The sequence below is a fragment of the Hippoglossus hippoglossus genome, chromosome 7 (assembly GCF_009819705.1).
Source record: "Hippoglossus hippoglossus isolate fHipHip1 chromosome 7, fHipHip1.pri, whole genome shotgun sequence".
Lineage (NCBI taxonomy): Eukaryota > Metazoa > Chordata > Actinopteri > Pleuronectiformes > Pleuronectidae > Hippoglossus > Hippoglossus hippoglossus.
The window spans coordinates 5021384-5309115 of NC_047157.1; the positions used below are offsets into that span (position 1 = coordinate 5021384).

The 287732-nt window shown below is 41.7% G+C and overlaps 13 protein-coding genes and 2 long non-coding RNA genes across 24 annotated transcripts; 10 read left to right on the forward strand and 5 right to left on the reverse strand.

Annotated features, from left to right (window-relative positions):
- Positions 1-11156: 11156 nt before the first annotated feature.
- On the forward strand, positions 11157-15133 carry LOC117764678 (serine/threonine-protein kinase pim-1-like). Its single transcript, XM_034590647.1, has 6 exons — positions 11157-11571; positions 11819-11925; positions 12050-12100; positions 12237-12603; positions 13179-13355; positions 13451-15133. The coding sequence occupies exons 1-6, from the start codon at positions 11490-11492 to the stop codon at positions 13654-13656; spliced, it is 990 nt and encodes a 329-aa protein (XP_034446538.1). The 5' UTR covers positions 11157-11489; the 3' UTR covers positions 13657-15133.
- A 20319-nt stretch (positions 15134-35452) lies between these two features.
- LOC117764814 lies at positions 35453-35883 on the forward strand. The gene is made up of 2 exons (XR_004614450.1): positions 35453-35535; positions 35568-35883. It is a non-coding gene; the product is annotated as an uncharacterized LOC117764814 (long non-coding RNA).
- Positions 35884-36383: 500 nt separating this feature from the next.
- gss (glutathione synthetase) lies at positions 36384-50618 on the reverse strand. Its single transcript, XM_034590890.1, has 14 exons — positions 50446-50618; positions 48661-48802; positions 47211-47356; positions 47003-47078; positions 46453-46592; positions 45952-46068; positions 43994-44074; positions 43653-43727; positions 43494-43563; positions 41850-42044; positions 40501-40582; positions 39554-39743; positions 38049-38327; positions 36384-36972 (listed from the first exon to the last, which is right to left on the reverse strand). Exons 2-13 carry the CDS (start codon positions 48790-48792, stop codon positions 38204-38206), a joined length of 1428 nt encoding a protein of 475 aa, XP_034446781.1. The 5' UTR covers positions 48793-48802; positions 50446-50618; the 3' UTR covers positions 36384-36972; positions 38049-38203.
- A 2362-nt stretch (positions 50619-52980) lies between these two features.
- On the forward strand, positions 52981-57618 carry zgc:103759 (U8 snoRNA-decapping enzyme). Of its 3 annotated transcripts, none has more exons than XM_034589926.1 (5): positions 52981-53071; positions 53228-53363; positions 54000-54040; positions 55159-55405; positions 57125-57618. In XM_034589926.1, exons 2-5 carry the CDS (start codon positions 53232-53234, stop codon positions 57368-57370), a joined length of 666 nt encoding a protein of 221 aa, XP_034445817.1. In that variant the 5' UTR covers positions 52981-53071; positions 53228-53231; the 3' UTR covers positions 57371-57618. The 3 variants fall into 3 exon arrangements, with proteins under 3 accessions (XP_034445817.1, XP_034445816.1, XP_034445818.1); XM_034589925.1 differs by having other exon boundaries at positions 52997-53120; positions 53232-53363; XM_034589927.1 differs by having other exon boundaries at positions 53037-53087; positions 53232-53363.
- A 1712-nt stretch (positions 57619-59330) lies between these two features.
- On the forward strand, positions 59331-92175 carry arhgap4b (Rho GTPase activating protein 4b). Of its 2 annotated transcripts, none has more exons than XM_034589921.1 (24): positions 59331-59387; positions 69460-69821; positions 72752-72923; positions 73001-73163; positions 75918-75980; positions 76095-76268; positions 76582-76710; positions 77010-77231; positions 78114-78215; positions 78319-78504; positions 79444-79528; positions 80600-80627; positions 80850-80946; positions 81980-82040; positions 82208-82285; positions 83094-83222; positions 83764-83869; positions 83968-84195; positions 86044-86099; positions 86427-86598; positions 88172-88270; positions 88562-88669; positions 89624-89726; positions 90989-92175. In XM_034589921.1, exons 2-24 carry the CDS (start codon positions 69752-69754, stop codon positions 91193-91195), a joined length of 2838 nt encoding a protein of 945 aa, XP_034445812.1. In that variant the 5' UTR covers positions 59331-59387; positions 69460-69751; the 3' UTR covers positions 91196-92175. The 2 variants fall into 2 exon arrangements, with proteins under 2 accessions (XP_034445812.1, XP_034445813.1); XM_034589922.1 differs by lacking the exon at positions 80850-80946 and adding an exon at positions 81426-81453.
- Positions 75206-93547, reverse strand: LOC117764284. The gene is made up of 3 exons (XR_004614361.1): positions 93048-93547; positions 81128-81132; positions 75206-75218 (listed from the first exon to the last, which is right to left on the reverse strand). It is a non-coding gene; the product is annotated as an uncharacterized LOC117764284 (long non-coding RNA).
- A 1342-nt stretch (positions 93548-94889) lies between these two features.
- zgc:158296 (uncharacterized protein LOC791212 homolog) lies at positions 94890-99592 on the forward strand. 2 transcript variants are annotated; one of them, XM_034589929.1, is made up of 4 exons: positions 94890-95111; positions 95819-96047; positions 96931-97118; positions 97856-99592. In XM_034589929.1, exons 2-4 carry the CDS (start codon positions 95820-95822, stop codon positions 98043-98045), a joined length of 606 nt encoding a protein of 201 aa, XP_034445820.1. In that variant the 5' UTR covers positions 94890-95111; position 95819; the 3' UTR covers positions 98046-99592. The 2 variants fall into 2 exon arrangements, with proteins under 2 accessions (XP_034445820.1, XP_034445819.1); XM_034589928.1 differs by having other exon boundaries at positions 94891-95111; positions 95554-96047.
- Positions 99593-100379: 787 nt separating this feature from the next.
- On the forward strand, positions 100380-111865 carry fam50a (family with sequence similarity 50 member A). Its single transcript, XM_034589924.1, has 13 exons — positions 100380-100641; positions 100868-100952; positions 101640-101739; positions 103453-103601; positions 103871-103944; positions 105297-105363; positions 106574-106635; positions 106799-106875; positions 107220-107274; positions 108825-108873; positions 109001-109071; positions 109458-109568; positions 111607-111865. Exons 1-13 carry the CDS (start codon positions 100531-100533, stop codon positions 111613-111615), a joined length of 1020 nt encoding a protein of 339 aa, XP_034445815.1. The 5' UTR covers positions 100380-100530; the 3' UTR covers positions 111616-111865.
- A 307-nt stretch (positions 111866-112172) lies between these two features.
- On the forward strand, positions 112173-122272 carry si:ch211-207e14.4 (interleukin-17 receptor D). The gene is made up of 13 exons (XM_034589923.1): positions 112173-112453; positions 116066-116150; positions 117033-117191; positions 117673-117791; positions 119336-119459; positions 119625-119663; positions 119759-119904; positions 120056-120130; positions 120871-120937; positions 121044-121190; positions 121353-121525; positions 121632-122205; positions 122236-122272. The coding sequence occupies exons 1-12, from the start codon at positions 112331-112333 to the stop codon at positions 122175-122177; spliced, it is 1803 nt and encodes a 600-aa protein (XP_034445814.1). The 5' UTR covers positions 112173-112330; the 3' UTR covers positions 122178-122205; positions 122236-122272.
- Positions 122273-128164: 5892 nt separating this feature from the next.
- On the forward strand, positions 128165-137775 carry sars1 (seryl-tRNA synthetase 1). Its single transcript, XM_034591827.1, has 11 exons — positions 128165-128357; positions 129339-129409; positions 129491-129571; positions 130435-130593; positions 132212-132355; positions 132486-132641; positions 133807-134028; positions 134279-134408; positions 135453-135610; positions 136201-136330; positions 137096-137775. The coding sequence occupies exons 1-11, from the start codon at positions 128222-128224 to the stop codon at positions 137266-137268; spliced, it is 1560 nt and encodes a 519-aa protein (XP_034447718.1). The 5' UTR covers positions 128165-128221; the 3' UTR covers positions 137269-137775.
- A 340-nt stretch (positions 137776-138115) lies between these two features.
- Positions 138116-140991, forward strand: LOC117765341 (PTB domain-containing engulfment adapter protein 1-like). The gene is made up of 7 exons (XM_034591829.1): positions 138116-138351; positions 138435-138504; positions 138689-138760; positions 139595-139693; positions 139810-139947; positions 140445-140549; positions 140727-140991. The coding sequence occupies exons 2-7, from the start codon at positions 138457-138459 to the stop codon at positions 140790-140792; spliced, it is 528 nt and encodes a 175-aa protein (XP_034447720.1). The 5' UTR covers positions 138116-138351; positions 138435-138456; the 3' UTR covers positions 140793-140991.
- Positions 140992-141125: 134 nt separating this feature from the next.
- Positions 141126-149802, forward strand: tmem106c (transmembrane protein 106C). Its single transcript, XM_034591828.1, has 7 exons — positions 141126-142074; positions 142626-142689; positions 144328-144487; positions 145852-145992; positions 146756-146805; positions 147418-147471; positions 148096-149802. The coding sequence occupies exons 1-7, from the start codon at positions 141861-141863 to the stop codon at positions 148256-148258; spliced, it is 846 nt and encodes a 281-aa protein (XP_034447719.1). The 5' UTR covers positions 141126-141860; the 3' UTR covers positions 148259-149802.
- A 2853-nt stretch (positions 149803-152655) lies between these two features.
- On the reverse strand, positions 152656-206405 carry tns2a (tensin 2a). Of its 6 annotated transcripts, XR_004614557.1 has the most exons (29): positions 205880-206276; positions 188032-188137; positions 187677-187714; positions 173067-173105; positions 172456-172497; positions 171233-171282; positions 170534-170717; positions 170178-170228; positions 169940-170062; positions 167286-167350; positions 166782-166865; positions 165912-166024; positions 164154-164214; positions 163661-163736; positions 163187-163316; positions 160628-160693; positions 160370-160486; positions 158643-160196; positions 158229-158406; positions 155935-157094; positions 155685-155813; positions 155468-155563; positions 155043-155120; positions 154772-154849; positions 154320-154488; positions 153955-154023; positions 153623-153652; positions 153059-153258; positions 152656-153028 (listed from the first exon to the last, which is right to left on the reverse strand). XR_004614557.1 is itself a non-coding variant. In XM_034591826.1 (28 exons), the coding sequence occupies exons 1-28, from the start codon at positions 206006-206008 to the stop codon at positions 153120-153122; spliced, it is 5154 nt and encodes a 1717-aa protein (XP_034447717.1). In that variant the 5' UTR covers positions 206009-206405; the 3' UTR covers positions 152656-153119. The 6 variants fall into 6 exon arrangements, 5 of the variants coding, with proteins under 5 accessions (XP_034447717.1, XP_034447712.1, XP_034447716.1 ...); XM_034591826.1 differs by having other exon boundaries at positions 152656-153258; positions 205880-206405; XM_034591821.1 differs by having other exon boundaries at positions 152656-153258; positions 172456-172494.
- A 28662-nt stretch (positions 206406-235067) lies between these two features.
- LOC117764458 (keratin, type I cytoskeletal 18-like) lies at positions 235068-239363 on the reverse strand. The gene is made up of 7 exons (XM_034590250.1): positions 238869-239363; positions 237528-237610; positions 237282-237438; positions 236902-237066; positions 236680-236805; positions 235743-235966; positions 235068-235412 (listed from the first exon to the last, which is right to left on the reverse strand). The coding sequence occupies exons 1-7, from the start codon at positions 239262-239264 to the stop codon at positions 235286-235288; spliced, it is 1278 nt and encodes a 425-aa protein (XP_034446141.1). The 5' UTR covers positions 239265-239363; the 3' UTR covers positions 235068-235285.
- Positions 239364-241792: 2429 nt separating this feature from the next.
- On the reverse strand, positions 241793-247670 carry LOC117764457 (keratin, type I cytoskeletal 18-like). Its single transcript, XM_034590249.1, has 7 exons — positions 247230-247670; positions 245134-245216; positions 244591-244747; positions 243103-243267; positions 242892-243017; positions 242437-242657; positions 241793-242347 (listed from the first exon to the last, which is right to left on the reverse strand). Exons 1-7 carry the CDS (start codon positions 247668-247670, stop codon positions 242233-242235), a joined length of 1308 nt encoding a protein of 435 aa, XP_034446140.1. The 3' UTR covers positions 241793-242232.
- Positions 247671-287732: the final 40062 nt, after the last annotated feature.

Sequence of the window (287732 nt, forward strand, 5' to 3'; positions counted from 1 at the left end):
TACAAAAGTTTGTTCAGTGGCAAAGAGATAAGAGTGAAGGCCACGCACAGCCAATGAGAGAGAGAGAGAGAGAGAGAGAGAGAGAGAGAGAGAGAGAGAGATAGGAAAGAACAAACAAACGTGCAAAACTATGAGCATTTCATTCATAAAGATAAGTACCTCTGAGAAAGAAATAAAAAAAGAGCACTGGGAGAAAAATCTTCACTTCCTCAACAGTTTGTTTACAGAATACCGGATGCTGGGATGCTTTGAACATAAGAAGAAAAGACAACATGTCTGATGAGGCCCAAACTAATTAGCAAGAGATGTTTATTTACGCGTTTCCTGGTATTTTCATTCATTTTTATCAGGGGGGGGGAGATTGTGATCACATTTAAGAATGCAGGGTATGTGTCATTCTGTGAAGGCAGGAGGTAATCAGAGAAGAGAAGAGAAGAGAAGAGAAGAGAAGAGAGGAGAAAAGTTAAAAGTAAAAAGTGAAATGTAATGGGATGAGAAGGTGAGGAGCAAAGGAATTTGTTCCTCTACATTCCCACCCTTCCCTCCAGGGAATGTATGGCCAGACTCCTAATGCTTTCTCCTTCAAGGCTAACACACACACACACACACACACACAAACACACACACACACACACACACACACACACACACACACACACACACACACACACAGCTGCATGTGCCGGCCCCACGTGTGGAATGTCAGGAGAGACTGGAGGCCGGAGCCAAGGTGGGTGAGGCCGGCAAAGTGATGTTATGTGTCCACAGCCATTTAAAGGTTAATCCAGTCGTCAGGGAACAGAGAGGGAATCTGCAGGTACACAAACTTGGCCTCTTCAATGTGAATGGGACTCTCGACAATAGAGTTCATGATTTACATTGTAAAATGCAATTCAATTTACAAATAGGGGTTGCAGCTAAAATGAAGAGGGGCACACTGAATATTCGGCGATTCCCATCACGAATAAACATGAATAGCACTGATAAGGTGGGAACTCTGAGGTCAAATGGTATTTGTTAGTGTTGAGTATTAATGAAGATTTAAGTCATGGAAGGACTTCAGGAAAACACATTCAATCCCAACTTTTTATTCTTCTGAACTTTTGAATGGATGATTCTGTCTGGGTAGAGTTTACTCATCTGTCATGGAGTTTGGACGTTTATGACTGGGTGCTATTAACATCGAGCTGAAATGTAAATTCATTTATAGTCAAAATTGTTATTAATATATATTAAAAAAAGGATAAGACAGAAAAGGTTTTATTTGTTCTTTTACATTAGTGTTCTCGATGGGCATGAAGACTTAAATGAAACTGACAGTGTTAGTAATGTGCAATAAATGTGTGTAGTTGTATACATACTATAAAAAGTAACATGTTATATCACTTTGATTACACTGTTGGCACAAACAACATGTTTGTATTCCACAGAAAGAAAAGATTCTAAAGATTCTAAGGGCTGGATAAGAACAAAACCCCTATAAACCATATTCATTTTTCATGTTACACCCCAGGGTTAAACAAATGAGAAACAATATGTTAATGAAGTTGTTTTCAGACTGACACTGAACCTGGACAATCTCCTGAAATGATCCAGAGTGAGAAGGCTAATATCCGAGTCAGCCACCTGGGTAAAACTCTGAGTGTCCGAATGAGCCGAGAACGGAGCAGGAGATTATCCTGAGGATTCACCTCGAGCGAGTTGTTTTGTTAATGACGTTTCGTACACGCAACAGATGCCACACACGTGGAAGACACTGACAAAGCTGAGAATCTCCTGCTGCGTTGTTCATGTGTGAAACGCAAATTCTGGACCCAATTCTGCACATGTTTGAAAACGGCTTGTGAAGAGAATAATATTTCGAGACCTGGACAAGAACAAAAAGCCTTTATACTATAAACTGTCATATTACGCCTCAGGATTAAACCAATGGTTGAGTTCTAGAGTTTATTTGGTAAGCAAAATGTTACCTCCAACAATGTTTGTTATGTTTTATATGTTTTGTGTTTATTGTTTTTAGCATTTTCAACGCAGGTCGTTTTTCAACATATTTGTGGATTTCTCAGTGAATAATTCACGGACCTTGATGAAAAACACGGCATGGTTATTGGACTGAGTGTGTGAAATTTGGTGCAGATCCAAATAAAAAGCCAGTTCTGTTGGGTCTTGGTGGAGGCATGAACTCTACTCAGCTCATATCTCCATACCTAAACATTTACATGAGAGTATAAGTCATCTCATCTCGAAAATTTACCACAATGTCAACTTTCCTTTAAAGGCACAAGGAGTTCTCCACATGTTGACTATTGTCGAGAGAAGCCATCATCATTACAGGTTGAAAACCATCGCTATGTGGGCTTATTGAAAAAAGGGACTACGTTTTTTCTAGATCCCATTATCTTTTGAAACGTGGCCAGGATCAGACTCCAATGTGTATTGGTCATGGCCATGAAGTGCCTCGGATGCACAGAAGAACACACGCAGCACGCTGTGTACGAAAGTAGGCAAGGAGAAGAAGTCGGTAAAAAACATGGAGGCCACAGATGTGAGCGTTTTCTCTTGATATGCATTCAAATACAGACCGGTTACGATACAACCCCTCAAGCAACTCCCCCACCCATTCGCCTGCGCAGAATTATGAGTAATGTTGATGTATAGTGACGTTAATGTCGCATTGAATTCGGATACAGGTCACATGGCTGTTCAGACTGAGGTCACATTTTTAAAAAATCGGATGTGTATCTGATTTAGAACCACATATGAAAGTGGCCCAAATCGGATTTGAAAAGGTCAGATTCTGTGTGATTTGAGCTGTTCACGCTGTCATTAAACAATCAGATCTGGGTCACATTTTGGCTACTTCGGCCTGTTGTGTGAACATAGTCTGTCTTGTTTCAACATTAAAGGCTATATATATATATATATATATATGCTCATATCTATATCTATATATATATACACCATGACAGCTGACAGTCAAACACGAGGAAGAAAACCACCCATCCTGAGGTAACATAAAACAAATGTGTGGGAAATCCCCACTAAACAGTTGATCTAATAGAACGGTTTGAAACCTATTCATGCAAAATTGACCTGTACCTCCAGAATGCAGGTTCTTACTTAAGGTTTTCTAAGCCTCCCGGTTGTAATGCTCGGAATGTTACATAAGGCTTAGAATGTTAAAACTGTAAGACATTTTGCAATACAACACATCTACAACTCTGTTCCCTTGCAGCTATTTGCCAAAGGCTGCATGTGCAAATGCAGAAACAACAATGAATTATGGAACAGGGGCTAAAATCTACATTTTGGTATAATAGCTGACTATGATGGTTCAGCAAAAATCATCAGTTTTTAAGGAGAGAAAAAAGAAGAGAAAAAAAGAAGCAGCTGAGTCCTATTGTTTGAGTTCAGTGGGTTCGTGCTGGCTATCACAACCGGCAAAGTATGGGAACCTAATCAGAAACCTCACCGTCTCCTCCAAGCCGCTCTGGTATAACAATCAAGCAGGGCAAAATATCGTCTTCCACTTCCTGATGTGGGGTTTCCCAGGGAAGCAGCTTTGAGTATTTTTTTCTGGTCCATGACATCACCGGCAGTGGTGTTATGGTTCGGCCGGAGGAGAGGGAAAAGCTGGTGGGAAAACCCCCCTCTGCCATCTCGACAACAACAATAACCGCCCATCCCGTTTTCTGGGCCAAAATGCAAATCAACTGTAAGCAGTGCATCGGAGTGGGGGGGGGGGGGAATGAGAGTGCGAAGGTGGGGTTGTTGGGTGGGGGCTGCATCGAGAGGCATGAACAAAGTAGAGCAGTGAAGAACTTTAAAAGGAAAGAAAAGCCAGAGAAAAACTATCTGAGACTGTGGTTGAGTCGTGGGGATTTTTTATTTACATGTTCCTCACTGAACAGCCTTATTCATTGGGGACAGGGCTATTTATATCTGCCACCAGTGTAACCTGTCCCTAGTGTTGTTTCTCATGTGAATAACTGGCCCATTCACTGCGCTCCAATGAGAACAGACCAGCTGATTGCCAAACGTGAAGAAAGAGCAGAGGGGAAGGACCCGTTCTATCCCTGTGGGAAGTTTCAAATAATCCCACCACCAACATTCTTGAAAGGTGACTGGCAACAGTGTCACTGGGCTGTTTGTGTGACGGCAGTTCAATATGTCACTACTGTCTGTTTCCCACGTGGATAAATGTGTACAGCCCCCCTCTCCCTCTCAACAAAACCCCCCCACCCCCCACCCCACCCCACCCCACCCCACCCCTCTCCCCATAGCCCTCCGTGGGAAGGTGACACGAGTGGCCTTCTTCCTGGTTCAGCACATTCCTCGCCATCTCTTATTTGCGTTCCTGAGCCACATGGTTTCATGCTCCACCCAATCCACCCTCCTCTCTCTCTGATCGTCACCACTGAGAGTGTGACGGCCGAGAGTTGCGTTGTGGTGCAGAAGACGTCACCGTGGGCTGGGTAGGGTTAACAAAAATACCAGATCAACAGCTGACCCTTTGCTAAGTTCCGTCCCCCAAAGCTACTGCTTACACCCCCAAACTTTCTATTTTAGCATGTATGTAAACGCCAGTTATGGAGGATTTTACCATTTTCTTTATTCCACACTTTTTCAAACAGTGGGTCTATCTAACATAGTATAAACAAACAGCTAGAGCAAGCAAACACAGTGTTGAATCCATTTTGCTCTTATGTTTCCAAGCTTCAAAGGCCTGTCTTCATATATGCTAATGATTGGAAGATTGCTGTTTGGGGAGGGGGTTTAGTAAGTACTAATGTCAACTAGAATGGCACTCAGTAGAGCGCACACCTCCACTAAGATCCAAAGTCCCCTTGTGAAACCACATTTAAATTCAATAGATCCGGATTTTTATTTGGATCTGCACCAAATTGCACACACTCAATAAATATAAGTCCCCTTAACATGCCTCATCTTTTTTCATCTAGATCAAAAAATTATTCGCCGAGCAATCAACAAAATTTATAACAAATCGCATTACCTCACAATGTTTAGGAAAGAAACAACAAAACAAAAATTCAATTGGTTTATCCCTGACCCATACCACATTCTTCTACCAAGTTTCGTGATAATCCATCCACTAGTTTTTGCATAATCATACAAAATAAAAAAAATAAAAAATAGACAGGAGTATAAACATTACTATTACACACCAACAATAAATAAATCCACAAGATTGTATAATGCAGTACTAATGACAACTGAACAAAACATGGTCAGTGTCACCTTCCCGTCAGCAACATTATTGTTGAGAGGGATCGAAGGGAGAAACCAGGAAGTGTTATTTCCTGTGAGCTGAACCCCCATATGGACAAGTCTACAGCTGACGGCATTCCTATTATTGTAGCCACTGGCAAACTTCAAAACATCCTCCTCCTTTTACACACAGATCACTCCTCCTTAACAACCTCAACAATGGCCATAAATAAACCTTAAAGGGGCCCCTCAGTAGCCAAATCCCTAATTGAGACCAGTGGGGATAATTTCTTGGAAGAACAGTCTGAGTGGCGCTGGACAGGTATGCCAATAACCTCTGACCCCAAACCAGGCCTGTGCTGACATGAAAGTTGACCTTTGGTGACCTTTAGGCTACTCACAGGCCCTCTGTGGTGCTTTCCCACATAGGCCGGCTTTTGATGTCCTCTGGAGCCTTTTCCCATGGCCCCGCTGGTCAAGACCTCTCAGGAACTGAGTAGAGAAGGGGGTGGATGGCTACCTGAGGAGAGGTCAGGCCACACCGGAGGATACCCACCGCACAGCTACTCCCTCTTCCTTCAAGACACCGCTAAAAATAATCCATCCTCCTCACACCACCCACGAGCACACGTGCACACACATGCACACAAAAAAAACGCATGCCGACACCTTCCTTTTTTGGGCAGAGTTAGAAAGTCTTTGCAGCTAATTTGGTGGCACGACAGATAATGTTCCAGCGTTTGTGTTTATTTGTGTGTGTGTGTTTTTAAGCATGCAGCAGGGCGGGGGTACTCAGGTTAGCTACTTCCAGGTGTTCCCGGGGGGGACAGCTGCCAACCACAACTTTCTCCACAGACATTTTCATGCAGTGAGGTCATGGCTGAGAGGGTCGATGAGGTAATAACCAGTTGCAGACCTGTGGATGAGAGCAGGTTAAAAACGTTGGTTTCCGTGCTGTCTCTGCATGTCTATCATCGATGAAATTCCTGAGGATCAAATGCAAAGAAACACCTGACAACCCTGATAACCCTGCAGGCATCACGTCTGGCAACCCAATCAGCCTAATTGACATGGGCAGGCTTTGTTTGTCTGAAAGGAGGGAGGCTGCTCCTCCTGCTGAGCTGTGGGGCTGTATTACGACCCTCCTCTAATTATGGGGTAGTCACTGTCAACGCGCACACAGCACCACGAGGCACCTGGCATCATTCCATTACTGCAGACCACACTGCCCATCACATATCCAGGATGACAGGCTGTCAGTGAAGAGCATACTAAAGACTCTTAAGGTGCTTTGAGTAATTCAACATCAGCGCATCAGAACATGATGGCTTAATGGTCTCTTTTATTAAGCCTGGGAGAAACAGCCTTTTCATGGGCATAAAAGCTTCATCATGACAAATGAAAACTATTTTCTCGATTTTCAATTAAAAATTCCAAGCATATTTGGTTCCATGTGTGAATTACACTAATGCATCTATTGTGTGAAGTCTCATTGCTGCTATTAGAAGGTGCAAAATGTAAATGGCTCATTTAAAGCCATCTACGAAGAGAGCAACATTAATCTGCATTGCCATCAATGCAGGTGACATATTTATTCCAGGCCATAGGCTCACACAGCTCCAAGCAATAATAACATGAAAACATCAATTATCCTTCAGTAGGGAATATTTACACGTCTATGGCACTGCGATTTTAAGTTGCTGCTGTGAATGACATAGATTATTTTAAGGCTATATGCATACTTCTACATTTTCGTATGAAACATACCAACTCTGCTACGAAGCAGTTTGGAAATGGGCCTGTTTTAGTTTGAAAACTCCCGGGCTGTGTTTTAGTCTGAACGGGCAGAAATGGAAATGTTTTCTGATTGGATCGTTCGGTCATGATGTACTGTAGTTCTTGCCAATTCGTCAGGATCCTATCACATGACCTCCTTCCAGAAGAAAAAAAACAACGTTAGCCTTGGCTGCCAGTGTAGAAAGCAACATGGATAATCAATTACAAGTGTTGGTGACCCTGTTGCCTTTGCTAACAGCTGTTGTGCAGTTAAACTCATGCATTTTACAATGACACTACTACTTGTAGGAGACGAGCTATCATTCGAGCAATTCCTGCACGTGGATGCTCAGTGTACGTGAGAGGTCAGGTTAGTATGGACGGGATTAAAACTGATTTGAAACCAAAACGCTTATGAGAACAGAGATTGTTTTCATTTCAAAATCCCCATTTTCAAGCAGAAACATAGTAGCATGGTTGTAGCCAAAGAAAGGCATGTGTGCACTTACTTGAACCAGTGACTAACCATTTGATTCCCAAACACACGAGATACCAGATCTTATGATTATATATCCATGCATGACAGTTTGCCATGAGAATATCTCTGTCTCCCTGTGAACTATACACAGAGGCTATTCAAGCACATCGCCACTTCATTTCCTATCCATTAATCCATTGGCAGTATTGAGAGCCATCAACAGTCTATGCAAGCCCACGCTTGTCTCTTCCACCGCCATAATTATTTTTCCTGCCACCTACAGAGTGGCAGTAGGTGGGATCTGCAGACAGCTGGAGAGGTGATTGGCTGGCCGTCACGACTGATGGATGAACAAGTGTGCAGACAAGTGGCTGAGCCTTTTACAACATCCGGGAGGACTGAGCAGAGACAGAGAGGGAGACTGTAGCCTCTATCAAACAGAGATACTACTGCGTCAAACTCTTTGACTACCTGCTCTGCTGGCTTATTGCCAGAAAAACAAAAATACAAAGGTGTGACATATAAATGGGATTGAAGAAACAAACCGAGAGTTGAGCTCTGCAGGGAATCTACTGTACGAGGCCACACGGGGGAAAGTGAAATGTCTCCTGAGAGGAGAAGGGGTTAATATGTTACACGGAAAGTGTTCTGACTTTCTGAAGAAGGGTGGAGGACAGGGTCAAGAGTGCAGGGTGAGGCAGATAACAGAGTTGTGACGCTGGAGTTTGTAAGATCTTTTGAAATAAAATGTCGCATGAAAAAGAAACTAATCATCAAGGTTCAGTTGAGCATTTGCTCTCAGTGGTTAGTGTGGTGAGTCCCAGTTTATTCCACAATCGACTTTATGTTCTTGAAATAAACATAAAGAGATCTTCAATTTTTAACCTGCATCTCACCCCATCAGCTGTTTACTCAATGGAGTATTTACAAACATAGTCTTTTATTGCTCAAAATACTCGCGAAAAGTGCTTCCATAAACAATGTAAGTCTGTAGTCATATCAAATTCAGGACAAATAATTCAGAAACTTAATTCCAGTGGCTTGTGTTGTCACATACGACATGGAAGAAAACAATGAGGTGTTGTGAAACCTTCCTGTGGGCAGGGTTTCTATTTATCTAGAAAGAGGAAGTAATTCATAAATGTATTTTGTAAACCAAATTTTTTGCCACTGTGCTTCCCCCCCCAGACCCCCCCCCCTCCCCGTGGCCTCGAATGTTTGCGTTTGCAGTGCAAAACTGAAACCTGAATGAAAAGACGCCTACAACTCGAACCAAAAGCTCACTGGGGCTGCCCGGTTTAGGGTGAATATGTCTGATGTTCACTGACATTAAAAGAAGAAATTAAAAAAAAAACTGAATATCTGGCTGTACAGTAAGAACCTGTTGCCGTCTTCTCTGGGGAAAGACTTCCAGAGATTGGACGGAGCAGCTGGGCCCCAAAGTGGGGCGGTGCAACTAATAATGTGCCCTTCTGACGGATGGGGTTAGATGGCTGGTCATTTGAGCCCTGCTGATCATGCAGGCAGGATATGTGCGGCCCCAGAGAGATGCGCTCACCGGTGGCATTTCAGAGGCCTGCAGTCACTGTCACACACATTGCTTTGGACCTCTCCATTTTCACACACTTCTCCAATGCCCCTGACTGAGCATGATCACAGCACACACTCCTCTCTGGGCCTTCCAGGACACTGTAAAGACTAATTCTTACACTTCTATTACGCAACAGCAACAGAAAAAATGATGTTGTATCTAGGTTTCCATAATGAGAGCTGTAAGCTGAGCTCAAGTCCGAGAAACTTTTATGCCCAAAAAATAAGAAACTAGCAAAGCAAAGTGTTTACAGTGTGATAATCTGCTCAAATAATATATCTGTGACTGACACATGTGATGTGATTAATGGTTGGTTAAAAGGAGTCATGTGGTTCGGGGCCTGATTTGCATGTTGTCTTCAAACATGTCAGGAATTTGCCCGAGGCTGAACACTCCTCTGCTCTCACTCACATTCCACCCAGCCACAGTGACCCGAGATCAGGTTGAGGAAGACTTCCCTGACTTTTTTATCAACTGTTTTAAACAAATGTAATTACTCAGCCCCATGCAAAACAGCTTATAATACAACATGAGTATTAAATAAAGGGCATCTGCAGAAAGAAAGATAGAAAGATGGATAGATAGATAGATGCATATATATATTGTGTGTGTGTGTGTGTGTGTGTGTGTGTGTGTGTTTGGGTGCGTGCGCGTGTGCGTGCATAGTGCAACATGATATCAGGATCTTTCAAAGAAGTAACATAACATTTTTAAAAAAAAAGGGAAATAAAGTACAATCACATAAATGTCTTTATGACCACCTTCCCCAGTTTATATGTGAAATATAGTCGAGCTGCGTTGTTTGTTGTTGTCGGTTTATAATCCATGAAAAGAGAGAGAGAGAGACAGAGAGAGAGAGAGAGAGAGAGACAGAGAGAGAGAGAGAGAGAGGGATTCAAACAATAACATGCGCGGGAAAAGAGGGCGGGCAGAGGAGGGGCGCAGGGAGGAGGGGGTGAATCTTTTTATCTCTAGTTTCCCACATCCTGTGAACGGCTGCGAACGCGGCCACCCAATTTGAAAGAATGAGTGGAATGCGCCCATTCTCCCCAGCGCTGCTTTGATGCTGCAGTCAGTAGAGAGGCATTGTCAAGCTGCTCAAACCCCCCAGCACAGCCCTGCTCTCTCTCTCTCCTCTGCAGCCACTGAACTCAGCCTCTGTGTTTAATGTGGAAATGATTAGGTAAGTGACCGAGGAGTTCCGCTGGTTAGAATAGCTGATGAACTGCTCTCAGGTTGGATGGGCCCCTAAAACATGTCTGTTCGTGCAAAATGTCTTTATTGGGCCCTGGAGATGATGATGATGATGATGATGATGATGATGGGTGCAGCCAGCAGACACAGAATGTTTGTGCTCTCACAGGCAGACATAACAACAACAGGAGAGATCTTTAACCCTCCCTTTATTGGTCCAATTTCATTTACAATATTAAAAACATGAATAAAAACATACATATAGCCACGTGTACCACCATGAATATTAAGATAAGATTGTATCGATCACGAGGGAAAGTCTTGTCCCAGCTTGGTCAAAGTTTACACTATCCCAATATATAATAGAGTACAGAGGAAAATAATTAGTTTTATGTATTCAGTGTTAAGTCTAAAAAGATATGGTTGAAGATAAGAATATAAAGTGTGTTATAAGTGTGTTTTTTTCCTGAAGAAAAGAGTGAACAATTACACAGAGACTTAACCTTCTACTTTCAGCACTCCTCATGTTTATAGATAATAATGGTCTATTCATATCCTGTGTGCACTGAGTCAGTTTCCCGCGAAGGATGGAGACAGAGGGGGGAGACAGTGGGGGGAGCACTTGGCTTTGAATCTGCATTTCCCTTCAACATGAATCCACGATTATTGCTTTGGTCTCCTCTCTTTTTGGCGCGTTTTGGTTCCCGCCACGTCTGTGTCTGGCCCCGGGGCGGTGGGTTGTTATGAGGGCCGGCCCGTATCACATTTCGACGACTGACGTGCGTTCCTGCGCTCCCATTGGCGCAGCGGGCGGAAATGGGCGCAGCAGCGGGCGTACGTCGGTGAGTAGAGCGCCGCCCTCTTACTACCGCCTTATAACGTCCTCCCCCCCGGCGCTGAGTTTCCATGAGCCGGTGTCTTACGGATGCGTCGGTCCGTGCTGCTCTGCGTCTGTTGATTTCTACTCAACTGTTTACAAAACCACTGCAGCAGCAGAGCAGCTGGGGTTTGACGCACACTCCTTCATCCAGGACGACGTTGTTTTTGTTTTCCTTGGCTTCGTTCTCCTGGATAACTAGCGACTTTTTCTATTCCACATTTCCACCGCATTTTCGGTGCCTGCAACGTGGACTTTAAGCTCTACACAAGAAAGTCGTGTCGGATTAAAATTTCTCACCACAAGTAAAAGAGGAGAAGACTGTGGAGGACACCCTGGAAGGAATGTTGCTGTCCGCGCTCAGTGCCCTGGCCCAGGCCCACCTCACCACCGTCGACATGCCGGCGAAGATCCAGCTCCACCCAGGTTAGCCGCCCTCCTCCCTCTGCTCCTCGCGCTGTGTTGTCATGGAGGACGCGGCCGCTGCAGCGCGCCCGTCCCGGCTCCGTCCTAGCACGCAGCCGCATGCTCGTTTTCAAGGACGGAGCCTTTAATAACAACAATATTAGCCTTATTATTATCTCCCGACATTCCTCAGCACCGCTGTTTACCGAGGAACAACTTGAAGTGAGTCCCCGCGTGTTAACCGCTTGTATTTTTTTTGTGTTTACAGTAAAGGAGAGGGAGCCCTTCGAGAAGCTGTACCAGGTTGGACCGGTGCTGGGCAGCGGCGGCTTCGGCACCGTCTACTCCGGTACGAGGGTAGCCGACGGAACTCCGGTTAGTAGGACTCGTGTGTTTACACAATACACAACATTTTACATGTTTTTTTGAAATGCTTGTTTACATGTGTGTTTCTTGTTTGTACATGTGATTTGACGCCATTTCTTCTTCGCTTTTCCAGGTCGCTGTCAAAGTTGTAGACAAGGACGGAGTGTCCGAGTGGGGAGAGCTGGTAAGAAACGATTTATCCATACAAGCGTTATATTATTGTAATCAGCACCATGTTATGTTTAATAATAAATAAACAGCCACAGTTAAGAGTATTGCGTTGAAGTGTTTGGTCTCTAATCTTGGTCTCTCTGCCACAGCCTAATGGCTCCCGGGTGCCCATGGAGATCGTGCTGCTGAAGAAGGTCGGCACCGGCTCCCGCGGCGTCATCAAGATGCTGGACTGGTTCGAGCGGCCGCGCAGCTTCGTCATCGTGATGGAGCGGCCCGAGAACGTCAAGGACCTGTTCGACTTCATCACGGAGAAGGGCGCCCTGCCCGAGGAGCTGGCCCGCAGCTTCTTCCGCCAGGTGCTGGAGGCCGTGCGCCACTGCCACAACTGCGGCGTCGTGCACCGGGACATCAAGGACGAGAACATCCTCATCGACCTCCGCACCGGCGAGATGAAGCTCATCGACTTCGGCTCCGGGGCCCTGCTGAAGGACACCATCTATACCGGCTTCGATGGTGAGTCGTCGCTGCTGAAAACATCGTGTATTAGACGGATCAGCGTGCTTCTGTGGATGTTAACATCGCCACAGTGAGCATCCTCCGTGTTATTAATATGTGCCCTTTACATTACCTCCCTACACACACACACACACACACACACACACACACTGAGAGCAGCTTAGTAATACAGCCCGAGCAGCATTGCCTTCGCTCGAACGCCCCCCACCGGAGGGAAGTGGTATTTTTACAACTCAAAGTTTGTAAACAAAGTCACATGTCCGCTCCCCCCTCCCACACACACACTCTCTCTCTCTATCTCTCACACACACACAGCCTGTCACGCTCCGTGGCACCTGAGTCCAGATAATAGCCTGAGAAACATGGCCCAGCTGATAAAGCTGCATACGCTGTTACTCGTTCAACGCCCTTCTGCAATGCTTTCCTTTTCTATTTGACTGTACAACTCAAATGTTATTAATGGTAATTACTTGGAGGAAATTGCTGGTTTGAGTTTTAACTTGTGCACATTCATTAAATAAGATTACAGTTTTATTAAAAGATGTTTCTCTTTATTTCCTCCTGTATGATAGGTACCAGAGTGTACAGTCCACCAGAGTGGATCAAATTCCACCGCTATCATGGGCGCTCTGCCACAGTGTGGTCCCTGGGAGTCCTGCTGTATGATATGGTGTGTGGGGACGTCCCATTCGAACACGATGAAGAGATCACCAGAGGGCAGGTCCTCTTCCGGAGGACAATCTCCACAGGTACGTTCACACCTGGGTTTTTAGCTCAGAGATGGGAAATATTTCATATTTAGTACATTGCTCGAGACTTATTGTTTGTCCCCCTCCCCCTACAGAGTGTGAGCAGCTGATCAAGTGGTGTCTGTCTCTTCGGCCGGCGGACCGTCCAGCCCTAGAGGACATCTTCAACCACTCGTGGATGCAGGGCACATCCTCGTCTGTAGTTCCATCCACAGTGCAGACAGAGAAAACAAGCCCAGTTCACCCTGGGCTGAACTGGACTGCACTCACACAAGAGACCATTACAAAGATACTTGTGTAACAGACTTGAAGCTGAGCGCACAGACCGGCTGTCCCAGCCCAGACGAGGGCAAGGTGTAAAGGACGACACCCAGAGCGCGCCGAGGTCACGACAGAACCATCACCCACTTGGTTTGAACCTGACCGGCCAGAAGCTCTCCGCCCATGTCAGTGTCAGAACATCATCCTGGCTGAACTCTGACCCAGGCAGCGGGTGTTCATCCGCCTGTAGGAGGACATGGCTCTGTATGCACAACACATGCACCGAGCAAGTACAGTGCATTCGCTCTCCATCCTGCTGATTGGCAGGTGGACAGTCTGAGTCATGTAGCTTCTCGCCACTCTGTACTCTGCTCTCTCCCTTCTCCGGCCACAGTCAGAGAGGGAAGAGCAGAGGCATTAGCGAAGAGTGTGATTCTAAAAAAAAACAAGTGCCTTCTGTGAGATTGTAGGGGGGACCCTGAAAATACTTGAATATGTGAATGCAAAAAGGTTCTACTTCTCTACAACCTTTGAGCTCCTAACTCTGTACAAGGCTTTCTTTCTTTTCTTGCAGTTTTTTCCTCTCGTGGGCCTAGAACAGTAAAGCCTACGCCATTCATAACCACTACTATCACCACTTTTACTACTCCAATGTTTGCAACTAGAGAACCTCATAGCTCTGGGAGCAACCTGTGCAAACAAGTCGTTAAAAAAAAAAAAAAGAAACACTGGACTTACCTCACGCTCTTTACTACAGCACCCAACTCTACTCTACAACCTCTACTTCCTCTCCTTCACGTGTCGTACTGTATACACACACAAGGTTTAGGCTACTGCTCCATTCACATCCACCCAAATGCACAACACAATGCAAACTTTAAACCACACAGAAACACATCAGCCTCCGCTCGTCACTGCTCTTCTCTACACAGTGCCTCACATAGGTCTTAAAATTTGGTGGGGACAAGAAATGTAAATAATAATAACAATATTTATTATTATTGCTGTGACTTCTCTCTCACACCCGACGAGCTTTTGGTCACAGAATTTATTTATTTATTTATGAGAGAATTCTGACTGTACGTATATATATTTCATTCCACAGTCACTGAAGGGCACACAGATTATTTAAAAAAAGACAAACACAAACGAGATGAATTTTTTTTTACCATATTTATGGCTTGAAATTTTAAAAGAGCAGGTGTGTGTGTTTGTGTAGGTAATGTAAATAACGTGTTATTAGTCCTGAAAGCACTTCCATCTTAATGTATGTAAACAATGAACATCTACTGATGGTAACTGGTTTTGTTACGCTGTTGTCTGCTGCGGGAGCGAGTGAACTATGAATGTTTGTGTGTATGAATGTGTGAATCAGAGATGTGAGAATGAGAAAACTGGTTGCATGATTGCAGCTTGGATTGTTGTGTTTTTTTCTTTTTCATCCATTCAAATTAGAATTGTAAATTATGTTAGAAACTATTTTTATACGATTTCAATAAATATTTTTTTAAATATGACACCTTTGACTCCTTTTTACTTGCTTGTTATAATGATGTGTAGATAAACAAGGTCATACAAGTTCGCAGCAGGTTTCCTGTTTGACACTGAAGTAAACAGTGGATTCGAAGAACAGATGAAGTGATAAGGAAATACGAAATACGACAAAAGGGGATATATAGATGAGGAAATAAGCCCACAAATATTCAAAGAAGGGACCTTTTACTAGAAACAAATATATATATAGAAATATACGAGTTAAATTTATGTTCAGTGGCTGATTTAAAGCATGAACTCAGTGAGTCAGCTTAATCTGCAAAATACACAATACAAATACATAGGACCAGAAGGACAGAGAACTCAAATTGGCTCGGTTAAACCACTGACAGGGATTTGGAAATGGGAATATATCAAAGGATTGTAGAATCGGCAAAATGTATGTTGTATTTTTGCAAGTAAGTATTTCCATTTGATGCTACTTTCTGATTCTAATCCACATTTCAAAATCCTTCACACAGGGTTCCTCTGACAGGCTGACAGAGATTAGAGAATTATGCAGGACCCCATTGATATTGTACTTGAGTGGTGCAAATTCTTTACCAAATTAGCTCTTGATTAGTGAACCTGACAGGTCCTCATGGCTTCTAAGGTTTAACTGTCCTCATTATCCTGTTGGTAAATAAGTATAATGTATTTAATATTAGCTGTATCCTGACCAACTCTTAAATTCAGTTCACATGTAAGTATTTATTGCTTTAGCGTTAAAAAAAAGGATCTGCTTCTGTACATCACTTCTCCTGAAAGCATCTTTTATTGCATCTTCTTCCACTTCATGCTGGGACAACAGCCACTGCTTGACTTTATCCCACTAACGGGCAGCAGATGCTCTTCTGGATTAATCTAGACATTTGAGCAGTGATAGTGAGCCACAGGCAGCAGCCTATCATGGATCTGTTCTCCTGGATAGATAAGAGTTGTAGGTTTAATCAGCTGTGATACTCCTGTGGGACTCCTGGCCTCACTGCTAATCTTCCTCGAGACAGCGCTGCTGCTGACCTCCAACAGCGAAACGAACAACAGCCACAACAGCGAAATACGTAGATGGAGGGTGGAAACGCTGTTGCCCCTTTAAGTCCCATTAAGTGCCTGACTGAAATAGATGCAGTTGTAAGCTAAAATGCTGCCATTGTACCGTCTCCTCTGCTCTATGGAGCCTTTTAGCATCTTTCGGCTCATTGCTTTGGTTTTCCGGCCCACAGCACTACTGTGTCAGTCAGTGCCACTCAGTGTCGCTTCCAGCTGCAGCAGGCAGCTTTTTTCAGTTAAAAAGCTCTGAAAACACATAACACTATAGACCCAGCACCCAACAGCAGACAGCCAAGTGAGGAGAGATGCGTAAATACAGACGTAGGGGTCCATTTTCAGGTTCATCATCATAAGTATGATTGGCTGGAAAGACCTCACGTGAGAATAGCTATTCTCATATACACAGACGTGATCCAAGTTGTCAGAGACATGACTCAAAATGAAAGTTAATGTTGCTCTGTATCTGCTTGATATATTAGTCTACTGTTTGCTAGCATGTATGCCACATCACATTTATATGTGGCAGTATGCCGTTGTTATTTCCACAGCTTGATTCAACTTGTTCTTCTCATGCTGCACCATCATCATGTCAATAACATTTGGTTCATCCTCAATAATCTTATGTGACGTGGTTACCATGTTAAGCATTTCTTTATATAACTATGTTAGCGTTTACATTTTGAGTGTGTCAGTATTTGCATTTAGCTCAAAGCATTGCCTCACAGAGCTGTTCACATGGCTGTAGACCTGTAGTCGTGTTGGAACACGATTGGCCAGAAACTGTGATCACAAGTGCTCCCTCGAGACTCATGTGGAGACGCATTCGAATGCCAGTTGTGAACTGATGCCCTTGGAGCTGTGAACTTGTGATCAGATCAACCAAGTTAGTAATGAGTAAAAGGTCATCTGTTGCCACTAATTTCAAGTAATCTCTACTTTTTGTGCACTTGAAATGAGAAAGAACCCAGCCTACACCGTTTAGCTCTTCCCCAGTAAGCCTGACAGTCATCAAAAGAAATCAGCTCTAAAGATAGAATATAATTTACCATGAATTCAAAATGTAGCGTCAGTCCTGAGTAATCATTTGCTGTTTCCTCTGCAGGTCTTCAGACACAATCTGATTTCCCTGAAGAGATCCGTGTACTGGAGACCACAGATATTTTCTGCGAATGACACCGTCATACATTTCCCCCTTCATTCTGAGAACCGCCCGCCACATCTAACTCTGCATGGATAGCTTGTGTTGTTACGCACGTCCTAAAATGCAGCCAACATGTTTGGCTGCTCTCAAAGTGTTTTTAATTTGAAAACAGGTCAGTTGGAGCTTTTATTAAGTCAAAGACACAAAATGGTTTGACATGTCTTAAATGAGCAAAAGCTAAGGAGAGAACCTATTTTTGCCTTACCTGCAATGATAGTTGCCACTAATAAGAAATTAAAGAAATATAGTTTGTCATTTAAAAACAAAATACTGGTGTTAGCTCTCTTGACTAGAGTTAGATGAAAATACTGTTACCACTTTAGTCTGTATGGTAAATATAAGGCTAACACAGGAGGCAACTAGTTTAATAGCTTAGCAAAGACGCAATAGCTCGCCTGGCTCGGTTTAAAGAAAGCAAAATCTGCCTCGTTCAACCTCTAAAGTTGACTAATGAAGACTTCTTTCCACTTGCGATTATGCACATTTTAGTTTGTGTATCCAAAACCTGAAATACCAGATACTGAAAGAAATGCAAAGCGAGACAAAGAACATATATGACAATGCACATGAAGCACTTGTCATTCAAGAGAAACAAGAATTACCGCACTGTGGTTGTATGCCTCTGCCAACCGGTGCAGTTTCTGTGTATATATTTATACATACTTTTTTTCCAGATTCATATAAAGGTCACTTTAACCTCTGACAACTGAAACATAATCACTTTACCTTTGAGCCCAAGTTCATCCGTGACCCTAGGGGGATATTTGTAGCAAATTAGAGGAAATTCCCTCAAGGCATTCTTGAGATATCGCGTTCACAGGAATGGGTCCGTATGTACGGATGGATGGACTAACCGCAAACATAATGCCTTCGGCCACTGGTTATCGCCGGCGCAGAGGCATACAAATAATGGCAGAGGTGAATATCTCAAATGAGGACAAAATGTTCAAGTTAAACATAAAATAAACATAAAATTCACAATTTTTCATCATTTAATCATTTGTTAAAGTCATGTCTTTGCAACCTCTTCTGCGGTGGTTTAGTGGCACCTGACTGGAAAATTAGCTTTCTGTTGCTTTATGAGCCAAAGTGGGAACACAGGAGTAGATCCTCCACAGGATTCACTGCAAGCAAGTGGGTGATGATGTCGTTTCAAACATTGCGAGCGACACAAAAATGAAAGAAAAAAAAATCTCAGGATGAAAAAGCAGTGCCACACATGTAGAGGACACCGACGAAGATGTCAAGAGAGGTAAAGGCCCGAGCTGGTGTCAATTTGCTGGAAACAAAAACTCATGATCTCTGCAGCCAAATTGTGCGTGACATCCTGCCTCTGCCTGCTGCACCACCCCTCACCTGAACGCTCCAGAGATGTATGTGTTGTTGTGAACGCTTCCTGCTCTGTTGTTGATGTGCAAAAGTCAAACTCTGGAGAATTTCCTGACCCAATTTTGCGGACATCCTCCGGAGTTCATGTCTGAAAATGGCTTATGAATGTGAATAAGCCCCTTTCACAATACATCAGCCTATTCCTCTGAGTATCTACTGGACCCAGCTGTATGCAGACTCTGTTGTATTGTTCATATGGCCATTGTTTGCTGACCACAATTTTCCCTGCACACACGGAAGGGCTAATCATGCAAACTGTCTTCAGAGTCAGATACAGAGTTGAGTATTTGCATGGATTGTTGGTGAGTCACCCCTCTTTCTCGTCCGAGTTCATTTGACTGCCTTAGTTCAACACTGAGTCATCATGAAAATAGGACGCAGTCTGAAATAGCTACCACAGCCATTTAACAACAGTGTCTATGTTTAGCTTTTAGAAGAAAAGACACATTGATAGCTCATTTGAGTCTCCTTGGAGAGGCCTTATGAGTGATAACGGGTGTCATTTGTTGTGTTCACAGCACACAGGACTGTGACGCAATATGGCCTCGTCTCTGCCTTACTCATTCTCAGCAGGCGTTACTGGCTAGAGACTTCTCACCAACAAGAGCTGATTGGCTCATCTTCGTCTTGTTCCCGCAAGTCTTGTGCTACACCTTCTTCTTATGAGAAAGACAGAAAGCCCAGCTGTTGCATAATCACCCTCCTCCGTGTTCTAACTGTAACAGGGTTAGACGCAGAGCTGAAGCTGCTGGGTAATGTTGTCAGGAACTCCCCCCCCCCACAACTGCCGCCCCTGTCTCTCTCTCCGTCACTGTCGCCATCTGCACGTTTGTTCATCTGCCTGCTGGATAAATACACTTCAATCAGGAGAGACTTGATTCACGATTTAACAATGTTTATTTGACAAGTGCACACAGTAATGTGAATGTTTTAGTCTTTGGCATTTTAGACCCCTGTGTGATGTCATCAGGTTTAGAAAGGGGCTGAAGCAGAGCGCAGAACAGGAATAACCCCCCACCGGGGTCTAGACACTGGTGGTGGTTCAATTAGTCATGCGACATCCTCTGCCCTTAACCCTAAACAAGAGTAAGGAAAAACTACAAAAAAACTGTCAACAGGGGGAAAACGTAGAAACCTCAGGAAGAGCCACATGCGAGGGATCCCTCTCCCAGGACGGACAGAATTGCAATAGATGCCGCGTATAATAGGTATATTAATAATAGGTCTTGTTGAATTTAGTCCGCGATCAGCCGCCACCATGATCAGATACCGCCATAATTCACAATCCATCGTTGTGATCCATGATCGGCTACCAGCTTCATTACAGGAACAGGCACACACATTCTTACGCAAACACACTTAGCTAACAGATGAATGGGAAATCACATGTGTTCTAGTGCAGAGTGTGAAATATAATATTGAGAAATGTGCCATGAAGTAATGAAATCTCTAATGTTATTCTATGTGTAATAGATTAAACCAGAGGTGGGGCAGCAATAACTGAAGCAGATTAACACCACAGTTACAAAACAACAGATTTATTTTCACCTTAAAAGTCATGATAAATGTTTTCAGTTTTTAACTTTTTTTTACTAATTGAGCTTCTTATTGACCTACAACTTGATAAATATTTGCTAGTTCTAGTATCTGTAAAGCCACATATATTAAATAAAGACATATGATAGGGACACAGAATATGTATAAAGTCTATCTTTTTGATAGAGAGAGATTTTTTTTTATACATTTTGATGATCAATCTGTAAGAAGCTGACAAAAGTTCACTACCCTCCCACCCCCTTTTTTAAATAAATCATTAAAGGGCCTGTATGTAGGATTTGGTCGCCTCTAGTGGTGAGGTTTCAGATAGCAACAACTGGCGACCCCTTGCCTCACCTAAGTGTGTTGGAGAATCTAAGGTGGCTCTCAGGTAATACAAAACATGAAAGTCCCTTTCTAGAGTTTGGTTTGTCTGTTCTGGGCTACTGCAGAAACATGGCAGTGCAACATGGTGGATTCCAGGGAAGTGGACCCACGATAAAGCGTTCATTCTAAGGTAACACAGCAAATCTGATTACACTGATTAAAACATACTTCTGAATGATATATTGAATCTATCCTGAGAGATCCTCCTAAATCCTACACACTACACCTTTAAGAATGATAAGGGGAAGCAACTGAATTAAAATGATTCTAATTATAATATCTGGAAATTTTCATTGAAATATAAGTATGTGCAATAGCATCTGCAGAGACGTATTTATTTTCCTGCAGCTCAACTCTCCCCCAACTCAACAATGGGATCGTTCATTAAATCCTTCCTGCCTGGTAAATATCCATATCTTTCATTCTCCATGCCTCCTGTATATAATTAAGTCTAGAAGACATTATACAGAAGTTTCTAGCTGCCTCTTAATGGAACAACACAGTTTTCTAGGTGTCACTGGGGGGATTTCAGGCTCTGAGTCATATTTTTGTGTGGTTTCTAAAAAAATTATTTCCCACAGATCAAGAACTCACTGTTTCCATCTCTTCTCAGTAGAATGAGTCACACAGTGGCAGAAGGTATAACTATGGCCACCAGCTGCTGATCATTTATTAATAATATCTTTGCCTCATTCAATCAGCTTGTGCTTAATTTAGTCTCATTGCCTACAAATTAGGAGTAATGTGAAGCTGGGAAGCTTCCATTTTTTAAATATACATTATGAACCTCCTTACTAGTTTAGTTTTTGCGTGTTGTCAGAGTCAGAACCTTTTAAGAAAAAACTCTACAAACCTGAGTGGCTACTTTACCCGACCTACAATAGGTGGCTCTAATTATCTTAAAGCGGGGCGGGGAAATATCTTGGGCTCTTGAAAAATAGTAAAGCTGTGTTTAAATTAAAATTACCAAGAACTTTTTGTCCCAGAAACTTCTTTCAAGGAACTTCAAGGTCAAAGAAGACAGATGTTTGCCTACATTTCCACAGCAGTCCAAACACCAGGAGAGATGTGGCGAAGTAGCCTGCTAACATATGAACACCCGCCGGCTACAACAAGCCGTTCCACTCCAGTCCACCACGTGGCGCTAATGCAAAAGATTATACAACGGTGATAAAGTTTCATAAATTGAGCAACACTACAACAAAAGTAAACATGGAAGGGATTATAATGGTGCTGCTGTTGATCAAGACTTACTGTCTTGCAAAAAGCCTTGAGTGAAAGGTGGAAACGAGACGACACCAGTAACAAAGCATATTCAAAACACCCAAAATACTTGACTTAAAGTAAGGACACAGATTTGACCAGTTATTACGGCCAGGCTGACATAAAATGGTGGAGAACTCGACCAATCAGGCATCTTTAGAACAGCAAGCCCCTATCCAAAGTGTTATGTACTTTCCTTAAATACTACGCCCTCCCCCAAGCAATTACTTGTTGGGTGGCAAAATTATTCCCCAGAACATCCAAACTTCTACTTTGTCCACACGCGATTCGGCTCTGTATCAGTTTTAATCCCTGTCCATACTAACATCTGAAAAAACACATATCATGTGACCACGGGTACAGTGGGCACATTAACATGATACGGTGCACACATAAGCTGTTGTATGATTGATACAATCATACATTGCCCATGTTGTGTTCTACACTGGTAGTCGAGGCTAATGATGGTTGTTTTCTTCTGGAAGGGGGTCATGTGACAGGAGCCTGATGAATCAGCGAAGGCTATGTTGTGATTGAAAAAGACCCAATCAGCAAGCGGTTGTGTTGATGTCATCGTTTCCAAATATCTGCCTGTTCTACTGAAACAAAGCCAGAAGCGTTCACAAACATTTAGCGGCTCCAACTTCACTCCACTTATCTAAAGCTAACGTATCCAATCAAGTGGAACTTCTTCAAAGTTACAATCTCTAATAATCTGACAAGGTTCAGGTTATTGGCCTGATTAGGCGACTTAAACACGCGTACAACCGCATTGTGCAAGTGCTCCTGCTGCAAACTTTCCCCCTCCTTTACTCCATTGCACATCTTCAGGAAGTGGGACAAGCCAATAAGAGGCCCCTCTCTTCATAGGAGATTCAAACACTCGTCAAATATGTCCAAACTTAATTCTATGTTTTTGTAGTTAATAATTTATAACTTCCAAGGTCTGCGTTTACAAATGAGCTCTTAAGTTACCCTAACAATCTATCGTGCTGCAGCTACAGCACGGAGCAATAAAGTGTTCTCAGAGCACCAATGATGATAATTGTATTTTCTGAGAGGATTCTATCTGCAGGTTTGCAACAGCCAAGTGTGTAATTAATGAAAGCAGAAGCACAGCATTTGTTCATCAAGAGACGTTCCCATGGCGCTGTTATTTTTCACCTCATTAAATTAAAATGTTTTCCTCTGACTTATGCAGAAGCACTTTCCATTGAGTTTCATCTGCATGAGAAGATCAGTCTTTCTCGACTTGTAGTCACATGAAGACAGTTATGCTGTTGACTTTGTTTTCACATTTTTGTGAATGACTCAGACTTTCATAATGAGAGAGGGAGGGAGAGAGAGAGGGCAGACAGCTTTAGGCCTCACCTCTGCAATCTCTCAACAGCTATGCTGGATCCCACGGGTTGTGGCCATCCCTGACCGTGTTGCACCTCCATGATTAACAAGCCTGGACACGGAGGGAGTGAGGAGGTCTATGGCTGGATGTGCAGGTTTAGGTTTAGAGCAGGTTTATGCAAACATGCAGGTATGACCTTATTGTGCAAGTGCTACTGTTGAAACCTTTTTTCCCACAGTTTGTCAGTTGAAGTTCTTCCGAAGAGAGATTTGTGTGACATGTTTATCATTTTGACATTTCTGAGGAAAACCATAAAAAAAAAAAACTACTTACTAGGCAGCTTTGTAGTTTTTCAGTACTTAAATTATTCATACTCCAGATAAGACAACCCCGTTTTTTCCAGTTAATTATTAACTATATAGGATGTGTCTATTTTAATTACAACTACGATCCTACTTTTGTTTTAGCTATAATTTCGATTGGTGAAGATAACATCATGCTTACTAAACTAAATGTTAAGGTCTGGGCACATGTTGTTATCGACAAACGGATGACTGAGGGTAACTGAGTCAGGTTATAGCTTTGTTGGTTCATTATACGAGCAACATCTGTCACATCACACATAGAGGGAGTTCACCATTGGGGCTAGGGAATGGTTCATTTGGATCAGGGCCAGGTGGACAAATCAGAATTCATGCAAATCGAGATGAGCTAAACTTCCCTCCCAGAAGAATGCAACAGATAGACGTTCAAACCGTGGAAGGTATTAGGAGGTCTGAGCTGACACTGGCCAGTGGGAGCTTCTCACTGAACACACACTTGAACAGCCTCTTCTCTCTTTGTTTGCCTGAGGTAAAACATGTCCAGTTGAGTATTTTTCCCAGGCCAGGCTGGGAACTGTGGGAGTCCAGGAACTCAGTGTGGTAGCTCAGTGGCTCAGTGTTTGTCTCCAGGATGCCTGTTGGGTTTCCAGGGTAGTGGGAGTAACTTGTCTGAGCCAGGGGTGACCCTGACTTTCTCTTTGGCTAATTCCCTGAGCAGCTGATAGGCTGTGGGAGGGGGAGGCAGCGGATCCTTGAATCCAAAAGGTTATGGGAAGGAGAGGTTCAGGAAGCTCTGAAGCATGAATTGGGACAAAATCACCAAAAAAGGTTCAATGTTCTGCATTCATGATGGTATCTGTTCAAGTTAATGTCATGACCTACATCATGTCATTCTCTTTTCTCTGTAAACGGACAATTACTGCACAGTCTTAAAGGAACAGTTCAACATTTTAGGAAATACTCTCATTAGGCTAGGGTTAGGGGTTTAGCCCAATTCATGCTTCTGCGTTGAAGCTACAGTGTAGGTTCACACGCAGCCTAGACACAGCACCGAGCATTCATAGTTGTGCGACGGGTGTGTGTGTGTGTTAGTCGCGCTGCATTACACCGCTGAAACACAACTGGCGGTAGAGTTTCAGTGCTGGTGTTGAGTGTCTTCCGGTTTCTGGTCCACTTATTTACAAATTCTCTGGCGTCTCTGTTACTTCAGAACAATGGCGAGTGTTACTAAGAAAGACCTCATCTGTGTTCGTTCCTTCAACTGAATTAAAAAGTCATGGGTCCCTTCAGGGTACGGCTTACGGCTCTGCATAGGGTACACGTCTACGCGTGGTCTACGGCGTATCTTTGACACAGACTTCAGTCCAGAGTTGTTTAACATAGCTTAGCATAAAGAGAGAAAGCAAGGGGAGAAGCTAGAACAGCTCTGTCAAAAAGTCAAAAAATATGTTCGCTGTTAACAAGCTGTTTTTATTACCAAAGCCGTTTTCAGACATGAACTCCGGAGGATGGCCACAAAATTGGGGCCGGACTTTCTCTGGAGTTTGCTTTTCACATGTGAACTACGACAGCAGGAGATTCTCCAATCAGACTCGTGCACAACAACACAGATATCTCCGGAGCGTTTAGGTGAGGGGTGAAGCAGAAGGCAGAAAAGTACTAATGTAAAGCATTAATTCTGCTGCAGAGATGATGTGGTTTTGTTGACAGTACATCAACACTGGTGTCAGCCCTTATCACCAAAAGCTCTATTGACATCTTCCTCTGTGTTTTCTACAGTCTAATGCTGTGATTTCACATGGGCTCACTCAGGCATTATCCACTTATACTATACTAACCATTATACTAATGGGCTGGCAAGAGAAACTGTGCAGAAGGTCCAGAGGCTCTCACTCGGAAACTTGCATTCTCACTTATAGCCTCTCCGGAGAATTTCCTGATATTATCCGGAGTCCAGTGAATGTCTTAAAACGGCCCAAGAAGCATATCAGATATCAAGTAGAGATACCAGGAGGTCACTGCACCTGGCGGCTGTTTGCCAAGAAAATATCACAAATGAACCTGCTTAAATCATGTTGTTTTGTTAACACAACGAAGAGTAATGGCAAAATACAGTATCTGCTCAGTGTTTAGTTTCTCATTTAGAGAAGACTCTCCCTGTGAACTTAATGGACATCCACTAGAGTTATCTGTCCGTGGGAAGTAAACGTTTCTGTTGTCTTCCTGACAGGTTAGACCTGAGCTTGAGGGAGTGGCATTTAGCTGAAGGGTTTTTCAATCAAGCTGGCAGTCAGGTCAACCGGATTCAAAGCTCCAATCCAGTTGGGACTCTCTGGGTGTGGGTAGTGAATGAGTTTCAATTAAACCAGTTATTATATTAATGACCCTGTAAACAGGAAACAGGAAGTCCACATAGTGTTTTATATAGTTGCCTCTCCATTTTGTGTTTTGAGTTGTTTTTTTTCCACAAGAATAGAGCAAAGATAGATCTACATGACCGTTTATAAGTTAGCTGTCATCAGAGGGGATTAGGAAGAGAATCATGGGTTTGCACTAACATTTAGCGAGTCCTCCCTCCCAGAACGCCCCCCTTAAACTCACATCTCCCTGTGAGAACCTGTACGAGGTTTCCAGGAGATGCCGGTAGGGGAGTGCCACATTCCTATTCGCTGACTGACTCACCACATTACACAGTGAGCCGGCTGCTGCCACGTCCTTTGAGGGAAAAGGTCAGGCTGCTCTTCCTCTCTGTCAGTGACGGAGAAAACAGACACAGCAACACCAGACGTAGAACTAAAATTATAACCACAGACACACACAAACATGTATGAACCACACTGTGTTTGCATATTCTTGCAGTGTGTGTGTGTGTGTGTGTGTGTGTGTGTGTGTGTGTGTGTGTGTGTGTGTGTGTGTGTGTGTGTGTGTGTGTGTGTGTGTGTGCTGTGTTTTTGCACTCACACATTCCTTCGTCTGGAACATAATCTACAAACTTTGAAAACATTGAAAAAAGGGGGCAGCGTTTATCTTTGGCTCCAGCTGCGATAATTCCCTTTCTGAAAAATCCTTCAGTTCACCACACAAGAGAGAGCTGTGACATTTCCTTTCACAATGACAGGCAGGTTTGACAAAAGACAGTGTGGAGGCTGAGTGGACACTCACAAACTGACCACAGTGTCAGTATGATGAGAAATGTAATTACCCAGCCTCAAATGTAATTAAATATTTCCACCTTTGCCTTCCTTCTTATCCAGCTCGTCTTGTCTGTCCTAACAAATATTTGTCATAACCTCCCCACCCACGTGCATTCCCACCAGGCCCTGCCTCCCACACTCGCTGGCTTCCCGTAAAGATGCTGCCTCACTCACTTCCTCATTCCTGAAAAACCAATAAAGAACAGTGATGTGGCAACGCTCATGCTTCTGCTTGCTGGTACAGGCTGCAGGGCTTTGATCCTCGGAGAGTGTTCCTCTGGAAGTGAGACGTTGGTTCACATAATTCTTATGTTATTGTAGATGTAGGTAAGGTATTTGATTCTTTATTGAGTTATGACAAAGAGTGATGCATGAAAGTGATATAGGTGCAGTAAACAGGTTTGTGGACTGTCTGTTGTAACGCCTATGAGCTTTGCCAAGTGGTGCAAGTAAAGACACAAGGAAGCAGGGAAATAATCTTCAAACAATATATGATTGATGGGCTCTTTTCACTGGACAAAAACAACAAACAGACTGGTTTAGAGACCGGTTTTAAATAAAACATAAAATTAATGAATATACGTCAGCAATGAAAGAAAAAGATCTTGGCAAATACATACATTTGTGCGAAATAAAAGTTAAATACAAACCACAAAAAATGTCTCAATTCAGGGAGGACGAGATCTACGCCGCCTACGAAAACCACCTCCTTTGTGGGCCGCGTGAAGGCAGAACTGAAATGAGACGGTCTTGAAAGTTTTAATGCCCCCTTTTTTTTATGGTCAGCCTTTTATAATAAACATTTACATCTTAACATTAGCCAATTGTGGAAAAAAGGAGGATCCAACTGAATGCTAACATGACGAGGTGTATGAGCTTGTTGGATATGTTGATTTAGCAAGTGGTACCTTTTTATCCTGAGCAGGAGAAGGAATACAATGACATTTTATATAACTTGTAAATGCGTTAAAGCAGGGAGGCTGGGGACAAAAGGTTTATGTTTTCAGTTCTATTCCAGAAAATATGTTTCATGGTTTTATTAGGCTAAACATAAAGCCTAATAATTAGCTTCTACAAGAGGCTAAATTTGTATGTCATCTGTGATTACTTTTATAGGCAACATCACACACCAAGCGCGACACATGTGTCTTTGCTAGTTTTAGTCTAACGCAGTTGTCATTTCCTGTCCAGCATCATAGTTTAAGTAGTAAATTCACCTGTGCTATACGATCATCATGTGTTCTCAAAATGACGTGTGGTCAGTGCATTGTTGGTGCACTGCCATCTTCAACAGGGAACAACTGTACCTTCGACTAACAAAAATCTGGCCTGAATTAAGTTGTGCAGTATTTCATGATTATTGTAACACACAATATCAAGATAGTCAAAGATGATGTGCCTTCATAGGCAGGTGCACAACACATGCACACTCCGTTTATTATGCCTTAGTGCTGGTGACAGCTTGTGGCCGGAGGCATTATGTTTCCTGGTTTGTCCGTCTGCCCCAGTTTTGTAAAACAACATCTCAACATCTACTTCAAATTTGGTACAAACGTTTAGTTGGACTCAACATTAGAATTTGGTGGTCAAAGGTCAAGTTCAATGTGACAAGTACATTTTTGGCTTGTGAACACGATATCTCAGGACGCCCTCCAAGGAATCCATTCAAATTTAGTACAAATGTTGACTTGGACTCAATGATTAGTTGATTAGATTTTAGTGGTCAAAGGTCAAGGTGACTTCATATTGTATGTTGACAGAAACTGCACTGGTTGGCAGAGGCATAGAATCGTGGGGAGGTAATTTTAGTTACACAAATGATCTGCTCCTGTGCAAAGTGTTATTTCCTCTACAGACATGTATTTTTTTTGCTAACTTGCAATTGCGCCCTTCTAATCGCAATCAGCCAAGGTGTTAGCACACCTAGGAATGGAAGATTGGAACTGATTGGTTTAGTGCACGTTAAGGCCCATGATTGATCAAGAGCCTGAATAACAAATGTGCTTGTGCTTTAGCTTATTCATTATAATACACCATTATCCTAAGAGGCTCTTGGATACATAGCTCAGTAAATTAATGGTGTGGTAACGATTCAGCAAAAATTCATAACTATCCCTCATGCATTCTTTAGGGATATGTTGTCTGATGTGTTTGTTCATTCAATAAGTTTTGTTACTATTTGTTACACCAATTTGTTAAATGTGTCCCTATTTAAACATATTAAAAAGTCATTCTTCGACTGACAAAATCATGCATTTTATTTTATTAGGTAGCACAGTAGCAGTAACAGTAGCATTATATGAACAAACTGGTATTTAAAGGGTCACAATTCGGAAAATGAATGAATATGTGTGAGATATGATCAGGAATGATGAGGCTTTAAAAATATCAATGACTGAAAGTGCAAATCAATATTAATACATAATATTGATAGTTATTTGATGCAGGTAGAGTACTACACTATTGTCTTTGAACAACAAGTAGGAACATATACTGAATGTAAGCCAACACTGTAGGTTTAACCCTAAACTTTTTAAATCCTGGTTTGACCTGTTTCCTATTTTATACACTGACACATTCTGGTCATAACATTCTTGCTCTTTAAAGAACTTTCTCTGTGATAAAGCCTTTTGAAAATGTATATTTCAAAAGGCTTTTGGGTCCTGTGTTTAAACAGCTCATTTTCCAGCAGTGAATAAAATGATATAATGAATTTCCCGTCCACACACTGCCAGTGAGTACAGGCTCCAGCCAGGCTGATAGTAACTGCTGAGTAAGGAGAGCCTGTCAGTGGCCACTGAGCATCTATTTTATGAAGCTCCCCTGACTGAGTTTTCCATTGGGCTGTTTGTTAATCAGTCATTGATAGCAGAGGAAACGGGATTATGTGCTCTGCATTTTGTAGTAATGAAGAAGTGGAAAATGTAGGAAAACAGGAACTGACCTTGAGCCTTCCTACAGGCTGTGTGTGTGTGTGTGTGTGTGTGTTTGTGTGTGTTTGTGTGTGTGTGTGTGTGTGTGTGTGTGTGTGTGTGTGTGTGTGTGTGTGTGTGTGTGTGTGTGTGTGTGTGTGAGAGAGAAAGAGAGAAAGAGAGGTTTTATAATTCTTCTTTCTTTGAGCCAAATCGGGTGGACAAAGCTTTGAGTCTTCCTACTGTGTGTGTGTGTGTGTGTGTGTGTGTGTGTGTGTGTGTGTGTGTTTGTGTGTGTGTGTGTGTGTGTGTGTGTGTGTGTGTGTGTGTGTGTGTGTGTGTGTGTGTCTGTGTCTGTGTGTGTGTGTCTGTTGCAGCTGGAATCTACATGGGAGACGTGGAGGTTCCAATGTGTTGAAATTGTCTGTCACTGTATTGACTGTTACCGGCTCCTGTCACAACAGCAGACAGGATATTATCATCACACAGCGGTGACAAAACAGATGGTGCTAATGAACTACAAACTGTGCAAATAGGCCTTGTGATAATATGGCTCTACAAATATGAATATATAAACACATGCATGCTGTCAGACATTGTTAATAGTCACCACAGTGCGCTCCTGCAGCACATGGAGACAGTGATAATGAGGCAGATGTAAAGGTCTAACACACTAAGTGTCTGCTGTCAAATCGCACAACAGTGCAACATAGGGAAAACGTATATCTAGATTACACAGACACAGAGTTTTCAAGTGAATCCTACACTAGAATTATAATTTGTACACATATAGACTGTATATAAACGACACGACTCCACTTCCTGCCTTTATCCAGAAAAGAAGCCAAAACATCCCGAAGACAACGTTGCCATCTAAATGGTCTGTGTTTATAAAGAGCTTTTCTAGTCTTGACGACCACTCAAAGTGCTTTACAGTACAGTTATTATTTTCTTTGCCATTCACCCTTTCACACACACATTCATACAGTTAACCTATAGGCAGGTTTTGTTTTCTATGAGAATGTTACAGCCGTCAGCGGCAATTAGGGGTTCAGTATCTTGCCCAATGACACTTCGGTATGCAGACTTTGACTTTGACTTTTTAGTTTGGTCCATGTCCCATCCACAAACACGAAGAAGCGTTTATTTCCTGTACTGCAGCCAGCCACCAGGGGGCGATTTAGATGCTTTGGCTTCAGTTTTGGGGAGCAGTCATGTCGTCCATCTTTATGTACAATCCATTGGTTGTACGTCAGGTTCACATGGCTGAGTCAAATGCAGTACCAAAAAAGTCAACCATTAACCAGCAGACTATTCCTTCATCATGAGCCATTGCTGACACACGGAGAAGACATGTTCTACTTCACAGTCACTGCAGATGTGGAGAGAACCATAAACCTAGAGTTTAGTGCTGATGCATCCAGTTCATGTTGAGATCTTACACTGTGTAAGTAGAAGAGTTGGTGAATCATCAAATTAAGTGGGAGTCCTCCTCTGACCATGAATGTGTTTTAAAAAAGCATCAATGTACAAAATACGTGCTGAGAATCCCAGTTTGGATCAAATTAGTGGACTGACCAATCAACTGACAGATGAAACCAGCCTCTCTGGATTTATGTTCCAGTTCTAGGTGCATAAAGTAGCTAAAAACAAACCTATTTCCTTTCTGCAGTTTAATTTGAGCATCAAACCAGTTGCACGAGGAGGCGGCGATGACAAGCACAGTTGTAAGTGGACTGCCGGTAAATCTGCATTTCCATGGACTGAAGGGAAGAAAGGGCGGCTGACGCAAGCTGCTGGCTTCATTCATAGATGCTTTCTGGCATTCAGAGCAGAAAACCAACACTGATACCACAACAGGAAACGGGGAGATGTGGTCTTAGCAGAGAATGTAAAAGGCAAAGGTACAATGAGAGCTGGGGGACACATGTTCCAGTCACTGACAGCATCAGTTTTACTTCCAGCTATTCTTGTTGATAGGATGTGCTGGAAGTGGGAGAAACATAGCAGCGTTATGTGCTGTAAAAAAGAAAACTCCTGTCTTCTCTCTGTCTCCCCATAACCACAACTAGTGTGTGAAATACCCAGTGGTACTCGGGGGGGGGGGGGGGTCCCCTCTCGTGCTCCAGTGTTATGCTGAAATAATCTGACCCCCCTCAAAAAGAACAAACAAACAAACAAATAAATACAATATTATGTTTTGATTATTGTGACGCTCTCCACATGAATGAAGGCTTGTGTGGTGAAAAACTCGGATTAAAGCCTAAACAGTATCCGGGTGGCTCCGCTGGTCAAGAGACTCTGCTCCTCTGCTCTTTCCTTATCACTCACCCCCCTACACCAAGTACAGCATCGGCTCCCTGTAGATTCAGACTTCAAAATGCGGCTCCTATCATACAAAGCCCTTGATAAAGCCATTTTCCAGTTTCCTTTCACACCTGAACAACACAGCAGGAGATTCTCCGCTCAGACGCATTTACAACAACACATACAACTCTGGAGTGTTCAGGTGAGGGGCTGGTGCAGCAGGCAGGGGCATAACAATGTCTGTTAGGGAGATCACATGTTTTTATTTACAGTACATTGGCCCTTATCACCAAAAGCTCTCTTGACACCCCAGAGCTGCAGGATCCAGATCTGACACAGATCTGCATCATAATTATCATTTGTACAACTATTAAGTGGTGTTTATATCATTAATAACACCCTTACTGCTATGAGTAGTACATTTTCATTATAACAACCAGTCTGACCGCTTAATTATAATGGTAAAAGAACTACTCCCAGTACCTCCCACCACAGAACAACCAATCACACTGACTCTGGTTCTGATTTATCCACAGTCTGCAAGTGTTTGCTCATTGTGGGAACTGTTGTATTTTGTAAGGCCTCGACTTTGTTATGTATGTTGGCGCTATGCAAATGAAAGAGCAGGGTGACTGTGACCCACTTCCATCCTGCCATGACCCACATCTTGATTCTCTTCCACACACTCTAATCCACACACTCTCTACTAACACTTAAGAGAGTCAGGTCACCAGCTAACTGGGCCAACACTTGTGTAACTGGCTTATTACACTGCAAATGTTTGGTCTCGAGCTGGATCATGAGCCTTTAGAGCTGAGTAGTGGGATTTGCAGAGGAAACAAATCAGGGAACTGCTGAGTTCAGGGAGTTCTACAGAGTTTCTGCTGAACCGTTCCTCTAACCTGACCACAAATCTAATAAAATATGAATGAGGAGCATAAATCCTCACTTTGGCCCAGGCAGACAATTTAAATGTGCAATCGCTTTGGATCATATCGTAAACAGTTATAAAGGAAAGGACACATCAGCCCAGAGTAAAAGCAAAATGTGTCGACAGACACTCGAGTTGGTTGGTTTGATCTTTTCCATAATGAACTGAACACAGACAAGGGATTGATTGAGGCCATCCAACTTTATAAACAAAGCTAACTACCAATACTCTCATCTGTAACTTTACAATCACCCTCTCCCTGGCTCAACAGCATCAGGGAACAAAACACAGCGCTGCTTTCTGCTGCTCTGGTAGTTTCCTGTGGGAGATTCTCCGGTGCTGACGGCCGTCGCTGACATTGACCCTCTTTGCTGGTGGATGACCTGAGATGTGTCACATTCTCATGTCAGCACCAAAGAAGAACGAAAACAGGAGGTGTAGAAAATAACAGAAATAGTGCGACTGGATTGTACTGGATTGGATATTATGTAAGAGATGACACACTAAAACAAGGACTGAGTTCTATGACTGTAATGGATGATGGGGAGCAAAATATTATCCTGTACTTGCACCAGTCTGGATTCTGATTGGCTGGAAGGAGTGAATTAACTTTAGGAACTGAACAGTCCAAGTTTTTCCTGCAGTTATTACATGCAAAGTCAATGCAAAAGCATTTTGCAGTGATCCTCAGGTAGGATCTGTGACCTGGATCTGGGGGATGGGGTCCTTGTTTTCCATAGTGATTTTGTGATTGTAACCCTAACCCTAACCCTAACCCCTTTTACTTTGCATGTTTTATGTATGTGTATTTGTTTGTATTTATATGTTTCTTTGGATTAAAAAAAAAGTTATTTTGAAATTAAATATTGTTACTATATGCGCGGGACCAGATATGATACATCCTCCGTAGTTAGAAACAGAAAAACAAGAAGAAGGCTTAGAGTAAAGATTAGATTAATAGGTTAGATTAGATTATACAGATAGATTATTGTACGCAAGTGTATGATAAAATAAAATAAATTAATCTCTTGAATAATAAATCTTGATCCTGGTATGTACTTAAAATGCCTTTGATTATGCTGCCACCTAGTGTTCAGCCTGTGAAAATGTTTTTTAAGGTAACCCACACTGGACAAACTAAACATCTTTTGAGTTTTTATGACAACTGAAGGTGACCACAGGTTCTCATGTTTGGAAGGGGAGGGTGAGGTGAGGGGTGTTCAGCTACAACTTGCAAATTCACCACTAGATGTCACTAAATTCTACACACTGAACCTTTAAATGACTGAATTTCAATCATCAAACCATATAAATGCTGTTGAAACAATGTACAATGAGTTTATACATAAACTCAACATCTGATAATCTTTTACTTTAGAAAGAGTGAGTGCAGTCTTACACTCACACGTGGGTTAAAAGAATAACTGCTTGGGAGTATTATGAGATGTGTTTTGTTCTCTGCTACTCCCCTGTCGATGGCCATACATTTTCCTGATGAAGGTCACTCACCTTGGTCACCTCAGCTTTTTCTCAATTGATGGATGAACAATTCCAAACCTTCTCTCAACAGGCAGTTTGTTTTCTCCTCTTACTTAACGAATACATCCTCTCCTTTGACACATGAATAGCTTTTCAAATTCCCCAACAGCAGACGGCACCAAGGAGAAGTGTGCTTTTCCTCATCATGTGGGGTCTCAGCACCCCCATTATCAAGCTCTCACTACAACTCCTCAAAGGGAGATCTGCCCACAACTGTGTGGGCATCTTTTCCTCTTCATCATCTTCATCCTGAGCTAAGGGGTTGTCTACTCTAATCTGTTTTATGTACTCTTACAGTTTTCAGAGTGACTCCATTAGCCAGAACATTATCAGTGGCACAGACTTTTCATTTGTCAACATGTCCCATACGGATGGGGGAGGTAAGGTGCACTTAGCCTCCTCCAGAGACTCAAAAGACTCTTATTCATTTAGCAGGATCATTGGAAGCAACATTTCCTGTCACATCCAGGTTTAGGGTCAGCAGTGTCTTCTTTTCTCCGAAAAACAGAAACAGCTTGTTCTCTGTTCTGTAAACATATGTTCACCAAAGGGATCAACTTGTCTAGTGACTTTTTCTGTTGTTTTCGGGTCAATTCCCTCACTCCATTTTGATTCCTGCTCCCTATCACCTCCAGCCAATAATGTTTTTTCCTTTTGGTTTTGACCACATAGGGTCACAGAGAGGTCAGACCAGTCTGAGGAAAAAACGGTAATGTCAACACGCTTCATTGATATAACCAAAGCTTCCAATCCAGCAGGTATTGGCTAAGTCTTTCCTCTGAGCTCTGCTTGTTTGACTAACTCTTCACATTTATCTTGAAATTTCCTACAACCCAGGGGAAGGGAGACACACAAAGCTTTAATTTACTGTCAAAATATATATTGAGTTTGTGGAGTAAGCTTTGGCTAAGAACTAAAAAATAACAATAAAAAAAATTGAATTTCTTTCCAAACGATTTATTTCTGATATACTTAAGGCTCTGACACTTGGCGCCCCCTATCCATTATTCAAGTCCCCTACAGTCTCCATCAAATAAACTGAAGGAGAATTGTCTTCCTTGAACGTTAATGATTATTTCTGTTATAACATTAATAGGCATGCCTTCGAATTCCAAATAAGGGATTTGATTTAATGTATACACATGTTGCTGAATCAACATTTGACTTATTTTTGTAATAACTCATAATGCTTACTTTAACCCTTGATGTCAGAATGACCAGTCATGACCATTGATTTGTCTCAGTGTCTGAAATATTCTTATTGTGAACTGTTCTTACAGGAATCTGTTATTCTAAGAGACTGAACATTATATGATATTTTGCTGTAATAGGCCGGTGGGGGGTGGAGTGGTTACAGATTCAAGAATGTAACATTTGGAGTCTGTTACCAGAATAAATATATTAATACACCAGAGAAAAGACAGTGTGTTTTTTATTCATTTCCTTCATCATATGTTAACAATTTCTCTCAATGTGTTACAATCGCAGGATTGACCCTATTATATGGAACAGCAGGTCACTTTATGTGTCACTATACTTTCAATGATCCACAGTGTGGCCTGTATGTAAAGCCCAGCACAGGTCATATAGTCTCATTGCAAAACGGACCTGAAACTTTAATAGGACATTCAATTTTCTCTAGCTGCTATTTTCACTTTTCAGTAGAAATGATAATCCAAGCTGATGGATGATTGAATGTCAAAGTTTTTTAATCCAGTGTCACATTAGTATCATTACGTTGTATGTTCACTTCACCAGCTGTGGTGGCTGTTAAAATGCTGATCAACCTGTGTTCATAGATGTGTGAGAGGAATCTATTTAAAAAGAAGAAAAGCAAAACCTCAGTGTCGACGTGTTTGAAGTACTTGGCATAGTTCAAGGGATAAAAATAGTGAAATAAATCTCAAACAGCTTTTAATTAAGGACACTTTATCATTTCTTTTTTATTAAACTAGTAATCCTGAGAGTATTCCTTTTAACATGGGCTTTCCTAAACTATAACTGTATCAGTGGGAGGCTGCAGTTGAGTTAAATTGTTTTGAAATATGTTGTAAGACCTTTTTTAACCACCTTGTAATAACAGAGGGTGGCCACACTGGTTCACAACATATTGGAACATGTTGTAGTAACATTTGAGTACCACAAGGTGGTGATTTGGTCCAACTTTACCATGTTTCTACTGTGAAGTGATACAGTAACAGTACACATTATCCTATAAATGTCCCCATATCAGCATTTATTGAAAATTATGGAATTTTAACCTGTTACTGAAGTGGGGATATTCTATTAAAATGATGCTTTTAAAATCACTTACTAGCAAGAAGTTTTATAACTTTCCTAAACCCTTGAGTATGTATTTGAGAGCAGCCCTGCATTTTGGACAGACATATGTAACAATTGAAAATTGGTCCTCATAAACCACTTTAGAGCTATAAATTACATATATACACTACCGTTCAAAAGTTTGGGGTCACCCAGACAATTTCGTGTTTTCCATGAAAACTCACACTTTTATTTATCAAATGAGTTGCAAAATTAATAGAAAATATAGTCAAGACATTGACAAGGTTAGAAATAATGATTTTTATTTGAAATATTAATTTTGTTCTTCAAACTTTGCTTTCGTCAAAGAATGCTCCATTTGCAGCAATTCCAGCATTGCAGACCTTTGGCATTCTAGCTGTTAATTTGTTGAGGTAATCTGTAGAAATTTCACCCCCCGCTTCCTGAAGCACCTCCCACAAGTTGGATTGGCTTGATGGGCACTTCTTGCGTACCATACGGTCAAGCTGCTCCCACAACAGCTCAATGGGGTTGAGATCTGGTGACTGCGCTGGCCACTCCATTACAGACAGCATACCAGCTGCCTGCTTCTTCCCTAAATAGTTCTTGCATAATTTGGAGGTGTGCTTTGGGTCATTGTCCTGTTGTAGGAGGAAATTGGCTCCAATCAAGCGCTGTCCACAGGGTATGGCATGGCGTTGCAAAATGGAGTGATAGCCTTCCTTATTTAAAATCCCTTTTACCTTGCACAAATCTCCCACTTTACCAGCACCAAAGCAGCCTTCATTTCTAAGAACAAGAATAGACTGGCGAGTTTCACATGAAAGTTCTCTTTTTCTGGCCATTTTGAGAGTATAATCGAACCCACAAATGTGATGCTCCAGATACTCAACTAGCTCAAAGGAAGGCCAGTTTTATAGCTTCTCTCACCAGCAAAACAGTTTTCAGCTGTGCTAACATAATTGCACAAGGGTTTTCAAGGGTTTTCTAATCATCCATTAGTCTTCTAAGGCGATTAGCAAACACAATGTACCATTAGAACACTGGAGTGATAGTTGCTGGAAATGGGCCTCTATACACCTATGTAGATATTTCATTAAAAACCAGACGTTTCCACCTAGAATAGTCATTTACCACATTAACAATGTATAGAGTGTATTTCTGATTAATTTAATGTTATCTTCATTGAAAAAAACAGTGCTTTTCTTTGAAAAATAAGGAAATTTCTAAGTGACCCCAAACTTTTGAACGGTAGTGTATATCTGGGACATATTTGCTCAGTCTTTTCATGCTGATGAGGCCAAAGTTACAATGCGGCTCAAAAGTGCAACCTTGTTTCCACCGTTTACCATTTGTGCATTTTGTGTTGAAAGCCCAGCGAGGAAAAGAGTAACTTCTCAGAAGAGGAGAGGATTGTCCAGCACAGCGACTCCCACTGCTACGCCTCCATCTGCGTGTTCTGAACTCTTGGTCCTAAGCAGATGGCCCACACACTCGTTCATCACCATGTCTTCACCTTGTCTGGAAGCAAACAAAGAGAAATGATAAAGTAAGACAAGCTTAAATTCACTGTGGCTGGTTAATATAGCTGCTGTGAGTGTGCAAGTCTCATCTAAAACACACCTGAATGTTAATAAAGTTTAATTGATAAATCTTAAACTAAGGGTTTTATACTGGAAACAGAATTTAGATATATTCTTTATTCCAAACACTAACGAGAGTAAAACTGCAGCTCTCTAACAAGTGATTCACTTTATGTGTAAAGTGTAAATCTACAATGTAAATTTGAATTCAAAACCTAAAAAGAAGAAGTTTCTTGTTTTATTCTCATATCTTGTGTGTATAAATGTAGAAAAATGTATTTTAGATAAGCAGTACTCATGTTGGGCGAGTGGGAAATATATGATCATGCCAGCTTGCAGATCAAGGATTATAGATTTTGTCTCACACTCAGTTCGTACACTGAGATGAGGAACTAATACTGCAAAGGTTACAGAGACCAGGAGTCTTCGCTGCACTTATTGTAGGTGAGTGTGATATTAAAATACATTTCATAATCCTTTAAAGCTGTTTTAGGACATGAGCTGGGGAGGATCTGTGGAGAACGACACAGCAGGAGGTTCTCTGCTCAGACGCGTTCACAACAGCAACAAATCCTCCAGTGGATTCAGATGAGGGGTGGAGCAGCAGACAGAGGCAGGATGTAACGTATTAATTACACTGCAGGGATCACGTTATATATTTTTTTTAACAACACATCTACACCTTTGTCGGCTCTCTTGATATCTTCGTCTGTGTCTTCTACGTGTGTGACTCCGCTTTTCCTTCCTGAATTATTTGTTATTGTTTTTGTTTTCATCATTTTTGTTTCTGTCAAGTGTTAGGAACGTCATTAACCCCCCCCCCCCCCCCCCCCCGCTCGCTCGGGGTGAATCCTGCAGAGGATCTCCTGCTGTGTTCTCACATCATCTCCTCTGGACTTTCTGTGAGGTTCTCACTCGGACATTTGGGTTCACACATACACGTCCTCCAGAAAAACACCAGAGGATCTCCAGAGTTTAGTGCATGTCCGAAAGCAGCTTAAGTAACTAAGAATTATATAGCTCAATTTATCTTAACGATACGCATGTTCTGATGTAATGAGGAGCAGTTGAAGCTGAAATGAATTGACTAGCTCTGAAAGCACAACCTGTTTTATCACAATATCCCACAATATATTTTATACCAGTGAAACTGTGAATACATACCTGACATATGCTCCGAACGCTCCCAGTTCACAGAGACAGTTACAGATCTGGAGGGGAGCATCTCGCTGCAGCAGGTAGTTCTTTGAGGGGGTGGGGTGGATTTTATCCATCAGAATATAGGCCGTCCTCTCTGTAGGCTCCTTCATTCCCTCCAGGATCTTGCAGATCTCTGAGCCATAGATGTTATTGCCTTGGAAAACAGCATTATAATGATGTGTCAATAAACCATGAAGAAATATGAACATAATATTTTCTCAACTTGCTGAAATAAATATGGTTAAAAAAATACAGGCTTCTAGATTTGTTCAGAGATTATCCGTCTCCTGTACTACATGAACTCAGTTTTAGCGAATATACGACAAAAAACTATTTCTGAAAATGTTCCCTACTTGCTTTAAGAAAAGGTGAGTAATGTTAGGAGCAGGTTTTCCACCTCTTTTTTGTGCTCTGTGTTTTCCCTTCCCTCACTGTTTCTCCTTTCCTGTGTGGCTCTACCTGGAGCTGGGAGGGGGGGCTCTTGTTGAATACCTGTGTAGCTGAGCTTCATCTCCTCATCAACTCCACCTCTCAGTCTACAAGACCTCAGCTCGTCTGTCGTCGCCAGATCTATTCACCGTCTGTGGTAATATATCTCGGCTTTGTGATTTCACCTCTCTTGCTTTTTGATGCTTATTTACCCCGCGCTCCCTTTTTGCCACAGAACCAGCTGCGCCCCATTCGTTTGTTCACCTTAATCCGCTCCGGCCTCACCCTGCCAGGACCTTTGGATCCCCACTGCCTGCCACCCCCACCCCAGCTCCAGCTATTGAACAATAAACCTTTTTTTACTACCATCTTCCTGCTGTGTTTGTGTTCTGCACTTTGGGCCCGCAGGAAACAAATTATAACAAGTAAAGAGTCAGGGGTTTTAGGATTTGTTCATTTTAAAGACGTTTGTGTAATCCCACCTCCTCCTTCTCGCTGGGGCTTCAGGACAAACCGGTCCGGTGCTGCCAGAGCCATCGCTACTGTTTTGTCACCCTCTGGGCCCTTTAGGCAACAACAACAACAGAGATATTAATGAGGAAAGGAAACCATGACAGGACATACAGTATTAGCATAGAACATTTTCAGGACAAATATGTTATGACTTAATACTTTTTCATAAGTGCTGTGAACGTATTTGCTCTCGAATAACGTCTATTTTTGCTTATTTGTCACATTTAAATGATTCCGACAAAATATACGTTTTTTTAATTACATTTTCATTGAGAGTTCTTAAAAACCTAAATCAGCCATGTGAAAAAGTAATTACCCCACAAATCACAAGTGTTGTGTCACTTTTGGTAAAAACTGCCATTGCCATTTAACATTGGCAATAACTTGCCATGAGTCTTGTGCATCACTGTGGAGGAACTCTGACCCACTCTTCTTGCCTTTGTGCTCAGGATCATTGTCCTGCTGCAAAAACCTACTGCGCTTTAGCTATAGGTAAAGAAATTATGGGCCGACATGCTCCTTCAGGAATTTCTAGTAGAGAGCAAAACTCATGGTTCAATGATGGAAAGTCATTCAGGTTCTAAAAGCAAAGCAGCTCCACAGCATCACACTACCACTAGTGTTTGACTGATGGTATGATGTTCTTATTGTGGAATGCTGTGTTAGCTGTACGCTAGACCTAATGGGACCCATGTCTTCCAAAAAGTTCTTCTTTTCACTCATCAGTCCACAGAACATAATCCCAAACATCTTGGGGGGTCATGATGATGTTTTTGGGAAATGCGAGACGAGCCTTTGTGTTCTTTTTGGTCAGCGGTGTTTTGCACCTTGCAGCTCTCCCATGGACGCCCAGTTTCTTTCTTATTGTGGAATCATCAACACTGACCATTTCTGTGGCAAGTGAGGCCTGTGGTTCTTTACTTGTTCATTTAGGTTCCTTTGTTGGTCAGCCAGCCACTTCTGTGGAGGTTTGCCACTTGTCCAAGATAATGGCTCTGGAGTCTCAGAGCCTTAGCAATGGTTTTGTAACCCTTTCCAGACTAATCGTTTTCATGACTTTGTTTTGCTTCTATTATTGAATTTCTTCAGTCTGTGGCATCATGTGATACATCAGATATGGTCAATTGGTTAATTAGAAACTGAGGGGGAAACACTTTTTCACAGGTTTGGGTAGTTATTTTCAATCAGAAAAAGAAATCATCATTTATAAAATGCACTTTGCCTTTACTTGGGTTATCTTGTCTTTTTCCAAATTAGATTGAGGCACCTTTTCACAGCATTCTATACAAATTCAACTTAGCACGTGTCACTCTCTTACCATGTCTAAAGTGTAGAGGCCAGTGAACGTTGCTCTGATCTGCTCCACTACCTGAGGCTGGTCGGGGAAGAACTTCTTCAGAACTCCAGGTTGTGCGAGCACCTGCTGGACCTTCTTGGTTCCAGCCAGGTGGGTGCCGATGTCTGGACACTTCACAGCCAGGGAGCGCTCAATCAGAAGACGAGCATCCCAATACTACAATAAGAAAAAAACAATCTGATTCAGACCCACCTCTACACATCATAATACAGTTCGGCAGAATATCATGTGATCTGATTTACTTCCCTCATAAAGAAAGTTCTATTTAACTGACCACTATTTGCAAAAGGTGATGTTCAGACACTCAACTGTATGTAAAAAAGAGCAAAAGTCATTACAATTGCTGACATCCTTTATGGATCCTTTATTGATTTGCATTGGTTTGCATGAACTATTCTTCCAACTGGGTCCAAGAGGGCTTACACAGTTTTGGGGGTATTTTTGATGCCTGTTTTCTCTTGGTGGACATTCCTGACAAAGCAGAGGGCCCATTGGCCAGCAGAGCATGAAAACTGTTTGTTTTTCGCTGCAGGGGCAGGTATCATGTGACCTCAGACTGACAGGAGAATGAAGGATAGTAACACGCAGTCACACAATCAGCACTTTCAAAAGCGCATCAGCAAAAGAAACATTCTTGTGATGTGTGGTCACTATGCAGTAGATAACCCGACCATCAGTCCCAATAAAATCTGACTTAAACTAACTTCAATTCAGCTGTGTGTTTGTTACAAACTCTGATCCAATAACTTTTGCCTTTGCTTCAAAAATCTAAATCAATTTTGACTTATGTGGCTCTTATCAGATATTTACAGTTTACTGTTCATAATATAGATATGCAGTGTGCCCTTCAGTGCATTCAGATTGTAAAAGGGACCAAAATAGACCAGACTAAACAGCTTTGCTGTGAAAACATTTGACTGCATTAACGTACCATAATTAGTTGTTTTTTAATTTTCTATCATGGCAATTCATTATTCTGCCAATACAAGTCCAACATGACAGAGTAGCAGCAAAGAAGAAAAAGAGGTGACAATCTCTTAGAATATAAACTGTCATGATCTGATCCCTGTGTAAACTTCCTGCCTTAACTTCCTATGTTATTTAGAAATTACCATTTGTTTGTTGCAGTTTTATTTCCTGTTTTTGTGTATTTTCCCTCCACTTGTCTGTAGCACCTATGTCTTGTCAGCCTTTTAGTTTCAGTGTAATTAGAATCTCAGGTTTGTCACCATGTGCTAAGATTCTGTGTTTCTCCCTGTTTACCCAGCACCACTCAGCTAGAACCTAGGGGGACGTCCAGTTTACCAAAGCGTCTGGGGTCCTAGTCAAAGTCTTGATTGTTCCTGCATTGGCCTCGTTCCACTCATTGTTTTATTTCACTGTAACAGCCCCACTCAGCCTGGGGCCTTTGCTTTTGGGTCTCTCTCTTGTATCTGTTGCACTGGTCTTTACATCACCTGTTCTTTGGCAGATCCACATGCAGTTTGTTTTATGCAGATACCTTAACACTTTTTTAGGGTTTGTAACAGATATGGAGGAGTAAAAACTTGACTGCACTTCACATACACATCACCTAAAACTAGGAGTAAAGAAATGAATCAAGACCTGTTCAGAAACGTAGTTCTGAGGCATGTAGCCATTCCTGAAGTACACCACTGCAACCTCCAGGCCATCACTGTAAAACAAAAGTGATGTGGATCCACAGTAAGTAAACCTGATTGTAAAATTCATGAACATAAATGTGACTGAAAGAATCATTCTTACACAAAAAGCTTCTTGTCCTGAAGTGTTCCTGTTTTACAAACATCCTCAAACCGCTTTCTTCTTGTGGGAATGTTTCTGAAACACAATGAGATCAACCTTCCTGTTTAATGTGCGTTCCAAAGGCCCACTTCCAACAAATATACAAAATTTCTATAAAATACAGAAAAAGGCCATTAAAGCTAAGGGAGTGAAATATGTGAATCAAGGCATAAGGCCCAAGCAGCCATAACAAAACACAGATAGTGGCATTGCTACATTTTCCATTAAAATTGCATTGCTTTCATATCAAATGTTGGTTGATGTAACTGGGAACAGCTTCCTCCTCAGTACCAACAACTTACTTCTTCCACAGCTCATACTCAATACATCGCTGGTCAAAGATGTTTCTTTGGGTGTCTTCCACCAAGAACATGACGATGGCTCTGTAATGACAAACATTTCTCCTGTAAAGCACCATCACCACTAGTTTTAACATTATTCTGGACAATCAGAAGATTATATTACATTACATTTCATTTAGCTGACGCTTTTATCCAAAGCGACTTACAATAAGTGCATTCAACCATGAGGGTACAAACCCACAACAACAAGAATCAAGTAAGTACAATTTGCTTCAAGAAAGCCAAACTACAAAGTGCTATATGTAAGTGCCATATAAGTGCTACTAAAGTGGAACTTAAAAAAAAAAAAAATGTATCCAAGGTATAGTCGGAAGAGATGTGTCTTTAGCCTGTAGCGGAAGATGTGTAGACTTTCTGCTGTCCTGATGTCCATGGGGAGCTCATTCCACCATTTAGGAGCCAGGACAGCAAACAGTCGTGATTTTGTTGAGTGTTTAGCTCGCAGTGAGGCAGTAGCAAGCCGATTGGCCGATGCAGAGTTGAGTGGACGGGCTGAGGTGTAAGGTTTGACCATGTCCTGGATGTAGACTAGAACCGATCCGTTCACAGTACGGTACGCAAGTACTAGTGTTATGAAACGGATGCAGGCAGCTACTGGTAACCAGTGAAGGGAGCGGAGGAGCAGAGTAGTGTGAGTGAACTTAGGTTGAAGACCAGTCGAACTGCTGCATTCTGGATGAGCTGCAGAGGTCGGATGGCGCTAGCAGGTAAAACCAGCCAGGAGGGAGTTGCAATAGTCTAGGCATGAGATGACCAGAGCCTGTGCCTCCTCTGAGTGAGAAGGGGACGTATTCTCCTGATGTTGTGCAGCATGAATCTACAGGAGCGGGTTGTTGCAGCAATGTTGGTGGAAAGGAAGAGTTGACTGTCGAGTGTCACACCCAGGTTCCTAGCAGTCTGAAACTTTTGTTTCTTCAGTCGTTACAACGCAACAGTTTCGTTGTGAGTGTTTGTGTGAAATGCAAACTGTAGTGCATCGTCTTGAGGTTCTAGTCAGGAAGTCTTATCTTAAACACCAAGAGGAAAACAAGTCCGCCTACATCCTGAAGAGCATTCTCAGCTTGTAGTGCAATCCTGAAGGGATTTATTCTTTATCTTGCAAATGATTTTCTGCTCTTCCACGAGACCTGTTCTCAATCTGCCAGCTTGTTTGCCTTTTTTTTCTCCTTTCGGCACTGCTTTAGAACATGCCCACTGTTGACTGTGAAAAAGCAACCATCTTTGATAGCACTTTTATTTATCTCCCTTCACCATGATCATCTCTTCACTCCTCATATTGAGACCACTCCACCACAACCTAAATAGCACATCTCAGCTATGACTCAAATCTTAGTGTGAGCTCTTATGTCACACGTTGCTCAAGCATCCTTTCATAGCCACATGCTCAGTTACTTTTGAACCCTTGCAATTACAGGGTTCTATGAGTTGAAAGACCTTCATCTCATTTACAGTTCTTTCTGTATTAACATACATTTTCCACTTAAAAGTTGAGACGCAGCACTTTAACTAGTATTAATTATTACCTCAGCTAAGGGGGTAATTATTGTCACCCCAGTATGTTTGTTTGGTGGTTTGTTTGCAGGAATATGCTAAATCTATTGGACAGATTACCACAACATTTGGTAGAGGGATGCAGAATGGGTCAGGTAGGAGCCCGTTAAACATTGGTCCGGACCCGGATAAGGGGTGGAACCAGGGTGTTTTTTTCAGTTTCTTTAACATTTTTAGTTTTCAACATTTTAACTGATTTCCCAGAGAAATCACTCAAAACAACAGGCACATTTTGGGGACTGAAATCTGAGTGTGTGAAATCTGTTGCAGCCTGATTGAATTTAAGGGGACTGTTGGGCCTTCTGAATGCCATTGTAGCTCAATTTCAAACTGAAATATAGTCTCACCTCTCTGATGCATACAGCTCCCAGGCTTTAGCAATTGCTCCAGCCAGACCAGCAACAGGATTATTGTCGAGGATGCGCTGACTCTCCTCCAGCCGGCCGGCTACCTTAAGTATTTGTCTGTCGAGAAACATGAAGGAAACATATATTTATCTTTTAATCAGAGCAAACATGTAGGGAAACATATTATTTCACTCTTTGTCTACTATTTCTTCTTCTAATTAAAGCAACAACACACTGTCAGTTTGTTTTTGATGTTCAAGTAGCATTATCAAATAGGTTACAGGGCAGATGGTTTAGTTTTCAGTTTCGTTTTGACTGTGCGGGGGGCCATCATCAGACAAAGGAAAAAGCATCATCATGAAATGGTTGCTGGTTTACTAAATCTGACTGCCTGTTGAGTCCTTATAGGTGATCTATTATGCATTACCATCCATAACAGTTGTAAACTGCAGCTATATAATAAACTACAATCTGTGAGGAGCAAATTAACAACTGACTTACCGATGTAAATCTGGCGTGCGTGATGAGAGACCTCCAAAACTAGCAGCAATGGTGTTGATCTCTATCTGTTTTAGAGATGACGTCCCGTCCTCTCTCTGGTCCAGCATATAATCAGAGCGATTGAGACCCAACACAATAGACTGGGAGGAAGGCAAAGAAACATCACACTGACATTTAATGCATCGAGCATTTCTGCATTGCGAACGAAACATCTTTTGTTGTTTGGATGGTGCTTTGCGTTTTTTCTACACGTCATGGATGCAGGCAGGACATTTGCATGAAGTCAACACAAACTCATTGGTCCAGAGGATCATTTGGCTGCTGATCAAAGTAAATCTAATTCAATATTACGGTGTTTGAATAAAGAAGAACAAATGCTCCAGTCTGTGTGTGATCCTCCTGCTTTATGTCGTCATTACAAGGCAACTTAAAAATAATAATTGTGTAAAGGTGTGTTCATTTTTAAATGGGTAAACATCAAGACCTCTAACTCCACCTAAGGCCAGTGATAACAAGGCTCTGTAATTGACATTACTACAAGTTTACATACTTGAGACCTTCCTTCTTTCAGGATCTGTTGATGGATCTTGAACAACTTCGCAGTGAAGTCATCCACTGCGATGGTGCTACAAAACAAATGATTTCACTCAGTTAACACAGACCCACTCAGAGAATTCAACAATAACGTGGTGTTTAGGTGAAGTTGTGTATTGCCAAACTTCTGAGGAGACCATCATTATACTAGTGTCATATACTACCTAGCAAGAGCTTCTAGCAGAAAGTCTGGATCCTGGCTGATCTTGTCCACCAGGGTGTTGTAGTGAGTTTGCACTGCCAGAGCCTGGTAGAACACAGCTTTAGGCACAGGCGTGGGAAAGAGTGTGAATGAAGTGTAAGTCACCAGCTGAAAAACAAGAGGGAAAATGTAAGAAAAGAATGCTGACATCAAAAGACCATTCATCGAAAAAACAAAACACGACAACACTGCACACGGTATGAGAGGAAAGTGATCATTTGGAATGAAGCACAACAAATTCCTGACATGACTTCATGGCCACGCCTGCTTCAACAGCCATGGCTCAACAACCCACTGGAGCGGTATTATGTGCTCTTTCATTGGCTGGGACTCATGTTGTATAATCACAGAAAGCATGCAAAGTATCTGACTTCATTGTTTCATGACCCTTCTCAGACTGAATATGTAACACTGTTGGATTCATCGGTTTCTCGGTCTGTCTTTTTTGTCATTTAGATGTCATCTAACATTACCTAACATGATCCTTACAGCTTGTTCAGTGAATATCAGAGACGATATGGTTAAGAAGCACGATGCTCACGTGGTATTTTGCAGCTGATAGTGGGTGAGATGTAGCAGTGCCCTTCCTGAACAGCCTTGACTTGAAAGTTAGTTATGATCGCAAGAAGAAGAGTGAGTTGAGTTCTCGTACAGGCTGCGTCATTGACGGACTTTTGTTTGACATCTCAACTAGAATACAACTTAAGGTTCTGTTGGGTTGTGTGACCACAAACAAGTTGATGGGATTGAACCACAAGTATTCTATCAAATACACTGTATATGACAAACCAATTAAAAAGCATGTATTTGTATTGGATTGTATTAAATTGTGCTAAAGAGGGTCTCTGAATTGGCAGAACTCACATCCAGTGCTGGTCAACTAAGGCTACATCCATACTACAACGTTTACATTAAAAAACGACCTCTATCCACACAAGCGGTTCGACGTCAAGTGAGTTTGAATCCCCGTCCATACTAACATGCTGTAAAAGGTATATCATGTGACCATTCATGGGCACTGGGAATGCACGTGCTGGTGTAAACAGGAAGAAATGCACATGTATGTTTGACACGGGAATTGTCAGAGATAGCTTGAATAACAGATTGTCTCCTACGCATGTAAACAGTTGTATCCTTGTAAAAAGCTGAATTTCACTGCACAACAGCTGTTAGCAAAGACGACACTTCATTTTCAAACATCTCTGTTTCTGCCCCTCCAGACTAAAACTCTGCCCAAGGGTTTTCAAAGTAAAAAAGCAGCCAGCAGTGTTTCCAAACTTCTCTGTTTTAGCCGCTCTATAACTCTGAGGTAGTGTGGACTCCAGGCTTATCCGTAGCAATGTATATGCATTTTCAAATGAAAACGTAGTAGTCTGGATGTAGCCAAAAATGTGTGTGTTTCCACCTCTCACCTCCGATGAGTTGGGAGTCTCTTTGATCCTCATTAGGACACCCTGCTGAAGTGCTGCGTCTCTGGCCACTTCTGCCAAGTCTTTTATCAGTGCAGTATTCAGCATCACCTCATCTGGTATTCCCTGAGCCATTCTGATTCACCTGCGATTTAAAGAGCAGTCAAAGTCTGTGGTAAGACAGTATCAAAGTCCAATACAAAAACATAACAAAAAGTCTTGTCTGTGAAGATTGTCATTCATCCAGTTTCATGGTATCTTCAGGTATTGTACATGTGTACTTAGGCGACAGGACTTAGATAATTTACCCAGAGGCTTCATCAGGTCTAACTGACTAGTGAGAGGAACCGGTTTAGGGGACGGATCCAGGATTTCCCCCCCCCATGTTTTTCGTTGAATTTTATGCAGATCCAAATAAAAATCTGTATCTAGTGAATTTAAATGTGGTTTCGTAAAGTTGTTTACTGTTGGGCCTTAAAGGACGTATGTGGTTTGTCCTAATGATGGACACGCTTCTGCCTGGGCTACGGCTGGGCTTATCGTATGTGGTGCTTGAAAAAAAGTCTCTCGAGTTTTTCTGCAACTCCGGCAACATACACAAAGTCATATTATGAAAAACAGAAGATGAGGTTTTTTCCTTCACATCATGTATTTAGTCAACTTTGTAAAAAAATATTTGTAGTAGTTATTATGTGAGTTTTTGATTAAGGAATATGCCAGTAAGTTATCCTCTCAACAGAGGTCTTTTATTTGAACACATTTACACAATCAGATTACTCATGCATTGAATTGAGATGTAGTTGCTAAAAAAATCTCCACTCACATTAACAGTTTAGCATTTTTCACCAAACTCCACACTGATCTGACCTGTTTGAACAGCCATGGCTCAGCAGCCCCAGGTACGGAATCATGAACTCACATGATCCACATTAAAGAAAAACGTTCACATGAATGACACTAAGTATTAAGGTTTCTTTTATTTTTAGATAAATTTAAATTCTGACAAATTAAAGCAACCTTTCATACCGAATATTTAATGACCTAAATCATGACTGCATAAAAAAAAACTCAACAACTAGTTGTGTGTTCACGTTGATAATAATTCATTTGTCACATAACTGATTTACTTATGTCAGAAGACATATTCCTGAATTTACATGGGGTGTTTTGGTCTTTTATCTCTATTATTAATCATTATGATGATTATTATTTATGTACCTCCATCTGTATTTTAACCAGTGGTTTTCTATTGTGTAGCACTTTGTACTTTGTGTTAAATGGTACTTTACAAATAAAGTTATTATTATTAAAGTTATTAACTGAATATTACCAGTGTAAATGATCTGACTTCACTGTTTCATGAGCCCTTCTCAGACTCTGAGCAGGTAACACTGCTGCTTTCATTTGTCTCTAGGTCATTCAGACATTTCCTTTCATATGAAGGATGCACTTTATCTAGAAACAGATGACATGTGACAAAGCTCACTTGTTATTTTGCATATAAGAGACATGCTGCAGCTGAACAACATATTATATTGTTATTATTAGTACACTGTAATTAAGATAAAGGAAGAAGTGTGATTTCAGCTCCCTCACAGGTTGCGTCATTGTGACAATTCCAACCCGTGTGGAACAGAGTGAGCACTATTCATCGAACTAACTGAACTCATGTCATCACTTGAAGTAGTTGGAGAAATCACTCTGTCACTGTTCATTCTGATAAACGAGAACCCTCCACAGTGTGGACCCAGTGGCTGCTGGTGGCAGCTAGCACACTTAGCTTCCTACCTTCCGGGCTCGCAGGTCTCCTCGGTCAGAGTTGTATGTCCGGTTCTAAAGCGCAGGGTCGGTCTGCTGTCCACTCGCTCGTCTTTCTTCAGTAACGCTGTGAGACGGACGTCAGGAAGTGGACGGACTCGGAGCCACCTGTGAGGTACGGACAAGCCGGAGACGGTGTACTTCCTGGCGCCGGCCGCCACTGATTGGTCGGTGTGGTCCTGCTCCCGCCTACACCGCAGCTGCTGCCCGGTTACAGCGAATCAGGGCTCAGAACGTCACAGAATACACTGAACGAAAAGTGGGATTTTGGTCCGTAAACGGCTCTGGAAGTGGCTGTGGAAATTCAGGTTCACGAGTGTTGACAGACGACCTGCACAGAAATCGGCAGTTGAACAAGCCTGAGGAGCTTGGGACTTGACCCCCCCCCCGCTCCTAGGGGAGGCTTTCATGTGTAAATGACAAAACTTTGATCTTTGCAAATCAGGATAGTTTCCCTCAGTGGTGCAGAGGATACACCTTTTTCTAAAAGGTACTGACTCCCTTTTAAGATAATCTCTCGAATGAATACATCAGGCTTAGCATAATTATAGAATCATAAATTGTAGCTTGAATAGATTTGCCTTATATAAGTAAGTATGCTATAATGAGTGTAATCAGTGCTACACTTTCCAGGGAACATCTGATGATACATTGTTAACATTGCATGCCTGTCAAGCTCATCCAACATAATCTGTAGGAATGGAGAGCCGCAAAGTCCAGTGGGCAGTGGGCGGAAGCCATGCTGTGATGAAAGCTGGGTTTATGAAAAGTCATTTTCAAATAGTACTGAGAACCGAAGTGTTATAAGTACAACATATGTGGTAGAAATACTACATATATGTACGTCATACATTTAATAGAGGAGAATTGCTCACAGAGAAAACACTTATTGGGACAATATCTTTACAAGCACCAATTTGCTGAGGATATGATTATTACCATTTTAATTCTGTTTTACCTTTAAGACTGAAGGATTAATTATTATGTAAATCTAATCTTGGTGTAAAATTTGATTTCATTTTAAAGATGAGGTTTATAACGATTACTTTATTTTAAACGTAATGACTCCGTATGGTAAAATTCACATCCATAAATGCAGAATGGTAAACAGTACCCCCAGTTTAATAGGATTTCTAAATGGATTTAAAGAATATATTATATAAATATATAAATACAAAATCAAGACTCTACAACTAACAAAACTGTGGAAATAAATTGACAATGACATTTTCAATGAAGAATAAGAAACTATTCTATGTTGTATTTTTTGTTTATCAAACGGCACTGTCCCTTTAGCTGTGTATTTTCTGTGTTGAGCACATATTTGCAACGTTTGTACACATACAAGTTTAAAAAAACAAACAACGTAAAGATCTAAAAACAAATTTGTAAATGTAGCTTTACTCGAAACAGTAAAGAAAACAGATGTTAGAAGATGTTTTGGTCTGAAAAATCATCGTAATAAAAAATATTGTCAAATCTTTTTGTGAAAATAAAATATAATAGTATGTTACTGTTCCAATGATATTAGAAAAAGCTCATATGCCACCAGTTTATTTTTACGATCAAATCTCCATTTTTATTTCTGTTAATCTCATTTTCATCTTGTATACCACACTGGCCTATAAAATTGTCTATTTGTGCATGTATTAGGATACGTCCATTTCAATATCTCCTTATACTAATTCAGTTTACATCCTCCTACAATCATCCTGTTCCACTCCACTTTACGTAAGTACATTTATCTACAAACAATATGTCCATATGTAGTGAAATGTGTATAGTATGTACATGTTCTCTGTATTTTTATTTGAGTTCTAATTATTATTCTATTGCTTTTTTTCCCTTGTGTTTTCCTCATTATGACTGTGAAGTGACTTTCCCCAGCGTGGTGTACTGGAAAAATTAACTAAGTGTGGTTGAAACCTATTTTATAGTTGAAGAGTAACTTTTGCAGCCCTGTCTAAAGACTTTTATGACCTGAGCTGTTTTATGGTCTGAGCTGTTTATGACCTGAAAACTGCCAGACCCTTTTGCCACTTATTTACTCTCCAAAGAACTGAATGTATGTCTGCTTATCTCCTTAGGAAACACATGTAAATCAGTTGCTTGTGTTTAGATTCCTCTCTCTCCTGCGCCTACAGAACCAGTCTGAACTGGTTCTGAGAGACAGCCTTAGTCCTCCTATATAAGATCCTTGCATTTGAGTGTCCTGCATCTTCACCCTGAGATCCTTGTGACTCTCTGTGTTGATCCTTTCTGCAGAAATCCCCTATTAAAATACACGTAGATAACTTTGGTGTTTCCAGCCTCTTGTATTCCCAGATTTCCATCACAGTGGGATCAATAAAGTTTATCTTATCTTATCTTCTATGAATATTTATGAATTGTGGAAAAAAATAAGAAGGGAAACAAAATAATTAAAATGTGAGAACAATATGAATAACCCCTGAAACAAACCATCCAGGAAGTGATTCCATAATTGTCAGCCTCCTCCAAACCAACAGAGGGAGCAAGAGCTTTTCCAATAAGACAGGTGACTAAAGCTTCCTGGTTGTGAAGTGTCTTCCTGATCCTGAGGCCTCCACACTGATCACCAGTGTTCCAGTCAGGTCTGTTGAGGCACCGAAGTGCTTAAACTGACAGTATTTATTCGGGTGATGTCTCTTTGGCAGCACATGACAGTAATCCAGATACACAGAGTGATGAGGAAGCACCGTGTTGTCTTCTCACTGTGTTTTTGTGTGTGCTTGTAGATGGCGAGTGGACAGCTGTCGAGGGCGGAGGCGTTGGCGTGCTCCGGCTGCTTGCATGCTTGTCACGTGTTGCTCTACTCTGACACACCACGTCAGCTGTTTGGGAAAATTCCCATCAGACATATCATACTGGTGAGGAGGAGGAGATGTGTGTGTTCCTCATGGGGTCAAAAAGCAAGTCCCCATAACGTAAATCATTAAATTCTAAGGTTACAGCATGTTAGGATTTGGTTTGGTTAAACTCAGAGTTAGATTAAGGTTCAATTAATGTTAGGTAAAGCTTAGAGCTAGTTTTAGGTTATGTCAGGTTAGCGTTCGATTAACGTTAAGTTAAGGTTAGCGTTAGGTTAACGTCAGATTTATGTTTGGGTTGGGTTAAGGTCAGGGTTAGGTTGAAGAGTAAGATTTAGGGGTTAGGATTAGGGTTATTAAGATAAATTAAGATTAGTTTAATGTTGAAGTTAGGTCGAGGTTAGGATTTTGTTAGGGTAGGGTTAGTCTCCAGGAAATCAATGCAAGTCAACGCAATGTCCCCTGAAGTCATAGAGACAGGACTGTGTGTGTGTGTGTGTGTGTCTGTGTGTCTGTGTGTCCCAGTATTTGCACAACCGTACACACGTGTGATATTGAAACCACCTTTGCTTTTAATCCCTCTGCATGTTCACATTCATGTTTCTGTCTAAGAATCTCTGCTGCCTGCTGTGTTGTGTGCGTGTGTGTACGCATCAGTGTGTGTGAATGTTTAACAGCCTCTGTCATTTCCCACAGATGCAGATGCGCTTTGATGGTCTGCTAGGTTTCCCCGGAGGGTGAGTCTTTCCTGGCGCTGCTTTGTTTTATTCCTTTTATGTGCACAGGTTTGTTTTCGCTCATGTTGTTTTTTTCCTCACAGACGAGCCCAATCAAAAGATGTAGTAAGCCCTTATGGCAGACAACATTTACTCTAGGAATCTCATACCACAACAATATACATATTTTATAAGATACGAAAATGTGGATGGCAGGTTCCTCTGTAAGGTGACTTGTCTTGCCTTGAAAAAAAAACACGTAATTACAAATTTAGATTATCAGACACATACTGGTTGTCTCGTTCTCAACTTAATATGAATCACTTGTGCCTTTTTACTGTGCTTAACAGTTGTCGCTGCCAGAATTCCTGGAGCATCACTCGCCAATACAGTGAGATTATGTAACAAAACAAGAAGAGAAGTCTGAAAAATTAAGGGAAACTGCTACTTCAAATAGGAATAAAACGTGTCTATATATGTGTTCATAGGGAAATAAGTCTAACCTTTCTATCTATGGCACTAGCATGAATCCCCAAAGGATGAATGCTACAACTACACACTTCCATGTACCGTTTTACTTCTGTGAACCATTAAGTTTTCATTATGGAGCTATCATCAGGTCAAAAATTGTATTTCTTATTGCAGTAGTTTATGAAAAGGGCGGCACAGTGGAACAGTGGTTGGCAAGAAGGTTTGAATTCCAGCTGGGCAGTGGGTCTTTCTGTGTGGAGTTTGCATGTCCTGCCCGAATTTGCTTGGTTTTAAGACAGGTAGATTATTAGGGTTAGATTATTTGTTATTTCATGACCCCTGTGATTTATTTGCTCACAGTTTTACATATCGATAACAAGGCTCCAATGTTCCATGCAGATATGAAACTTTTACTTCATTTTCTATAAACATTGTGAAAAACTTTTTTGAATTTAAAGTTCCATTGCTTTTAACTTGAGACTAAGGCTACATCCAAACTAGTTTAAACTCCAATGACCTGTGACTTTCATGTGACCTGAGTGTTGGGCTCTGAAACTCAGTGAGATTTTCAATCAGCGTAGTTTATTGAACTCCAACAACAATACATCTGACATTGTTTATCTACTGTATATCTGATCCTGACCTCCCACCCCCTCCCACACTTTCAGGCTGGTTAACCCTGCGGAGGAGACCCTGGAGGCAGGCCTTACCAGGGAGTTGTCAGAGGAGCTGGGCGTGGCTCTTCCTATATCGGTGGAAGACCATGTGGACTCTTGCCATGCCCCTGCTTCATCCCCCTCCTCATCGCCGTCCTCTCCTCTAATCACTCACTTCTATGTGAAGAAGATGGAGGAGGAGCAGATTAGAGAGGTGGAGAGAGCAGCTGTAGCCACAGCAACAGATCACGGACATGAGGTAATGTGTGTGAGTGTGTGTGTGTGTGTGTGTGTGTGTGTGCGTGCGCGTGTGCGCATGTTTCCAAGTGGGAGTAAGCTGATTTTTGGGGTGAGGACAGGGGGTGGGGAATCCTTTTCCTATCACGGACCATTCCAGTTTTTAGAATATCCTTCGTGGACCACACTAAATTATTGAACACATAGATCACACTAACCTTTCTAAAGAGATGGCTGGAAATCACTGCAGAAAGCCATTTAGAAAATGACTCTCATTGGCAGGACATCTGATGTCAGATAGTAGTGAGGATAATGCTGCTCACAGATGTTTTTATCCAAAACGACAAAGCAACAAATCCTCACCTTAAATAGAGGCATACATGAATTGCAATTATTGCAAACACAGTAAATCCTCCCTTGTATCAAACTCTTCAGTGATATCACACATAAATACAGCTAAATTGGTGGTTTGTTGTTTCTCTGTAGGCCAGACAGAAAAACTCTAAGGCGTTCTAGAGTTAACATCTTGTGCCATATCAGTAATCCACTCTCCGACTGTTCTTTCAGGCAATCTTAGACTTACAAACTATTTATTACTTGGTCTGGTTCTGGCAGCTTCTCTGCAGCTACAATGCTCTTTCCTAAATTCCTGCTCTGAATGAGGTTTCAGCCTCATAGCTTTTCACGCAATCACCATAAAACATGTTATCTCTGTCAGAATGTGGTCTTGTGAAAGCTGCTTGGAACCAAACTCCACTGAAGAGTTTTAACTTTATTCAAGTAAATTTGTCCTTGTAATTCATGCAGTGTAGCTGCATGTTTCCAGCCGAAATGATGCTGAGTTTGGCTTTTTTCCTCACTGCGAATACATTCCTACAAACCTAACACACTGACTTGTCATTTACTGCACTTTAACAAAACAGTGTTAGTTTGTCCATTTCTCTTGGCAAGCGTCACATTCTACATCTACTTTTCTTGACAGTCAGGCTGCTTTTAGACATGCACTGAACTTCAGAAGATTCTGAAGAGTTCTACGGAGAAAGCAAATGTCCAGGTTCAGGATTTCCTTTGAAGTCTCTCCTGCCGGCACTCTTGTAAAAAACTGTATAATGTCCAAATGAGCCCATGTGAGAATACAGCAGGAGATTATCCAGAAGATTCATCCCAAACGATTGGTCATGTTGACATTTCTACCATGCGACCTTTGCATGGTAGAAATGTTCACTTCAATTTTGTATGTTTTACTTTGCCAATCTGTGGCTCCCTTTTAACTTTGGTGAAGTTTGACCTGCGACATTTGTTTCGCATTCACACTTGAACACACTGGAGAGCGGAGACACCCCCTGTATTGTTGTGAGCGCATCTGATGGGAGAATCTCCTGCTGCGTTCCTTTTATATGAGAAAGTCCAGACCCCACTGTGTGGACATTCTCCGGAGATCATGTCTGAAAACGGCGTATCGGCTATGATTGTGTTCATTCACCCTGACCATGACCTGACAGGCATACAGCCAGAGGGGGCCACCCTGAAGGTCATGTTAGTCTACTATTTTCTGTTATTTCGTTGTATTTATGAATGGTCTTGTGGTTTAGAGGCTGGAGGTTCCCTGGCTTTGGCAACTAGTAGTTGTTGTTGGGGCAAGTTTCCAGGAAATGACTGCAACAGCCATTGCAGCCATTTACCTGATGTCGTGGTCTGTTCCCCCTTCTCTCTCTCTCACTCTCTCTTACTTGCCCCACAGGTTCTGGGAATGGTCAGAGTCCCGCTCTACACCATGAAACGTGGGGAAGGCCTCGGGCCTTTCTTGTCGCACTCCTTCATCGGCAACGCTCGCACCCAGCTCATTGACTCTCTGCTGCGCCTCAACCTGGTCGCCCCTGAGGAGTTGCACGAAGCCCTCGCCCGCTCTCTGAAGATAAACTCACACACAGCAGAGGACCTGAAAGCGACCCTTGCGCTGCCAGCGGTGAAGAGAAAACAGCTTTGAAACCCACCCGCACATGCATCCGAACGTCTTCTCTTGCGAACTTGTATTTTCAGTTTGGCTATCAGCAATGCAATCCTTCACTCACACACTTTATCGAATACACACACACACACACACGCACACTCAGACTCATACTGATTCTGAGCTGGTGACTCATAATTGCCTGCTGTGCATCAAACACTTTGGGGAAAACATTATCATGAATCCTTTTAACATGAATGGAAATAAAACAATTCAGGATGACTGTAGTATTCAAGCATGTCTGTCTTTGTCTTTGAAATACATACATGATACAAAAAATGTTGACATGGCAATCAATACTTAATTAGACCTTCTTAACACTATGATGAAAAACTACCTCCGAATAATTCTAGTAGAAAGACCCATATAAGCACCTTGCAAGCTACTAATAGTCCAGACAGGGCTGTGCTACCTTAAATGGTAATGCATATGCCCATATTCACCCTGAGGTATTCTATAACTAACACGATCATAGGGGCCCGATTAGCAGAAATGTACCCAGTCAGGTAGAATGCTTCCTCCATCTTTGTGCGGCTCACCTTTTTTGGGCATTTTCCTTTATTAAGTTATAGCGCAAGCCGCAGTGGTGGTGCAATCCGAGGATTAATTACGTCCATGACATACCATAAAGCCTGCGGGCGAAGATTTGATTCTCTTTAAGTGCACCCTGGGTGCACATAGCACGCCTGCACCAGATGTTAGTAACCTCATTCCCAGATAATATTGCTGCCAGTGAGCAAGAGCAGACATGATGCTGCCTAATGTCTTCAGATACCTGATGTACGCAGTCCACGCTGTCCAAGCAGGTGAATTAAAGCCGATATGCTGTATTGTAGGTGTTAATGTACAGTGAAGAAAAACTGAGAGAAGACAACAAAACACAAGGTTTATTTTTGATTCATTAGTCATGCAGCGGGATAACTATACTGCATTCAGCGTGATAAATCAACCTCAGTGTCTGATGAGTTCAACACACAATCAGCATAAAGGATGAATAGAAGAGGTGAAGGATCCTGAGAGAAAGACACTCATTCGCTCATCACTCATTTTCTTGTGAGTATCTTACTGCAGATACATCCATCGAACGTTAACTACCTACACACAGACTGACTCCTGCTCGAGCAGGTGCTCAAACAAGTGATGCGAGGAGAATTCATTTATGAAGTCCAACGTGATCTGCCGTCGATGCTTATCTCTGTCAGCGCGTGTTTTTTTCTAAGCTGTCAGGAGGAAAAACGTGCACCACATCCGGTGCAACAGACAGGATGCACAGAAAACCCTGTGGTTGTGCTTCTGTGCATCTTTTACACGTTAGTGTGTGTGTGTGTGTGTGTGTATATGTGAGTATACGAGACTGCTGGAGGATGTCTCCTTGGAGCATGCACATAATGTATGTGTGCGATTGTGGAAATGGTTGCATCTTGCACGAGAGTGTTTGTGTGGGGAGAAAGGATTCCTGTCATGTGATGGTGTTGTAAGGGCGAATAATGCAAGGTCATCACGAAGAAAAACACATTTCCAGAGAGAAAGGGATGGAGCGATGGAGGGAGGGCAGTGCAGGCGAGCGATGGATGGAGGGAGAGAGCATGAGCGAGGGATGCTGAGGGAGAAAGGCGGTGTATTCATAGCAGCAGCGGTATTTATAGCCGCCCAGAGGAGAGGAGAGAGCGTGGGGGGGTGCGGGGGGCGTGGCTTTGGTTATGGCTTTCCCACTGCTTCACAACACACACAGAGAGAGGGAGAGAGAGCGAGAGAGAGAGAGGCTATTTGGCAGGAGAGGGAAGAAAGAAAGAAAGGAGGGAGGGCTGTTTTTGAGTGTGTGCCTGAGAAATGAGCGAGAGAGAGAGAGGAGGGAACTGAGCAGAGAGAAATCTGTCAGATTCAGACACACACTGCTCTGTGTGTCTGTGTGTGTCTGTGTGTGAGAGAGAGATGAGAGGAGCAGAGGAGAGCTGAGGAACAGATAGAAAGAGACAGCAGAGGAGCACAAAGTGAGGTATGTACGGTTGTCATGCGGCTCATAGATCCAGTAAATACCTGGTTGTGTGTGTGTGTGCAGTGCATGCGTGTGTGTGTGTGTGTGCAGTGCATGCGTGACTAAAGTGAATATGTCTGTGTGTTTATATATAGTTCAGCGTTTTAAAGGGACACTATTCACTTGGGCTTTTCTAAGTGGACAAATGGATGTGGGCTCCTGACTGTTAGAGGAGTATCAATTATGTAATATGTGTGCACCATTTTCAGTGTTGATGCTCTTATGTGCGTCTCTGTTGTGTGCTCGTGTAATCACACTGTGGTGTTTATGTGGCCATTGTGTGGAGCACTGCAACAGTCCATTGGCCATATGGGGTGATATACAGCCATTGTAAACATAGCTCAGCGCTCCTGTGCTGTTCGAGCAGTAGGACCTTAACTCCCCCCCCCCCCCCCCCCCTCCGCTGATCACCTACACTGCTGACAGATAATTCACATTCTGTTGTCATATCACAGAGATCAGCTAATGGTTTAAACAGCCCTGTCAGTGCTATCTACAAAGTAGCATTCCCTTTGTGCTGCTGGATAACAACAAGGACTGTGATGGTAACAGCAGCCTGGTGTAAGAAACCAAAAGCTCTTGTGAGCAGGTGAAGTTTATTTAGCCCTAGAAGGAGGTCCAGGTTAAAGTGTTGTAAACCTACAGTGTGGTTGTTCCCAGACTGTGACTCATTGTTGACTTGCAGTCCACGAATGTGAAATACTCCAGTATTTTGCGCTCAGATAACAAACCCAGTCTGGTCTCAGATGCAAATCCCTATAACCCCCCAACAGCACGGATGCCCAGCCTTCACTGCATCCAACAACCATATATAATAATAATACCTGGGTTTTCGGTTATGTTCTCATCTGCGTTTGTATGTCTGTCTGTTAGTTAGCAGGATTACAAAACTACTGGATGGATTACGGAGAAACTTGGTGGACGGATGTGGTTTGGGTTGAGAAAGAAAGCGTAAAAAAAAAGCCATGCTATTGAAAACATACATCGATAATCTAAAAAATGATTGGCAGATTGATTGCTTGATGAATAGCTGCAGCTATAAAGATGTTTAATCCTAAATATAAAAAGATGATCAGCTCATTTCAAATGTTTGCCTCCACTGAGCAGATTATGTGTCTGTATGTTTGTCTGTTTCTAAGCAAGAAAACACAGAAACTACTGGATGGATAACCACAAAACTTGGTGTAAGGATGCTTATGGGTCAGGGAAGAAGGCGTTAAATATGGGTGCAGATCCTGATCAGGGGGTGGATGCAGGAATTTTTTTCACTTTCCTTTAACATTGCGAGATAGAGTGCAAGATCTTTCGTTGATTTCTCAGAGAATCATTCATGGATCTTGATAAAAAATCGGTCATGTTTAGGAGACTGATATTTACGTGTGTGCGCAATTTGGTGCAGATCCAAATTAAGTCTGGATCTAGTGAATTTAAATGTGGATTCCTATGGGGACTGTTGGGACTTGGTGGAGGTGTGAACTCTACTCTAGTTTAATTTGCTGCACATGCACAAAGGGTTAATCTCTCATCTAATCCACTTTCCCCGGGCAGTGGTTCACATGTGAACTGTGGTGGACAACAAACATTAAATGAGAAAACGTGACATCAGCTGTGATTTTACCTCCAAATATCAAACAATAGGAGCAATGTTTACAATGATGGAGGGATTCAGATCTTTTACTTAAGTAAATGTAGAAATCACCACCAGAGCTGCTCTGTCACAAGTGAAAGTCATGGATTCAAAACTAAACAGAATATACTCTGCTAAGTACAAATAAGGTGAAAGAGCTAATTGTGGAGAACTGCCTATATGTAAATAATATAAATTATATTTCTGCAATATAATTATTGACATCTGATAAAGGTAGGGATGCTTTTACCGGCTTGTTCTGTGTAGCTTAATCTATAATATTGATCAATTATTTGTTGATTGTGTACATTGTAAGAGGAGTAAAAACGCCAATATTAACATTTGAAAGGCAGTAGAGTAGAAATGAAAACTAAAATAAAATGCATTCACTCAGTAAAGTATCAGTACCACAAAACTTGACTTCATTGAGGGATTGTCCACTAAGTATATTCTAGTAAGGTGTTTTTCACAGTGTTACAGTAGAAACTATAGTTATAAAACAGGCAGGACCGACCCCTTATTAGCTCTGACATAGAAAGTGCCAAAGAAAACGCTGGTGGTGAATTGAAGGTTTCAGCACAGTCTGAGCGAATGTGGGCAACCTGACAGCCTCTCACTCTCACAGTACCCAGCTGTTAGGAGCTGTGTTCATTTCACTTCTTTATTCATTTTTGCCCCTCGCCAGGACCTGCAGGTATGCATTCCACAAACATTTACCTGTAAATGATCCTCCACATAAAACCCAACCATGGCGCGGCCTGAGAGATGGGGAAAGTTTTCTGTGCCCTTTGGCTTGAATTTTACATCCCTGTCTGATGCAGAAAGTGTCCTCAGTGCTGTGGCAATTATACCATGCCAGAATCTGAAAGGCATCTTATACTGCAAAATAGCGTCTCTATGCTACTGCCAAAAGCTATTAATTTTCAGCCTTTTGCAGATGTATGCCCTTGTACTATATGCACAGTACCTGAGTCATTGGTGGCCAAGCTTTCTTAATGTAATGCTATTACAGGATTCCCACACATCCTGGAAAACCTGGAAATTTATACCTGACTTTTCCAGGCATGGAAACAACATAAAAACGTATTCAAATTATAAAATATCTTCATCTTAATTGTCCTGGATTTTTTTTTATTGTATTTTCGCCCCTTACATAAATCACCTATGTTAACGTCAGTGCGTTATTAGTTTGGAATTTAGTCCACTGTTGGTAAGAAGCTGTGCAGTATAACAGGGAAACTCTCTCCTGTAACTTTAGGCCACTAGTGTTGCCTGTAACAACCCATTTCAATATTACCTATTAATAGAAAGCTTTGACAATAACTTTGCACCTTACAGTGAACCTTATTGTGTTATTTACTATAATTTAGAATTGTTATAGAAGTAGAGCACAGTCCTTTTTTGTCAAACGTTTGAAGTTCATAGAAGGGGCCTGCATATAAGCGTATTAGTATAAGTTATGCAAGTATTATTATTATTGTGTCGGTATTGTACAGTCAGCAGTGAGGGATGTATCCATTACCAGTAATTAAGACACTTAATCATATACCCACTATTAAAAAGGAGGAATTTAAACAGGGTTAAATGTGAATACTAAGCCTAACATTAAGCTATGTGACCATTTTTGATCAATTCCTGTCCTGATTTGTCAGGAAAACTCCGGGGAAATGTCCTGGAAAAAGTCCTGGAAAATTATTTCATAAAAAGAGTGGGAACCCATGTACGGTTTGCTGCTTTCACCTCTGAAACTTGTCATCCCAGTGTTGAGTTGGTTTTTGGCAGCGATGAGAACCAGGATTAAACAGAAAACTTTCTGTGAGATCTGCAGGTACAAATACTCTGCAGATGGTACCAGAGTGAAAAAACCTGTGGTGGCACACTACAGTGTGGCTTCCTGTTTGCTACAGCAGTTGCTGCACAAGCGCAGTATGGAGAGATTCTGGCGAGAGTTAAACTTTGTCAGTGATAAGATGAATTTGGATTGATGAACTTGCATTGTGGTGAATTGTATGGCACATTCTAAAAGAAACCTGTGGTCCACAGCCAGCGTGAGAGCACTCTGCCTGTTGTGGTGCCGGCAAGTAGCGGTGTGAGCTGCATTCAGATTTGTTTTCGCAGTTCACTGGGGCAGCCAATGAATGAGCTTCAAAGTAAGACAGTTCTGCAGCAGCACGTTGTACAATCACAAAGCACAGCACTGGAATTTGACATGAATGAGTCAGGTCATTGACCTTTACTGTAACTGCCAAGTTTTTACATTCAGCATTTCTTTTTGACTGCTGTTTAGTAAAAGTTACGTGGGATCTAGTGCCATGATATTTTCACTCAATGTATACTATGTGCAGGCATCTAAATTGATCAAGTATTTAATAATTGCATGAAGTAAGAAATTACTTTTTAAAACTAAATACTTCAAATAATTAACACTAACAGACACTAAAGCGGTTTTCAGACATAAGCTCCGGAGGATGTGGTGAGAAATGGGTCCAGACCTTCTCTGGAGGTTTCCTTTCACATGAGTCTCGTATCGTGTCTTCTACGTGTGTGGCATGTAGAAGACACAATTGTACGTTTTGCATCTGTTGCGTGTTAGAAACACGAGCAACACACCAGCTCACAGTGAGTCCTCCAGAGAATCTTCTGCTGTGTTCTCAAGTGGGCTCATTCGGACTTTCTCCAAAATTTTAATGGGGGGCAGGCAGGAGAAACACCGGAGAATTCCCCAGAGTTCAGTGCACATCTGAAAGCAGCATATGAGAGGTGTAACTAACCAATCTGCAGCTGTGAGTCTCTCCAGAGTCAACAGGCAGCAGGAATCAGGAGAAATGGCCACAGGCCAACAAGTGCTGAGTCCACTGTCTGACTCTGGTACATGAACCAATCCGGGGAGTCCCACAGCTTCCAGTCTCTTCAGTGTACTTTGGCGAGCAGGCTGCAGCTCAGTGTGTTGGCGGCAGAAAGTACGTACGAGAACTAGTGTCAGCAGCAGCAGCCAAGTTTTAGTACTGAACACGTACAGCTAGAGTCAGCCTGGCAGGGAAACCACCACCTGCACCACTTAAAGCAAAACCTTCTCTCACTGTCAGTCTGGTAACATACAAGCAGGGGAATGGCTTTGAGAAGACACAGCTATTTCCTGGAGGCATTCTGAAGTTTAAATTTGATTTGTAAAGAACTCACAAAAACACCAGTGTCAAATAAAATAAATGACAGTGCTGTACAGACAAATGTTTTGGCTCCATATATCAGTTTGAATCCCCGTCCATACTAACGAGCCAGAAAACATGTGACCACGTGACCACCCAAGCACACTGGGCATGTGTGTGCCAGTGGACACAGGAAGGATCTGGTTGTTAGTTGCAGAATCGTTGCAGACTCCTTAAATAATAGCTTGTCTCTGCCTCTCGCTGGGCACAGGGATTATCACAAATAATAGTTTGTCTGTTACACAATTGTAGCATTGTGAATTACTGAACAGGATCAACACTTGTAATTGATTATCCATGTTGCGTTCTCCACTGGTAGGTACACTGAGGCTAATGCTGGTTGTTTTCTTCCGGAGGGGAGTCATGTGATCGGAGCCTGACAAATCAGAGAAGGCTTAAAAATGTAACAGTTTGGATGTAGCCTGAAATATACTGATCACATGCAGAAACAGCTTGAGGTCATGATGATGTCTGTAGAACAAACGCTGTTATAAGCTGTGACCTGACACCACAGCTCCTGTTGCTGATTGTTAATCCCATTATAATTCATAATGTCAGCGCGTACACCTACAACCCACTCAGTAACAGGCTGCACATACAGCATAGATCGCTCTCCTTTGCTTGCCTCTTGTTTCACGTTTCACAGTTCAAAGCCATTTTCTACTGACTAGCACTGTGACGAATAGACTTTTCTAAAGAGGTCTGTTTTATTCCACCAATGTTTGTCTGACTGCTCCCTCCTGCAGCGAATACATTTCAACAAGCTCCATCTTCTCCCAATCACGTCTCCGTCCATAAGAGCCTCTCCAATCAGTGTGTCACACAGACTGAGTGTCTCACCTGACTCTACCTAAACACGCAGCTGCAGCACAACTGACGGCCCAGATTAGCATATGATCGTTTTCTTATCTGTGATCGCAGCGCACAGATAGAGACGACACTTCAGCTCCTGTGCACGTTATTACATCTCAGCTAAAAAAAAACCTATTTCCCAAAAGTCAGCTGTGTCAGGATGTGAGATCATCTGGCTGAGCGTCCCGATGACACCCGGGTTTTTTTCTTTTTGACATTTAACACTGCATTAGCAATGGTTTGGCTTTATCCTCATGGAGGAGGGATGGTTTTATCTTTAGAAAGCGCAGCTGCAGAGACAACACAGCAGTAAGAACTGAACATTTTTTATATTTCTGCAAGACATGTGACACGAGATGTTCTGTGGAGTTAGCGGCGATGTAACAGAGTGCGGTTGGCTCGCAGCAGTGTGAGGAAATCCCCGTATAATATCAGCCCTACATCAAACACAATGTCCCTCTTGTATCCTGTGTTACTACTGCTGCGCGCTTCATTTTTTTCTTCTGAGAAAATTAACAGAAAGTCCCCTCAGTAGCGGTAAGGATCTGTCACATTGCAACACATGTATCATCTCTTGTCTTCAACCTACTATATATTCACTACGTATATCACACGATTTTGTCCCTCCAATGACCTTGATTTTAAGTATGTTCCCCATATCCTCCATCCCTCTGCCATTCGTGACCCTTTTTGTGTTTTGCTCTTGCTGAATCTCTTCTAACCCCATCCTCTCCCTTTCTCAGATCATTTACATTTGCTTTGTTCTGTGCAGACTAACTTTTTACACTGATAAGGGCCTTTGGAGCCTCCAAGGTCTCGAGGACCCTCGCAGCCTAATTTGTGGGAAAAGCTCTGCATTCGTTCGCTGCATGTACTCACTGCTAGTTCAGTCTGAAACCAACGCTTCAATGTGTCTGGATCACATCCACTAAACGGCTTTGCAGGGGGAAATGAAAGAACTGACACAAGAGTTCACCTAAAAGCAGAAGAAAGGCCATGTGTCCTTTAATAGGATGATAAGCAGCAATGAGTCACATTATGTGTTTTTGTGGTCATATATTGCTTCAGTTAATGTTGTTTGTAGTCCGACTGAGGAACAGTGATAGACAGAAAGCATTTGACACTTTGAAAGAGTCCAGAAACCTGTTGAGAAGCTGACGCAGGATGTGGAAAGAAAAGTTGTGTGTGTGTGTGTGTGTGTGTGTTTGTGTGTGTGTGAGAGAGAGCTTGTCTTCCTGTTAAAAGCAGGATATGATATGTGTGTCTCACCTCAGTACAGTTTAAGCTGACAAGCAAACATCCATGCAAATTCCTGTGTCTAATGCGATGCAAGCAGTCAATCATGTGCATGCAGTTCTAAATGGCTAAACATTTTAGACGTAGGCTAACAGGCTCTGTCGCTACTGCAGCAGTGCAGAAATGTATTTTAATTGTACAAATAAGTGCTCAAAAGTTCTCCTTACCAGCATTCAACATTATCAGTAATCAATATCAAAATATTCGGAAAGTTGAAGGAGGAGTATTTCAGGATTCCACTGAAAAATGAATGTAGCAGAGGCTGAGATATCTGGATTTTTGTCCCTAGTTTGGTCCAAATATTCTGCCTCACAGAAGTGCTGGATCTGTTTCAGTACAACCTCCTTGTCAAAACTTGAAAAGGTCCCAATTCAAAGATGGCGTTGCCAGCCGTCTAAGAAAGATTTGGTTTTGGTTGAAAGTCAAAGATAAAAAGACAAACATTTCAGTCAATATGATTGGCAGATAAAATGATGATGACTTTTATTATGAGCATGTAATGCGAACCATTGACTATTTTATTATTCTTATTTTGCCCAGTGAATGTGCTTTTTGAAAAGAATTAGGCTGACAGTAGCTCATGTTGATTCACTCCGAACAGCCAGTAGAGTATTTTTAGCAGTAAGCTAACTAGCAATAGAAGCATTGACCTTGTGTACTGTACCTTTGTGTTCAGCTCATTGTCATTGAGCTCTGACTGAACTCAGAACGCTTTGGAAACTAAAGCTCTTTCTGTTATTTCGCTTGGAACGTGGACGGATGCGTCTTCTCATCAGCTTGCAGAGCCCTGAGCACATATGACTGAGTATGCAGTCACACGGCCTCTAGAACTCGATAAGCATCTGACTAAATGATAGACATCTTCTTTTTCTTAGAAAACATCTTCTGACTTCCATCGGCAGAGGTACAAGACCTCAGACAAAAACTACGAGTCGCAAGTCAGATGTTACTATATGTCCGTGGTAAAAAAATTGTTTTAAGGTAAATCACAGTGCAGTCTACTGCTTAAGTGAATATAATTTAAACTTCTAGGTCAATTTCAAATGAATTATGCATTATTTCTGTTTTGAGTAAGGGTGACTAAATTGAGATGATGCAAATACATGAGCATGTCTTAACAATTAAAGTGATTTAGTGGAATACTGATACAGAAATGTACATAGCTCCTGTGATATAATGATAAAAAATATATACAGGTATAGGACATGGAGTCCACTTATATTTATGATTTACTCACATAACAGTTATTTGTTTGTGTGGCGAGAAAAGCCCTGACTTCATGTGCATTCAGCATGTTTGAGCTTGGGTGCACAATAATATTCACTTGTTCTAACATGGTGATAACAAGGGCACATAAGATTAAAAAAACATTACCTTACAGGAGGACAAACGTATTAAACTGCAACGTAGCTATGATTTAACATCATAGTGTATGCTAGCTAAAGGCTAAGGCTAAGCGTACCCTCAGGTTCGGCTTTTAAACGTCATTGCGATTAAAAGACTGAAACACCTGATGACGCCAAGGTACAACTGAAGATTATGATTTTCATTATAGCAACCAGTCCGACGCAGTTCAAAAGTGATGTTCCTGATCTCCCGTTTGAATGCCAGTGTAGGTTTGCAGAGCCAGGAGCAAGACTTGAAAACAGATTCTGTAGTCCGCCATTGTTGATTATGTTCTTGAAGTCGGTGCAATTAAGGCTCTGTCCCAATTCCTCTCCCTTGGCCCTACCCCTATGAAATGCCCTTTGCTGGGAGTGTCCCCCTCCAAACAGGGAACTGGGACTCATCAGCAGGCAACCAACAATATTACAGTGACAAACAATATCAACTGACAATATCTTCTGCCCCCCACTGAAAACTTTATAACATGAGCGAAGAAGTTTTTTTTTTTTCCAATCTTCGTATACAGGACACGGGAGTAGCGAGCGTTACTCATTACTCTCACTCAGACTGTTTACTTGCATGTTTCGAGCATTTGCTACTGGGTTAAAATAAGATGTTGAGGTGAATTTGAAAAATGTTCATGGTTATTTTGCAAGATTTCATACTTACATTAATGACCATTTTATCCGCAGCGGTCACCATGTTGATTTGCTTTGTCCGTTCGTAAGGCATTAGAGCCCATAGAGAATTTCCGTCTACCCCTTCGTTTGTAGAGGGGTCCTGAATACATAATGAAGGGGTGTTTGAAGGGCTAGATGCCCACTACACCTACATTACACAGACAAATAGGACAACACTACTCCTTTACGGGCCACATGCAAAACAAAGGGGTAGGGCCAAGTGGCAGGGCTAAGGGTTGAATTGGGACAGGGTAAGTGATGTTGGGAAATCAGAGATGTACACAGTGAAAAGCAAACTGATATTTTAAAGCAGAACCAGCCCTGAACCAGCAGCTGTTTCACTTTGGTGGAGGAGCAGAATCAACTGAATCATACTTCTCATGGCAGTTTTACTGACTTTGTTGTGTGGGCGTTCTCCTTAGCCTATGTAAACAGTAAAGGTTACACGCTGAGAGAGTAATTGCTAATGCATGAACACGCTGTGAGTGGTGAGAGAGATTAGATCACAGGTCAGTGTGATGGTTCTCCACAGCATTCACTACATCGTACAGTCACTCTTTGACCTTTTTCCTTTGGAAATCTCATTAAGCTTTGTACTGTGTGTTTAAAAAGAAAATATTGGAGATGTTTGCGTGTGTATTTGACCATTACCTTTATATACATCCCCGACCCCCGACCTCAAGGCACCGAATGTCCTTCATTACTGCTGTTACTCATCACCTCTCATCTTCCCATCCCCCACCCTTCATCGCTCTTCTCTCACCTCCCCATCACTCTGGCCTCTTACCGTCCATTCTGCGCTCTGCCTCCGACTCAATGTCCCTCCTATTAAATCTCCCTTCTGGTGTCACCGCCCCTCTCTGTCTTATTGCTCTGGCCTCATTTGTCCTCTGCTTCTGGCTCTTTCTTCCTCTGATCCTGGCATCCTTTTCCTTTCTCACCATTATCTTACAATTTGCTCTGTTTTTCCATTTTCTGCTGCACAGGCCAGTTCACCTATGGATCAGCATTCACACCAGAAACCCAGGGGATTCCATGGACGCACATCGACCCGAATGACATCCCTGCCGAGTGCAGCCGATCGACACTGATGCCGATGCGCTGCATGCATTTGTAGAGCAGCAAGGCCAAGGGGTCAGGGGTGAAAGGTCAAAGACTGCAGAGCCAGAGCGGACGCTGAGCTTGAAGGGCGTCAGGAGGGGGGACCACAGGGATACGAGAAGAATCAGGGTTCAGGAAATAAAGTCTCAGTGACAGAGGAGAGTCAAGGGGTCAAAGATGATGACCTCACATGTAAAGCTGAGGAGGGAGAAGGGGAGTCTGGCCGAGTATGAATTGCAGATGAAAGGTAAGTCACTCTGTGTGTGTGGGCGTGCGTGTGCGTGTGTGTGTGTGTGTGTGTGTGTGTGTGTGTGTGTGTGTGTGTGTGTGTGTGTGTGTGTGTGTGTGTGTGTGTGTGTGTGTGTGTGTGTGTGTGTGCTTGCCTCTGTGTATGTCTGAGCCCTTTATCACACCTCTGTGTGTGCACGTGCACTTGCTTGCGGGGACAAATGCATGTAAGACAGCAGAGCACATGTGCATTCATGCGTGAATGTGTGCAGTTGCTCAGCACAGTCATCCAGCCGTACACTCGCTCTCTCTCTCTGAATGCTTTTGTGCGTTCACATATGTGCTGAAAAAATTCCAATGTTGTCAGGACCTGATAGAATCACCTCTGCCTGCAGCTCGATGACAGCATGGAAAGAGTTTCCCTCTGTCGATAGGTCAGAAAATCTTATCAGCCATTGAGACTTGAATCAAAGTATGGACATATGACCAGTGCTGGCATTCCAAGGTTTTTACATGACAACAGCTGTGTGCGTGTGTGTGTTTGTATCATGTGCTGTGTTTTGGAGTGTGCATGCTGTGGCGGGCTGCCTCCCTGTACTGTACTACAAGGGTGTATTTATAGTCAGTATTAGCGATGCTGTCTCCTCACATCCAGTCAGCCCAGGGCAGTGTACTCACACAGAGACGGAGAAAAAGAGTAAAGAAGGGAGAGATAGAATGGTCCGAGCCGTTTGGCAGGGGGAGGAGAGGGGGAGGAATAAAAAACAAAAAGACAGCTGAGAGTGGGTAAGAAAATAAAATAAAAAGAGAGAGGTGAGAGAGCAAAGCGAAGGCGGTGTTATTTGGGAATGTGGTGTTTGTAGTAGGCTTCTCAAATCAAAGTGTATCGTGGGGCCACGCTACTGTTTTAGTTGTGTGTGTTTACAAGGATTTGTCTGTGTCATAAGGTTATATTATATATTTACAGTACATGTGTGTTTGTAATCATTCTGTAATAATCCACACACTGCGGTCACATTACTCTGTAAACACAATCCATCACTCCCACGGATGGACTGCATTTTATTCAATCCTGTAGTAAGGGAGATTTTTCTAATCAAATTTGTGATTAGAAATAACATTGTTAAATATTTTGTAAATGGATCCTATGTAAGTAGTTAAATTACTGAGTGAATGAACTGCTCCTCAGTGAGCACTATACACATCCTGACTTTCCAAAAAACATGGTTAGATGTATACTTTACACAAATATACATGTGTACATACACTGTACAATCTAATTGGTTATTTTTTAATGGTGTAGCATTACATTTAAAATTGGATTTTCTTTTTTTTTTTTTTATGGTTTAAAAATATATTTTGAATCGGATTGGTTCTTTTTTAGTGGTGTGACATTAAATTGAAATGTTGTGCAAAAATTGAGCGATGTGCAAATGACCTAATCTGCTGAGCCACAACTTTTCTTTCTCGTTACGGACCCTTCTGTGGTTGTTATTTCCTGCCCCCACCTGTGGGGCTTCCTGTTTCACCTGACTCATTGCACAAGCTTTTTTTTTTTTAAAGGACAGTTTACTGGTGTAAATATTAAAGGAGATTATTGTAAAAATGTAAAAGATATGAATCAGTGATGATATAAAATTATCCCAACACATTAAGGACACGGACTGTAAGTCTGCATGAAGGTTGGTGCACACAAGAGTTTAACGCAGTCAATGCTCGAGTGCCCAAGTGCAAGTCGAGTGAGTGGAGTAGGACAACAATATTATTTATCATCATTTAGCAGGAGAACAGTAGAGAATATTCTTTTCTTACTGTATCTACACCTGTTTTTATCACTTTCCAAAACCTCTTGGTATTCCAGTGTGTATTACACTGTGATGAGATGTGCTTACTATAACCACTGGAAGGTCATTTGCTCTGTGAGGATGCCAACAACTTCATTTGATGTGAAGTCTGGAGAGTCAAATATTCTCTGTGTATGTATTATATAATTATGATGCACCAAATGATGATGGTTATTTACAGCGGAGAGTTTGACAATTTTCCAGACTCTACTGCATTTAATTGAAGTAGTAAAAGATGGTTTATCTTCACCTTAAACTGTCAGCAAGGTGACTTCTATAAAACTGTATGAATCTCTTTTACTGGAACTGGCACTAAGTGTGGATGAAGAAAGGACCTTCATTGAAAAGATGAATGTGATAAATTACAATTAATATCATTTTTATCACCAGGCCACCAGACTCCTAATTCACGTCCAGCAATCCTGTGCACATCTGCTACCTGCCTGTTTGTTAACTCACCTCTGGAAAAAGTACAATAACTTATATGTACATATACATGTACAGTGTAGACTTTGGTTTTACACTTGCATCCTCCAATGTAGCTATATAATATTGTATTTGATTATTTAAATTGAGCTTTTACTTCATTTAAATGTATTAAAATTACTTATTACTTTTTCAAATAATCTGTATACACTTTATATTTTTATTTTTACTCATAATGTTTAGACTTAATAGTTTATTCTCTGTATTCCATTGAATATTGTTTTACCGTAATGTGGAGCAAACTGGCACGAGAATTTCCTTTATTTTGGATTGATAAATTCTATCTTCACACTTTTTCCTACTTTCTGTTCTCTGTGACGTTGCTCTTATTACATTGCTGAGCGGACCTGTCCTTCTCGTCCAACACTTTCCATAGTGCCGTTGACCCTGTGTTAACTTTCATATGACAAATAAAACCTTCAGCTCCAAAGTACTGCGTTCACCTCAAACAGGAACAACATCTGATGTTTGTGTGTTCTCATGTCCCTCTCTGTTTCCATGTGTGTGTCCAGGTTAAAACATGTATTTACTTAAATGTCTGTCCTCTGTTTACTCTCTGTCTTCCTCTCCCTCTCTGTCTTCCTCTTCCTCCCTGACCGCCTCACCCTGTGTGTTACAGACCTCCGGGCTCAGCTGACAGACCAGATCAAGATTTTAGACTCTCAGGTGGAGGTGAAGCAGCAGCAGCTCTCAGACCTCTCCGAGTTTCTCCGGCGTCGAGGCGACATTGAGGCCGAATATGCACGCGCCCTCGACAAACTCACAGAGAGGTTCACCCACAAGACGAAGAAGTAAACCTTTTTCCCCTCTCTCGGATGATTGTGAAGTGTTGCCGTGTCTCAGTGAGGGTGTTTGTTTTGTTCTCCAGGAAGGAGCAGTGGGGTCAGTCTGTGTGTCAGGTCTGGTCTGTTTTGCTGACTCAGACTCGTCTGGAGAGTCGGGAACATGCAGCACTGGGTGACACCTGCTGCAACACACTCACACAGAGACTGGCACACAGTACGGAGGACACACACCGTCTGCACAAGAGGGTGAGTGTGTGTGTGTGTGTTAAGACACGTGGATGCAGAAACACACACTAACACACAGATAGTACAATGGGGAGAGTTTTGCTGGTAACTTCAGTGTGTGTATACAGTAAGTGTGTATAATGCATACACACTTCTTCTTGTCATTGCTATCCTAGGATCACATCCTCCTGTCATCCTCCCTTTGTAACATCACTGACTGTGTTCAGTGCTGAGATGTGCAAATGTGGCACAACTGTTGTTGAAGCTTAAAGCAGCATATTTGCTGATTCAGAGTGACAACAACACTAGCGTCTCAGTAGACCTGCCCCCTGACAGCAAAAGATTCAAATCATTAGTCAGAGACTCCTCGCTTTCATTCTGCTCTCTGTGAGTTTAATATATGATATGATCTTTTTCTTTCATCACTGTCTTTCTGATGCGGCATACGCATCGAACATATGTCAGTGTGATAAGAAAATGACAGAAACCATCTTTAAGGTAAATTGATCTGACTTTGACTTTTTATGCTGTGTTCACACCAAACGCAACACAGTGAGATTACATACAAAATTGTGCAAAGACACAAATTCCCTGTCTGTAGTGCCGACATTGTGAAAATCTATTACTCGGGTTGAAATATTTGAAATCGAACCAAACATTTGCCAGATGCTACTGGTCAGCCTCAGGTAGAAACGGCAGTCATCCAGATACAACTCCACAGATACACACAACGACGCTGGCGTCTCTGGCATTTCCATAACAGGTGCAACGCAACAACTGTAGAAACCTCGACCAGTACAGGCAAATACTCTGCAAAAACTGTTTTCTTGCATTGCTGATGCGAGTAAACACAAATGATCCTGGGGCGTGAATCGTGCAAGTAACATGACGCAAACATTTGCTGTGCATTTGGTGTGAATGCCCCATTAGTTTGGGCCTTGTCCCATCTGCCAACATGGAGGAGGTGGGCTTTATGACCTATACTGCAGCCAGCCACCAGGTGGCGATTGAGATGATTTGGCTTCTCTTTTGGGAGCTGTCATTGTCATATACAGTCTATGACCAAACCCCATCTCAAAATGTGTCAGTTAAATAAAGTATTAATTGGTAAATAAAGTTGAATTGTCTGTATAAAAAAAAGTATCAATTGTTTGTATTAGACAGACAAATCTGCTGCAACTGACAAATTACTCAGGTACAGAAGATACCAGAATGTATGTGAGATGTAAATGTCAAAGAAATAAGTTGAACTTGGACTCATACTGTCTATACTATTATTTCAGTTAGTTTTCTAAGAACAGTCAGTATCTCTTGTATGAAGACTTTATGACATTCATCATTTCATAAAGATTTCAGAGCTGCCAGATTCATTTTCTGATACAACACAACGTTTATATGAATCCAGTTGTTAGTTGGAAACCTTGAAAGATGAACACACTCACCAATCAAGCTCTTTTAGTTGACACATACGGAACACAATGAAACTCTTCACTTAAATCATGTATTTGTGCTGTTATCTGTCTTGGTGCCACAGCGGCAGTTGCTGTCTCATTCATTTTAAAAGAGTACACACAACCATGTTGCTCAAACGACTGGTTGTCAGACACTGACTGTCTGAACCTTCTCAGAGAAGAAGAGTGAGCCGAATTTTGATTTAGCCTCTACAATCATCTTGGATGTGTTGTTGGGCCTGACGCCAATAAGCTAGAAACATTTAGTAGTTTCTCTAAAATCACTGTTATTATGACCATGAAAGTAGTGCTGTATAATCATTCAAAGTAGCAATACAAATGACATTGTGTATTATAATGTGTATTATTATAAGTTTTACACAAGAAACTCTTCTTGAAAAGTAGCAGAACAAAGTAAAAGTTCACATATTACGAAACATGCTTATTTGCTTTCTGGCCAAGCTTTGGATGCAAAGAACGATGTTTGTACTCCAAATATGAAAAAAAAAATTGTTCTATGTTTTTATATTTAGAAATCTTTTGAAGCAATATGTTTTGTGAGTATAAAAAGTAAAACATGACAATAACTTTTTATCATTTATTGTGGTTTATTTACTTACATAACCTTTTGGCTAAGGTTGTGTAGAGTTTAGTGATATTACGCATTTGAGGATACTTCAAAAAGTGGAACATTTCCGTTGCAGAGTTCAAGGGCCTGGGGCAGACACCTAAGGAGCCATGCACAGCTCCACCAAGTCTGCTTACAGCGTTCATTTTGGTTCTTTTCATACATGTTTGAAATGTTTGTCTCTATCATTCGAGCTGCACACTGCGAGTGTTGGGACAGGTTGACTGTGTGTCAGCGAGAGAGAGAGAGAGAGAGAGAGAAGTGAGCAGCGGAGTCAGTCTGTGTGTGTGTGTGTGTGTGTGTGTGTGTGTGTGTGTGTGTGTGTGTGTGTGTGTGTGTGTGTGTGTGTGTGTGTGTGTGTGTGTGTGTGTGTGGGTGCTGATACCTTTCCCTCAGTTCTGGGACTATCATATAGAAGCTACACAATTCATCTAAAGTAATTAACTGCTTATAGTGACAGATTTGACCGGGGTAAAACATTATCACTATAAGCGGTTTCCTCTGTACTAGAATATTGTTGGGAGGCGGAGCTGGCACAAAATTTGACTGAGACAGCCGCCTCGCAATTCTCTATGCAGGAAAAACCCTGCAGGGATGTCAATCTTCTCAACTAACTCTCAGCAAGAAAATTAAGTATTTGTCAAAAATGTCAAACTATTCCTTAAAATGACTAACATTTACTTTTGTAAATGTCAGAGCAAAGAAGTGGGAATCCAGATGCAGGATGAGTTGCTAAAGGTCACAACTGAACTCCAGACGGTGAGAGCTTTATTTTACTGTCCTCTATGCAACTGTGCAAAATTCAATATTAATGCTGTGACAGTAATGCTAACGTGGAGTTTGTGCTATCTGTGACCCGTGTGCTGATAAAAGGCTACGAAGACGTATAACCAGTACCACACCGACTCTATGATAGCTGAGGGGAAGCTGAAAGAAGCCGAGCGATTGGAGGAGAGACACACAGGCAAGTCGGCTGACCTTGGCCCCGGCCAATCAGGGGGACAGAGGCGGAGCTCCGTCAAGAAGATGGAGAGATTAATGGAAAAGGTGAGGTCACGTTTGTGGGTGTGAAAAAGAGTAGGTGACAGGAAGTCAGTTTTTCAAAGATTAACCAACCATTTCCTGTTGTTGCTGTGTCGGAGTGTGTTGAGGTGTATAAACTTAGTATAAACTAAAATAGTGAAAACACCTCCTATTTAAACATATGTTAATGAATATGTGACGGCCGTGGGCACATGATATTGTAATTTGTTGTATTATATCAGCACATGGTTTAGTGTTTGAGTGTATGTCATCTTCTCTTACCGTGTGCGTGCGTGTGTATGTGTGTGTGTGTGCGCGTGTGTGTGTGCGCATGCAGAGGCACGGCCGAGTGCAGGAGAACCAGCTGAAGTGTACCAAGGCCCGTAACGATTACCTTCTGAATCTCTCAGCAGCCAATGCAGCCATGAACAAATACTACCTGCAGGACGTGAGCACTCTCATAGATGTAAGAAACATGTAATTTGACTTGTGCGATTGTGTGTGAGTTATCTTTTTGTGTCGTTCTTTCCTGAAGAAAGGCTTGAGATTTTACAGGGGTAACACTGGAACCGTATTGATTTCTCAAGGACCCCATGTCAAAAAATAAAAGCCCCCTCTCTCCCTCCCTTCTTTATTCCCACACCATCATTTTTTAAACTTTTTCCTCACCTTCCCTATACTATATTTTTACTACTCTATGATTGCCTGCACACCTCTCTTTTCCTCCTTCCTTCTATCCTCCTCTTCCTCTTTCCCTCTTGGCAGTGCTGCGACCTCGGTTTCCATCTGGCTGTGGAGAGGGTGATGAAGTGCTACCTGGCCAGCAGGTGGCGCATCCAGAAGACGGAGGAGACGGGGCTGAAGCAGTTGGAGGCCGCTGTGACCTCCCTGGACCAGGGGGGAGACAGAGATGCGTTACTACAGCAACACGACTCCGCCTTCTGTCTCCCATTCAGATTCAACTACCACCCACACGAGGGAGACCAGGTGAAAACACTTTGCGTGTGGGAGTAACTTTTCATGACATTCACAGGTATTGCATCCCATTGTTAAGGCAAACACGCGTCGTTGACACCATTTTGGTTTGTTACTACATATCTGATCATTTTACAAGAAGCAAGTCCGTCAAATTTCAGAATGCTAGGTCGGTGATGACAAATGAAATTGCCCCGCCCTCGTTTTGGTTACTTTTACTATCGTCAAAGTCAAGTCAAAATCAACTTTATAGTCAATTGTGTCATATGTACAGGACATGGGGGATTGAAATGCTGTTTCTCTCTGATCCCTGTTGTAAACATACTATAAGTAGACAGAACATATAAGTACACACAGTTGTTGCACAAAAAAATCCAAGTGCAAAAGAACAAATTCAAGAGCAATGGAGAAATCCGAGAGCAACATTTCCCGTGTGCACAGAAGCAGAATGAGAGCGATGAGAAGAGTTCATGCTGGAGAGCAGGAAATGTAATCACGCAGAGTATATTTGAGTGAGAGCATTGCAAAATCTGAACAGGAAATCTATGAGTTCTGCTCCCCAACTGAAAGACCATTCTACTGAATAAAGAGAAAAAATCCTCTATATCATCATCAAAGACTTCACATCAAAATGAAATCTGCATTTGAAAATACTAACAATTAAGCTTATTTTTGCTTGGGACATGTAGCTTTAGCCTCAGTATTTTAACAATATTTCATGTTTCATGTCAAATGCCTTTTTAAAAAGTTGGCTGGAAACAGCATTTTTCAACCAATTGCTCACAGAGTTAGATTTATTTTTGGCTAACTAGCTACAGATAATGGAGGCTGCTAGCATCAGTATTTTTCCTGAAGGTTTTTCTGGATGTTAAATGTTTCATTTGTGCATTCCAGGTGTGTGAGGTGAGTGCGGAGAGCCAGGTGAGGTACGAGCTGGAGACCAGATTCCAGCAGCTTCAGTCTCGACTCGCTGCTGTTACCTTGGAAACAGAGGAGGTCAGCGAATTATTACCACCTAAATCAAATTTAAAAAACTTGCTTTGAGAAAATATCTGAATTAACTGAATCAACAACTTCAACATTTGTTTCCCCTTCTCAGATCAGTAAAACACTCAAAGCCACGCTCACAGCCCTGCTGGACGTTATGTGTGACAGCGACTGTAACCCCTCCCCCGATGTGCCCAGCAGCCTATCAAGCGAGCCCCCCGGGGGAAGCACAGCTCCAAAGCTTACCCTTGCCAAGCGTCGAGCCAATCAGCAGGAGACAGAGACCTACTATTTTACAGTGAGTTAATGCTGGGGGCTGGTCAATCCTTTTCTAAGTCTGATGTACTGTCACTAAACTCTATATCAAAACAATTATTGGCTAAATATAGGCCCTGTTTCCGACTCTGTTATTAGCATTCATCCTGAGAGATCCAGTTAGAAGTGGTCAGCGCATAGTACAGGTCTGAACGCATCCTGAGATCTGATCACTTGGACCACATTCAGAGGTGGGCTGGGACGCATGTGGCCACATTCACCTAGTGTGATCACAAATGAAGGACCGCCTACTCAGCTGACGTGTCTGACCCGCTACAATTTCACCAGGAACTGAACATATTTTTATTCTTCTTAGTGTCAATATGTTGATTTATTTGTTGCCACCGACACAATATCAGCACTGACCACTGCATGCTTATTTCCTATCCCTATTCATAGTAGGTCTGTAGCTCATTCATATATTCAGCCCCTCCTGGCAACGCACACTCTCTTTCTCACTCTCTTTCTCTCTCTCTCTCTCTATCCCTCATGCCGACACACACACAAGCTTTGTCGTCGGACACATCTGTAAACTCAGACTGGGTAAAAACAATATCATTTGGTCTTCACGAACACAAAAGACAGAAAAGCAATAGTGCAGGGAAGTGCGATCTAACCACAAGTGGTCTCAGGAGACACATTCAGGACGCATTTTATTGCCCGGTGTGAACAGATGAACCTAGAGCTGAACACTTTTGATCGGATCTCTCAATTAGAATTAAATATTCTTTAACTGATTACTTTATTATTATGCTTTTAGTCTTAGTGAGGTATTGTAATTGTTCCAGGTTTCCTGAGGAGAATTTGAATGGCGTATTCTAAATGATGTCTCAGGAGCTACTCCCCCCGCACAGGGATCCAATTGTTATTGATTTACTTAACATATACAGCATTTGTATGTTGTTGTTTTTTTTAATCTTAGAAAGTGAAGGAGTTCCTCACCAGCAGTTCTCTGACCTCCAAACTTCAAGCCAAACATGACCTTCTACAAGATGCCATACAGAAAGGTAGTGTCAGAGGATGGGTAAGAGTGTTTCCTGTAATGCTTACACGCACCATTATACTGTCACTGGCTGAATCTGCGAAGAGATTCAGAGCACTTTTACAAATGATGCCACTTGTAAGACCGACTACCGACCAAAGTTGAAAAGACCACTTCACTGATCCAACATTAACCTCAGTGTGCTTCAAGCAGAGATAAGGAGCCGGCTACAGAGTCATTTATTTAGGACTTATAATAATTATAGTTATTTTTTAAGACTTCACACAGCTCCCCTGGAGGCGCACAAGGTTTTTTGTCACATATGCAGTGGTAGCCCCCGAGAGCTGCACACAGAGTTTCATGTGTGTCACGACCCAGCTCATGAGGGGTTGGAAGCAACAGAAAACCAGTTGTTTTTGGTCAAATTAAAGGTTATTTATTATGAAGGTTGGAGTAATTGAATACAAACGGATGCTTTAACCAAAGCAGGGGGACAGGGTGTGTGGATGCTGTTTAAACAAAGAAATAAATATATAACAAAAAGTGGACAAAAAGCAGAGTAAGAAACTAGATACCTAAAAACAAAAAAACTAGTGAAAACAAAAACCTATCTACTAAAAACAAAGTGAGAGCGATATCAACAATACAACTAAACCTGGACCAGTCCCCAAATAGCTTTTCACACTTGTTTTGTATCATAAAGTGCATGATCAAAGATTAGTTAACAAATATCTGCCTCTAAGCCCGCTGGCGAGCTGCATAGATCAGTGGTCCCCGAATGACGTGGTGCGCCTTGTGTGAAGATCCTGATTGGAGAGCCCGACTGGGAGCTGCTCCAATCAGGTCTGACAGCAGGCAGGACAGGGACTGCACCTCCAGACAGGTCTCTAGGCGGTGTCCAATCGGCTGTGAGCTCCCACACATCCTGTTTGACATCTCAACAGACAGATAAAACACATGAGGGAGAAGGGGCAGCGCACATTAACAATGCGACAAATCTGTGAAGTTCTCCTTTTACGTTGCTGCACATTCCCTTGCACCAAGACCCTCAACCAAACAAAACTATTTCACTTGTTTTTCTGTCTCCTTCCACCAGCGGAGGCCGTCGACAGTGACCCTTCCAGGTAAGCAAAGTATTTACACATTTGACAGTGACTGAGAGAGGCGTAGAGACATGGAGAAAGCAGAGAGGACAATATGAAGAGGAAGGAGATTCTTTGTGGGGGAGGGTTCAAATACTGAAATTGTAAATCATCATAGCAATTAGGCAACATCAGAAGATCTCAAGTAATAATACCCACATGTGAAATGGCATCATGCAATTGATTTATTATTATATTTCCCAGAATGCAATGTGCTCGGTCAGTGCGTGTTTGGAAGTCCAGACCTGTTTCCCAATTCTGCCACACACTCTTCACCACAGACATGCTCTCCTACATACAGGTAACACTCTCTCTCAAATACACATGCAAATGATAATAATAATGAAAAGGAACGCAGCCTCTTTATTTGCTCGCTGCACTGTGCTGCACTGACGTTCAAGCCTCCAAAGGAAATTGTTTGGAAAATCCTTCCACTCTGATATTGAAGAATGGGGGCACACATCCCCCCCCAGAGTTCTCACTGCTGCTTTCATGTGTATGGTCATGCTTACAGCTTATTGCTGGCTTTCTCTCCTTTCAGTCCATTCCCTTCTTTTTTTATCGCTCCCCCTCTTGTGAAAGGGATTAAAACTGAACTGGCCTCTTTGCTGCCTCCTCTCTCGACTCCTCTATTGAGTGTGGTGTCTGTATGCCTGTGCTAATGTGCGCCTCTTCTTCCCACTGCTTCTAAATCTTTATTCCCCCTCGTTTCTCACTCCCCCTTTTTCTAATCTCTGCTTTTTTCTCTGTCTCAACTCTGCTGTGCTTGGCTTGGTGCAGACGAAGGAGGAGAATGTCTCGGACACAGGTACTGAGCCCCTGCAGGCCGTTGTGCTGCCAGTGACCAGGGCCGTAGCTTTTTTACTGGGAAATTTGGAGCTCTTGCCACCTTGAAGGGATTTAACAGTTAAAAATTTAAGGATTATTTCGACATTTTGAGAGATCCAAGTAGTTTTACAGTCATTATTATGTAACTCTTCATGTCCCACATTCTGGCCTCAACGAGTTGCACAGCTGAGCGTCTGACAGTGGTGAAATATAATCTTAATCTGAGATGAGCAGCACAATGTAAAACGCAGGGTTAAATGTATTTTCAGTTGTTCTTGTGACTTTTCAGTGGCACATTGATCAACCAAAAAACATTAACATTTTTAACAGCTCAGTGTTATTCCCCTGTTAACAAATTCAGTTTATTTTCTGTTTTCCACACCCAGCATCTTCATTTACACACTATTTTCTGCTGTATGACAACCTTTTCTTCACCTTTCTTTGTGTCTCTATCACCGCTCTCCTTCCAACACACGTCTATCCTCCAATCATCTCTCTCTCTCCAGAGCTCTGGGCAGCAGATTCCTGTGGTGGTTGAAAGCTGCATCCGTTTCATTAACCTTCACGGTGAGTCAGTTTCTATAATGTAGCACTAAGCCGAGCTCAGAGAGCGATTTGGACCCTAAGAACGAGTGGGTGGATGTACTTGTTTATGTATGAGGCCTCTATTGACATTTAACATAATATAAATGTCTGTGTGTGTGTGTGTGTGTGTGTGTGTGTGTCTGTGTCAGGCCTCCACCATGAAGGAATATTCAGAGTTCCTGGGTCACAGAGGGAGGTTAACCTCATTAGAGATTCATTCGAGAGAGGTAAGTGATTTTACCTTATGTATCTGTTTTTCATACAGTGAAGAGGTGAATTGGAGGGTTAGACTCATTGACTGCAAAGGATTTTCTACTCTCTAAGTATTAAAAATATTCCTTGTATTTACAATTATGTTAGTTTGTCCAATTACCTTTGAGCCTCTGAAAATAGGACTATTTATAATAATGACTTGAAAGGTTGAAGTGATATTTTTGTTGAAAATCTACACTTCAATCACATCTTGATTAATTCGTTTCAAATCCATTGTAGTAGTGGACAGTGACTCAATTACAAAATTGTGTCACTGTCCAAATACTTATGGACCAGACTGTGTGTTTATTTATATGCAGACAGATATATAGATAGATGGATAGATAGATGTAAAAATATAAGAGCCAAACTATACAAAATATAGAATAGAATAGAATAATTAAAAAATTGTACATAATATATAAATATATATGTGTATATATCCCTCACACCTTTGGTTTTACTTCACTCTTGTGTTCACATACCATAAACCTGATTTTAACCTTTATCTTACTGTTTAACTAGTCTTGTGTTATGTTGCATTCACATGTGTGTTCGTCTCCTAATCTGCTTGGTTTTACTATAATTCTTTATCTATTTATTTATGATGTATTGTAAGGTGTCCTCGGGTGTCTAGAAAGGGGCGAGGAAATATAATTTATTATTATTATTATTATTATTATTATTATTATCATTATGAAAAAGGAACTTAACCATATGTCAGTACGTAAGTCAGTTTTGGCAAAACAGCTAATTCATCCCGTGTGTTTGAACTCCCTGTAGGAGAGGATCCTCTGTCAGACAGTGAGTGTGACCTGGATTCCGTGGCTGGTGTGTTGAAGCTTTACTTCAGGGGTCTGGAGCCTCCTCTCTTCCCGTATGACAGCTACGCTCAGCTGCTGGAGTGTGTCCGTAAGACCCCCCCCCCTTATGTAACTTCCTCATCTGTGTGTCTCTGTCTTCACATCATGCATCGCTTTCACATGTCTGCTCTCAGTTCCTTCGGTATTCATAGAACTTGTCTTACTTCTAGGTGCTTATCTCGGAATAGCTCACTCTCGCCCTTGTGTACAGTAGGATGTGGGTAAATCATTTGCATATGAGTAAATTTGCTGATTTTAATGGAGCTTTGTGCAGCGACAGTGGCTCTACTACAATTTCTGTGAGCCTCTACACATAGAAAAGCTTGTTTATGAAATCCTCCGCTACAAACAGGCTGCATGTGCTGTTGATGCAAGGTGCTGCAACTTTGACTCTCCTTCCTGGTGCATCTCATCGTCTTGTTTGATCTCTGTTCTTATCTCTGTCTTTCTTCAAGTCTCCTCATCATTTTTTTTAATTTACATTGTACAGTTACAAATTTAACTAAGCCAAACCATCCCTCACCTCAGAAGTACTTGTCTTGTCGTCTTGTCATCTTGCTCCTTTTCTCTTTCCTCTCTAACATGATCAGAAATTGAGGAAGATGCAGAGAAAGCTGCCCAGATTAAAGCGATTGTCTCCACCTTCCCACGGCCTCTCCCCATCGTGATGCGCTACCTTTTCGCTTTCCTCAATCAGTAAGCTACGACATAACACAGTGTGCGATATTCCCTGGTCATAAAAGTTTACACCCAGACCAAGATTGACGAGTAAATCGTGCACCTGTTTTCCCCAGTGTGTCTCAGTACAGTGACGAGAACATGATGCAGCCCTACAACCTGGCCGTGTGCTTCGGCCCGAGCCTGCTGAGAGGGATAGATTCTGATGACGCTGTTGCTAGGCAGCCACAGGTTAATGACTTCGTCAAAACCATGATCCTGCAACATGACATCATCTTCCCCGGCCAATCGGAGCTGCCGGGTCCCGTCTACGAGAAGCACATGACTCTGGAGCAGGAGTACTGGTGAGAGAAGAGTGGTCACTGATGTAAAATGTTAAATTTTTTAAAACATTTTTAATGTGATTACATGCTGTTAACAATATACTGTATGTTGCAAATATGAGTCAAAAATTCAAGAAATATTGATTGTTCAAGAGTTACAGGAAGTGTCAAAGAAATATGTAAAACTTTATATTTTCCTCTGATTTCCTGTAATTTTCTTATTCATTTATTTATTTGTTTTCCTTACTGCCAGTCAGTTGAGGAAATGTAGTTGTATGATAAATGACAGCTGCAGTTAGGTAGCTAGCTCACTCAAACCCTAAAACAGCAGAAAACCATCCTAATGTTGTTGTTTGGTTCAGGTCCAATTCTCTACTTTTAGTGCAAAGTGTTTACACTTTGCGAGGTAGATATGCAGAGGGATTGCCCTCTACTGGTTTAAACCTGGCTATTGTTATTGTATTTTGCTAAAGGCTGATCTGGAAGCAGCTTTCCGACTGAACAGATTGTGGATGAGTAGTAATATCAATTATTATCAGACTGAATAGCAGTGCATTACCTTTGGACATCCGTATACAACACACTTTCTCTAAGGCTACTGCAGTGCCCACACACACACCTGTTAGGACAGAGAGGACAGGATGGCAGTGTGTCGCTCTTGATTTGTTGGATATTTTTATTTAAGAGCTACAAAGATCTTCATGGGCTTCGGGAGAAACTGGGCCTGCAGCCAATGCCTTGACCTGGTGGGGCTCAGGACATCATGGTCCTCCACCTCACGAATGCCCTCCTCAGGGGATTCTGGAGAGGAAAAGGCCTCCACCTCTAAAGATTAGAGTTGTCCTGTGTTGCTCTCCATTTTGTATGGCCTTTGGACGTCACAGAGAGTGACATCCAGCCCCATCTGCCCTTGTGTGAAGGCAGCACACGCACGTTAGCCGAAGCATTTTTAACTGGTAGGATAATGCTAACTAGCTAGTTTACAGTAATTTAGTTTATTTTATCCACAGATAGTGGATAAAAAGTAATTATTAACTGATGTTAAATGATCATAATTTATTATTTATTAATTAGGAATTTGTTAATACTAAATTGTGTTAACAATATTTTAACTTGTCCTACAACATTTTACAAAATGTTGTCAATTAAGAGGATTTCTTTCAAATGGTGCATTTAATGGTTGAATTACTCTTGCTCACAGTATGTGATGAAACTTGCCTCCCTTATTTATATTTAAACATAATATCTTCTGTGCCCTGACTGATTTCTGTCCTTGGATGACTTGTAGTCTTTGAATGACTGAGCAACAGCCTCACATTGCTCCAGAGATTTGTTGATCATGTTAGAGTCGAACAGTAGAGTTGGTTCCAAGTATGTTGCCCCGTTTTTATGGCTTATCCTCTTGAAGCAGAATTTCATACCAGACCAAAGGCATTTCTGTGCAGCTTGCAATGCTTTGTTTAAAAACTGCTTAATACTATTAAGCTGATTGCTCATTTAATTGAGCACAAGCTTCCAGAATTATCAACAGCGTCCATGTTAACCCCACAACACCCCAAAATCAGCTTTTGGGTGAATTCGATAAAACCTTCTCTTTGTGAACATATTATAATAAACTAGACATTTGACAGAGAATTCTCTGTGATTTGGCCTCTTGTGTTCTGTAGAACACTGAGGTGTTAGGGTCATCTGAGACATCTCATGGTATTACGTGGTATTTAGTCTTTTGTGAAATAGCAGAAGCTATTAGTAGAAGGATTGTGATTTAGGAAGAAAGACTGTTACATTACATTACATACAGTTGGTGTGTGTCAACCAGAAGAGGAAGTGTGGCTGACCACCGACTCAATTTTTTTCGCTTCTCTGCAGTGAACCAATCACAGAGGAGGGAGACGGAGAGACCGAGCATCTGCCCAGTGAGGATGGTGAGTACACACACATGTCAACACACACACACACACACACACACACACACACACACACACACACACACACACACACACACACACACACACACACAGATAAATATGTGGTCACGGGTCACATTTGATGACTTTTATAGGACATTATCATAAGCTTAACATTAACCACTGACCCACAATATATGAATAATTGCTTTAAATCAATTCTGATTACATGGATCATTAAGATTTTATTTTAAAGATACATTTTGACAATCGTGTTGTGTGTGGGTCTGTGTGTGTCTGTGTGTGTGTGTGTGTGTGTGTGTGTGTGTGTGTGTGTTTATGCAGAGTGGGAGGCAGTGGCTATGTTCGACTATGCGGCGAGATCTCCAGCAGAGCTGACATTCAAGCAGGGAGACCTTCTCATCCTTCACAGCAAGGCCTCAAGTGATTGGTGGAGAGGCGAATTAGGAGGGGTTAAGGGTCTCATCCCTCACAAGTACATCAGCATGCTGGAAGGGTGAGTGACCTCATGTGCTGGGTATTCAATCAGAGCAATGGTCTACATGATCTTCCCTGATAACTTGATTCTACTTTAAACTGATCATGATCTCTCTGTCCCAGTTTAACACATTAGATGTCAGAGCTTGCTGCACTTGTTGAGGGCCAGACTGCACCCATATGCATCCAAAAAACGAATGATAATAAGGGTTAGGGTTAGGGTTAGGGATGCCTCTCCAGCATGAAAAAAAACTGAAATTCTTATACTTGGTACTGATGATCAGAGACAAAAGATTATTAGCAAACTTGGAAGTCTGGTGCATCAAAACACATAAACAATGTCACAAAGATTGCCTTTCATCGTTGAAGAAATATTGCAAGAGTAAGACTGTACACTCTGAAGATGACAAAAAAGTTGACCGGTATACTCTCCTGGACTACGGCACTTTATCCAGGATCCAGAGATCAGGCTCCAACTTCTACAAAATTTAGCAGCCAGGGTTTTAACGAGGGAAAGGAAAAGAGATCACATTACTCCGGTTTTAGCATCTTTACACTGGCTTCCTGTATCACTGAGGATTGATTTTTATTTTACTTGTTTTGAAGACTAATAATAATAATATTAATAATAAACTTAATTTATGTAGCACTTGTCTTAACAATGTTATAAAGTGCTTTACAATGAAGACACAATGAGAACAACTATTACAATGCAATACAATACATATAGATTTCAAAGAAGCTAGGGAATTAGTCTGTCTATGTTCAATTGGGGAGAAAATCCCATATTGTGGGGGCTCTGAAGGTGAGACCTGGGGGTCACCGTAGAGCTCCATCCGTGGATCTCAGTGGTCGAGAGGGCACGTAGCAGGATTAGGTGCAAGGACATTTAAGGCCTTAAAAGTGAGCAATAGAAATTGATATGAAATTGAACAGGGAGCCATTGGGAGGCAAGCACAGGAGTGATGTGGTCAGGTCCCAGTGATAAGCATGTCATTTCCTGAAATGTAGAAATGTTAGAAATAAGCTATACATATCGTTCATTCCAATATCACTCCTGCCGAAACACATCACATTTGCCAGTTTGTCAGGGAACTCACCCAGTTAGCAATAGCAGCTATAGGAGCTATAGCATTGGAAAAGCAAATTGGTTGGGTGCAGTCGGGTGCCAAAAAATCTCATTAAAGGTACCATGGGGGAATCAAGAACATGTAACTCGTTGTTAAAAGAATCAGAGAAAAGTAATTCAACATTTTCTGGCCATAGTATTTAGTGGTACATATAAAGTACACACTAATGTATATAAAAAAGGAGGTGGACAAAATAGTGTTTTATTGTATAAAGTTTTATTTAAATAGCATCGTATCATATCTCACTATAAAACACAGCTACAAGCCATTGCTTTAACAGTTTTACTCAGGTTGTATTTTTGTAGAGCTGTTGTGTTGTCTTGTACAGAGTTTGTCCACCCACTTTGTATTCCTGCCTCATTTTGTTTATCACAAATCATCCTCATCCCATATTCAAACTTGTTCTGGTTGTACTTTCTTAAATGAAGCTCAGCACATTTCTCACTTCTTGTCCTCCCTCAGGTCGGAGCGCGGGAAAAGAGAAGAAGGAGGAGGAGGGGGGGGAGGAGGCAGCACGGGGAACCTGTCAGTAGAAGATCCACAGACGGAGAATACTACTCGGTACACACACACACACACACACACACACACACACACACACACACACACACACACACACACACACACACACACAAATGCACACTGCGATGCATGCATGTCCTCATATCAACAAACACGTGTGGGCAACAGATGCAGACAGTGAAATCTACCCATTCAGACAGAAACACTGTGCACATCCACATTATTGCACACAGCTAAACACACAGCTAAACACACAGCTAAACACACAGCTAAACACACATTAGTTATGCAACGCAAACCTACATGGTTTTTGTGTGTGTGTCCTGACAGGATGCGAGTGAACAGCGACAGTGCTTCGTTACCTGGAAGACAGAGAGGGAGTGATGGGAGTCCCAGTCGAAAGCCTCCAACCTCTCCCGCCACACGACACCTGCCAGTGTAAGAGTGATCCACACCTCATTCACAATGCATGTGCTGTGTTACATATGAAAATATTATCGGCACAACAAGCTGCTGCAATCACTCTCACTGCTCTCACAACCTTGTGTTTGCCGTGAAAAAAAAAACGACACAACCGGGAGACTAGACAAAGTGGAGCAGCTAAATGGACAGATATTTCCCTCAGGAGTTGGTGGAGACCAAAAACCAAACAAAAAGTGCAGAGAATATAAGACTGTTTCTCTGTAACTGCTGGATGTGTAAATAGACAACTGCTCATCATACTGTATATTTGCCTTTATCAGGTGATAATGTGTCACTGCTGTGTCATAGCTTGTTTTCAAAGCCCCCAAGTGTCCAAAACAATCTCTTATCTCAAGGTTGGATACTGCAAATCGTAGACTATAGACACCAGCTAATGAAAGCTCATACAAACACACCAGCACAGCAAGCATCAGTACTGAGTGTTGGTGTTAGTCAGCGCCCATGTGATTGTGACAGGGCAATAATTTCAGTTAACTGAGCCTGGAGTGCATTTATTTTTAGGACTGAAATTAAGGCATTTACCATGATCTCACTCCCAAACTTAAGCATGTGTGAAGCAAGGAAGTTTATGTATTTAGCAACACACAACAGGAGGCTATTCAAGTAAGATGTTAGGAATACATTAACATTACATTTATTTGTACTGGGACTTGAGTTCAACTCCAATCTGCAGTCCTTTGGTGCATGTCTTCCCCTATTTCTCATCTCTCTCCCATTTCCATGCTTATTCTCCCCCATCTATAAAGGCAAAAATGCCCCAAAATATCTTTTAAAAATACAATTTTAAAGATGGTAAAACAAGTCAACAAAAGATGTCGAAATATGAAGTCAACATCAAGCTCCATCTGTCACTTAGATAAAACCGTTTGGTCTGTTTCACCGCTTTTTCTCTCTCTGATTGTTTATCAGGTCCCAGGAGAGAAGACACACTTTGGACACGGTGAGACAGGGCGGCTTCCGACCCACAGACAAACCCCCGTTTGTTCAGGCAGAAAGAACAGCAGTTGACAAGGTCAGGAGTTCAACACATTAAATCATTTATGACAGACCTTCTGGTCTTCACATTGCATCCTTGAGTCCTCAGATTAAAGTACAATATGTGATATTTTCAGTGTGGAGCTATAGTTTTTTTAGTAATTGATTAAGGTTGTGTTCTGACAAGCAGGTTTACTTCATTTTCTAAAAACTGAATAAAAGACCAGGCCCTTAAAACTAGAACATTGAGTGATCTGGAGAAAACAAAGACAGATTTACTTTTCTCAGGAAATCTGCTTCTTACAACAGGCTGTGTTATATTTTGATAACATTATAAACTAAAGCTGCTTTCAGTTCAATGCGTGGCTAGGATCCTTTAATCTCCTGACATTCTCCAGAGGGGCTGCATTTGCAAATGTCCAACTTTTTTCTCCGGCCAACCCCCTAATGAGAACTCCGGAGAATGTCCGAATGAGCCCATGTGAGAACACAGCAGGAGATCCTCCGGAGGATTCACTGCTGACGATTGGGTGTGTTGATGGCGTTTGAAGGCACCCAGGTTAGCGAGTGGGTGATAAAGTTTCTAACAGGGAACAGATGAAAAAAATTAAAAAAAACTAAACAAGAAGGATGAAAAAGAGGTGTCATACACGTAGCAGACAATCCAAACAAAGATGTCAAGAGAGATTTTTGGTGAAGGAAAACTCATACATTACTATATTTCATCCTGCCTCTGTCTGCTGCACCACTCACCTGAACGCTCTGGAGATTTCTGTGTTGTGAGTGCGTCTGAGTGGACGATCTCCTGCTGCGTGGTTCATGTGTGAATGGTCAAGAAGTGATTCTGAAATGTGTTACAGTGCTGCTCATTGATTCAGAGTCTGTATTCTGAAATCTGACATTGCAATTTTCACTTTTTATATAAGCTCAGTATTTTAGTATTTAAAGGTACAAATTTAACAAGTCATTTCGGATCCTTGCATTATCGCACAGTTTATTTAATACCTGTGCATCAACGTACTCATTTGAGAACACACCTGAACGTCAGGACAAGATATACGAGTACTATAAATGTGGCAGTACCCTCTTGTCACAGTGAATAAATCTTCCAGGAACATGTCATAATAATCTGGCCACAGTCACCTGATGTACCTCTTAGCTTCTGGACGAGCTCGAGCACAGAGTCCATGCAGCATCTTGTGCAGTGGTGAGGTGTCATCAGAGTCGGCCTTACTGAAGGCGGGTCACCGAGGCCACTTTTTCATCATCTACCATGTCTCTCCCCTCTCGCTCCCTCAGGACATGATCAGCCGTCAGATGAACTCCGTGTTCAAGGAGCTTCTGTTACGCCAGCCTCCTGTTCAGATGTCAGCCCTCGCCACCCCTGCTGCCCCAGCTCCCTCTTCATCCTCCTCCTCCTCTTCCTCTCTTCCCCAAGCTGCACCCGCTGCGAAAAAAGTAGGATTCGGCCTCAGAGGACGGACGCTTTTCAGACCAGTGGACTGACAGACAGGAGAGGATGATGATGATGATGATTACACTGTTAACAATGAAATCTTGATTCATTTTATATAATGTATAATATTTGAGTCTCTGCCATCTCATAGTGCCACTAGTCTCGGTGCCGTGTTACTGTATGTCCAGTGTGTCTTGTTTTCCAGCTGGTTTTGGTCCTTTTTAGGTTCTGGTCTGACTTTCGTTCACCAGGTTTTTGCAATTTTGAGAGAATCAGGGATGTGACATCACCAGTGATTTCACCAGACTGACTTTTAAGAGTACTTACCATGATAAGACAGAAACAAGAAAAGACTTAAGCTGCCCCCTAGTGGCAGGTCTGAGATCAGCTCTGCCTATAATGTTTGCTTTTTGAATAGCAAAACTGATCCAGGGCCTGTGTCTAGGAGTGCCTTCACATCTTATTCTTATCTTAATCTTCACATTCACTTCATTTCAAAAGACCTGATAGGTTTAAACTCATGGTGTATTTATATAAAAAAAATGTGATCCAGAAAGACGAGCCCTGAAGTGTTAAATATGAAATGGGTAAGACATTATGAATTATTATTAAATATATTTGGCCCAAAAATTATGAAATAACTAAGGAAATTGATCAAATTGAACTCTTAAGTAATCGTTTTTTTCAGAAGAAGAAAAATACTTTTCCAAATGAAATTTTATTTTTCGTCACTTTTCCTAACAAAGCTGATGTTTGATGATCTTGTACATTTGAGCCAATCACGCTGCCTCTTATGCTACAAATTTAGTCATTTAACACTTGTTAGCTCGAGTAAAAATACCAATTTTATTCTAAATAAACAAGATGCTACTGCTGTAAATATACGCAGTTTTGGTTATGGTTTTATTGATAGGTATAACTACGTGTCAGCCGCATAGCACATTAGCAGAACCTCTTAAACTGTTAAGCCTTCATTTAACAGGGCTGCACATGCCACCTCTAACCAGTGTAGCTCAGCCATCTTGCAGTGAAAGCACTTTGCTGACAAGTGGCTTCAGGTGTCCCAATGAAATACTGGAGACGGACAGCAAATGCTCTTAAGAGAATCTGCTGCCACCTAAATTGCAATAATCAGGGAGTATTTATCCCAAAGCACCTGGATCTAACAGAGTATTTCAGTGCCGAGCCATTTCCTGAGCTATGCGCTAGTTTGTATGTACCTGGCATTATAGTCCACATGCGGTGCCCCATGGATAGTCATGCAGTTTGAGTGGTATGTTGTTGTGGCAATGGCAGAGGTTGCAGTCTACTCCCAAATCCAGGATTTCCTGTTCATCCCAGCAGCAGTGCCTTTGTGACTTGACAGGTCAGATGTGATCTCGTTTGAACTCACTGTTCAGCGAGTCAAAGCAATAGGTGTCTTCGCCCAATTCGTCCTATTCCAGAATTTGGCCCAGGCAACCGATGTCAAGGCTGGCAAGTCCCCTGCCCTAGTTGCTTCCTGTAATTTGAGTTTGTCCAGCCAAGTAACAATGATCTTTATTGTTAGCACTAAAAGACCAAAACCATCAACTAAGGAGACTGGCCCCATCATCCGCAACAGGGTCCGGGGAAATTGGGCTGGCAACACATGACCAACAAGCACTTAAGGGCCTTGGGTTTAAATTCAGGAAACTGCAAAGATTTGCCCGACCAGGCATGCAAATATTGGGCTTTTTTGTTTGTCAGCTGATTTTATGTTGCCTAAATCAGTGCAGTCCGGCCTTGATTCAACTTAAATTTGCCTCATGAGACTCACAATGGAACCTCTTACCTATAGCACTGCACATACGAAAAATGATTTTTTTCCCAAATAGAAAAAAGGGTGGTATCTGTGTTACTATCCTGTTTCTTTTTTTTTACTGCAGCAGTTACTTGGTTGATTACTTGCTGTAGCTAACAGGAGCTAACTGGCTAAATATGGTGGCAGTGAGTTGAGCCTCCTTCGAAGAGGCAGTGGGTACGTGATTGGCTGAAAGGTGAGAGCATGGTGATGACATCACAGTCATGAAAAATGGCAGCAGAGTAAAACGTTCCATGTGTGACACACATACAGACTTTTGAAAAGGTTGTTTTGAAATGAACAGATGCTAATGTAAAATAACTAAATCAAATAAATGAAAAATTGCCAAGCATTTTCCCAATGAGCCTAATTCCATGTTACACTTTTTCAAGAGCTTATTTATGTTATGATTATTTCTTTAAGTATTTAATACTGAACACTGTAGTGCTCTTTGACGCTAGCTGGAAAAACTGTAAGCAGTGAGATCAGTAATTAATAGCAGCATGCAGTGTTACACACACACACACGCACACACGCACACACACACACCCACACACACACACACACACACACACACACACACACACACACACACACACACACACACACACACACACACACACACACACACACACACACACACACACACAAAACACAGATTCCCCTTCATATGTGATACATGGCCTGATGCGCAGGCCAAATCTCAGGGCTTTAGCAGAGTTAGAGACGGGCTAACTCAGGTTTGGCTTTGAAGGAACAGGTAGAGCTTTTTTCTCTCAGGGCTTTGGTTGACTTACTCCTCAACTGGAAACTGTGCCCTAGCCTCAAGAGCCCAAATGGCCCCCCATATCAGAGAGGGTTAAACTGTGAACGCTTTGGAGCCAAGATCAAAACTTTTGTCTCATTCATCCACACATTTGGCCCCCTGACTAGATATATAGCACCGCCCACAGGTCCCATTCAAATGTATGTTTCAGGATCTTTGGAGTGAGGTGTTTGATTCCTTGGACTCAAAAGGAATTTGAAATGTTTTTTACATATGGCATCTCTCCTCTGTCGTGTTTCAGTATCAGAAAAAAATAGAAGTAGAATCACTTTGTCAAATACTGATTCTGCTTCTATGATTAAAAGACCCTGTTATCCTGGATCACTGTCTGATGATGTCACAAAATGTACTGTGTCAAACTGTATATGTGGTAAAAGAAATATGAATACAATAAAGACCATAAAGCAATGAATGATTAAGGGGTTGTCAGTGTATTCGAAATGAACAATTTATTGCAGTATTCAGTCATTACTAAACTCTAAACATGTGTCTGTTATCTGCCGAAAAAGCATGATCAAACAGACACAGTCAAATTCACTCAGTGAATCAGATGGAAGATTGAATAGTCAGATGATCATGATGATCAGTTCAGTCAAGTTCAGTTACCTGCTATACCAGACATGCAGGGTTTGGACCCAGATGTTATTTGGAGCAGTTTGTGCACTTGCTGTTTATTGAGTGTGCTCAAATTTATAAAAAGTGATCCTATTATAAATTGATTGTTGTGCTGTAAGTCTGCATTGTGTAGCAGCAGACAGAATCAGAGAGAGACAGATAACACACTGCCTGTCACAACCGTCCTCCCACACCTCCCATAACACCATAAAACACCATAAAAACATCTGGATCAACCACTGCTGGATTCTGCTCCGTCACTTTGAAAAATGCAAGTTATCAACACTCTTGAAATTAGATTTGTTTGTGTGTGTTTGTCATTGTTTCAATTTCTGTTTTAAGACAGCAACCCAGTGCTGTAATGTGATCTTTGAGACCCATCCACTCCTCCTCCTAAAATAGGCCCCCAGCTACACACACATACACACACACACACACTCACACACACACATGAGTAAGAGACACTGTACCACATTTGCACTTCTGCCTCTCTAAGTCAGTGTCAAATACTGTAAGTGTGTGTGTGCGTTTGTTTGTGTGTGGGTGTGCATGCCTCTGTATGAATTCTCCTGTGCCAAATCAGCTCAGAGGGACTTTGAGATTAAGCGGCTGAGCTGATCTCATTGACATTTTAGATTAGCACTGTCTGCAGGGCCTCATCTCTCTGTCAGCGATACAGGATTAAGATAGCACTTTGACTAAGGTAAGTCACACATGAGTGATCATTTCTGCCTTTGATCACCAATGCATGATTCTGCCGCCATGATTTCTCAACATGCATGTGGATTGTGCCCTGCAGCACCTGCTTCATACACACGATAAATCTGATACATATACAAGTTCATTAAAGGATTTTTAAATCAAATGTTAAGAGTTTCATTCAACTGCCATTTTACTTCTAACTCCAAGGCAGGATTGCATCCATCATATGTGTTTGAATCGTTATAGTTTTTTATTTATTCATGGGAAAGTCCCCACTCTGATTCAGCAAATCTTATAAATTATTTAACAGCTCTATTCCCTATAGATGAAAAACACACATAATAACCATGACAGAACGTCTACACTTTCTATGTTTGATTTTTGACTTGTAATTCTAAAATTATCAGCTGCTATTTACAGATTTTGGTATGGCTTCTTTTTAGGGCTAAAGAACAGGTGGTAGAGGCAGTGCTCAGCTCGCTGTTACACTCCACCCGCCTCCAGTCCGCATATTGTGTGTGTGTGTGTGTGTGTGTGTGTGTGTGTGTGTGTGTGTGTGTGTGTGTGTGTGTGTGTGTGTGTGTCTGTGCATGCATTGGTGTTACAGTCTGCAACTGATAACGTAAAAGCCAGATCAGGGGAGGCAGTTTATTTGACTGCCTATGTCCATGTCTATCTTCATGCATGTGCTTCCTCCTGCACACTGAGGATGATGATGGTGAGCGACGACTGTCTGGTGGAGTGTAAGATCGATGATGACAGTGATGAAGAGGATGGTGGAGGAGAACAGATGAGCACCCCTCCTCCTCCTCCAGAGTTTGCATCCAAAGCCCCGACTCCGGCGCCCAAGCCTCCGACCCCTCCGGCGGCCCCTGTTACACCCACACCCACCCGTCCTGTCAGCAGGGACCCTTATGGCATCAACAAGCACCTACAGGTTGACTTTATATATCAGTGGGATCTTTGATTCTGTTGGATTTTACACTTCCTGCATTGACTTTCATAGAGAGAAACTGCTCGATCTGCGCTCTTTTAAAAACTCCTACACTCTGTCCCTCCTTCTGTATTTGATATTTGGGATCAGTGTGTATTCTACAATGAATTCCTCCATAGTCAATGTTTACACATCACATCTTCCTTCATCCAGCTGGAATTCAAAATGACCGGCCAATGTGTTTTTATCTAAAGTCCCAGACAAAGTAATGCTCTCACAAGTTGTCCATTGTCCAAATTTAAGTCACAGTAGTGAATCAATTCAGTGCAATGTTGGGGTACTTTACTGCACTACGTTTGCCTGATAGCTGTAATCAGAAATTAATTTTAAAAGTAAGAAAAAATAAATACAAAATACAATACAAATCCTGTTTAAAACAAATTCTCTACTCAGAGCTCAGATGTATATTAGCTGATTGTGTTTTAACGTGATATCCACACTAAACCTCAGTTTCCTTTTAATCTCAGTCTGACGCTCAAGCAGGACAACAACCCAAAGTTTAGAGAAAACTAAATCCCCAATTCAAAATAATGAACTTGCGTTACACCCTAATATACCCTACATAAACGTATCCTGCATAGTGATAGTATGGCAGAGGTTCTTATCATTAGTCCTATAAATGCAACTAGTGCTGTGATCAGTTTCCTTTTGGCCTCTGTTCCCAAATACAAATCAAATCAAACAATAAAAGAGATCCGGATGTCATTTCTGATTCCGTTTTAAAATAAATTCTGACATTAGATGAATGAGTAAACTAAAATCATTACTCGATAAATAAACTTGACTTGACTCGTACCACTGTCTCGTTCCCTGTCTGTCTGTGCAGGTGGAGGTCAGCGATGTGCTGGCAGAGCCCGCTACTCCTCGTAGCATAGACCAGGTGTGGTTTTACAGCGTCACCGGCTTTGAGAAGGCTCGCACCTGGACGTACTGCTGCCTCACCTTGCTGCTCGCCGTGCCCTTCTCTTTCCTCTGTGGCGTCTTCCTGGCCATTCTGGCTTGTCTACACGTGTGGTACGCTGGGGCGAAAATAACACATTAGTCCCTCAGACGCTTTTTTTCACATTTCATCCTCATCCAAACCTCTCTGATATCTGTCACGTAAAGCAACAAAAAAAAAATTGTACTTTTAAATAGATCAAGAAAACGCTTGTGATGATCAAATCTAGATCCAAAATGGTTATAGGGTACAAGGCTCTGCTGGTGTAAACTTTCAGGCCTGCTGTTTGTCTGGCTCAACCCTCATCAGTATGTCACAGCAGGTATGTACGCTACCTGAATCACCTACTGCGATGGAATTGATTGGATTTGTTGAAGCACCAGCATCCTTTACATATGTCCTTCACTTCCCTGTAGGGGAGAATAGATCTAATAGCTAGGCTGCGTTGTTGAATCTACTGTAAAACATGACAGATGTGGCTTGTATATGTCTTCCACATGTTTTTTTCTCAACATTTCTCTCTCTCTCTCTCTCTCTCTCTCTCTCTCTCTTTCTCTCTCTGTCTCTCTCTCTCTCTCCTCCATCTCTCTCTCTCTCTCTCTCCATCTCTACTCAAAGTTCAGAAACAGCAGCTACAACACAAACCTGACCTTTGACTTCACTTTGATTTACTTTCTTAACAATTTACAAAATAGCATCTATTTTCCCCCCTGACAATGAGAGAGAGTTTGACAGTTATTTGAACCCCTCTCTCTCTCTCTCCCTCTCTCTCTCTCTCTCTCTCTCTCTCCCTCTCTCTCTCACTCCGCAGGTTTGTGGTGCCTTGCATACAGCTGAGCAACACCTTCCTGCCGTGCCTGCGGTCCTTGTGCATTTGTTCTGTGAATGTTTTCATCTCCCCCTTTTGTGAGTCTCTCGCCCTCTGCTGCAGTCAGATTGCCATTTCACTGTCCAACAAAGACTGGCATCAAATGGGGGACAAAGAGGCTGCACCAGTTTAAGAAGTTGCTAGCAGGTGATAAGTCAGGGTCACAGCATCATTGAGGGTAGGACTCAGACTCAAGTCTGACTTGAGTCCTGAATTCCAGAAGTCATAACTCGTCTTGGATGTGAGCACTGATGACTCAGACCTGGACTCAGGCATTGAGTGCATTCACACTCTGGAGAGGTCCCTGACTTTTCTTGGTTTTTTAATAACATTATAAAAGCCACACTATAAAACCTTTTTTTACGTTAAACTAGCAGCTTCGCCCTGAACACCTGTTCTTTTTCTACAGCTGCTTTCAAACGTGCAATGTACTCCGGTGAACCTCTGCACGTTCTGCAGAGGGGCTGTGTGTGAGAATGCAAATGTCTGATTGAGAGCCTCCAGACTTTGACTTTCTCCTTCCAGCCCACAAGAAAAAACTCAGCAGAATGTCCAGAGGAGCCCATGTGAGAGCACAGCAGGAGATTCTCCACAGGATTCACTGCGAGCGAGTGGGTGTGTTGATGACACTTCTTATCTGTGACGGATGCAAAAATGAAAAACATGGCGGTGCCATACATGTGCCAAATACATACATGTGCTGTAAACAAAAACACATGGTCTCTAGGGGGATTTCTTGCTGTGTTGCTCATGAGTGAAAAGCCAACTCTGGAGAAAGTCTGGACCCAATTCTGCAGACATCTTCTAGAATACATGTCTTAAAACAGCTTATAACTTTGGTGAGTGGGTATGATCTCCTATGAGAAGTGCGTAGCTGATGTAATACATTTCCAGCATCAAGTTCAAGAGTAATGCTGTAGCTGTACATCAATTAAAAAGACATAGAAGTCATTAAAAAACAATGTTAAGCCACAATATTCAGAGAGGAAACCTTTTAAACATCAGAAATTCTAAACAGAGTTTGGTGGATTTGTTACAGTGTAACTCGTGTGGTTCAGGAAGCAGAGGATCATGGGTAATATGCATTGTTCAGTTGTGTTTCAGTTCAGTGAGTGGGACTACGCAGTCAAAGCTCCTCTCAACAATGTGATAGGCTGTGATTTTCTGTGAAAACCACGTATTGTTCATATTCAGAGCCCAACAAAATTAACCACCATGTGTGGCTGCAGAGGGCGCTGTTGCTAAGTGAAAGTTACAGAATGTGGCTTTAGCTTTCGTGCAAGGGCAGGTGTTCACCTACAAGCTGATTCATGTACATACCATCACTTTGTTTTAATAAATAAAATATGCGCATAAAGATGTGACTATAGTTTGACTAGGACTATTCTGTTTTGACTTACAACCCTGGACAGAGTGAGTGGGATAGAGTGAGAGAAGTTTGTGCAAATTTGCATCTGTCTTTCTTGTTTTTAAACTTCTGAAACCTGGTGATGTTACTGCTGTTTGATTTGTTTACTATATGCAAAGATAATTCATAACAATTATTATTATCAATATTACTATTACTGTAACTTTTACACTGACTTCAGATGTAATTCTGCCAGAGTTGTATCATTAATAAAATCTATTTTGAAGTTTCCTTGAGGATTTCTGTTTTGTTTGAATAGACCTTTTCAACCTCAGCTATTTTGAGTAATGATAAACACGATTCATCATTAGTGATTAGTGATACCTGTGGTCTGTTTGTGGTCAATCAATAGGTGTTAGAGCTGACATTAGTTATTCAGTAAAAATTTGTTGGAAATATATTATAACTGTAATTATTTATCCATTTAGATTTTTTATATTTGCTTTTTGTAGGTCTTAGGAATTTGTTGCTTGTCTTTGTTTGGGATACTTTGTTTTTACCAGCATTTATTGCATTTTACAGACCAGAAATTAATACATTTTTTGAAAGTTTCACTCAATATTTATTTTAACTCAGGAATATATTTTAAAAATTGATTAATTAAATAATTTAACTAATATTAAAAAATAATATTCAGAACGATTAAAGTTAGTTTCAAACCTGATGGCTTTCCCCTTGTTGCATTCCACATTTGATTTTGATTTTGATTTCTAATTACCCAGGAAGATCCGGTATCACTTCTCTTTTGCCAGGGATCCCTGTTCAGAGGAATTAAGTCTTTGAATTTTTTCTCTAGAATTTATTTTAACATTAAGAAACAAACTAACAAAACAAAAACAAAAATATAATATAAAAAAAACTGAACTAAAAGAATAAACGAAACAAAAAAATAACTCCAACTAACTAAACCAAACCCAACCCAACTCACCCTGAATAAAATAAACCACACTAAACCAATTTCACATCAGCAGACTTATTTACATAAGTCGGTCCATATAGTTCGCTCGTTGCAGTGGGAGCTGTATTTTCCTGAGGTACGTGAAAGCGCATTCAATACCCAGCATGCACTTCGTCACCGCCATTTTTGTTGTTGTGAAGTGCGTGTAGCAGATCCACAGAAACAAATCTCAGTTCGAGTGTTAAACTCGTCTTTGTCTCAGTTCGTGAGTGAAAACTCGGTGTGCGCGAGTGTGGAAGACAGAGTTTCATCATGGCGCAGTACAAAGGAGCAGCCAGCGAGGCGGGACGAGCCATGCAGCTGATGAAGAAACGAGAGAAAGAAAGAGAACAGCTCGAACAGCTGAAGCAGAAGATTGCAGAGGTTTCTACATTCGTGTCCTGAGTTGTAACGTGTTCACCACCTATTCAACCCCCTGTCTGTTCCCCAGTATTATTAACCACTGTGGAGGTGTGAGGGCCGGCGACCTGCAGGGTCCGTGAAGTGCCCCCTGGTCCAGATAACTGCAGTGTTCCCCAGTGTGATCTGAAGCATCATCAGTGATATGACTGTGTGGTTACCTGTCTGAACGTCTCTTGTTTCCTCTCAGGACAACATGGTCAAGTCCAACATCGATAAGAAATTCTCAGCTCACTATGACGCTGTGGAGGCAGAGCTCAAGTCCAGCACAGTCGGTCGGTATCAACCCACCTGACACACTCATCAAAGCACCACACGTGTAGAGCCTGGAGAAACACAGGGACTGACTCAGAACGTGACCCACGTAGTGTCAGACATGATAAGTTAAGATAAGACAAGTATTAGTCCCACATTGCTGTCTCAAACTAAAACTAATATCACGAGAAGTAAAAAAATAGGTAAACATGCCATATAAACACAAGGAGATATAAAGAAACAAATGGAGTAGAAATATTATATGAAATGTAAACAGAATATATGTAATAATAATAATAACTTGAATTTATATAGCACCTTTGATGAGACCCAAGGACGCTTTACATGCGTCACTATGGACTGATGGAAAAAACGAAAATGAGCAGAATAGTGTAACAGACTGCACATGAGACATTGAATTGTACAGACAGAAATGAGTAATTGCACAACAAAGGGTTTGAGGATATATGAGTCATGATGGAGATGGCGTGTGCAGACGCAGCGACTCGGCTCTTTTTGTCCTAGTTTTTCTTAGTGAACTTCAGCTCAACTGACCACAGGAATGTTGAGACACATATGCACTTAAAAGAAAGCAGCAAAAGAATTACACAGTAAAAACAAATATTGCACTACATTTGTGAATAGTTGATTGATCTCCCCATGTGACTCTTGTTTGACCAGTTTCATGTGTCCCATGTTCTGATCAGGTCTGGTGACATTGAATGATATGAAGGCCAAGCAGGAGGCGCTGGTGAAGGAGAGAGAGAAACAGCTGGCCAAGAAGGAGCAGTCCAAAGAACTCCAGCTGTGAGTTACTACTTCCTGCCAGCATACTTTCTAATTAACCTTTTCTGTTCCTCCAGTACAGTTTCTGCTGTAAATTGAGAGAATTACAAGTGCTGTAAAACATATTGTAGTGCAGCTGGAGTATGGTTGATGAGTGTTCTTTGGCAGCAATCACATCTACACATACAAGAAAAAAGAAGGCTTCAAGGGTTTTTACTTTGGAATGTTCACAAGAAGCTCAAAACAAAGCTCATCCTTGGGGATCCCAAGGAATTTTCATGCCAGATGGGATCTATTGTCTGTTCAGTGAGTACTCGGTCTACCCCGGAGTCTTCTTCATGTTGGGCATTCCAGATATTCTCCAACAGAAGGCCCAAGAGGCATCAGAACTAGATAAAGATACTTAAACTCATGACTTGGAGCAGCAACTCACTCCCAATCTGAAAAATAGGGTTTCCGCTGGTAACATTTCTGCCTGGCGGCCCAGCACACCAAAATCTTTGCCACCACAGCAAAAATACAAAATCAATGTATTATCTAATACAATGCCATAGTGACCCTCGTCCTCCCTGCCCCCAGTGCAGTGCATGCATTACAGACGGCGTTGCATCTCTCTCCTCGCTCTCTTAGTTCCAAGCTGGGTTAGTTGGGCTCTGATCCAGGCTCTCCTCCCTTTCAGTAATAGCCTTTCAGTAACTACTATACTGCAACCTGAGCTTATGTAACGTTACACAGTTTATGGCTAAAGTTACTGGACTACCGGTAATAACAAACACTTTTCTGTGGCTGCACAATGTTCTGGTGTTTCTCAGGCACACCAAGAGTGACACACATCCCTGAAAAAACTCTAATAACTATATTATAACTATATCCCCAGGATCAGGACAGACGCACATTAACGGTCTGGTCGTCCTGTACAATGTCGGAGTCTCCTGTCGGAGTGTACTCACTCCCCCGCTGACCTGCGCTTACTTTACACTTTAAGAATAAACACCAACAGTAATCAGAAGTTATTAGGACCTGAACAGCACTGAAGTTTACTTTGGGTTTGTTTGATTCACTCTACAATTTATTAGGCTGCATTTAAACACACCGTGTGCACACAGTTCACTTGCCACACACAGCACAAGACGCGCACAGCCAGGACATCAGTGTTAAAGTGACCATAACGATCAGGATTCATGATCCAACATCGTTGACTAATAACTGAATTCATGTTATCAGTTATCAAGTTGTGAAGAGCGATAGAGATGAACACACACACACACACACACACACACACACACACACACACACACACACACACACACACACACAGGCTTCCCGCAGGGCATTGGTAGTCTTATATCAGAAGCCCAGAAGAGTAAAACGCTCCCCCAACCGGCCAGCTGTGCCTTCACTGTTGCGCGTGTTGCTTTTCTATTATTAAAAGATATGTACATTAAAACTTGCATTGCACATCCCCCTCCCCCAAACAGTGGCCTGCTGATGCATTGTTATTTCTGCCACTGCTTCAGGATCAGGGCAGACGCATATTATGGGTCCTAATGCCTGCCCAGGAGTGATGCTGGGCGGCACATTGTGACTGATGTTAAGCTGGATGGGCTACTGGCAGTACATCCTGGTGGAGATGCTGTGTCTCTCACCTCAGACCCTGCAAGGGATGCTGGGACAGTGAGCTTAACTCAAATTTATGAGCGGTAGTTCATTATTTTTGCTTCTGCTCCTTTGCAGCAAACTAGAGAAGCAAAAAGAGAAGAAGAGAAAAGAAGAACAGAAGAGGAAAATAGCCAGTTTATCTTTTAACCCTGAAGATGAAGAAGAGGAAGAAGAAGAAGAAGAAGAAGAGGAAAATGAGGAAGAGGAGGAAGACGAGCAGGATTGTGAGTACTTTTGTTTGGAAACACAGAACTGAGAATCTTCCCTGTGTTTTGTAAATGACTGCTTTGGTCCAACAGTTAAGTTGTACACTCAGCATTATACAGTACGATTAGTCTGATGTGGATCCATATGTATATTTTAAGACAGCTTTGATTTGAAAAGAAATAAATTACATCTTGTAGTTTGTACACTGGCTTTTGTGAGATTAAACCAATAGATATAAAATATGAATCAGGGAGTTTGTCTAATAGTTGTGTGATTTTTGTCTCAGATGTTCCAGCTAAGAAGAAGCTGGGGAAAAATCCAGACGTGGACACAAGTTTCCTTCCTGATCGAGACAGAGAGGTGAGTCAGTATGTGTGACACTTGTTTGAAACTTTTTCTTTATACCTCCGCGCCGGCGACAGCCAGCTGCCAGAGGCATTCCGTTTTGGGATTGTCCGTCCATCCCATTCGCGTGAACACGACATCTCAAGAAGGCCTAGAGGGAATTTCTTCAAACTTGGAACAAATATTAACTTGGACTCAACAATTAACTCATTCGATTTTGGTGGTCAAAGGTCAAGTTCACGGTGACTTCACAAAACGTTTTTGGCCTCTTGAATATGAAGGAATTTCTTCAGCTTTAGATCAGTTGTCACTTCCATGGAAATAATTCCATGGAAATTGGATTGGTTGGCGGAGGCATACAACCGTAGAGCAGTAATTCTAGTTTCTTAGAGGCAAAAATGCTTTTTGGTCTTCATTTCCTTAATGTGTTATGACTTAAGATTATTGCAATTCTGGTAATGTGATGTCTGAAGTGTCTCACACGGTGGCTCAGACCCTGCAGGAGCACTAACCTGCGGACACAATGTGACAGATCCATTAAACAGGGTTTCTACAGGTTCTTAAAATGTCTTAAAAAAAGTCTAAAATTCAGTAATCAGAATTTTAGCCCTTAATATGCTACAATATTAGATACTAGGTCTTCAATACATTTAAGTAGGTCTTAATTATGTTATTGTTCATATAATGCTACTTTAGAGCTTGGCAATATGCATAGTTTGTAGTTCTAGTTTAATGACCCAGATACTAGCATGTTGTAATAAAACTATAAACATGACCGACATGGAACTGATGACTTCTAGTCTGCAAACACCCTGGTCCTAATTTGTCTCCATACACTCGGCTTGGCTGTGGGAAGGTGTACTGTAGTTTATGAGATCCAGACCCAGAAACTTCCCACCCATCACGTCACTGGAACTCCGTGTTCAAGGAGCTTCTGTTACGCCAGCCTCCTGTTCAGATGTCAGCCCTCGCCACCCCTGCTGCCCCAGCTCCCTCTTCATCCTCCTCCTCCTCTTCCTCTCTTCCCCAAGCTGCACCTGCTGCGAAAAAAGTAGGATTCAGCCTCAGAGGACGGACGCTTTTCAGACCAGTGGACTGACAGACAGGAGAGGATGATGATGATGATGATGATTACACTGTTAACGATGAAATCTTGATTCATTTTATATAATGTATAATATTTGCGTCTCTGCCATCTCATAGTGCCACTAGTCTCGGTGCCGTGTTACTGTGCGTAAGTGAAAAAACTAAGAACAAAACTGGAAATACCAGACCCATCACTCAAAAGAAAAAACTAACCAAAATAAAATAACCAATAGAGCTCTGATATTTTCACTGAACTGGTTTTGTTTGCCTCTTGTGTTCAGGAGGAGGAGAATCGTCTCAGAGAGGAGCTCAGGCAGGAGTGGGAGCTCAAACAGGAGAAGATTAAAAGTGAGTGTCAGAACACACACACACGCACAGTTGTTGTCACTTACATTCAGTTGTGTATTCATCCACTGTCACCTCAATGCAAACATTCAGGCAACAGTGTCCCATATTTGACAAATGTCTCAGCTTTGGGGAATTTGTCACTTTCATTTTCATTTCATTTATTTTCAATTCTGTAACGCTGGATTCGCTTTATGGTGAGTGTATCTGATGCTTGGTGTCGGTGTGAGCTTCATAACGGCAACAATCACAGTTTCATGCTTGGAATACAGCATAAATGGCTTTGGTGCGTCAGGGCACGTGTCATGCTAGCTGTTAATGCAATGCTAAAGAGAAGTACACAGGAAATACAACCCACAACAAGATGAACACAAACCAGCTTCACCAGCTGCCTCCACCCCTGCTTTCATATTAACATGATTTGATTGGCTAGCGTCTGAGCATATGAAAAGTTTAGCTCTGCTCAACTTCTGCCTCATGCAGAGGAATGCAACAGAACCACAATGCAGTTCAGCAACACATGGTGTCACCAAAATCAAAGTAAACGTGCAGCGTTTCAGTTGACGCAAGTTGATGCGAGTTGGGAGTAAATACGTATAAGTTTAAATGTTGATTTGTTTGAAATGGCGCCACAATATCATCACTGATCATCACATAGTGATCGATACTTTTCTTAATAAGTTAAATCTTTCTTCAGAGCAGTGCATTCATCAGTCGTCCCGCTCGCTCTTTTCCTCTCTCTCTCTCTCTCACACGCACAAACACACACTGTGATTGGACACATGTGTAAATTCTGTCCGGGTAAAAACAACAGAATTTGTAAACGTGGTATTTGCATCCGTAGCCAGGGACTGTTTATGTTTATTTATCGCAAGTCATATCGTCATCGACCGGGGCGCCAAGCCATGTAACGCTTTAAAAACAGTTAAATAACCTTAAAATTGATCCTGTACCGGTAGCCAATGCAGAGATGCAAGAACCGGTGAGATACTGTCCCTCTTCCTTGTACCAGTTATAATAATAATAATAATGACATGATTACAGTGGGTGTATCAGTGCTTCATGAACATTTTCAGCACATTTTCACATTATAAAAACATAATAATGATAACTGTGATCATGTTGGTCACTAAAAGTGATGTGAAATTTTCATAGCATTTCATTTCCACTCTGTCTAACAGTGGTGTGTGTGTTTGTGTGTGTTTGTCATCAGGTGAGGAGATTGAGATCACATTCAGCTACTGGGATGGTTCTGGACATCGTAAGACAGTCAAGGTAAAGAATGAGGAGCTTCAACAATAGTATGTGGGAATGTGTCAGTTCGCCCTCTTTTTGCTGTACGGCCATGCAGTTTGTGTAAAGGTATCGGTGACAGGGGGAATTTATGTGAACATAACGGTTCACATTCCCATCATCCTTGTGTGTCTTTCTCCTGCAGATGAAGAAGGGTAATACCATCCAGAACTTTCTGCAGAGGGCGCTGGAAGTCCTCAGGAAAGACTTCAGTGAGCTCAGGTGAGAAGGTGTAAAGGAAAGAAGTGTCAAGTCAACATACATCATGACTATCCTTTATAACTATAGGTATTTCTGTGATTTCTTCCTCCTGCTGTTTGACAGAGCAGGAAATCCATAACCAAACAGACTAATCAGGAACTGACAAAATCAATGAACTACATCATCCCTCTCCGTCACAGTGTCATTTCTTATTTTACCACTTGGAGTTGCAATAGTCTGAACATTTATAACCCTTTAAACAGAGGCTTCAAACTGGAAAAATTTGTCTGCTTTCCTTCTGGAAGTGGATTTTGACATAATGTCAAACTTTATCTTTACTGGACTAACTCCTCTCCTCTGTGCAGGTCTGCTGGAGTAGAGCAGCTGATGTACATCAAAGAAGATCTTATAATCCCACATGTAAGTACTGTTTGCTTTGATGTCACAGAAGTGGCAAGAAAAAGTCATCAGCATGTAACACTTTTAACAGGTTTTAATCTGTTTAACACAGAAGCAGATACAAACATGTTTCACCCCCTGACCTGAGTGTGACTCTTATTTAATAGCAGCCAAAGGCCTACAGCTGATAAATAACTCAAATTATTATTATTATTGTTAATGTGGAGTTTAACTGGTCGCTTACCTGGTTGATGTGATAACATGGTGCGGAATGCGTCTTTGTATGACTTATTGTTGTTTTTTCTTATTGTTGTTTTTCCTTTTGATCTTTTTCTATCTACAGCTGGGTTGCAACAATGAGATTTTCACTATATGATAACAGTTTTAGAATTTATCTCAGTTTCATGTCATCACAGTTCATGGTATTTCACAGCAATTTTTATTTTTATTATTGTTATTATTATTATTATTATTATTATTAATCAATCACAAATTAAGTTAAGTTCTTTACTTAGGTAAAAGTACTAATACCAATATTAAATTCTGCATTTAAAAATATTAAATGTAATTCAATGTTTCACATTACTTACCTAGACTGTGGTGGCCCGCCATATCCGAATTTGTCCTGCCACAGTTTCTTGATAACAATATTATCACTTGGTTTGTGCAGCACTATTTGCCACATGCTCGCTCACGTAATGGTCAATAACGTTGTTACCGTGCATGCAGACAGTCAGGCCTCATAGTTTCAGCTGCAGTTGGTCCATTGCATGCAGTTCTTCCTCACACAATAACTTATCCTTCCCTCATTAGTACCTGTCACTTGGAACCTGTGCGGGTGATTTACGTGCGCATGCCTCCATAACTGCTAGAGATCTAAATATTTCTGTCGGGAACACTGTGTAATTGAATTGAATCCAACTACATTTAAATCATTATTGTGTACCTGCTTATTAACAAACAATGGAGATTGTGGGGTTATTTTTAAACTCTGAAAATAATGACAAATGCAATCACAGCTTCCCGAACCGATCATTAGATTAGAAGATAATTTACAGCTCTGTGTGTAACAACAGGACACTTATACTGCCGGTCCTTTCAACTCACACGCGCACACTGTCAGTGAAGACATTAAAGTAGATCAAGCCAGCTCTTTTGTTTGTGGGTAAATGACGCACAAATGAAAACATGAAAACTGCAGCTGACGTGCTGCTTCTCTGTGGGTTGATATGGTTAATTTTGTCTCTTTCAAGTGTTACATCGTGCACCTTTGATGTAGCTTCTGTTCATTATCAAAGAGTCATGGACTTGTTAGTAGAGACACACTCAGGTTGCAGTGGGATAATTAACATTCCTTTCAAGCTGTAATGGCGGTAATCGCTGTAGCTGATGTAGTACAATAATAGATTATCAGTCTTCTAAATGTAGCTGATTTTTGAAAATATTAAAAAACACCATCTTAAAATGTGTTTTAAAAAGTGTGTGTGTGTGTGTTTAATCTTTAGATTTCCTATACCCGGTGAGAGTCCTGGTTACTTTTATTAATTTAAATGGTGCACTTTACTTTTCAGCACCACAGTTTTTACGACTTCATCGTGACAAAGGCCAGAGGAAAATCAGGTCAGTGAACAATCGACATGTTGCATCTTGGTTTGTTTCTTGATGTTACATTCTGAAGTGCTAAGTCACTGTGCAGATCAGGGAATGATGTGAAGTTGGGTTTCCTGCCTTTTCCCATTTTCCACAGGTCCTCTTTTCAGCTTTGACGTCCACGATGATATCCGACTTGTGAACGATGCCACTGTCGAGAAAGATGAGGTGAGGTTTTTCTTTGACCGCAAGAACAGGAGAAAAATCTACAGATTTTGCACTTTTTTTTTTTTATGTGAACAAATATCAATCAAAGCTAAAAGAACCTGAAATGAACAATAGATGCTTATTATAATATTTTGGTCATTTCTGATTTTGAATGAAATCAGAAAAGGCTTTCCCTGCCCAGGTTTTACATATATATCTCTGAATTGAAAATTGAAAAACTCTTGTTTCAAATAAATCTACATAATCAATTATATCTTTATAATTTTAACTGAGAGTAAATTACAGCTTCAATAAATAATTAGCCTCTATAAAATAGTGGTGTACAAATCACAAAAGAAAATCATGAAGTCAAAGTTAACCAAGTTTTATTTGTTTGTTGCCTAAAGTCTCATGCAGGTAAAGTGGTGCTGAGGAGCTGGTATGAGAAGAACAAGCACATCTTCCCTGCGAGTCGCTGGGAGCCGTATGATCCTGAGAAGAAATGGGACAAATATACGGTGAGAATCACTTTGCCAAATGTTGGCTTCCTTCATCTTAGCAGTAAATCACCAATTCTCTTTGAACAGATGATTGAAGTTTTATTCTAGTCTTGAATCTATTTTTAATTCGGATTAAAGGACCATTGTAAACCAACTTTTTACCCGGAAGCATGCAGCTGTGTTTAATTTTAATAAAGTGGGGTAGTAAGTTGCACAAGACTATAAAAACACATTGTTCTTACACAATTGTTCATATAATATGTGACCTTACCGCAGCAGTGTGATGAGGCTGCTGAGTGAGTGTGATTTATTTTACTTCCTCCCATCTAACCAGTGTGGGTCCCCAGCTGGTGAACACAGTGGAGCATTCAGCTGTGCAAGAGCCAGATGTTTCTCTCAGGGGTTGGTAGAAACAAAACAAGCTAAAGGGACTGAATAGTGAACACAACTAAATAATAATGTAGCTCTTTAGGAAGTTTGTGGTTTAATGTTGAGTCTAGAGTTTGTGGAAACTGCTCCAGTGGTTAAAGCTGCAGAAGCCATTATAGCAATGATGTCTATAAGGTGGCAGCATGTAAGTAGCTCAGGGGAGTTATTGCCGTTCCCGACCTTTTAAACCTTAGCCCACATCTCTTATTCTTTTTCCAGAGATTGAAATAGGTCTGGTGTTTTGCTTGCTAGTGTCTTGAAACAACAGTCGGTGCGACTTGGTCTTTCGGGGCTTTGTTCATTAGTCACCCTGCTGGGTGACTTGTGTCTAAGTAATTTGCAAACACCACAGATCAGCCCTCTTGATCCACAACAACCAGGTTGGAAATGCTTGGAAGCACAACACATACTGACTGAATCAGAAACTTGAGTCTAGCTGGTTGAGACCTTCAAAGTTCTGCCCAGGTGTTCTTATGGATGGTTATATGGTCCCAGTTGGTCCTCGATCCCTGCTTGCACATAGCCACTGTCCTACTGCAACGTTCCTCTTCCACTACTCTGCGCACGTCTTCCTGAATCAAGGAAGAAATCAATGCAAGGTCTTGTGTAACCCAGCTCAACTTGACCAGCTGCCACAGGGCCTACAAGGATGACGTGTCTCAACCTCGCTTCTACCTGTTCCACTGCCTCCAGGGTCGCCACTTCCCTTCAGTTCTAACTGTGATTTTGTCATACAGGTGAAAGGAACTGGCAGAAGCTCACAAATTAGGATTTATTTTTATGATGCTTTGATATTTTGTCCATAATTTTGTCCATTCCACCCATTCTCTAATCGTCCATCTGAGAAAAAACCAGGCATCACACTGAAACAGCTATATACCCCAACAGAAGTGAAGCAACACAGTTTGTGTGACCTGTGGGACAAAAAGGCATGCAAAGAGGTTGTCGAAATAAATCAGAGCCTTCTGAAACAGAGGATGAATGGCTGTTCAGGTAAAGCGTGAGTGAGCGTGAGACCTACGAGAAAAGAGGTGGTCTAAAAGACAAATAAGAACATTCATCTTTGTCAAGCTGGAGCTAACATTCTTGAATCTAGGGAGGAAAACTGCCATGTTTCATCTGTAAATGACGGATCTGGACCGTTCATGATATTTTTATACGCCTTTTTATGCAGTTTTACCTTGAAATCTAGATGTCTTGCCAGTGGATGGTTATCTGTGAAAACAGATAATCATGCTGATGATCTAGCTGATAAACATGTTGCGTCTGTGCTTAATAAATGGAACCTGGCAAGGACTCATGAACTCGTGCCAAAATTATTGATTAAATTTGGGACCTACAATTAGCTACTTTAATCTGAACTTGTGCTCTTGCATCAGATAAATATGTGACACCCACAGTTGTTCACTAGAAAGAAGTCTTTCTGTTTTCTATAGCTACATTATAACAGAAGACCTGCGAACCATTAGCATCAGATTGGATCAAATGATTTCCAAGAAGAGGATGAATGGTTGGAGGAATAAGGGAACACTTAGCAATTCACTGTAATCTAATAGTATTATTTAGTTTGGACCTGATGTTGTTGGTCCTGTGGAGTAACTTCATATTGTGTTTCTTGTTTTTTCAGATCCGATAAAACGGCCACCTTCTCCAGCCTCTGGAAACGTCTTGTTTTTCATTTCCTTCTTATTTCCTCTGTTATACCATCGTTCATCTGTGCTTTATCAAGATTTTATACTTTTGATTCACTTTTGAAATGCTAATTTCCCCAAATGTATTTGATTTACCAATGCATTGTTTCCTGTGAAAGCAAGCCCACATTCGTGTGGACAAAGCCGATCAACATGTTCTATTGTCTGTGCTTAATAAAGTGAATCTGGATGGAACTGGCTGGACTCAAAACCTTTGATTAAACTTGGAACCTACACGTGGACGTTTGCCACTCGCTGAAGAGACTTGTCATCAGCCTGTGGGTTTGTGTGAAAATGTTTTTTGGGCCTGAGCTTCGAACATTATTAGATTCTGTTGAGGAGCTGAACCTGCCGTGTGCCTCCTGCTCCTAAATTAAAAATTGAAAAAAACTGAGTGATGCATAACTGTTAAAACATGCACAGCAAGTTGGCTGGGCTGCACCTCCACCAATAGCCTCGAGTCACCCCTCCCCTCTTAGTCCTCCTTCCTCCTCCTCCTCCCACGTTCCTGTCACTCACACAGCATTGCAGACGCTTTGACATTAGATTTCACTCTTCACGCCGAGCGGAGGCTCCTTCAGACCGTCCTGTCCAGTGAGTGAATGGAGTGTGTGTGAGTTTGAGCTCTGGTGCTGACAGTGTCATGCTGGCTGCAGCAGGATGTGGAGGTCAGCTCTTGTTGTGCTCCAGCTCGCCGTGCTTGGTCTCCCACTCTGGGCTCAGGACGATGTCACAGCCACTGCTTTCGCTCCTCAGGACTGCACTCTGGACTGCGTCCGCCAGGTAAGCCCCGGTTTCAAACCTGCTCCACATTTACACAGGTTCTGCTTTGTAGCAAGCTCATCTTCTGTGCCATCTACGTACATTGCATTTCCCTTGGTGGCGTCTGCTCTGCAGCTAGGCTGAATCTGTTTACATGGTGAGCTGCAGTTGTGTACATTAGAGGAGCTTCACTGCACACTTCTGCTCTGACAAAGAACCTGAACATTGTGTTTGTGGTTTCATGCCATACTAGCTGGGTTCTGTTATACAGTGTCTTGGGATGCTCATACAATTTAGAAAGGGTTCTTTCTATCATGCATGTTTTATAATTCCAACAATATATGCCTCAGACAGTTGCCTCGGTCTAACCCGGCAGATGGGGCTTTACATTGTATCCACAAACCTGCAGAAAAAATCATAATACAATAGAAATGATGTGTTAGAAACCTTTCTTAGGATAAATATTCTATTTGTTATGATTACGCCACGTAAAGTAAATGTATGGGGTGTAGTAGACACCAGTAATGACTTATATGTTAACTACATCTAAAATATATAATATGAAAATTACAATCACAGTTCCAATTTATACAATAGAGTTAAAGAGAAAATTGGTCATAGATTTGTATAACATCATAGTAAAATACAGAGAGGGAAGAATAAAGGCCATATTTACAGTATGAGCAATAGATTCTAAGTTAACGCTTCCCACTCTTTGCTTTTTGCTTCTGAATTGCAACAAAAACAAGTGAAAAAAATAATTATAATTCTTTGGTTGACCTGGTTATAGCCTGAAGCCTAAATCCGTGGGGCCCCTCCAGGAGCAGCAAGCTACATGTGAAGGGTCACGATGAAAACACCTGATAATCGGAAGAGACATGTCTCTGAGACCTATTTGTAACATGTGAATCAGAAATATCAAAAATCAGACTAAAGGTGTCCCCTGTGGCACATTAGCCTGGTCTTCCTGGGGTCTGTGTGCAATGTCAGGGAGGTTACTCCAGGCAGTAGAATATCAAACCCTATGGTTGGAGCTATTTCCAGCCCTCAATGTTTACGTTCACCAACAGATAATGGACAAAGGAAAATGCAGAGTTGTTGAACCTAAATGTTGGTGTGTGTTAACACGACAATCCCTTCTTGATAGACACACACTGTCACTTCGACAGCTCGCAAACTTCTTTAATATGTGGTGCAGCCGCTGAGTTTCGTATTAAAACTATTTTGCCACTGCTGACGTTTGTGATTTTTGAGGTCACCTACACTGCGATGCGTTGTGAGTGGAGGGCGTGTCATTTGTAGCATGCATGCTAAGCACGTGGATTGTGTTCTCTCATCTTCGGTTTGCGTGCCAGTAAGTATTTAGACTGCAGAGACTTTCTGACTGCCATTACCTCACCTGCCAGTTTAACTACCACTCTGTGAACACACACACACACACACACACACACACCCGAGGCAGATACAGTGTTTCTTGCCTCTCATTTTCTCCACCTGTTAGTCTAGTTATGGTCTGTAAACCTGCAGGGCAGGTTGACAGTGTTTATCAGGGAGGTGCAAGAAGTAAACCTACTTTATCTAAATACAGATACTAATACAACAATAAAGAAATAATCTATCACAAGTAAAAGTCCTGCATTTAAAAGTTGACTTATTGACTGGTTTCTGTGTTAAAATGATTGTGGTCACCCGTCTCCTCAAGCTGTTGCAACTAATTCACTCCTGTTATGATTCATTAGTGTCAGTGTGAGTAAAACTTGTGAAGACTTGAAACCTTATGTGTACACACACAGTATATTCACAGTGTATTTACGTGCAGTACAGCTTTGTACTTTACTTCTACTCTATATTGCAGAGACACTGTTAAGGAGATACTGTTAAATAGAACCATACTTTATATTTTGAGCGTAATGTTCAGAAACCGACCCATATTGTGTCTTGTTTTATGATTCACTCACTGTGACAGTGTTGTCCATCCAGGTTTGAGTCACTGATGTAAGTATGTGCAGAAGTTTGGAAATATCCAATATATATATATATTGTTTGTTCTTTACTTGGCTCATTATATCCTACAATCCTAGTTTTTTATTACTTGAATTATGGACATGCTCTTATAATATATGAACGTTAGGATATGATGGCTTCTATTATATCTCATATTTGAAATATTTTTTTTTCTAAATACTGGAGAGAATTTGTTATGGTTTAGTTACAAGACAATTTTTTTACTTCAAATATTTACAGCGAGATAAAGGCAAAATGCTCACACATTTTCTTGTTGTTTTGCCCCATTATAAAATAGTTTTGGCATTTTGTCATAGTGAGTATTCTGAGTGTTTTTATAATGGAGAAAAAAAATTATCGTGTACAAACTATTGTTGGACCTCCGAAGCTAAGGCCCTAAACAGACCAGCACCTGCATACATACTTCAGTACTTAGCCCTGAAGCAAATAACTAAAACATTCAAGTCTTCGTTTCAGAAATTGCAAAAGCAATAATCCAGGAAATTGTATAAATGGAATAATAATCGACAGAGTTAGACGTGAAAAAAGAAGAAAATACATTGGTTTAAGTGGAAGAGATTTGAAGCCGTGGGTGAATAGAGGAAATTATATAAAGTTAGACTAAAAGAAATACCTATGAGAGGATCCTGGGCAAATAAAAATAAAAGAATACTCGTACCATATATTGGAGGAGAAACACACACACACAGTCCTGTCTCCATGATTTTAGGGACCATTATTTTGACCAACATTGATTTCGTGGAGATTTACTCTAAACCTATCCATAGTTACTACATGTCTAACCCTAACTCTTACCTTAATCTTAACCTAAACTTAAACCTAACTTGGCCTTAAAACATGTCTTCACCTTAAAATGTATCTATTTACATTTGGGGCCTAGTTTTCTAGGCAAGTCCCCATAATGTGACTGTGTGGATGAAAATTAACATTATCTTTATCCATGGTCGTATTAATACGATATATCCAGTGTATTAAAATACACTGGATATTTTGTGATTGTATTTATTACTTTTTCCAATAGATTCATAAAAATTTTAATTTTTGGGAAATAAATGTGTAATGAATTTCACACAGATTTCAGCATAGTACTCAATTTGTTAGCAGCAGCAGATGGAAGGAGAATGTCCTTGGCTCAACTTTACACTCGACACGCATCAAATATTTTTTTTTGAAACGACATGGATTCTCTCCAAACATCTGACTTCACAATAGGCACAATCGAAGACCACAGAGCGGAAGTGTGCTTTCAGTTGTATTTCCGAGTTTTGAGGCAGCACTTGAGAAAGCTGTGATGCCAGAGTTCCCACTTGGAATTCACATTCTTGTGTCTGAACCAGATCTCCTTCCTCCTGGCAGCCGAACAGAGAACGTATTAAATCCTGAGCTAATTTTGACCATAATCAAATCAATTGACGTCATTCAGTTCACGCCCAAAAAACTGTACCTGTTTTTTGACATTGTGTTCATTCATATGTCTTCATTTTATTTTCCTTTCATATGTTTTATCTGTTTTGAAACTATTTTTTTTAGTGGTTCACCTGACACAACATTGACATAATCAACGTGTGGCTGCTTGGTCTGAATTCATGATCTCTTTCTCCTCCGCAGGGAGCACCAGGATGTGAATACTGCAGAATAACAGGAGCCGATATCAAGGAGGCGCTGGGTTTCAACTCCATCCAAGAGTTTGGAAGTAAGTCTGATAAAGACGGGCTGTGCCACAATGGCTAAATTACAGCTGGAAACCATGTCAAATGCTCCGAGAACTCTTGAGGTGTTGTTCACTTTGTACTCAAGGCTATGTCCGGCACCCCCCAAACCTCAAACTCCACGCTTCACAGCATTAACCTTGTTTGCACTTCATATTAGGATTTCAACCCAGGCAAGCCTAAGGACTAACATCAACCTTTAGAGTTGATGTGATAATATAAAGATCAACAACATTCGGTCCAACTGCATTCATGTCAACTAATCCAGTCATATTTATCTCAACAACTATAGTGGTTGGATGGTCATGATGTTTTCTAAATTCCCTCATGATCCCCAAAGGATGAACCCCACTGAATCTGCCTCTATAGTCAACAAGAGGTCTTGTGTGAAATATGTGTTGGATTGTAATTTAACGGAACATGGCACATTCCCATCCATATGAAGCTGTGGCTCCAAAATGTTATGTTTATGGTGTGGGAAAATATCTGCCGGCAGGGCAGTACAATTTCATTCGTCATCACTCCACCGGCCATTTTATTGGAAAACAGACTTGTTTCAAAAATCATTTTTGACTTTTTTTGACTTTTTTCTCTAGATGCAGGTGTAAATATTCCTTTTAGCTGTTTAGCTCCATTCACCACAACTCATTGAGAAGGAACTCGTTATTGCCCTGTTGGTGGATTGCAGCCAATTTCCATACAATAGGATTAATAGGGAGTTGTTGAATATAAGCAAGTACAACCTCACATGTCTGTAGTCTTAACTTAAATATTCTATTAGCTTCACATGCAGGTCCAGAAATGAATGCCTATACTCTGAAAATGTCCGAAGCACTTTGTCACTGTACGTATCTGTTTCTCCTCAGGTTGTATCCCTTGGCCATGCTTGGAGCTGCTAGGAGAAGAAGACCCTGAGATCTGTCAGCATTATGTCCAAGCGCCAAACGATGTGACGGTTGAATCTGTACAGGAGCCAAACCCCACCTCTGAGACTATTCTTGTTTCCTGGAAACCCAGTTATTATGGTGTGTTGATACAAAATTACGTCAATGTTTTCTTTCAAACCTTTCCAATGCAGTTCTCAAAAAGACACATACCTGACTGTGTCAAACAGATGTTTGGTTGATTTTTGAAATTCTCAGCCAGTTTTGTGAATCATTTATCTTGTCAAACATGAGGTACCTCCCCCTATCTCATTTACCACATCCAGTCTTGACATGCACAAGTGATTTCAGGTCTCAAACAGTGAGTTATTGCTGAAAGATAAAAGTGATGCCGTGTATCATGAGAATCCTTCAAAGTGTACAGAGACATTTGATTAGTCCACATATGAGTGAGGTGACAGTGTAACATACAGACACATGTATGTTAAAATCCTAACTGACCGTGCACTGAACTGGAGCAGCACACACATGTTCTCGATAATGGAGGATCTATGCAACTTGGATGATGGATTGCTGAATTTGTGACACTGATTTCCTTTGGTCCATTTTGTGTTTTCTGCAGGGATCGCCTTCCTGCGAGGCTTTCAGGTGACCCTCCAGGCGTTGGGAGGAGCTACTGTTGCCTGTCAGCTCTTTCTCTTCCACCGCAACGTCTCCCTCGTGGCTACACATGCTCAAAGGGTAGGAAGGGACCCCTCTCACTTTGGTCTTGGTTTCTTTTTATGTCTGGTATGCCGTTTGACAAAATGAACTCTTATTACGAAGACTGTAGTTCTTCTGGTTTATACTCACAAGAGGCAAATTTTGATAGTTAGATAACAGCTGTAGCAAAATAATAAGGGTTTACATCGATAATATATAGTGGTTTTATTTTTAATAGTTGAATGGATCCTAAATATTGTTTTGTGAAGGACACTGTCCTGGCTTTACACCACTTACCACTTTCTGAGAATCCTTTAGTTTCTGCTCATATACCATCCCATAAAGTTAAAATATGTCCTGAGAGGAATCAGCTATAGATTTTACGCTAGTAGGAGAAGCTGTAAAAGTCCCACAAGAACCTCCATTGGAGAACTGTTCATTCAAAACAACAGGCACAATGTACAATATAAAACAATACAGTAAAATGCATAATACATCACTGCTCAGATCCCCCCACACAAACACTGCCCGACATGCAATCCCTGTACTAGGTGGTAGAAGTGATGGAGGGGAAAGGAGCGCCATATGCAAACCATTTTGACAATAAAATCCAGTGAAAAGAGGATCACTGTGCTGTGTTTCCTCTGCACTCTGTTTAAACTACTGCTGCACGAAAACACAAACCGGATTTTCAGAGATTAGTTTGTCTATTGCTTTGAAAATGAAAAGAATTGATTCATCAAACAAGACAGTATTATAGTATCAAGCACTGCTAAGTTTTGTGTTTTATTTTGTATTACTCAATCATATGAAATATTAACCTAACCTAATCCTGTTAGATGTGTTAATCATAATCATAACCATCATAATAATCACAATCATAATCATAATCACAATCATAATCATAATTATAATAATCATAATAATAATAAATATTTACCTGTGTGCTTGCTTGTTCATTTATTTATTTAATAACTTGTCATTTTCCTCCTTATATTACTGTATATGCCCATTACTTAGATTTTTCACCTGTAAAAAAAATATGTTCCTTTACTAGAAAAGTGCAAGAGTGTTACGTCCAAGAATAAAAACACAAGTAAGCTTTGAAAAATTCAAGGCATAAACACTGTGATTATTATTTCTGAATTATACTACAAGTAGGGAGCCAATTACTAGGAAATATGAAGTAACTAAGACAATGAAATGTTGTTGGTTTTCAATTATCAAGTAAACTAAAAACTATATATATCAATATTCAAAAAATAATTGGGGAAAAATAAAAAACCTATTAAAAAAGACACACGTGGGAACTTATCATCCAGGCATCGATTATTTGTGGTTCAATTTGTATTCATACTATGGACACAAAAACAGAGACAAAACCAGTATTAGTATAGAATACAGAACAGAACATACGAAATCAGAGCATTTTAATACAGTACATTGAGATTTGACACGAGAGAGAACTTCTCTGTTAATGAAACATCCGTCAAAAACTCTTATCTCACTTTATCACAGATGAAAGTATGCACAGTGCTATATTTAACCACAACCAAGGTCATGACAGCTGCTGTGTTCTGAAGGTGTACAGGTCGGACCCTTTCCCCGGACTCTCCGTTGGGTCCCAATATGCTGTTACCGTCATGGCTCTGCCGGTGCCTGAGGAGTGGGAGAGGTTCTACAGCAGCAAGATCTTCTCCACACGCTGTAAGACCCATTTCAGCTTTAGGCCAGATTATCACATAAGACACGCACGCACACGCACACACACACACACACAGGCACGCACACACACCATGCTTCACCATCAGGAAGCATGTGTGGTCCAAACACTGGTGAATGTATAGTAATATGCATGTTATGGTTTTGCAGCTTGTGAAGAGAAGAACGGTCTTGAGCAGTGCAAAAATGGTGAGACTTCCTTATACTTCCCAAACAAAGGTTAGATGTATTATTTTCTTATGATCAGCTTCTGCAACATCAATATTTTTATGGTCTGCTTGTAGACTGGTATCCCACATATGTCGAGGTGCAGCAGGAAGGGACTGCCATCACCGTGACGTTTAACCTGGCTCCCCAAAACCTGGGCATCACAAGCTACTTCTCCCTTTGTTATGCAAACGGAATGCAGAACTACACAGAAATAACGCCTGTGGGTGGTTAAGCCTTCTGCAGCTTTATGTTTATTTTGCTTATTTGTTATCAATCAGTGCATCAATGCCATCCTTATTTTATTTCTATTCCAGACATATTTGATAATTATGTGACCCTATCTGCACTAACCATTTATCCATCTTCTGCAGAATTCTTCCAAAAACAAAACTCACCACAGCTATCAGCTGAATGACCTCCAAGAAGGAACCAATTACACTTGTGAGGTAAAACAAAATTGGATTATAGGTCATCTATACTTTTGACCTTGCATTTGATGATAATATTGATATGACAGTTGTTAAAAACGTTTGCTTTGCTAAGCTACATGTTTTAATTTTCTTTGTCCTGACTCAACATTTCTTGTAGTTTGACAAAATTGTCCACAGTTCAAGCTTCAGAAAAGAGAGAGGGCTTTGAGTTCAAGTGAAACTGATATCAATGACAATCTAAATTAGTGCCTGGTTGGTGAACATTTAGAGAATTTGACATCTGGAGTTGATGGAGAAAACATAGAGATCATAGGAAAGAGGTTATTTCCACAGTGTTTCCCATAGACTGTGGTGGTCTGCCATATTCTACTTTGTCCCGTGACAGTTTCATGAGGAACCAAACATTTTTTACACATTATAACATAAGGTATTTTACATTGTCACTCTGAATCTGTTGCGAATGAGAGAGACCTTTGTGTGCATGCACGTGCACCACTGTTACCGCCATAGATTTAATTCCGTGGAAACGCTGCATATCAGATGGCCATAGACACAATCCTAAATAAAAGCAAATCTTTGTATTTGTTCTCAAATAGGCAACTACTACCTAACATGTTTATAAGGTGATGTTGATGTTGTGCTTACAGCTTGTTATGTGGCGTCTTATTGGCCAAATAACCCTTTAGGTTCAACAATATCCTGTCAAACTAAAATTACCAAGGCCACAGATGAACTCAACATTTCTTGTGTCACAGATTGCTGCTAACGAAGTGGATGCAGTGAGAAAAGCTTTCAACGTTCAGGTGATGCACATTCACAAAGGTACTGCTCACCATTAAAGCAAATAAGCACATTTCCCAAAATGCCAAATTATTTAATAATTGTCGGTCAATGATTTGTCATGTACTCCCATTTTCCCCCTCCTCAGAAGGTCCCAGGACACACTTTGTCACTGCCTCCTTGGCTCTGATACTTCCACTGGGCCTGGCTGTGGTAGCCATTATTGCAGTCCTACTGGCTGCTCTCACCAGGAGAAAGCCTGAGCTGCAGATGAAGAAACGTGACATAATACCAGGTGCAAAGACAAATTCAATACATCATGTTTGTATTTCACTAGGCGCAATTTAATAAATCCAAAATAGCGGTTCATTTAAACCATGTTCATATCTGCTCTATCTTTTCCAATACCAGCAGCGTGTGAAAATGTAACCAGGTTTCTGTTTCAATGTCCCTTCAGATATCACCAAGCAATACCATGACAGCGGGAGTCAGGAAGAAATGGTATCATTACCCAGAAGTAGGCTGACCCCTCCTCGTCTTCTGATTTGCTACAGCAGCTTTGATGGTCCTGCACATGTCAAAGCTGTCATGCAATTAGGGGCCTTCATACAGAAGCACATGGCCACTCAGGTAGCAGACACGACATTTAAAGGCTTAATGTTCACTTTCATAAGGACCATCTAGGTGAGCTGTTCTATTAGATCATTTTGAGATGAAACTCTTTTTCTCCTTCCAGGTGTGCCTGGACCTGTGGGACTCTCTCAGCGTGGCTGAGGAGGGGAGTATGGCCTGGCACTGCCGGCAGATCCGGGAGAGTGACTTTGTCTTGGTGATCTGCTCCCAGGGCTTTAACCACAGATTTGAGCCTTCAGGCCTAGAGAGTGATGATGAAGAGGCTAACAGGCGGCTGAACTTTGGGTCCAACTCCTTCAGCTCTAATGCAGCCATCCAACTTATGGTAGAGGAGGTCTGTCGAGCTAAAGCCAGAGGCCAGGAACTGTCCAAGTACATGGCAGCCATTTTTGAGTACTCTGAGGAAACAGACATCCCCACTGAGCTGAGGCTGGTATCTCAATACAGGCTGATGAGTGACTTGCCGCTGCTCTTCTCCCACCTTCATGGAGTTGCTCTCCACAGACCTGGGGGTTACCTGAAGATAAACAACATCTCAGAGGGAGGTTTTGCCAAGTTGCCTGCTGGAGCAGCTCTGCAGTGGGCTATCCATGAGGCAGGACTGGCAATAGGAGGCAAAAGACATACTTCTGTGGAAGAGGGGGAATAAACACTAAAAGAGTCAAACTGTACACCCTGACCTAATGATAGCTCTCAGCCCAAGAAAGGAAAAGGTGGGAGTGGAGATAAAAGTTGCTAATGGCCCAAAACTTGCTGGTTTTGCATCTAGCCAGGCAAGATAATCTGGAAGTTCACAGCAGATGGTACAGATATACCTTTAAGCAATCACCCACCTAACCATCTCACCTCAACTGGGCTCCAGTGGCAGCAGCCATGCACTGTGACCTCTAATGTATTAATATGTTACATGTTAAGGAAGGATTTGTACAAAGAACATACAGTAATGTGTGTAATGGTCAGCAAAGCTAAATGTATTTGACATCTTTTGTTAATTTCAGTGGCTTTTATCTTTTATTTTTATTGCAGTAACATGTAAAAAGACACTATGAAACTTTACTAGCACTATAAATAAAAATCATATTATCTAGTAAATTAGTTTGTGAATTTATCCTGTGAGAATGTTTACCTTGAAGAGGATAGTGAACTTTGTATACATGTAAGCTTATATTTTATTTATACATGTGCACATTGCATACAGAGATAAGAAAGGATTAATAGGCCCATCATTTTAATGGTATTTTATTTTTGAAAGTATTTTTATTTTATGTTGTATTTCTATTAAATATATACTTTTACGCATGAAATCATTTAATAAAGTCAAGTTACAACAGGTTTTCTGACATGAATGTGCAATGGAGTCACTTTGTGCTGAAAAGAAGTGGGGACGTAAGGGCTTGGATGAGAAACATTTTCAAACAGTTTTAACAGAATAAGGATGAGGTCAGTATTTTTAGTCAGGGAAAACGCACGTTAAAAAGTGTATTTTTAGGCTACTGACGAGTTAATAATACTATGCACATCGACAGAGAAAACAAGTTGAGGCTCCACAGCATTTTTTCTCAGACTTAATGTAGAATTAAACCGGCAAAACTATGCACTACTAAACTTACAATACATTAACTTATCATCATCCAGTGAAAGATGAACCTCTGTGACCTCCACCACCTCTGAAGTCATCAGCATGAACACCTCACAACTCCTGAGCTCTGACTATTGAGAACATTTCGAGGTCCAAGGTCAGGAATACCAAAAGAGGTGAATGTTATGTCTAATGACTCGCAGACTTCTGACTTACCAGAATTATGGTGAACTGGCGACTTAAGTTGAGACAGCTAACTTTATTGTGACGCACATAACTTCGACAGCACTCGCAGCACAACAACAAACCCTTTCAGGCAGCCTGTCGTACAACTTCCGTGCCTGTCGTAACACTGTCGTGCATACTGCAGTAACTACAGCCACGACTGGTGTGGCTCATACACAACTGTGAACATTTACAGGACAGCTAGGTAAACCTGAACAAGCTAGCAAGAGCAGGCTACACTTTGAAAAAAAGCAACCGATACATCCCAGCCCTACCCATCAGCCCTCTCGTCAACGCTTACGCCCCCATAACAAATGAACACGCACTGACAACTGCAAGAAGCCCACTTTTCAGTGACTCTAACTTCAGTGGTGTACAGCGTTGCCAGATGGGAAATGTTTAAGTATCGTATCAGAAGCTTAAAATTATTGTACACGCCCAGAGTAGGGATGGGACGCTCACTCCCAATGTTTCCAAGCTGTGTCGAAATTCCGATGCCCAGTTTTTTTGAAACACTGCTCTGAAATGTGTTTCAAAATCATGGTCACATGACCATGGCTAAGCGATGCTTCGGTGCATCACCCCGTAGATATGAGTTTTGGGCATGATTCTTGAAAGTCAATGAGAAGTCTGTTAGAATGACCATTAGCGGCTGGATGATGCAGTAGAAAATGAGCAAGAAACGATGGTAAGGTGTACCAATCAACGTGAACATTTATTTATTTTTTAGCAGCCAGGACAAAAAATGACAACAACCAAAGATGATCAAAGCAGCAACAAAAAAAGATGATGGTAAACTAGGACCTTAAATACTGTGCCACTGGTTAACCTAATTGGAAGTTACGATCACCAGGTGTTCATTCTTAGTATCTGCTAGATTTTTAGGCACAATTTTGTAAAGCACTTATTAAACATCATATTTACAGTAAATATACACTACTGCAGTCAATTAACCCCAAAACTATATCCCCACATACAAATACTATAAATATAAAATATACACCAACTATAGAGCACCCCCTCGCCTATCCTCCCACTTGGTCTCTCCCGGAACGTTTATCTGGTGTTCGTTCCCCGGGGGACTGTTTTGGATGTAACACACTGGAGCGGACAGAGGGAAGGACAGGTGAGTGTTTATGCACACTTTAACATACAGCAAACTACTTTAACCACACTTACACAGATGCACACACATTTAACTTTAGTTCATCAATTATGCATATATGTTTCTATAACCGGCGTGGTCGTATACTTACTCTAACTGCCTCCTCTTTCAGACGGAGCCGACTACACACCGCAGCGCCTGACAGACGACCGCTCAATCGCTGGTCAAACCACAACAAGTCACAAACACGATAATAAACAATAAATAATGATTGCAAATATGTAATGTGCAAAAATGCTTTGTGCAAATCCTGCTAATAAAGTGCCAATACTGTTATAAAAGTGTGAAGTGCCGTTATTTATGGGCATAGTTAAAATATTTGTTAAAGGGCAATTAATACAAAACCCCAATTGTGCAATATTTAAAATATGCTTACAGCTACTAGTAATGAAGTTCCCTCCGTTACAAAGTCGAATGAATCTTGCAAGTCAGCAAATCATTGCATAAGATTATAAAACAACGTATAGTAGTTTCATGTGATTAAGCAAATGCTGGAGACTGACTAATCAGTAAAACAATCAAGCAAAATTTGTAGATTTTTGTCAACTGTAGCCAACTGGGTGCGCTGTAGTCGTCACGTCATGCTCATCACAAGCATGATTTGCTGGCAAGATGTCACGTGAGAAGTGATGTCACAAAATGATAAAATTATACTTGCCCCTGGACCTTAAAAGTAAGACTTCACTGCAGCCCCAGCTTGATGGCTTAAATAACATAAAATCATGGATGAATTCAAACTTCCTCAAATTAAATGAAAATAAGACTGAGGTTATTGTATTTGGACAATCAGAAGTGCAAGATGTGGGCACCCTTGGCCCCCTGGCTCCTAATATTCACTCCACTGTAAAGAGTCTTGGTGTTCATTTTGACAGGGTGAAATTTCGACAAGCAAATTTCCTCAGTTGTCAGGTGTAGCTTTTTCCAACTAAGACTCATAGCCAAGGTAAAGGCCTATCTCCCACAAAAAGACCTAGACAGGGTGATCCATGCCTTCATAACATCCCGTCTTGATTACTGTAATTCCCTGTATGTGGGCTTAGACCAATCGTCTATTAAACGCCTGCAGCTCGTCCAAAATGCTGCTGCTCGCCTCCTGACTAGGATGAAAAACGGAGACTATATCACACCTGTATTGTGCTCTCTCCACTGGCTTCCTGTTCGTCACAGGATCGATTTAATAATTTTATTGATAACTTTTAAAGGGCCCATATTGTGTCAAATACATATTCTGGGCTTTTACTATCCCTAATTACTTGAAGGGGGTCAGCAGGTACCCTCAAAGTATGAAAACAGTCACTCTGCAGACTTTTTCACTAAGTCCATTCTAAGAAATGTTATTGAAACGTCTCGTTTCGTACGTCCTCCCCCGTATGAGTCATTGGGGATCGCACTCATCTCTCAGCCCCACCCAGCTGGTACCAGTCCAGCCTCTGAACCCCCCCACCTTGAGATGAGTATGTTTTTATCCCAGTTGATTTTATTTACTTTAACGTATATCTTACATTTTATTTAATTTTAATTATTCTACTTTCGTTCCTATTTTATTTTACTACTTGCACTATGATGTATTACGTGTTACTGTCCTCTTGTTGTACCATTATTCTTGTGAAGCACTTTGGTCAACAAAGTTGTTTTAGATGTGCTATATAAATATAATTGACATTGACAGCTGAAGACTCCAGTCATGCGTTGTAAGAGCAGAAGCAGGGTGCGTGTCAACAGGCAGTTTGGTGAGTGACAGACAGGTAACCCAACCTTTTAATTTGGTCCCAATTAAATTATCAATTGGGTGTAATACTGGCCACAGACACTGGCTTTTTTCCAGACAAATTAATTTATTGACTATTGGGATGTGAAGAGGATTTCAACAAATAAGATAAAAAGTGTTTCAGAGTGAACTTACCAATCATACCTTTACCTTCAATTAAAAAATCTTAATTTTAGGGCTTAAAAATTCTTAAATATGTTGAAGTATTTGATACTAGATCTTAATTATGTTGATATTCATTTTACGCTATCTCCTTAACGTACTTTTAAAAAAACTTTTTTTTTTTTAAAGAAACGTTTGGCAGCATGCATCATCACAATACACTGTAATAAAACTACAAACAAGACCAACATGGAACTGAACTAGTTGAGTAGACACTCACCCAGTCAGACTATAGATACTGTCTCTACCTGTAGTTTGTGATATATCATGACGCTTCTAGTGTTATTCTGTATCCGACTACTTCACCTATTATCAATTATGATGAAGTGTAGGTAATTCTGGGACTCTTAGAGGTCTTAAATTACATTTATGTAATTATGGTCTTAAAAACGTCTTTAAAAGTCTTAAATTTTACTTGTTGAAACCTGCAGAAACCCAAATTCAAGTGAACATGGTAATCATGACCCCACCTAAAGGCAACATGTGTGTAATGGGCCTAGGTCACCTGCTCCTGACTCATCTCCACATCTGTCTGTCATCAAGCTCAGTTTAAGCACCCCAGCTCTCCTCCCACTCTCCACAGGACTGCTCTGCCTGCTCAGTAAGCATATTGTCATAAAGCTAAAGAGAATGAATCAACCTTCCCTTCAGATGTTAAGTTCTTAGAACAATAATTTTGCGGTTTAAAGGTGTTAGCGTTGATTGTGAAATGAAAATGTTTCGTTTTGTTACATCTGGTTTCGTGGTTATAGTCCAGAATAAGGTGAGATTGTGGACGTTTGTGTTGCTCTCTCGGTTTCACAGTTTAATGCCCCAACTTCAAACTAACTTCTAAAACTAATGCTTTAACTTAAGCTCACTTTTTCTCAGGGAATTTGTGAGACCTATATATTTTGACACCTTTAATTATGTGTATGAGAAACCTTACAGAATAATAATGCATAAGATTAGTATATTTTATGTTTTGTTTTGGATCACCATCCTGTCTCTGGCATTGAAATGAGGCCGTCTCCATTCTTAAGAAAATAATATCAATCTTGACATGACTTCTAGAGACATGACTTACTGCTCCCTCCCAAATGGCATAGTACTGACGTTTGATGTTTCTATTGTACATCAGGTTTTGTGGTTTGACTGTTGGCATGCACATTGGACGAAGAATCTTCTCGGTCGACAGATCTATGTTGTAATTAGAATAGCACACGTAGAGCTCATACCTCTGCCAAGGCCCAACACTCCCCTTCATTTAAACACACTAGATCTGGATTTTATTTGGACCTGCACCAAATTGCACACACTCAGATATCAGTCACCTAAACAGGGAAATCAGTTGAGTAGTTTTTGTGTAATCCTGCTAACAAACAAATGCAGGTGAAGACATAATTAACTATATTTAAGTAAGGTCAATTGCGGTTCATCGAGTTAATTATTGTGTTCATCACTGTAAAAACTGTGAAATTGGCCATTTAATGTTTTTAAATATATAAAAAAAACTGTACATGAAGTTTTGCTGACGTAAGTTGCCAGGTTGGCTGAAAAGAAAACCTAAATTCTTGCTCTCAAAAATGATTTTGACTAAACATCAACAACAGAATGATAACATATCTTACGGTGTTTGGGTTTGTTTCTTGGAGAGAGCGTATGGTAAACTAATGTCACGATTAGGCGTTTTCAATTTGTGGTTACGGATTTGTTAGCGGAGCAAGAAGCTCTGGCAACCCTGGCTGTAGTACCGCACCGCTGTGAGCTCATTCAGACTCTGTCAGTCTGACAACGTGGAAACCTGCAGCAAACATGGTGCTCGACTTGGACCTGTTCCGGACAGACAAAGGCGGAGACCCCGAGGCCATCCGTGAGGTCCAGAGGAAGCGGTTCAAAGATGTCACACTCGTGGACAAACTGGTGGCTGCGGACACAGAGTGGAGGAAATGTAAGCGCCGCTTCCCTTCGCTTGTCTCCCTCATAGAAGCTAACGTTAGCGCGGCGGCTACAGATGCTAACGTTAGCTCAACGTCAGCGGAGAGTAGCCCACGCCCAACTCCATTAGAAATCCGGTCAATTATATCGCTAGCATCTGAAGACAGCCGACAGTCACACTCGCCTAGGATTTAAAACGACTTCCCATGTGTTTAGGACCTAGTCTTTCATTCGGTTTCCTGAAATACAAAAACAGCCCCTGTGAATATACTTTTATTGTGAATCTGCACCACCGCAGCAGTGACGCGTCCGCTCCGCTGCAGTGGACTGCGAGAAATGTTTATCATTGAAATAGTAAATAAAAGTATGTTTGGTGCATTATTAAGATGCCGAATTGATCACTGACAAATCATTTGTCAGTATTCTAAAAAACAACTTGTATAGGTGGTGATGATTGTCAGTAAGTTAAGCTAACATTTAAAGCGCAGATTTGAATGAAGTCTGATTGGACGTTCTCACTACAGCAAGATGATAGCAAGCAGCAATGTGGCTAATGTTAGCATAGCTAGCACCTTTCGGCTAATTCTTATGAGCCGAATCGTTACCCTCCACATACTTAAAGGTAGCTACTTGAGTTCAGGGTTATAATGGATGAGGTACCAATTACTGGTTTATCACGTTCCCACAAGTGTTAACTAACGTGAAGGCTGTGTTAGCTTAGCGATGCTGGATGGTAGCGTGCAATCTGATGCAATCCCAGTCTGCAACATGTCAGGTCCACCTCGCCCTGCAGTGGAGCTACGGACAGCGTCAGTCTGATCCAGAGTATGATGCGATTGATGCTGTCAGGGCACTGTGGTCCATGTTGGCTTTTGACTGTATGAGTGTAGGTTGTTACTGAGAGTAACCCCTTTCAGCAGGAGCCCTGCTACTGCAGTTGTCTCCCACACATCTACTGACAGTGCACTGACTGAATGACTGTGCCCATTAACAGGTCGCTTCACCTCAGACAACCTCAACAAGGCAAAGAACCTCTGCAGCAAGAACATCGGGGAGAAAATGAAGGTACAGCAGCAGCAGCACAGAAGTTTGGAATATGTCCAGTTTATTTGCACCCTTACATATATTTATTTGTTGTGAATGCAGAAGAAGGAGCCAGTTGGGGAGGATGAGGCTGTACCTGAAGAAGCACAGAACCTTGAGTCCCTAACAGCTGAAACACTATCGGTATGGTTGTCTTCGCTTTAAGCTCTTACTCTACCGGAAGTACGGCTGTAACGATACTTCAAACCCATGGTTTGGCTGATACCTCAGTTTATTTAAATTTTTTTTGAAGGGGGATGTAGTGGGTCCATAAGGAAAAGCGGGGGCATATTTCTGGGTTTTATTAAAACACCAAAATTTGGAACCGGAAAGAGAAGAACACTAAAGAACATGTTGTACTTGTCTTCACATAGAACTACATAAACCAAAATGACCAAACAATAGGAAACAGTGTGTCTCCCACAGTCTCAATGTCCAGAGTTCAATCCATATATTTACAAAGTCCGGATCAGTCTCCCCCACAAGCCCAACATAGTTCATTTCAATTTAGTTCAAACAATGAAAAACAGATGAAACAAAAAACTCCAGGGAAAGTCCATAAAGAATAAACAATGCACCTGACTCCGACACCTGATTTCCTCCTGACTCCGTCTTCAGAGACAAGGCGTCTGCTCCTGAGCAGCGAGAACAAGCAGGGTTTACAACACACTTTTGTGTGTCCTCTCCGACCTCCACACTCTTTGCTCTGAAGTTACGGGGTTGTGATTGAACACACATAAACCCAAAAGGCTGCACCTGCTGCTGTGGCAGCCTGTGGGGTTTGGCAGGGAGACATTTCACGGTTCCGTCTTCGCGTATCGCAAACAGAGCAACCGTGGACCGCGTTTTCGGTTTTGGTTCAAGAATCGTTACAGCCCAAACCTGAATGGTGGCATTTTTGCACCTTATTATATGACTCTGTGGGGGTGTGACGAAGAACTACCTACATATCTTTATATCTGTCTTTTAATTCCTTGCTTGTTTACATATTTTTTTGTCTGTGTCAGGCCCTGACAGTAACCCAGATCAAAAAGGTGCGTATGTTGGTGGACGAGGCGATGGAGAAAACGGACAGTGAGAGGATAAGGCTGGAGGCGGAGCGCTTTGAGTACCAGAGGGAGGTCGGCAATCTTTTGCACCCATCTGTGCCCATCAGCAATGACGAGGTGGGGGTTGATAACATGACTTTGATTTAATAATGCAATTTAAGTTGATAATCTACTGTTAATTTATTGTCCCACTCATTGACAAAATCTTCAACAATTAAGTGGATTGAATAATACATACGTTTTGAAGAATGGCAGAAGATCTTCATGCAGGTTTGTGCAAGAATGGTATCATTCACGTTCAGGAGAATGGAGTCTGTCATTCAAAATAAACCCTGACATGCAAAACAAAAATAATAAAAAGTAACAGCTGAGTAATTTGCTCCAAGCTAAATTATATTCCATTTACCGTAATACTAGAGAGACAAATTGCCAACCAGACAGTGTTTGGCATTTTTGCTTGACAAATTAATAGTTATCTAAATTAATCTAAAAAAGTTTCTGCCAATCATCTAATTCTCTGATGACGTACTTCCGCCTTCCGGACTGCCCGTTGGTTCACTTCCTGACGCCAGACTTTTACTCCTGCGTCCAACTTCTTATATATTGTGAATAGTGTCTACCGTTCATATTTTGTATATAGAGTTCGTTGTTAGCATTTTTTTATCGTTTTTTAGTGTCTGTAAATAGCGTGGTTAACACAGACAAGGCCCCTTTTCTAAGATGATGAAATCCACTCAGAGTTTCGATCTTATCCTCTGGTAGAAAATACCTGCCACACACCCTAGACCAGTGGTCGTCAGCCATCTCTTCACTGTCGATCCCTGTAAAGCTCCGCAGACCAGCTGTATGTCAGTAGTCTGTTCTTCACACTGACAGCGTGTCCACTACTGGCGGCGGAGCTGCTGGTTTATCTACTGCATTTCCTTGAATACAAGTTTATTATTTACTAAACTGAATGTCAGGACACTACGGTATGAAGACGTACATCTTCCGGTCTTGCGATAACAATCAAAGCCCCGTTAAAACAAATTATGGATTCAGAAAGTCAAATGCTGGAGTGCTTTTACATCGAGTCTTTTACAGAAATTGCAAAAATTGTTATAATTTTTGCACTTTCTGTAAAGGATATTTATATTTGGAAGATATTTGGGTGGTAGATCTTGGCTTACGATTCAAATTAAAAAGTGATCTTGGCCTTGAGAAGGTTGGTGACCAATTCCCTAGACCGATTGGTGACAGTCAACCCTTCCCTTCGAATGTTGACTCCCCATTTTACCCTAAGATCAGCATCAGCTGGAAAAGAGTGGAAGCTCACGCAGGAGAATTTAGCCAATGTAGAGCAAAGAGGAACTGAGCAATACTTTGTAGAGCTGACCTGCCTCCTCATAAACTTGACAGTGTTTTTCTTCATAGCTTGGCTCACTGGCTAACCACACTATTTACAGACAGTAAAGAAATTATAAAAAAATGCTAAAAACGAACTCTATATACAACATATGGACGGTATATACTATTTACGATATATACTGTGAGAGTGAAAACAGATAGTGAAATACGAGCAAACACTGTGTTGAGATCATGTTGGACACGAGAAACAGTCTAGTGTCGACAGGAAGTGAACCGACGGGCAGTGCAGAAAGCGTAAGTACGTCACACTACATGGTGCGAGTAGAGAATTGGCTTCTTCGAACCGCATAACAAATTTGACTGTTTCTCCTGTCTCCCCTCCTGACAGGATGCAGACAACAGGGTAGAGCGCACCTGGGGCGACTGCACTGTCCAGAAGAAGTACTCCCATGTTGACCTGGTGGTCATGATCGATGGTTTTGAGGGCGAGAAGGGAGCTGTTGTGGCCGGGAGCAGAGGTTACTTTTTGAAGGTGAGTTAAAATACAAGCTCAGACGCATGTATGGACAGACATGCGTCATACAAACAAGAAAACCAGTGCACATATCTCAACCCAAGAGACCAGCTGTTGAGTTGTTTTCCTTTCCTGTGTTGTCGTTTAGGGCCCTCTGGTTTTCCTGGAGCAGGCTCTGATCAACTACGCCTTAAGGATCCTGTACAGCAAGAGTTATACAATGCTCTACACACCCTTCTTCATGAGGAAAGAGGTCATGCAGGAAGTCGCCCAGCTCAGCCAGTTTGACGATGAGCTTTACAAGGTTTGTGAGGGGTGGGGCATGCTAATATAATAGTACCATGATCCATCTTTTAATGTAAGTGAAATAAGTTTAATACTTAACACTGACAATATTACAGATGGATTAGACCTCAAAAAAACATATAATGATGTAGAGTTTCCAGCAATATAGCTCTTGAAGGTCCCCCCCGAAAAAAGAATTGCACCATGAGTAAAGAGTCTATCACTGACATACTAGTTATCTTACTTTTCTACAGAAACCAGCTCTAGATAGTTATGGTAACCTGAAGTTGTATGGTGTATGTAACCTAGAAAATTAACCATCAAGATGTCTACAGCAGCTGTAGGAAGAAATATCAAGAGAGGCCAGGACCCCCGACCTGATTGGCCAGACTTGGGATACCTTGTGATGCTTTAAACAAGCAGATTAAAGTCCAAATACAATGACATCTAGCTCTTGATAGTGATTTGTAATTTCAAGAAAACGGGGAAACTACAAAACATTAACCCAAAAGCCTTAAAAACAAAACTTGATAGGCTATGGGACACACCCCAGGACTCGGTCGACCACGGCGGGGCCTTCTTCAGAAGAGAGTATATAATGATAATGGCCAAAATATCCCATGATCCTGGGGTCCACTACTGATGATGTCTTAAAATTGAGAGAAGGATAAACCTAAAGTCAGGAAGGCTAAACTCTTCTCTAGGAAAATATACAGTGCTGCATAGCTGCATAGCTAACTCTGGCAGGTACACATATCGTGTCTGTCCCGATCTTCCACTGGTTGCTAACATCTGGTGATCCTTGACATTTGCTGCTGGTCGGCAAGTTATCATCAATATAGTTCAGAGAACATTCAAGCAAGGGATATTAAACATTGTCCTATTATTTTAAATCCTGCATCTTAAGCCATTCCCAGTAAACTAACCGAAACTTTAAGCAACCATCCTGCTTTTGTTTAATGATGTGAATATATATCTGCTATAAAGGCATATGAGGTATGTCTATTGTATTCCAGCTCTCTGAGTAGTTTTTCGGGGGAAGTTTAATGAATTTCATTGTACAACTGTGGTATTTCGGACCATGAGCTGCATATGCAATGTGTTATATTTTGCAAATCTGCAAAAGTTTGGTCATTCACAGTCAGCTGGATCAATGGATTTCTGTCCACTGTTACATTTTCCAGGTCATCGGTAAAGGCAGTGAGAAGTCAGACGACAACTCCGTAGATGAGAAGTACCTCATTGCCACCTCTGAGCAGCCCATCGCAGCCTTCCTGAGGGACGAGTGGCTCAAACCCGAGGACCTGCCCATCCGCTACGCCGGCTTCTCCACCTGCTTCAGACAGGAAGTGGGCTCCCATGGCCGAGACACCCGCGGGATCTTCAGGGTGCACCAGTTTGAAAAGGTCAGAAATGTCCCATTATTGTCAGTGAAATACAATTCAAATACTGTACGTAACTAATAACTCTTTGTCAAAACTTCTTATCATTTCCTGTAACCAAAACTTTATAACAAACACAGACCGAAGTAGTTTGAAAGAGAATAATAATAAAATGTGTTTTTTAAAGCATTCACTTATTGACACTGATTTTGCTTTTGGTATGTTTGTGTAAACGATGCAGTTGATCCATTAAGTTTTCCTTTTTGTCTCCTAGATTGAGCAGTTTGTGTATGCCTCCCCACATGATGGCAAATCATGGGAGATGTTTGATGAGATGATAGGGACAGCAGAGGAGTTCTACCAGACGCTAGGAATTCCTTATCGCATCGTCAACATTGTCTCTGGTAGGACACACACACACACACACACACACACACACACACACACACACACACACACACACACACACACACACACACACACACACACACACACACACACACACAGACACACACACACACACACACACACACACACACACACACACAGTAGCTTTCTCACGTCTAAACAAACAAATACAAAAGTTTTATTGCTTTGGTTTGTGTCATCACCGCCTTTTAAAAATGGTCAAGATCAGGTAAAATAGATCCATGATGTATGAACAAGTGTCATCGTTGTTTTTGGTTTCTCAGCAAGACGACAACAGTCAAGATTCTTGCTCTTTTTTGAGTGAGTGTAATGTGAAAATGAAAGTTAGCAAAGAGAAGAAGGTCCCTGTAAAAAATCTGCATGCAGGGCTCCAGACTAAATTGATCATTTAGTTGCAACAGCACATCATTTAGGTGCACCCAAAAAGTTTCCCTGTGCCTTTTGGCACCGTAATAATACACCGATTATACCTTTTGCATGACAGTTCCCATATACATGGGTGATTTCTTAACTAGGGCTGGGTATTGCCACTGATTTCCCAAATCCTCATGAGATGAGGAAGCGACACGTCTCAATCAAATACAGTAACACACCAGCTAAATGTTTGGCGCACCGTTACGACCAAGGAAAACTTTTAGTTGCAGTTCATAGATACTTGGTCTTATGTGTGACCAAAATGGTCGCACTCTCGGGCCCTTGCATGAGTGTACTGTTTTATTTGTTTTAAATAATGTAACATTGCATCTATACATACATGTGCACAGGTTGTTGTAGAAAAACTCTATACAACAAACCCAACCCTGAAAATCCTTTGTTTGTTGAAGCTCTACATTGTTGTATTGGTTAACTACACTCCCTATTTTGAGAAAGATTTTTATTTTCATGTTGTGTAAAATTAAACCTGTTGGCCGTTCAAAAGTCATCAGATGACACTTAAACACCAGCTGCTGTCAGAACAGCAAGAGTTGGCGTCATGATCCGACCGTGACATCAACTTCTGCTTCCGCTTGTCATCTCAGGTGCCCTGAATCACGCAGCAAGTAAGAAGCTGGATCTGGAGGCCTGGTTCCCTGGCTCAGGCGCTTTCAGAGAGCTGGTCTCCTGCTCAAACTGCACTGACTACCAGGCCAGGCGCCTCCGCATCCGCTACGGACAGACCAAGAAGATGATGGACAAGGTGAGTGCTTAGTTCCAACGCAGCTGTTTATCTAACCGAGATGCTAATTCTGCCTCAGCTGTAGTTGGGCAGTTAAGGGTTGACCACTGAGACTTGTGTCCTCGTTCCTGTCCCAGTTAACGTGTACAATCAGCGCAGTCCAAAATTTGGGGCTGCATGTGAAGGTCTGCCTAGGGGTCCATGCAAAGCCGAATGGACATGGGTGGATGACTGCATTAACGAGTTATAGCCAGTGAAATGAGATTTGGCCTTTTTTTTTTTCTCCATGAAGCAAAAACATTTTACTCCACTGTACTTAAAAAAAGCTGATTTATTAACATAGTACATAAAAAACACTTGATGCTGGTTTAATTGACAGCCTTGTCTTTACCCATCTGATCAGAATGTTAAATGTCATTCATATACCTTGATGTCTGGGTTTTCCCCTCTGTGGCTGCATGTTCTAACACACCTCTGCTGCACAAAGATGCACTGTATGAATGGGTGATTGTAAAAACTGTACTGTAAAGCGCTTTGAGTGGTGATCAAAACTAGAAAAGCGCTATATAAATACAGACCATTTACTTCCTCTCTGTCTGTATATTCTGCAGGCAGAGTTTGTGCACATGTTGAATGCCACCATGTGCGCGACCACTCGAGTGATGTGTGCCATCCTGGAGAATTACCAAACCGAGGAAGGCATCATTATTCCAGAGAAGCTCAGGGACTTCATGCCTCCAGGTAAGCTCTACTGCATTCTTAACATCTGGTGTGTGCAGTGTTCATTCACAGATTACAAATAGCTGTTAGAGGGAAAAGTGAATCATTAGGAGTCAGTTGTTTTTCAAAATCTCAATTCTGGTGAAGTTTTTGTCCAAGGTGAGTGTATGCTGATAATGCTCAATGTAAAAAAACTAATAACTAATAGAAGGTTTATTTAGAAGTAGTCCCATAAATCTGCCTGGGCCATGTATTGGCCTATATTAGCTGACTGCAGATATATATGTATTCGTGTCTGGGCATGTCAACAAGTAAAAAGAATTTTAGTATAGATAAATTACGTTTGTCCACCAGATGGCACCCACAAGCTTTTTTATTCACACCGTAAAATGTCATACTCAGTATGTGCCTTAGTCACAATTAAAAACAAAAAACAAATTTTAAGATTGCTTGTTTATATGATGTGTTTTTTATTAAATTTATTACTATATTAATATTAAGATCTACCACAGGAAATCCAGTCTGACATCAGTGTGGCCTATAAGCATGAATCATTTAATTTCTACTGCTCAGGCTTCAACTTTGAATAAAAATGTATATACTATAGATCTTTTTACTGGTCAATCCTAAGAGGTTAAACTGTTTCACTTCATGAGAGAAAGGAGCGAACCCACAGCTACATGCTTGGGTGCTGCACTACAGTGCATGCTGAGAACCAGTAAACCAGCTACACACTTACAAGTCAGTTTCCTTAACACTTTTTTTGTTTTGTTTTCTGTCCTCCAGGTTTGACAGAGATCATCAAGTTTGTCAAGCCCGCTCCTATTGATCAGGAGATGTCTAAAAAAGCAAAGAAACATCAGGAAGGAGGAGGAGGAGGAGGCAAGAAGAAGAAGCAGGGTGGAGGAGACCGGAACCTGCCTAACGCCATGGAGAGCATGTCCGTCAACGACTCATAGGCTCCAGTACACAACAACTGTGTCGCTTCACCAACCTCACAGATAGAAACTGATGGACTAGAGCCGAGTCAGCGATGACGTTTCTCCCAAACTTTGATAGTGGTTCAAAAATGGAGAAGTGAATCTCCCAGGCTGGGACTTGATATTACTGAAGGTCTTGCTCTATCCCATCTGTGTCTATCTACCAGGATGGTGTTATTTTCATCTCAGCTGCTCCTCCCCTCATTCTCTCAAGAAGGGATCGCTCTGTGCTGTCACCCATCCACAGTCCACTTCAGAGTGCACTCACCACCTGTCTTAACTTACGCTCACGTCTGCAGCAACATTGAGCCTAATACAAACAGATAAAACTTCCCTCCAAGGGGACAGAGCATGTTCATGTATGCAGATCCAGCAGGGACATTTCTGGCAGATGAAGTGTTGATTGTTCACAGGTACACAGGGTTGTTTTCCAGCTGTGTTTTGGGATCTGTTCTTATCATTAAAAAGTGTGGTTTCCAAATGTTTTGGTGGTTTGTACAACTGATCTTTTACTGTCTGGAATCATCATTCATCAGCTTTTATTGAGACTAAATCCTGCAACTCTTCTGTGGTGACTTCAGGTCTGAAATGGATTTAAAGTTGGAAAGAAAAAACAACAGGTATTTTAACTGTCTGCGTTAGGCTTCCCTTCAGTGCTGTCTCTGATCACAATTCTCAACTGTTGCTTGATGTCACTGTTGACCGTTACGCTGCTCTCGAGCTAATGATTAAGACTCTGACATTGAATCTACTTGCGAATATAAATATATATCTATGATTGAGCATTGACAAAGTGGCACTCACTAAACAAATAAATACAGGTGATACAGAAGTTACATTTGTGTGGCTGGTTTTTCTGTGAGTCTGCTTGCCTTTACACGTGTATAAATTTAATTTACTGTTCATCAGAATGTTTCCATGACTCTTCCAGGCAGACTGCATATCTGATAAGAGGCAATAAGGAAGACCTGCAGGTTACTGATTAACTCCAATAGACTTTACACCCGTTTTATTATTCATAAAGAAGAGGATCCTCTCTGGTTATAGCACATTTACAAAGGTATGTTGTGTCATTGAGCTGATTCTGATATTTCTGTGGCTCTTAATGTTGGTTTTTAATGTCTTGATGTTTTACTGACAAGGACCAAGTGTGTGACGCGTGTCGAGATGAGCGACACTTCAGAGGACGACAATGAGATCTCCTTTCGAGTGAAGGTAAATACAGAGTTTTGACACTTTAGTTGTGTCAGTTGGACAATGTGGTGTTCTTTTTGTGATTCAGCTCATTCATGCAGCTATGTAAATCAAATGTACATACACATACCGTATATACAGCATTTTGTATTAAAACATCTTGTTTAAAACAAGGTTCTTCTGTGTTTCTCTCTGAAAACTCCAGTTTCTTGGGCGGGTTGAGGTAGTTCGCCCCGATGGACTACAGATCCTGGAGGAAGCAGCTCAGAGCCTCCAGGTCAGTCGCAGCTGTATTTCCCTTTTAACCATGCCAGTATCATGGCAAAGCCAATCTGTGGCTCTGCCTGTCCACCACTTTGGTACAGACTGAATTATCTCAATATCTACTGGAGGACAAAATGAATGGATACAGACATTCATTGTACCCAGAGAATGATTCCAAATGACTTTTTATTGTGGGAAGAGCCCCCCAAAAAACTACAAAGAAAAAGAACAGGGAGTCACCACCAGGTTCGTTTACATTCATCCTCTGGGAACCATGACTGTCTCCACCAAATGTAATGGCAATCCATCTAATAATTGCTGAGACGTTTACTTTAATGATATCCAGACGATGAATCCAAATGACTTTGCTGATTCACAAACTTTTCATCTATCACCACCACGAGGTTCATTTAGATTGATCCTCTGGGTACCATGAAAGTCCGTATCCATTTCTTGCAAATCCATCCAGGAGATATTGAAGCTAACAAAAGAAAAAGAAACATCAACCTCATGGTGGCGCTAGATAAAAAGTCTGAGGAACACCAAAGTCATTTTGGATATATTCTATGGGTACCATGAAAGTCTGTATCCATGTTTTTGCAAATCCATCTAAAAGATATTGAGACATAAAAAAAAAAAACTCATGGTAGCGCTAGATGAAAAGTGTGGGGATCACCAAAGTCATCCTCTGTGTACCATGAAAGTCTATCGTTTTTTTCTGCAAAAAAGTTTATATATATATATATATATATATATATAATACATATTTTTCTGGACTCTACATGTTGTATACTGAGATTCAGTGACAAGCAGGACATGTCTCCTTCTCTGCGCCCCTCTCTTCTAGACGCCTGATGAATACTCCACAGAAAAGGCAGCCAAGAAGAGCAAAGTCCACCTCTTCCTGTCCCTAAGTGAGATAGACATATTGGAAAACAAAACCAAGGTGTGTCCCACTTATCAAACCAATCAGAGATTGCATAAAACTTGATTAAACATCTTGCTTACTTTGGCCTTGAATCATCCCTTCACGTCTTTACATTATCTTTCCTATACCCTCAGTTCCTGTTGTACCCGTGTCCTCTCTCCACCGTTTCCTTCTGTGCCATCCTGCCGTCCTCACCCAAAGTCTTCGGCTTTGTGGCCAGACACCCTGCAGCCGACATGTACCACTGTTATCTGTTCCAGAGCAAGAAGTTTGTGAGTATTCCCCTGTACAGCATAACAGAGCTCCCTGCAGGAATGATATGGTCATTTATTGTTTTTATTTGGTTAAAGATGGAGGACGCTCATATAACCACCGGTAAACAGGGAGATTAATGAGATATTCAGGCTTTCAAAGTGTCAGACAAAAAGTTTTTTTAAGATCCGGTTAATAACTTTTAAACTCAGCACGGTCTGTCCCCCCAGTTATAACTCCAAGCTGTAATCCAAGATCTTCCAACCAACACTTACTAGTAGTTCCTAAATCAAGGCTGGTAACTAAGGGTAACTTGCATTCAGGTCTGAGGAGATTAGATTTACCAGCACTTTATCATTGCTTAAAACCTATTTTAGAGGAACGCCTTCTAATGCCTGGTTTTTAACTCATTTTCACGAATGTTGTTTGTTTTTAATATTATATCTATGAAAATTAAATGTTATTATTATAATTATTATTTAACAAATATACTATAATAATATAATGTTTTTTTCAGAGTCATGTGCTGGTCTCATTGATTGGAGATGCGTTCCGAGCATCTAAGAAGGAGGAGAGCGTCAGGGGAGGACGAGATCTGATAGTGGAGGCGCTCAGACATAAGGTTAGCTCCATTTATTCAGGGCTAAAGAGTCACTGTCTTCCAGTTAAAGCCTCCTCATATCACTTTGTTATTGCGTGAACTTTATGTTGGTTTGTTATGAACATATTTTTTGGTTTTATCAAATTAAATATACATCCAGTTCTTTACAACTGTTTCCTCTTCCCCACTCTTCTTCAGAATAAAATGCTGCAGAGAGAGAACACTGAGCTGAAGAGGAGGCTCGCCGGACAAAATGACTTATAACTGTGCATGTTGTTCCATCTGTACGCTCAGTCAATACTGACAAATGTTTGGATGCAGTGAAAAAAAGCATTCAAGCAAATGTTCTAACAGATAAAAGGGAAGATGAATGAAGATCTGTGGAAGGAAGATGTAATTGTTTTTTGCTGATGGGAAAATTTGCATAAATGATAATGAATAATAAAGATTATTGTAATAAATAATGTGGTACATTTCTGAATGGTTTGTTTTATTTATGTTATTTTTTTGAAAATCCCAGTTGGGATTGATAAAGTACATCCGTCTGTCTGTCCGTCTGTCTACGCACACTTATGACACGAATGATGCGTTCACGGTATCAGAATTAATGTGTGTATTTTTTCTTTGTAGGAGCTCAGAACAAAATGTTCTCAGATGCCACATGGAAAACCAAATTGACGCAGATGGCAAATCTCTCAGCGACTGTGAATATCTATATTTGATGTATGCGACTTATGGTAGTAAAACGATGACGCGTGTGTGGTTTACTGTGTTTTGTGATTTCTAAAACACATCAAACGCCATGTGAAGCTGACAGAAGCGAGTCCGGTTTAAACATTTGGATTTTTGACTGACTGACGGCGGCGGCACGCAGGGCACGTGAAGGCAGCACCTCGGTCTCCGTGTGACAGCGGACGGGTGAGCCACAATGTCGTACATGGGACGAGCGCTGTGTAAATAAACAGGACCGTGCGATGGAAGCGTGGATTCGTTTTGTGTGAGAGACGTGAGGAAAGTGTGTTCGGTGAAGCTAACTAGCGCTGCACACAGCCACTGGCAGCTAACTGCTAACTTGTTGAACACTTGTTAGCAAACTAGCCCCCGCGCTAGCTTAGAGCTAGTTTACGCTCCGGAGTTAGTTGAAGTCTGCGTGTGTCAGCTACTTTGCCATGGAACCGTGTTGTCCTGTGTCCTGCTGCTCCTGAGTCCGTCTGTGTCCACTTCTGTCTTCGGGCGGAACGGGTCGTAGTCCCCACCTGCACGCGGGCTGCACACTGTTCGTAGAGTTTACGGTGGAAACTGTGGCTCTACCCAGCCGGGTGAGGAGGCGCCATGGGGACGCGGTGGTCGCGAAGCGGCAGCAGCTTGTCGCCGCTCCTGGAGAGACCGAGCTCTGGGCAGCGGGGAGAGGACAGGGGCTCCGACGATGACTCTCTGGACGGGCTCGACCGGCGGGAGGACATAGCCCAGTTCCCGTACGTGGAGTTCACCGGGAAGGACAGCATAACGTGTCCGACCTGTCAGGGCACCGGACGAATCCCGTCAGGTGAGTGAGTGGAGACCATGGAAGCAGCAAAGGTTATTTTGAGTTCCAGTTAGGACCCCGGGCTGACCCCGGGCCTCCGTTTGACAGAGTTGGCATGTCTTATTACCGGAAGCACATGATATTCGGACCAAAGGAGTCAAACATTCTTAACATGTAGTAAAATGAATACTGCCCTTCTGCTTGGGACCCCTGCCACCCATCAAGGACCCTTGGGGGGGTCCCTGAACCCCACTTTGAGAACCCCTGTCTGTAACAATGAGTGAAACACATTTAAATACTAAATATATAGTCTCTCCAGTGAGTCTTTGGTGTACAGTTTGTTTGGTGAGCCCACGCTCTCTCGGTTTGATTATGTGCCATCAGTTTGTACAGTAAATAGCACAAAGGTTTACCGTCCCCTTCATGCTTCAGTTCATGTTTAATGTGCCGGTGTGTTATTTAAACTGGTGCAGTGGCAAAGAGCTGTGTAAGCAGTGTGACTTGATGAAACACACACTCGTGCACACGCATTGTGAGTGGAAACACCTGACCTGTTATCTCTCTCCTGATAGATCAAGTCAATGAGCTGGTTGCATTGATCCCGTACAGTGACCAGAGACTGCAGCCCCAAAGAACGTAAGTAGCAAGTAACACAGTGGTAAGAACAAGTAATGGAACACTTTTATTTAATCTGCAATTATGTTTAATTTTCCTTCAAAATGTGGTCAGATCTTCATCTGAGTTAAAAACACAATCTCTAATCGAATCAAACTAATAACACACATTGTGTTGTTGTTTTCAACGTTTAATGCATCTGCTGCATGATCATTCAAAGAGTTAAGGTCAATATGTGAACCCCTGAGCTAATTACATAAAAATAACTAACTGTAGTCAGTAGTTAATAAATCTGGAGTCTAGTCAATGAAACAAGATTGTGAACTGTGTGTGTTAGAGCTACTTCAAATTATATGAACAAACATCACATTTAGAATTGTCTGCTCACAAGAAACATCTGCCAATGTGAACCATACCTCCTAAAAGAGAGATCTCAGAAGAGCCAATCGAGGCATGAAGAGTTTAGTTGTCAGTCAGACAAATTCTCTATAAATGAGAAAGGCACTCTGTAGAGCACACACCTCCACCAAGGCCCAACAGTCCTCTGATAAAACCATATACATTCTCTAGATCCTGGTTTGTATTTGGATCTGCCCCAAATTGCTCACAATCATTAATATCAGTCCCCATAATATGCCTGATTTATTTTTATTTGGATCAAGATCAATGTGTTGTTCTCTGAGAAATCAAGTAAAAAGTTGAAAAAATGTCCTATCTTGCAATGCTTAAATCCTAGATCTTCCCAATGATCTGGCTCCCCACCAAAATGTAATATTTCTTTCTTGGCTAATGACCCACCCCTTTACAAGATTTTGTGGAAATTGAGTGAGTCGTTTTGCGTGATCCTGCCGCAGATGAAAACATAACCTCCTTGGCTGAGGTAATTAAAGAAAGAATAGCCCAGGCAGCCAAGACTACTCCAAACACACTACATAGACTTTCAATGAGGTGAAAAAAAGAGTACGAGTTTAAGGCTTAAAGGAATACGTTTACCATGTCAGGGAGCATGGTGTCCAGGACGGGACACCACAGAGGAAACTGCTGCCCTAAATTTGCCAAAGTTTGTATTGTGCCACTCTACATCAGGATGTCATGTTGACTCATGAAACTAAGGTTGAATTGTTTGGGTAGAACAGGCAGCAATATGTACTGTGTGATATAAAGAGGGAGCGGCATGCCAACATGAAAACATCATCCTAAAGGTCAAGTTGGTTGAAGGGAGGATCAGGATTTGTTGGCGCGTAGGGCTGAGACTGGTGTCGATATGCTGTTCACAAAAGCATGTGATTTCCGCAGGAGAATTCATACATTATATCCTGCATCCTACATGTTCGACTCAGGTTCCCCCCCTCACCTGAATGCTGCGGAAATGTTCCTAGTGTTGTGAACACATCTGACTCGGACAATCTCCTGCTGTGTTCCCAATATGTGAAAGGCCAAGTCCGAAAAATGTCCAGACATCGTAAGAATCTGTCTTGGATGATGCTGCTCTTTAGGACAGTAGACGCATTGTATTTGTCTTCGCTATGAAGATCAGATCACATTTTGTGTCCAGTTAGTTCAGAAAAGCAGGACATTTCACAGATTCACTTTTCTCTACATCGTACGTATATCTCTTTCTTGGTGCTGAATCTCTCACTATATTTCCTTTTGTTGTAGGAAGCTGTACGTGGTCTTGTCAGTCGTGCTGTGTCTCCTGGCATCTTCGCTGGTCGCCTTCTTCCTCTTCCCTCGCTTGGTGGTCGTGGTGGATGATGGGATACGCTCAGTGACTGTTCAATTCGACCACACCAATAAGAAGGTCCTGATGAACATGACGGTAGGTTTTCTCTTCATCCTGCAGCAGCTCACCACAGTGTAACACATACGCTGAATTAAACTCAACTCACAAAAAAATTGTATTTGTGTGGTGGAAGAAACAAATTAGGATTAGAGTTTCCTTTCCTTCCTTTATTATCCCTTTTCAAATCATTAGTCAAAATGATCAGCAGCTACTTTGATGATTTCAAGATAAAATGCCAAAAACACTCTGTAGCATCACATTTGCAAATTTGTGGCTTTTCTCTGTCGTGTGATATTAAAATTAATGTTAGGTTTTGGGCTGTTGTTCCGATTTATATAAGATAATTAAACATGCAACCTCAGAGTTTGGGAAATTAGATAAATTACAATTTTAACTTATTATTATTATTAGCAGAAATAAATGCAGGTAATTAGTAGTAATTGCTATTTTGTCTGCTATATTTTCTCTACTGTCACAATTTTGTCATGTGTTCAAGCTTGCACAGATCAGTACTTTTATAAATGTTTTTGAAAAGGAACGTGTTGCTCAAATGTAGAACAATCTCAAGGTGACACAACCAGTGAGAGAAAATCTCATTCAAGCTCTTCTCTTTCTGTGAGTTTTGCCTCATTAGTCCAACTCTTATAACATCCATCAGATGACATCTATACCACTTGAGGGTCTTGGGGGAGCTGGAGCCAATCCCAGCTGATAGTGGGCGCCAGCGTATCACAGGGCCAACACACGGAGACCAACAACCTTTCATACTCATATTTACACCTACGGTCAAATCTAGGGTCTAACAAAACAATTCAATCTGCATTTTTCTGCACCGTAGGATGAAGCTAGAGAAAACCAACACAGACACAAGGATTCAAACTTTCTTCTTGTGAGGCAATAGTGCTAACAGCCGCATTACCGTGCCACCCTAACACTTTTACATTAGTCTTAATTAACCAGAACAATCAAATAAAATCCATTGCAGCACCTCTGCAAGATGTTTCCTTTGTGAAGCAGATAGATAGATGGATGGATGGATGGATGGATGGATGGATGGATGGATGGATGTTTATTGCCAGTTGCACAGGTACAAGACGGGTTAATTCAAATTCTTGTCTGTGGCACACAGTCAGAACTATTAACAAATACACAAATTATAAAAAGTATAAAATAAAAATATCAAATAAATACATAAAATGCCTACGCAGTTCTGAATCAGTACGCTAAAAGAGGTTGAGGTCATTGGAATTAGTGAGGTGTGTATGTTTAGTGAGGTATTAAATGTCCATGTTGTGAGAGGGGGTGTGGTGTTTCATTTTGAACAAACAGTGGCAGGTTACAAAAGCATGTCGCACAATAGTATTTCTCTTGTATTTCACTGTGCACTCTGTTTTTCTCAGAGCACACTGAACTTCAGCAACCCAAACTTCTTCTCGGTGCTGGTGCAGAGCGTGAGCTGCCAAGTCCTCTACATGAAAACAGTGATTGGACTACAGCAGCTAGACAACGCCACCACCATCCTGCCACTGGGTCAGCGTCAGGTACGGGAAGATGTACACATTCACTTCACATTGTCATACAGTAGCTTTGATATCTCTTGAAAATTTGTCTTCTTAGTAAATGTTGTCTGTATATTATCACCAGAGCTTCTGTGACATTAGGGCGCCCTGTTACAGAGTATGCTAACAAAAGAGTCATATTTCAAACAGGTTGTAGGTGTGTCTGCTACAGGATGTCCTGTCTGTTTTGATTAACAAGCTCCCAGAACAAACTGTCCCTACATTGTTGCTCTATTAAAAACACACCAGTGAGCTCCATGTTGCACTGACTGCTATGATGTTGTGTGTTCTTTCATTGTGATGAACTTACACACTGCAGCTTACTGTCATTCCTGCACAGATCTCCTTCTGTTCGAGTAGCATTTGTTTAAAACTACAGTTCTCAGCTATACTTTAGGAAATTAGTCAGCCATGATGAGTCGTTTGTAGACTTGCATCGTCAGTTAGAACCAGTTTATATGGAGTTGAAGAAGCTGGGAATAATAGCATGACACATCTTGGTTTTACTATTTCCATGAACTTTGCTGACCATAACAATATTATTTAAAAAGCTCTTATATGCTGATCTTCAGGGGTGCATTTATCAACATGCACATGTAATGGAATGTGTAGAGTTTGTAAGAGTTAAAGCATTATCTCATTCCAGTATCTTGCTGCGTATAGAATATCTGTGTCTGTCATTAAGTGACCTCTCCCTGCCCCGGATTTGAGCTTTGCTGTTGTGTAACTTCTCAATCTCCTGCAGGTAAACTACACTGTCAGTGTGGAGATTGGAAGCAGCACACCCTATGTCTAGTAAGTGTTGATTCTCCAACTAATCCCAACAATTTATTGGTGTCATGTAGTTTGGACGCCAGGTCAATCTGTAGCAGAGTTGTTGTGTTTTTAAACAAAAACATAGTATGTGGATGTAGAGTGAATTATCATTGATCCTTCTTTGATTTAGTCAACTGAAGTCCCCAGTATGGCTCAAGCTCCAGAAACACAGGATCCTACATTACCCATAATGCAGCTCAATAGCATCTTGAGTTAGACCGTCCCTCCTAAACGCCCACACACACACACACATAACGTCCACACCTACAGTTGTAACACAGCTTTTCCTACATTATACAGTTGTAGTCTTCGATGCAAAGTGAGATGAACCACTGAAGACATATTACAAGTCTTCCACAAGTAAACAGACTGTGATGTTTAAAAGCTTTAAACCTCAAACTAACACATGAAGAGATTTTCTGCATAAACATAGAAGCCACATGTAAATTACACAAAGAGAAAATGAGTGGAGTAATGTTTTTACATGACAGTGATTCAGGTATTCTGTTCATCTGCTGAAGAGTTAGTTTGCAGGGCTGCCCAAACATCAGCAGCACAATTTAACAACATAAAACCTTTTCTGCTTTTCAGTGCCTTCTGCACCATGCCCAGCATCAAGGTCCACAACATCGTCATATTTGTGCAGTAAGTCCCTTTTGACTTTGAGAAAATGCTTTTATCTCTTATTTCTTTTTGTCCTGTTCCTTCTGTTGTGTTTTAACTTTCATAATCACATGTCTGGAACAAGTATCCAGATACAAACTACAATCTTAAACTTCCTGAACTGTTTTGTTTATTTTGTTCATTTCAGTGTTATCCAAAACAATTTTACAACACAAACAATCCACTAGTACACGTACACACATTCCATGAACTTAGCAGGAAGAAGAATGAAGCGGAGTAGAAGCAGAAAGTATCATGCAACAGAAACACTAATGAGTAAATGTACTTGTACTGGTGCACCATCATAACCATTTCATATCTGCCTACAGAAAAGAGGTAGTTGAGAAGTTAACTCGGACAGCAGTGTTATCACATCATGCTGCTTCCTTTAATATTGACTTGCTATAATTCTGTCTCTGCAGTTCAGACAAATCATAAGTAATAGACTGGAGCTGCAGCTGCTGTTTCCCCTGCTGATAATTAGGAGAGCTGTGGGAGAGCTTGACTTGACATGTCTTTAGTCTGTAGGTACAGTGATGTACCTGCAGGCAGCATCGTGTGCAGCCGCTGGCTCTTTACTCTTCTGTCCTCTCGCCTTGTTTTCAGAACGACGGTGAAAACCTCATACATGGTGCGAACATCCCAGAACAGCCTGGAGGCCTATCGCTACATAGACTGCGGTTCCAACACCACACACCACCTGAAAGCCAAGCACCTTGGGCATCTCTCCTCCTCAGCTGCCACATCCTTCAGCGCCCCCATGCTGTGAGTGGAGCAGCCCTGCACTGATCCTTTCTCCGGAGGTGTTGGTGTAAACTGCAGGATGGGAAACCACAAACAGCAGAAATACTGCACGATGCTTTCTACTATGCCCACCCAGAGCCGGTAACACAAAGCTGCTGTTAACTTGCGCCACTGAATGATGAAGCTGTTTCCTTGAAAACACGAGTGTGTCAAGAGAATGTTTTGTGAAATATTTTTCTGACTGCACATTTGTTTTCATCGAACAGCCCCTAGGCAACAGACGTGTGGTATTGTTGTGGTTGTTGTTATTCCAGCCTCCATGACCTTTTTCCCTTACAAGGTCAGTATGGCTTTAAATTGTGGAGATGGGATATTTCCTACCACCACAAACTTATCTGGTTTTTATGAGTGTTAATGGAGCTAATGATTGCCTGGACTCTTGTGTGAAATAGAGGTTTATGAAAAGGGCAGTTTCGCCCTTTCTAATGCGTCAATAGAATGAGTCACATGTTCTAGGAAGAAAATGGAATGCGTCATTGCCAACAAGCGCTCTGTGGCCCTGGACAAATGTCAGAGAAAGCCTTTCTCTATTAAAAGGAATAGCCAACATTCCCAGCTGACAGTGAAGGGCCACAGCTTTAATGGACCCTCAGGGTTTTGTCCGTCTGCTGCTGTAACACAGGGAGAGAACCTTCACCGTCGCTTGGATGACTTTTGGTGCCGTAACACTGTGTCGAGCAAAGGCTGCGGACTTTTCTTTAAAAAAAGGAGAGGAGGAGCTGAGCTGCTGCTTCTGTTTTGGATTCCATGCAAGGGATCATTTAGCGAGTGTCTGCACCTTAAAAATGGAACATACTCTTACTCTCACATGTTGTCTATTTGTTGTTATTTAACTGTTTCTGCGGGTTGAAATTGAACATTTTCGGTTTTTAAAGTTAAATGATGAAGTTATATCTCAGTGCCCTGTCAGCTCCATGTCTAAGCACAATGATTTTTAGATTCAGGGTCAGGATGAGGAATACTGTTCTCAGGCTAGATTTAATTTCAGGTGTGAGTGAGGCTCATGTAAATTTACGATCCTGGTGAAGCTACAGAAAGAACAATTTGAACACTTTGAATATATAATCGCACCAACGAACCTCATCTGCATATAGTGTCCTCTGCCCCACGGCCTTAACAGCCCAGTAACCAGCATGTTGACATCATGGCTGACGGTGCGTGTGTGTGTGTGTGTATTGTTGGATCTGTCTGACCCTAAAACATTTACACTGTTATGTCCTTGTTGTATATCTGTTTGTTTTTCACACTTCAAATATTGACTTTCAGAGCAGCTGCTTGATAGAGGTTAATTAAAACACTTCTGCTACAGTATCGTCTCTTGTCACAGGGCTCATGTCACCGTGGAAACGGAATGACTGAGAAATAGGGATTGGATTTTTTGGATTTTTCTTTTTAAGTGACTATTTGTACATTTATGAATGATTTTACAAGGGGTTTTAAAAATGTGCTTGATTGTAGTTTGAAAAAGATATTAAAGGGAATTGTGAATTAATAAAATGAATAATCAACCCTAGTGTTTTAGGATTCTTATTTTGTTTTTGTGTTTTTGTCAACCACCACAACAGGAAATGAATCAGCAGATGCACTGATCAATGATCATTTCAGTAATTTCTCTAACAACAATGGCAAACTGTCAATGTTTCGTAAATGGAGGATTTACTGCTTTTCTCTGTTTAATTTAATCGTAAACGGAATATATTTGCATTCTGGACTAAACAAGACATTTAAAGAAACCGAAACTTTTATTATTCTTCTGTGTCAGTGAGATCCAGTGGCCCCGGGTCATGATTTCTCAAGAATGCTTTAAGGGAATTTCTTCAAATTTAACCTTCTTTCAAGATGATCTGATTAGAATTTGGTGGTGAAAGGTGGAGGTCACTCTTTAAAACGTTTGGCAACAGCTTAGAACCACCTAGAGAGAATTTGTTCAAATTTGGTACAAACTTTCACTTCAACTCAAAGATGAACAAAGTTGTAAAGAAGTTTGATTACATCTGGCACAAACATTATCTTGCACTCAAGGATGACCTGAGGAGAATTTGTAGGTCACTGTGAGCGCACAAAATCTTTTGCCTTGTGAAACCATTATCTTAAGAACACTTCTTAGACTCACAGATTAGTTGATTAGAATTGGCTGCTTAAAGGTCAAAGGTCATGGTGGCCTCAAACTATCTCTAACATATCTCGAGGTGTCCTTTAGGGAATGTCTTCAGATTTTGACCACTTTGACTCAAAGAAGAACTGTCAGTGACCTCATATGATTAAAAAATGTGTGTAGACTAAATTGGGTGGTGGAGGCATATAAGCATCACAGCATGTAAACCCTTCTGAAAAGTTAAGCAGGGAGAACATAATCAGTAGATTTATCAATTAGTATAATAATCGTCATACGATCATCAGGCCAAAATAACCACAGACCCAAAAGCACTTCAGGTACCACATCATTTCAGTTTATTTCTATTCTTCATTGTTTTTGCATACAAAATAGCATAATTATACTTTTCAAACCAAACGTTTTCCTTTGTATGTCTCATACACTGTCCTATAGCTGCATGTGAAAATATATTACTACATAATATAGAGATCAACAAGAAAACAGACCACAATATATTAACGCTGTAATACAAGTAGTGTTTTTCTACCAAACGAGGCAACACACTAAATAAACGCATAGTAAAAATACATGAAGCAATAAGTACAAAAATATAGCTGGATAAAACGCTTATTAATACAAGAGTGCTTTGTCTTTGGTTAAGTACACTTTGTCTTTCGGCCACTGTCTGTCTAACACACTGTATATGTGAATCATTTTGTGAGATTCTAAAACAGATTCAGGTTATTGATGTGAAGCAGTGAATGAACACAGAGCGTGTCATGGCGTCGGCGTGCTTCAACACTGTACGTCCTTTCTCGTCAAGCTTGATCCCCGTTACACATGCGTTTCTTTAAAAGTGGACGTAACAAAACCTTGAAACCCAACGTATTCACCTGAAGGCCCTCGTCCCTCGCACACAACCTCGTTTAGACCTCACGTTCCTGTTTACTTTCATTAGAGAGTTACCGTTGGTCTCTCGCTCGCTCCGATTATAGAGTATATATGTGAGAGGGAAAAAAAAACCCAAACATGATTGTCCATTATGCAATGATCGATTAAGTGTGGGGCGGGGGTGTGGTTGAAGGCAGGAGTGGCTGTAGAGTGTGCTGTACATATGTATGAACATCTCATGATATAGAAACTAAATTACACCCTCAGGCCTTTGGTCACTTTTATTAAAACAATACAAAATATAAACACCTGCTGTTTCTCTGAAAGGCAGTTATCAGGTCTAAGTGTTGAACCTCTGTGTTGCCCTCAACACACCTCAGTCGTAACACACAAACACACACACACACACACACACACACACACACACAGAGGCTGCTATGTGTCATTAAGGCTGCTTGAATCACTTCTATCAAAAGCTGTATTTAACCAACATTTACCAGGAGCCTGTATCATGAAGCAAGTCTCAGTCAGTTATTCTTTTACAAATCCACTGCTGCACATATTGTAAATTGCACAATCACGCAGTACTATTACAATTCTTATCTAATTTATTCCACTTTGTTTCTATTCTTATTTTTATTTTCCACTCCATATTTCCCCCCTACGCTGCTATTTCCTTGTGCAGCTTTAATCAATAAACAAACATCTTATCTTATCTTACTTGGTTTCAGTGAGACTGGTTCAGTTAACTCTCACTTTAATGAATCAGCTTTGAGCGTTCTCTAAATAAGCCAGTCACATGTACAGCCAAGTTAATATTGGACAAGTTAGTGGCACACAATCAGCCACTAAACGATAAAATATATTCATAAACTGAATAAGAAGCTGATATACAGGCCTGTTCAAATGTGACTGGCATGTCCACCATGGTCAGAAGTCGACAATGACTATGGAAAATAGATTGATTATCTTTTAGTTTCCTACAGTAAAATCGTGGTACAATTTAAATCTGTTGAAGATAGAACTAAAAACAGTTTTTAATGATAGATAACATGTCTGACCACAAATGTTACAGTTATAATGGTGAGAAGAGTTAACTTTGTTAGTCTGTTGGTGTTTATTTTAATGCTGAAGAACACTTGCTCCTCAGATAAGCTCTGGAGGAGCATCATTGTTTCTTACTTATTCACAACGTCTAAGGAGCATGAATCCTGCTCCTCCTGGTAAAAGTGAGCCAGCGTCGTGAAACCAGAAAACACCAGACATCAACTGATCTGTCGTCATGATACAGGTCCCTGTCAGATGCGGATGGTTTTTACTATTACTGAAATTCCCTCATCATTGGAGGAGTTGTAACACTACACACTATGGCTTTGATAGAACACTGTTTCATTGTGGGGGGGTTTCGCATCCAATAATACTTTACAATAGCTGCTTTCAGACATGCACTGTACTCCGGATAATCTCCTGACATTCTCTGGAGGGGCTCTATGTGAAAACGCAAATGTCCGAGTCAGAGGCTCCGGACCTTCTCCCCAGTAATAACTCCAGAGAATGAACCCATGTGAGCTGTGTGGGCTGTTTAGTCGCAGACAAAGTGGCAAAGTAACAAATGAAAAACCATCAGTTGGGATCATGGACTAAGATTTCCGATTGCCTTCTGAACATATTTACACGGAACAATAAGAAAGTCTTTGTCACGTCATCACCTGATGGACAAAGATTAGCGTCACGGCCTGAAACTGAGAGAACACGAGCACTGACACTGTCAGTGTCCAGTAAAACTCCCTGTTAACACTGTCCCTGCTTGTCTGCTCCGTGTCTCCTTTCCTGTCTTTGTCTACCGCCGCGGCGACAACATGACCTTGTTGATAAAGTTGACGATGGCCAAGGCGGGTTGTTCAGGGTCCAGCTCGGCAAACACGTGACAGACGTTCTCTGCCACGCTGCCGGGCTTCTTCGCCACGAAACCAAACACCCTGAGAGGGGAAGGAGAAAGAAGAAGTGAGGCGACAAGTTTCATAGTATCGCAGGAAGTGACAGGGAGGTACGCTACAGTATTTTGTTTGTCTAGCAAGATACTGTCTGTTTGTAGCAGCCTACACAGTGAACCACAGTGGACAAAGTAGTGTTATGTAACGTGGAGGCCATGTTGAATGTTTTCATTATTAAATCTTATTTGCTGGAATGATTCTTAGCAAGGCTCACACACAATCTGATGCCATGCACAGGCTTTAATATCCATGACTTCTCAGGCAGGGGTGAACCCATCACCCTTTTTTCAGACACAGACAAACATGCAGACACTTTCCTCGAGGCACCAAACACAATCAGAGCACTTACTTAACAGAGGTGTTGTCTGAGTTAGTCCACCTAAAGCCGAGAGAGAGAGAGAGAAACCGGACTCAGACATACACACACAGGCAAGAGCCGCCGGTCAAGCCGCTGCAGCTGACATGCTCACAAACACGATGACTTGACGTCTCTCATGCACGCTTGCACATATTCATGGGCAAAACAAATGCCCTCACGAAACTCATGCAAAGGCTCATAGCAACGAATCCAGTGAACAGTCTGGAGAGCAATGAATGATTGACTGGGTTGATGGGGATATTTTAGGTTAGTTATGGTTACAACTGCAGCAACGGGAATCAAACAGGCCGCAGGTTTCTCACCTCCTGTCTTTAGGGTCGACGCTGCTGAAGGTGACGCTGTTCACTGGGTAATGTCTCCTGAAGAAAACCCTAGAGGGAGTAAGATGCATTGCATGTAGAATGAAATGTAAGAAAGCTTTTTAAGGGCTAACTCAGCCATTGCAAAACAATAATATGAATGGTACAGCGTCCATCATCATAGTGTTTCCTTGATAGCAATCCACTGTAAATTACTGTGATGACTTCTTTTTCAGAAAACTGGGCTCTTACACCGATGAATGAAGTATGATATTAGATATGTGGATATTGTCTTAGAAAGAGTAAAAATAGTCAAATAAATAATTATATCACTTTGTTAAGTATTGATCCAAGGGGAAGTCTCTTACCTGCGCTGGCTGTCAGTGAGCGTGATGCCCTGCGACGTCACCTTAAACTGTACAACAGTGGCAGCAGGACGCGGGTTACGACCCAGTGTAGCATCCGTTGCCTTGGCGATGGCCTGGGGGCCGGTCAGAGACTCAGTTTCCACTGAGTTCAGGTAGATGACGTTACAGGCTGAGGATAAGAGAGAGGTGAGCGTGTTGACCAATGACCAGCAGTCTGGCAGCTGCGTGTGAGCATATAGGGCCAGGACTTTTAAGTTAAATTCACAAAATGTCTTGTATGTTAGAGTGATTCACTGCAGAATTATTGTTACCTTCATTTAATCTTTTTCCATAATTTCATTTGTAGTAAATTTAGTAGAGATGGTAGGTGCACTCATGTTGTATATGTGCAGTAGATGCTCAATACGCTACTTGAGCGACCATAGTAACATGACATGGATGGAGACACTCACCTGCTCCTTGTTTCAGCAGGTCAGCAGCCGTGCTGACGTTACTCACCGGCTGAACCTCCTGCACCTCTCCTATCAGATCTGACAACATGCAGATACATCAAATCAGCTAAAGAAGAATAAAGTGCATTCGCTGTAAAGATGAACTCAGATTGTCATAAGGGCATCAGGAAATTATTATAGTCACATTTACCTACTTACTACAAACAAATAATGAATCAGTAATGAAACTGCTCATTAGTTGCAGTTCTTTTTCCTCCTTTTTTCCACCTACCTTTCTCTGGGATCTTCAGAGCACATGGCAAAGAGATGGGTGTGATGGAGTGTTGGCAGACCAGCGCAGACAGACTCCCTGTGAACCACAGATAACACTGTATAAACATATTTCTCTCTCCTGTGCCTACATTAAATCTGACTTACACTCTAGTTACTCTATTTATCCTGTTTACATTGTACATATTATTGCTATTTTTATGTCTTTATGATTATAATGCATGTTTATATCATCTGCACTTTTTTACAGATGCTTTGACAGTATTGAGTTTTTCACTCTTACTGCTGCAATATGACAAATTTCACTGATGCGGAACTAAGACCTATCTTACCTCACCTCTTTTTCTTTTCTTTTCTTTAATATTCTTAGTTTTCCTGAAACGCAGTCATAAAAGGTTTCCCTGAAGCTGGGGCAGGTCAACTTACCAAAGTAGGGCTCATTCTGACATCCTTTAATCTTGACTCCTCGAGGGCCTGTCTCTATGAGGAAGTGTCTGACCAGCTGCTCCAGCGGGTCGCTCACTGGAACAGGAGAGATTCACTGTTAACAAGCTGCAAATATCATCATCTACCAAGGACAAACTGCAACTGGTGAAAGAGTAATACTAATAAACATGTGAATATGATAAACAGTGAATTTTACCCTTGCTGCTTTGGTTGACATTGGCAGGAGGTGTAGCCACCTTCAGGGCCAAACCATAGGCCCCCTGGAAGGAGTTACTGTCCCTGATCAAGAAGGCTCCTGGCTCTCTCTCCTTCAGAGCTGCGATTGCTACAGCCAAGCACAAGCAAACATAATAGGTGATGTTATCTTCTGTAATTATCAATATTTCAGACTTTTTGTTAAGGTTAGGAGAAAGTACATAAAGTACACTTCAACCTTTCAGACCTACCTTGCTCTCTGGAGATACCAGGCTTGTACCAGAACCTCGAACTATCCTGGACAAACTTCACACTGACCCTGTTTGCATTCTCAGGCTCCACAGAGGCCACTCCTTCATTGTCGGCTGAAGGGGGTGCTATTTCTCCCACGGTGGGAGAGAACGTGACATGGTGCTGATGCTGGGTGGTGCTGGCAGCGGAGGGAGGCATGTGGCCAACGGCTGGCCTCAGAGTCCCTGCCCCATCAGAAGGTGAACCTGCCTGGGCGGTTGGATGGCGCTTCTCTGGCAAAGGTGGTTGGGGGTGAGGAAGGGGGATGGAGATGGTGGAGTAGTTGAAGTAGGAGGAAGGGTGAAGCTGTGGGGAGTGAGCGGAGTAGCAGTGCCTCTTGTTGGTATCCAGAGCGGCACCGTGCTCCATGGCCGGGTAGTGGTGATGCGTGGGTCCGTGCTGCTGGATGTGGTTCGGGTGTTGAGGATCAGGCCCACTCAACATCAGCCTCCTACCCAGCGTGGCGAATCCGGGAACTGGGGTGTCGGAGACAGGGGAACCTTCCATGCTGCTGGATGCAGGCTGGGGGGATGATGATTGATGAGTGTTGGTCGGTTTTGGGGCGTCTGGGTGAGATTCTCTGCCTGGAGATGATCCGTTGACCTCGGCTGGGGTTGGTCCGGCAGAGCCATTGGCTTGGGTCTGGCTCTGAGGCAGAGACACCGCTTGTGCCGGAGTGGAGGGCAGAGCAGCAGCCTCTGAAGGGTGAAGGGTCTGCAGTTGGAGAGGGCCGGGTTGGGGGGGTGTGTCTTGTGCAGGTGAAGCATGAACAGGGGATGAAGGAGTCTGACAGTGTCCCTGGTTTGATGTGGACGGTGTCACAGAGTCAAAGGAAGAAGCTGAAGGCACATCTGGACTACAGTGCTGCTGGTGGGGAGTCATAGGGGATGGGTTTATTTGTGCTGTGCAGTGGTTGTGGGGGTCTGTTTGTGTGGGTGTGTTTGTGTGTGACTGCGTGTCTTTGGTAGATGACGGCTCTGTGCTACTTTTTTGGCTTTCCAGGGATTCCTGAACGACATTATCAGCTCCGTAGCGTCTGACCTGGGGCTGAGAAGCCTCGTAGTCACTGCTGATGATGTCTGTGGTCCGGATCTCATACTCCCTCCCTCCTGGACTGGGGCTTTAACAGACAGACATGAGGATTACTGACATTTCTAGACATTTTTACTCCAACCAACTTCCTGAATCTTTATAATCATGAACTAATTAGGAGTTCTTGGTTTGGGCCATATGCTAAAATCAAACTGTTGAATAATGACAGCATGCAGGTGTGTGTGTAGAAGAACAGCCAGCTGCAAAATAGAATAGAAAATCCCCTATTTGGGATTGTTTTGGATTTATATTGCCCCAAAAATCAGCCAAAACAAACAACCAGCGATGGACTTGATAACCGATAGACTATGGCCCAATCCCATTTCACTCCTTGGCCCTAGCCCTTAGCCCTTCGCCTTCGTTTTGCAAGTTCACGTGTAGGGGTAGGCTGTCCTAATACCTGTCGGGACGGAGGGGCAGGGCTTTATAGCCTTTGAAACTGAGATTTTTCACACCCTCACTTCAAGCGTAGGGGTACCCAGAATGCCTTGCAAATCACCGGCAAGCTGTGAGAGAGACCCATACATGTAGTTTTTTCGACGTTAATAAGGATTTTAAAATTACGATAATGATTGTAATATCTTAGTTAAATATAATTTCAATGTATTATGTTCTTTTTTTTTTTTTTACAACAACCTTAAAAAAAGAGATTGCGAGTGCGCTAGCATGAGCATGCTAGCGATCCTTTTTCATGCATTATAATCCCGTATTTTCACATAATTTCATGTTGCATCCCCACACACACACGATGCACTTAATTGAACCCGCTATAGATGTTATTTGGATAGTATAGGTTTGACACTTTAGTAACTGCAATCAATAGCATTGGTTTATTTAAGATCTCAACAATGTCATATTAATGACATCCCTGGCAAAACTACATCTTGTCTGTTAACATCGACGACTACTGATGACGTGTCGGGTTTTCACAATGACTACTGATAATGTAACAGCTTCTTAAAGTGCTGTCCCAATTCGTAGGGGAAGATTTCAACCACTACCCCTTGTGACTCCGTTTCAAGGGACAAGATAACCCTTGAAAACAAGGGGTAGGGGTAGGGCCAAGGGGTGGAATGGAATTGGGCCTAAATATTCGCCCATTTGTACAACCCTAGTATCTCCAACCCTAACTTATGTTGCCTTATGTTAAAAGTCAAATTACCTTTCCACTGTGCGCAGAGGGCTGCTGGTGTGGACGGGAGTGGACGGTCCGGACATGTCAGATGGCGTAGAGCAGGCAGCGTGAACTTCTCTGTGGCCTTCTCTCTGGCCCCTTCTAAAGGACCCGTGGGTAATGTGGTCCCTCCAGCCCACACTCTCACCAGAGCTACGAAGGCCATCTGAGAAAGGACAAGAACAATGGGTGACATTGACAAAAGTTGACACATGTTCCTAGTATCAGCTGAGGCTGGCGACTGGTGAGAGAAGACAGTTTGTGGGTCATGTGTTAAGAATCTGTCTAGGTAAGCAAAAATGTTCTCTGGATGCTATTGTTGATTGTGGATAATTTATCAACTCCTGTTTCCAATCACAAAAAAAACACATTTCTGAGTGTCTGTGTTTTAATGTGACTCACCAGTGTGTGAGTCAGAGCTGTATGACTGCTGTGAGTCTGGATGGTGATGGTTGTGGCTATGCTCTGCTGGCCCGTTGCTATGGATGCAGGGCCCTGTCATGGAAGAAGCTGGAGGCAGCGGGGATGTGGACTCAGACTGGTATCCCGAGGCATAGCCCCTGCTTTCAGATGGTGAGGGCTGGTAAGGCGAGCAGGGGCACACCTGCCGGGGTGTTTGGTAACCGCTGCTGCTGCTGCTGTACTTCAGATCCAGGTGAGAATGAGCGTGAGACCTCGACGCCTCTGGATACGCAGGGTGACCCGATGGCAAAGGGTCAAATGTGAAGGCCGGCAGATCGTGACCCTGTGGGCCATAGGAGGCTACAGTGGCTCTCCTATGCCAATATTCAGCCTCTCTGTCCCTCTCCCACTGCAGCTCAGCCTCCCTGTCTCGCTCCCAGTGGAGGGACAGCTCTCTGCCTCGTCTGGGTCCAGTATCCCTCTCCCAGTGGAGCTCTGACCCTCTGGGTAACTCTGTCTCCCTGGCTCTCCTCAGCCCCACCTCCCTGTGCTGAAGCTCTGCCTCTCTGTCCCAGTGGAAGCTGTCACCTCTGTCCAGCCTGAGGCTGTGATAGTCTTCTCGCCTGATAGCGCAGTCTCTGCATGGGCAGCCAGGGGGTGGAAGACCATCCAACAGCATGATATCATGGTAGTTAGGGCTGGTGGAGGATTTGGGGAGGTGTGCATGGTGGTGGCTGTGAGGTGGGGGAGGGTGATGGTAGGGACCGTAGTCGTCTTCTCGACAGCAAAGGTGACCCGGGGCAGACAGAGGGTGGTGAAGTGGGGGGTTGTGAGGGTGGGGGGTAAGGTCTGGTGATGGGTATGGGCAGATATGTCTGGATGAAGGGGCCTCTGAGCAGGACCGGTGCAGGTAGTGAGGGCTGCTCTGGCGGTCCCACACCAAATCTGGAGGGGGGAGGGACTGGTGGGAGTGGGGGCTGTAGTGCTGGCACAGATCCATGTGTGACGGAGGAGCAGCTGGGTTCGGGCTGGCAGAAGGGGTCGCCCCGTGGTGCCCATTGGTGCCAGGAGCACGATCGAGGCAGTAACCGTTAGGCATGAGGAGAGTACGGTCACAGCCAGGCTCAGCACAGCGCTGGGACCGGTACCCATCTCGGCAGGAACATGACCGACTGAGCCCCAGCGTCCCAGTTCGTTCAGAGGGCAGGGAATCTCCATCATCCAAGATGGCAGTCTCTCGCTCCCCATCCCGGTTTCCCTCTATTCCTCCAAGAAGACGTGCAAGGTCCTCTCGCTCTTGTCTGGTCGGAGGCGGCGGACGAACAGGCTCCTCCTGGCAGTCAGGATGGACAGATGGTTGGTTCAAATGGATGGAATGGCCTGAGAGGGCGGGGTCAGAACCTTGACTGATGAGATGATCAGGTCTATCGTCAGGAAGACCCGCTCCTGGGCTGCTGCCATTGGTCGAGGTGAGAGAACCAGAGCTTGGCCCTCGACGTTTCTTTATCTGAGCGTAGAGACTGCCATCTAGAGGACCTCTGGTGTGGGCAATATCTGAGACAAAAATTAAAAAGACACCAGATCAGGTCTAAGAACTCATCAGCTATGCAAAAAGCATTTTTCGATTTTAAGCCTGTTGGATGGCTGAAGGTGGTTTGTAATTTTCCACCATTAGAAACACCGTAATTTCAAGAAGTGCGATTTAAAGAAAACAGGTGGTGTGTTACCCTCCAGACTGTCCTGGTATCGCTGGTTAAAGTTCTCATAGGAATCCCAGCGAACTAGTGGGTCAGCAGTGTTGTAGTCGACTGTGACAGCCGGGTCGTTCTTCTGGTACTCACGTCCTGAGGAAAAACAAATTTCATTTTCATTCATCTGCACTTGTTTTGGGCCAAGCAGAGCACTTACATCACTTTGGCTCTTACTCCTACTAAATACAAACAGTGGAACAGAATGAAGGAGGATTTGAAGTCTAGTGAACCAACCTTTGATCTTCTCAGGTCCAGAGGAGAAGACAAACTCGACTGTTGCATCTGATGGGAAACGCTCATCTGGGGACAGGGAAAGAAAAACTGATAAATAAATATGTGTACCTTTGTTTTCTAACATAAAATGTATGTAATATAAAAAGCTTAGAATTCTCTCTGCATTACAGCCGACAAATATAAATGTAATCTCCACACAAGACCCGGATTTATAAAAACATACCAGTGATGTGGGGAACCCCTGATGGAATAAAACTGTTTCTCTTTCTGCTCCAATATATCCAATACACTAATACCTTCCACAGATGTGTTTCCAGTCGCATGAAGCCACAATGGTGTGTTTATGTGCGTTAACAACACTTCATTTCGTGGACTGACGACCACATTCTCAGCTACACACTGGTTCTGTCATTTCAGAGAAAGTGAAACTGGGGAAGGAAATGAGGTAATGAGCATATTCATTATGGACTTAAGGAACACACCAGGGCTCACTAGGCCTGCTTTACTCTCTCAGAGGGATAGTTACAGACTCCAGAATACAGTACAAGTCATTTTCACTATACTCGCCTCCAGAGAGCTGTTATTATGTCCAGGATGGGGATTGTGCTGCTATTATTTAGGGATTTATTCAACCGCGGTATTATGGGCCCAAACCAGAGTGAATACGTTCCCACAATGCCAATATAAAGAGCTGCTGTTACATCCAATGGTTCTGTGTGGTGATTATCCCACCACAATTAACAACCTTATCGTGAATGACCATTTAAAAGTTACAAAAAATAAGCAATATCCACTTTAGGGAGCAATAAACACTAATTTGTTCTAGTACACTGAAAGAAGACGATGTATGTAAAAAGCAATCAACCTGGTTTTCCTCTCACAAATAAATAGTTGAACTTATAAGGTATGAAAAGCAGCTTCAACACACACACTGTGGCTAAAGCCTTACTTGGTATGGTATGACTGCTAGCTTATGGTGGATGACTATATGTCTCCTCAGGACTTGGTGATAAGGTAACGTTATGTTTAAGCATTTACCACAGTGATAGAGCTATCAAAGCACCCATGGGGCAAGATGAGTTTCCATTTTTATATATATTATATATATTTTTATACAGAGGACAAGCGGTGAATAATAATAATAACAATAATAATAATCGTCAATAAATAAGCTGTTTATGCAGCACTTAATGTTACAAAGTACTTTACAAAGAAGAAACTATGAGACTAAAGCAATGGAAGCCGAACAAAGAAAATTACAATAAAAAAGATAGAATTATATAAATGAATAAATAAGATTAGTCAGTGTAAATAAGAGGCAATGTTGATCATTTGAAAAGCTTTCAAAAAGAATATTGTGTGTAAAATGTTTTTAGAGATTTAAAAGAAGCTAGAGAATTGCTGTGTCTAAGTTCAATGGGGAGTGTATCCCATAATGTGGAGGCTTTGATAGCAAAGGCTCAGTCAACCTGGGAGTAACCAGCAGAGCTCCTTCAGCGGATGGTAGCGGACGAGAGGGCACGTAGCCGGTCAATAAATCTGAAAGATATTTGGGTGCGATTAGGACATTTAAGTCTTTGAAAGTGAGTGATAGAAATCAAAATGAAATGTAAGAGTGAGCCAGTGCAGGGAGCCAAGCACAGCAGTGATGTGGTCATGTCCTGTTTGTTCCAGTGGTAAGATGTGCAGCAGCATTTGTATTAACTGAAGACGATGGAGGGAGCTCTGACCGATATGTTAGACGCTGTCTTTTCTCATGAATGTTCTAAATATTGTTATTTTGTTGATGTGCTCTGTTTCACGCGGCATCTGTTCCACTTCTGTCCGTCCTGGCAGAGGGATCCTCACATGGGACTCTCTCTGAGGTTTCTACAGGGTTTTTTCCTGCCTTTTTTTGGTGTTTGCTTACTCTAGTCAAAGGTTAAGGGCAGAGGATGTTGCACCTTATTCAGTCCTATGAGGCACACTGTGATTTGTGAATATAGGCTGTACAAATAAAATTTGATTGATTGACCAAAAAACTAATGGAATTAGTGGGACTGGATGAACTCAGACTTGTGATTGTTGAATTTAAGGAAATACAGGATTTTATATATATGTAAGTCCAAATCTGTTTCTTGTCTCCACTAGTTTCCGAGAAAACGATCTGGCTTTTTATCTGCTAAATGCTTCACTGTGTTCACTTGCTAATTGCTACAGTTGTCTGTCTGTTGTTGACAGCTGGCTGCTATATACAGTACAACCCCAATTAGACTTGAGGTGTGAACAAAAACAGCCGAACCAAAACAATGAAGTGAAAGATGCTCCAAAGCTCTGTGGGGCGGAGAATAACTGTATGTACGGATCATGTACACAAATTGTTAGATTACCCTTAAGAGGACATGTTTATAAAAAGTAGTGCAATACAGACTATGTACAGGATTTAAAAATGTGTGGCTTGCTTTGCCTTCTTTAAATAAAAAAAACCCCACCATCAACCTCTGTCCCACAGCCTCGCCGCCTATCTCCTGTATTTCTAAACCTCTGATCAGCTTTTTTCTACAACCTAAACAAACGTACCGACACAAGCTCCGTCCAGCTCCCCTTTGCCAAACCACAGCTGGGATCCGTGGATGGTGCACGTGTGGAACTGCAGCCTGAACACCGTGTCTCTGTCTGCGCTCTGGGCTCGCCTGTGGTAGCATTTGACCTGCAGAGGGCGGCAGAGATGGGAGAAGAGAGGCGCGGATCAAAATGCGTGTGGGATAATGAGGGGTTGGGAAAGTAAATTGAGGGCTTTCAGTTCCAAAATGAGGTTCGCCTACAGCTTAGAAATGACAGAGTGCACTAAACAAGACAAATTATGATTCCTTGTTAACACGTGAAAAAACGTAAGTTCCAGATCAGAATTTAGATTTCAGAGGTTAAGAAGATTCCCCAAACCTTTGCCCTGAATATAGAGACACTTTGTAAAGTATTAAGTTATTAAGGCATTATTAGGACCCCCATCCATGTCAGGGGTCCTGTTTGTCATTTCCTTCCCACTTGACTCACCATGATGTCACCCTTCAGCAGAAGTGCTGGTTCGATGGTCACACACAGCCGCCTGCCTCCGGTGCCTTGAAGGTCACTGCCGGCGACACATAGCACACAAACAAGTCTGTTAGAAAACTCAAAACATACAAGGAATGCAGGCAGACTGCTGCGCCTTGAAAAATCGATTAGTTGATTTGTTTGCATGATGTCACAGACAACTGGGATGATGCAAATACGAACTGGGACCATGTCATTTGTGTAAATGATCCTTTTTTCACTTGACAATGTCTGTATCTGTATCCACTTGGAAGGGCCTTGGGGTAAACAATAAAAGCTGGAAGATATGAGTTAAAAGCTGGATTGAAGAAGAAAGACGTCCTTTGTGTCATTTTATTCAATCCCATCTATTTAATTACTCTGTGACGAAGATGAAACCTCAGCTCATGAAAGAAAAACAATCCTTTGCTAATCTCTAATGTCAGTTGGCCATATGACAGCGAGAGAGACTCACTATATCCCTGAAGTGTAGACCAACTGCATGGCCTGGTAGATCTTCAAGAAGGGGAAGTAACCTGCGGAGAGAGAGAGAGAGAGAGAGAGAGAGAGAGGGAGACGAGGCAGAAATTAAGACATGGCGAGGAATGTGGAGGAATGTGCTGACTGCCACCGCCTCCTCCTGGACCTGATCATCTGATTAAAGATAAACAGGCAAGGATGTGTAGGAGGAGGAGGGGGTGAACGTGGCCGACTATGAGAGCGGCAGTGAGCAACGCTGGTTGGGTTCAGGAGGGAAGCCCGTCACAGCACCATGCCAAGACAAACATCACATCGCGTACACATTTTATCTGCATCCAGGCAGATCAGAGAGGAGAACAGAGGCTCGAGGGACATCTCACTTCCCCTCACTGGGACTGAAACTGACTTGACCTCTTCCCCAGCGTCCTTGTGCTTTATCGTTGCAGATCCAGGATCGCTGCCGCATTGTGGATCATGGTGGCATCCGATCGTAGATTATGATTACAACTAGATTATGCCTACTCACATATACTATCATTATTGGCAAAAGCTCTATCATTACAATTGTCACTGATCCTCCCTTCGTTTCTGTCAGAATTTTTCTTTTGTATAAATACTTTAAACATTCATACACTTTTCAATTTCTGTGAGACACTTTCTTTTCTCATGAATGTTGTAAATACTGTTATTTTGTTGATGTGCTCTGTTACACACAACATCTATTGCACTGCTGTCCGCCCTGGGAGAGGGATCCCTCACATGTGGCGCTCTCTGAGGTTTAAGGCCCTGCAAAAAAGGTCTTTTTTGTAGTTTTGTAGTTTTTCCTCACTCTTGTTGAGGGTTAAGGGCAGAGGATGTCACACTTTGTTAAGTCCTATGATGGCCCAGGCCAGGCTGTATTTGCAGATGACACATTAACATGATGCACACGAGCCAAATACTGACAGCGCTTCTTTATTTATTACTATTTGCATCTGAATGTGCCGATATTTTGCAAGGTATCCTAAAAAATAATCAATGTTATGAGTACAAACGTCTGTCTCTCTGTTTGTAAGTGGAACACACATCTCATGAACCGTTCATTCTATTGACATCTTATCGACTTCTAATAAAGCAAATTCTGTTTCATTTTATGACAAACATTGACTGTAAAATCTTCACTGCAGATAAACCAGGCAGGATAAACACAAAGTTTATATCGTAGAACTGTTTGAGGAGGACTCACTAACGACAAGGAATAATTCTGAAGTAGTAATCCAGAGCTTTAACACAGGACAAGAGAATCAGAACATTACAAACGGACCCTGCGCCAGTCTAATATAAGTTCTACAAATAATATAGTAAACAAAATGTTCACATGACACAAGACCAGAGTCTAAAGCTTGAAATGGCAAATCAAAAGAAAATTTGTGCTTTAATGTTCCTTACACTTATAGATGTTGTGACACAAATGAACTACTTTTAAATAGATTTTCTTTAAAAAAAAGTTATATTTGTATTTATACAGCACTTTTCTAGTCTTGATGACCACTTTAAGTGCTTTACAGTTTTGCCATTCACCCCTACTCTATCACAGGTCAATCACACAATAGCAGCACATTGTTTAACCTCAGTCACAACAGATGTGACAACAATCTTCATAGTAGGCTTGAGGAGTGAGGGTGCATCTACCTACAATATATTAGGACCAGAAAGGCTACTTATAGAAATATGTGTTTTGAATTATGGTGAAGACTAACACACACATACACACCTCCTTCACCCTGGAAGTTTGGGAGTGATGGAATGAGAACTTGGTGGAGGAAGAGAGGGCTGCTGTTCATCTTGATCGCCCCGGACAGAAGGCCCCCGAAGTAATAGATATACCTGAAAGAAAAAGAGGAGGGTGGGTGAGAGAGATCCTCATGATATAAAACATGTGACATAAAAATGGGGAGTTCAGAATAAGTCCAGGTAAATGTTTGTGTCAGATGTAAGAAAATTCCCTGTGGGTGTACCTGATTTATCATGTTCACAAGAACATGAAGTCCCCATGACCTTAACCTTTCAGTTCCTAATCAGTACTTATTTGAGTCCAAATAAACGTTTGTACCAAATTTTAAGAAATTCTCTACAACTGCCCTGGAGATCTTGTGTTCACAAGAACAATAACATTAAAATCATAGGATGATAATAAATGTTAGTCCACCAACATTAGACAGTGTGGGCCCACTTTGAACTTAACTTCACTATATTTATCATTTTAACATTGCATGTATTATTCTCTTCTTATTCTACTCTCCAACAATCACATAGCTTCTTTATTTTTTGTTCCATTTGTCGTTTTCACAGCAGATCTTTTATAGTAGGAAAAGAACAACCTGAAATTTAAGCAACTAAATGGAATTCAGCCATCATTCTTTTTTATTATTTACATCTGTCACTTTCCAAAGTGTTTTCAAATGTAAAAAAAAGCATAAAGCTGAGGTTAAAGATAAATCAAATCCAGCAGTTGTACATAGCTACACACTGTTTTGTCCTTCTTAAAAAAGATACAAGGGAGATGTGCAACATCTGCTGTGATGTGGGATGCCCTCAACCACCCCCACCCTGCACCCCCTCCCCTCTACTTCCCTTCCTCTACCTGTTTTGGGACGGCTGGAGGGAAGAGGACACCTTATCTTCACAGAACTTCCTCATGGCGAGAGTACTGAGAGCCTGGTCCGCCCTGCACATAAACACACACAAACACACACACACACACACACACAGAAGCCTTCAGCCAACAATTTCCATCATGGGACTTGCACCAGACTCTCTAGATGCCAGAAAGTACATGGAGAGGATACAGCTGGCACTGGCCACAGGATAAACCAGTTTCCACTGTTCCTGTGCAAAAATCCACAGGCCTTAATTTATCAAAGGATTTATCAACAAAAGTCTGAATGGAAATCATTGTGCAACATGCACAGCACTTGAATTTGAACACATCAGCCACTGGATACTGTGTAGCAAGCTTTTTATTTGCACATTTAGCCATCCAGTACATTTTTGCATAGTCAGTTTAATCATTTTTAATGTGTTCCATGAGTGTATAAGACGAAAATGTTAAACTGTGGCTTTGGACGTCTCAGACACACAGACTCACCCTGCAGAGATCTTGCTGTAGTGCATGTAGGCTGCAATGATCACGCCCGTTTTCCCTTTGTTGCCCTGTAGGACGGAGAGGGAACATCAGGGCAAAAATCACAACATGCTGCTTACATCCTCAGACACTGTGGTTTGCATTGAGAAAGCGGATTTTCACAGAGTGTAGACCTGACAGTTTAGACTGTTTTGACTGAAGTGTTGATTTTTCTTTTACAGAAGAAAAATATGTCTAAACTGTCTCTGTCCACACAAGCATTTTGACTCCGCATCATTTTGAATCCCTGTTTATACCAACATGCCTAAAAAATATCACATGGCCACTCACGTATGGGCATGTGTGTACCAGTGTGCAGATTGCTGGAATAACAGCTCGTCTCCTACACATGTAATCAGTTGTATCATTGTAAAATGCAGAATTTAACTTCACAACAGCTGTTAGCAAAGACAACAGGATCAGCAAAGCTTGTAATTGATTATCCATGTTGCGTCCTACACTGGTAGCCGAGGCTATTGCCGGTTGTTTTCTTCTGGAATGAGTTCAACCAGCAAACCAGTGAAAGGCTACATTGAGACTGGAAAGATCCAATCGGCAAGGGGCTGTGAGTGTCTACATCATCGTCTCCGTTTCTGCTCGTCCAGAATAAAATGCAGCCCTGTTTTAGTGGCTCTAAACCCTGAAGTAGTGTGGACACCAGGCCACGCCTAAATCCATCTATAGCTGAGTTCATGCATATTCAAATGAAAATGTAGCAGCGTGGATGTAGCCCAAACAAAGAGAAGGCAAGGAAGAGACGAGAGGAAGGGACATAGAAATGATGTGGACAAGCTTGAGTTTGAGCTCAAATTAAAAAGCTCCCTGTGGAGTTTTTTTCACATCGGGTGCTCCTTCGTTTCTGACACATTCCAAAGACCTGCTTTCCTCAAATTCCTAATGCGACCCCTCCAGATACCAGACTGCACCTTCACACTGAGCACAAATTAAAGCTTGTTTGGCTCAGCCTGTCTCTCAATGAAATATTCTACACTGACAAAAACTTGTTTATTCCAATCCCCTGGCGTGATCTGCAGCAGCGAAAAAAATTGAAGCAGGAATGTTCTGGAGAGTCAGCAGACCGCAGAAGTGGTCTGGTTTTAGTATTTAAACATTTTCTGACCAAAACCAATAAATAAAACATCCAGACAAGCCGTGGGAGCTCGGTCACCCTCAGAGGTGCTGGTTGGCAGTGGTGGAAAAGTTTCGATTTGCCAGCGCTTTCATATGATGATGATGACATAAATGAAATAGTAAATGATGCTCAGCAGTGTGGAAGTCAGATGCTGTGTTGACAGAGTTTGATCTCAGTGGTATGGTTACGTGTCTGGCTAAGGTCCAAACAGCTGATTGGATTACAGGAGACACTCGACATCAACTCTTCTACACTCTGCTTTTTGTCAAGTCATGTTTAAACTGCAATGTCCTAATTTCACTCATTGCATTTTACAACAGAAAGAGTGAATGGAAAAATCAAGGCTGCATGGAAAAGATGGTGGAAGAATTTGAACATATTATGCAATATTTAGTTTTCCTCCGAAGTAGCAACCACAGCATGCAACATTAACCAACAAGCATGAAGTGTGAAGCTGTTTAGTTCTGTTATATTGCTCCAAACTATTTAACAAGATGTTTCAGCTATATGACAGTGTCAGATTACAACTGAGTACTGAAGTATGATTTTGATGTATTTGTACTTGAAACATTACATTTAAAACATGACTGATGTATAAAAATGACCCCTGGGACTAACTACCCCAAACTATAGGTACTTCAAATTAAAATGCCCTATGTCACTAAGTAAGTTCTTGACATAACAAGCGTTCTCTTTAATCCTTTTCACCCACAATTTGAACTGCCTCCATCGGGAGCATTTTAAACAGCCACGAGCCACCAAACATTTCTTCAACAAATCTTTTGTCTAAAGAGCAATTAAACTGTTGAATCATTGAGTACAGGATACTGTAATTTATGTAATTTTTGTAATGGGTTGGTTGAACTGATCTCTGAGCTCCCAAGATTAACTGTTTTTCTATTTGTGATCTATGTTGTTTGTTTTTCTGTGAGCCAAAGACAAGTTTTTATAATATGGACAATAAAGTTTAACCTACCTTAGCCATAACCCAACAATGTAATGATTTTGATGAATAAAATTACTTTTAACTTTGCAGAAAATACTTCTGTACCTTTACTTTGTAAATTTTTTGAAAGCAGTACTTAGTATTTTATCAGTCTGACATTGCTACATTTGCTTAAGTAGGACTTCTGAATATGTCCAACACTGGAAAGCAAACAGCCAAATTGGTTGTCAGCAGTAAACATGGTCTCACAATCACAATGTTAGTGAGTAACATGTTTGTTTGACATAAATTGGATATTACATTTCTACACTGATCTTTATTTTTACATATTAACAATGTACATGGTTCTTAATACTAATATAGCTGCTATTTGTAACACCATTAAAATGAAATGTGCAGCCCAATTTTAAATCAACATATGCTGCTACCTCATTACATCACTTAACCCATGACTACTTTGTAATCTGCCCATGCAGTTCAAAGCCTGGGAATCAGTGGAACCTCCGTCTGAAAAAACCTGCTGGCCCCCTGAACTCTGACCTTGCAGTGCAGGACCACCACGTGCTGGGGGTCAGAGGTCAGCCACGTCTCCATGGCCTTGCATATGGCACAGATCTTATCCAGCGGTGGGGCGTGGAGGTCAGGCCAGCCAAAGTCATGAACCTGGTGGAGGGTGGAGACAGAGCAAAGGATCATATGAGTCGAAGAGATTAAATTGAAGTTTGAGAAATTCATTCTCAACATCGAGTTACAAGAATTACAAGGAGGAAATTTCTACCTTTGGATTTATTTTGGTGATATCGTGGCGCCTCTCGGAGAGATTCAGGAGCTGAAACCGAAAAGATGTTTATCACTGCAGTCACTTATCATTTTAGTTATTTTATTATGGGTGTGATATAAAAAAACAACAAACTGGTCATTTGTGGGTTGCTAAGTCTATTTTGTGGCTTCTTGATGCCAAATGTTAAAACATATTGTCTCTGTCGTCTTTTGTGCAACAAACATCGTCAGCTAAATTAAACTCAATACTCAAAAGACGAAGATAAAATCACTGCTGCAACAAACACCACGGACCATGAAAGCTACTGTAATTACTGTCAGCTCTCACAGTGTGATGCATTTCTGTTCCCTCACCAGGAATTTGTCTTGATGTTTGGACTTGAGCATGGCAGCCACCTCCTTCAGGTTCAGCCGGTATCGCTGCTCCTCCAGCTTTGGGGGGAAGAAGACGGAGATGATCCTCTCGGTGATGTAGGTCAGGTCAAAGTCGTAGTGGCGCTCCATCACTCTCTCCATCACACGGTCCACACTGAAGCTCCTGGAGAAACAGCAAAAGAGGAACAGATTAAAAAAAGGGAGAGAGGAAGAAGAGGGAGCAAGGTTCAGGTGGTCATGCAGAGAGACACAGAGGGAAAGGTGGACACGGGTCAAAATGTGAGCGTTAATTCAGATTCTTTGTGGCAGCTCAACATGATCGTGCTCCCTCGTACGCTACGGTGAAACTCATGGCTGGATGGCAGCATCCAGCCATGAGTTTCACCGTAGCGTACGAGGGAGCACGAGAAAGGAGGAAAGAATAAGAGAGAAACTGGAGAAACTGTGTGTGACATGCAGGTCAGATCAAAAGCCACCTTGCTCCATCACATAAACCCTCTGGAAAGAATGACGGAGAGGTGAACCTTTGTCTGAGGAACAAGTGCAAGAAGGCAGAAACAAAGAGTACAGCGCAGTGTAGGAACAAAAAGCCTTTTTTTTTTTAATGAAATATTTTTTTGTAGAAAGTCATTCAGTAACACAAACTTCTGTGGGAGAAAAGACTCAGATGACCTTTACCTTGGCAGGGTGTTCCTCTGTTTGGTATAGGTCAGAGACTTGGTGGACCCCTGTGGAATTAAACAGAAACAATTAGAAGTGATTCAAACTTTGGTTGCCCCATGATGGTGACATCAGTCATTTGACCAGATGGTCAAACTGACAAAGCACCTTTGTGGTTCCCCTCGACCAAATTCTTTCCTTTATTGCCCATATGGAAACCGAACATTTAAAAGGTTTAAACCCCCACTCATGCATGTATACATAGAGTGTTTCGCCTTAGAGCTGTCACATTTTATTCGAGATTTGAGGTGGGGAGGGGGTTCTTATTCCAATTGCAATGACCTGTTAATATTCCGTCTAGAAGCGCATCAGACCGTCTCAAGTAGTTTGACCTATTGCGTGCCCATCATTCATCAAGTCAGTAAAGTTATGTTGTTGTTTTACAAAAAATGGAGGTCGAGCCTTCCTAAGGGGACAAGTACTGTGTGGAAGTATTTTGGGTTCTACACAGCAAAGTAAGGAACATCTGTTTGTCAACTCAGCAATTGATTATTTTCAAAGAATAGTGTGTAATTTCAAATTCATTCAAACTTGAATTTTGGAAAAAGGGACAGCCCTGTCTGCCATCTTCATCCAGACGGAAATATCTCAAAAAGTATTTGTTGGGACTACCAACAAGACATTCTTAGTCTCAAGAAGATGAACCCTAGTTTTTATTTAATTTTTAATCTAGTGCCATTACCAGATTCAAATATTTCATTTGCGTTGAGTGATGATAGAAACCAGGAAAAATAAAGATGTGACCATCCTCGTTCATCACGTTTGACTTATTCATGCTCTTCAGTGCATCAACCCTTTCCATTTAGGATCCAATGATAATGCTTTGTCTGCCCCATTAAACTATGGTAGATTTGCAATTTAATTTGCTGAGCAGAATTAAGTTTCCAATGGGAGGATTCATTTTGATTTAAAGGACTTCATGTAATGAGCATCACAGTCGTCAGAAGTCACATTATTATTTTCACAGAGACAAGTGTCTGGCATTGCTCTGACTTTGGTTTGTTTAGCATGTGCTAAATCAAATTCAGAGAAGCCACAAATGTTTTCCCCTGACCCATGTCTAGAGGTTTCCAGGAGAGAGAGCATGAAGCTGGGGACACGGAAGGGAAATAAAGAGAAAAAGGGAAGATGCTGAGGAGGAGGACGAGGAGAGAGGAGGATGGAGGTGAAAGTGTGCTCACCAGGTGTTGGGTGTGTCGAGGAGGCGCAGTCCCTCTACGCTGCTGGATGCGAGGAAGGAGCGGGAACAGGATAAAGGAGAGGAGGGCGTGGAGAGAGGGATGGTGAGAGGAAGTGGGGCAAAGGGAGTAGGTTGAAAGGAGGTGAGAGAGGGGATGAGGGAGAGAGAGAGGGGAGGAGTGGATACAGAGGAAGGAAAGGAGAGTTAATTAAACAAACAGACTCTGTAATGGATAAACATTACTACTTCCTACAGCAACATCAACAATATTTTTTCCTCTGGACTGGAATGCCGCAGTGCTCCAGGATTGAACTGAGCTCAAACTGGGCTGAGGGCTCGGCTTCCCAAAAGGAATTCAACGAGAGGAAACATACCGTGGTTTTCACAGAGTGTAGACCTGACAGTTTAGACTGTTTTGACTGAAGTGTTGATTTTTCTTTTACAGTGAGACAGGTTACGTCCATTCTACTGTGATTTAGTTTGAAAACTAAACTGTCTCTGTCCACACAAGCATTTTGGCCTCGTAACTATGGATAGACAGAGTGGGAAAACTAGGCTTCTATACAGAGCGCTCTTGAGGAAAAGAGAAGTGGGTGAATGAAGGGAACTTACCAGATCGTTGGGAGGCACTGGGATGCATGCAGAGGTCACCTAGAACACACAAAGACAGCCACATGTGAATACAAGACATCCTTTTTGCTTCAGGACAGAGGGAAGGGAAACAGCTTAGAGGCGATTAAGATCAAATGCTTCTTCAGACAGTAAGACATGGAGAGATGGACTCACAGGGTTCCCACATCAATGTCTTACTTTCAAGACCCCATTCCCTCATGGCTTGGTTTGAGACATGGATTAATATGTCTATATTAAATGTCTGAAATAGGGTTTCAGGTTTGCAGAAGCTCAAGATATTTTCATGTTTTATGCTACAACAGAAAATATATCAGTAAATACCCATCCCTTTTTTAGTGGCCAAGTGAGACGAAGAAGGTTGTCGAGAACAACTATCCTCTACTCACTAGTCCACTTGTACAGCCTGGTTGTGCAGACGGGGGCAGTGCACCAATCAACAAACAAGTTGGAAGTGATTGGAATGACGTTGACGGTGGTGTTTGTTATATCCTAGCAATGGTGTTTTTGTTCTGGTAATTGCATTTTGGCTTCAAAAATCATTAATGTAATTCAGTTGTGAATGCCAGTAGAAAAATTGCATTGGCTTTTTGTCGAAAGAACCAGGACCACGCTAACTTCCCGGGTTGGCCGTCAAAAAGTTTGTGCCATGGATAAAAACATTGCCGAGCAAATAATGAGACTTTAGCCTTTTATCTGAGTCTGTCAACAACTGGTAGAATGTCAGCCTATGTCAGAACAAGATTCACCAATATCAGACAGTTGTTGACGCCAGACAGGGGCAGGAATTTACACTGAGTGGACTTTTAACCATCAAATGATGATGAATTGAGGACAAACAGTGTCTGTACAACTACTTAGATACATAACTGCCAAGTAAACACAGGAACAGCCAATGTCCAAGAGCATGTAAGAAAATGAAAAGTATGTACAAATGTGAAGCCAAATACACAGCCCCACAGCTGGAGGAGCACTGAGACAGAAACACAGAGTGACACATCCGATTCCCATGTCTGTTATGGGCCTACAGGTCTGTGAACTGTGACCAAAGGAAGCAGGAGCTGAGCAGCAGCCCTAATGAAGGGGGCTGAAGGCCATAGTCATGCTTACGCAATACACGCAACACATGGACACACACACACACACACACACACACACACACACACACACACACACACACACACACACACACACACACACACACACACACACACACACACACACACACACACACACACACACACACACACAAAGGCAGTGTTCCCGCTAGACGGCCCTTTTTGGACTGTTTATTTGGATAAAGGAAAAGGGCAAGGACTTGTGTATACCGCATTGTGCACAAAACGGAAGTTACACAGGCCCTGAACCTGGGGGGGTGTGTCACCACCACAGTGTGTATGTGTTGTACCGTTAGTGTTAATCTCTATTTCCTGCCTTCTTTCTTAAGCATGAAGCTCAGTGATGCTTGTACGTCAGACGTCAACAGGAAGGCAGAGGAACAGATAATGAGCTAAATCGAGACTGGCCGTGTTTTGACAAAAGTTGCTGGAAACAGGTCCAGGTTGTACACCGGCTATCAGATGACAAACTGGACAATGTTTCTGTATGACTCACTCTGAGAGTCTCTGTTTATTTCCATCTCTGTAGGGAAATGGATCAAAAATCTTATCCTGTGTTGTGGTTGCTTTTCATTTGCAGCCTGAACCCAATCCATGAGCAGATAGGAGTGGGCTGGGCCAGGCTCTAATTTCTCTTAATTCCCTACGGCTCTAGTAGGTCAACTTCATTTCATGTGTCTACTTTTTTTTCTTGAATCAGGGCATGTGAAACAATGCACTGTGTAAGAACGGCACTTCTTAAAGTCCCTGTTTGACATTGGCATTAACGAAGGCGTAGAGATTCTCAGATGGCCTCTGAAGGGAGATTGCAGAGACTATAGGACGAGATGAGACATTCTGCAGAAAACTCTGCGACCAGTTTGTCAGGGCAGAGATGAGGGCACAAGCCCAAAGTGGTGTTCCTGGAGGAAACAAGCCGTGCCAAAACTGTTCTGTTTGGGATTTTCTTTGGCTTTTTCTGGCCGTGTTGTTTTTTTTGTTTTTTTCAGCGGTGACACTTGAGAAGACTGTAAAAAGGAAAGATGTCGCGTTGACGTCATTGAGGCCATCAAGCATAAATGCAGCTTTAATGAAGACAGATCATTGCTCCGCAGAGATCAAGTAGGGCAAGGAAGGACATAGTTACTGGTGACTGTCAAGTCTGTATGTTTCAGATCCCTTTCATTTTCAGAAATATGTTTGTATTCTTGACATATACACTAATAAAAGTCAGGATTTAGTTTAACAGGCAAAACTGCATGAGAACTTTAGTTCACAAGGCTATGTTGCCACTTCATTCTTGTTTTTTGAAGCTTGACGTGCACAATGACAGATTGTGCACGTCACAATAAACTCATTATGAAATCTGGTGCTATTGCTGGAAAATATAACAATTTAACAAGCTTCAACAAAGACAAATCCAAACCTGGTGGAATCATCCACTCAGCCAGTCCTGGAAATAACCCATGTTGTTTCAAATGTCCTTGCTACAAGTTTTGACTGTGCACCCATTTCTGCACACAGCCTGAATCAGACTTTACCTGGGTTGACGCTCTCACACCGGTCATTCATTTTTCTAATCTTTCCCTCTTTTCCTTCCTCCATCTTTCCCTCTTCCCGAGCGGCCAGTGAAGGGGCCTGCTGAGGGCAGAACAAACACACCACACCAGATTCCATCTCCTCAGGCCAACACTTACGCACAAACTTCCTGCTAATAGACCTCCACCCATCTATGCTGCACTCTTTTTCTCGTCTTGCCCCCGCTTCGTCTCCCTCCATTTTCACCCCTGTTCTCTTCCTTCTTATGTGCTTTTGCTATACGGCTGTTTTGTATTTTCTGCTTCTGTCTTCTCATTTCATCCCTCTCTTTGTTTATCCTCTCACCCTGCTTCCCCCGATCCCAATGTTTCCTTATCTTCCTTTCAGTTTCTTCTCTAATGTGTTTCTAAAAACACCCTTCCTGTTTGTCTTCCCCTCACCTCTCCTACTTCCAACCTATCGTTTTACTGAAATCTTTTCATTCTCTGCACTCTTCCGTTTAAACCTCCACTGGTATTCTTACCTTGTAAAGAGTCTTAAACCCGATAGGTCACAGGTTTGATCCTGAGTGTCCATCAGTAACCAAATATCCTTGAAAAAGACAAAGACTCTTATTGCCTGTTCTTACTTGCTCTGGATACAAGTGCTGCAGGCTGCATGTCTAAACTGATCTAAAAATAAAACAAACACTGAAGTAGCTCATAGCAAGAATTCAAAGTGACTAACATGATCCTAACCACAAATATTACTGCTGTTTTTACCCTTCTTTTTCACTCTCAGTAAAACCCTGCCCCTCCCTTCCCCTGCCTCCTCTCAGGTGGGTCCAGCTGGCGACACACAGAGAGCCCTGACCCCCTGTAACCCTCTCCCTCTCCCGGCCCTCTCCCCTCCATCCCCGCCTGCCGGCCCCTGTCCTCTCCCCTCTCTGTCTTGTTTTTCTGCAGCAGCCCTGGCTCCTCCAGCTCTTTGCGGACTCTCTGAGCCATCAAAGCAGAAGAAGACGGCTAATGGATATTGCACGGTTCTCTCCTCTTAACCCATTGCATATGAGCTGTAGGCTCTGGGAGGAATCACTGTGGGGGGGAGGTAGCAGCCTTGGTATGTTCGTTACGGAGAAAGCATGAGGGCGAGTTTTGTGAGAGCCTGTGACAGTGTGCGTGACAATGATTCAGTATTTGACAGATTATTATGCTATTGATAATATTTGATCCAATGTTTTTTTCTAATGGCAAAATCCCGTTAATGTTGACAATAGAGACGACTTATAAACTGATATAAAATCATCCATCCTTACAAAGTTAAGGTCAACAATTATCAGCTTCAAAGACATGGCTATTCTTTTCAGTGAAAAGCTTGATTTATGCTGAATGCGTTCACAAAGATCATGTGGGAAATGTCATGCTGTAGACATGTTGGCTTGTCGTGAGGAGGAACTGCAAAATGGTAAAAGTTTTCTTGTCATGATTCCGGGATAAAGCCCACACACAGGCGGTGTGTAAAAGACAAACCTCATCATGGATTGATGTGTGGCGACATTAAGTCTTTTAGTTTTTATATATTCACCACCACTGGCACATCCCAGTAACTACTATCACTTTTTATTTGAAATTCTAACCACCAGACTGTAATGATCTGTTCAAAGTCCAAATTCTCACTGTATACGTGCAAGAGGTCATACTCCCACTACAGTGGGTTTCATACACTACACTTGACACTGCAATTCTAAAATACAATGACCCATTCCTAACCACATGTTCCCTGTTCTGTACTTATTCAAATATATTTCCTATGCGAAGCTTAACCATGAAACATACATTGGTATTTTTCATGAAATGAAAAACACTTTCAAAATTTTAATCCTGTGTCTCTGTGTTAATTCATTTATCTGTTCCTGCCAAATATTTGCAAAAAAATAAATAAATCAACACCATAATATTTTTACATCAAAATGTTTTTCTCTTCTAGAAGAGTTTCAAATGTTTATTGACTCAACCAGCACTCAGGGTGTTTACCCATTTTGGATCCAATGAAAATGCCCTGCTGGCTTCAGATCTTGGAACATACGTGGCCTCATTTCCAAAACGATTTCATCATGTCATCATCTCCCTCTGCTTCATCCCTGTCACTTTCATCTGTTAAATACACAGGCCAAGGTGAAGGTGGTGACAGAGAGCAGGCTGTCGTCCTGACTTTCCATGTTGAGCTGCTTGTTACTGTCAAATCTGGGGCAGGAGCATTGAGCACACTGAGCGCTTTTGGGTGCTGTAAACCTCGGTTGATATCAGCCACAATTCTGCCATTTTTTATAGATCTGATACTTCTCTGACATCTGTTTCATCCGAAACTTTAAATATACTTTTTTCCTTTTATTCAGCTGTGAATGGTATCTTAAAATGTATTTTTGTGATGGCTGATGTAGCTTTTTCCCCAAACAGGAAACTAGTCACCACTGATAAAACGTTAGCATGGCCTGTCCATCGAATGACTCATGTCAAATGACGCACTTTATGTTCCCTTCCCAAATTCTGAACAGAGAAAAGAGAGAAAGGAGGGCTACAAAGCGATGGGTCATTTTTCCTATGTAACAAAGATGTGTTGTATTGAGAAAGATCAACCGTGCAGCAAGAATTGGATTCACTGAGAGTGTAGAGTACTGAGACGTGATAGTTACTACTTCAGTGAGCAAAGCCAATTGTCCGAGATCCTGATCAAACTGTATCTGCTTCGTGATTACTGGACTACTGCAGCATTTCCTTTGATAGTTAGCCTCAGGCTTAATAGTCCCCCATTCCTTCTGCTCTCCCTGGAGAGCCAATCAGAGAGCGGTGATGAAAGCCGCAACGAATCAGAAATGAAAGCCGACGCTGGCTGCGAACTTGTGTGCTTTCATCGTCGGCACCAAACAAGACAAGAAAGCAGGGGGCCTCGCAGTGAACAGAGCACGATGACATCTTAGTGTAATAAGGCCAAATACCGAAGAACCTACCGACAACTGACTCGTCAAAGTAATACACACATTAACCTACAACAATAAGACCAAGCGAGTTCACCAGCAACTGCAGCAGTGATTTGACCATGTTGAAACGAGAGTTACTTCAGCAGCTCTAAAGCAGGGCTTCTGATTTATCCTCAACGACCCTCGAGGCAAAGACGCTCACGCTTGTGATGAGTTTGAGAAATATGGAATATCTTTACGCCTTACACCTGTTTTCTGTCCATAGCTCAAATTCCTTAAAGATGAACGTCAAAAGTAATGTACTGTATATAAAAGACTGTCTGAGCCAATTGCAGCCCATTCTAAAAGCAGCGAGTGAAGTAATGGGTGCTATTATCACACTACTGACACTAACATTGGGGGCTGTCAATCACATTTAGTAATTTTATTCAGTTACATAGGCTCTGCATCTGCCTGCCGACCTTATGGTTGCACTGTGGGTATAAAATACTGCCTTAGCTAAACATGCTGTGATTCAAAGCTGCTTCAAGGGGTTAAAGGAACAATTTGCTTCTCACAAGTTAAATAGGTAGAAATCCCACTTTCTTTCATGCTGTCATGCTGGAATGTCACCCAAAGAGAAATGGTTTTAATGTTGATTGCCATGTGGGTTATCTGCAGGCTTTGGGAGGATTTCTGAGATAGCTACCTCTGTGCAGCTTATCATGCTCTTTAGTGTCTCTGTTTTTTAAGGTCTTGCAAAACATCCACAGTAATGGCGTTCTGACAGTGTGCCATCTCTTGCGAAACAAATGAACTCTCACAACAACTTCATGTTGAGATGTTTAGACTTTACTTTTTATGGAGGTCTGGCAGTCAAATTGCAGATGGTCTTTCTTCTGCACAGACCTGCAGGACTCATTTTATGGCTGTTCTGAGAGTTACCTGGCTTAGTCGTATAACTATCCTTCAAATGTGCCCCACATGTCTGATGCCTCTTAATCATGACAAGGTGGACTTCATGAGAAAACCAGAGAGCACCCAGCCTACCTCAAGGGGACTTCAAGACCATAACTAAGCAAAAAAAACACCTATGGGTGAAATATGTCTATCCCCTAGACTTAGGAGTCCCCTTCACACTTCTAGTGTGAGCCTAGCTAACAAAGCGATTATCTGTTTTCTTTTTTTGTGTGTGTGTGAAATTGTTCTCACTGTTCAGCATGTTTTCCTCTTTGTCTCTCGTTCCCACACTTTCTTTTGACCCCGCGGGGAAAGAAAAGGGTCTCTTGTCTCTGGCTGTCTCGTTTTTGCTCCAAACAGCTGAGAGGGAGGCCGAAGATATCCCAGGTCACATGGGTCCCCGTGGTGGAGCTTTAATGACCCGGGTGGGAAGCAAATCCCTGTTATGGAGCTGGGTGTCAACAGTTGCCACTACAAGATATTCCCATAAAGTTATGCAGATGCAAAACACAAACAGGAATACACACATACAGCTCACACAAAGGTTTTCTCAGGTGCACGCTGAGAGCCGAAACACCGTCCACCACCGCGCTGTTCCCATCCACCCATCGTCACCCTCTTCCCAAGCCAAACAAAAGCTGATTGCTTGAATCCGGACAAAAATAAACATGGGTATGAATAAACAAAGCAGGAAGACATGGGCTGGGATGAGATGGGGAGAGATCAACAATGGAAAAAAATCTCCTGTGGACCAACAAACACAGTCCTTCTCTCCCCGTCTGCCTTCTGCGGCTGAACTGCATCTCTGTCTGTCACTCATGACAAGATAAGCACGGAGTGACACAATTCCCAAAAGCACTATATCACCTCCTTTTTCTATATTTAAATCCTAAATCCTTCAGCCTAATCAGTGTTTATCATATTCACAACAAACGCATTCATTCTTCAGACAGGCGTTGTGCATTGTCAACAGTTTGCCTTAGGGCCCACACGCCACATATCACAAACAACACGACGCTGTGGTTTAAGACTGTATTTATTTTTTTCCTGTTTATCATCTGGATGAGGCCCCAGGATGTGAATACAAGGAGCTGACGGGACACAAGATGAAAAAGATGAAAAGACAAGAGGACGGGAATAACCCATTAGTCACAGGCACACATGTGGTGGAGATGTTCTACTTAGTAAGATCAATATCAATAGTTAAAGGGAGTTTAAGTGTTGATCAGTTGACACAGACTTTGTGATTTGTGCCTCCAGGATTTCTTCATGTTTTACCCGACTCTAGCTTCAAATTATTTTTTGGTGGGTTTTTCATAATGTCAAATGCCCCTAATTTAAACGTCTGTATAAACAGTGAAGGGTGGAGAGTGGATATCAGTAAAATGTGTGACTCATGTCCTGCACCATCCAGTGTGGGCGTCAAGATTTAACATTGCTCTTTCGGCTAAATTAAAGACAGACCAAAACACACAAACACAGACACACTAGGGTCACCAGGATATGACAACTAACTCCAGGAGACTTACTCATAACCTTAACCATAAATACTACTTGCCTAACCCATACTGCTAACCTTAACCCAAACTTAACCATTAACCTAACCTTTAAACCCTCATACTAACCTTGAAATGTATACATTTATAATATTAGGGGAATTGCTTTTAGTCTGCATGATGTGACTGCGTACACAGATTTAGGTCCCCACAACATGAGTAATACCTGCCCTCTCACACACACACACACAAACTCAAAACACACCAGCCTATCTCAGCAATTAGCAGAGCTGTCAGTGATAAACAATTTTATTCAGAGGAGACAGTCACGGTCGCGGTGATGTTAAAACGATACAGTCGGACCCTGTTAAACTGAATGACCCAATGACTGCATGAGTTTTTGGTGAAGTGCTGGGCCTGCAGGGGGAAACCAGAGGTCTGGGCTCAAGGCCACAAGGCTCTAACCACGGATTATTCACTGCTGATGTCACTGAGAGCCTCGCAAACGATTAGGAGGTTTGCCTACAGTAAACTGTCCCAATGAATGTTTTCTTTTTTTTGTGCTTTTTGTGCTTTTGAAAAATCTAAGCTGTGGCTGACATGTTTTTACAGCAATGAGTGATTCTCCTGCAGTAACATCAGTGCAACCAGCAGGAGGTTTCCATGTGACAGGAAGTGTGTTGGGTGAGGGGGATGTTGGGGTCAGCTGTGATGTTGTGGCGCCATTACTCCATCATTCCATCTCCACTTAACTTCCCATGGTCTCTCCTGCAGGCTCTGCATACAGGGTCAGTTTAGCAAAGTTTAAAAAAGTGCAAAACAACAATACAGAACTGCAGCAAATTAAATGACTGCCACTAATAAGGATGTTAGCCAGACAAATATCAAATATACTGTATGTTATAAGAACTTTGAGGAAAAGGGCCCCAGTAAACACCAGGGTCTTTCATCTAAAATCTTTACTAAAAATACAGAGGATCTGAGCAGCAGGACTCAAACCACAACTGTCCCGATGAGAGGCTTTCATGTTAACAGAAACATGAGGCGGGTTGTGTTGCTCCACCTCTCATCCCTGCATCCTCCCCCACTTCCACACTGTCTATCTGTACTTGATTGTACATCCTCTTCTCGTAAAGGGGAGCAGACAGAGCAAACAGTCCACAGCCTGGTCTCATGTAAAGATGTACTCTGACATGACAAGCAAATAAGAGGCCTGACAAGGATGAGAGACAGCGAGGAAGCCTGACGCGTGGAGGGGAAGCAGGGATTTCTAATTACTGTAAAAAACAGCTCTGCACTGCAGGCGCACAAAATCTGTAGGATGGCTTTACCAGACCTGGAGAGTGTTTAGTGTTTTTAGTCGCCTCATCAGTCAGTCAGATATGTGAAGCATTAGTCAACCAGTGAGAAGCTGGTAAACAGCTCTGCAAAAAAGAGACACTGCAGACAACTCTGACGGCTGCGATCACACTCAGGTCATACACTGGGAACCAGCTCTGGAAGCTCAGGTTCATTTGGAAACCTTATGATCTTGCTACATCCATGTAGTTGTCAAACCAGTGTTTATGGATTTGGACAAAATTCAATTTACAGAATTGATGATAATTGTTCTGGGATGTGAAGGAGCTCCTGTCACTGTGAATCCCACATTAACGTAGGATTGGAGTGTTGGTTGGTCTAATATCAAACACTGTCATATGTGATTTACATGCAGTTTTCCATTATTATGATAAATCTTAATATGAAAGTTATGCCAGTGTCCCTCTTTCTGTACAGTATGTTCAGGTACAGCGTGTCTGCCAGTCGCGTCATTCAGTCAACCAGCCTGTGGGATTTCGTATCAGTGGGGTTCCACTGTGATACTTGTGTATGAGCTGTACAGTCAGTGGAACAGTCACAGAGTTTTCCCTCCTGACCAGCGGGAATTCTTCTTCTTGCCTAATGAGGCAGTCAGACTGATTGACTCGTCACGGGCTGCATTTCACTCATTTTAATCCTTCCTCCCCCAACTGTTGCTGTCTTTCACTCTCCCTATCTCTGTGTCTCCCCCCCAACATTCCCTCCATCTATTCGCCCTGGGCCTTAGTCCCCACCCCCCTGATTCCCTGTGGACTAAATATTCCATTTGGGATCAAAGATAACGAGCAACTGTTCTCTGAGAGAAGAACATGTTTAAGTGTGTGTGCGTGTGTGTGTGTGTGTGCGTGTGTGTGTGTGTGTGTGTGTGTGTGTGTGTGTGTGTGTGTGTGTGTGTGTGTGTGTGTGTGTGTGTGTGTGTGTGTGTGTGTGTGTGTGTTAATAGAATTGAGATGGGCCAGCTGGAGGCTGTTGACCTTGTGGGCAAAGAGTTGGGAACAGAACGGCCAAAATGGTCTTTGATGGTCTCAATTCCCATGCTTCCATCAGTACACTTAAATGAGGTACACTAAACTCTGTAAATGATATGTATGTGAACTTGGCAGAAATGATGATCGCAACAACTGACCGCCAAAATATCTCCCACCTGCTTTGCTCACTTGACTTAACCATGAACTTTTGACCCTCTTGTTTGTGTGTCCTGTTTCCATGTAAATCATAGTGTAATCACCAACTCCAGCAGCAGCACACATGTGAAGGGCGAGCATGAATGGAGTTGAGGGAAGTCGAATTGGGTTAGATTTAGGCTTGCTTTATTGTAGTGTCTGTCGGTCTGCAGCTAGACTCCCCTCGTCATTGTTGCCGCCCCCATGTCCTCCTTCCTTAGTCACCATTTTAACAAGTTTGAAAATTTGTAGGTGGCTCCTCCTCTTCTGCTTCGTAGCCAATATAGCGACCACTGATGATGAGAAGTGGCAAACTTTTGACCACACTGCATGATTCACAATCGTGTGCACTCACAATAATATGTGTAAGCCTAAAGAAGTTCACAAATTGTGACACAGCAATTCTTTCTGGGAAGGCAGTTTAATAAGTGTGGGGTTGTTTTCCAGGGAACTACAGCAGAAGCACAGCATCGGGCGGGTGGTGATGTAAGCTCGGTGAGAACAGGATGGTTTACAGATGATAGAGGGCAGACCTCCAGATGTGTATGTTGGCACATAAATATGCTCATGGAGGAGGGTAGAGGTGGATGATTCAGACACAAGGTTTAAGATAATAACTGCCAAATGTGGATCAAGGGCAAGTGAGGGAACACTTTAAACTAATAGCACTGTTAACACAGGTAACTAAGCTTGTTTAGCACAAACAAGGTCATATATACAGTATAAATAAAGAGGAAGGCAAAGTGAATTGATGAGGCAAGCAGACAGCTGCATCTAAATGGACCATATCTCTACATAACTAAATAAGTCTGCATTTTAGGATTCACAGTATTAGAGATTGATGCCATATGAGGGTAGATAACAGCTGGGGCAGACACAGCAGCCAGACCCCTACGCCCTGCCTTATCCGACCTCTCCCTTCCTGGGCAGCAGCGATGGATATCACTGTTTAACTACCAGTCAACAGCAGCACATCACACAGTTACAGTAAAGCTGCACATGCACTGAACTCTGCAGTTCCTCTGTCTTTTCTCCGGAGAAGGTGCATATGTTAACGCCAATGTCCGAGTGAGAAGCTCCGCAGTCTTTGCGGACTTTCGCCGCGTGACCCCCTAGTATAAAGTCCGTAGAAATCCAGGAGAATCCGATGTGTGAACACATGCGTGTGGATTCACAGCGAGCGAGTGTGGGGGATTGATGCGACAGACACAATAATGCAATACATGTTTAGGATTTCTGTATAATATTTGGGTGTTTTCCAATGACCTCGCTAGCGACATTGCTGGTATTTCCTTCCTTTTACCATAAAAAACATCACTGCAAATTAAGGGATAGACTAACATTTCTCCTCTTTTTGTCTGTTAAACACAGAATTAAATAATTCAGTTGCTTAAATTGCTTATTTCCACTCTCATATCTGTGCACTGAAATGGCGCTATAGCTAGCAGCTGGTTAGCTTACAGTAGCATACCTTAAAAAGTGGACACAAGGTGAAAGCTAGCCCAGGTATTTCCAAAGGTAGCAAATACTGAGTCTGTCAGTCTGACACCTCTAAATCGTAAGTTATATCTTATATAGCTGCGTTCCTTTTGTTTCAGTCTTATGCTAAATTAAGTTAACCAACTGACCCTAACATTTATTGGCATACAGATATGAGAGTGATATTGATCTTTGCATCTATCATCATGAAACTTTCACCCCATTCAGACATGGTATAACCATCTGACCTGAGTGATCCAATCACAAGTGGTCAGCACAAAGTACATATGCCACGCAAATGTGTCCTGAAAGTCCTAAGACCCGATCTCTCAGATCCCATTCAGAGGTGTCCACATTATTTTAACTGTGTGAAGCAGATGCATCCCGGGCCACATATGAAGGACCACCTACTCAGCTGAAGACCTCTAACCCCCTACAGTTTCACAATGAAACAAATGTCTCAGTGTCCATATGTTGATTGATACTTTTCTTAAATTATAAAATCTTCCTGGCTGCATTCATTCATTCATTCATTCAGCCCCTCCTCACTTGCTCGTTCTTTCTCACACGTACACACACAAACACACAAACACACCTTCATCTGTAAATTCAGACTGAGTAAAAAAGGGAGATCTGATCGCAAGGGGTCACAAGAGAAACATTCAGGAGTCATTTTAGGGTGTGAACATATGTACTTAATGAGATCGGATCTCTCAGGACGGATGGTCTGAATAGGGCCATAGAGAAGCCAGTACCTAATTGTACACGGGGAAACAGCACATCAAATACGTTGTACAAGGAACAACAAATCCATGCAGAAATAAACCAACACCATGCAGGATAAAAGACAAGCCACATCACAAGTTCTTCTGAAAAGCCTGATTCTACTCTTCTATTGCGTGTACTATTTTCAAAGCCACACTTTCGTCTCTGAACTCATCCTCTGGGCTCTCCTCACCTCAGATAAAAGACAACAGGACGGAGGGATGCAAGAGGAACGAGTCTTGTCTTCGCCACATGCCTTTGCCCTTGGCTTTCGCTCCTTCGCCCAGCTGACTGCCAAGGCTCCCTGCCTCAGCCTCTACCCTGTCTTCGTCCCTCTGGCCATGGTTGGCATTCCCCCCCTCTGCATCCCTCTGTCTATTCATCATACCATCCCTCAATCAATGACTCTTTCACAGAGGCAGCAGTGTGGGGTTGGAGCAAGGCTTACGGCTCTTTCCGAGGAATGCAACTGAGCAGCCTTTATATTAGCAGAGATCTTTAGACTTCTGCCTTTACACAGCCACTGCCCCAGACCTCAGTGACATGACAATATGTCAAACAGCTCAGAAAAGATTTCTGTTCCCTTTTCAGTTCAATCAATATTTTCAAATAAGGGGCGGCCCTCTCCTAGTGTCCCATCTCTGGAAGTTTAGTGGGTCGACATTAAGACTTAATCTTGAATTAGTGGGGTCATGGCGGTTTAATGTGCTCTAGAGCAGGATACACTCACATTATTGACTTCTAATGTTCATTACTGCAGTAATCAAAGTTATTGATGTAACAAGGTTTATATTACCACCAAATAACCACAAAAACTTCTGAAAAAATACAAATCAAGACAAGACTGTTTAATGACAGTTGTATCCAATATGACTGCATATATTAACTATTACAGATTCAATCCTTTTATGTAAGTGTCATTACACTGTTGCTTATATGTTTTATTTATCTAGCTCTTCTTGATAAAACTGTAAAGCTCTCGTTCCTATAGTTACTACTTCTGCGGTCTATTTGAGGTACCTTGCTTTAGCAGAATTAACTGCTCACTGTTTCATTTATCACATTTATCACTTTAGAGTTTTGACCTTAGTCTTTCCTTAGGTCACTGACTTGATAAGTCCATGTGAATTCTTTTCATTTAGTGGAGCTCAGGTTTACATCCAAATATAGAGAAAATGCAAGTTAATATTTAAAAACTATAGGCTGGTTTATGCCCCTATTTGTTACCATAGAGCAGCTGAAAAAAAGCCTCCACCCCAATGAAACCACAGTTAAATTCACTAGATCCAGATTTTTATTTGGATATCATCGGTATCAACCCCCTAAATAGGTGAGTTTTTCATCAGGATTCACACATATTTATCTGAGATATAAATTAATATGTCTCAATTTCTCATGTCAATGATCTTGAGACGTTAAACCAAACAAGCTTTTGCCTAATGCGACTAAGTAACTAACAAACAAACACACAAACAAATAAAAGAAGATGGTCACATCAAGGTAATGAGCTGTTAGTGGCACACATTTTCCTGTGCTTCATCATTAAACCATGGCAAAAGAGAAAAGAGAGTTCCACTGCACTTTGTTATGTTTTGTTTTTACTGATACATCAGCTTCTCCTCCTCACCCACTTTCAACTTAACTTATTAATGAGCAAATTGAAAATGCACATTAACAGAAAATCTACCTTTTTGCTGTAAACAAATAGGTAGTTTTACTTCCACTTTCATCACCACAAACAATTTTTTCCCCCATTTTGAGACCACATTGAGAAACTATGGGCTGACATTGATTCCTACCTTGACCTCGCACTTCCTGTGGGTGGCTGTCTTGCATACTGAGAGGAACGAGAGTAGAGAAAGAGGAGGAAGAAAAAGAAAATGACAAAAGTAGCATTATTATAACTGCATTGCTCAGTTATTTATGATGATATGGAAAATTATTTGGAGGCAATACATTCAGTAAGTTGCACAATTACAGTCATACAACGTCTTCTATTCCATGTCCTACATCCTATCCTCATTGTGTTGTTTAGTAGGGCTAGACTTTCAGCTGGACTGTTATATCAGCCTGCCATGCCATGAAATGACACATTCTTCTAGACCAGTTGTCAACACTGCCCCACAAACAACCGCATGTGCTTGCAACATTCACCTCTGCAGAAGGAGCCCACGTGATCCACGTTCTGCCGACAGACGCTGCACTGCCGCTTCTTCTTGAAGGTCTTTTCCTTGAAGATGTGGGGCTCTCCCTTCCCCGCCTGCTCACACACACACACACACACACACACACGCAGACAGAAAAATTAGATTTGCACTCAGCATGTGGCAATACAGTCCGTGGAGCTGCCAACTCTCCAAAACCTTGTTTGACCTTAAACCAAGAGTTTAACTTGGCAGATGTTAAATGTTTGTCTGTTGACCGTTTATACACTTTCTTTTGATGGCATGAAAACCAAACAGACAAAGACGGGACTTCCCAGACTCTTTCCACAACAACACTCAATCAAAACTGAGTACATGGACGTATGGTCCATGTGTGAAATTGGGGAATTGAAAACCGTTGTAGAACTGCAATATGCAAATTGACTTATTCATGACTTGATTGCATCATAATCTATGGAGAGACACGTCTGCTCACGGGGCAGTAATGGCATGATTATATTAATGTTATAATATGACATAAAACACACATGATATAACAACATCACAACAAACAATATTATTATCATATTTATCTGTTTCTAATGAAGGTGTGGGGTCATCTGTTCAACATCTGCAGTACGTTGGAAAAGTTTGAGTCACTGTGAGAGTGTTATTGTCAGTTAATGGCAAACATTTTGAAGATAATCGTAGATCATATTTTTGAGATATTTTTCCTCAGATTTTATGTGTTCAATGGAATAATTTTCTCCCATCTTGCCAGGCAGAGTGCAGCAAGCTGCAGTAAAAAAGACTTTCAGCTTGTGTATCACTATGACACCATCCATTCTGTACTCCCTTTGCCTCTTGAACCTCTGTTCTGGTTGTGTAACTGTCTTCCAGTAATAATCCTTGTGGTTCCCGCCCATAACACATGATCATCCATATATAGTGTGTGTGTGTGTGTGTGTGTTAGTTCATGTGGTAGCTCTTCCCACCCAGTGCCTCTTTGTTTCCCAACATGGGATCAGATCCATAGATGACTGGGCCTGACAGGACTCAGAGGAGGCTTTGAACACAAGAACGCTAACGACCACAGGCTAAGTACTGGGATTGCTTAGCATGTTTTCATGCATGGGTACATAATGGGAGAAAAGTAGGGGGAGAAAACCAGTATGTGCAATATCATGTTGAGAGGCAGCACACATGTAAGGGCAGTTATATCATAAGCATGTGACCTCCATACTAACACGTTTTCATTTTCAAACTAAAATTATCTCTGTCCACGCAAGCTTTTTGACTCAGTATAAGTTTTAATCCCCGTCCGTACTAACACACCTGAATATGCATATCACATGACCACTCGCGTACACTGTGCATGGCGTGCCAGTGTAAACAGGAATTGAGTACTGAATGTTCGTCATCGTTTCCAAACAACTAAAATGTTGTTTTCAAACTAAAACGGGTCCTGCAGCTTTTGCAAACTTTCCAAACTTTTAGCAGCTCATAAACTCCAGAGCTGTGTAGACAACTGGGATATCCGTGGCAGAGTTGATGTATTTTTAACTGAAAAAGCAGTCGTCGGGATGTAGCCTGAGACAGAAGGAGTTTCTCTATTAACACTTTTGAGGGAAAGTATGGGTGCAAAGCAAACACACACCATCAGCTTTGTCACCATGAAAAAGAAGCAATATGTCAGAAAGCCATCATACTGCTTAGGCTAATCAGCATGTTTCCATGGCCTTAATTGAACTGATACATGTACATAAAGGGTTTTTTGTTTCCTTTGTGTGTGCTTTTTCTCCTTGGTAACAAAGAAAGGCGGCTGTTTGCACACTTTTTCCATTATCCCACTGCTTTGACTCTGTTCTCTGGACTGGACAGTGTTTGGACAGCTGCCTGCCTGGCATCACCCTCTGCCAGCTGTGTTCAGCGGCTGCTGGCCCGCTCCAGCACAAGTGTACTCTGACCACAGCACCTTGGACGGTGAAGTTGGACTGGGTGGGTGGCGCGGGGGCTGCTTGTGGGCTTAGATATCTATTATGTAATATGGTGCGGTCAGGAGATTGACGTCCCACCACTAGAACTGTGGAGTCATTACTTTTGCAAGTTGTATATTTTTTTATGTTAAGATCTCCATTATTTTGGTTCCACTCAGTATAACTTGGAATATTCTCGCTTATACTTTTCTCACAGCAAAGTCCACACGGGCTTCATTAACTTTCATGTTATCTTGTTCTATCTTGATCCTGTTTTGATGAATCCTCCTCCTTCTTTACTCCAAGTACACCCTTTCCTGAACCCCAAACATAACAAATGCTCCTTGTCTCATGACCAGTTTTACTAGTTCGTGTATCCCTTACTCATTAGCTCTGCTCTGACATTAATGTCAACTGACAGAGCATGTCAGATATGGACTTTTGACACTTTGGCACAAATGCACACCCAACCTCATTTCACCAACTCCTTTTTGAATGTGTATTTGAGGATTCAGTCTTCATGCCCTCATTCTCCTCAATGAGCTTGTGCAATAGCCTGGTTAAGCATGTTTGTGTGTGTATGTGCGATCATGAGTGTAAACACATAGGGCCCACGATGAGTTTAAAAAAAGCAACCAGCTACTGTCAGCTAAACCACAGTGGTAATGTGGGCTGAGAGATAAACACACAGAGGAGAGGTTGGCAGCATTCCTCCTGTTCCAGACACAATCAACACCACTATATGGTCCAACCACAGGCAATCATGGTCAGACGGTGATACAAGACTCTGCTACTGAATGCTGTAGAAGCTAGGACTCATATCTGACACCAATAAAAAGCTGAAAGCTATAAAGCTCAGGTTCACGTGAGGGAACTAGAGGGAAAATCGACAATGACTCGGTATTTCAAGCAACTTACAATGACGGTTAAAGCAACGACCATGAACCCCACCGTCTCCTATTCCTATCTGGCCATGGACGTTTTGGTTCTCATCTCAATCTCCTTTCATTTCGCGTCACCTTGGTTATCGGATAAATTAATGAAATGCTGAAACAAATGACTATGTTACAAATAAATAAATAAGAGGTGTGCCACTTTTCTTTGTCACTAGAAATGCAATATGTCATATGATTTTTTTTTTCAAAAAGGTTGCAGGTTCTATCTCTACAGCTACATCCACAGAAAGCATGAAGTATTTACCTTAAAGGTAAATGCTTGGAATGGGCTGTTTGCTTGGTCTGTGGTGATGCTGGTTGCAGTTTTCTTTATGAAACTGTAAAAGTGACCTGCAGTAGCTGTTACAAGTAAAGACCAACTGCAGGAATGTTCGACTCATTGCCGTTGTCTTGAACGTGCCCGTTGTTGTGAATGCGCTGTTGTCGTGAATGACAAAGTCACTTGTGTTTGTTGAGTCTCAGCCACCGCTGCTACAGAGCACTGGTCACCTGCTTACTCAAATCTTATCAATATTGAAAGTATCCAAAACGCACCAAAACGGACACTGTGCTTCCTTGAGCCCATAACAATACACATGTCAAGTGTGAAGCCAGATGAACAGTTCAATTGGAGTAAAGATAGATGTATTTAAACATTCACATCAGCTCAAGCCCAGTAAAGCATTAAACATTAATATATGCAGTTATGGAAAGAAAATACAAGTTCTATCAATTCAAAAAGTCAAGGCTTGTAAGTACTTCGTAACTACAAAGCACAAGTCCTGTATTTTGGTGAAATTACCCCAAAAAGTAGCAACGTGTATTCACAGCTTCATTAAGGAAAAAGCAATGTGCAAACTGAAGAACCGAATCCACTGAAAACACCTAACTCAACTCAACTCAACTTGGGAGTCCGGCAGAAGAAACCACAGAGGAGGAGGTTTACAACTTTGAGGCAGATTAAAACAGAGGAAGCAGAAAACAGCTGGTGGAGTCTCAGTGCATGAGCACTAAAACCAACCTGTGATGCTGAGCCCGATCCCCAGGATAGTAATTACTGTCAATGCTGTAATGGACAAAAAACATTTTCCTGTGCTAAAACGTGTTATTCAGTTTTCAGCACACTGAGCTAATAAAGAAACTCACATTTCTGCTGCCTGAGACAAAAACTGAAAAACCGTGAGACAGAATAAATGTATGCATATTCACAACTGCACCGGCTGACACCACTCAATCCATCTGCCATCACGGACAAACAGTGATGGACACACCTTCACATACATACAGTACATGTGACAAAAGGAGCAACAAAGCCTCCATCAGCTGGAGCCTGCCAACATTTCCACATTAGTGACACAAGCTGCAAACAGCTACCTGAGACCTCAGGAAGAAGAACTCCCGTGCAGATGTGTATCCCTTCAGACAGTTTTCCTCTTCCTCTTCCCGTGCCCGTGTCCCCCTGTGTGCCAGGACAGACCCCACCTCCACTACGTCTGCTATACGCACAAGAAGCCCTTTTTATAATATTTTTAGCCTTCTGGCAGAAAAAGGAAGCAGAAGGTTCTGGAGTCAAAGAGATGCTTTCTAACCAGAGATCCCTCCCCCTCTTCACTGCACATCTGCCTACCGTCACAGAACAGTAGCTGGATTGAAGGAGGGAGGGGTTGGACACAAGCACAAGCGATGCACACAGGCTGAGATTTATACATTCAAATGTAAAAATAAATGAGAGCCATTCAAACACACACACATAAAAAGCCCTGGAAACGCCTCCTTGTTTCTTTCTAAATATAGTCTTGATATTTAGACAATGATGGGCATTGTGTGGGAGTGGTTCATTACTGACTGGACATTGACCTCAGCTTCAGCTGCAGATGGTCAGTGAGGGCCCTAAATCAAAGTACCCTTGAGGGGGAGAGTGACTTTGTATTTGAAAACTCAGAAAAGATCATTATTTTACAGACCAGGCACAACCACTTTACAGTGTGACGGTTCTACACAGTCAAAAGTGGCAGGTGTTTTATATTCGGCTGTGATAAACTGGCAGAAATGCTCATTTGACATGGTCATTTTAGTTATTGATATTATTTAATCATGCTGACCTGTTTTGTCTCTGTAATTTATTTAATTTTATTTATTTATTTCATATTGCTTGAATCTATCTAATAATTACAGATATCCCTGTCTGTCTGTCTCTTTGTTGAACACATATCTCAAGAACCGGAAATCTTATCAGTTTCGCATTTGGCATGTCTTACGTAACCCAGAAAAGTGCTCTGTCGAATTTAATGTGATTTGGACACATGATATGTTCAATAATAAACTTTGAATAAACAAGTGACCAGCGGTCTGTAGCTGCAACTTCTGGGACACATGAAAGCTGAATCATCTTTTCTAGTCCACACATTCTTCTTCCCTGTCATACGTATAGTACATGGGGACAGCTGTAACTGAGGGGGTAGAGAGGTCGTCCTCTAACCAGAATGTCGGCGATTCGATCCCAGTGCCAAAGTGTCCTTTGGCAAGACACTGAACCCTAAATTGCCCCTCGTAGAATGGGGGAATGGGCATGTGTGAATGGGGGAATGGCAATAACTTGTACTGTAAAGCACTTTGAGTGGTCATCAACACTAGAAAAGCACTATATAAATACAGACCTTTTACATTACCCACAATGCAACTTGACTTGACTCATTCGACTGTACAGATTTGGGTGTAATATGCTAGTCTATTTCCACTCAAAACTTTTTACCTAATTTACAAATGGGAATTGAAAGGGAAAAGCTGCTCTTCTCCTAAATCAAAGATGATAGTCCGGATTGCTGACAAGCTGGCTAGCTCAGTCGCTAATCAATTCACACTGATTATTCAAGAGAAACTTGTAACACTCTAAAACTTAAGTAGTTTAAAATCACATAAGACAAAGACAAGCAGCAAACTCTCATTAACTATTGGTCACAATAATAGTTGTTGATTTTGTGTCGCCTGAAATAGTTTCAAGCTGTGTGATGAAATGAGGTGAACTGTTACGCAGGTCAAACTGCATCTGCTGTGCAAATGGTGCCAATGCAAAACAGGGTTTCTCACTGACTATCACACACTAGTCTTTTGCAAAGAGGGGGGAAATTCTTTGGCCCTTGAAAGGAATTTATAGACTTGACCCTCAGTTTCAGTTTGAACGACCTGATTCTCCTTCTGCTTGGAGGGAAGTTCAATGTCCCTCAGAAATGGACAAAAAACTCAATTTGTTTTATTTGGCAACAGCTGTTAATCACACAGATGTTCAGTGGTGTGTTTGTCACTTCTTGTGTACTTAAATCCCACCCTACATTGAGAGTTTCTCACATGGTCTGGTATCTGGGTTCCTGCATCATTTTTCTGGCATCAAGGACAACATGTGTGTTTGTTAATAAATGTGAGTGCACGTGTATGACCGAAGGGTGGGACAGGCAGTGGAGGGAACAGAGACTGCCTGTTCCTGAGGTGAAGTCAGCCAGCGCCATGTTTCCTTTCCCGTGGACTTCTGTCACAAACATACACACACACACACACACACACACACACACACACACACACACACACACACACACACACACACACACACACACACACACACACACACACACATACACACCCTGCTCAATTTGACATATTTACTGGCAAAATGCATCATCTGTTTTGCCCAATAATGTCACCCATTCATTATGCTCGGTAAGTGGATGACATCATCCAGGGGTGATGATTAAGCAATGGTTAAGCGTGTTACTTTGGACCACATCTGATCTGACTGCAGCCTCAGACACATGTCTACCAAACCTGTCGCTGCGTCTGATGGAGTAGAAGGAGTCCTTTCCAGGCAAGAGTGAATAGCTGCTACTGTAGATCTGCACTCGGTGTAACTGCATCTGGCACAAGGGAATGTGAGCCGGCCTCTGTTTCAGCCTCTTGGCTTGGCAGCAAACAGGGGGTCTCCCAAGTAAACACAACCATCATGTGTGTGGACCATCAAACTTCTCAGTTACACCCAATAATTACAAATATGGAATACCTGCTGTACACTGAACACAACCACTGTATTGTACTTCTGAGTGTCGCCACTGGAGCAGCTGACTTTAGTGCCTGGCTCAAAGGCAGCAGTGTTATTTTTTGTGGGAGGAGGAAGAGGTTCATTAATAAAATGAATTTCCTGCCCAAGTTTTCCCAGAAAATGTGATATTTTTACAAGCTCCCTATCCAATCTGAAGGAAATGTCGGCCGGCCAACACTTATCTGCATTACATATAGTTCACATAGGAGAAAAACTGCTAGTGAACACACTGTTATCAGTAAAGGGAAGGTAGGAAGAGGTTGGACAATGTTATCTTGTTAATCCGTAGCTGTTTTCCTCATGTTGCAAAGGGGAGAATATGAACTCTGACAAGCCGGGATCATGATGGAGCCAACACTAATTTGTTGCTGTATGAACAACACGGACGTCATTAATCACTGTCCCTGCGCACACACAAACACACACTCGCGCAAACACTCACCTATGGAGGCCCACGAAACCAAGCATGTGTGTGACCACGAACTTTTAGTCATCTTAACATGCCCTTAAGGACACCTGTACAGTAACACACGCCAAAGGTTTTCCCATCCTTGTTTTAGCATTGCACTGACATCCATTCATTTTGAACTGCCTAACAAAAAAGCATGTGACCCAAACCTTAACCATGACATACGTTGGACCCCATGAGGTCTACTGGTCCAGGCAAGGTCTGTTTTATACTATAGGTCCCAAAGAAGTAACAAAATGTGTATACACACACACACACACACACACACACACACACACACACACACACACACACACACACACACACACACACACACACACACAGTCGTGTCTCCATAACCTCAGAGGATATTACTTTGACCTACATTGATTTCCTGGTGACTAACTCTAACCTTAACCATAATTACTACTTGCATTACCCTAACCATAACCCTAACCTAAACCTAACCTAACTAACATGTCTTCACCAGCCAATTTCTGGGGGATTAGTGTTATGGGGACTTGATTTTTGTCCCCATAAGGAAGACAAGTCGTCATGAGTGTGACTGTGTAAACAGATTTAGGTCCCCACAATCTGTTTACACAGTTTGTGTGTGTGATCCAGCTGTTACTCAAGAGTAACAGCTGGATCACACACACAAACCTTGTTCCTAACTTTAACCATGACCAATTCATGACTAACCCTCACCTTAACCAAACCACAATTCACATCTGACCTCTGACTTTAACCAGGAGCTCAAAAATAATGTATTGTCTGAGCTTTGGTCCCTATGAGGTTCACTGGTCCTGACAAGATCAGTGTCTATGCAAAAAACGTGAACACTCACATTACACACACACACACACATGCGCCTGTCATCACAATCTGACAAGGGTGGAAGCAACAAATTGCCCATTCTTCTTAAACAAGGCAATTACACCTTAATTCACTGCATCAGATAGAAAACTTCAGGTCTCCATCAGACAGAATGGTCCATTAGTTAGTGACGTGTATAAGAAAGAAGGCATGAGAAAGTCAGAGGCAGCTGATCCAGATAACTCCAGCTCATGCCCCTGACATAGAATAGAAATACACACAGAGAGATTTTGTAGGAGAAATATAGACAAAACTGTGCGCTGACTGAATCCTGTGTGTGTCTGCTGCTGCTCGGTGCATCATATGACCCCGTTCAGAACATCGTATGTCAGTTCAATGAAAACACATCGAGCAACTTGTTGAACAGCAACAAGTCATCGCAGGTATGTGCGTCTTTTCCTCGTGGCTGCGCGCCCGCAGTCCACACCACAGCACAGTACAGCACAGTACAGTACAGTACAGTAGTCTACAGTACATTACAGTAGTCTACAGTACAGTGACACTACTCAAGTGAAGTTAGTGCGTAAAGCGTGATCACCGCAGGGAAAGGGAAAGTACACACACAGTCAGGTGTGGTGAGGTCTGTATGAATGGCACAGACACACGGTGCCCTCAGTGCGCCACATTCACCACAATAAAAGCTGCTTCTATAACTGTAAATACTCCGCCTGTACCTACTGTAGTGTTGAGGCTTTAACAGACTGGACACTTCACACAGGACAAACTTAAAGTCATTTCAAAGTATGACGCATTTAGGATACATACAGCCATCCCCAAAGTGCGCAATTACGCAGCTAAAGCGCGCAGGGAAATTCAGCATCACATCCATCCAGGCTCCAAATCCAGGACTACATGGAAGAAGTGAATCTAACGCTTACACAATCAAAGCCTCTGAACTTTTCTCTCCCCTCACACTCTTTATTGTTACTCTTACCTTGCTCATTTTCCCGCTGATCCTGTCCCCGGCTTCAGAAGCTGCCCCTCATTCCCACACAGGCCATCACTAACATGGGTTTCGACTATGAGACTATGAGATAACTTGTTTTCTTTACCCCGGTCCTCCTCCCTCCTCCTGGCTGGGGCCGCGGGGCGGAGCCACACGCAGCTCAGGACCATGTATATGGAGTACTATTACCGCAGCCTCTTCCCACTATTGGTCGGTTTCTGGAGGGGAGCGTGAGGGTGCTCGATCCGGATTGGCTGAATTAATCGCTGTAATTTTCCCACAAAAACCCGGTGGTCAATGCAGAACGTGCTTTTCATGGATGTTACATGAAAGGTCTTATGCAACTTAATTTTAAATTCCAATAATAAAAATCCTAATCATTACAGTCGCTCATAATTAGTTTATGAGTTCAGTTATAGATCAGTTTTAACAGTAAGAACTCTCCATAACCACCTATGTTATAACTGTTCTCTTTTCTCTTTCCTTTTCTTTTTTTTCTGTTGCCTCTCTTCATGTTGCTGTGTTTATATTTCTCTTTTGTTAGGTAGTGATTGTGATTTGTGATGGAACCCCCATGAAAACAAGATGGCACATGTCAATGGATTTATCCTAACAAATACTCTTGAATATAAACGTTCATTTGAACTGACTTTAAACTGAGTGTTATTACAACATTAGTAAGGACTATGTGAATATTATTGTATTAAAGCTTGATCTCTTTGTTGTTTTTTTCGCTTTTTTATTCATGCTAGTTTGTATTTGTACTTCTACCACTTGTAGAGGCCAGATGTTTCAAACACTGTCCATTATTGTATCTTCTTCTCTTTCATGCACTTCTGAAGGCAACTCTGAGTGATCAGATGTTCCCGGGTCAGTTAAAGTATGTCGTGTGCCGTCTGGAAGCAACAAATATACCAAAATCCACATTTCCCCATTCATTCATTCATGTGTGTATTTAATTTGATCCTTAACATACTTTTAATTCAAGAAAATGTTCCCTTTTTTCCCAAATAAACCTGACCTAACCTACCTCACAATCTTTCACATCTTCCCTCCTGGTCTAAGCCTGTGGTTCATCTACACATGGTTCGAAATCACTGTTGTTAAGTCCCTGGTCAGTGCCCCTATCCACTCACTCTACACCTCCAACAAACACAAACACAGATGTGGCTTGATTAACATCTGCATAGACACGGTTGCTGAGTGTGACTTTGGTGTGGATGTAGCAGCACCTAGTGGTAATGAGAGAAATGTGCCAGGTAATTGCCAAAGTTGTTCAGCTTTATATGCCTAACTTTTTCAGTTTTTCACACAACTTTTATGCAGCTAATCAGTTTCAGCGCATTTGTCGTGTTCTTTCTTTCTTACAAACAATCATCAACACACATAGGGACACGATGAAGAGCATAAAAGAAACCAGACTGCCGCCTGAACTGATCCTCTGTAATTAAACCAAGCCAAGAGTTTCTTCTTTTCTTCTGATGGTTGTGATTATACTCTAAATATGCCCATATAGGTGAATTCCTTTTGAGTTTGAGCCCGTCTTAAATGGTTAGCCCATGAGATCCCCCAGCCTCAGACTGCTAATACACACAGCATTATTTCTGTCTGCTGCATCGGCCCCTTAGTCACTTCCATATGTGTTAAATTGACATTGAGGTACAAAGGCTGTGCAGCATATCCCAACCAATCAGTGTAGAACGTGACTGTGAATTGTGACGTATGCAGTAGTCCTCCTGCCAAACAACATGTGCAGTAATGTGGTCTATTGCTTTTGCTCACAACATAAGAATTTCCTGATCATGGTGCAGGAAAAAAAAGAGAAGAAATAGACTTGAGGTGTTTTTACGGAGTGTATTCTACTCGCTGTCTTTTGGATTGTGAAAAGGTGAAGAGGAAAAGAGGAGGAGGAGGAGGAGAGGTGGATGAAAAAGTGGGGAGCAAAGTAGTAAGGTGAAAAAAAGGTAATAGGAGAGGTGGGGAGGTCACGTGTGAGACTAAGAAAATACTGAGGGACCATGAGAGACAGGAAGCTGGTGCTTGGGATTGGAATGAGGGGTTGAGTCGGTGAGTAAAGTGGGGGATGGTCACGTTGGGAGAAGGATGGAGATGAGGAAAAAGTTGGACGCAAAGTTGGGGTGGGTGAAAAGAAGAGATGGGAAACCAGAGGAGTAGTTTTTAAGGGGTTTGCAACGTGATAAGTTTTCTCCAACACCCAACAACCAGAGTTTGCACCTTAATGCAAGCTGGATGAAATATTACGGGGGGGGGCCAGGTGTGTTTTTGTCTAGACTGTCTAGAGCAGAATTTAGAGTCTCGAGTAAGAGGCTCGGATCTTTGGAGGTAAATGGGAAAGAAGGGGACAGAGTGGCAGAGCGGGCCAAGAGGAAATGAGGGGAGGAGGAGGAGGAGGAGGAGGAGGAGGCTGGAAAAGGGGGCTGTGTAGCTTGATGGAGGATTGTGTAAGACAGCGCTAAGCCAACGGCTGATAAGGTGCAGCTGTTGAAGGAGCGAGTGGGAAGAGAAACACAGAGGACACAAATGAGCACGTGTTCACACTTATTGTGGCCATGAGTTCAATAAAATCCTCTCTGTCAGCCGCTTAGTCCCAAAGACGTTTTCTCAAAACCTGGAGGAGTGTAAAGCTTGACTTCTTGCGTGTAAGAAAATAAAAAAAGTGAACCATGCGAGTGGCTTGCTACGAGGTGTTTCTTTTGAGGGCGGTGCAGGGATTTGGCGCAGGGGTTTTGGAGACTTACCGCGGGAGGAAATGGTTTATGTCTTTCCATTTGCCCTCGATCAGCTTTCATCTGCGTGCCCGCTACGCACAACAACAAGCATTCCTCAAATCCTGCTCAGAATTTGGGACAGATCATTGTTTTCAAGCCGCAGGAATCCAGTCTATGACAGCCAACTCCTGAGCCTGTGGGCTTTACACAGGAATTCACCTTTTTCCTAAAACACAGGACTGAAGAACTTCTAATCTATTCTATTCTATTCTATTCTATTCTATTCTGGATGTTTGGGGGGGTCTATATTTAACCCCAACTGGTCAGCGTTCCTTCCTGCGTTGGGTGTGTGTGTCTGTAGTGAATGCCTGTGGTTCAAGGCCTCAGTATTGGTCATGGCCAATCTAAACTCTGTTGTTCATGGGAAATTTCTGAGAAGCAAGACAAATACATGTAAAACCGCTTGTCACAACACCGAGTCTCTATATATCTCTGGAGTCCACAACACAAACAAGAAAAGAAGCCGAATTTTGTTTTTAATCCTCGTAGGCAGTCAACAGTAGATTGAAAAAAGAAAAATGAAGTTACATCTCTAAATAAAAAGTATTACAACCAACTACCATGATCAAACAGTTTAGTAAACCACCCCCCCTCACACCTTTCTGACACCAGAACTGAGGGAGCTGTATCTGACCATTTCTAGAACTTTCCAAAGATCAACAATTTGACGTCACACCCTAGTCTCGCACAGATCGTACAGGTGTGTGGAGGAAGAGAGCACAATTTGAACTTCTCTCTTTCTCAAGCTCTCTTCTTCAATGTGTGAGACGACTAACAAATGACTCCCCTTCAGGGTTTGGATATCACTCCACCACAGTGTGGCAGCTACGAACACTTCTGATGAAGTCGGACATTATAGTTTTGTAACATTCCCCTTTAGATGTAAAGGCACATGTGAAGTTCTGAACCAGATTTAACATCCAATAGATATGTGAAAGGTCCGGGGATCACAAACATCATTTAGACACATTGTCTAGACGGCAGGCAGGGTTTCTGCAGGATTCAACTAGTTCAATGTAAGACTTTTTAAAACCATAAGAATTTTAATTTAACATCTACGTCAAGTATGACTGATATGAGGGAGCCAGTGTTCCAGAATTACTTACACTTCCACAAAAATTGAAGACGAGGTGATGTAGTCAAGTAGAGAATAACCCTTGAAACTTTATTTCTCAACTACAGATATGAATAGTATCCATAGTAGCGTTCAATGAACGTTAACACCATTAATACCTATCTAAATATATTTAAGACTCATAATGTAATATTTTAACATATTTATGGCTTTCTAAGGCCAAAATTCAGATGATTAAATTGAAATCCTTTTATTTTTTGACTTTTTAAGACCTTACAAAGACCCTGACAGGATAACCTGCTGGTGGTGCGAGATGAAAAGTCAGAAACTGATGGTCAGTTCCTACAGGAGCATGACAGAGAGCATGCTCACCAACTGTGCCATGGTGTGGTTTGCAGAGCATGGAGGCCTGCAGCGTGTGGTGAAGGCGCCCCAGCACATTATTGGGATGGAGCTCCCGACCCTGGACACAACACTGGCCGACTGAAGACGAAGGCTGGCAGCATCTTCAGGGTCAACACACACCCGAGACACTCCCTGTTCAAATCACTGCATCCGGTTCAGGACATTAAGATCCACCACCCACAGACTGAGGAACAGTTTCAATCCTAGAGCTACGACCTCCATCAGCCCCCTCCCTACTCAAACACACCAAAGACCTAAACACACCTTCAGAGACTGTGGAGTGCACATAACACACACATTAAGGACTGACACTGGAAAAATTCTTACTGTTTTTTATGCTTATATATCTCTATATTTTTATACATATACTGTATATCTTAAATGGAGAGAGAGGCCTTTTACAATTTCATTGTAGCTGAGTATAATGACAGTAAAGGCCTCTGACTTCAATTTGAAGAACACCAAAGTCATAGGGCTTCAGTCCCCCGGGCTTGATAGATATCTCTACGGAATTTCATGGTAATCCTTTCAATAGTTGAATAGCTGAGGTATTTCAGCCGGATCCAAAGTTGTGGATGGACTCACTACAGCTGCTTTCTGTAGAGGCCATGCAGCCATTCCCTGGCAATGGCTTTAGAGAGAATATTTTTCACATTCAAATTCTGCCAAGTGATTTAATTAATGGCGCTCCTATACTTAAACACTTGGCTGTGCATGTGAATTCTATGAAATCTGCCAGGGTATTAAAACATTATATATGTATAATACATTATATATGTATAATATATATAATATATATATAATATATATATATATACTGTATATATATTATAAGGACCTGGCAGTTTCAATGCTTGTATCTGAGGATCGCTTACTCTGATGTGTCCCACGTGAATTGCTTTCAACATGACTCTCACTGCCTGTTTATTTCAAAGCTACATTTTTAGAGGGTTGTTTATTGATGCTCGACTAATCTCCATCAACAACTGTCAGAGAGACACTGGACAGAGACTCAAATCTGACACAGTCAAGTGTGTTTTGAACAAACACAGCCCATTTTGGCCGATTTAAGACGAATGAGAGTTTGAGGCCAAGAAGAGAAGGTTATGTACTGTCAAATGATGAGCTGTGAAATACTCACAAAACGCCAACGCTCACCACATCATCGATGGCACAAAGTCAAAACAGAATTCCGTACTGAATGAGGTTTCACGCAAACTTGCAAAGACGTTGCAGAAACAGTTAATGAAATTATCGGTTTTCTTGTCACGATTAAATAAACGATTAAATGATTAAAAATGGAATAAAACATCCCTGTCTCACGTTACTGATATAACACAAGCAAATTATGTAATCGCACTGCGAGCAGCATGTGGAACATAATTTCATTGCCAAGTTTTTCCAGTAAGTCCCTGGCATGAGTCTGATCAGGAATGTGCATGTGGAAGGTTCCTGTCGGACGTAAAGACATTAAAACCCAATTATATTCTCACTGATAGTATAACATCTGAACTGCCACATCTGTGATCATCTGCAGCTCCATGATATGAAAAAATAACAAGAAAATAAAGAACAACCATAAAAGCGATGAGAGAACATCTCCTGCTCTTGGATAATCAGTGGGATCCAGCGGGTTCCCACACCCATGTACTGGGGTCAGTCACTACAGGATGACGTAGACCAGAGGGCTCAACATTCCCACGCTGCACAGCATGTGATATGGAGCCACTGGGACTTCAGTGCAACTAAGAATGCTTGCACACACACACACACAAGCGCACACACAGATTCACATTTAGAAAGCTGTGTGTAAACAAATCTGACAGTTTAAACATCTGGATAACAAAGGCAGACAAAAGTCTTGAGATTGTATGTAATCCAATGTGATGTAAAGTGGTGGACAGAGGACAACGTTTTCAGCATTCTCCTGACGGCTCATAAAACTTTAGCTGCGCTCAAGCCAGCAAGCCTGCGCCTGTTTATGCTATGATGCTGAGGACATCATAACAACACCACTGTATCTGCACAGATGTGGCCTCAGCTCAGAGGAGACGCCATACACATCATCTTTCAACACGCACGCACACACGCACGCACACACGCACGCACGCACGCACACACGCACGCACGCACGCACGCACACACGCACACACGCACACACACACACACACACACACACACACACACACAATATATTGACTTCATACTTCTACCTTTTTAAATATTGCCTACTGCATTACCCACAGTTCTATTGGAGATACCGGTGTGTTAAATGCTAGCAACAGCTAATATAGCCTTGATCTGCTTGCCTCAGACAGGGATGCAGAGCAGCAAACACAGATCTAGTGATTTCACATCCCCCCCCCATGTCACTGTCTGAATCTGGCATCTGGGAAAGCTGCCACTGACAAAACGTGGCTGGCTGTAGAAAGAAAGGTTGAGGATAAGCTACATTGCTGTAAATGTTGAAAAAGACGAAGCTCTTCCTCAGTGAAAGAAGCAGAAGGGAGGGAGAAGCAACATTTATCCTCATCATCACAATTGTTTATTTTTGTTTACTTTGTGAAAATCCATTGAACTGGAGTCTACATTTAAGTGTGTGTGCATGTGTGTGTGTGTGCGTGCCTATGTGTGTGGTCTACACATGGTTGTAGGGATCTAGATCTGTTTACAGTCACGTCATGGAGACTTACTCTCCTTATGGGGACAAAAAGCAAGTCGCCCATATCGTTAATAGTCAACATTTAAGGTGAATACATGTTTTGTTAATAAGTTAAGTTTATGTTTAAGTTTATGTTTATGTTAGGGTCTGGCTTTAGGTTTAGTTTTAGTTATAGATCCAGGTTTGGGTTTTGGTCTACGTCTAAGGTTTATTTTTAGATGTAGGTCTGGGTTTAGGTTTAGATGGAAGTTTAGCTTTAGGTTTAGGTCTGGCTTTACGTTTCGATTCAAATTATGTTTAGGTTTCGATTTTTGTCTATATTTAGGTCTAGGTCTAGGATTAGGATTAGGTTCACGTTAAGTCTGTAGGTTTACAGTAGGGGTCATGGATTAGGGATAACTCGAACTACACTTAAATGCTGAAGAACTTGGAGCTCAGACTTTGGCATAAATATCAGTCAAGTCAGTTTGATGAACAGCACAGACGTCAGAGAACAAGTTTAATCAACTGATCTGATCAGAGTCAGTAAGGATTCAGCAGAGAGGCACCTCTCAAACTCAGGCTGACGAGTCAAAGTCTGTAACTCCTATCTTTTAGATAGTTATACTGTAAGAGAGGAGACTGCTCAAAGCAGTGATCTACATTATATGTGGTGTTAATGTGGATAATGGAGCAAAATGGATTGTTGCTGATTTTCTCTGATAAAAGGTACTTAATTGTTAATGGATTATTTGGGGCAGAGGGGTGTTACTAGTCTATTTGCTTCGATTGTTAACTTGAGTGAAAGAAGACAAATGTGCCAACATCTGAAAAAAAAAAGATTTGTGACGACTATACTGTACGGCTGCTCCTTTCAAGCAGTCGCTTCCTTTTCCCCTCTTTTTGTCGATGACTGTGCAGTGATAGTCATGGGGGATTTTTCGGGCCCCGAGAAGTAGCTGCACAGAAAACATCCCTCACTTTGACGTTGTTCTCTTGAGTAAAATCCTCCCACTATATCAAGTCATCCTGTCCACTTGATGAAGAGGTCTAACAGGTACAGGCCGCTGCAGACCCAAGGGGAGTCTGACCATAATATGGCGTAGTTGTTGTTGTAGATTTCCAGTCCGTCATCAGTGTAGTTAGCACACATTAGCTCAGAGGGATAACTCAGTTTGTTAACTATATTTTATGAGTGTTGCAGTCACGTCCAGTTCAATAGAGCATTGCTTGATAGTCTATATGTCAAAAAATATGAATGAATTTGTGAATATTTGTATTTAACGGCTAAATCTGATCCAACTGACCAAGCTTGTAGAAGAATGACATGTGGGGACAGGTGAAGCTCCAAAAACTGAGCTAACATATAATGTTAAAGACAAATGTTTCTTGCACAGCAATTACCAAATAGTCATTATACATTACTAATTAGAAGACCAACATATACTGTATAATGTATCTCAAAAACCCTTTTGTAATGTTATTGTAAACACACTTGTAAACTCTCTCCATCACTCCCTCCTCCTGGGACAGATGTCCAGCACCAGGGCTACAGACACAGACCCCCCTCACAGAGGCCCCAAGGTGGTGCAAGGGATGCACATCAACATCTGCACGTCCAATTATCATGAACACATTCGGGTCATAATTTCATCACGTGAACAGCACATGCACACTGACCTTTGTCAGCCTCATCCTGCCACTCTCCCTCCTCTCCAGGCTCCTTCTCTTCAGGGGCGAGTCTCTGACCACCGGCAGCGGTTGCACCTCTTCCTCCCCGCACCCGTCCGAGCTCAGGACGCAACCCATATAGGTGGACAGGGTCCTGGACTTTGGGACTTCTTCCTCCTCTCTCCACTCTTTCTTTTCTCTCTCTTCTGTCCTCCCTCCTCCTCTCTCCCTCTCTGTCCTCTTCCCCTCGTCCTCTGAGCGGGCTCCTGGGCAGCTGTTTTTGTCAGCTGGAGAGGAGGAGGTGGAGGAGGAGGAGGACGCCCTTCCCCTTTTCCTGGCTGTCGTTCAACGCTGCTGCAGGGACAGAGGGAAGGATACACTCTGCATGCTCGCACTGCCCCCTCCCCACCTTCCACACACTTTAAAAACACCTCTCTCTCCAACTCAGTCCTTCCACATGTGGACTCCCCATTTCTCTGCCTCCACCCCCTTCTCACTGCTCCTCTTTGTTTCACACACACTTGCAAACACCCAAACTCTCTGAGTTTTCTCCAATTTCACTTTCTCACTGTTTTTCTTTATGACTGTCGATCACACCCACTCCATCATCTGTCTCTGGACTCACACACATGACCCTCGGGTCGTTGCTCGAGGACTCATCTCCCCATCCTGTGAAGCTCCTCTGTGTTTCCTCTCTCTATCTTCTTTTATCCCTTTTTCCTCTCCTCTTGTTGCTCCTCTTCTTCTTCTCCCAGTCCTTCTATCCCAGGAGCAGTCTCTCCCTTCCTGCTCTCTCCCTCTCCTCCTGCTTCTACCCCTTGACTCTGGGTTGCCTCACTCTTACATATACAATTACCTCTCTGTTCTCACCCCCACCCATCTCTGCTCCTCAGCTCCCCTCTTGTTTCCTGCTCCCAGATGCAGGCGCTCGTGCCCTGAGATCGTTGGTATTGTTGAAAAAAACAAGCAAGAAAACCACAACAGTGACGACAGCTGTCAGGATGCTGCTGGAGCCAGTGATTCAGAGTGGACTGAGCCTCCCCTTGTTTACAATGCAAGAGCCTTGTTTGTAGCAGGCCTGAAACAGGGTCTCATTCAGAAGCCACACCTCACATATAACAATGGATGTAAGACGTGTTCTGAAGCAACGTAAAATGTGTCCTTGTCATTGTTCACATGATTCCTGCTCGGGACAGAGAAGACGCCTGTATTTTTACTGTTGCTGCACAGTGTGAGACTTTAGCAAAGCTCATGTTTCTTTCGCTCACAGTCTTTTTGCTGTTGTTTATTTCTCCTCCCTGAAGCCTGTTGGCTGCGACTCTGGAGAGTGAGACCGTACCCCTTAAAAGGCAAATTCTTGATGGGCCTCCAAAAGACCACCCCCACCCACCCTCCCTGCTTTGTATTTACTTTCCACGTTCCCCCCTTTTCCTTTCATTTGTTTTTCTTCTCTCTCCCTGCACTTCTTTAAAACTTTAAGACTGAAACCACTGGCAGGGCTGTCTTGTTGTTACAGGCATTTTGCCCCAGACAAGCCTTCCCAAGTGTCCTTCCTCTCCTCCCTCTCTATGCCCTACCACCCATCCATCCATCCATCCATCCATCCATCCATCCATCCATCCATCTTCTCTCTGTCTCCCCCCCCTCCAGGTGACCCCAACCCCTCCTCTTGCTCCCCCTCAATTCCTCCCCTTTATGTATTACTTTCAGTCAAGTTCTCAGACATAAGCTCGGGCTACTGACAGCGTTTTACAGGGAGCCCCCCTCCTGGTTTTACATGCCGTGAAATTAACTCCTTCTAATCAACTCAGGTCCCAGTATCCCGTACCCCTAACCCCTGCATCTGGAAAATATGGGGACAGACAGACGGCAGTTTGCAGACTGAGCCATTATCTAACTCTAAAGCCAAAAGAAAGATCCAAACTTCATCTGATTAAAAATATGGTAGTAAATGAAATTAAAAGCTCAGTTACGATCTGTAATCAACAGTCTTTCTGGCAAAGATGTGGCAGAATATTTGGCACATGTGTGGAAACTTGGCAGAAATTTGTCTTAGTCTGGATCAGTGAAGATTAATGACAGATTTTTGGAAGATGGGAGATTTTTATGAGGAGGAATGGCGTGAGAGAGAGAGAATAACATCACAGTGAAGAGTTCAGAGGGACAAGATAAACCAAGTCCAAATATGGACAACCAGAGAGAAAGAGAGGAGAATTGTAATCTGAGCAAACAAACAGTGAAGTAACAAAGGAGTACAGAAATAGACACAGTTGTGATGATGTCGTGGATGACGCTGCCCGAACCTCCCGTGAAGGCATCGCGTCATAACAGAACATCTTTCAAGACTCTCAAGTCTTCCCTCAACTTTAGAGATTGTAAACATATTTCACATATTTTCCCAAAAGTAGTAAAATAGTTGTGTGCTCACACACTAATATCCCTCTGTGCTAAACAACCCTCTCTTTGGTTCCTGGGCTGTGTCCAAGCATCTGTCTATGTGGGTCAGTCCTGGACAACCACATAATTCTGTGTGTGTGTGTGTGTGTGTGTGTGTGTGTGTGTGTGTGTGTGTGTGTGTGTGTTTTAAATTGACATAGCAATAATATATTTGCCAGGCCACAGAGTAACCGAGGTCTTCCATGCCAAGGGTGTGTGCACTAAGCTCACATCTCATCAACAAGCACAAGACCCATGGCATGAGAAGGACAGGATGGAACTATTGCACTGTCACACACACACACACATTTGAATTATTATTTTGCGTTTTCAGGATTCACTTCAGAGTTTCTCTGCCTAGTCGTGGGTGAACGTAAACTTAATGTAGATTCAACATCCTAAGGATGAGACTAATGATTATTCTATATTTTTCAATGTCCAAAACCAACAATTCAAGAGTGGAAGGAGGAAAATTCAGATTAATCAAGATGTAAGCGCATGAGACAAAGTTATGGGATCAAGTAAGACAGGATGAAAACTTCACACCAGTGTTGCCCTCTGTGGCACTGTGCCCGTGTAACAACACCGGATTATGGACAGGAAAGTTTGAAAAAGTCCATTATAATTGGAGGGAAAAAAAGCCATGCCAGCTGGGTAATGAAATAGAAAGGTGCAAAAAGAAAAAAAAATTGGAATGTTGCAAAATCGTCTGGTGCAGGACGAAAGAGATGTGGTGTTCACAGACTTTAGCTTTTCAATTTGTATAAGGAAAATGTGTGGCTTTAGCATGAAGCTCAGAAGAGTTTAGAGTCTCTCCATCTTTGAGACTGATGTCCGATTTGACACATTGAACACAAAAGCCGGAAACAGAGGTCTGAAAGGGCGTCAGCTGAGTCATCATGGAAAAGAACGGAGGAAATTAAAATGAAGGTCAAGCCAGGCTGGAAATACGTCCAAATCTTTGGGACAATCCTGCTGATAGAAAATCATCCAGTTTTTCAGTTCCCGGTCTCTGCTGTGTAAAGAAAACCGGAGGCCAAGTGAAAAGTGGCATCCAGTAAAAGTTAAAGACGCACAGTGTACCTCCACAGCAGGAGACGGTACAGTGGTAAAGTTCCGCTTTGTGACGCCAAACACCCGCAGCTGTCAGGAGGTTACTGCCTTATTAAAAAAAAAAAAAACTAGATACAGCTCTTAGCTAACTCTTCAATCACTCACACACTCATTGTCATTTTGGATGTAAAAAAAAGTAAGCAGACCAAACCAGTGTTAGAAAGGTGGACAATGTTTTTTCATCAGTGTTTCACTGTCTCCATATAAACCAGTTTCACAGGGAGAAACAAATGACCCTTTCTCACGTCAGTTCAGTACGAACCAGCAGACGTCCCATATGGTGGAGGTTTTCTGCTTTCTACGTTTTCAAGAAGAAATTCAGGTATTTACACATTTTCGCTTGATTTACAACCTCAAGGGAAAATTACAGTGCTTTAGCTTTTACTACATACATACTTGAGCATCCATGCTGTTTCCGAAATCATTTTCCAATGCACAGCTGAAGAATTTCCATTGATATCATATCTGTGCAGTATGAGAATCAACAGAGAGAGAGAGAGAGAGAGAGAGAGAGAGAGAGAGAGAGAGAGAGAGAGAGAGAGAGAGAGAGAGAGAGAGAGAGAGAGAGAGAGAGAGAGAGATATTAATAAAAGTCACAAATAGGTTGATGTTTCTGAAACAAAAATAACCACAATTTAATTGTTTGGTTCATTGGTTGTTTGGTTTAGGCTGGTTGGCTAGTAGGTTTGTTTGGCTGATTGGTTGGTTGCTTGGTTTGTTGGCTGGTTAGCTGGTTTGTTCGTTTGGCTGGTTATCTTGCTGGCTGGCTTTTTGGTTGATTGGTTGGTTGGGTGGTAAGTTGGTTGGTTGGCTGGTTATCTTGCTGGCTGGCTTTTTGGTTGGTTGGTTGGTTGTTTATTTTGGTTGGATGGTCAGTTGGTTGGTTGGTTGGTTGGTTGGTTGGTTGGTTGGTTCTTTGGTTGGCTGGTTGGTTGGTTAGTTGGTTGGTTGACTGGTTGGCTGGCATTAAATAAACCTGATATCAATAAAAAGGGGAAAACAAGCTGATTATGTCTGTATGGTCTTTCAATGTGACACTTATATAACTAAGGCTGCTAAGTATAGCTGAAAGCACAATTCTTTTGGTGGGGAATTTATCAGGCTCCTCAACGTGTCACATTCCTCAGAGACAACTCTTCAAAAGAGGCTCTTAACCAGTCCACAATGTTCTGGGACATTAATGATGATTACTTTTGTTCTTGGGAAGCAGTTACAATGACATTCCTATTCAAGGAGAAGACATCCTGCTATGAATCAGACAGGAACCTTCTGACACCAAGTCCTCAGAGGTTTGGCCACAACATGGACATCAGAGTGGAGAGTATGTATGCTCACAGTGGATCTATGATATTCAGTGAAAGAAATCAGTCAAACCAAAAAAGAGAACATGGTGTGAGATTAATTATTCAAGATTTGATACCGAGTCCACGCCTACCTCAGTGCCCTCCATGGTGTCTTCACTGCTTCTCGTCAATTCAACATGTAGTTCATACAGGCAAGTGAAATGGAACCACATGCTGGTCTGGAATAAGGTAAAAAAAAAAGTCTGCTATGCTACGCTGATGACTGTGGTTTACTGATTTTTGAAGGGTGACATGATTGAAATATGTGGTAGACCCTTCCCTTCTGTAGATGACTAATAATTAGAGTAATAATTCCTCACGTCCATGTTGGATAATCTGGGCCAATCTAAAGCAGCCTCGTGCTGAGATGATGAAGAATAATGATTTACTTTCCCATCTCTGTTTAGTGGTATGAGTAATGTGTTATATATGGGCAGTAAGGGAACACCAGGGCACCATATGTTGTTGGGTAGAATCACAAGTTATCTAAATAGAGTGTGTTCGAACCACAGGTATCTGGTAATTTATATAAACGTCTTTAAAATGGAACTCACAAGATTCACTGGCTGATGATGGACCTCCCCAGCTCAGAAAGCCTGTTGTGCCCTCTTGTGGTTTAACATAAATATTGTTTTAAATCCTTCATTGCTGGGTATGGGTTGGTGGTGTTGTATCAGATATGCAAAGTCTGTTCCTCTTGTATTACTTTAGTTCGTGGGTTCATTGAGGTGTAAATATATGCTTTGGGTCACAGTATGTGTATTTTGAATTCATATATATATATATATATATATATATATATATATATATATATATATATATATATATATATAGTATATTGAATGTTTGAATATGGAATGACATTTTGAATATGTAGAATGGATTTTTAATATTTGGAATGAAATTCAAATAAATGTAGTGACAGTTTGAACATATAGAACCAAATCTGAATATATTCTTATAAATATAAGAATATCATATATACATATACAGAATATCGAATTCAATCTTTAGAATCCAAATAGCATCTAAACTCTTACCAGATGGTTCTGGCTTGGGATCTTTCAAAATCTAATAAATAATCAATAGCGATTGGAGTGCACACATGCTTACTGTAGACACTGGGCAATACGATTCTTCTAAATGACAATACTACCATCTTGTGATGGAAAGGTGGAATTATATTGTGTTGTCTGCATTACACTCAGGTTACTGTAATCCTCTACTGCTCTTGAGTAGGAGACACCTTTGCAAAGCTCGTCTGCATTGCTGAATCCACAGGGTTTTGTAGAAACTTTTGTATTTTGTGCACATTTTAGACCTTCCTTGGTTTTTCATTAAATAATTGATTTTACAAAAAACAATAAGTCCTCTATTCTTAAAGAAAAGACACTTTTAGCTCAACCCAACTGAACAGTATTGTGTTTTGTTGGATTGTTGTTTTTTTGGATGTTCGTTAGTGCATGTGTGTATCGTTTTATTATATATTTATATTTATTATATTCTGAACCACGTTGTATTTCAACTTCACATATCAGTATACAAATTAGCACATACTGATTAGTAGATCCTCTCTCTGTGTATCTGTGGCTTCACATGGAAGGCTGCATAAGCATGGACAGGTAACATAAAAGGCTTTTGTCTTTAATTGAATCACCTTGAAAAGACATTAAAAGTTTTATGCAAATACATAATCCTACAGAGTAAATCTGATGGGTGTGAGGCATCCCAGTCATCTTCTTTGTTCTCCCTCTATTCACAGATTAAACTCAGTTAAACGATAAATGATCAAGGTCCATTCTGTTATGGTCATGACAACATCATCTCTCCCTGTGTCTTCCCTGTGTTTCCCATTGTATCTGTGTGTTCCTCCCTGTGTGTCTCCATGTTGTGTTTGTGTGTGTGTGTCAGGTGTGGCTCTTCAGTATAGTCCTGCCTCCTGGTTACCTCCTATCTCCTCCTCCTCCTCGCCACACACCCGCTTCCCCGGCCTTTCATCCACTCTTCACCAGATCGTCTGCTCATCTAGCTAGAGTAGGCTGCATGAGGTGCTCGTGTTCAGGTTGCTTGCGTGCGTGCGTGTGTGTGAGTCTAATATTCTGTCTCAGTTATAGTGTTTTGCCAGCCTACCACCACCTCATGAGCCAACTCAAACTATCTTTTCCCTCTGCTCATCGTTTTTTCATCTCCCAACTTCCCTGTTTTGGACAATAAAACCCTTTAAACCTGCTGCGTTTAATGTGTTGCACTTGGGACCACCACCTCGTGAAATCGCAACACACTCCTTTGGATGATATCAAACAATCGAGCCAACACAACATTTTAGATGGTGTCGATCCAATTAACACCTTTATGAGCGCTTTCTATTTTATAATAATTTCAGAATAATACATTTGTAAAGTGTGGAAGACCTTTTAAGGTAAGACATACACACACATTGAGACGTTACAGTTTTCAACCAAGCCTCTGAATAATGACGCTGCTTGAGAGAAAGCTATAGCTACATGTGGCCTTGATAGATGATGTCCATCCAATTTCCACTTTTTAAGAGCACTTTTCTTTCATAGTTGTTAAAAGTAGATGTTCATTCTTACCTCTGCCAAGGATGTTATGATTTCATCTGTGTTTGTTTATGTTGTTCGTTCGCAGGGTTACTCATCTACTTAACTGATTTCCATGAAATCGAGGAGTAGGGAATGACCAAAGGAAGAACCCATTATATTTTTGGTGCGGATCCAGATCAGGTGGCAGATCCACGACTTTTCTTTTTACTTTCTTAAATATTGTGAATTTTTGGGATCAGAATTAAAAAAACAAGCATGTGTTTATTTAGTGCAGATCCAAATAAAAATCAGGATGCAGTGAATTTACATACGGTTTCATAAGGGGACTGTTGCCCTGACGGAGGTATGTGCTCTACTGAGTGCCATTCTATTTGACCTCAAACACAAGTATCTCACCACCAGCCAGCATGACAACGGGACAAAGTGCAGATAGAATCTAAGGTTCAGCTACTGAACCTTGTGATGAGATCATTAAATCAACCACTGTTTCCAAACTCAAGAACTCACTTTAATCAGATATAATCTTAATTTGTGCAAACAGACAAGAGGTTGGGAGATTTGAATCTACCTACCTACGATATATTCAAACCCTTTTTGCCTCGTCACCCTGCATAAATGTTGCATATGTCTTGAGGTGTAAAAAGATTTTTGTAAATCCTCTTGCTGCTGTGAACAACAGTGACATACATTGGTTGAACTCAGTAAAACATCCCTGCACGTTCCGATTATACAGAACATTTTTACTCGACTGTCACTAGGGGGAAGTGTCGGCAAAGCTGTCTGCGGGATGCAACCAAAGAGATTCTCTGTTCCTGCAGCCAAACCTCTTTCTCAAAGTTTGAACATTTTCTCATCATTCACTATATTCACAGAACGAATAAATTCAGCAGTTATAATGTCCAGGGACTCTTTAAATCTAACTGAATGAGCTCCATGCTTTCCTCTGGTCCTCTGACTCACTCAATATTGATTAATATACTATGAACTATAACACTGATGGACACTCTACAATATTATCTATCTATGTGACTTCCTGCTACTTACTTTTGCTGTTGTTGCAGTATAGAAAGCTTAGTGGCTTTAGTTTTGCCCTGTAACTGAAGTGATACTGGACTGAGGTCAAACCAGCCGCTGAGTCAGTGTCACATGTTCATCGGGTTCATTTCATTTTCTGGCACATGACTGTTATGTTTCTGTCTGCATGCGCTCCTGTACCAGCATATTATTAAATCAGTCACACCACTATCTCATGCTCCAGTGTCACACCGTCCATTGCCACATCCGACCAGTTCAGTGACTCCTCTGTTTTGCCCAAGACTCAACGATTGACTCTGTCGCAACGGCTTGTGCGTCTGGGTCTCTGAAGGACAAGTTGTGTGTCTGTGCACATGAGAATGCCTCTCTGCATGAATAGAGGGAAATCTACAAAATGGTGTTTATAGGGGCTGTCATCTGTGTGAACATGAGGGTGAGGCTGAGAGAGGAGACCAGCAGCCGAGGAGGATTTTCTTTCTACCTCGCAGACTTCTTTCCTGCTGGTCATCAAAACCAGGGGCTGAAGGTCTTGGTAACTCCCAAACAGTTCAATCATTGTTTTGACAACACTGACTCCCCCAGACATTCCAGCAGGAGCCGCCTGAGCTGCTGTAGACTTTGACCGGTTGATATGATTTCCATCCAGTCAAATCCAGGACGACCTCTCTGTTACCAACAGTTTCTGTCTGGCTAATCATACACTGGTGGAGTTATCAGGGGTCAAAAAAAGAAACATAGGGGAAGTTGCTGTAACTGTGCCAGAGAAACGTTACTGTACTGAGAAAGCAATCCATTACTAAGCCACTTAACTGATGTGTTTTGCAACTGTTGTAGGGACAATCACATGTACAGTACTTCCCATTCATGTTTTATCGTCATGACAACGCTTGACAAATGCACATCAGAGTTAGATGTCAGTGGCAAACAGGAAATGGGACAAAATCTTGGCGTTTGACATTTGTGAAAATACAGAGAAAAAGGAGCTTTGACAATAATACAGATGGAAGTTTGTTTCGATAGTTCAAGACAAACTCATTAATTACCAATATACTGCTGTGATTTACACGGCACAGAGGAGGGTTTTGTCCACCTTGACTTTTAAACACTGGACTGGTCTGATTTCCTAAAGCTTTTGTTAGCTTTCCTGTTGTTCCTTTTTTTTACTACATATATCAGTGCCACTTAAAAGGGAAATACTATTTCAAGAATAATATCGTACTTTTACGGGAATAAAGTTATACCTTCACAAGAATAAAGTTATACGTTCACAAGAATAAAGTTATACATTCATGAGAACAAAGTCGTACCTTTAAAAGAATACAGTTGTAGTCATACGAGAATACAGTCTTACCTTTGTGAAAATTAAATTAAAGTGTTGATATTTTTCCTCATATGGCTATAATAGTTGGCTATTTTTTTTAAGCACAAAAATATACTTAAATGAAATAAAGGCATTTTGATACTGACACTGTATTGATTGTGAAAGTTGTCACATAAGTACTTGGTTGGTCGTGCTCAGACAGCATACGCGGTCATCACTAACTTTAAGGTTGGTGGTTCGAACCCTAGCTACTCCAGTCAGGCTAAAGTGTTCTTGAGCAAGACAGTAAAACCCTAAATTGATGATTCTGTTAGAGTGTGGATGTGTGGTGGAAAAGCGTAACAAATTGCAGCGCTGTGTGAATGTGACTAGTCCTGTAAAAGCACCGAGTGGTCGCTTAGACTATAAAAAGTGAACAGTTATTATGTTTATTTAATATCTGCTCTATCCAGAGCTTATAATTATTTACAGAGATGTTCTTTCTCATGTTTTTATCTCTCATCTGCTTGTGTGATGTCTGACCCAAAAACACATGGAGCTTGACATACACACATTACTGTGCTATGAATAGTTTATGGATATGTGCCTAGTTCTTTAGTGGAAGGTTTTTTGTGGTTTTGACTCATTTTTCCCCCACTGCTCTCTTTCCAACATGGAACTAGAGCAGATCCCTCTCATGTCGTGATAGAATCCCATAAAGCTTTTCCATATTTAGCCCATAGACGAAACTGGAGAGTAACAGTGATTCAAAAATGCAACCACGGTGTGTGTTTGTGACAAAGCTTCAGTCGTCACGTCCCTAATAAATTCCAACCATTTCAACAACAGCTCATAATTTGAGACCTATTAAATGCACATCATCAGGTCACCTGTATTTAGATGTTCTCATAAAAGCCGCACAATAAACGACGGTGTATTATTATAAATGATCATGTGTTGAGGTGTGTGTTAGAGGTTCAATGAATGGTTGCAGGAAGTGCAACAGCTGTCCTCACGTCAGCTCCAGCATTGTGTGCTCCTGGTAAATAAACATATAAACTCGTTGGATATTAGGTACAGGAGCGTTTCAAGGGACTTTGGAGGCCCAGGGCAAAGGAAAACTGGGGGGGGCTCTACATCAAACCAAACTCAACCCAGCTACACATGATGCCAAATCACATCATTGCAATCTTCAACGATTCAGTATCAAAGTAATTCAAAAGTCATACTGTGCATAGACATAATCGTAAACCTGTAAAGTGTGCAGGTAAATCATTGAGACCTTCTCCTCTTAAACCAAACCTCTAAATTATGAAGCTGTATGGGAGAAAGCTAGTGACATGGGGCTTTGTTACGGGGTTTCCCACCATTATGTGGTGGCAGTCTCCTGTGCATAGCTGATAGAATATAAGTTGGTCCTTAGCAACACAAGCAACCATTCTTGGGGCCCTCCTTTCATTTCAGGGGCCCAGGCGATTGCTTGCTTTGCCTGCCCTATTGCAACATCCCTGACTGGGTTGTGAGTTTCATTACCCCATTTTTGTATTATTGTCATTTAGCATCTTTCAGTTCATTTGTCAATCTCATCACTGTCATCAACCTCAGTGTTCAACGTCATGTTGACAGGTGAGTATGAATTTTCATTGGTCCAGTGTGTGTATTGGTGGTGTATCTCGCAACCCCGGCTCCATCCCTCAATCGTTACTGCGCAGACTTTGGCTCCAAATACACAAGATGGCTCTATTTGTGTCTAATAGCAGGAGGAAGTGGAGGTGCATCATCCATCTTCAACTGTAAGTATCCCTACAAGGAGACATGAAGTCTGGTATCCTGCACACAACACATGCTACCTCCTGTGAGCAAAAAATGTTGCTGTTGAATGTCACTGAAGTGAAGCAGAATTATCAATTATGGACACAAATCCTACGGCTACTCATTAATGTTAATGTTGATACATATCTTCTCGATGTGTTTAGTTGCTAACACGTTCAACAACTTATATGGGGACAGAATGTGGAAGTTGTTCCTGTATTGGAAAAATTAACTAAGTGTGGTTGAAACCTATTTTATAGTTGAAGAGTAACTTTTTGCATACCTGTCTAAGACTCCATGACCTGAAATGTTTATGACCTGAAACCTGTATGACCTTTCCATTACTTATTGACTGTCCAAAGAACCCAATGGAAATGTATGCAAATCAGTTTCCTGTGCATTAATTCCTGTCTCAAACTGTGCCTACAGAACCAGTCTGAACTGGTTCTGAGAGACAGCCTTAGTCCTCCTATATAAGATCCTTGCATTTGACTGTTCTCCATCCTCACTCTGAGATCCCTGTGACTCTCTGTGTTGATCCTTTCTGCAGAAATCCCCTATTAAAATACACGTAGATAACTTTGGTGTTTCCAGCCTCTTGTATTTCCAGATTTCACATTCCTTAATGGCCATAAAATGGCACTGTATTGTAAATTTTACCCTATGATTAAAAAAAAATTAAAATCTCTCCTAATCATAACGTTTTGTGCATTACAGGCAAACAAATAGGATTCACATTTAGTGCTGAACATGGCACTACGTCGAGTAGTGACTGGCTACAGATGCCAGCACGATTATCCCTCTGGGGGGAGATGTGGTTTGATTTGAGTACGATCACTGTGTGGTTTCTGGCAGAAATCTCACTTAGATTCCTCAGCATGAGATGTTGAATTATAACTGCAGGTCTTTCAGAACTTCAGATTCATCCAACCACATTACCCCCTCTAAGCAAGGCTCCACTCTGGCCAAGTACTGAAAGAACTTCATTGTCTGCATCCTTTACTGTGCATCCAGAAGAAATGAATCAGCTAAGTTGTTCGAAAGGCTTTTCTAGAAAATCTTGGGGTTAGAGGTTGGTGAGAATGATACAGCATTATCGTTGTATTATGTGATTTATGTGATGTGTCAAACTGAAAAAAAAACACTATTAATCCTCTGTTGGCATATTTGTAATTCAAAACAACTTCCTGTGTGATGGTGGAATTTATGAGTGTGTATATGACGTATATGAGGTGTTTGAAGTCATTTAGTATCGTCATGTGAAGATATGCATATCAACATTGTATAAAACAAACAGACGTGACAGATAGCAGCACAGAATGACCAGACAGCTGATTTATCACCACATCAAAATGTCAGAAAGAGGTACTCGTCAGTTCTGGAGTCATAAACAGGAGACCTATATAAATTCAAGATTATGAGTTACTGCAAAGTCTGACAGGTTTACAAACATGACTAGAATGCCACTGAATAGAGCTCATACCTCCGCCACGGCCCAACACTTACGAAACCACATATAAATTCACTAGATCCAGATTTATTCTGGAATCTGCACTAAACATACCAGATTTTTCTTTATCAAGATACATGAATTATTCTCTGAGGAATCAACGGAAATGTTGACAAATTTTACATCTTGCAAATTTAAAGAAAGTGTTACAAAAAAATCCTGCATCCACTTCCTTACTGCATACAATCAGACAAATAAACAAACGCAGAAGACATAACCTCCTTGATGTAGGTTAAGAATTATTGATGGAAATCTGTTAGTGTAAATTAAATACATTTTTTGTATATGTGTATATATGTGTATTTCCTATGCATTGATATTAGGCTTCAACTTAAATCACACGACGTGACCTTGACCTTTGACAGATTAGAAAAAAAAAACTAATAATACAGAGACCTGACCCTAACTCCAACCAATTTGCTAAATCTAATTCAAATATGATTAAAGTTTAAATTACAAATGTGTCCTGCCAAACAATGATGCATAGAGTCTGCAACAGTGAGTACAAATTATGTGGCCTCACGTCTGAAAACGAGATTTATTTCATTGCTTGTCGGTTGTCATGACGTCTGTGTGGTTAGTCAGGTGATCGTGGGGACAGTTTCTGGATGAAAGATAGAGGACATCAACAAGAGGAAGGACCTGGTCCAGCAGAAGGTGGTGGAGAGAGAGAGATCTCTCCAAAACAAGAGATACAGACTCAAGGCGAAGACCGAGGCTCTGCTCTAAATAATGTGTCCAGGACAAAGCTGACTTAAAGGAAAGCCTTTACAATAAGGCCGACTCCAAACAATCGTTAACTGATGCTTTACAGAGCTGCTTTGAAAGAGAGAGAGATTCAATGATAGTACGCCTTTAAAAAGACATGAGTACGTGCGCAAAGATGGCATTCCAAATGCAGAAAATATTCATGGAACGTGATGTGTTAAACCTCAAAGAACAGCTCTGTCAGATGGAAGAGGAGATGAAAAAGGCAGTAGGGAACCTCACAGACTAGCTGACCAAAATTAAAGGAACCCTTTGAAACTTTTTCAAAGAAAGGAAACAGAGGAAGACTGCTGAAACAAAAGACTCCTTCAAGATCAGAGACTTGGAAGAAAAGTTATTGCTCAGACAATAACAGGTTTAAAAAAGGAGAATTGGACGGTGTCCAAACTACAGAGAACTGCACAATTCTCACAAAGGAAACTCAGGAGGTAGCTCTCATAAACCAAGGAATGTGAGCAGTGCAGGATCAACCTCGCAGCAAGTAAGACACCTATTTACTGCGGCAGCTGGTAAACTAAAGAACAAAGCAAGAGCACAAATGAAAGGACACAACAAGCTGGATGAGATCCAGCTAAAAATTAAAATTCTAACATGCATGTTAATGTTCACCATGTTCATCTGTAATTTTTTAGCTGTGAAAATGACATTTTTAGACCATGAGTCTATATAAAGCTTCTTGGTCGCAACCTGGAGGCTGGCTGCAGTATAGGTCATAAATCCTGCTGCCCCCATGTTAGTGGATGGGACATATACCAAATTAAAAAGTCAAATTACACATCAAATACATTTTAGGTAGTTCTTATTACACTGATTTATGTTGATAAGTGTTTGATAAGTTTGGTTTTAATGATTCTACAATAATGGGCTGAAATGCCATGACTGACAGCTGACACTGGCTCACAATTGGTCTAGTGCGTATATCGGTGGGACCTTTGTACCCTGGCTCCACCCTTTAATTGCTACTGTACAGACTCTGGCTCAAAATGTGCCAGATGGCAGCGTTCAATTTTTGAATGGTATTTTTCTGGATGGTGGGGGAAAGTGGAGACGCATCGTCCATCTGTATGATAAAGACACATTTATGGAGGCTTGCACCAAATAGCAGATATAGAGGAAGTTGGTTACTAGCTGGTCGATGTAGCATTTAGCTTGTAAATAGCAAGATATTTTTCAGGAGTTGGTAGAGACTAAAAACAGAACCAAAGTAAAGTGAATATTGGATTTGTATGAATAGGAAACTGTTTGCTTAGTATGTAATATAAGTTAGTCTGTGTTCACAATTGACTGCCCACATGTGGCAAAATTAAATCAGTTACAGGTTAAATGTGCAATTCATGAATGACATTGCCATCCTCTGAGCTGGTAGCATGGCTAAACCGTGATATAGTGTGTTAGTTAATGAGCCTCAGTTGAACTGTATGGTGAAATACAAGTGTGTGACCTTCCACACACTCAAACAGCATATTGGGAAAATGCTGGCTTAATTCCCTGCAGAGATACAATGTGTTTGTCGTTTCATTCCGCACCATATGAAGCGGTTCAAGTGAAAGGCTTATGGAGGCACTAAGCCATTTTAATTAACGGCTACTATAATTATATCTTCCCTTATCTCAGCACTTTCTCAAACTTGTTCCCTGTTTCTCCCTCTCCTCTCTCCTTTCGCTCATTCTTTTCACAAACTTGGCAAGCACATATCTCTCATGAGGTTTTCCAGAGGTCCGGCTCACGGAGACGTCAGTTTGGTTTGTATTCTGCTTCAAATGACAAAAGACATGCATAAGAGCATTGAGGATTTAGTTGTCCCGTATATAGTCTTGCATTTATTTATGCAGGGTCGAGTTTTAATACCAACCATTCCTGACTACACCAAAAAACCCAGATCAAACATTGTTTGATTCCCAGAAACTTGAAGTATAATATTTTTGCAGCTGATAAGACCATTATCATGTTTATGGATTACATCACCTGTGAACACACACATACTCTGTGAACTCCTCAGGTCGAGGAAAGCTTCCAGGCTTATAGTATTATACAGTGATGTCATTGGGAGGAAGGTGCTGGGTTATACAAACTGACATCATTGTTTGGGAAGATTTCCTTAACATCCATGTTACTATTTCATTAAGTGGAGCAGGTGTACGTCATGCTCGGTTCCTTTATTAGCAGTGAGCACAACTAATAAACAAGTACACAGGGGTTTCATTAATTTTCTGGCCAAGAGAAACCGTAGTAAGATTTTGTTTTGTAGCCCTTATTTTGGGCTGACATTCCCAGGCTTTTTGTTGAGTCGGGAAAAAGCAGACGGTGATCTCAGTTTAAGGTGGGGTTGGCATTATCTAGCTCCCAGTCTCCCGATTATATTGAGATTAGGTGGGTTCTCAGGTTATGTTTGGGTGAGGTCCCAAAAGACTTTGTGCAAAATTTAAGGTTTTGTCCTTTTGTCTCCGCAGTTCATGAGATTAGGGAAAGGTGTGTGTGCCAATTTTTGGATTTAAAGGATTTTCCTGTTGCAGTTCAAAAGAAATGTTTTGGAGATCTATTCCAGTGATGAATTTAAATAAAATAAAAACAAGACATTATGATAATACCTCAAACACAATCAACAATAGACAATACATACTGAGGCAAGGAGCCAGAAAGGGTTCAAGTGAGTTTTTATTCTTATACTCTGTGAAGCTCCAACTAAAGTTACTCTAATAATAATAGTTTAAAGGATCAAATGTTGACTTGCCACATGAGTTCCTCTCAGCTTCTACAGATCTTTTTAGCATTTTTGATTTTATGAATCACAACTTTGCTGTTTTGATTCACTTTTAATACATTTACTGGGGTCGTTTTCAGCAGGCAAGTGTTTCAGGGTAAAAACTCTAATAAAATCTGACTATACACAACATGCTCAGCACCTGAGATGCAGATAAAGTTAGTGACTAGTTGTAAACATTTTGAAATATTTAGCTGCTCAAGAGTCAGATACAAACCTCAGGAGTTGGTAGAAACCAAAACAGAGCTAAAAGCAGGGAAACTTTTGCACTTCTGAGACTTCAGACACAAAAACAATTAAAAATATATTTTCCTATCAGATGTGAAAAGTCAACTATTTTGTGACACATTCTTGATATTAACTTTATAAGGTGATGATAAGTAGATATTGTCTTTCTGCTGCCCTCATTTGGAGTGAAAAATCAACGCAGGTCTTAGCACAGCAGTGACAAAACATTTAGCTGTATTTGTTGTTTCATTTAGCATGTTAGTGTGATAAAATTTGTCAACCTCATGCTAGCACTAGATGAAAAGTCAACAAACTAATTAGGATCCATCCCCTGGGGACCACGAATTTCAGTAGGCAACAACATTCCAAATATTTATTAAGATATTTCAGATTGAACCAAAGTGGACCAACGGATAAGTTAAAAACAGAGTTACTTGATGTGTTAAAGTGTTTTTGCATCAAATTCCATTTTGTTGGCTTGTGTCTCTGCATCAGACCAGACAACTGACATGTTAGTGCTGTCATATCTGTTTCAAAGCCAGGTCACATTTTGCGTCAGACGGTTGTTCATCTCACACTCTTACATGGGGAAGAACCACAGAGCTAAACTTCTCTCTGCTCTTATAAGGAAGGTTTGATGTTAACTCTAGCAGCCAAAGATGAGCAGGGACGAGGATGAGAAGCCCGATTAGGTGAAGAAAGAACGAAAATCATTAAATGGTCAACTTAGTGTGCCTCATTTGACCGAATAAATAACGGATGCCTCCGAAATTAGATCACTGAGGGAGTCTCCCTTACATAGCCTCAGTCCTGTCTGTGTTCGGAAGCACAGCGTTGGCCCCAAATACCACAGGAAGACCAGAACGCTCTTCACCCTACTTACATAAGAGCACTGCTTCTGGGCCAAGACTGAAAGTATGATGCTCTTTAAGAGGCTGCGATCAAGCTGTCCACTGTAATGAAATTCATTTCCTCTCACTCTGCCTCTGCAGCAGCCTCTCTGAGTTGTTCCTCAGTATATTAGGGACTTGTTTGCAGAGTGTGATTAGAGAGGACATTGACCTGAGGAACAGATCAGAGCAAGGTTGTGATATCACGTCAGCTGAGCCTGTAACTCTTTAAGTGTTACTGTCATATCTATTGAAGCTATCATGTGAAGGTCCAGGGACGTTAATGTTTGCAGAAAGAGTTATTTTATCTGTCCAGGCACTGCTTTTATTCCCACATACCTGCAATACACTCGTTTGGATAAGTTAATGATTACATGACCTGTGTTTAACAGGTCTGAAAGGTCTCATTATTTCCTGTAAGGTCGCATACTAACAATCACATTCCCCAAAACAACTACTGTTACATTCTGCCCAACTCGACTCATTTCCCTCATTTGTCACAGTTTTTTCCAAAGCTCATGCGTTGAGCTTTAGTAGCATTTTGCAACAGTCCCACCCCATGGGGGTGAGAGATAAAGACCGGTTCCCAGTAGCAGTGAGCAGTGAAAGGCCTTTTTTGGTCATATAACAGCAATCGGAGTCCAAATAAGCCAGCTGCTGGGAAGAACTATGTAGACTCAGCGCTAAACTGCATTAATGCTGCTTGACCTACCACTCGCAAAATTCATCGGCACGCACTGGCTGTCTTCGTGGGGCTGCTTTGGAGATTTGAGATCAAGGAAATAGTTAAGATCTTGATTATTAAATCAAGATTTATAAAACAGTAGATTCTATCTTCCCTCTAGGCCATGGCATCTTAAGAATTTCATTTGCTTTCTTCTGTCTTGTGTAATATTGTTGGCAAACACTGTGAAACTGATATGACCAGACTTTGTCGGTCCTCTCTGAAACTACACAGACACAAGAGGGAGCGAAGTGCTAATATTTGCGGCGCATGAAAATCTGTGCAAAGCAGCTCATCCCTACAGAGTCCTATTATTTATGATTAACTGTCCATTTGTCTCAGAGATGTCAGGTTGGACTGTTCTGCCTGGTTGTACTTGCTGAAATCCAGCAGCACATCATGTACAGCATTTACATAGGAAAGGGAACAGCTTGTGGCACTTCCTGTCTGTTAGTCATAGCTAAAAGTAGTTCTCTTTGGGACAACCCTTCCACTGCGGAGGATGTGCTAAAGAATAGGTGAGAGGGTGGAGGTTTACCACCAGATGCCGATAGTCCCACATAAAACACACAAACCTAAATTACTACCCAACATTAAATAGTCACATGAACAAGTCTTGAACAAGAGTTCAAGACCAGAGGTTTTTCAGTGTGAAAGTGTGTGTCTACTAAAGGAGTTAAGAGAGTGTTCTGCATGACTGGTCTGCAGAGGACTGTGATAGTTCTGTCACGCCTCGACAATGGGAATGTGTTGGTGTGATGACAGACACCGAATGGCCTCTGTTAACACTGTAGATGGACGGTCTTGCACAATTGGACACAAATGCAGGTGCAAAAAGACTAGATAGGACACGCATGCACTTGAATAGTAGTTTCATAGCCACATGTCACGGATGCATTTGGAAGAGAAATATGACACCCAGATAAAAGGCTGTTGCATCACTCTCATACACAACAGCTGGTGCTTCACTTTTCTCTCTGCAAAAACGAAACATACCCCAAAAGATATTATGTGCTGCAATGTTTAGCATACAATCTTTCTCTTGTCACCGAGGTACCATGGTAACCCGATAAATACAGCGCAACAGGATCCCCAAAATGAACCTCACCTTTGGCCCACAACTGAACAACCACCAGTCAGAAAGATTAACAGCTGCTCATTTTCTCTGAGCTTGTTCCCACTAAGTCAACATCTGAACCCCCAAAACATCCTGGGTAAGCAATGATGTCAGATGAGCCCCCATGGCTATAAAAGGTTTAGAAGAGAATACCTCCTCCTGAGAGGAATGCTGAGGGTTTTCCTTTAAGACCTTTCACACATAGGAGATGGAAATAAAAGGCTGAACCTGTCATGACTCTGGACTTAAGACTTTAATTTGAACTCTGAGATAAAGAGTATTTTGTTATTTTGATTATCAACCCTTTGTTTATTAACTAATACCTGTGTTTTCCTCGTGACTTTGTGTTCTCCCTGAGTTTTCAGTTTCCCGTTTTATTTCGAAAGTTTTGCTCCTCGTGTGTTTCCAACTTTACTTCCTGTCTTTGTCCTGTTCCACCCCTGTGATTGTCTGCACCTGGTCCTCATGTGTTTCACCTGTGTTCAATTACCCCCCCCCCCCCTCCCCCCTGTGTATACAAATCTCTGTGCTTCCCTTTGTCTTTGTCAGTCCGTCGTAGCCTCACATCGCTGCCTTTTCCCACATCATGGTTCGTCTGGGTCTTTTGCTTTCTTGTGTCTTATCCATATTTTCCACTGTCTTTTGTTTCCCTAGTGTTTCCCTACTCCGTCATCTCTCTCGACCACCAACGAACAGCCCAGCCTCATAATGTTGCTCAGGTTTACTACATGTTTACACTGACATGGGACTTAGCTTCCTGTAGGGCAGCTGTGCACATATATTCTTCCTGTCTGTATAGTCAGGTGCAAGACAACAGGTTCAGGTAAGACTCAAAACAAAACGCTGACCACTAGTCCAATAACCAGTATGTGACTCATTATGTCATCCTGTTTCTCTTTGGTGTCCAACTGTCATTTTGCATGTGTGCATTTGTAATAGCCATGTCCTTGCCTTTGTTTAGCTTAGGTATATATGTTGAGCTTTTTCAGCTCTTATATTTACTTAGATTCAGTTCAGTTCGTGTCGACGGCCATCTGCCTCAAGCAGTTTGGGTGACCGGAGAAAAATAGGGGAGAAAGGAGAGGTGGGTAGAAAAGATAAATAAATACATATCTGTGTGTGTATGTAAATACAAAATCGCCCAACCCACAACCCTCATTCAACCTCAACTATCAAATGTAATACATTCAATATTTCAACCTTAATATTTTAATATTATCATAAATTTCTTGAGGAAATCAAATTCCAAGATTAGACCCTGCTTGGGTTGCTCATTACCAAGTACTATACTCATGCAGGTATATCACAGCTGAAGTCCCCACCCACAACCATTTGTAGTATAGTATAATATACAGTAGCATAATGGCTCTAGTGTGGCCAACTAGTCTAAACAGTTGCTTTTCAGCATCCTTTTATTAACTTAAACATGAAGAGTCTTAACTCAACTTGCCAGCACTTTCGTGTGCGTCTCCCCTGTGTGGCAGCTCAGCTGCTGCCTTTTGAATCCAGGGAGAGTTGACTGGCCAACCACTCTCAGCTGTGCCAATCCCCTCTCCCTGGTCCACCTGGAGGTTGTCTCTGAGCCCCCTCCACAACCCGACATATATCTCAGGATGAAAAAGAGTTGTCGTACACTTAGACGACACAGACAAAGATATCAACTTGGAAGGACAGTGAGATTCATGAGATTTTGGTGATAAGGGCCAACGCCAGTGTCGATGTGCTGTAATCTAAAACACATTATCTCCGCAGCGGACTTGGGTTCTGACTATTGCATGCTGCGCTGCTTCGCCTGAAAATACTAAAAGATGTCGATGTGAACGTGCCTGATCAGAAAATCTCTTTTTCATGTATGAAAGGCTAACTCCGGAGAAAGTCCGGACCTATTTGTGCAGAGTTCATTTCTGAAAATGAATTATGACGCATACTTGGTCTTTTTCTTGTAAACCAATTTTTCTTGTAAACCTCCTTATATTTTCATCAATAATTGGTGTTTCTTTTAACCCTAGTAAATCTTCCGGGTTTTAATAAGGATCATTAGAGAGAAGCCGGAGTAATTTAGTTCTCAGAGACACACCACCGTGTTTCTCTTTCTCACTCTTTGTTTGCTGAGTTCGATTTCACCAGCGGAAACAAGCTGAAGCTCCGTCGAGGTCATGTTACACAGGCCTTTTTGTATGCTAGAAAATTGCATGAAAATGAAGTATGCAGGTGTGCCTGTGTGTCTTTGCGTTGGTGTGTACTTGCTGTTTTGACAAAGGGTCATTCCAACCATGGCAGACTCTCCCTTCCTGTGATGGAATTCCTCCCTTCAAAAAATAATATCTCTCTCTCTCTATAATTAGAGCTCCCTCTCCAACAGCATCCTGCAATACATGGATCATAGGACAAGTAATGAGGAAACAAAGATGTTTATTTAAACAAAACTCACAAACATCTGATGGTGGTTTTGATTTATTTTATTTATTTAACTGTTGTTCCAGATTGTTCCAAAAATGACCCAGATTTGCTTTGGATCTCCTACATATTATCTCATCCTCCAAACACCAACAACAACTAACACTTCATGGAACCCATATATTTTGACCAAAGATTTATCTTCTTTGTCATTTACATTACTATAGCAGCGCAAATTCTAAACATATCTGTTAGGACTGGGCTCTTTTCTTGGCCTGTGGTAATGCTGGTTGCAGCTTTCTTTCAAAACTGTAAACGTGACCAGCATTGATTGAGCTGCGACAAGTAAAAACCAGCTGCAGGAGCACAGAACCCTGAAGCTGCACCACCACAAGATGCAAGAATGTCACCGACTGACTCATAAGAACACAACACAAGTCAATATTGAAAGAATAAAATTGTCATCTATTTGTTTTACGAGTAAACATGGTGGGGGGTGGACTTGGTTGTGGCCATCTCACACCCCACAGGCCTTTTATTATGCTAACTTTTCATCTTGGTGTCCTTTAATCATGGCCATACCCACCACTGAGGTCACTGAGGTCAGGACATCTGTACTTTTTCAAGGCAAATATAATAAAGCTTGTGAAGTTCTTGCCTGAAAATAACTCTTCTCCGGTGCCAAAAAGATATTGCACAACACCAAGATAACTAACTTTATCATCTGATCACTGGTGTCATTGCTTGTGTGTGAGTAGAGATAATGATTTGTCTTCACTCAACACAACGGTTCTTTAACTATGTCAACAAACCAAACAGACAGCTGAATCCACCCGAAGATTTGACCAGTTGACTGCTTGTATTTCAGTGCCTCTTATTCCCAGACATCATCTGACCAATAGCTGCACCCAAAAGAGAAAATTCACTATCTACTCACCACTATGCCGATGGAGGGGTGAGTGAAGTGGTTCAGTCAACAAAACACTTTAGGAGTTTCAGGGGTATCTGCTTATCCATTAAGGGTAGCTGGAGTCAATCCCAGCTGACAGTGGGTAAGAGGCTGAGTACACCCTGGACAGGTCTCCTATGGGAGGAAGCTGGAGTTCCCGCAGAAAAATCATGCAGACATTGGAAGAGCACGTAAACACACAGGAGAGCCTTGGCAGACAATCCGGTTTGAACCCAGAAGCTTCTTGCTGTGAGGCGACAGCTGACCACTCCAACACTGTGCCATGCTGGCATGTTTTGTCAGTAAAAATGTTTTGCACTAAATAATGTGATCCAGCTGCTATAAAATGGTCTGATATGTAAAGATGGAAAGCACGATGGCCACCTTAAAGTGAAGCCAAAGTGTCTTGAATGCCCCCTAGTGGTTGGCTGCAGTGTATGTCAGATAAACCCCTCCTACTCCATTTTAGGGGATGGGAAATGGACCAAACAAAAGTGTCAGTACACATCAAATCCATTTTTCTAGTTGTTATTTGTGGTTCTTTAATGATACGTTTGGTTAAAAAAATGTATTTGATGCTATAAAAACAGGGTCAAAGGTCATAATTGATGAGTGACTCATGATAGGTGGAATGTGTGTACCAGCGGGACCTCGCTATCACAGGTCCATCCCCCGATCACCGCAGACTGTGACACCAATTGCGCACTAGGGCAGTGTTTGAATCCTGGATATTTTGACTTCACTTCTGGATAGTGGGAGGATTTAGATCTTAACAGTCTGTGTGTCAGTCAAATAAAGTCTGTTGTTGGCTGTTGTTAGTCAACATGTTTCCAGTAAACAGATTAGGTATTTTAATAGGGTAAAGTTGAGAGTGGCTTTAATCTCAAACCCTTGCTAGAATTGTATTCCCAATTTTAGATTTTCGATAATAGTCTGGAAGGGATAAAACTGTGTGGTCCTCAAGAGACAGTATTGCTTCTTATTCATGCACTGAAAATGGACGGTACGTTCTGTCACACATGGAGCTTGTGGACAGGAGGGTGTGAGCGAGGTTAGGGAGAAAGTTAGGGTGGAGCTGTGGTCTTGGGGAGTTTATAGCTCCTTGTTACCACCGAGTGCTGCGAAAAACTCCACATAGCTTCTTTTACAACTTACACTTCTAACAGTCTACACTTTATCCGTTCTTCTTTTTGTTAAAAGACAAAGATACTTTTGAAAATGATCATAAGGAGGACTTTCAATGTGAATGAATTCTTCGGCATTGATGTTTTTGGAAACAATTTGTAGTTTTGCAGAATGACCCTAAAGGTCTCCTGCATGCAGTACTATGAATGTAATAAACCATGAAAATGTCATATAGCACACCTTTGTGATATCCTGTATGACTGAGTGTAAGATCATGTGCCCGCCCTGGTCTGTAAGAGAGCTGAACAATAAATGTTTTATACTCTCTTCTCATAAAGGTTTCTTTATAAAAAAGTGTTTCCACGAGGAAGCCTCCTCTATGGAAGGTACTGGGTCCACAAGTTCGAACCCAGAACGTTTTTGCTGTTAGGTGATGGCTATACCACTTTACCAACATACCTCACTGGCACTATTTGTTGTTATATTTTTGCAAACTGAATTTATAGTTCTGCTGTCTCACTCTGAACTTCTTCTGCGCACAGTTTTAAGAATCTTTAAAACCATGAAGATGTCATACAGCATACCTTTGTGATATCCTACATCAATGAGTGGAAGCTCATGTAAACTGAGCCCTGCTTTGCAAGAGAGCTGAATAAAAAAAACATGTGTTTTACTCTCATCTCATAAACTTTTCCCTTTTTTTTTTGCTCAGACCAGAGTTGCACAGTCCCACTTGCAGCAGTAATCATTTACCCTTTGCTCTGGAATGTGAGTTTGTTACTCATTCAGAGAATGTCAAGGTTAATGAAAGTGCTTCAGATTACGAGATTCAAGTGTATGGGAATCAAAAAAGGTCACTTGTCTGGAATTAAAGCAGTATCACCTCTGCTACTTCATGAAGATTAAGTCTTTGCTTCATCATGGACAAACCTGGATGCTTTTAAATCTCTGAAATCACCAACGTCTTTTCTCTCTGTATTGATGTATTTTTAGAAGAGGATATAGGCCACAATCATCGTACTGCTGTGGGTGTACAGTTTAGGAGTTTCTGGTCACCAAGTTCTTTCGGTTAGTTTCCACGGAAACCAGACAGATGAGTCACTCCAAAAAAGTTCAGCCGGTTCAGTTTGGGAGGCAAACTTTGGATTTCCAGCTCTCTCTCTCCTCATGCAGCAGCAGTGGAAAGTGAAAGCGGTGGCTGGCCGGTGGCACACTGCCCAGTTCTGTTCTCACTTCATCTGGCCTCTGCACCTCCTCCTCCTCTGCCTCCTTCACATCTCTACTCTCCCACACTCCTGTTTTCCCTCTTGTCACTCTTTCTTCCAATCTTTCTCAATCTTTTTCCCACACTGCCTTGCATCTTTTTTTGTCTGCTCCTCACCGTCCTCAAGTTACCCATAAAGATTTTGTGTGTTCTAGGGTGTTCTAAGTCTTTTAGGGCAATTTTTATATGTTTACTCATCTGATGCTGTGAGGCCAAAAATCGGATTTGTGGTGAGTCAGTGTGCAGGGACTTTACTCTCCAATGTTTGGATTCTGATGGCAGATTCTGATTATGAACACTTCCTGTGGGCAGTCTGTGTTTAGAAACAGCTTAGTCTGCCAATTAGCGAATCGACTTGCAGCTCCAGTAAAGACTTTGGTGGATTTCCCAACATCTTGTGTCTCTTCGCTGCTCTCCTTTTCTATCCATTATTCTCCCTTTCCTTTCATATTTATTTATTTCCACCCATCAGATTTTCCCCCCTCTAATTACGAGTGCGGTTTTCTTTGTTTCAGGGCATTGATTTGAATGGTCCAATTTTGTAAATTTCTCACTCAAAACCCTGCACTCACACTCAAATATAACTCTTCTCCTTTTTAATAATAATAATTTTTCCTGCTCTCATACTAAAAGACCACACTCTTGAATGAAGAGAGGACAATGATCCATATCAGACCTGCTGCTCTCATGTCGCCCACATGTGTCCTGCACAGACCTTCTCTCACAAACACACACACACACACACACACACACACACACACACACACACACACACACACACACACACACACACACACACCCTTCCCCTTTCCTTCCGTAACTCTCCCCCTCTTTTGCTCCCAAAGGGATGAGGCATGTTGTGTTGGGAGAGCTGCGCAACAGACTGACTCAAAGCTGACACACCCAGCAGATGTGTGGGGTAGAGGGAAAGATCAAGAATGTGTTGATGTGCGTGTGACACGGAGAGTGAGACATGATTGATGGTTTATCTATGTTAAGCCAGTTAACTGTTTTACTATGGAAAGGGGAGGAAGAGAGATGAAACAGCGGCCGTTTGCTTTGCGGGCTACTGACCCGACGAGACTGACCCATGCACGACTTGGAATGCGTTCTGAATGAATGAACTCCCACGTTCCCATCTAAAAAAAGTTAATCTTAACTCATTATCCCTGCTGACAACCCATGATGGGCTTGTTCTTGTTAACGTTATATAAAAAGGCTCTGATTCTGTCAAGTGAAAAGGGAGGCAGATTGCGCTGGGTGATGCTATGTGCTTGCAACACTTTGGTATGTGTGGAGTTGATCTTTAACATGTAAAACGTATTCACATTTTTTTGTGATTGCAACATTTTTTAGGGACAAACACATGGGCATTGTGTGATGTTTCACACGCCACTCACCTTTCGATCAGTTTGATACTTTATCTACAGTTTGATACTTTTTCTAAAAATGCAACTGAAACTAATATGAGGCTTCAGGAGGCCTTCTTAAACAAAACCATGTGAAACTAAAATTTCTTATGTTGAAAACAGATTATTGATGTAAAGTAAAGTCCTTGAATATACAGTAAGTACCTACACTTTTCTAACAGAAACAAATATAGTTTTATACGCCTGGTTTAAAATGATGTGGTGTCATTGTGAGTTGACCCTTAAGTCTCCAGTATTCTTGTTTCCATGCCAAGTAAAAATGGCATGGGGCATCAGCATCACTCACTTCTCGTAAACCCACATTGTCAGGCTGAATGAATGTAGTGAAATGAAATTTGTTCTGATTATCAAGCTACAGTTGGTGTGCATCTGTCTCCAGCATTCTGTGCCTTTTAGTTCACGTGCTTGCAAAAGTTTGAGGACACTTAAAAACTCACTTTCCTTTGATTATAGTTCAAATCCCTCCTCAGTCCACGCTACTGTTTTGGGGAGGAACAGAGAAAGGTATGTTCAGCCAGGCCTCTTTGGGGCCCCCATAAGAATTACAGGCATGCATTAGAGATAACCACTTGTCTCTTCTTTTTACTTTCTATATCCCCCCCCCCATATGCCTCCTACTGGCAGTTTTGCCATCCCTCCTTCACCACCATCCCCCCTTGTTTGTCTGCCCACCATCTTTCAGCGAGGCCAGAATATGAAACGTCTGGCTGCACGGGCTGTGCAGCTCTGCAACAAAGGCTCAGAGTGTCAGAGAAGACATCTTTATAGCAGCTGGAGGCTCAACATATTGCACTGGCAACAGACACAAATTAGGAAACCATTGCTTGTTGTCAGCTTTAGTTGGGAAACCAGTCTTGATTGAAACCTGGCACAATGTCTGAAGACTGTTGAAATAAGCATTTTCAGAAACTCTGACATATACTGTAAGCATATGAGTGTCCTGAGTTCAAACTGTAAAATCATCCGCATCTTACAAACAATCGCCAATTGCCAAAATCTGTTGCTCCCCACAACTGCTTTAAAACAAACATGTTTCAACAGCCTCTTACCATCATGTTATGCAATGATTCAACTGTGACCAAAAAGAGGTTGGTGAATCACAGAGAAGACAGGAATTAGGCTGACAAATGTGAATGTAAATATACAGAAAGCAGGGACTGGTTTGCTTGGACTTGTCATGGGAACTTTGTTGTTCTGCCTATAATGGGACAAGGCTAAACAACTGCAGGTCAAAATGTGAATTTCTCAGAAGCGAAAGAATTTCCCCAACTCACTGCAGACTTGGGTGTGTGGGAGAATGATGGCAGGAGGTCAGACAAGCCTCACTGTGCATGTGCGTTGGAGGAGTTGCCTTCCATTTACTATACGCGTGCAAGTTGGAGTTGGGTAATACCTACCAATTCCAATTTACCGTTCATGTTATCTACTTCACACTTGGCACGTGTGTTCTCAATGGCCCGAGGAAGTGTAGCGTCGAATTTGGTGTGATTTGGACACCCGATACGTCAAATATTGATATTAATGGAATAAACAGGGGAGCATCGTCTTCACAGTCAGTGGACCAAGTTGAACATTCTAGTCTTCTTCTACATCTACGCATAATCTACAGCAGTGGTCCAGTTGATCATGGATGCACAACAGCTTCCTTGCAAATAAACCAGGTAGGATGAATACAAAGTTTTCTGACTTCACTCTGCAGTATAGACTGTTTTAAAAAAACAAAACAATGTCCAGCACACAAACAATAAAAAGTAACAGTATATTGTAGAGCTGTACGAGGAGGACTTTCTACTGACAAGGGATAATTCTTAAGTGGCTCAGAAGCGTATCAAAAAGGTCTGTCTGTCTGTAATAATAAATATATATATAATAATAAAACAAAATAATAACAGATAAAACTTTGAGGTAATTTTCAGTGTAATTCCTTTATTTTAATGTTTTATTAACCCATTCCAAAAGTCTGCTACTAATACCCAACCTAAAGGAATATATCAACATTTTTGGTTGGATAACCTTACTATGCCAGTTAGCAAGTTAGCTTAGCTTAGCATAAAGACTACAACAAGAGGAAACAGGTTTTGGTTTTTCAGGGACTTCTGTGTGGGACTATTTGTTGGTTGTGGGGCAGCTTTGTGAAGTTGCAAGGAAACTCTGAGATGTCACTGCTCCCCACCAAGAAATATTGACTATGTAACAACTCTACACCTTGTTATTTGTACATAAATACACAAGAGATGACATCAGTGAGCTTTATGGTGATGTTCAGGGGATTTTCCTTTTTACCTTTGGACACAGACAGCCCTACTCTTTCCAGTCTTAATGCTAAGCTATGCTAAGTTAGCTTGTATTGGGGCATGAAACCAATATCATTCCTCTAATCTAACCATGGACAAGAAAGCCAATTACCATATTTCCTTGAATGCCAAACTACTCTTTTAAGGCAAATACGAATATGGAGTATATGGATAATACATGTCTTATAATCAGTGGGGAGTGTATTAATGCAAAATGAATTGTAATACATTGTAATTATTGCTTTGCTCCTCAACACTAATCTAAAAAAAGCAGTCACATGTGTGGTACGCCTCTGTTGGTCATTTTGTTTTGTTACAGGGTTTTTTTTCAGTTTCTAATAAACAGCTGTTGCTGTTAACTGACAGTTGACTCAGTAGATTTCACGTTTTTGTCCTCTGACACCACTTTGCCATCCACCAGGGTCTGAGTGATTGTCACCACTTGGGTCTTGATCTTCTTCAGGTCCACTGCATCCTCCAGTCTGAAAAAAATAAACAAAAGAGTAAAATTAGCACAAGTTTGGTCTGAGTTATATGAAAAAAAATATATATATATATATATATATGAAGTCATAGTTTTCTACTAGAATGCTGAGATTCAGTGGTTAAAATGTTAGTACAGATGACATGCTTTTACCTACTATATTAATGTCAATTCATATTTCCATGAGGCCAATTTGAATCTAATATGAAAAACTTGCTCTTGGGTGAAATAAAAGCTCCTGCATCAGTCAACTAATGCAGAGCGTTGATTGTTTAACCATATGCAATTTACACATTTTCACTGTCTTTCGTTTTCCTCTCATACTGACCTTAAGGGTGGCCCGCCTTCCAGCAACCTTCTGTACTCAGCAATCTCGGCCTCCAGTTTCACTTTAATGTTGAGCAGGTTTTCGTAATCTCTTTTTTCATTCTGGATGTTTGTGCGGATCTTAGTCAGCTCCTCCTGCAGCATCAGGATGACTTTGTTGTACTTCTCCACCTCAATGTTGTTATGAACGTCAATGTCACGGAGAGTGGCCACCTGTGTTGCATTCTGAAAAGAGGTGAAAAGCAAGTTTGAATTAGTGAATTGACTGACACTGCACAAAAACAGAATTACCGTTTACTTTTTTTCTATTCTGGCTATCTATGGGCAGAGATAGATGAGAAGATTGATACAGCATAGCAAGCAGCTATTTAGCCAAGCTTAACATAAAGACTGGAAACACAGGGAACTAGCACGTTCAGCTTTGATAAAAAAAAAAAGCTCAATTACATCCGCTAACCACCATCTGTCAAGCTTTTGATCATATTGAATATGTTAAAGCTAGGGTTGGTAATGCTGGAAAAGCTCTCAAGAGCAGGCTATATGTAACCGATACATCGCACCCCGTCCTATCGGCCTTCTCACCAAAGCCATGCCCCCAAAACACATGCACGTGTGCTGACTGACAACTGCTAGTGGTGACTTCTCCGTGACTCGCCCGCTAACTTCTGGCTATCGTCACTGCTTCAGCAGCTTTAGAGGTGCTGATAGGTAGATAACTGTTCACCTTTGTACTGGGCCTCCTGCCATTAGCTTTTATTATTATATTAAGGCCAGTAATCTTTTCCCAAACTTTCATTCAGTTAAAACAACTAACAGTTCCCAAAGAAGCATATCAGGCTTCCGTTGGAAAAGTTACAACCAGTTGGCTTAAATGAGAAACTGTATCCACTTGGAGTTGAAGTTGCACTTCTTATGTAAATGGGTACAAAGGTTCTTACCGTATTAAGTGCAGACTGCAGTTCAATATCCAGTGTCTGATATTTCCTCCGGGTATTAGTCAGTGTTGTCGTGGCATCATTCAGAGCTGCTGTGTTCTCAGTCACTTGGACCTTTATCTCCTTAATCTGGATGCAAGATAAAATACACATAATTTATAGAAAAGGTACTTTTCACACTGTTATAAATCTAGCTAGTCAGGTCCACATACACCGACAGATTACCTGAGATTCATGCCACGCTTTGGCCTCCTCTTGGTTCTTCAGTCCTATACTCTCGTACTTAGCCCTCATCTCCTCCATGACCCTGGCCAGGTCTTGTCCTTTAGGAGCGTCAACATCGACGTTGACGGCAAATTGGTTTTTCTGGGCGAGCAATTCAGCGACCTCCTGTCAGAAGGAAATAATCACGGAATGATTTCCAGAACAAGAGTGATGTTATCTTGTGTAAAGGGGTCAAGGAACAAAGATAATTCAATCACTTTAATGACTTTTTAAACTATTTACAGTCGCTTTGGGATTATAAAATAGGGGTTTCCCTTCAACTGGGTTTAGACATAATCCAGTTATCATCATGTCAATAATTTCTGCCTAATGTTCCTCACAATCTCATGATTCTTCTCCATGTGAATCTTCTCTTCTCTCAGAGACTCAATGTCGCTCTCCAGGTGCAGACAAGTGACGTTGGTGTCGTCCAGAATCTTCCTCAGTCTGGCAATATCAGCCTCCACTATAAGATGCATGGACAGCTCGTACTCCATCCTAAAGACACATACCATATATCAGACCTGTTCATGCTGGATGGGTGGAGACAGTTTTATCTTTCATACAAATGCATACAGAGCACTCACTTGGTTCTGAAGTCGTCTGAGGCCATGCGTGCATTGTCAAAGGAGATGGCGAGATGTGTGTTCTCCTTGATCCTTTCTAATATCTGGAAGAAATGAAAAAAATTTTTTTCATGATTTTCAGTCTGTGAAAGACAAACAGAGTCACAGGACTATTCCATTTTCCCACAAGTGTTATGATTGACAGAATACTGTAATTTCCACCTTGACGAATGGTACTGGTGAAACATTAGCCTTGACCACACACTGCAACTCATAAGGAACAAAGCACTATCTAGGATGGTTTGATTTGGGCTAGGGATGAGCGAGTACACCATTATCTGTATCTGTATCTGTTCAACCAACTAAATTATCCGTATCCGTACTTGGACTTAAACCGGAAGTGGGCGGGGCTTAAACGGGAAGTTTGTATTTTAAGCCTGACATGGATATGGGTTGATCAGAAGTTGCTATATTTATTGTTTATTAGAAAACTATTTACAGAGCAGGCACTCTGACTCGGCCAGTAGAGCCCCCACATGCTGCCTGGCTTTCACTCACTCACTCGGCTGATGGAGAGGAGCGCTCGCTCCGTCTGCGTATAGCCGGGATTTGCGCACCGCAGCTCGGCCATTGGACGCTGAGAATATGTAATCATAGATAACGATGTTACACGTTAGAATCCCTGTGGACAGAGTGGCTCTGACAACATGATTCTAATGTGTGGCACTACTGGCGCAGCAGCAGTGAACTTTTTATAGGCTCTGTGTAGGGGAAGAGCTCTGTGTGTGGCTGGCCTATCAAGGAATCAGGTAGACACAGCTATCCAATGAGGATTTTCATTCATCATGAGTACGAATATTGACACATTTTACTCAGATGGTACTCGTGCTCCGTAAAAGTACATTATCCGTACCTTATCCATAGTGGTGTTACATTAAAGGTCCAGTTTGTAAGATTTAGGTGAAAGGGATCTATTGACAGAAATGTTATATAAAATAATCCTAGTGATGTTTTCACGAGTGTGTTTCATCTAATTTATGCAAATTGACGTTTTATTTACCCTAGAATGGGCCCTTTATATTGAAATACTTTATATTTACATCAGGGAGGGTCCTCTCTATGGAGGCCGCCATGTTTCTTGTAGTAGCCCAGACTGGACAAACTAAACACCCTTTGAATTTTTATGAAAACTGAAGGTTACCAGAGGTTCTCTGTCATGTTTGGAAGGGGAGGATGAGGTGAGGGGTGTTCAGCTGCAACATGCAACTTCACCACTTTATGTCACTAAATTCTACACACTGCAACTTTAAGTAATAGACTAAACAAGACAGATTTAATATAATGAAGACTGACAGAACCCACCTTGGCTCTCAGATCTTCAATGATGGGTTTGTACTTGCTGTAGTCCTTCCCACTCAAAAGGCCTCTTTCTTCATTGGCTTCCCTGATTTTGATCTCCAGCTTGCTGTTGGCCTTTTCCAGATTCCTGACTTTCTCCAGGTAGATGGCCAGCCGGTCGTTCAGGTGCTGCATGGTTGTCTTCTCACTTGCGATGGCCAGGTCTGCACCAGTGAACGCAGAGATCAAGGGGTTGTAGTCATACCCACTGCCAAAGCTGCCAACTCGCGTGCCATAGGTGGCGGTGGAGATACTGGTCCCACGGCCGCCCGCACCTCCGATGACACTGTGGGCATACATGCGATGTGTTGGATGGCCTTCAAAACTGTGAACAGTCTTGCGTTTAATCTGGTGCTCCATTGCTAAAATGAGTGAGCTGGTGGATTAGTAGGAGATGAGGTGTGTCCTGGCACAGAGGAGTTTTGCAGCTGAGAGTGAAAGACAGAGCATAGTCCTGGTGTCCTATATATCCCTCTGAAAAGCAATATTTTTTTCTGCCACACCTATACTATCTATATTGCTTTCTACCTTTAGCCTTATTGCATAGACTTTGTCCCCCAAAGGTGTGCTTTAACTTTTATATTGATTGGGAGTGTATAACTGTGATGCCATAGAAACAAATTGTTTTTCAAAAGCTGCTGAATTAGTAGAAACACCTTAGTGAATAACACTATTCTGTCATACTGAATGTAGCAGTCTCATCTAGGCAGCGTTGTATTATTCTGGTTTCTTAAAGTGATACTGCACACTTAAATGTGTTTTTGATTTGTTTGTGTTGTTCCTTCTTTTAAGTTTTACCTCCTGGAACCAACAGGTTTGGGGCTAAAAGCCACAGCAGCTTCAGGAAGCCAGAAAAGTGACAAACATCTGTTGTTGTTTGATTATGAATATACAATTACTCCAGCCTTATCCTTAAAGTGAAGAAAAATTAATGGGGGTTACACTAAGTTGCTTCAGATACTTGGAAGATGATAAAACCCAATTCAGGAGCCTGTAAGATGCCAAAACACAGCACAGTGTTTTGTAATACTGCGAGGAAGGATTTTACTACTCTGGTGTCTCATCATGGCAAAGATTGATTTATCCTCCATCTCAGTTGAGACATAAACAGTAGAATTATCCTGTTCAGGTTACAATATCTACCAGGAATGTGTACTTTCATGTAATTGCTTGGTCTACCAAGTGTGCTGCCGCAGGCATTTAGTTTGCCAAGGCCCCCTGTGTTGGCACTTTAGACTCACTGAACGGAATGAGGTGTGTGTTTTTCCCCACAGAGAGGTATGAACATAGCTTTAAAGGGCCCATATTGTGTAAAATACATGTTCTGGGCTTGTACTATCCGTAATTACTTAAAGGGGATCAGTAGGGACCCTCAAAGTATGAAAACAGTCACTCCGCGGACTTTTTCACTAAGTCCATTCTAAAAAATATGTTATCGAAACGTCTCGTTTCGTACTTCCTTGCCCGTATGAGTCATTGGGGATCACACTTGTCTCTCAGCCCCACCCAGCCGGTACCAGTCCAGCCTCCAGTCCACATTCCTCCTAAGAACGTTACTGTTCAAGACCAGCGGTTACTTTTTATTTCTTCTGACGTGCCGTGTCGGTATGCTCCGTATTGAAACCCCGTGATGAAACTCTTTACTGTAACTCGGGACGTTACTCCTACATTGGCCGACTGTCCTGCTAAAACTTGAACAAACATGAGCACGCTGTAGCTTACCGTTCAGAAACATCCTGTTTTAACCGACTGTAAATATGTGGCTGCTCTTCTATAGCTGCAAACATAACAATGTGACTTTCAGCTGTGTTTACAGCCAGAGATCGTCAAATGCGCCAGAATGAGACCGGTGATAGGCCTGGTTGCGTGTCACTCAAAGTGCAGACATCCAATCAGAGGAGGGGCTCAAGAGGCAGGCGAAAACAGCCTGTTCTGTCTGCAGCTCCAGAGAGAGGCAGGAGAGAGGACATGGAAATACACATTGCAGCAGTTTTTTCGACTTTAAACCACTGATATATCATCTTAGTGGTACCAATACCTCTAATTAAATCCCAGAAAGGTGTAAAATATGGGCCCTTTAAAGTATTAAATGTACATACAGTGATTGTATTGGTAGCAGAGCTCTAGTACAAGTAAAGAGGAAGAGTAGCAGGGGAATTGGTAAGCAATGGTTTAAGAATGAAGAGGATAAAAACCCCACTGTGAAGCTTAAAGGGATACTTCACAGAAAAATGAAGATTCACTCATTATTTACTCATCAATATGCCGATGGAGGGGTGGGTGAAGTGACAGCCCCGACATTCAAATTCGAGTTTCAACGGAATCATTTACACCATGTTTTTAGCCACATTGTCCTCTGATATCCTCCTCTAGAGCCGTGTTCAAGTGTAGATCACAGCGGTTATTTAGGCTAAAAACATGGTGTAAATTACGAGTCGAATTTGAATGCCAGGGCTTCAGAACACTTGGATGACACCATAGGAGCAATATGGAGACATTTTATGTTTTTTCTGTTGTTTTCTTCTGTTTAAAGTAGTCACCATTTACTTCAATTGTATTGGATTTGGCTGCAACGCAGTTTACTCCTGAAACTACAAAAGTGTTTTGTGGACTCATACACTTCACCCAACCCTCCATTGGCATAGTGGTGAGTAGATAATGAGTGAATTTTTATTTTTGGGGTGAACTATTTTTGGGTGTTTAACAGCAGTCAAGAGTTCAATGCGTGTCTCAGATCAAAGGAATGATAATCCCACTGTTATTATCTGCTTTTATTTAGTGTCCTTTCATTTGCTTCATTCATTCATTATTTTCATCATGTTTTATAATAGAACCTGAAACATGTGAATGTTTGAGGCACACGTGACAACATTATCACACAAAGAAACAAATTCTGAAACTTTCTTTATTGAAATGTCTGAACATCACAGCGCAACAGGCAGACATAACTGGACAGAGAGAAAACCAAAGAGGATGAAATATTAAAATAATGTTTAGCATTTTGGACTTTTTACTTTGAAACATTAGGTTCTTGAATGGTTCTTGTCTCTCCAATTATAAATTTTGAACATCTACTGGTTAGGACACAAACACATAAATAACATCATGATGAAATAAATAAAGGATGATTTAGTTTTCCTCTCATCCAGTTTTTTAATCAGCCTGTGAAAGAGCTGCAAACCCAGGAAGTTAAACCAATTGCAGTTGAGAGAGTTAGTGATGAATGTTTAAGAAGACAGGAGAACGGACTGGAAATAACATTTTGGGCGATCATATGTTAGTGTCACGATGCAGTGAAAGTGATTGTTTGGATGTGTGCTTCAGGTCTTCAAAGGTTCTTGGTCTCTGTGCTGGAGGAAACCACCTTTCCATCCACCAGGGTCTGTGTGACAGTCATCACTTTGGTCTTCACGGTTTTCTGGTCTTCCAGAGCGTCCTGAAGCCTGAACAAAATCATTGAGAAAAATGTTTATAAACCATGACCGACAGAGTTTTTTTAAATCTGAAACTTGGAATAAATAAATCTACTCACACGAAGTCTTCACCGTCCAGCAGCCGTCTGTATGTTGCGATCTCGGCCTCCAGCTTCATCTTCATGTTGAGCAGGGCCTCGTACTCCTGCGTCTGCAGCTGGATGTTGTTACGCAGCTGCGTGAGCTCCGCCTCCAGACCCAGGAGGATGGTGTTGAGAGACTCGATCTCCATGTTGTAACGCATCTCTGTGTCCCTGAGTGTGCCCTCCAGAGACCCTTTCTGTGAGCGTGAGGTGAGCGTTAGGGTGGAAAGGAAAGAATGGGTTAAAGTTTTAGAGGGAACCTGGCCGGCCGAGGACAGCGCCATAGCGACGGGTCACCGGAGTGTGAAGCTTGTGTCAACAAAGTAAATGCAAGAGACTTGAAATGAGAGTGCTGAGTCGGTCATTGCAGGGAGTGAAGATGGGTCTGTTTTGAGGTAAATGAAGTGTGTGCTGACAGAGGGACTTCTCACCAGGCTCCTCTGTGACTCCAGCTCGATCTCCATGGTTTGTAACTGTCGGCGCAGGTCGTTCACTTCTGTCTGAGCACCCTTCAGGGCCTCTGTGTTCTGGGAAACCTGGGTCTGCACTTCTGTAATCTGAAATAATGATTGCGATTTAAAGATAAGTCGATTTAAGGCCTTGTTCCTGTTAGTGGGTGATAGTTTCTCTTTACTTGCTCACCTGAGATTCGTGCCACACTTTCAGTTCCTCCTGGTTCTTCAGTGCCATCTTCTCGTATTTGGCCCTAATTTCTGTCATGAGCTGAGCCAGGTCATGTCCCTTAGGAGCATCAACATCTACACGGACTCCTGACTGGGCAATCTGGCTACGAAGCTCCATTACTTCCTGAAGAAACAATAATGGAGGAGTCAATAAGCATTATCAAAAACTTTGAAAGATCTGTTCTGAATCCTATTTTCACATCTACACGAAAAATAGTCCTGATTCTAATTCACTTAAATGGGGCAAATAAAATAATTTCAATCTGAAACCTTTTTGACAGAATAGACAGAATACCCCTTTTATTACCAAAGACTTGAACCGTGCCCGGAGATGACTCCGAGCCTCTTCCGAGCATAATCACATGTTACGGTCAGTTAAATATACAGGGGGTCCATGGTCTGGGGCCTACACACTTGATTGAATATTCCCTTCGGTAAACAAATGGCTATGTTTTGGTTTATGTGCGTAAATGACAGTAATTTGGGGTCTTTGGTGTTTTCTCTGTTGCCAAATGTGGATGGGAATCATTTTTTATGACGAGGCTTCCCACAGTATTCTCATAAAGATACTTCAGATTTCTTAAAACCTCCCTCTTCCCACTGAATTTTTTTTTTTTCAAACTTGTTTTGAAGAAAGCATGTCCAGGATGTTTGATGTTTATGCAGACGTGGCATAGTGTGTGACACACAAATTTAACTTAAATACACATGATGGTTATGCTTAAAGGGATTACTGAGATGTGTCCAAGCAAATATTAATCCAGCTCCTCCTAAGGTGTGAGTGTTTGCTTAGATGGTGTCTAGAGATGTTTTTAAAGTGATAGAAATGTCAACATACTCAACATAGTAGCTGCAGGAAAACAACCTTTGACTAATATTTGACTTGAAGGGTCATTCTGGTTAAAAATAGAGAGATATTGAAGCAGTAAATTTACGAAAAAATATTCTCTGCGGTGTCACGAATGAATGAATAAAATTAATGCCATTTTGTGCATCAAGAATGCAAGGATATCGCTGACAACATTACCATAAGGCAATTCAAATGGAATTTATAATTTGAACTTTATATCATAAAATGTATTAATCTAATCCTTTTACAATGTTTTTTTTGCTAAAGTTTGGATTCTGTAATTTTTTACGATTTTTGGATAAAAACATTTTTTAAATTCAAAGTGGGAGGGGCTAATTTGGAAGTAAAAATGTGATGTTACTGTGCACCCATTAGAAGTTAGCAACATGTGGATCAAATCGTAATGGTTCTTGCTAAAGAATTCAGATGAAACCACACCACACCCACTCAGTCCAGATGAAGCAGATTACCTGACATGTGATGGACAAACTCTTAATAAATAAAAACGACGATGTGTTTACCAAACGTAAACTCATTGAGTCATGAAATTTTTATCTCACAGAGTTGTACTTTTGGATTCAATGCCGTCAAACTCACGTTTTCATGGTTCTTCTTGAGGTGGATGAGCTCCTCCTTCAGAGTTTCGATATCGCTCTCCAGATTCATGCGGCTCATGTTGGTGTCGTCGATGAGCTTCCTCAAACCGATAATATCGGCCTCCACCGACTGACGGATGGCCAGCTCGGACTCATATCTAAACAGCACAGGGCAGGGAAGTGAGGATAACGGGAGAGCCTAATACAGCTGCCGACACAAAGACTGAGCTAACTTTTATAGTTTTACAATCCGAGTGGATGTTTAATCAACTGAGAATAAAACATCTACTCTCCAATAATCTTTCTTCTCAGTTTAGATACAGTATATGGTCATTTTGTTTGGATTGTAAGCCAAGGTCTACACTGTTGCAGCCACCTGTGTTTGCTGGGACATCAATTTATGACAACACCCCCACAGGCTATGATGCGAAGGTTATGATTTATGACTACACGACAAATGCCTGTCTCTTTACACTATGTAAAACAGGGTGTGCTTACGGCTGTCTGACATGGTGTTTTACGGACTCAGCGGTGCGGTTCTTACTTTACTCTGAAGTCATCGGCTGCGAGGCGAGCATTGTCAATGTTGAGAACCAGACGAGCATTGTCGGTAGTGGCATCAAACACCTAGAACAGGAACAAAAGACTTATTTGGATGTCAAACTGGAGTCAGGGACATGCACAGAACAAACCAACGGCTGGGTAAACATTTACACCAAAGAGCTGACAAAAGGCTTTTCTTTTTTAGTTTAAGTATTACTTGTTACTACATAATAACACCTTGTAGGTGTATGTTAAATGTACGTTTTCTTTGCCGATCAACCTGGTTTCTTGCCAGTAAAACCACAACTGGTCATATTTACATTTTTTGTATAATGGGACAGAATGTGTGAGGTGACGGCAAACCGTGGTGCTCCAGCCCTGGAGCTGGGCTTTAGCCTTTATGCTAAGCTAAACTAAGCAGCTGCTGGCTGTACTAATAGGTTTAGCGTTATCAATTTCTGTTTGTAAATGTGGATGGCGTCAAAAACCAGGTGGTTGCAGTATTTGCTTTAGCAGTCACTGTGGGGTAGATAAAGGCTGGGATGGACGACAGGGGAGGCATCCAGGTGGCAGAGTCCGACAGCCAATCAGCGGCTGCCAGACAGCCACTGTCCTTCCACGCCTCAGGAACGTGATCTTTCCCGTCGGCAGGGCAGGATGGGGACAGATGATTTGCATGAGGCAAGCTGTTATGGCGGTTGAGTGTGTGGGCGTTTGTGTGTGTGTGTCAATATGAATTTGCATGGGTCAGTCGAATATGCTGTCGTGCGAGTCTGTGTTTTGTCCGATTTTTGCATCACGCCATAAGAAAAACGACTCTGTGCTGACCCTGGGTTGTTTGGATGACCTGTGGCCCTGGGCTGTTGGTAGAATAAATATAACCTAATTTCCAAGAGTTTTGATCTTATGTAATGTTATGAGTATGATACGATTTTAGGAAATCAATGGAAAACTCCTTCTAAACTCCTCTTTGCCTTCCATTTTATTTCATTTTGATCATTTTAAAATACTTTTATTTGAGTGGAAAACTGAAAAAGGGCACGCACACTTTCCTACAGCAAAAACAGTTTCTCACTGGGTACGTCCCAGTGGAGACCAACTGGAATGTTCCATTTGGAAATGACTGTGCTTGACTTAATTGAAAATGGAAAATGGAGCTTTTATTGAAATGTGGCAGAGACTGGAGGGTTACACAGTCCAGCCTCTCTTTCAGTCAAATCTTTTTTTTCTCTCTGGAGCATTCACGGGGGCAAAACCTGGAATGAATGACTGACAGATTGTCCTGGTTGTGTAATGCCCTCATTTTCCTTCAGTCCCAAAATCATTTTGCACTTAATAACTTCGCCAGATGTGTTTGTATGGGGAGTTTCATGTAAATGTGAAATGAATGGTGTTATCAGATTAATTAATTATAAAATACAGAACATAAAGTCACTGAGCTAATATAATAATCTCCACCCTGTAAGGTAACTGAGTTTCCCTTCTTTTCCTATCCCTTATCAGCTTCTGTTTTATGTATCCACAGTAGTAACGACTATACTGTATGTTCAGTCCCATTGTCCAACTGATGACAGATTATTTGTATTGCACCAAACAAAGAGGAAAAAGGTAGTTGAAGTCTTGACGTACAGGCCTGTAAATGGAGCCTTCTACAGCCTGTAAAGTCCCCAGACTGGCGTTATTTGTTTCTCTCTGCTTTCCTGTCTCTCTGACCCCTGATGCTCCAACATTCCTCCATCATATTGTTTCCGGTCCAGCCCTCAGCCCCTGGCCTAGTGGGCACTGTGCTGAGGATCAGCAGAAACCCAATCAATCTCCTCTATTATGAATCTACAGAAAGTCAGTAACTCTATGAAGCCGAACTTAGTTCAGGTGTACAGAATATATTGTATCGAATACATTTACAGTGGGAAATGATTTACGCGTTTCTTCTTAAGTCACACTGAATCCCGGGGTCAGTTATGACCCCGGGATTCATCGTTCAATTCACCTATCCACCATAACCTCCCTCCCTCCATCCATCTGCTTTCGCTCAACATTTAATAAATGCACATTCCCCTGTCTGCCCTGACAACGCTCCCGCAGCCCCCTCCTCACCTTCCTCCTCAGGTCGTCCAGGATGGCCTGGTACTTGCTGTAGTCTCTGAAGTCGGGTCCGCTCTTCTCCAGGGCCTCCTTGATCTTAATCTCCAGCTTGTGGTTGGCCTGCTCCAGGTTCCTCACCGTCTCCAGGTAGTTGGCCAGCCGGTCGTTCAGGTTCTGCATGGCAAACTTCTCGTTGCCCATGATGTCAGCGCTGTTCCCCCCGGCGCTCACCTGGATGCCACTGGAGAAGCCCCCTGATCCGGAGCCCATTGACATCCCAGCACCCAGCCCACTGCGTACGCTGGATGAGACGCTGATGCGGCCCCCACCGGCCCCACCATGGATAGTGGGGGCCCTGTAGACAGGAGCAGAGGTACGAGTCATTGATATAGCAGGAGACCTGCTACTAGTGGAGGAGCGCATGGAGTATGTAGTTTGCTTGGAGGTTTTCATTGTTGCTGTAGAGTGTGAGACTCAGTGAGACAGACAAGGAGCGAGAGAGAAGCACAGGCTGGGCGGGCTGAAATGGGAGCTCACAGACACAAGGCAGGAGGAAAGGAAAGCTGTTAAACTATATAAACCTTGTGGGCCCTCAGGTCCGCCCCTCGGACCACTCCCCCTCACCCTGAGTCACCTCCCTCTTTTCCACAGGCCTAGACCGCAGGGCTGCTCACAGCGCGCCTTTGTGATCCAAAACCTCCAAAGTTGGTCAGTTCTGAGGTCTCAGGGGGATTCATTAAGTTGGAGATTTGCGAGTTGGAGAAAATAAAAGACATTTTTGTTATAGACATAAATGAAACTAAATTTGACTTTATTGTTAAAACAGTAAAGTGAAAGAAATAATTTTATTTTTTTATTTTAATGATACTCCTAAAGATTTTTAAACCAATGATAATTTTGAGTTAAGTAAGTCGTAAGTGACACTGACGAAGCTATGCAGACAGCGAGTAAAATGTATTCATTGTTAGTTTAAGTCTCCTATAATAAAGATAATAAAAGAACACCAGGCACAGTCCTTAGTTACGTATAAAGCTTCACCTTGAGAAGAAGGTTTCAATGTTGGCATTTGTTACAAATAAGTGAGGTATGCCGCTTTCACAGACAATCACCAACAAAATGAAGTTGCATGAATGAACATTTTTCACATTGAAACCTTAGACTCAGTTGCTTCACTCTCCCCCACCCTAAAAAGCAATGGCGACATTTCAGGTAATTTTTTGAGAATTAAGTTGAGACACGTCTCAGGATTGGTTCTGTCAGCGATATAATCATTGCTTTTCGTCACCGTGCGTGATATCAGGTCATGTCACACCTGGAGAAACGTCACGTCCATAGTCATTTTCAGGAAGCATGGTAAACATAAACTAGAGGGGCACTTGGAGAGTGCACACCTCCACCAAGGCTGATTGACAGACACATTCGGAGCATCATATGGATCAGCAACAATTTTCACCTTTTATAACATTAGCACTCTACATACGGCTTTTTTCATGAAGTTCTCAGTATTTACTGAGAAATTCACAAAAAAAGTGGAACAACACCCGATCTGACCATGTGGAAGAACCCTCCCTCTTAATCAAATCCACAGCAAAAGTTGATATGTTTGTATTTTGCTCCTTCCCCAATTTAATTCCACCAAATTGGTTTACTAGTTTTGCGTAATTCTGCTAAAAGACAAACAAACTGATGCACAGCAACAACAAAAATAACCTCCTTGGCAGAGGTAATTCAAAAAATGATCAGCAACCATACAAAGCACATGATTTATCGTTAAAGAGAACACAATTGTAATCTTTAAAAAAGCTTTATGGTGAATTAACATTTAGTAGGTAAATCAGATAAGTATTTCTGATGTGTTAGGTAGCTCCAGATGTTATGTCAGTACGATGTGTTATCTGTTCAATGTAGCCGGATGTGTGTCTGATTGTCCTCCTTCCATAAAGGATGTGGCCAAACAAAGGAACAATTCCAGTCTCCCTGGTAGATACGTAGGAACAATGACTTTCCCAATCTAGTAAACATGTTCCAGAAGTCCCCCTGCAGTTTTTTAACACAAGCACATTCCACTCACTGCACCTCTGAAGCTACCTGTTACTGGCTAATAATATGAATCCACCCTTTTTCCTTCAGGTTCTTTGCAATGTAAACATTTTCTTTTGTCTGTCATCAAACCTAATATTCTGTAAAATCAACGGGCAACAAAGATAAAGAAATATTTGGAAATCAAAATGTTCCTCTCCCACCCACGCTTTCCTTTATCAGCATTAACTTGTTCTGCAATAAAATTCCTGTGTTTCTCTGTGGTCATGTTGAGTCTCCTCCTTTGCACTTGGTTTTTTGTTTGTTTTTCAGGAAGGAACATGCAGCAGGATATTAAAGTTTAAAGATCTCCTGATGAAATCAAAACAACTCTTGTTGTCACTGAGCGGGCAAACAAAAGGGATCCCTGCTAAGCATAGCAATAAAGAACCGTGGCAGCCTCAAAACATGTTTTTTAAAATAATAATGATAATAATGACAGTGATGACAAATGCATCAAAGATTATTTTTGTAAGTTGTTGTATAAAAATGTTGACGACAAAGGCTGTGACAAACGAAGGGGGGAGACAAAGAGAAAGCAAAATAAAAATCAAGGTGGGATTACTGACAGAAGATAAAAAAGATGTTTTGATTTCCTTTTCCAAAAGTGAGTCGTCCCATAACACAGACAGAACCAGCATGAAATCTGTTTTACAGCTGGCTGGTTTTCAGGTTTTTGTTTGTCGAGCAGTGATGGTGATGACTCCAGCGTTTTGTCTGGCCATGCCCAACAGAGAAAACAAAGATTAAGGTACAGACATGATCGCAGTATTTAAAGCAGATCATGGGATTTAAGTGTCAGACCCACTGGATATGTAAGATAAATGATGGAGATTACTGTAGGCCTGATTGGAGCTTTTCCGTGTAAATCAACATGTTTTAAATGCTAAAACAAAGTTATTCAATCAATGAGAGGTGAGATCAACGACTGATGCTGCTCTCATGTCTTAGTCAAAGACTTAAAACTTACTCGACGTGTCCAACTCCAGCTCTGCTGTAAGGCGACAGCAGTAAGGGTGGGCTGGGCTGGTGACCTCACCAGACTGTCTCATTGTGGTTCAGCCTTCATGGTCTACATGCCCACAAAGCAGACGGCAAAGAATTGGGACACAGCTTGTGTGTAAATAGAGCTGAAGCCGGAATATTGTTAGCTTAGCTTGGGTCAGCATTAAGACTGGAGACGGGTAGAAAAAGCCGACCAACAACTCTGAACGTCAATTATTGGGTTATTTTACATTTCTTGAAAAGAAGACATGAACCCATGGATATATGAACTGTACTGCTAAGTATTCAAAGGAAGCTAAAAGCTGAAATTATTTCATGAAGACCAACAACAGCACAAATTGACTGTGCGTAGCAGGGGCAGATCCAGGGGACCCAGCTAAAATCTGATTGGCCCCTGAAGTGCCCCTTTCCTGTCAGTAGTCTTAAAATAAATAAATAAAAACAATGAATACGACGAATTGGTAAGAATATTCTTTTTCAAAGCTTTTTTGAAGATCAAAATGTTCTTGGAACAAGGAAACATTTTCAAAATATAATCCAAAATGTGTGGCGTTGCTGAAAGTCAAGAGCTAACAGTAAACAAGGAATGATTTAAATGTTCACCTTACTGAATAGGGAATTGTGCATGGATCCTACACATATAACACAGACATATTTGTGGACTGATTAAACAAAGAAGACACAATGTGTTAATGAGAGGTGTTGGAATGCTTATTCTTACACTTCAGAGACAGTCAGTCTGGCTCACTGCTTCCGCTCATTTATGTCTACTGCTAAGCTAACCACATCCAGCTCTGTGCCTGATGCACGGACATGAGATCGGTATCTATCTTCTCAGTTTACTCCCAGAAAACAATGAGTTGAAGAGAAGTTCACAGAATGTAATTTGTTTCAGGACAGGTCCTTTGTTTCTCCAGGCTTAATAGGAACAAGAACACCTTTCATCCAGGTGTGTGAAATACAGTAATGTGTTTACTCATGTTTCTTGGTGTTATTACAGCTGTCCATGAACCATTCATTGGATTCTTATTCACTGTATGTAAACCACCCATGTTATGCCTTGGATCATGTGCACAGTTTATATGACATTTTGACTTCAGAGACAAAAGTCTTCAAATCTTAACGGAAAGATCTTTTAACTTCTTTGATTGACTCTTGTTTTTTTCATGCTTCTTTAATGGTTTTAAAACATAAAAGGGAAAAATATCAGGTTTTGAAAACACCTCTCTGAAACGTTTGATGTGAAACATGATTCCTTCTTTTGTCTGGCAACGAAGCCACATGGGACTTACCTCCGAGGTTCTGGCCCAAACTCAAGAATTTTTCTCTGTCATTACCCTGATAGTCATCACACGACATGAATGGTTTTCCCCTTCAAGCTAAACGCTAATCTCAGTTCCTACAAGGGGCAGAACGCGGGTTGTTCCCGGACATATTAACAGACCATGGATGACTTCTGGTTTCATCAAAGTGTTATTAAGTTGCTGTTATTATCCTGTGTACAGATATAGTCTCATGAAGAGTATGAGTTTTTTAATATTAATTAATAGGTATTTTAACTGTGAAAAACGCCCTTTAATATACAGTTATTTAGGAAATCTTTGGTAAATTTGCTTTTCTGTTTTCTTCTTGTCTCCATTTTATACTAGCTTTCACCTAGTGTGAACCTTCGCTCGTCTTGCTGCAAGAGCGCTAAATTAACTTACTGTAAACTACGGGGGAACAGCAGGAATTTTCTGTCGTAAAAAAAGAATCACTTCCAGGCGATTGGAGAAATAAATTCTAAGTGAAAGTCAGTCTCTTTTGATTAAAATCAGACTGAGGCAACCCTTCAGTGCATGAAATGAAAAAAGAGAAACAATGCATTGTTTCATAGATACAGAAATTTATTTTGGGAAATGCAGGCAAAAAGCTCAAAATGACAGTCTGACAGATCAGTGTGTGTAGCGCTGGTCATGGGAGGGGCCAACCTAAACCTCTGTTTACTCTACTCCATCACCCGTATCACCCTTATCAGCCTCAGGCAGTAATGTCACTGACCAGAATGGATCATGAGTCTGGGAAGTTACACCTGCAGTCTGACACACTCTGCCAGGACTCACTTTTGCCAGATATGTGTGAGGGAAAGCGGTCAAATATGCTTTTGCGACCACCTATGGTATTTCTGCTGTCAGTGTAAAATTCACCTGAATAGACGTCACTTTCCTGTTTGGTTCTCTTTGACGGTTTGTGTTTTGAGTTTTTGTGTTTGTCATGAGTTTGACTCATGATCATCTGATTAAGAGTTGAAACTCTTCTTCTTTGCTGGGGTAAAAAAAAAAGAAGCTGGCTTGAATAGCTTATTGAGACTGAAGAGTCCTTGTTCAGTCAGACCATCCTTTCTCTGTTCTGACCTCAGCGGGCAGAACACCCACAGATAGGGCTAAATCAGAGTGCTCCTGACAGACGCAGAGGACGACCATTGAGAAGCTTCATTTACAGGTCCGGCCAAGGGATTGTCCAGTATCTGACCCAGGGTCACCTACTCACCAAGCCCTTGGGTGTTAATCACTAAACACCTCACTCAGTAGGAGGACAAACCCTTACAGATGATTTCAGTGACTCTCCCAGTAAAACACAGAGGCCTTCAGTCAGCTTACTAACACAGTCACTCATTTACTGTCAGTCCAAGGGCTGGGATATACTTGCACTGCCCGTTCTTTTATCTTTGACTCAGACAGATCTTTTTTCCTCTGATTTGCGTGCAACTAACATAAACAAAGATGGCGAAACTCAAGAAAATAACATTTTGCTAATGTTACGATCCTGACTGAAAAAGCGACGATCACGCAATGTGGGTAATTCCAGACGTTGCCACACAGCTTGTCTTCAAAACTCTTCGCTATTTCATGCCAACTGACCCTGTCAAAGGACTCGCTTACTGCCCCAACCTATTATGTGGCTACTGCATTTTCTTAGAATGTGCACAACCTATGCACCAAATGGACGCAGGATCACAAAGCATTTTGAGTACACATTTGAGTTGACAGCTTATATATCGCTGCCCTAACATGTCATCTGAAGGCACAGTGACACCTCTGACTGGACGTGAGGATAGGCTGCGTGGTCGGGAGACAGCTGACAATAGCATTGAGAGATTGTAGCAGCATGATGGCATTCGTAATGACTCACTAAGGGGGGGCTGGTGGAGGTGCAGGGGTTATTGTGGGGGCACAGACAATTTACAGGTGTGTGGAACATTCCTACCAGGTCCAGTGGCTCGCTTCAGACGACGCTGAATCACCGATCTGTTATGAGACAATGTGATGTCGGGAAACTGCTCCCGTGTGTGTGTGAGAAAATGACAAGGGTAGACACAATGTCAGAGGGGGTTTTTCCTCTGCACCCGTTTCATCAAAACAAGTCACAATGGATCTGAAGATGATTAAGAGAATGACTGGCGGTTGATTCCAGGAAGTCTTGGCTGTGAACTGTCAGAATAACTTTGTAACCTTTTAACAGGTTTATAATGAATGTGGGCAGGCAAATGTTTTGGTGAATTACAATGTGAGTAAAGCATGACAGCTGTTCACCCATATCAGCACATAGGTGCCACGGGTTTAATCAGGGTGTCGTCATTGTTGAAAGTCGGCAAGTTGGAGGGGAGGAGCAGAAGGACGGCAAAACAAAAGGTGAGGTAAAAGGTCAATGGTCTGGGTGGAGTGAGGTCAGGGTGGAGTGAGGTCAGGCTGGAGCTCTGGAAAAAAAAATAACATGAAAGGTGGGCTGCAGATGAGTTGAATGTTTTACGGAAGTAAATAAAGGAATAATAAAAAAAAATGTGCAGGGACGCACATGATGCAAAACCTTTAACATCTGGTTTCTGAAACGGTGAAGTTGAAACTAAATTAAAGTCTGAAGATTATGACTCTGTATTGAAGACCTCTTGGCATCAGAAAGGCATAATCTATCAGGAAGAAGTGAACAGGAAATATAACTAACAAAAAAAACTTTTGTTTCCTGCAGCTGAGATCCTTCCACTCAACTTTGCTTTAGCTCAGTGACATGGAGAAGTCAGGGAAATGCACGTAGATTTATTTCAAGACTGCAGTCCCAGTCACATGTGTAATTAGGGCTGGTCAATATGACTAATAAGGTCATCATCCATTAATGATAAATGTCAAATCCTGATTTTTCTCAAGTTAAAACGCTGAGTTAAATTTTTTCTCCTAAGTGAAAGTTGAAGAAGCAAAGTGGTTTTAAAATTTAAAATGGCAAACACAAAAAAATTACATTTACAACAATTATTTGTATTATTCCTCTCTCGGGCTTGAACTTTTATTACATTGCTATGAAAAACGATGTTGTGATAATTATTGCTATTGTTTTATTGCCCAGCTCTGTGTGTTAATGTAAGGAGAGAATACAATCGATTGGTCTTGAGCCAGGTTGTCAGCTATACCAGATATGTTACAGATGTTGCGTAGACTTTTCTATATTAATAAAAACAAAATCTGATGAACCCTGCTGAAAAAGTGCTGCATTCTTTTAGCGCACTAAACTCGTAGTAGGTGGTCAAATTCAATGGTAGATAAACAAAGCATAGGAAGTGACGCTTGAGATATGAGTTATCATCCCGCGTCCCTTGTGTGATTGGGTTAAGGCAACAAAAACCTAGGTATGCTTAAGTAGATCACTTATTCTCTAAATATATATGAAAGAATATGATCTTTCCCTACGCTAAAGCAAAAGCTTTAAACTGACTAAACTGTTATTTTGTAGGAAAACAAATTCAACCTGTCAGTCACTGATTTGCAGTTTGTATTTTTTATTAAAAGGTTACATGAGTTAAAGGGCAGACACTGGGTGGAGTAGAGTGATTTAGATTTCAGGAATGGGAGTGGGTTGCGGAGCTGGGAAGATATTCTACAGAGGAAGACGGATTTGTGTGTGTGTGTGTGTGTGTGTGTGTGGGCGGGGGGGGGGGTCATTTACGTATCTGTGAAGGTGGAAGGGATCTGGCTAGGTAATGTACTTGGGATAGCGTGTGTGAACGCTAACTCCTTGGAAGAAAGGATTTGTTAGGATGCTGCAGGGAAGGCTCACAGAGGGTGTGTCAGTCCTGGAAAAGCGTTATAGGGTGGAGGGTTCGGTCAGTATAGGCGAGCATTGTATGAGCATTCAGGGAGCTTTGGATGGGAATAGGAATTTAAAAGCAGGGCAAGGTCAGTATCTGACACAGAGGAACGACATTTCAGCAGGATAATGCTCACTGATTGTAATAACTCGTACGTTTTCAAAGAGGCTGACAGTAAGATAGACAACCACGTGCACTGTATATCATAGGCACACAAATAGTTGTGGATGTGTGCTGTCTTAATCACTTTTTTGATCCTTCAGTTTCTTTCTTTCACACACATTCTTAGCCACCATGTCTCCTCCTCTTCCCCATCACCACCCACATTCCCGCTCTATAATTGCTCCCAGAATCCCTCCCTCTGACGCACGGCGCTTCTAGGTAAAGAAAGTTCCAAACTTATCCCATCACCATGGCGACGGGAAACAAATTTGCAGGCTTCATTTTGGGAAAGTGCTCTGCTCAGCCGTTATTTTATGACCCCACTGTGCACGCATGATGGGCCTGTATGGAAGCTTCTTGGCAAATCTTCCGTGGAGTTGACACGCCACATTTCACAAGCGCGCGCAAGAATGTACCGCGGTCGTCAGGGTCCAGTTTTTCAACGCTGTTCCCTGCTCCCCTCTGTGTCTGAACTGCTGGGCTGCATGTTTTCAAACACAATGGATTCATTTGAGTGGACAGGCCCAGTGTGAAAAATGTTCTCCGAAGCGCTCTCAGTCTCAGTCAAGGATAAAAAGAATGAAAAGAAGGGGGAGAGAGAAAGAATGACCACTGTCTGGTTTCAGAGAATGTTAACACTGGCCAAGTTTGACTCTTAAAAGAATCAGTCATTGACTGAGATGTGAGAGGCAAGTGTTCCTGGTCACAGCAGAGGCTTTCAATTTGAGGCCAATTACATGGGGCAGATCCACGGTTGTGCAACACATTAAATGTCAACTCATCAAAAGTTGATTTCATAAGCAATTAAACGCAGCCTTTCTCAATTCAATACACTTCACTGCTACTCCTCTACTTGGTCTGGTAAAACCAGTAGCTTATGGTGGCTGACGTAGCCAACATTGTTGAAGGGGGACTGGTTTACAAAGACTGCAATCCCCTGTTGGGCAGAATTTGATGCTTGTCAGTGTTACAAGCTATGGTCACTATATACGAGTTAAAGAGAGGTGTATCTTGGCAACGGTGTGTTTTATTACATGAGACAAGAAGGCTATGTTTTCACCCCTGTCCGTTTGTTGATTGGTTCTTTTGTTTGTAAGCAAGACTACACAAAAACAACTGAAAAGATTTCCACAAAACCTGGTGGAAGGCTGGGGAATTGGTCAGGAATTGGTCAGGAAAGAATCATCATTAGTTGGATCATGGATCTTGATTAAACAATCACGGACATTTAGGGAACTGATATTTATGACTGTATGACATTTGGTGCACTTTAATTGAATTAAAGACGACTGTTGGGCCTTGGTAGAGGTGTTCATGCTACTGAGTCCCATTTTGGTTGTTTATGAATGAAGAAGTTTTCTTAAAAAATTACCATGAGTTGTAGTTGCATGACTGGTAGTGTAACGCGTAAATTAGTGGTTGTCAAGGCACTAGAAAAGCCCAATATAAATGTAGTCTATTCACCATTTACACAGCCTTACTTTAATGTCAGAGACCATATAATTAAAACAGCCAGAAAGGCTGAAAGATTAAACCCATATTTTTTCCCTTGTTTGCACTGCGTCTAAAAGCCTGTGGGTAAATCTGTCCTATCAGTGAACAGCTCTTTGCAAGCTGTGTCTATTTCAGGTACAGGGCTGACTCATTCCTCCCATATAATTACCTCCCCTCTGACCGGCCGTCGCCTCACAGATTGTACAGTAAATTAAACGTGCAGGAAGGGAGGCCACTTCAGGGAAATCCCTCTGAAAAGGGGGTATCCCCACTCAAAGGAAACCCTCAATATTCCCTCCTCCTCCCTTCCCCTCCTCACTACCCTCAAATATCCACAAAGACCATATGCACTTTCTGGAAACTATTACATCTGCCTACAGCTTTCCGTTCCTTTCCTGTTGGTCTTTCCATCCCCTTTTTTCCATTCCACACCACCGCCACGTATGTTTTTAATTCATTCCAAATGGCGGGAAAAGTGTTGCTCTCTTCTTTTTCATTACTCCTCCTACTGTGGCCCACACACACATAGAGAAACAGTGCGAGTACAAGAGGGAGAGGCGGAGAGAAACAAAGCTGGAGTGGAGGGCCAAATTGTTGAGTTGATAAATATCGCATATGCTCACTAGCTGCAGCATGTGAGTATGAAAAACACTCAATGACAATCTGCAGCCACCTCAGGGTCTCTCAGTCAGTACTGATGTCTGGTCACACAGAACATTGTCTGTCTAGCAACCATATGTTGACATGTGCAGTCTATTGGGGGTTATTTGCTGACCTTTTGTGTTGCCCCTCCTTGAGGTTTCCTGTACTGCTATGGAAACACTGTGGGGCACAATTAAATGTGACTGCATCACTGAATACTGAATACATAATGTGAGCTGATAGAGAGGTGATGCACTCGTTTTAAATTCTCAAACGGAAATTCTTCTTATCCATATCTAATGAGGAAATATCATGTTTTCAAAGAAGTAAGAAAGCTTTCAAAAGATAAGGGATTAAGACATCTTCATAGGAAAGATTTGTCGACATTGCGCCTAAGCTTAGCGGTTCCCATGAGAGCAGTTAGCTGATGACATTTGCGGGCTGTTGTTGCTTAGAGACGTGCTCTACTGACTGAAGCACTTCATACCATATAACCTCTGAACATTGGGACGAGACATTATTTTATTCTTTGAACAATCCCACATGGCATTGATTATATTTACTGTCCGTCTGTCTACACTGTTTGGGAGGCCTCATTATGCTGTTAAGGTTTTATTACAATCAGAAAGTGGAAGCTTGCTTGCTTGCTAATGTTGGTGCCAATTACTCCGCCATACTGCTAATGAAGATATGATGTTGACCCCAACCAAAGGTTTCATTGAGATGCACCATGTCCTGGTGGCCCGCTTAGTTGTTCAGACCCAGCAACCCACTAACATCCCCATCAGAGTTTATAATCCTGGCCCTACGCCTGTCACCCTGAAAAGAGGGGCTGTGGCCGGGGTTCTCTAGTCAGCAGAGGTGTTGGAGGAGCTGGATCTCCAACCGACTAAGGCCCAAGCAGCACCTGAGGTCAACAACCCCCCTTCTACTTCTGTACCCAGCCACCTACAGGACCTGTACACGGAGAGCTGTGCTTGTCTGTCGGAGGAGGACCAAGTCAGGCTAGCTGGCGTGTTACAGTCCTATGGCCATGTCTTCTCTACTGGACCTACAGACCTTGGCCGCACTAGCCTGGTGCAGCATGATATACTGATCACCTCAGGGCCACCTGTGAAACAGCCACCACGCAGGATGGCCAGAGAAAAACAGATTGCAGCAGATCAACAAGTGCAACAGAGCCTAGAGGCTGGAGTAGCCCGACCCAGCAACAGCAGCTGGGCTGCACCAATTGTAATGGTAAAGAAAAATGACCAAAGCCCACGACTGTTTGTGGATTATAGACCCCTCAATGACAGGACTATTAAGGATGCTTATCCCCTGCCACGTATCCAGGACACTCTCGACACTCTTTCCACCGCCAAGTACCTCAGTACACTGGACTTAACATCAGGCTACTGGCAGGTAGAGATGACACCAAGAGCCCTTAAAGCTGCAGCTTTCTGCACCCTCAAAGGATTATTTGAAATGTGAGTCTTTTGGGTTGTGTAACGCGCCGGCCACGTTTCAAAGGCTAATGGATCTAGTGCTGGCTGGGCTGCAGTGGGAAACGTGCCTGGTGTATCTAGATGACATCATCGTCCTAGGGAGGGATGGCACAGAAATGCTAGAGCGTCTTAGCCAAGTGTTCACCAGGCTGCGTGAAGCTAATCTCAAGATGAAACCATCAAAGTGCTGCCTGTTCAGGGAAAAGGTGGCCTATCTGGGGAACATCGTCTCTGCCAAGGGTGTAGCCACCGTCTCCGAGAAGGTGAAAAAGGTGGCAGGTTGTCCGACGCCTCATAAAATCTCAGAGGTATGTCAGTTTGTGAGCCGCGCTTCATACTACAGACGATTTACAGAGAACTTTGCGACAGTAGCTAAGCCACTCCGTGAACTCACCAAAAGGTATGCACGCTTTAACTGGACGGAGGAATGCCAGGAAGCATTCGATGAACTGAAACAACATCTGACAGCAGCTCCTGTCCTAGGCTACCCCCTTGACAGTGGTGAGATGCTTCTAGACACCGACGCAAGTGACTGGGAGATCGGAGCAGTCCTCTCCCAAGTCCAGTGGGGCGAGGAGAGGGTGTTAGCCTTTGGGAGCAGGAGGCTTACAGCCACAGAACAAAACTATTGCACCACCAGACGGGAACTCCTGACAGCCATAGAGTTCACCTATCACTTCAGACAGTATCTGCTAGGCAGAACATTCACACTCTGAACTGATCACAGCAGCCTGCGCTGGTTAACCAGGTTTAAAGAACCAGAGGGGCAACTTGCTCACTGGCTTGAGAAGCTGGCGGAGTACAACTTCCCGGTGGTCCATCGTCCAGGGAGCCCCCACCAAAATGCGGATGCACTCTCCAGGAGGCCCTGCAGGGAGTCATGCCCCTGCACAGTGCCAGAGCCCATGCTAAACAGTGACCAGCAAAAAGGGGTCCAGTATGACCTGACAGACATCACAGCTGAAGTTGCTAGGGTTGCTTGCTTCGACTGAGCAACCTCTAGTGGGGGTAGAGGACACCTCCAGTGAGAACAGTTGTAATTGTGACCTGCTACATCCAAGCATTAACAGGGTGAGTGAGCCTCCTGACACCAGCCTATTCACAGGTTAGACTCAAGAACAGCTGAGCACTGCTCAGGAGTCTGACCCTGACATAGCACCAGTGAGGAAGTGGATGGATGAAGGAAGAGGCCGGCCACCTTATGCAGACATAGCACATTGTAGTCATGCCACCAAAGCCTTCTGGGCACAGTGGAAAAGACTTTACCAGAAAGATGGAGTTCTACTGAGGACATTTTATTGCACTGAAGGAAGAGTGTTTTACCCTCAGATTGTACTGCCTCACATGTATCGTAACTCAGTGATGGAACAGATGCATGACAGTCCAGTAGGTGGACACTTTGGAGTAGAAAGAACTCTCACACGCCTTAAGACCAGGTATTACTGGTACAACATGAAGGACGATGTCACCCTCTGGTGTTGCACATGCCCCAGCTGTGCCACAAAAGCTCGCCCAAGGAAAACACCTCAAGCCGCCATGGGCCCAGTGCGAGTTGGTGCTCCCATGGAGAGGATCGCAGTTGATCTGATGGGACCTTTAAACGAGACAGAGAAACATAACCGCTACTAACTGGTAGTTCAGGACTATTTTAGTAAATGGGTAGAAGCCTATCCAGTTCCAGACGAACAGGCAGCCACAGTGGCTGAAAAGATTGCCTCTGAGTGGGTGTGTAGGTACTGAGCTCCTCAGTGCCTGCACAGTGATCAGGGCACTAACTTTGAGTCAGTTGTCTTCCAAGGGATGTGTAAACTGCTGGGAATTGAAAAGACACGAACCACACCCTTTCGACCCTCAGTCAGATTGACAAGTGGAGCGCTTTAATGCCACCCTACAGAAAATCCTGGCTACCACTGGGACTGGGATCTGATGATTCCATATGCACTCATGGCTTATAGAGCAACCAAGCATAGCTCCACAGGACTGACACCAAAGGGAAGCTCTGGGAAAATCTGCTGAACGTCCAACACAAAGTCGGAAATGCTGTCTGGCACCTTATTAAAGGCACCAAAAGGATTAAGAACAAGGTACGGAAGTTTCTCCCCTCCTATAAGGGCACCTACTTCATCGTGAGCTTGCTGGACGACTTGGTCTACAGGATTAAAAAGAGCCCAAGAGCCAAGGCCAAAGTAGTCCACTACGACAAGCTCAAGCCCTATTACTCCAGGGCCCCGCTGGACAACAGCTGGGTTTTCAATGACACTGACACCTGGGCACCTGTAGAGCCAGCGCCAGCGCCATCCTCAGTTGGATCTCAACTTATCCGACATGGTCATCGGCCCCTTAACCTGTGGGACACCCCATAAGACACAGAGGATCCTGCCGTGGAGGCCCTCCAGGGCCCCAACTCTTTGTCACCCACTAAACCGGACAGCAGTCTGTTTCATGACGGACTTTCCCAGTCAGGGCTGGATGAGGCTGGGACTCAGCATCCAGTTAGGGGAGCAGCCAGTGGCCCCCCTCTGCCCATTACATCCCTCCAGAAGCCCCAGCGGCCCAGAAGAGCACCGGAAAGGTTTGGTGACTAGGTCAGTCACTGAACTGTGCAAAAGCTTTAACCTGAGTCAGGGTGTAAGCGGATCACTGCCCTATTCAGAGAGAAAAAAGAAAAAAAAGAGTTCCTGTATTGTAAATTTCCATATTGTAACCAAAATGTTCTCTGAAAGTGCCTCTTGATGTTTTATAATTTTTTTATGGTCCTAAACGCGCAGAACGTGTGTGCGACGGTGATGATCGCCGAGAGTTTGATGCTAATGTTGCTCCTGCTGTAATAGCACAAATAAAGTGGCCGAGTTAAAATATAGAACAACGTTATCCTTATCCTTCTTCACTGAATGGTCCGGACGGCTGGTTACCGGCCAGACAGTGAGCCAGACAACCAGTGAGCTCCCAACTACGGTTCAGAGCCGAGAGACTGGCCACTAGAAAGGTAACAACCTCAAAACTTAAACTTTATTAGCTTTTCTTAGCTTGGTTAGCTTAACTTGCTAACATTTGCGCCAATTAGAATTCCATGTTGTTTTCCATTTATTTATTTTCCAACACCGACTAAGTGTGGGATTTATCAGTTAGGAACTTAATTTACCTCAGAACTAGGCTAACCGATGGCTAACAATGCAAATCATTACTTATCCTGGAGCTGAAGTGGTTTCACGAAACGTAAATGTCTGCTCCACACAGATATCGCAGCAATCAAATTACACTATGATACTGATGGAAGCAAACATGTAGCCACTAGTGTAACTACAAACAATTCATTATGGTTTGGACCAAAATTCCAGACAAACACCAAGGACTGATTTCAACAAAAACAACTATTTCAGTTTCACTTGAACATTATAAATTAATTTGTCTCAAGTTTAGTATGTTCATTGTTTTGCTATGATTATATACTAATATATACTGTAGGCCTACATGCACATGCATATGCGGCAAGTCCTGCTTTTGTGTTTGCACGTGTGGATCCATTAGTTTTCAATGTATGGTATTCGTGAGAGCTTGTGTCCTCTCAGTGACTACATGTTTAATTTCTGGGTGTGGACTGAAGTCTGTTTGTCTTTTTTCTTGACCTTTGAACTGGGAGTGGCCTTTATGACCAGAGACCGATTGGAGGAATGCAGAAGTTACCAGACTCGGGCCTCCCTGCTTCCTTTCCCTTCGAAGGCGGTCTCACTTCCCTCCTGCTTGAAACTTTCTCTTTTCTCTGTAGGATTTCTTGTGTCAGTGGATGTATATTTTCCTGTACCAACCCTCTCCCCACCTTGGTGTATTCTCTCACCTCTTACTTGTAGTTCTTGTAGACTTGTAGACTCTTTTCTGCCCTTGGTCTCATTTGCTTCCAACCTCCTCTTTACGCTAAGTTTTTCCTCTCTTGAAGCTGTACCTACATATCACATTCTGCCATTATAGTCTATCTCTGCTCACTTTTTCTTCCCACGCCCATCTGTCTTCCAACCATCCTGTCCTCCCTCCCTTCATCTGCCTCCATCCCATCTAGACCTTGTGTGCTGTATTGTGAGTCCTCTAATCATTTCCTGGCTCTATGTGTTTTCTTTAACTCGCTCCCTCCCCCTTTACCTCCCTTTCTCCCTCCATCCCCTCCTGACCTTCTGGAAGCAGAGCTGTGCTTGGATCCTGTTCTGAGTGGCCGTCTCCCCCACAGGAATGTACTGTTTGCACATAAACACAACAAGAGGACTGATAAGAACGTGTCTGTACAAGGACAGCCTTCTGACCAGAAACACAGTACTATCAGGGGATATGTGGAGCAAGGAAGTCAAGATTTGTCATTAGATTCAAGGTTTGATATCTGGAGGGGGGATTCCTGTTAGTCATTGGGCTGAAGAGTAATTCAAGAGTATTTTTATGATAAAACTCTAATCTGTCTGGTATCAGGTCAAAACTGTATAAATTGGCATCATATATTAAAAAAATAAAATCAGAACTATATCAAACAAAAGAAACCTATTAACAATGATTTTTTTCTGCCCAAATGATCTCAGCAACTTTTGGGATTACTGATCTTTATTTATATTTAACTGAAATATAGTTATATTTTAGTTTGACACATGCTCTAGTTTCACTTTAAAGGTCAGTGTGTTTACATCCAATTTTGAGTATAAAAACTAGTTTATAATGCAAAAAATTAAAAATAAAAGAACTGTTGAAATGTCATAAAACACTTTCATGTTTGGCTAATGTGGAAAAATTGGGGTATTGAGTGCTGGAGAAGCCAAAAATGGTGGCAGATGAAAACATCAGCATCAGATTTAATGGAACAAATATAAATGTCATATTTACATAATTTCCTCAAATGTCTTCCAACTTTTTGACTGCATCATAATGTGTCTCTGTTCTTTTGCAGTGGTTTAATGAATTCCAGCTGGAGAATTAGCGCCACCACTTGTTTATTTCAATAAATAAACTACTAATATGTTTGTAATAGTGGATAGAAATAGGCATACATTTAATTTTCAGTCACAGATTTTCTGCAAATTTCGAGAAAATGTGCACAATATTTGAATGGAAACTTGGCTGCTGACACATTTGTAGTTGGACAAAACATGTACATGTGTAAAGGATACAGTTACTGGCTTTGATGTAGTGATTTATGGTATGTAGCTATTTTGCTTGTTGACAATTACTGGTAAAATGAAGAACAAATTAGGCTTCCCTGAAATGATGTCATTTAGATGACAGACATTTGTTTGCTTTGTCAGTGCTCTGCAGACAACACAAAACCTTGTTACCCCTCAGTTATCGACCAATGGTTTACTCAGTAACAATGAGAGGGAGAGACTTTGAGATAGAGTGAGCAGCAGCTGGATGTTACTATTTAGTCATGGATGCCTGTGCCATTCTCCCGTGAAATGACGGGTGGGGACGCACCAGTCTCCATGGAGACAGGACGTTGCAGCTGACTCATTGACCAAAATAGATAAACCTTAAGCTTCCCTTCAAAATAGGAAATATGGCTAATTGCTGGAAACAGCAGCCTATTTTCTTGTTGATATAACATTCCCAGGATCTCGCTCCTCTGATGCTACTTAACAGTATCGGATTACATGCAAAAACACGCAGTCGAGCCACACAATGGCTCCATTTACTTTTGCCACTGTGCTGAACACACAGCTGGACATGGCCGTACTAGGAAATAACAGTTTGTCACGTGTGTCTACAACATTTGACCAGATTCACTTCAACTTTAATTCATTTAATATTCGGCATGCAACTGTAAAGCCTTTTATTTTCTTCATGAAAGTAATTTCAGAGTACCCACTTTTCAGTGGCTCCATATTTAATCCGTAGCAGAAGGGGGCAGCATAGTGCAGGTGTTTGTTGCACAGGTAGAAACAACAGGCTGTGTCAGGTGAGGAACATGATTATCCACCAAGATTAGATTCCTGTGGAGCTTCACACTCCCCCTTTGGTTTTACCGGTTACTGTCTTATGTTGTGTAATGTTTGCCCCCACTCCCTGTGCCCATGTGGGTTTAACTGATGAAGGTTAGTTGTTGTGTGTGTCTGTGTGTGAGGAGAGAACAGGGAAACATGGACATTCATTAGATAACAGCAACTACTTTTTGGGGAATTCGTGTGTGTGTGTGTGTGTGTGTGTGTGTGTGTGTGTGTGTGTGTGTGTGTGTGTGTGTGTGTGTGTGTGTGTGTGTGTGTATAAATAAAGAGAAATGTAACTTGAGAACAAAGCCACACATATAGTGTGTATGTGTTTCTATGGATACAGTGTAAGTAGTCAACAAATTGTCAGTTGTTGTATCAAAAAATACTAAACTTAAGTGGATAAAAATGTACTTAAGACTAAACATTGTCTGGACCACTTTGATTATAAGAACTTTAGATTTAGGGTATTTTAGTAAAGTAAGGCCAATTTTCTCTAATCCTCACTTTCTGATACACCTTTAAATGGCAGTACAAATGGTTAAGACTTGGTTTTGGGGTTATGGTCAGAATTAGGTTTATGTTGGGGTGTAGGTTTATTGTTAGTCATTTATTTGTGATGGTTGACATAAGGGTTAGGGGGCTGGGAAATGTTGGTTATGTCACTGAGTGTCCACACAAAGGTGGGAGTACAAATACTGCTGTGTGTGCGTGTGTGTGCATTCAAGTGTGTGTGTGTGTTCTTATCAGCAGCAGGGGAGCCAGCAACATTAAAGGTGTTTTTACTGGTTTCCAAAACAATGAGAAAATAATCCATGCATTCCTACATGCTGATAAAAAAAAGCTTCTGACTGTTATCTCAACACGGCATACAGGCCGTGTAGGAAATAACAGGTCTGAACATTGGACCCCTCCCTGCTCCGCTGCAGCCGACTCTTACATTCCCCTCACCCAGCCCCCAAACTATTATTACTCGTTACCATTTCTTTGTCTCACTCGTTCTCTCCCTCTGCCATGCCTCTAAAACATCTGTCTTCTCTTTGTCCAGAGAGAGTAACAACTTTTGTGTCTTTGTTCTCACCTATCAGGAGGACATTTCTTACCAAGTATTCTCAATCTCCAGGTTCTCCCTGAGGCTAAACCACTGCTGTTAAACTCGTCTACCTGGTTTAAACCAGGTTTCTGCCAAACTGCATGAGCATTTGATTGAACTCTAAACACTGGATGCCAAGAATGGGAAAAGGCTTCTGGCTGCTGCGGCAGTTGTCTTACCAAGAGGTGTTAAGTGCACAGTACAGTACAGCACAGTGTAAAAAAGAGCCTGGAGAGTCAGAGGAGGTGGAATTAAAATTAGCCAATCAGGTCATCTCCTTTAAAAGCATTAGACATTTCAACTAGACTGACTTTCTCTCCAGGTGAAAACTGGAGGAGCAGAGGCATAAAAAATACAAATATACGATATTCCATTTGATCTGTGCACAGCAAACAAACCTGTCAATTATTAAGTCAAACTTTTTAAAATCTTGCTTTCTACACTGTCTGTGGATGGCAACCACCGTTTGGTTAAAAATTGTAGTTACAGTTAATAAAAAGATGAACATAGATAGCAAATCTGTAACAAGACCCTCGTCTCATCAGTGAAGGAAACAATCAGACAATAAATTGCAAGCTGCAGAATCCTCTAACATGGAGGTATAGTTCATGGGATACTGTTATAAGTCATTTTCTTTGAGATAGCAGAGAAAATGTTTGCTTGTTTTTTGTCATGACAAAATGAGAGCAGAAATGTAACTGTACAACCTGAGTGGCATAAACACCTCGGCTGCAGCAGTCCAGAACCGCTGGGTTACAAAATACACATAGGTGAAAACAAAACTGACATTGGATACAACTACTTTGCTGTGACGACACTACAGTGCTATCAGCATCAGTTTCCCAATACTGATGTTACGGTAAATGATAAGATATACAAATATGTTGTGTTTTGACAAAATCATTGCACCACTCATATTCTTTAACCGGGGGTGTGTCTTTCATTTCAATAAACCCTCATGTTTTTATTTCTTTTGATAAGACAGAAATAAAAAGTTGTGAAAGGTTTTACAGCTTGATGGCTGGGTGTGAGGGTGTTGACACACAGACCAGGTGTAGACCACTATCAATAATTGACACAGTGAGCCACAGTAGGTGTTGAAGTATTAGCAGCAGTCATGTGACAGTGAACACTGAGCCACGCTTGATGAGCAGTATATCTCCTGGACATGAAGGCTAAATGGCAGGTCTTCAGAGTTACATATCTCTGTTACACAAACAAGTCCAGCCTCTCCAGCTGTCAAATGAATCATTTTGGCATTATTCCTAACTGCATGTGGTCACTCCGCTTCCATGAAAAAATGAAGGTACAATCAATACATTGGAGCTCTGTGTAGAAGAATGTATCATCTTGTCTTCTACTCATACTACTTGTACTTTCTCTGAGCATTGTTCAGTAGCAACGGATTATTTAAATGACAGTGAGAAAATGATTTTCTTACTGAATCTGAACAGGAAAATGAACCTGGATGTGCCTCTTTCCTTTTTCCTTTCACACACATGCACACAAAGACACGCACACGCACGCACGCACACACACACACACGCGCACACACATGCAATTCCTATTGTTTTGCATTCATTTCCTCACCCTTTCTAACCTTGTTCATAACTACAGCTTCCCTAAACCTAACCCACAGCTAACTTTACTCTAACCTAAAAACATGTCTTTGCCCTACAATGTAACTAACTAAAAATTATGGAGTCTTGTTCTTTGTCTACATAACGACAAAAAGTCCTTGTGTAAACATATAGGTCCTCACAACATTAGAAATAAGGAGACCACTCACAAAGCCTACAATTGCTAATCCAATGTTGACCCAGCTCAAAGGAGGTGGTTTAACCTGTTGGTCGCCAAACTAAAATCTACTAACATCTTTCATCACCTCAGATTCCATATGATTAACACTCATGTGTGGGTGTGTTTTACTTCGACCTGAGTGACTGGATTTGACAGGTCACACAAACAGACTAGCAGAGCAGAGGAGATGAGTGAACAAACTGGTTATTGTTTATTTGCGCTGGTATCTATGTCCATATGTGCATGTATTGGATCCATACCTGTTTGATGTGATCACACATGTGGTTTTGGGTGCAGTGGCAGGGCAGCTGAAACAATGGGACACACTTCAAAGACGCTTCGCCTTTTACAACAAATACATTAGGTAATACCTTCAATACAGAACAGCAGGTCCCCCCTCCCCCCCGCCAGACACACTAACACACCCATATCCCAACACTACAAAGACCACTCCCTGATGACCCGCTTGCTGTGGGTCAGGTCACAAATAATTTACTCCAAATGTGGGTCTGAATTATTGAACCAGGTGTGGTAGTTTATGGTGGAGTAGGTGAAGGTAATTGACTGGTATTTACTCATGGTTATTTTACTTGTGGTTTTTACTCATATAAAAGCCACTAAGTACCAATCAATTGTATTATTATTAAATTCACCAAACAGTTTGTTTAATGTGGTGCCAGTGTGGGTATGAATGCAGCCATGCAGCACAAAGCTTTACCAGCAAATACAGACATCCAAACAGTGAGTCTACACAGGAGGATTTCTGGTGGAGTTCACTTTTTCCATTTGCTAATTAAAGGGGTTTTTTGGGGTTCAAATCTTTGGCCCCCGAAGGTGAAAAGGTCATGAGGCAAGTCTGCTCAGGTTAAAGTTCCTCCTCTTCAGCCAGCTCCTCAGAGAAGAATTACGGGTTGTGGACTGAAGACAAGTGAGGAATTGGACACCTCACATTCTTCCCTGAAACCCATAAATCTGGCTCACCCTCCACACTGGAGCTCTTGTTTGGCTCTGACTCCCTCTTTTTTTTATTGCACTTTCACTTCATTCCACTCCCACTGTTTATCCCATAATCCATGCTTGTCTACCTCACTGTTTGCATGGGAGACAGTTTGTGAGGCCGTGAAGGCTCTCTCTCTTTCTCTCTTGCTCAGTTTATCTTTTGCTTTTGGCGCTCTCTAGCTCCCCCCGTTGCCTGTGAATCATTGCTGCTACCATTCTAACGTTTTTTTTTCTTATCTTTGAAGTGATCATTCGGGAGACTTTGACAAAGATTATTGCTTTCTTGCTCATGAAAAAAAGATTGATAGAACTCTCATATCTGTCTGATAAATCTGGGATTGGGACCGTTAGCTAAAGTTAGTTTAGCATCAAGACTGGAAACGGATGAAACACCTAAACTGAGCTGGTCCTTATATACTTCGCTTGTGCAAATGAGCTAAAGATGCTCTGGGAGGCCCCATGGTAAGAGACAACAAGCCCGCTTCTTCCAGCCTTTATGCTATGTTTAGCAAGGGTTAGTATCTTCTGGCACAGTATCGAGTGTAGTTTGCCTTGGAAGAATATAAGTTTGCACATAAAATGGTAGAAAACAGATTTAAGGAATCATTATGCTCATATTCATGTCTATGATTTTTTTAATTTAAATTATTACCTGAAAAGATCTAATGTTCAGAAAACAGATCCTCTATCTGAAACGCTCGGTTTTAGCTCCTGTATCTTTAAGGCCCCCCTCCCGGTAAAGCCTAGTCTGCTCTGATTGGCCAGCTGGCCCTCTCTGTTGTGATAGGTCAACTGTGTAGGGAAATGTTGGCCCGCACTTTTGCCTGACTTTGTCATGGGCTGTGCCAGACCGGCCGCAGGCCAAATGTGGGCATTGTGATGTCACATGACATACTAGAGGAAAAGGAAAAACAGAAAAAACATAGTATGTCTCCTTTAAATATAGGCTTATAAGCTTCAGCTCACATGCACATAGTACAACAGAAAGATATGCAGACGCTAGACTGCAGATGAGTGAATTCCCCAAAACAGCGGACATTCCCTTTATTAATTTTTACAGCAACAGAAACAGTTAACATGTATCTTTAGAATGCTTGTAATGACTTTCCTCCAGATTAACTTTTGTCCTCACCTATCACTGGCCGCCGTGCTGTTGCCATGGCAACCTGATCTATCAGTCTACAACCCTTTACCCTCCCTCCCATCCTTAATGATGATGTCTCTCTTTGCTTGTGTTCCTTTGCTCCATTTGCCCATTCTGGCACATTCCAATCCTCTGCCATCATACCTGCTTTTCACACAAGCCCAGCAGTCCACCCGTTTTTCCTCCCAGCAGTAAACCAAGTTCAATACAAAGAGTCTTTACTGTCTCTGCGGACTTTTTGCCCACTGTGACCAGCTACTGCTCAGTGAGAAAGAGTTAAAAAAAGTGGACGGAATTTCCAGTAAAGTTGGTTTATTTGTGTATTTAGCCCATTTTTCAATTTCAAACATTTTGACCACACTCTTTTATAACAATCCCATGTATTCATTTGTTTAAGATAGTTTAGCTTGTTAGATCACTTCCATTGTTTTATAAAGCACCAGTGCCAAAGACTGCAAATTCTGGTATAGAGAGCAGGCATCGGACCTTATCCGCTCCATGAATAACAACCCTTTATGAGTCATTCGTGGTCAGGACAGGAAGCTCACATCCAGATTTCAGGCTTAGATTTGAAGATGCTCAGTTGAATTTTTGTATGCTTCTGCCACTTCATTTTTTCTCTTCCTCACCGAGAAGTAGCCATGAGGGAGTGAGTCACGTCAACTTTATTTCCCTTTCGTGAGTGCCTGCTGTTTGGCTACACAATTGTGTTTCTCTTTTATTGTTCCCCTCTCATCATGCCAACGCACAATTTTGCTTACTTTGGAAGGCGTTAAAAGCCTAATTGTATAACCACATTTCAAGTTATGTTTTGGGGGATGAATGCAGCAGGCAAGATGTCAAAGTCCAGGCTTTTATGCTTGGGAAAGTGATCACCAGTTGCAAATACAATACGAATTGTGATGTTGAACAGCCAAGACTGGGACCAAAAGTGAACACCTCAAAGACCAAATCCTGGCTGTTTGTTGAGGCTTGTGTTCCACCAGCCATAAAGAAATATAGCTTATCAGTGTTAATTATCTCTCTGTCCCTGAGCCAAAGTGACACACCTTGGCATGAGCACAATAGCTGTCAGATTGCCCTTTTTACCCCTATGCTTATGTTAAGTCTTTGTGTCCGTTGTTGCAGCAGATGGCATATATAATGTATCCCAAAGTGAAATTCAAACCCCTTTTTCAGAAGAACCACAGGGAGCTGCAGCTCTTATCGTGATGTCCCAATTTCCCCAACTTTCCTCGCAGGTATAGCCCATGAGTTTACAACACAACCATGATGAATTCCTCACACTGCGGTAAGCAAACACACAGACACACACACACACACACACACACACACACACACACACACACACACACACACACACACACAACCCTAAATGTCATGTAACGGCTATGTTTAGATTTTAATAATTTGCCACATTCTGCTACTGATCATGAAGCACGTGTCCTAAATGAAACCTCACTCTTGTGTGCTTCCTGCATTGTCCAAAGCCTCACAGCCTTGTGCTTTTATGGTGAACAGACCGAGAGCTCCACTTGATCTTTCTGGCATTTTTCTCATAGCTCTGTTATCCTCTGTCTCTGAGTGAGGAGGATTTGTCAGAAAATATGCCTCTGCAGCCCAGATCCCAGATCTCATTTTAGAGCTCTACATGCAGAGATTTCACATCCAAGTTTTTCTTCTTACATGTGTGTCATGGCTGCAGCACACTGTACTGCAGGACATTACAAGGTTTTCTTCCATGGAATCATGTTCATACATGATAAAAACCTCAAAGATTTGCATCATACATTGGCTGCAGTACTTGGATCAAGCAGAGGTGTGATTTAAACAAAAGGAAACAATGCATATTAAAGCGTAGTAACAAATTATAGCTTTAGACATCACATTTAACTTCAATTCAACCTTTCAGAAAATATTGAAAACACAACATATTTCAGATGGATCCACTAATGATATCTACTTGATATGTTATCGCCTCATTTGCTGCTATAATACATACAGTACAGTGTAACAGAGATAAAATCTGGTCTAAATTGTTGTGTAACTGGTCTGGCCCATGCCACCCACACTAAGTGGCCTCTATTTTGTCTGTAAACCCAAATTACCCCACACTACACCAAAATGAGGAGGGCCTCACTCAGCAGCTGAACACAAGTGTGGGCCCAACACTGCAATCAGGCATTTGTATATCCTATGCTTTTGAGTGAATTCAAACAGAGACACACCCAGATACCTACTAAGGCCAAAGCATACAAGTCCCAAGATGGGAGACCTGAATATATTCTTATGCTGTGTACTGTGGCTCACTATAGAAAACCGGTTTGTTTGATGACACAAAAAACGCTTTACACATGTTTTTTAAACTTGCAACTTTCTGCTAACCTGTGAGAGAGCCACCCACCTCCTCCAGGCTCACACAGTGACAACCTACTGTTCATGACATAATCCTTGTCTCACACAACTTGTTCTGGTGCTAATCCCTATCTTTGTGCTACATAATGTTTAATTCAGAACATTCTTTGTGACGGGCATGCTGCGTTACGTAAGGTCAATAAAGCAACAAGTTGAATAGCAGTTCATAGAGATAAGAGATTTATTTGATCCATTATTACCTTTATATGATTTTTTATCAATATCCACTTATGTTACCAAACTCTACAAATGTTTTCTTTGTCATGGAGATCACATGGACTTATTGGAGTCGCTCGCAGTCACAATGTTGCCCTGTTCACACTAATACGGATATTTTGCAAGACAAACTTTTTTCTGTGCATGTGAGCCTCTCATCTAGGTGCAACCGGCCCTATTAGTCACTAAAACTAACATTTTTACAAACACCTTCCAAAGTGCAGATTTTCAAAACCTCTGGTTTCTGTGTATTTCTGTGTAAATGTAAAGCGGCGTGTTTATGGAACGATGATGTCACAGCTTACTTTATGCATGCACACTGTTGCGTTGTGTAATGAGCATTCACAAGATCCAACAACAATGGCGGCTATGTACCAGTTTCTCTACGTTTGGTAAGCAATTCAAGTGAACAGTAGTGCACCATATTTCCGACAGGCGTCTGCCTCGCCCAACATACCTTAGTATTTCACAGATCATTGCTGTAGACTTTTTTTGCCGCCTACTGGCCTGGAATGCTTGTTTGTAGTCCTTTCTGTCTTCTCCTCTGGACGGACATATTTTGTGTAAACAAAGGTCACATGGACAGAGATTTCTTTAAAACGTAGGGGAAAATATCATGACATAACATAATAGACAAACCATGGGTTGTAATAAAGGCTCCTGGGAATTTCCAAAAGTAATAAAATGCTCATCAATGTAAGAGGAGCAGAATAACACAACTCTGCTAGACAGTGCTGCTTGTATTCCTCTGTGAATCTTTTTTTAAATTTAAATATCATGACATCAATACTGGTAATGGGGAGCAGTGTGAGGCCTTTCGGTCAATCACTGCTTGCCAGCTAGACAGGGAGGTGGAGCTACAGTAGAGGGCGTGGGAGGAATGTCATTACTTGTGTTTGCAGCACAGAGTGACCAAAACGTATGGTTTCCAGGGTAACACGTCACAAACACATAAATATGTCTAATGAACACATGACCTCAGGAGATGTTATGTGAATGCCTGTGAGGTCACTACACGGACATGATTGGCAACCTCATTAGAGGGAAAGTCTACATGATATTGTTTATATGGGTTTATTTACAGCATGTGATGTTTCCTGTAAAAGTGGCTCAATATCAACATCCCAACATAACAGTGTCAAGCACACACAGACACTCTAATTAAAACATTCACAAAATATCTAATGTTTATCTAAGTCATAAAGTGTCTGTTACTTTTATTTGTTTTGCAGTTTATTCCAGTAGTTGGGTTCATTCAGTTCAGAGTTGGACTCAGCAAAGCACTTTAATTAAACTAGAGCAGTGCCTGTTCTAAAGCTGCATGTGTTGATGCTCTGGAGCTACTTCAGAATTATTCCTTGTCATTAGTGAGTCCTCCTCAAACAGTTCTACCATATATGGTCACTTTTTATTGTTTGTGTGGTGGATGTAGTCAACAGTCTAAGGTGCAGAGTAATGTTAGAAACTTTGTGATCATCCTACCTGGTTTAACTGCAATGAAGCCACTACGCAGCCATGATCAACTTGATTTTCTTCTTTTGCACTGATTTAATAGACAGTGCTTTTTAATAAAATTGAACAAAATTTGCTTTATTACTGTAAATGTGTGTGGCTAAAATATAATTTTTTATTTTAAATTTTTAGAGTCCGTGAAGCAATCACCACAATCTTCGGACCCAAGTCCACAACTTTTCAAAATACAGGCTCTGTAATTCAGCTTGATATAAACCAGTGTGGCAAAAAGCAACACTGTGCTTTTACTTTTGTTACTCAAGAGGAAGTGATTAGATCAGCACTTGTGAATATCTGTGACAGCCCAATATGATGAAATATCAAAATGCAGCGAATTTGAAAAGCGGTTTGACCCAGTAGCCAACAACTGCTGTAGTTTAGCCGAATGTTATTAATATTTAATGTGTCCAAATCACACATAACTTGACACACTGATAAGATGTGATATGTGTTCCACTAGACAGACGTTTGTGGAAGTAGGCAGATCTCTTAACTTGTAATCTGTCAGGGAGTTTATCGTCAATGTTTCACACTTCACACGAAGCCCTACCTCAGCCCAAGCTATGCTAAGATACGTCAGTGTATTAACACCATAAAGATAAGATATGGTATCTTTTTTCTAATGAATGGAGCTCTGACACATATTGATGAGTAGCATTGCTGGGTCATGAATCATACAGGATGCGGCCTGAACAGCTGTCAGTTATGAACAGATATGCTTGTCCCTTATTAAGATTTTACACGACACTTGTAATTACAGGTGTTCAAACGCATAATTATTGAGACACACACACACACACACACACACACACACACACACACACACACACACACACACACACACACACACTTGGAGGAAGAGACAGAAACAAACTCTATCCTCATAAAGCCAATACATAACATACTGCATGTGTGTTTCCCAAATGCCAACACAGCTGCCCTCCCATCCACAGGTTTCAACAAACATCTGAAACATTTTGCACTCAGCTGCAGCACGAGGATTGGAGCTAAAGTCCCAGGCTGATAATTACCACTTGTTGAGGTGGGTGTCACTTATCCCTACCAGGTTCTAAAATGCTCCACTGAGCTTTCTCTCTACAAGCCCCAAAACATTCACTTTTCCAGGCTTGACTCCAATGTTTTTCCTGTGACTTGCCTTTTCCATGCTCTTTCTCAGCACCACGGAGCCTCGTGGATGTAAAGCTCTGGCATTTCAAACACACTGCTGGTATTGTTCTGGGGCTCCATTGGGGTGGTTGTCTCAAGTTTATGATGCTTAGGAGAGTTGCACTTTTACTACTTAAGTACACACACAAAGAAGGAAGTATAAGAGACAGCGAGTGAGAAGGAGGGATTAATCGCAAAAAATCACAAGAGAGGGTTTATGGGATGTGTAGTTCCTTTATACAATCATGTATACTGTCTTGTATAGTTTTTCTATTTTCCAATATCTTTTTGGTCCGGATTAAATGTTTTACCTTTCATTTTTTTTGTCTTTTTAGATGATATTTCGTATAAATATAGTTCATATAATATAGATCTCATGTACATAGTTATTGGCAAATTGTGAAATCATCATTTGCAGATCTTCTGTTCTTTTTTAAATTATAACTTCATGGAGACACATTGTCATGAATCAAATTGAACAAAACTGTCTTATGAATTATAAATTGAAAGATTAAGTTCCTTGACAAACCGCATCTTTACATGATTTTTGTAACCTCTATTGTCCTTTTAATAAGTTTTAATCCAAGTGCAAACACCAGTCTAAAAACTGCCTTCACCATAAGCCCTTGCAGAAGAGTTCATACTGTTAAGTATTAGTCAGCCTTTTGCCGAGTTGCATAACACTCAGCACTGTAATCCTTTATCTAGTTTAAGGATTTCTGGATTCACTCAAACCTGGGGGAAAAAAAGTAGCATGCAGACCAACCACATGCACAGACAGCTACCACCAGGGGAGCAGAAGACACACAACTGCTTTCTGTCTCACTGAAAGTTTGTAGCCTGAGGGACGTTTCAGAATGTCTGCTGTCTCATGTAGTTCAAAAGGCAGATCATTCCTCAGTGTTGTCTTTAATCAATGAAATGTTTGACGATCTATTCAATACATGTGAGTAATTGAATCCACATGCACCAGCTAAATCAACAGGGACTACTTTAAGGGGCACTTTGGAAACATATTTATCGCACAAAACTTTTCTGTACTTGAACTCAGTTAAAAAAACCCGACTTAATCGGTACAGCTTAAAAAAACACACAGTGATTTCCTGTTTCTATTTAAAGTCTCTGCTGTTGTTCATTGGTCTTTGCATTGTTCTTCACTCAGGAGGGACTGTTAGAGCGATCACAATTTTTTCACATTTTCAGCTTAGGAGCACTCAGACTCAAAGTATGAGCCTGAGTACATGGTCAGGAATCTGTTTTGCATGAGAGCTACGCCTGTGAATGAGTCTGCCTGTCTGTCCAGTCCGTTGCCAGGAAGAGAGGTGACTCGCAAATCTCCAGTGACACACGCATGCGGCAGTGTTTCCATGGATACGCCAGCTACTGTAACTGCGCTCCATACATAATTACGCATTGTATGGTTCAATGTACCTCCGTTGTCCATGGCAACCACGCCCAAAGTCTTTCCATGGCAGTCACACGTATGCATCTGGCAAAGTCATCACTACTCTGCGGTAATCCCCATTGCCATAGCGACCGTGGGTGTGGCAAAAGGGGGGTATAGTGACATGGAGGGTGGGCGGAGGAAAAAAGTTGTACAGAGGGATCATTTGAGGAAACGCACTGTGAGAAACATGAGAGGGCCATATGGGATGTGTGTGTGTTCATACAAGCGGAGAAGACAGTTGAAATAAAATGCATGTGTGATTCATCTCACCACTCACACACATACACACACAAACGCAAGCTACAAGTAAAGTCTTTGTTTTATATACCAGGACATGCTGCTGTTCAAAAAGAGAGGAAGGAAAGAGCAGCAGACAGAAAATCAAATAAGGAACCAAACGTTTGTGGTCACTAGTAAACTGGGCGTGTGGCCACTGAGCTGAGTAGGACCAGGTTTTTCCATGGAATATGTGTTTTTTTGTCTCCTCCCACTCTTTTCCCTCTTCATTTTTATATCTGCATTGTATTTTGTTTGTGCAAACTGCTGTGAAAGAGTTATAAATATCAGGCAGGAGTTGGAACTGAGGTAGAAAAATGAAGATTATAGTTGGTTTGTCATCCTTTAGCGCTGATTTACAGAAGTGGCTTCCATGGGGATTCGTGTGAGTTTTAAAAAAGTGCAGTCTTAAAAAGCCAAAAGCACACAGAAAGTTAGAGAGATTTTAAATGTTCATCATCCAGCAACCTTACTCGCCTCTCTCCTCCATTCTACCTTTTCAAAATGTAAAATTTACTGTTCTCCAAGCCTTGCTTACCCTTAGTTAGCTACTGTTGCCATGACTGTCCAACTTTCTATAGTTGCACATTACTTATGATACAAAAATAACGGGCAGACTTAAGCCTTAGGATTCTTAATCATTTAAAAAAAAACAATGGGTTTTGAGACGTAGAGAAAAATGCTGCGAATGACATTTATAATTTACATTACAACTACCAGATTTGTATCAGTTGTAGATAGCTGGCTCATCAAGCTGTAGCATTAATGTGGTTAAAATGCTGCAGGCTGAGACTGTATCTGCCTGACGGAACCCTGCAGGGCTGTTGAGCATCCTGCTCCTGCTCTACAAGCCCCAGTCTTTGTTAACGAGGAATGATAGATAACAACTGTTGCTAGACATAAGTAGCCAATAGTGTATAAAGGCCAGAAAAGGGCAGTATAATACAATTTTGTGTTGTGTAATTAATACAATACATACAATATCGTGTTAATTCACTCCTCTGGGATGTAAGGAGCATCCACTTCAGTATCTCAGGAACTCATCACAATTTTTTTTGTAGCTTTAACTAGTCAAGCATTGCTTGTCTTGCTTGTCCTGGTACAATTCTACTAGCCACTTTACGTGCAAAAGTCTGAAGCAAAAGCACAATGACACTGATAAAAACTGATCATCACTTGATGATCCATGTAGCAGACAATCTACTAAAGAAACAGTGTTGAGCCAGTCCTGGTGTTATATTATGACAAAGAAAATTGGAAAATCAGACTGTAACTGCTGCTGCTGATGTGCTCTGTGGAAGAAACACTTTCACAGTAGTAAATTAGTTAACTGAGCGTGTCAGAGTTTTCTCTGCCAGGTTCAGCCTCAGGGATAAGGGGAAGAGTTTACACATCTGGGGTGAGCTTGGAGTAGAATGCTGCTCTTTTATGTCAAAAGTGGACAGTAGAGGTGGTTCAGGAATCTAATAAGGATGCCTCCTGGTTACAGCCCGACCGGTAGGGTAACCCCTAGGAAGAGCTGGAAAGCGTGGCTAGTGAGAGGGAGATCTGGGATACCCTGCTTTGTCGGTTACCCCAGCGACCCAAGCCCAGATAACCCAAGGAATAGCTGAATGGATGGATGGATGGATGGATGGATGGATGGATGGATGGATGAATGGATGGATGGATGGATGGATTGATGGATGCTATTGATTGGAACGAATTGTTAAAACAAACAAACAAACCATTTCATTTACTTTTCTTTGGAAAAAACCCTTCCACGTAGCTCGTTGTATTCTAAGCATCACTGTCATTTCAACCCAATGAATCCAAAGCTTGATGGGCATGCTGTACCTATTGCATGGTTTAACAATTTCTGTTTGGGCAGGGATTCTAGTGGCTGGTTTGTTTTAGATGGATATAACCCCATTGCAGTCTCCCCCAGGTGTGAGTGGTTACCTGCCTGGAAGTCAGTGTAACCACATAGCTGTCATTTAGGAGTTATAAGCAGAACTCAGTGTACTAGTGTAGAGCTTGGGCAGGAATGAGAGGCATGGCTGAAATAAGAGTGTCTGGTGTGGAGGATGACTCAGATCTAAAGATATAAGATTTACTGCTGGGGAACAGACTGATGCTGCACATACTGGGAGCTAACCCTAAGGTGCAAGTTAAGGAGTTTAACTATATGACTAGTTAGCTTTGGATGTTTTCATGGGTGACGGGTGTTTTCAGTGATTGAGGCTGATTAGACTTGTCCGGACAGTGTTGGAATGTCCGTAATGTGTCTGATTGACATATACATCAAACTCTTTTAGCTCTGTTGCACCTGATTGACAGGGCAACTTGCACTTCTAATATTTATACTTCTATACTTTTTAAAACCCAAACATTTCCCCTGTAACCTAAGATTTAAATCTACAACACTGGGTCAGAAATTTTAATTGATAAATAGCACCAGCAGCTTTTCATTGGCTATGCTTGAATGAAACAGGGCTGATAATAGCTGGTTGACATCTGACTCCTACTCTGAATGTTACTGGATGACGAACATGGGATTACACAGAATGCACGTTATGTTTGTTGCCACTACATTAGTGGGAAAGAAACTGTCTGCTCTCTTAAGTTTACCATGAGGGTTACTTCATATATCAAAAACTCTGTGACCTGTGGAAACACCCTATTTATGGGTAGGCACTGGTTATATTGCAGTTCATTTCCCCAACCCCCATGAAAAAAACACAAAGCATCATGCACTTACACAGACATTTATGACATTAAAATGATTTAGCCATTATCTCACATTATTTGTAAAGTGCATTCCATTTTCTGTTGGTAGGTCAGTTCAAGGGTCCCGGCATCATGCATGCTGGTGCACACAGGCAACAGAATGACAAGAGATATTTACAATCAGCAAATATATTCAACACAACAAAGCGTCAATAAATGAAACGCATCGAGGACAGCATTAAAAAAATGATAAGATAAGAAAGATATAAAATCACCAAGGGGAATGTAAGAGTGCAGATTGTAGGACAGATTGCAGCTCTTTGTATTTAAAAGGTGCAGAAAACCTTGTCCTGCCAACGTTAGTGTCAGTACTGTAGTGACTAGTTTTATATGAGAGAAGAGAAGTGAGTTTGGAAGTTTCATTAGTAGAGCTTTATAAATAAATAAGATGAGATGACACGTTCTTCTTGAATGTAAACATCTCCATCCAACCAACTCATATAGAAAACAATAAGTATGAAAGTTGTCATATTGTGAACATATTGCACTGTGATACAGAGTTTAACTGCTGAGGTGTTGATGGAGAAGCTTGACAATACAGAATATCTCCATAAATAGAACCATAAATCTACTGTGGATGATAGATTTATGGTTGGCAGAAGACAATTATTCTGTTTTGAATTAAATGTTGAATAAGACGATAAAATTTATTGTCTGCTGTCAAGAAAGTTTCCAAAGTACTTGTATGAATTAACCAGAGTAATTTGGGTGCCACTCAAAGTTTTGATGGGAGGATCGTCAGAGTCACTGGTGGAGGTGGAGAATACCAATGAAGTTTGTACCCTTTTATCCCCTGACATTTTAACAATATTTATTTAATATTTAAATATATAAGTCTTTATCTTCTGTTGTAGTTCCTACTTTGCTTAAATCTGCTGCTGTTAAAAAAACTAAAATCTAGACATAGACAAAGTTGATAATTATAGACCCATATCAAAATGACCAATTCTTGGCAAAGTCTTAGAAAAAATAGCTTTTTCACAGCTCACTTCATTCATGAGTGTCCACTCATTGTTTGAAAAATTCAATCTAGCTTTCCAATGGATCACAGTACAGAAACTGCCCTTTTGAAGGTCCTATGATATTAGGATAAACTCAGATGCCGGCCTTTGTACAGTTCTGGTGCTGCTCGACCTCTCTGCTGCATTTGATACTGTGGATCATGGTATGCTAATTAATCGGCTTGAAATCTGGGAAGGCGTGACTGGGACTACTCTTAACTGGTTTAAATCCTACCTGAATCCTTTTGTGTATCGATTGGAAAGGCTTTATCCAACTTCTCAGACATCACATGCAACGTTCCTCAAGGATCTGTTCTTGGTCCTTTACTGTTTTCAATAAACATGTTACCACTGGGTCATGTTATCTGTAATCAAACATTTCCTTAAATTTTTATGCCGCAGACACCCAGATATATCTATCTCTAAATCTATCAGACCTCTTCTCAAAGTCTTCACTCACAGTTTGTCTGGCAGACATAAGGTCATGGATGTCCTGCAATTTCCTTATGCTGAACAATGTTAAAACCAAAGTTTTGGTGTTTGGACCAAAATCCCACAGGGATGCTGTAAATGATTCTTTAGGGTCCCAGGATCTACCGTGCGTGAGGCCAGAAACCTGGGAGTTGTTTTTGATTCAGACCTGAATTTCTCAAAACATTTTAACAATATCATCAAATCAGCTATTGCCAAAATTAGATAATTTCTCACATTCAGTGATGCACAAACTGTTATTCATGCTTTTGTCTCCAGCCTTTACCCTGACTCATTATTTTTGCAGGACTCCCCCAGAAATATATCAACTGTCTCCCAACTTGATCAAAAAAAACGCAGCCAGAGTTCTTACAAAAACCCGAAAGTATGAACACATCATCCCCATTCTCGCCTCATTGCACTTGCTACCTGTCACACAAAATTGTATTACTAGTTTTTAAATCTCTTAGCGGCATTGCCCCCTCTTATATCACTGACCTTCTAATCCCGTACATACCTGCTTGTGATCTCAGATCTGCAGATCAACTGTTGCTCTTGGTTCCCAAGGTAAGGCATGAAACTGAGGGTGGTTGAGCTTATTCTGTAAGGGCTCCACGACTATGAAATAACCTTCCACTGGGAATCAGACAAGCTACAGTACATTGTTTTCCTCTTACAAATCTTGTTTAAAGTCAATATGGCTTTTACGTAGATTTCTGTTACATACTTTTTCTGTTTCTACGTTTGTGAAGCACTTTGTAAAGTTGTTTTTGGAAAGTGCTGTATAAATAAAGTTGTATTATTATTATTATTGTTATTAACATGTCCTTTGTCTTCTCTGCATCTGTACCTCTATGATTAATGAGAAATTAAAGGCAGACTGAAGAAGGGTCAATGCCTGGGTTGGAGTTGAACCTAAGTCATATAATATTGAGTCATTAGGAAAAAAATAGACATTTAAGTATTCATTATTGTATTGATTATTTTACAGTAAGTGTAAGAAGTATAATCACAAGGAATCATTTAAGTAGTACTGTGAATGTGATATGTGTTTGAGTTTTGTAAAGACAGCATGTTTTTAAAAGGATAACTTAAATGATTGACATCTGTGAAATGTGTGTTGCTATTTTACTGATGATCAAACTCCCCATGCAACCATGAAGTAACGATGCAAAAATACAAAGACTCAAATCTACATGATGTTATCACTGAATGAAAAGTCAACCTCACACTAAGTTACCGGAGGTTACTTTCTAATCCAATATTTACCCAGAAAATCCCACATAACCTGCTGTTCCTGAGGAAAGTGAAGCAAAACAGGTCGGTGCACTAGGAGAGAGGGTCATCTTTCATCACTTAATGGTATGGACGGTTCAACTGCAACACAATGAGGCCTTAAAACACAAAGGGCTGTTCAAAGTGCATGGTGATCGTGGCATATCCTGTCAGGAAGGTGCTGCTGGACCTTCCTGACAGCACCTTCAAGTTATTCTTGAGCACAAACACGCGGTCCAGTAAAAATCAGCCACGCACAGTCGTCAGGTGACAGATCTGATTAGTAATGCTTGTGTGAAGAGACACCCATTATAACCCACATTAATAAAACAGTTTAGCGGAGTGACGGAACAAGTTATTCCTGAGATTTAGATAAGTTTCATATGATGATTAACAAATGTTGACATGTTCCTCCACCCAATGTGTCTTTTATATCTGAATGGAGCACTGTGGTGAGAGAGAGTCACACCCATCAACACACACGCAGACTGCCTTCCTCCCACACACAAACACAAACACACACACACCCACACACAGACTACAATAGCATGTGACACTCAGTCAGAGACTCCTTGTGACAGAGAGAGGTGCTCTGAGATGTTTATCCAAGTTGGTGTGCACACAGTGTAAAGGTTTGTCTCCATGTACACTCATTTAACCTGCTGTAATCCTGTTTGCCGGCACTCAGCCCCAGTCAAACAAGAAATATCAGCCAACTGTGTGGCTTATGATTCGCAGATACAGTATCGGCATCAGGCTATTGATGTTGGATTGGCAAATGGTGACAATCACAGCAAGCATGTGATTGGTCCTGATGAAATCCTCATCGCCACTGATAGAGGTGAATGGAATGAATGACAGGTAAACTCTGATAAGACCGTTTGCAGAGTAAATGACACTTTACACACTTTGTAAACCTAATCACAGATACAGAGATGTTACCGAATCTGCCTGTTTGGAATGTTCTGTTCGGTCACTTGTTTGTGTGTTGGATGTTGTGTGCAGAGCTTTTTAGAAACAGTCTATGGAGCAGAGTGAAGTTAGAAAACCTCATGTACATCCTACCTGGTTTATCTGCAGTGAAGATTTTATGGTATGAATTTGCCTTATTACTGTTCATGTGTGTGCCTCAAATAGGCAATGTATGAAAAGCTAATATCAGATCAGTAAATCATTCTAACTTATGTCGGCTATTTCAGAGGTGTGTCAAGCACTCGACACAATCTTCAGACCCAGGGTTCACAACTTTTCAACATAAAAGCCCTGAAATCCAGCTTGATATAAAGCATGGCAACAACAGAACTTACTTACTTTGAAGAGAAATTGTCAAACAGTATCAGATCATATTATCAAAAGGATCTGGTGGCGATTTTATCTCAGTACATTGGAGAAAACAGGTTCCACAGACTAACTGAGCACACTGCCCTATCCCCACTGACTCTCTCTTTATTCATTTTTGATTAATACTGACAGTATATTGTGTCCAAATCGCACCAAACTCTGCACTGCACTTTCATCGGCCACGAACAATACACATGCAAAGAGTGAAGCCAATAAGATGAACAGTGTGAGATATTAATTCCACAGAAAGACAGACTGACGTTTGTGGAATCAGTGGGTAGCTGATTGTAGAGCATTGGGGATAGCTGGATTTATCTTTGATATTCTAAAAACTACAGATTGTGATGTCTCATGTTTACATTTACCCCCCATGCACATAGCAAATGTCAATTAGACATAACATCCTGGTAGTTTGCAGCGCAAATTAAGGCTGATTCATGATATAATAAGGAGGAATGCCTAAATTCAAATATTTTTTCAATTAGACAAAACAAACTTATAAAAATCCTCTCATTTTATTTTATTTTTTTCAGGTGACATGTTATGTGTCTGGACCTGAGAGCAGTGTAGAGACCTGGGCCTGTATTTTGCAAACTTCTAATAATAACACTTAAAAATGCTCCAAAGAACATGTCACCCAGTCACACGAGGCCTTGTTGATATCTGAGTGTGCATGTCGGCTCCCGTGTGACCTGCAGTAACCTACATCACCCTTCTCGGTGTACGTTGATCTTCAGAGAAACATAACTCTGCCTGCATCTGTCATACTGCTCATTCTTAAAAACAAAATTCATGACAATCGACAAAGTGTTAAAATGTTCTGATATCTCCAGAAGAGGAAGAGGAAAAAAGCCGTTATTGTCATGCGCAGTATACAACAAAGTTAATAGTGCTGCTTCTCTTTGGTCCATTAAAAAACAAGCATAGTTAAATTTAATATAAAACCAGACAGTAAAGTAACGACCTTAAATTACAGTGATATGGAATCAGAGCACCTCCAGCTGTACCAGGGAGGGTGATGAGCACAGCAGAGTCTAATTGGCTCATCACTGCCCCTGGTTAAAAGGTGGCAGAGAGAGCTGACACAGGGAGAAGAGACACAGGAGAGACACATGGAGCAGAGACAGAGCTGAGCTGAGCTGCCACCGAAAAGAGGTTATGTGCCCGGGCCGATTTATGTGGATTAATGGGATTTATGTTTGTTAATTTGATTTATATGAATAAAAACTATGAAACTAGTGAGTGGCTGCCGTCTGCCTGTTGTTGGGAAACCCACAGTAGCAAAGGGCTTTGTCACAATATGATATTGCACATGAATGAGCATCAGAGAATTGCACAAGGGTAATAGGTCCTTCAAAGGAAATTTTAAAAAAGTCTTTCAGTGTTTATTTTTAAAAAGTCCTTCAGCGTTTATTCCAGCAGCAATTAACATGTGGATTTAGTAACAGTAAATATATTTATAATGTATAAATAAGGATGAAATAATAGGAATATTGCTAAAATAGTAAATGGAAACAAAAAGTAAAACTAACTAAAGCAGGAGAGAATGCTGTTACACACATTGGATACAACGGCAAAACGCTTTATTCATGTTGTTAGCACCCCTGATGAATGCAAGAGGGGTTTTAACGTCCGACCAAATGATTTAATTCAAATACTGTTAGTCACAACAACCGTTTCCAGCAAAAGTAAGAAGTGAAGGGTTTTTACCTTTTATCCCTCAACTTTTTCAGTCAGTTATGTGATTAATACAGTCCCAGAAAAAACATGCTTCATTCTTCAAAATATCAACAGACTGTAGCTCAGCCAGAGTAATGAGAGTCATAGGATCCAAAACATCTTTCATAATTCATGGTGGGATTACTGAGATTCAATTAACTTCCCAGCGCTCTCAGAACAATCTGTGCCTGTTCATGTGGGTTTAAATCAACCTCCTTCAAAAACCTGGTGATGATAAATGGTCTTCTCCTCAGTCATGTGGATTTCACATCTTTATTTTCATAATATTAAATCAAATTTTCCTTATGTGGCAAAAGCTTAAATTCAGCTTCACAACATCTTATCAGCATTGCCACGTGTTATTTTTTTCTCTCTATTTCAGATAATCTAGTGAGCCCTTTGTGCTTTACAACTCTGCACACAGCGGTAGCAAACGCTTGGCTCTTGAGTTGGCATCCATTTTGGCTGAAAGGAGGTGGGAGTGTATTTTATTTCGGTACGTTTCCATGGCGATAATGAGGCCAAGAGCCACTAGTGGGAAAGGAGGAAGGTTAGAGAAGATGGAGACGAAAGAGAGGGCACGGTGGAAGGGGGCTGGACTGGTAATGCCAAGACGTATGAGTCATCATGGTGTGGGACTGGAGGAGGAAATGAACGAGGGAGGATCGGAACGCTGGGTGGGTATTGGTGGAAGGACTGTTGAGGGTTAAGCCGACATGTATGCTGCTATATTTTCACCATGCAGCATGTTCTGAAACAAATGGCGAAGTTACAGGACAGGCAGGAATGCCTGCAGAGATAGTCTTATAATTTTTCACTGGTGTAAATGCATCAGTGTTGTACTATAGAGAGGTGTTCATAGAGAATAACTTGGTCACCTGAGTAAAGTGCAATACACGCTGGCAGTCATATGTAAGCATTAATAAACTCTGACACTCGTGTTCATTGTTCTTTAAACCCTCAGGCTCAGTGCCGTTAACCTAAAAAAACCTCGTGTTCAACAGTAATGAAATCCAGATGGACAGAGCACTTCACCTGGTTTGCAGATACGAGCATACAGAGCAGTACATGTGGTATGTATTATACTCTTGCAGCAGCCAGCACCAAAAAATGTGAACACCCCTTCAAAATACCGTATTGTTGGATACCACTGTGGTAACACTTGTAGGCTGTAATTTCGATGATGTATATATAACTTACATATAACTGATGAATAAAATATATATATATAGGCATGAAAACTGGTGGACTGTGCTAGTCGGTCTACAATAGCTGCAGCCAGTGCCATTTCACTTTGGGGCCCCGGGCAAAAGAAAACAACCTGGGGGGCCCAACACAATTGTCGATGCTGTGGACTTATATGATTTGCCACTCAGGTTTGCCTGGTTTGTCTAACCTGTTGCACTGCCCCTGGCTGCAGCCACATATACAGACATGAGCGTGGTATATATAAAATCATTTAAGTCTAGCAACAAAGTAGATAAGTGCATTCCACAAAATTATGAAATATACCTTTCAGAAGACAGGAGGACAGACTGTGTTCCTGGATGAACAGTGTAGAATAAAACATGTTGGGAAAAGCTGCTTTTGTGCAATATCAATGTTTCATGTGCATTCACTGTACATATTCTCGCACTGCACATATTTCCCTGTCTTTACACTATACATTTATTAGTTTCATTACATTCATATTTTTATATATTTTTTTTATATTCCTCACACTTAAGTATTGCATGTTACGTTCTACTTGCTGACGCCCTTTTGACTCTTCCCCATCATGGGACTAATAAAGGATTATCTTATCTTATATTATTGATTATTACTGTGCATGAAACATTCAACATTGTGAAGTAACAGGAAGGACGGGAATGGGAAAGAAAATTGCGGCACAATAAATGTTAAGTTCTATCAAATTTACTCTTATTAATTAA

Excerpts from the sequence above, each read along its gene's own strand:
- tmem106c (XM_034591828.1), top strand. The coding sequence starts at position 141,861 with ATGGGGACGCGGTGGTCGCGAAGCGGCAGCAGCTTGTCGCCGCTCCTG. Across the intron at positions 144,488-145,851 it reads AGGTCCTGATGAACATGACG|AGCACACTGAACTTCAGCAA; the intron begins GTAGGTTTTCTC and ends TGTTTTTCTCAG. Across the intron at positions 146,806-147,417 it reads AGCAGCACACCCTATGTCTA|TGCCTTCTGCACCATGCCCA; the intron begins GTAAGTGTTGAT and ends TCTGCTTTTCAG.
- LOC117764458 (XM_034590250.1), bottom strand. The coding sequence starts at position 239,264 with ATGGAGCACCAGATTAAACGCAAGACTGTTCACAGTTTTGAAGGCCAT. Across the intron at positions 237,067-237,281 it reads TGGAGAAGAATCATGAGATT|GAGGTCGCTGAATTGCTCGC; the intron begins GTGAGGAACATT and ends TCCTTCTGACAG. Across the intron at positions 236,806-236,901 it reads AAGCGTGGCATGAATCTCAG|ATTAAGGAGATAAAGGTCCA; the intron begins GTAATCTGTCGG and ends TCTTGCATCCAG.
- LOC117764678 (XM_034590647.1), top strand. The coding sequence starts at position 11,490 with ATGTTGCTGTCCGCGCTCAGTGCCCTGGCCCAGGCCCACCTCACCACC. Across the intron at positions 12,604-13,178 it reads CATCTATACCGGCTTCGATG|GTACCAGAGTGTACAGTCCA; the intron begins GTGAGTCGTCGC and ends CCTGTATGATAG. Across the intron at positions 13,356-13,450 it reads CCGGAGGACAATCTCCACAG|AGTGTGAGCAGCTGATCAAG; the intron begins GTACGTTCACAC and ends CTCCCCCTACAG.
- fam50a (XM_034589924.1), top strand. The coding sequence starts at position 100,531 with ATGGCGCAGTACAAAGGAGCAGCCAGCGAGGCGGGACGAGCCATGCAG. Across the intron at positions 103,945-105,296 it reads TTCCTGATCGAGACAGAGAG|GAGGAGGAGAATCGTCTCAG; the intron begins GTGAGTCAGTAT and ends TCTTGTGTTCAG. Across the intron at positions 107,275-108,824 it reads AAGATCTTATAATCCCACAT|CACCACAGTTTTTACGACTT; the intron begins GTAAGTACTGTT and ends TTTACTTTTCAG.
- zgc:103759 (XM_034589926.1), top strand. The coding sequence starts at position 53,232 with ATGGCGAGTGGACAGCTGTCGAGGGCGGAGGCGTTGGCGTGCTCCGGC. Across the intron at positions 54,041-55,158 it reads CTGCTAGGTTTCCCCGGAGG|GCTGGTTAACCCTGCGGAGG; the intron begins GTGAGTCTTTCC and ends CCACACTTTCAG. Across the intron at positions 55,406-57,124 it reads CAACAGATCACGGACATGAG|GTTCTGGGAATGGTCAGAGT; the intron begins GTAATGTGTGTG and ends CTTGCCCCACAG.
- arhgap4b (XM_034589921.1), top strand. The coding sequence starts at position 69,752 with ATGATGACCTCACATGTAAAGCTGAGGAGGGAGAAGGGGAGTCTGGCC. Across the intron at positions 73,164-75,917 it reads CACACCGTCTGCACAAGAGG|AGCAAAGAAGTGGGAATCCA; the intron begins GTGAGTGTGTGT and ends TGTAAATGTCAG. Across the intron at positions 75,981-76,094 it reads TCACAACTGAACTCCAGACG|GCTACGAAGACGTATAACCA; the intron begins GTGAGAGCTTTA and ends TGCTGATAAAAG.
- LOC117764457 (XM_034590249.1), bottom strand. The coding sequence starts at position 247,670 with ATGAAAACCTCCAAGCAAACTACATACTCCATGCGCTCCTCCACTAGT. Across the intron at positions 245,217-247,229 it reads TGGACGACCTGAGGAGGAAG|GTGTTTGATGCCACTACCGA; the intron begins GTGAGGAGGGGG and ends TTCCTGTTCTAG. Across the intron at positions 242,658-242,891 it reads TGGAGTCACAGAGGAGCCTG|AAAGGGTCTCTGGAGGGCAC; the intron begins GTGAGAAGTCCC and ends TCACGCTCACAG.
- zgc:158296 (XM_034589929.1), top strand. The coding sequence starts at position 95,820 with ATGATGATGGTGAGCGACGACTGTCTGGTGGAGTGTAAGATCGATGAT. Across the intron at positions 96,048-96,930 it reads GCATCAACAAGCACCTACAG|GTGGAGGTCAGCGATGTGCT; the intron begins GTTGACTTTATA and ends CTGTCTGTGCAG. Across the intron at positions 97,119-97,855 it reads CTGGCTTGTCTACACGTGTG|GTTTGTGGTGCCTTGCATAC; the intron begins GTACGCTGGGGC and ends CTCACTCCGCAG.
- si:ch211-207e14.4 (XM_034589923.1), top strand. The coding sequence starts at position 112,331 with ATGTGGAGGTCAGCTCTTGTTGTGCTCCAGCTCGCCGTGCTTGGTCTC. Across the intron at positions 112,454-116,065 it reads CTCTGGACTGCGTCCGCCAG|GGAGCACCAGGATGTGAATA; the intron begins GTAAGCCCCGGT and ends TCTCCTCCGCAG. Across the intron at positions 119,664-119,758 it reads TCTTGAGCAGTGCAAAAATG|ACTGGTATCCCACATATGTC; the intron begins GTGAGACTTCCT and ends GTCTGCTTGTAG.
- tns2a (XM_034591826.1), bottom strand. The coding sequence starts at position 206,008 with ATGGGTTGCGTCCTGAGCTCGGACGGGTGCGGGGAGGAAGAGGTGCAA. Across the intron at positions 173,106-187,676 it reads ACAGGAAGTGCGAGGTCAAG|GTGACCTCTGCATGCATCCC; the intron begins GTAGGAATCAAT and ends TGTGTGTTCTAG. Across the intron at positions 154,850-155,042 it reads TCTGAAGATCCCAGAGAAAG|ATCTGATAGGAGAGGTGCAG; the intron begins GTAGGTGGAAAA and ends GCATGTTGTCAG.
- gss (XM_034590890.1), bottom strand. The coding sequence starts at position 48,792 with ATGGCTCAGGGAATACCAGATGAGGTGATGCTGAATACTGCACTGATA. Across the intron at positions 47,079-47,210 it reads CTGCTAGAAGCTCTTGCTAG|CACCATCGCAGTGGATGACT; the intron begins GTAGTATATGAC and ends TTTGTTTTGTAG. Across the intron at positions 46,593-47,002 it reads TGAAAGAAGGAAGGTCTCAA|TCTATTGTGTTGGGTCTCAA; the intron begins GTATGTAAACTT and ends CCTTCCTCCCAG.
- sars1 (XM_034591827.1), top strand. The coding sequence starts at position 128,222 with ATGGTGCTCGACTTGGACCTGTTCCGGACAGACAAAGGCGGAGACCCC. Across the intron at positions 132,356-132,485 it reads GCAGAGGTTACTTTTTGAAG|GGCCCTCTGGTTTTCCTGGA; the intron begins GTGAGTTAAAAT and ends GTTGTCGTTTAG. Across the intron at positions 134,029-134,278 it reads GGGTGCACCAGTTTGAAAAG|ATTGAGCAGTTTGTGTATGC; the intron begins GTCAGAAATGTC and ends TTTGTCTCCTAG.
- LOC117765341 (XM_034591829.1), top strand. The coding sequence starts at position 138,457 with ATGAGCGACACTTCAGAGGACGACAATGAGATCTCCTTTCGAGTGAAG. Across the intron at positions 138,505-138,688 it reads AGATCTCCTTTCGAGTGAAG|TTTCTTGGGCGGGTTGAGGT; the intron begins GTAAATACAGAG and ends TGAAAACTCCAG. Across the intron at positions 139,694-139,809 it reads TATTGGAAAACAAAACCAAG|TTCCTGTTGTACCCGTGTCC; the intron begins GTGTGTCCCACT and ends CTATACCCTCAG.